This window comes from Oreochromis niloticus, linkage group LG15 (genome assembly GCF_001858045.2).
Source record: "Oreochromis niloticus isolate F11D_XX linkage group LG15, O_niloticus_UMD_NMBU, whole genome shotgun sequence".
NCBI lineage: Eukaryota > Metazoa > Chordata > Actinopteri > Cichliformes > Cichlidae > Oreochromis > Oreochromis niloticus.
The window spans coordinates 8,380,197-8,636,041 of NC_031980.2; the positions used below are offsets into that span (position 1 = coordinate 8,380,197).

At 39.9% G+C, this 255,845-nt stretch overlaps 13 protein-coding genes, 3 long non-coding RNA genes and 1 other non-coding gene across 27 annotated transcripts; 10 read left to right on the forward strand and 7 right to left on the reverse strand.

The window, feature by feature from the left end:
* Nucleotides 1-9,356, reverse strand: LOC102080707 (deleted in malignant brain tumors 1 protein; the record flags this gene model as incomplete). The annotated part of the gene is made up of 6 exons (XM_019345857.2): nt 9,054-9,356; nt 8,735-8,761; nt 8,299-8,610; nt 725-1,015; nt 297-611; nt 1-221 (listed from the first exon to the last, which is right to left on the reverse strand). Coding segments are annotated over exons 1-6 (1,218 nt in total), but the record flags the coding sequence as incomplete, so codon positions are not given.
* A 7,445-nt stretch (nt 9,357-16,801) lies between these two features.
* Nucleotides 16,802-26,325, reverse strand: sh3bgrl2 (SH3 domain binding glutamate-rich protein like 2). The gene is made up of 4 exons (XM_005460327.4): nt 26,008-26,325; nt 21,842-22,027; nt 19,669-19,749; nt 16,802-18,993 (listed from the first exon to the last, which is right to left on the reverse strand). Exons 1-4 carry the CDS (start codon nt 26,050-26,052, stop codon nt 18,979-18,981), a joined length of 327 nt encoding a protein of 108 aa, XP_005460384.1. The 5' UTR covers nt 26,053-26,325; the 3' UTR covers nt 16,802-18,978.
* Nucleotides 26,326-26,905: 580 nt separating this feature from the next.
* On the forward strand, nt 26,906-33,433 carry lca5 (lebercilin LCA5). 3 transcript variants are annotated; one of them, XM_005460325.3, is made up of 11 exons: nt 26,906-27,213; nt 27,582-27,673; nt 27,779-27,845; nt 28,513-28,918; nt 29,127-29,368; nt 29,546-29,851; nt 30,164-30,301; nt 30,436-30,532; nt 30,862-30,998; nt 31,091-31,265; nt 31,375-33,433. In XM_005460325.3, exons 4-11 carry the CDS (start codon nt 28,531-28,533, stop codon nt 32,286-32,288), a joined length of 2,397 nt encoding a protein of 798 aa, XP_005460382.1. In that variant the 5' UTR covers nt 26,906-27,213; nt 27,582-27,673; nt 27,779-27,845; nt 28,513-28,530; the 3' UTR covers nt 32,289-33,433. The 3 variants fall into 3 exon arrangements, with proteins under 3 accessions (XP_005460382.1, XP_025754805.1, XP_005460383.1); XM_025899020.1 differs by having other exon boundaries at nt 27,582-27,845; XM_005460326.3 differs by lacking the exons at nt 27,582-27,673; nt 27,779-27,845.
* Nucleotides 33,434-33,546: 113 nt separating this feature from the next.
* fam167ab (family with sequence similarity 167 member Ab) lies at nt 33,547-39,826 on the forward strand. Of its 4 annotated transcripts, none has more exons than XM_005460322.3 (3): nt 33,547-33,665; nt 35,831-36,379; nt 38,588-39,826. In XM_005460322.3, the coding sequence occupies exons 2-3, from the start codon at nt 36,011-36,013 to the stop codon at nt 38,849-38,851; spliced, it is 633 nt and encodes a 210-aa protein (XP_005460379.1). In that variant the 5' UTR covers nt 33,547-33,665; nt 35,831-36,010; the 3' UTR covers nt 38,852-39,826. The 4 variants fall into 4 exon arrangements, with proteins under 4 accessions (XP_005460379.1, XP_005460381.1, XP_003455672.2 ...); XM_005460324.4 differs by having other exon boundaries at nt 33,556-33,699; XM_003455624.5 differs by having other exon boundaries at nt 33,560-33,665; nt 36,007-36,379.
* Nucleotides 39,827-44,352: 4,526 nt separating this feature from the next.
* ccm2 (CCM2 scaffold protein) lies at nt 44,353-65,073 on the reverse strand. 2 transcript variants are annotated; one of them, XM_005460318.4, is made up of 10 exons: nt 64,659-65,073; nt 57,047-57,223; nt 56,616-56,699; nt 55,574-55,757; nt 55,291-55,427; nt 54,844-54,979; nt 54,558-54,615; nt 48,570-48,690; nt 48,299-48,437; nt 44,353-46,162 (listed from the first exon to the last, which is right to left on the reverse strand). In XM_005460318.4, exons 1-10 carry the CDS (start codon nt 64,686-64,688, stop codon nt 45,858-45,860), a joined length of 1,371 nt encoding a protein of 456 aa, XP_005460375.1. In that variant the 5' UTR covers nt 64,689-65,073; the 3' UTR covers nt 44,353-45,857. The 2 variants fall into 2 exon arrangements, with proteins under 2 accessions (XP_005460375.1, XP_005460376.1); XM_005460319.4 differs by lacking the exon at nt 64,659-65,073 and adding an exon at nt 57,884-58,046.
* Nucleotides 65,074-67,332: 2,259 nt separating this feature from the next.
* xkr6b (XK, Kell blood group complex subunit-related family, member 6b) lies at nt 67,333-134,441 on the reverse strand. The gene is made up of 3 exons (XM_019345444.2): nt 133,873-134,441; nt 75,124-75,320; nt 67,333-74,354 (listed from the first exon to the last, which is right to left on the reverse strand). The coding sequence occupies exons 1-3, from the start codon at nt 134,439-134,441 to the stop codon at nt 73,384-73,386; spliced, it is 1,737 nt and encodes a 578-aa protein (XP_019200989.1). The 3' UTR covers nt 67,333-73,383.
* A 6,195-nt stretch (nt 134,442-140,636) lies between these two features.
* On the forward strand, nt 140,637-152,394 carry mtmr9 (myotubularin related protein 9). Its single transcript, XM_003455622.5, has 11 exons — nt 140,637-140,775; nt 141,167-141,351; nt 143,015-143,123; nt 143,277-143,402; nt 143,493-143,666; nt 144,920-145,137; nt 145,850-146,011; nt 146,107-146,248; nt 146,364-146,584; nt 146,956-147,107; nt 151,343-152,394. The coding sequence occupies exons 2-11, from the start codon at nt 141,170-141,172 to the stop codon at nt 151,504-151,506; spliced, it is 1,650 nt and encodes a 549-aa protein (XP_003455670.1). The 5' UTR covers nt 140,637-140,775; nt 141,167-141,169; the 3' UTR covers nt 151,507-152,394.
* A 712-nt stretch (nt 152,395-153,106) lies between these two features.
* Nucleotides 153,107-154,140, reverse strand: LOC112842397 (uncharacterized). The gene is made up of 2 exons (XR_003214147.1): nt 153,838-154,140; nt 153,107-153,748 (listed from the first exon to the last, which is right to left on the reverse strand). It is a non-coding gene; the product is annotated as an uncharacterized LOC112842397 (long non-coding RNA).
* A 47-nt stretch (nt 154,141-154,187) lies between these two features.
* LOC112842396 (uncharacterized) lies at nt 154,188-156,341 on the reverse strand. The gene is made up of 2 exons (XR_003214146.1): nt 155,844-156,341; nt 154,188-155,259 (listed from the first exon to the last, which is right to left on the reverse strand). It is a non-coding gene; the product is annotated as an uncharacterized LOC112842396 (long non-coding RNA).
* Nucleotides 156,342-156,494: 153 nt separating this feature from the next.
* On the forward strand, nt 156,495-162,760 carry tdh (L-threonine dehydrogenase). Of its 3 annotated transcripts, none has more exons than XM_003455621.4 (9): nt 156,495-156,632; nt 158,373-158,567; nt 158,922-158,964; nt 159,071-159,141; nt 160,069-160,218; nt 160,306-160,478; nt 160,700-160,790; nt 161,190-161,459; nt 161,576-162,758. In XM_003455621.4, exons 2-9 carry the CDS (start codon nt 158,381-158,383, stop codon nt 161,713-161,715), a joined length of 1,125 nt encoding a protein of 374 aa, XP_003455669.1. In that variant the 5' UTR covers nt 156,495-156,632; nt 158,373-158,380; the 3' UTR covers nt 161,716-162,758. The 3 variants fall into 3 exon arrangements, with proteins under 3 accessions (XP_003455669.1, XP_005460374.1, XP_005460373.1); XM_005460317.4 differs by lacking the exon at nt 156,495-156,632 and adding an exon at nt 156,931-157,138 and having other exon boundaries at nt 161,576-162,760; XM_005460316.4 differs by lacking the exon at nt 156,495-156,632 and adding an exon at nt 157,197-157,639 and having other exon boundaries at nt 161,576-162,760.
* Nucleotides 162,761-168,917: 6,157 nt separating this feature from the next.
* Nucleotides 168,918-188,570, forward strand: pinx1 (PIN2 (TERF1) interacting telomerase inhibitor 1). 2 transcript variants are annotated; one of them, XM_003455620.5, is made up of 7 exons: nt 168,918-169,066; nt 169,665-169,774; nt 169,884-169,976; nt 170,218-170,299; nt 171,290-171,379; nt 176,532-176,614; nt 187,320-188,570. In XM_003455620.5, exons 1-7 carry the CDS (start codon nt 169,048-169,050, stop codon nt 187,983-187,985), a joined length of 1,143 nt encoding a protein of 380 aa, XP_003455668.1. In that variant the 5' UTR covers nt 168,918-169,047; the 3' UTR covers nt 187,986-188,570. The 2 variants fall into 2 exon arrangements, with proteins under 2 accessions (XP_003455668.1, XP_005460372.1); XM_005460315.4 differs by lacking the exon at nt 168,918-169,066 and adding an exon at nt 169,076-169,135.
* A 3,615-nt stretch (nt 188,571-192,185) lies between these two features.
* Nucleotides 192,186-195,254, forward strand: sox7 (SRY-box transcription factor 7). The gene is made up of 2 exons (XM_005460314.4): nt 192,186-192,939; nt 193,929-195,254. The coding sequence occupies exons 1-2, from the start codon at nt 192,708-192,710 to the stop codon at nt 194,918-194,920; spliced, it is 1,224 nt and encodes a 407-aa protein (XP_005460371.1). The 5' UTR covers nt 192,186-192,707; the 3' UTR covers nt 194,921-195,254.
* Nucleotides 195,255-195,384: 130 nt separating this feature from the next.
* LOC102078482 (uncharacterized) lies at nt 195,385-202,966 on the reverse strand. 2 transcript variants are annotated; one of them, XR_003214182.1, is made up of 5 exons: nt 202,907-202,956; nt 202,228-202,339; nt 201,795-201,941; nt 196,583-196,641; nt 195,385-196,495 (listed from the first exon to the last, which is right to left on the reverse strand). It is a non-coding gene; the product is annotated as an uncharacterized LOC102078482 (long non-coding RNA). The 2 variants fall into 2 exon arrangements; XR_003214181.1 differs by lacking the exon at nt 202,228-202,339 and having other exon boundaries at nt 202,907-202,966.
* Nucleotides 202,967-203,337: 371 nt separating this feature from the next.
* On the forward strand, nt 203,338-203,420 carry trnal-cag (transfer RNA leucine (anticodon CAG)). Its single transcript has one exon. It is a non-coding gene; the product is annotated as a tRNA-Leu (tRNA).
* A 5,427-nt stretch (nt 203,421-208,847) lies between these two features.
* On the forward strand, nt 208,848-214,585 carry LOC109194769 (retinitis pigmentosa 1-like 1 protein). Its single transcript, XM_025899153.1, has 3 exons — nt 208,848-208,968; nt 211,066-211,738; nt 214,372-214,585. The coding sequence occupies exons 2-3, from the start codon at nt 211,244-211,246 to the stop codon at nt 214,552-214,554; spliced, it is 678 nt and encodes a 225-aa protein (XP_025754938.1). The 5' UTR covers nt 208,848-208,968; nt 211,066-211,243; the 3' UTR covers nt 214,555-214,585.
* Nucleotides 214,586-219,674: 5,089 nt separating this feature from the next.
* On the forward strand, nt 219,675-227,809 carry rp1l1b (rp1 like 1b). Its single transcript, XM_005460313.4, has one exon. The coding sequence runs from the start codon at nt 219,809-219,811 to the stop codon at nt 226,697-226,699; it is 6,891 nt and encodes a 2,296-aa protein (XP_005460370.4). The 5' UTR covers nt 219,675-219,808; the 3' UTR covers nt 226,700-227,809.
* Nucleotides 227,810-235,965: 8,156 nt separating this feature from the next.
* blk (BLK proto-oncogene, Src family tyrosine kinase) lies at nt 235,966-246,134 on the forward strand. Its single transcript, XM_005460312.4, has 14 exons — nt 235,966-236,028; nt 236,984-237,070; nt 237,244-237,340; nt 237,465-237,495; nt 237,862-237,955; nt 238,053-238,151; nt 238,280-238,383; nt 238,498-238,647; nt 239,154-239,306; nt 239,399-239,578; nt 241,318-241,394; nt 242,152-242,302; nt 243,788-243,919; nt 244,045-246,134. The coding sequence occupies exons 3-14, from the start codon at nt 237,245-237,247 to the stop codon at nt 244,245-244,247; spliced, it is 1,470 nt and encodes a 489-aa protein (XP_005460369.1). The 5' UTR covers nt 235,966-236,028; nt 236,984-237,070; nt 237,244; the 3' UTR covers nt 244,248-246,134.
* The last annotated feature ends 9,711 nt before the right edge of the window (nt 246,135-255,845 follow it).

Below are 255,845 nucleotides of genomic sequence, written 5' to 3' on the forward strand. Positions count from 1 at the left end.
CATATTATCAGAGCATCTACTTGTGAACCCTTGCAGTGAGCTGTCACCAAAGTAAAAGATGTCTTTGGAATTTTTTGGATCTCCACAGTTGAGCTCATTACACAGGACTGTAGCTTCTTTAAGGCCCCAGTTATTACTACAAAGTTTCCCCCATCGACCATCATGGTATACCTCCACTCTGCCAGAACAGCTGTTAGTCCCGTTGATCAATCTGACTGTGTCTGCAAAGCAGAATTTGGGTTTTTAGGTTTTTTATTGAAACCCAGGTTTGAAACTCAGAGTAGAGCCTGTGTTACCTGAGCACACGAGACCAGCATCTTCACTGTGGTTACAGTCATGTTCTCCAAAACCTTTGTGAGGACATTGAGCAAGGGACTTCTCATGACCAGTGCACTCCATCTCATCCAGCCAAATCTGATCTTGACCTCTCCCAAAGTAAGCCTTGTACTTGACTGAGAGAGCATTCCCACAGTTCATCTCTCGACATGCGACAGTTGCTTCTTGCATCCCCCATCGGTCATCACAGACTGTTCCCCATTGTGAACTATAGTAGATTTCCACTCTACCAGAGCAGCGATTAGTCCCATTCACCAGCCGAATGGGTTGACTGTCTGTTAATTAAAAAAAAAATGTTAAGGGCAAGTTTATTCAGAAAGGGGACAGTCTAACAGTGTCACTTTTACAATTAATAACTGATAGTCTTATGGGCACATGTGTGACTTACTTCCACAGACAACAGTAGCATCATCACAAATTTCATTGACTTTTAGAAGTGAGCACTGTGAGACAGAGATCTCATTGCCAGAGCAGATGGTTTTGATTGCAGGCAGGGCACGTGCATCTCCAAAATTCAATGTCTCAGTCTGAGCGAGTGGATCGCCACAACCAACTTCTTGGCACACAACCTGAGCTGCTTGTTTGCCCCAGTCACTGCAAACTCGTTTCCACTGACCTTCGTGGTAAATTTCTACTCTGCCATTGCAATGAGTGGTTCCATTCACAAGCCGCACATGTCCTATAAAATATATAAAACTAAATGGTTAGTCTATGACAAAAAACACTGTAAAAAAGTATGAAATCCACTCTATGTATTTGCTAATAACCTGAAGACTAGACATGGGAGAATATTTATTGCTAATCTTATAGCAAAACTGAATTCAGTTATGAAAAGTGATATTTTCCAGTTTTTGGTTCCAATTAAGGGGCATATCTCTCTAAGGGGAAGTAAGTCTTTCAGTAAGTTACTTTGATAATTTTTAGGTTTATTTGGGCAGGACCTGGTTATTTAAGGCCAGCATCAAAACTGGTATTTTTAACTGACATTAAATACACAACATAATTGTTTGTAATCAACATTAAACCTTTAAAGCAAGAGTTCTATACTCACAGCCTTTTTAATTAAAAAAGAATGGGGGTAATGTTTGAAGAAATGTCACTAAAGTTGACTGGAAAGGTAAAGAAATTCCCATTACATTTTACTACATTTTAATATACTGGCTCATATTCTTAAGTTCTTTATTCTTGGGGCGAAACATATGGTTATGTTGTAACATTGGTTCTCTGAGTGAGACACTAGTTCTCTCACATATTCCTCCATTACATATTCCATATGTCAAGGGAATGACCTTCAGCAGAAGATCTGTCTTCTCTTGAAGGGGCTCTTTGGAACTGAGGGATTAGGCTTTCAAACGGTAAGTGTGCTGTTGGGGTGTGGTTTGTAGCATGCAGGGGAGATTTGAGCAGAGTGTTCAGATCCTTTCAATCACCTGAGGTTGGAATCTCCACTCTCCTGGACTCAGGTCTCCTCTTAACATGATGTCTGCTGCCACTTTTAAAGCCCTGGCATATTAACCGCTCTGCACGAGCAGAAGAGGTGATGAGCCAACTGCCACAACACGATTACCTGTTTGCAGAGGAGTGGAGATCCTAACCCCCCCCTGCAGGCTGCTGTCACTGTGCTGTCTGTCCTGACCATGACATGATAGTCTCCCAGTCTTGGCATCACCAGCTGGAGTGTAAGTAAGATGGCTCTCAGCTCCAACACATTTATGTGCTGACTGAGCAATATTCAACGGCCTTTGATCCTCCTGTGGACAGCAACCCTAACTGACTGGGGATCCATCTGTGAAGACCAGCTGACACTGGATTTCCCTACTTGAAATTGGCTGAATTTTTCAACAAGTGGAGAGCTTGGTGAAGTACCCATAACACCAAAATCACATGCAAAAGGATCACCTGCACGTTGCAGCATGTGAGTAAAACTGTGTACACACAAGGGGTTCTTTAAAGTCAGTCAAAAGCTGCACCTGCATCTGCAAGAAATAGGTTAGGGTTCCACAACCAAGTTCTTGAATAATCAGGCTCCACCTTATTTTAATGATCTGCTACTTAATGACCACTACCAAGCGCTTATCTGCACTATCTCACACTCACACACATAGGGCGACCGTGGCTCAGGGGGATTGGGAAGCTCATCTGTAACCGGAAGGTTGCCAGTTCGATCCCCCTGCTCTCTCTGTCCTGGTTGTTGTGTCCTTGGGCAAGACACTACCGCCTACTGGTGTTGGCCAGAGGGGCCGAAGGCGCGATATGGCAGCCTCGCTTCTGTCAGTCTGCCCCAGGGCAGCTGTGGCTACAACTGGAGCGTGCCTCCACCAGTGTGTGAATGTGAGAGTGAATGAATAGTGGAATTGTAAAGCACTTTGGGTGCCTAGAAAAGCGCTACATAAATGCATATAAATGCACATATAGCAGACACACAGACACCAAGTTACTTTTGCACAATGCTCAGCATTTTGCACATTTCCATTGCCCTTATATGTCATATGTAGCACCAGGGTCTCGGAGGAATGCTGTCTCATTTCACTCTGTTCTGTACCACTGTACGTGGTTGAAATGACAATAAAAGCCACTTGACTTGACTTGACTTGCTAGTACCATATCACCTCCATTACTTGTTGTTCCTAGAGTATTTGAAAGTAGAATTGGAGGGAAATATTTCAGTTTTCAGGTCCCTCTTCTATGGAACCAGCTTCCAGTTTGGATTCAGGAGACAGACACTATTTCTACTTTTAAGATTAAAAACTTTCCTTTTTGCTAAATCAAATAGTTAGGGCTGCATCAAGTGACCCTGAATCCTCCCTTATGCTGCAATTGTCAAAAGCTGGTAGTCAATTTCTCTTGACAATCATGTGTGCTGCAACCCATTTTCCTGAAGCCATTCCTCTTGGAAGGTCACTGCTCCCACCATAACTAAGGCTCTGCTTAGATTTTTCTCAACATTCGGTCTGCCCAGAGTTATTCAAACCAACCAAGGCAGCAATTTTTAGTCAAAACAGTTTAAGCAGTCTTTGCGACTCTTATAGAAGTCTCAGCTTCTACCTGCCGACACTTTAGCTTGAACTCAAGTTCATCCTTGCGTTCCAAACGTACCTTTAAGCATGCACTAACACTGGGATTACTGGATTCAATATAGAATGCCTCAAACCGCGGAAGAGAAGCTATTGGCTTTCCCCCCTCTGGATTGACCACAGCAGGTGTCCCCGCCGGCTCCTCAGCACAAACCTCAAGCTGATCAAACTTTACAGAAACGGAAGCGGCATCCTCAATTTCCACTTCCAATGGGAACACACCCTTTTCAACCAACCCACTGACCACAAGAGCTTTTAATTGGCTCTACTTCATAGATTTAGCCACAGAGATTTCATAATGGGCAGCAACAGCACATAAATCATCCTTCCTACATACATTAAGTTGTTCTATGGTAGGCTTAGCAATAAAATCAACCAGACTAAACTGTGTCATGTTCAAAATTAATCTTGGACGAGCCCCCACTTATGTTATACCCCACTTATAAACAAAGTAGTATCTGGGGTGGGGGGTAACACAAAGACTATTTACTACCACAAAGTTGATGTAATTAAAACACGGTTTATTTCACAGAACTAATTAGGCCCAAAAATAAACACAGGGAGGCTCTACGGGTCAGGGTCTCCAAGGCCAAAACAACAAACAAAACACCCCCTTTCTAACTAAAAAACAAACCAACATCTCTCTATCAGAAAACAAAATACAATGGCTGTGCTCCCTGTCTAGCCACAAAACAGGAGAAAATAGTTGAAATAAAAATGGCATCTCAGTGTTATCTCAGTGTTACAGTCGCTGACCTCTAGTGGCTCTCCCTATGTGAGAGAGTTTTTTCTCCCTCTCCTGTGATCTAGATCTGTCTCATAGATGAGATGTGTTGCAGCTTGTCAGCCACGGCATAAAGACTGCTGTCTCAAACCGCCACGCCTCTTCTTTAATACCATCCGGCCCTGTCTGCTCCAGGAAAAACTAAACAGGATGCAGGTGGACCCCTGCCTGGTTGTTTGGATCTCCGACTACCTCATTGACAGACCACAGTACGTCAGGCTGAAGGACATCATGTCTGACACTGTGGTCAGCAGCAGTGTTGGTCAAGTTACTTGAAAAAAGTAATCAGTAACTAATTACTGATTACTTCCCCCCAAAAGTAATCCCATTACTTTACTGATTACTTATTTTCAAAAGTAATTAATTACTTAGTTACTTAGTTACTTTTTAAAAACACGATTTACAACCTGAATAGGTGATAAAGTGATAGATTTTTCAGCCCAATTCTACTTTTTCTGCATAAGCCATCATACAAAATGTAATCAAATGGAAACGTCTCTTTTTAAAACTTTAAACTTTAAATCTTTTAACTTTATGCATCAAGCAAAAATTAAATTATATGCAACATTCTCTGACTGGAAGAAATTTGTTTAACATTTAAACCTATTTTCTGCACATTCCAGCACATAAAATAAAATATTTTTTTGTGTTTACACTCACTCTTTCAAATAGATGCAAGTAAAACACAGCAGAAAATAAATAAAATCAAAGACTAGCGGTCCTGTTGCTCTATTTTCACCTGTAAAGCAGGACTGGGGTAGGCGGAGGAGGTTTACCCTGGTGCAGGTGTGCTGCAGCGGTCAGTGGAAGAATCCGCGAGTTTCTCTGTGAATTTCACATTACGTCGTAGCGCACTCGGCGCTTGCTTGGAAGTTTATGGGGTTTTTTTGCTGTAAAAAGAAGTTTTCTTCCCACGCACAACGGACACTAATGTTTTTGTCACTTTTATGGAATCAAACTCAAAGTAAGGTCAGTACTTCCACCTTTAAACGCTGGCACTCGATATATTATCCATTGTTGATCTGCAGGCAGCTGTTGTCACAAACGTCGCACTCGCTTACGTCACTGTCATGAGACATTCTCGCAAAAAATCACGGTTTTAGTAACGCAGTAACGCAGCGTTCCTACATGAAAGTAACGGTAATCTAATTACCGTTTTTGCAATAGTATTCCCTTACATTACTCGTTACTTGAAAAAAAGTAATCAGATTACAGTAATGCGTTACCGTTACTTGTAACGCGTTACTGCCCATCTCTGGTCAGCAGCATAGGAGCACCACAGGGAACTGTGCTGTCCCCTCTTCTCTTCACCCTGTACACCTCTGACTTCTGCTACAACTCTGAATTATGCCATATTCAGAAGTTTGCAGACGACACAGCCATCATGGGGTGTATCTGGGATAATCAGGAAGAGGAGTACAGAAGTCTGGTGAGGAACTTCATCACATGGAGTCACACAAACCACCTGCGACTCAACACCTCAAAGACCAAGGAACTGGTTGTGGACTTCGGGAGGTCCAGAGCAGGTCCACTGCCGGTTCAGATAGAGGGAGAGGAGGTGGAGGTGGTCAACAAGTACAAGTACCTCGGGCTGTGGGTGGACAACAAACTGGACTGGTCATGCAACACAGAGCACCTGTATAAAAAAGCCCAAATCCGACTGTACTTCCTCAGGAGGCTGAGGTCTTTTAACATCTGCAGGAAGCTCCTGAGGATGTTTTACCAGTCAGTGGTTGCTGGAGTACTTTTCTATGCTGTGGTGTGCTGGGGGAGCAGCACAGCAAAGAAGGACTCATCCAGGCTGGAAAAACTGATCAGGAAGGCTAGCTCTGTGGTCGGCATGAAGGTGGACACTCTGGTGACAGTGGCAGAGAAAAGGACCCTAAAAAATTGCTGGACATTATGGACAATGCTGGGCATCCTCTGCACACGGCCATAAAGAACCAGAGGAGTCTGTTCAGTGACAGGTTGCTTCTCCCAAAGATGCAGACAGACTTAAAAACTCCTTTGTCCCACACACCATCAGACTGTTTAACTCCTCTCTGGAGGGGAAAGGGAGGGGAAACAGGAGGACAAAGGAGGGGGAAACAACTAAGCTGCAGTGCCTCTTGACTTCACTGTGCAATACTTTTTGTGCAATACTTTTTGTTAATAGTCAACGGTGCAATAGACTTCAATACTTGAATTGTGCAATTCCCTTGTATTCCTTATTCCTATTTATTCTATTTATCCCTTTCATATATTTTATTTATATATGTCTCTGTATTTATATATGTGTATATATAATATTCTGCTCACGTTCTGTAACTTCTGTTGGTGCTGTGCTATTGGAAACTGAATTTCCCAGAGGAACCCACCCAAGGGATTAATAAAGTTTTATCTTATCTCATCTTATCCTATCTTCTTTCAAGTCCAAAAACTGAACGTTCACAAAAAGGCACTTAGGTTCATGAAAAAAAAAATAAATACAAAAATAAAAAGTCCAAAACAGAGTGTCTACAATTCAGGGGGCCGGCCCGGAGGTCAACAGCACAACGGTCCAGAACCGGGCAGTTCAGGGGGCCGGCCCGGAAGTCGAGAGGACAAGAATCCAGAATACAGTTCAGGAGGTCAACCACAAAGCCAGTGACTGCGACGAAGCAGTTCAAGAGGTCGACTGTGGAGCCAATGGTGGCGACAGAACAGTTCAAGAGGCCAACCGCGGAGCCAGTGGTGGCGACGGAGCACTTCAGGAGGCTGACCGTGGCACCAGCGGCGGCAACGGAGTATTTCAGGAGTCTGACTGTGAGGAAGGCGATGGTGGCGCAGGTGAAGTGAGTTCAGATGCCGACCACATGGAAAGTGGTGGTGGCCACACATTTCAGGAGGTCATCCATGATGGCGCAGATGCCCAGTCGTTGGCCTGGAAGGCGGAGGCGTAGCAGGGCCAGCAGACGCGGAAACCTCTGGCGGAGATCAAGCAGGACCAGATGGCAGCATGGCAGCTGAGGCCGATGGAGTAGGTGGTGGTGCTGCAGGCAATGGCGTGGGAGCCGCAGATGGTGGATCAGGTGGTGTTGCTGCAGGCAACGGTGTGGAAACCCCAGGTGGTGGCTGAACGGACTCATCAGAGCCATCAGCGGACCCAAGGAGTTTTAAAAGAGGTAATTGTGTTTTAAACTGTTTACCTGAGGTCTGTTTGTAGAGTTGTCATGGTGTTGACTACATCAGGGATTTTGGGGGTATACTGTAGGGCTGGGTATCGATTTCGATTTCTATAACCGATTCAGTTTGATTCAATTTTGACTCAGACAGTCAGAAATATTATAATTCTGATCATTTATCAGTACATGTCCAGATTTTATTTCTATGTATAAAAGCAAAGTTGACACTTCATCAGAGCACACAGCAGCTGCCTTTGTATCAAAGTAACTGAGGATAAAAGAGGCCTGTTTTTAAAGTAGATTACCCCCTTAATCCTGAAACAAAAGTGAGTTAATGATTTTCTCCTTAGAAATGTTTGAGTTCACAAAAAAGAGCGTTTACAATGCATTTAATGCATTTAAATCATTAATGTATGTCTTCTGGGCATCAAGTGCACTTTACTGTCAGTTGAACTGTGAATTCTGGGATGTAAACAATGTGTTCGTTTGTTTTGTTCTCCTTTTTTTGTATTTGTTTCTGGACAGGTCACTACTGTTGTCTATACTGACTGAGATAACCATTGATGGAATTAGTGAATGCATTTTGATATTTACTGTTGTCTCAGACCTTGAAAGACAGTTTTATTAGGCTGAGCTAGTGGAATAGTTAAACTTAAAAGTTTTCATTCAAAACTATAAAATTAAAATGTGCTTATCTGTGTATAGCTGGAGGGTAAAAAACCTACAAAAAATATTTTCTGTGTCCTGTCTCCTTCCCCATGACCGGGCCACATAAACATGTTGCATTCGTTAAGATAATATTATACTTAAACCTAGAGTAAGACTGACAAAGTTCTTAAAACGTGTGTATAAACAAAAATAAATAAATAAATGAATACATATCTTACCCCTCCTTTGAGAAAATGTGCATGGGGTACATGTAACTTAAAACAAAAATATGTCAAACATTATTTAGGCTTGCCTGAACAGACCACTCCTGCATCTTCATTGTGGCCACAGTTATTTTGCCCAAACGGTCTGTGCTGACACTGAAGGATGGAAGACTCATTCCCAACACACTGTACATCATCCAACCAGATCTCATCCTTTCCACGTCCAAAGAAAGCACCATTTTTGGCCTCCATAGCTGTCCCACAGTTTAGCTCTCGACACACCACCTCAGCATTGGCAATGCTCCACTCATCATCACAGACAGTTCCCCAGCTGTCTTGGTAGAAGACCTCCACTCTGCCAGAGCAACATGAAGGTCCGACCAGCCTAATATTTTCACATTCTGGATATGAGAAAAACAAAACCACAAAGGATGTTCAATGTTTTACCTCGACCTTAACAACATAAAGGAAGTTTTTTTAATGGAGAAATCCAATTATCTTGATATTCATGGGTTATTTACTGACCTGTAAACTGCAGCAAACTCAACAGGCCTGCAGCAGAAATATATAACAAAGTAATCTGATTAAATCTGACAGTTAACAGACGTGAACTTAGATACAAAACAAAACTCTTTATTAACAGTCTACACTGCAGTCAGACCTATGATTTGTCAAATATATTACAAATATGGAAGACAAAAGGATCCTGGATAGTTTTAAACTGATCCAGTAAATAAACTCCCACTTCTCGCTCATGATACTAACACACAACCAAACCGTGTCTCCACTCAAGAAAAAATATGTCCAGATAAAGTCAAACTGAGAAAAACCTCCAGTAACTCACCAAGAGACAAGTGAAAAATAAATTGTTGTTTTTCATCCAAAATGAGGATCATATTGTGTCTTCAGTGTTGGTCAAATGCTGTAAAACATAACAGTGAATCTGAAAAGTGGCTTTACATCTCTCTGAACCCCCTGTCTTTAGAAAAGCTTTGTTTAGTCTTTTTGTTTTTACTTAAAGGTGATAATACAGTCCTCTTTAAATTCACAACGACTAGAAAACTTTTAAAAATGAAATCAGTATTTGTAATAACTTGCTCGCCCTAAGGATAGAACCCCAATGAACAAATTCCTTGTTATGAATCAAAAGCTAGCTGGACTTGGATTGCAAACTGGACAGATATTGACATTTTGATCAATCATTAAAGACAAGTCGATGAGTGGATTTTGTTTTTCACTAAAGCCTACATATACTATTTTTTTTTAAAACAGTTATCATATTCATCATAAAGAGAAACAACATTTTACATGATGTTGCAAAAGATAATGAAAGACAATAAGAACAAGAATGACAGTGCAGATCTCCACCAAGGTGGCTCATTCTCTGGCAGTTCTTACTTTGAAAGGAATAGTATTTGTATAGCATATCTTATGTACAGTATATACAATTAAAAAAAAACTTTGTTGCCTTTGTTCTTTTTAAACATGAGTAGTATGTTATGGAACATAAACAATGCAAAGTGCAAGTTTTCGTTATTTGCCCTGTTTGAAACTCATTTTAATATACTTGTCATAATTTAGAAAATAATTAGTTGTCATTTTTTATTTGAATATACTGCATATGTAGCATTCATTTCATTGTTTATAAAATTTGTTTAAATGTTTATTTTTGTAAATGTTGCCAATAAAAACAACAACAAAATTATTTTTAATGAAAGTTTGACATTATCTGACCTTGAAGATGTCAGAAAGAAGTAATGCGATGTTTTGAATCCTTATATATCATTCCCTATAAGCCTTTATGTCATCACTACAAGCAATGGCATTAGGTAATTAGTTTTGAAGATCTCTATATACATTACTATAACTTGAACTTCAGAACAATCACTTGACCTTGAAGGAGAGATCAAAGGTCAAATGTGACCTCTGACTTCTGGTATTGGTACTTTTTGGTACTTTCTATATGTTAACAATACACAGTTAAGTTTTTGTCAATAGCCATTCATTAGGTCAGGGGTGGGCACCGAGGGCCGGTGTCCCTGCAGGTTTTACATGTGTCCTTGAACCAACACAGCTGATTTAAATGGCTAAATTAGCTCCTCAACACATCCTGATGTTCTCCAGAGGCCTGGTAACGAACTAATCATGTGATTCAGGTGTGTTGACCCAAGGTGAGATCTAAAACCTGCAGGGACACCGGCCCTCGGGGCCTGGAATTGCCCACCCCTGCATTAGGTTAACCTTGAAGAACGTACTGAATGTAAGGTAAATTTATATTGATTGTTAAGATGACCCCACTTTACACCCTATTCAAAACTTTGCAAGCTGTCATGTTTATAGACAGAATGAGATATACGTAAACATGCACACATGCAACAGCTACCAAGAACATACCTCCTTTGGCACAGGTAATTATTTACTCACAACAACATAGATAATTGGGAAATCAAGGTCAAAGGGATGTTTTTGTAGTTGCTTGTTGTGAAATATCAGTCAGTAAACTTAGCGACTGACCTACTTCTGTGCTAAACCTACTCCTACCTGTAGTTATCATTCACATCAGCTTTAATTTCATTTTAAGGCCATTACTGATGCAGACTGCAGACCCATAACCTTCAGACGGCATCTGAGACTGAAGGGCTTCAAAAACAAAAAATGTCTTCAAAGGTATAATTTCCACTAAAGCCACAGAACTGACCATTTGGACACAAGAGAGCACCAAACATGGGACAGCCCACACACACACACAGACCAGTAGCTACTCTTTGTTTCTCACCTCCCTCTGGAATACAAACTTGGAGTAATCAGGACCCTGGAACACCAGACATAAAATATTCCCTCTAGGCCAGAAGAGAAAGAAAGAAACTCAAGAGAATTTTCTCCAACTATGACGTCCTAGTGTACTTCAGATCGAGCCACACCCTCAGACAAAAACTGGTTCATCCCAAGGACAAAACTCACACACAGTACAATATAGTGTATCCTGTGTAGTGCAGCGAAGAGTGCTCAGACCTCTATATTGGAGAAACCCAACATCCCCACATGGCACAACATAGGAGAGCCACCTCAACAGGACAAGACAGAGGAGTGAAAGATGCCATTGATGTACACTATGAACGACCATCCTTGAACAGAGGGGGTGGCTTACGGGACTAACTGTCAACCACCTACAATACAGTTTTGAGACCCCTTTCCCTGGTGGTGAGACAGATGAGTTACATGTGGTGAGACACGTGATTAATAATGGGTCAACGACCCTCTTAAAGGACAACTTCGACTAGGGATTAAATACCTGGAACTCTCCACCATTTGGTTTTAGAACTGAAGAAGCTTCTGGGATGAGAGGTGAAACGCCTTCAAGAAACTTCCATTTAACGCTTTAGAGAGCCAAAGTGTGAAATGGACATATTGGACCGCCATCTCTATTACACGCTTTGCCATGATATCAAATTGATCTATAACAGACATAACTAAAGTTAATCTGCTGGTTAGTTGCACAGAGAGCACCATAAAGCACGGAAACTTAGCATAGCTAGGATGCAGAAACTATAAGCATGATGTGTAAGTTGTAGTTAATATAGCATTGAAATTTCAGACACCATTCATTATTATGTTAAATGTTAAAATCTCTGCTTTCCTCCAGAATGTGGCAGTTACCTGGCAGGCTGCAACCCAGCACAGGTCACAATTCTGATGCAGAGCTAACACTAAGCAACAGCTATAGATTCACACTTACATTAGCATCTATTTTAATTCAATTTAGAATGACCAGCATCACTAACAGCATGTCTTTGGACTGTGGAAGGAAGACGGAGTTCCCAGAGGGAACCCACGAAGGCATGGCTGCCTGGCTCAGCTAGAGGTTTCTTCCTGTTAAAAGAGAGTTTTTCTTTTCCATTGTCGCCAAGTGTTAGCTCATAGGGGGTCATGTGATTGTTGGGGTTTTCTCTGTATTACTGCAGGGTAACATCACACAGTTGCTACGAGTTTGTTGGCAGCAGAACCTTGGTTTTAAATTCATTTAAATGTGTGCATGTCTTCATCATTCTTATGTTCAGTTTGAACTTACGCAGTTTGTTCTGAACATACCTTGCTGCCTTGTGACAAAGTGAATGTATTTATAATGAAACTTGGGCAGGGTTCTGTCCTTTGTCATTTAATTAACCAGCAGGCAACACATGGCCGACCAAAGTGCTGTACAGCAGAAATATAAGAACAAGAACAATAAATAAATAACAATAAAATAACAGTGTCAGTTACCCACTGAATCAAAAGCCAGCGGAAAAAAATCAGGTTTTAACCTGGATTTAAAGACTACTACTGAAGTAGATTGCCTAAAGTGACGAGGAAGATCATTCCAAAGCTTCTGGGCCACAATAGAGGACACTCGGTCTCCTGTAAGTTTCAGCTGTGGTTGAGGGACTGAGAAGAACAGCTGCCCAGCTGACCGGAGTAAACGAGGGGGGACACTGGGCTGCAGCCGATCGAAAAACATATACAGGCACAAGACCATTCAAGGATCTAAAAGACAGTAAAAGGATTTTAAAATAGATCCTAAATTCAATTGGAACCCAGTGTAAGGAGGCCAGAACCGGAGTAATATGTTCAAATTTTCTTTTACCAGCTAAAAAATTTCTTTATACATAGAAAAACTAAGATTTATTTTTGAAACTGCACTTCTTTTTATTTTATAAAAATATGTCAGGGATAAAATATCTAATTAAACTTGTTTTTACGAACAGAAGGGGGACGTTTCACTGGTCCTACCCACTTAAGATCAAAGAGTGTTGCATGTGGCCCCCGTTAAGTAAAATGAGTTTGACATTCTTGTGCTCTTCCAATGACTTCAGTGCTGTATGTGCATAACATACAAATAGTTTTGTTTATTCTCTAATAGGCAATTGATTTAATCAATTGGGTTTACTAAAAGAAAGTGGAAAAAATTCCGCTAAAATTTGTTCTTTTAAGTATTTTTTGATTAGCAAAATTGACTCAAATAGTTTTTCAGTTGTGATTTAATTTTCTGTCACTTGTCTAACAAACCAAGGTGGACAGACAAATGGCAAAAAATTCACAGTGGTTAGCATTTTTGAGGATGGTTCTCTGTCTCTCTGTGTTAGTCCTGCAACTTTGACTTCTTCCAGGGAAGTTATGTCTGCCTTTGGTAATAGGAAACTGGAGTTTAGTATCTTGAACTGGCTGCATGAGAATAATGTAATAAGAAAATGATATATTTATCAGTCCTTTATTTATCCAGGTAAAAAAAATCTCATAGAGATTAAAAATCTCATTTCCAAGAGAGACCTGGCATATATAAAACTGTCTGTTCACTTAATTTAATATTATTTCTTACAAAGTCTTATTGCTTATTTTTTTTAAAAATCCTCTGAGAAGCTGTTTGGTTTATTTGTTAAAATCTTGCATGCAGTGAAGATGTCCTTGTAATCAATCTTTTACTAAAATGGGTCACAGCCACAACGATTGTAGCTTCGTGGTCTAGAGTGTCCAAACGGAGCCAGACATTGTAAACAACGCAATTTTCTATTTCCAAATTTTATCATCGGGAGAATCAATCTAACATTAGAGAATACTGGAGTTTGAAAGGACAGTAGGTTAAGCACATATTGCACATATTGACATCTGGGTAAATCATTGTAGAATCTGAGATTCTCTGATGGGAAATTACCTCACATCAGTACCTGAAAACACCGTGGGTGGTCTGAAAAACAGGCCGATCATGTCACAAACAGGATAATAGTCTAATAAGCAGAAAGGCGTGTATATACCATACCAACTACAACAGCAATTGTCAACTAGCAGTATATTATCATGTTGTTGGCTCATATTTGTGCTAACATTAGACTTTTTTTCTTCCTTGAAAAAGTACTTTATTGGAATACATAGTGGGAGTCACAATGACTTAATGTCTGTGAAGGTTCTCAGTCATCCAGGTCATCGTAGTCAAAGGAGTTTGCAAAGAAAAGTGTCTGGACTTCTTTAAGTTGCTTGAAGACGTTTCACCTCTCATCCGAGAAGCTTCTTCAGTTCTAAGGTCAAATGGCCGAGAGTCCCAGATTTAAACCCAGTGGGAGTATCCCCCCAAGGAGGGACAAAGGACCCCCTGGTGATCCTCTAATCACATGCGCCAAGGTGTGAAAGCGGGTGGGACCTAATCAGCCAGGGTTTCGGGTGAGTCCATTGTGAAACCTGGCCCCACCTTGTCATGTGAATTCCTGAGGTCAGATGGCCCAGGATGTGAGTGGGCGTTAAGGCGTCTGGGGAGGGAACTCAAAACTGGATTATAGATGGCAGACAGTTGGTGTCGTAAACCACCACCTCTGTTCAAAGATGGTCGCTCACAGTGGACATAGATGGCCTCTTTCACTCCTCTTTCAAACCATCTGTCCTCTCTGTCCAATATGTGAACATTGGCATCCTCGAAAGAGTGACCTTTATCCTTAAGATGCAGGTGGACTGCTGAGTCTTGTCCTGTGGAGGTGGCTCTTCTATGTTGTGCCATGCACTTGTGAAGTGGCTGTTTGGTCTCTCCAATGTAGAGGTCCGGGCATTCCTCGCTGCACTGTACAGCATACACCACGTTGTTCAGTCTGTGTTTTGGAGTTTTGTCTTTCGGGTGAACCAGTTTGTGTCTGAGTGTGTTGCTGGGTCTGAAGTACACTGGGATGTCGTGCTTGGAGCAAACTCTCCTGAGTTTCTCTGATACACCGGCTACATAGGGGATGACAATGTTGTTGTGTCTGTCTTTCTTATCCTCCCTCGCTGGTGTCTGATCTTCTTTTCTGTGCCTCTTTGCTGACTTTATGAACGCCCAGTTAGGATAACCGCATGTTTTCAGTGCTTCCTTTACATGTGTGTGTTCCTTCTTTTTCCCTTCAGGCTTAGAGGGAACATGTTCTGCCCGGTGGTGTAGGGTCCTAATTACTCCAAGTTTGTGTTCCAGAGGGTGATGGGAGTCAAAGAGGAGGTACTGGTCCGTGTGTGGGCTTCCGGTAAACTTCAATGTTGAGGTTGCCATTCTCTTCAATGTGCACAGCGCAGTCCAGGAAAGGCAAACAGTTATCCTTTGTGTCTTCCCTGGTGAACTTGATGTTTTTATCCACGGAGTTAATGTGCGCAGTGAAGGATTCCACTTCTTGTGTCTTGATTTTGACCCAGGTGTTGTCTACATATCTGTACCAGTGGCTGGGTACTCCTCCTTTGAAAGAGCCAAGAGCCTTTCTTTCCACTTCCTCCATGTAAAGGTTGGCTACAATAGGTGACACGGGGGAGCCCATGGCACAGCCATGTTTTTGTCTGTAGAAGCCTTCGTTGTATTTGAAGTATGTTGTGGTAAGGCAGAGGTCTAACAGTGTGCAGATCTGATCGGGTGTGAAGTTGGTCCTGTCTTCCAAGGAGCTGTCTTCTTGTAGTCGTTTTCTGACAGTCTCCACTGCTTCCGTGGTGGGTATGCAAGTGAAGAGAGAGACTACATCAAAGGACACCATGGTTTCATCTGGATCCAGGGTAAGTTTCTGGACCTTGTCGGTGAAGTCGGTGGAGTTCTTGATGTGGTGTGGGGTGTTCCCCACGAGAGGTGCAAGGATGGTAGCAAGGTGTTTCGCAATGTTATAAGTGGCTGAGTTTATGCTACTGACTATGGGTCTGAGTGGGACCCCTTCCTTGTGGATCTTAGGAAGTCCATAAATGCAGGGTATGGCATCCCCTGGATAAAGGCGGTGATATTTGAAAGTTATAGCTTGCCTTCAAGACCTTGAAAAGGACAAAATCATTGACCGCCTCAAATATCAGTGGGGATACTCCCACTGGGTTTAAATCTGGGACTCTCGGCCATTTGACCTTAGAACTGAAGAAGCTTCTCGGATGAGAGGTGAAACGTCTTCAAGCAACTTAAAGAAGTCCAGACGCTTTTCTTTGCCAACTCCTTTGACTACAATGACTTAATGAAATTGGAGAAACTGGTACCTTTGATGCTGTGAAATTAGGCCTACAAACATCCCTTCACCCATGGACACAAATTTATACATTTCAAGTTTTAATTTAAGGCATTTTGACAATCTCTTTGTACATATTTTATAGACAACGCTGTATTGTCAACATTTTCAATGTCCAGCTGTTCACCCTGCTTCAGCTTGAATTGTTCTGCTATTCTTCACAGGTCCACTAGTGGCCACTGCTGTTTCCCCACTGAAAATAAAGCTGGATAAACTTTCCCTCCACTACATTAGATACACCAGTTCAGCTTCTGGTCCATCCAAATGTCCAATCAGCCAATAACATGACAATATCTCAGTGCATTTAGGCATGTAGACAAGATAAAAGCACCAGAATGGGGAAGAAAGATGATTTAAAGGACTATAAATGTGGTATGGTTAATGGTGTCAGACAAGTTGGTTTTCTGGGAATTTTCTCACACAACCATCTCTAGAGTTTTTGGAGAAAATATCCAGTGAGTGGTTGTTCTCTGCATGGATCCATTCTTGTATCAAAGCTGGTGCTGGTGGTGTAATCGTGTATGGGATTTTCTGTAGTTAGCTTTGGGCCTCTGGGTGTTAATCAACAAGTCTGCAGAACTGCGTGATGCTATCATGTCACATGTGCCAGAATCTCAGAGGAATGTTTCCAGCACATTGTTGAATCCTTGCTATGACAAATTTAGGCAGTTCTGAAGGCAAACAGGGTCCAACCTGGTGCAAGCAAAGTGTGCCCAATAAAGTGGCCAGTGAGTGTATCATATAGCTGCTCCCCATTGGAAGTAATTCATTCTCTGCCTGAGTTTGCAATATGTCATCTTATATTTCCATTAAGTTCCTGTTTGAGAAACCTTACAGGAAATGTATCTCTGATACCTATCAACAGAAAGCTGAATTCAAAGGGCAGTTCAGACAATTTGCATTATTGGCATAACACAAGATAAGACATACAGAGCCATTGAAAATGGATTTTCTAAATGTTCTCTTCAGTTGTCAGTTTGCTATTCTTAGTTTGATTTGCTTTTAAATCAATACTGACTCTATGGTAATTCTCTTATTTTAATTGTTTTAAATTGTAATAGAATAATAACATGCAAACAGAGGCAAATTAACTGACAATATTATAATAAGCATTGTTGTGCAAAATATGCTTTACAGTAATGTGTCACATGAGTACAAATCTAAAAAGCTTCTTACAAGCAGTCGCAGGGAAAGTTGAAACACAGTACATGTAGTGACTTTGTTATTTAACATATTCTTCGCAAAAAGTTTCACAATTTTCTTTCACATAAATCAGCAAAACAGGAATGTTGTGATTGTCATCAGTGATGAAAGTATATGATCGTGCAACTCAGACATCCTTTTGCACACAATGGCACAACATTTAGGGGAAAAAAATGGCGTGTCTGGTTTTTCCTTCATCTGTAAACCTAAAATCAGCTACCATCCAAATCTATCTGACTGGGGAGAGTCACGTAAATAATATGATCAGCGTTGGTGTTGGGAAGAGGTAACACAGAATATAGATTAATGAATAGGAAAGGGCAAAGAGCTGGACCTGATATGCTACATATATCAAATTTAAACACATAGAGGGTAGTTTGCTCACATTTCACATTTATAAATATAGAAAGAAGGGGAGGCACAGGTTGTCGTTACAAATTCTCAAACTGTCACCAATAACTACATGATCAACGATCAATCTTGTGTAGTAATAGGATGATACACACTGTCACAGTTCAGTTATTGGTAATTGTGTTTTAGCAACAGCAAAATTTGATTAAAGAACAGAATTAATCCAGATTGTGACACAGCTTATTTCTGTCTAATATGGACTTTAGTGTTAGTCAAACTATTAAAAAATGTACTGGTGAGCCACAGAACTGCAGATTAAGACAACGCTGCATCATCCTGCTGTAAATACTCACTAGCACCAAATCTTTATTAATCAACAGCTTAAAAAAGAACACGTACACTTGTACAACAACTGAAGAGTGCTGGAGCTGAGCGTCACACAGTGTAGGGAGGTCACAAAGCACTGAGAAACTTGTCATTTTGATTTATTTTTAAAAAATAATGCCAAGTAAAATAATACCAGGCAAATTATTTGCAGAAACTTTGGCAGTGGATTAATATAAGAGCAAGATCAAGGTGATTCAGCATAAAGATATTTAGAATTATTATTAATTCTTAATATGTTTTATGATTCTTAGGTCTCATCTGCTACGTTGTCAGCTGCAGTGCCTTTTGTTTAGATGGCTACTATCACTCTCACAGGTACACACAGGCTTAGGTTGTTTCAGGTTGTCATTAACAGCTGCTGATTGAGACAGAAACACAAAGACACACTGCAGCGGTATATTCAGATGATCTGTTCTACACTGCTGCATATGATCTTTCCCTTCCCTACTCACTGCATTTAGGTTATCCAAAGGGCAGAAGCTGCTACATCGTCTAATAGCTCAGAATATTTGCTACTTTATTCTGAAACAGTGTTTGCTGCCACAGTGTGTTAAACAAAAAGGAAAGACAAACAGATTCATCAATAAGCTAATCTCCTGTGTCAGTGAGTAAGTCTCTGACTTCTTCAGAGTCAGACACTTGGAAACTTGGTGATGGTGGAATAGTGTTTAAGGAGTTTTTCAAGTCAGAAGAGGTCACACGAGGTGAGTCCACATGTGACGGCTTTTGGCAAAATGCTGTAAGGAGAAGTGTGGAAAAGGAGGCAGCAAGATCCAGGAAGAGATACTAATTCTGGACAAGTACCAGTAGTCTGATCTATGACTCTGAATCCTGTTGGGGGGGAAAAAGAGAGAGAGCACATTAGTCAGTTTGCTTATTGTGAAAAAGTATTTCTTGTATTTGCTGCACCAGTTTTTGTGTACTCTAAAGCCAGACAAAAAAAAATGCTGGTCTAATCAAATCACTTCTAACTCAGTTATCCAATCAAAGTCTAGGCGAGGAACAGAGATGGGTGTGACTTGGAGAAATCAAATATATGCTTTTTAGTGAGGTTTCAAAATAGGTCCTCTAATTCTGCATTCTTCCAAAAGAACCAGTATAGCTGGTCTTCTATGTAAGGACTGACTTTTCTTGCAACTCTTAGCACAAAAGCTAACTCTTTCTGGAGAAGCGTAGGAACTATTATTACATAATAAATTCTAAGAGGATATCTAAGTGAAAGACATAAAAGCTTAATGCTAATATATTGAGGAGAGGAGAAATGCTCACTGAATCCACAACTATGGGATTTCATGATTTTTCCATATTCTCCATTTTCAATTCCTCAAAAAAGCTGATGTGCATGAAATTCAAAGTATGTAGTACATAAGCGACAAACCAAAGTTTGCAGAGAGTAAAGATGCTGATGAAGCAGTAACACTGGAAGTTAAATGTGACTGGAAACCATGTCAGCGGTTTGAATTACTGTTAGAACAATGTGCTTCATGTGTGTGCACATTCACTTACTTTAACAGAGGGTTGCGAACTGAGCCCAAGGAATGCAAATACAGTGTTGTTCTCTTTAGACAGGAAGAAGTCTTCATAGTCCTGTCGGGGGAGAGGAGAATGTTAGGTTTTGAGTAATTGGAAGATTGAAAGGTGGTTATACGCTTCCCTGAAAACCAGGCCTTCTGAGTCTCCTTTTAAAATATTTGTTTGACATTGTAGATCAGTGTTGAGAGCCTTGGCCAGTGAGAGTGATGTCAAGCAGAGCAGATAATCTGCCCCATCCGTGAAGCCGGATTACGACAGGATTACAGAGCAGCCTGCAATCTCAATGGAGGATGTAAACTGGCAACTGATCAAAATCACCATCGTGTAGGTTGCTTAGATTGATATATTGACACATATCACTGTAAACTAATGGCATACCCTTAAAATTCATTTGACGAAATCCATGCATCAAGCATTCTGTAAAATGTATACCTCAGCAGACATACATCTATATATTTGGATATATATTTGTGGGCCGATATATTGGCTGCTACTAACGATTTGGTGATATAAAGGTATGGTGACCCCCTCCCTTTTTCTTTTAATTTTGTTGGTATGTTCTATAAACTTGGAAAAAGTACAACATAAAAAGTAATTTAAAAAAAAAAAGCATTGTGAACCATAAATCATGTTATGAACATTCATTTTGTGTTTGCTGATCCAAGTAGAGTCAAGATGTCCATGACTTATATAAAACAAGAATATTGTTTTATTCTTGAGGTTTCAGAATACTAGCCCACAAAGCAATGGTTGTCTCTGGCAAATGGTAAATTTAGCTAGTTCTCATTCTTTTCTGATTAGAGCCATTTCTCACTTAGAGCTAGGGAGTAGTACACACTGAACTGTGAAATCATTTGCTTTTGTTGGCAGTTGCTTGCTTCATTTATTATAAAAGGTTTCGTCTGAAACTGAGTACAGGAGAAAGAAAAAGGCATGTGTTTTGGGTGATTCTGAGATATAAGCCAAAGCACTCAACTAGCCAAATTTCCCTTTTGATATTTCAGCTATTTTGAACTTTTGACTGTATTTTCACACGTTTTACAGCTTTTCCTAGTGATAAAAACCTAACCCCAAATGGCCATTCATACTACACAAAAGTAATTAAGTGACAGATTAACAGTTAAATGAGAGATTTCTCACAACCTGCTACAGAAATGTCTGTTTTCTAGTGTGGGTTCACTGTTAAAAATGAATTACTGAAAACTTTTTATTTTATAATTAAAGGGCATAATGAGCTACCTGAACCTATCATGTTGAACAACTGAGACTACTGTTGAAATTACACTTCTTTTTCTTATATTAAGACTAGGAATAGAAATCGAGAACCAGTTCTTTTACCATACTGTTTCCCAGTAGTTCAATTCCTTGGAATTGCTAGTCTGCTTGGCTATTGATCCTGCTTATCGGTTCCACTTGCACTAACGCTACAATTAGATGATTGCAGTTCACGTGCCAGAGGAGGAAAATAGTGGCGCAGTCTACAGTTTGAATATGGAAGTTAACTTAATTTTTATTCCATAAAAAGATGTGACGGTAAAGTGGAAATTGTGTCCAAGACAGCAACAACTGCATTATGCTGCTAACACTGATATCAATAACGCAATCGGAATCAATTCCCCTCCCTAATTAAGACATGGTTAAATGTTCAGGTAAATGTCTTTACACAAACAGAAAGGACAGTTTTACTGATCTGGTCCACAATGTAATAAGAGTTGACATCCCTGTTTTACAGCAGCCCAATAGTGTAGACGGAGGGCAACAGTCCTCTAAGCTTTGTAGTGCAGATTTCCTTTCATTTGCTTTTAACCTGAAACAACCCACCCACCACCACCACCTTCAAAGTACAAGGTCAAGGCATAATTTCAAGGCTTAAACTGGAGATCATTATTTTCATAGATTAATCCATACTGCATTATGCAAGTATGCCTCTGGGGGCAGAGGGCAGTTTTTTTGGTGATTCCAGTGTAATCAGTAGATATCTAACCAAGATAAACATTGGCTATGGTCTGATGATGACTTATCAGATACAACAGGAAAAAAAATACAACTGAAATTCTTGTTAAACACTGGAATGGAAGATGTGGTCAAAATATATGTCTGTGGTTATAAAAAATGTGATAAACATAACCCCATCACCACCACGTACACCACAGTAGCGATCATCGTTGAAAATCTGCGGAGGCAGCGGGTTGCCCTTCTCTGGTTGCTTATCCCTGGGGATGTTGCGGTACATCCAGAGCCGCTGCTCCTCCAGCATTGTAATGTCTACTTCCTGGAAGTCGATTCGGTTGGCCTCCAGGAAACCAACTACTGCCTGCTGATGTTTCTTTACCTAGATGGCAATTGATAAAAAGAAAGAAAAGGGCAGAGAACGAATTCTTAAAATTCTTAAAAGAATCCAAAAAAGAGAAGTGACAAGAATAGAGGATTTTATAAAACCAAAAAGTTCAAGCTAAACACCTACACTACTTTCCGTCTGTCATGGTTAAAATGCTTCATGTGTGTGTAGTTAAGTTAAGTTAGAAATGGTACTTTCTATGTATGTGTTTCATATCCATTGCCTCTGTGCACTGGCCCCGGCTAAGCAGTCAGGTATTTAATGCAGTCCTGAAATGACAAATGGTAAACTGACACCAGTAAGAGTGAGTGGAGCGCTCTCTGCCTCTCTCACACACACACACACACACACACACACACACACACACACACACACACACACACACACACACACACACACACACACACACAGAGGGAGTACAGTGTACGCATTAACTGCAGATCGACTCTGTTGGTAATAAGCAGGATTATTGATTAGATTAGTAAAGGGCGTCGCTTTTGAAACCCAATACTCAACATCCTTTTCTACTGTATGTCTATGTCTTACATCAATACAATTGCCAAATTACAAGAGAGATTATCGGCTGGATTTAATGATAATTATTCATCAATTAACCTATCAGTTACAATCATTATTATTCCATTATTAAAGTAACAAATCTGAACATTTCACATCATTTAGACACGACTCAATCATTACTGCAACAGATAGTACAGAAAGTATGTTCGCCTGCTTAACTGTGGAAGTACATTTAAAGAGATACTTATATTATATAGGCAAGCTACAACTACAGCTGTATGCAGGAGTTTACCCCATTCTTCAAAGTGCCCTATGGAGCAAACTTTTTCAGCTGTGGTCTAGGAAGGATGCAACTACTCCCTATAGTAGTGACCTAAGTACTCTGGGACAGCATGTGTTTGTGAATTGTGGGAAAGCAAAGTCCAAGGATATTTTTAGAAGACAGAACACTCCCACACTTGGTCATAAACACACTTTAGATACACGGTCCAAATGTCTCAGACCTGCGACTGTTGGCGAGTGTTTGTCTCTTTGTCCTCCAAGCCTTTATGGACGGCCTTTTCTTGTTTCAGAATATGCAATCATTCAGAGTTTGAAGTCGTTTGGGTAGCAACATCAATCGTAATGTAATACTAAATTCTATTTGCCACTTCCAATTTGTTTATATATTCATGCAGGCCATTGTTGTTTGTGCAAGCACAACAATGGACTGCATGGTTGAGCACTCATTATAATCATAAAAAACAGATTCATTAAAACAATTTGGGCAGAAGACCCCCCCAAAAAAAGACGAATGGGCTTTCTTGTGACCAAATGTACCATCAGTTATCCATTTCCTTATTTTTCCCCCAAAAAAATCTGTCTTAATGCAAAATATTTTTGCTGTGTTTGCTGTGCTTTTACATTTACTCAGCATTAAGGAGCCACAATGATCCTTTTGTTCCAACTTAAAGGACAGCAAGGGATTGTTCCGCTCACTTGGTCAAAAACACACACCCAAACAAAGATTCAAGTCATCTATTGTCTCGCTCTAAAAGCTCCTCTGTGTGCGGTCATAAAACAGCTTTATCTGGACCGACAAGATACTTATAAGACAGTAAATGATGGTTACTGACAATCTTTAAAGAGACAAATGTTTAGTTTTTTTTTTGTCCAGGTCACAGGTTTAACCTTCACTTCACTTTTCCTCCTTTACTCACTTTGTCACAGTGCTAGTAAACAGCACAGCATATATGAGACGGTTGGTCGTCCTTTGAGATTAAAGACAGGCAGCGTGGGCCTAAATAATGAAAGAGGTGCCCCCTGTGAGTGCGAGTGAAAGAGTGCATCACTGGGATGGGTGAGTTCAGATTTTGTGTGTGTGCGTGCGTGCATACATGTAGGATTTAAGACAAACAATCAAGCATACAAGAGTAAACACGCTGTGTTTGAGAGGACTTAATGAAACATGAGGATTAGTTTAAGAGAGAATTAATCCTTCAGTCACAAACAGGGAATATAAATGACGTGATGGAAAAGCACTGCTACTGATAATTAATTACACCTATGTTGGGGATTGGAAATTTTTTAAATTCTAAAAAACATGCATGTTTTAGTTTTTTTGTTTTTGGTTAAGATAAAGATCAAGAGGTTATGTGCATTTTTTTTTTTTATCTTCACACTATTCCTAAAATCATGTGGCACACAATGATTTTTCCTAAGAGAATGGTTGCCCATGCGTGCCCAAAGCCAACATTTCAACAGTTATTAGGCCACATAATGCAAAGAGTTTTAATTAATAGAAACTATGATCATAGTAGGTCATTTGGGTGAGACTTAACACATCTACTAAAGAGTGGGGGGATAACCTGATTTACATCTCATTCATTCTGTGCTCATTAGATTCCGCCCCACTAATTTGCTGAGATTAAACCGTGAGATGCACCCCCCACCCAATGTGGACACACACACCGTTTTTCCTAATTTGCAGCATTTGTATTTTGCGTTCTCCAGATTTATTAAAACTGCAGCTCTTCATGTCATCTTCCACCGTCTCCATCTTTCATTGCCATTATCTACTATATTTTTCCCAGCACACACACACGCCTCACCTTTCATCTTTATTCAATCACATGTAACTCAATTGAAGAGCACTCAAAGTGGATTACATTCACATGAGCTCAATACTGGTTAAATGGTGGACCTATTCCACCGAGCATGACCTCCTTCTTGTCTCTGGGGGAAGAAAAAAAAAGGGAGTCTGTCTGTTTTGAATGTATGTGTCATAGGGTTAAAAATAACTCCTTTGTAAACGCTCAAAGATTGGCCTGCCATCTTCAAGAGACGAAGCATGATAACATAAATATTACTCATTTGTCCCATTACCTAACTCTTTTAGCATTCTTGCGGGAGTGTTGTGTGATGGTTTTTCTGCCCACGCTCAATATCAGCTGGACTTTCTCTACGGCAGGCGCCTGCAGTTTGCCAAAAGGCGCAGCAGGACTGCAGCTGCATCCAGTTCATCTCATTGTGCACTACATTACAGACTAATAAAAATCAGTGGAAACCTGTCAAATGTTAGAAACAAATCATATTTAATTTACAATAGAAAACTGTGAGGAAAAAAAACAGAAAAAGTACTCCGACTAAACTTAGACTGGATGCAAACCACTTGAACTAAACATCCCACATAGGGGTGTTTAATTCAAGTTCAACATCTCACTGGGAAGAATCACGTTCTAGCTGCCAGCAGGTCTACTATTTCTTTATCCCATAAAAACAGACTGTTCTTTGTGTTTATACACCAACCTGATCTGATAATAGTTTTAATATCCGCTCTAATATATGCTGGAATGCCACTTAATCCTTAATCACATGGACTTAAATGTCTTTTATGTTTATGCTGGGTCAATCAGACAAAACTAGATATTTACAGGAATTTCTGAGGGTATAGTTAACGTAAGAATAAGAAGTAGGGTGTTTCTGTTATTTTGCCAGTCTCTATATATATTTAGAGGGAGCCTAACGGGATCATCATGGCTTGTTTATGCCCACAGAAGAGACAGACTTGTTTGTTTCAGCTTCTCTGTGTTCCTTAAACCTCATACGAGGCCACAAGCCAAACTAATTGTAATACCAATTGAGATGCAAGTGCATATGTGCTTTTAGAGAATTAAATAAATAAATAAATAAAGCTTTTAACAGGATCTGTCCGCAGCACAGACGAAGATTTCAAAGTCCACCTAACCAGAAATGCGCACCTTAGCTACAGAGCAGCCTTCTCACCTGTCTAAATGATGCTGACTGATTTCAGCGCCTGTCTGAAGTGGCTGAGAGCGAACAGGCTCACTCCTAGTCCCATTACATAATTGCGCTCAGCCGATAAAGCGGCAGTGAAGATTTACGCACGGCGTTTTTGAATGCACCGTTTCCAAGCACCTGTCAACAAGTTCTGTGGCACATTAGCAAACACTCACCGCGAGAGAGCCAGTTGAGGAGGCGACGTAAACCTTGATGACCATTTTAATCCCGAATTAATGTCAGACGATCAGCAAAACAGTTTGGTGGCAGCGAGCCTCGTTTATTGGCCCCCTTCAAAAAAAAAAAAAAAAAAAAAAAAAAAAGAACAAAAACGCTAAATTTGTGAAAACTCTGCAAATGTGCTTTAGATGAGCGAAGACACCAGGCTCCAATATTCAAACTGAGCCATCACAATTACACAGCGTGCGTTTCTGCTGACTGTTACACCCACACCGCTTACAGCTCAGCTCAACGCACGTCATTAAAAGGAATATATAAACAACATCCATTTCCGGTCTCACTTTCAAATTAAAACAACCATGTCGTTAAGTTACTGAAGTTAATACCGAAGTATTTTTGTGCCTGATTTGTATATCTTTTGTAAATATACTCCCGAGTAATATTCAAGTGGATCCACCATAAAAGAAATTTATTATTTTATAATGGTCAGCACTCTTCTGGTGTAGACGTTGCTTTTATGGATCAAGTATATTTTAAGGAATTAATTTATGAGCATTTCCATTTTGAAACCATTTTTATGCAGCTATGGGCCCAATCCAAATGCAAATAATATTGTGTTAATTGAGAGAATATAAAGACACAGTGTTTTGTGCTTTTGTCGTCTGGCATGCACGCACCTGCAAATGAAAAAGTTTTTCTATTCATATTTATATTACCCTAAATATTTTATGTATTATAAACACACAAACACACACACACACACACCCAACTGCGATAAATCCTATATATTTAAAATACGATTTAATAGTTCTTTTTCGGTCATTTTTAATGATCACGACCATCCATTGATATTAACACGTACAACAGCGCCACTCTGGTGGTAGGGTAGTATTGCGAGGAGAGCTGCGGTTGCCATGGTACGGCGTCAGCAGCTACTCTGAAGCAAACGTCTAGGCGTGGACTGGAAAAAATGCTATTAGAAATTCTATGGCATTAAAGAGAAGGACTACTTTTAGCCCATGACTTGCTGTTTTTCTCTTATTATTGATAAAGCGACAGCCATGACAGTTTATTTCAAAAACGGGTGTACGACCCATAGTCTCTATTTTATATCTAACTGCAGCTAAGTTAGCTAAAGTTCAAGCTAGCTTGCTAATAGCTCTTTAGCTTACAGTAGCCGATCCAATCAAAACAAGAAACGGGTAAGTGTTACACATTCAGGCGGAAACCGAACAACATTAACATACTTTTTTGTACGTTAGCGCAAAAAAGACAGTTTAGTGCTGAAAGACTGCGAACGCTACCGCTACAGCACACTCCACCTGTTGATGATGGTGGTGATTTTGTGTTGCTATGCTAATATTAAGTGGCTGTTGTTAGCTGTTATTCACCTAGCGGCACCGTTAGCTGTATAGTGACACTGATATTATGTTGTCGAATAGCTTTTTAAAGTCTCCTTTGCCTTTTGCTTGCACATAATTGAAATGTGCAAAATACATAAACCAACAGGGGGCTCGGTGAGTTATGTGATAAAGTCCAGGTGATACATTTTGTTGTTTTTACTTGACAGGCAATCTGTCAACAACAGAGTACCTGGAACAGCACACTCTCTACTTTAATCCTGTCAGTGGGATCCACAAAGTGCGGGGCAGTGCCGCTGCTGTAAGCCAGGGCATCCTTTGTCTTCACCTAATATTGAGAGTAGATTTTATTAGAATGACCAAGAATCTGGAGGAAATGCCAATGATGGGCTGCTATTTCCTCCAGGTTCCTCCTGAGGCAAAAGATGCGATGAAGACATGAGGACAAAGTCGGCTAGAATTTGATATATAAGGTGACCCTCACAGTTACTCGCTTCTGTTTTCTAGCGATTCTTAATGTCCCGTCAGCAAGTATACTTTAATGGGAGTGAGAATTCCCTAAAGTTTACTCGATATTGACTTTCTTCACATAAATATATCTTGTTTCCAACATTTTAGCAAGATTTTATTCTCTAAAAGAACATTATATATACAATATATGTGAATATGTAAAATCACATCTTCTTAATAAAGGTGTGAATAAAGGATACCCTTATTTGCATCACTTTAATTGTACTTTTTCTTTTCTTTTATCTTTTTTTATTTATTTAATTGATAAGCTTTGTGCACTGTGCTACATTCAGTCGTTAATAAGTCACCAGGGCAGATGGAGGCAATGTACCGTTTAGTTTTCTACTGCAGAAGGATGGTGTAGACCACTGATATCATACGGGATTCAGTCTCATGGAAAATTCTGCCTCACACATCTTGTTGCTTGGTGACCAAGACACATAAAACTAAAAACCTAAAAGAAACCAGTTAGCTTAGCTTCTTTTAGCTTTAAGAATATTCTTTTTGGTTGAACATTACTCATTATAAATGTAGAGCTCAGTTCAAAGGTAACAACCTAAATTTTAAAGAAAAAAATTCACTACACTCCATAATCTGTTCTGTTTCTCTGTTCTTGTTTTTTAAATCCAGCATGTCTTAAGTGACGACATGGAATCTGAAAAAGTAGCTGACCCATATGAAGACAACCGGGATTTAAGTTGCCAGTCCTGCCGTAGTACAAAGAAAGATTCTCGGGCTTCATCCGTCCAGAAACAAAAACAGAACTTCTGGGACAAGATGCACAGCGAGGATGCAAAAGTTGGCTCAGGTGATGTCAGATCTATAACCAGAACTTGGCATTCAGATCCTGATCGGGATCGGATGTCAGAAGGAGAGGGAAGCAAAAGTGGTGGGTCATTTTATTCTGAGGATTATGAAAACGAGTCTCCTTCAGAGCGCTCTGTCTCACCGTACTCCCGGTCCCGGACTCCTTCACCCACCCCACATAGAGGGGTCCGGGCAAAGAGGATCTCTGGCAGCCCTCTCCACAAGACAGGTATGTGAAGAAGGAAGGAAGTGGTTAAACAGTTAAACTGATGAATGAGGCGAAAATCTCATTCATTCAACAAATAAATTGACTGTTTAGATGATGGCAGTGTAAGGCACATTTTGACTGCCTGATTGATCTAAAAAAAATCTTTTCATGGGAACTTTTGTCATCATGTTTTTAGATTTTACATGATATGTCTTTCTCTGCTTTGCAGGTGGTTTGGGGCGCCGTGGCTTGTCTCGCCCACAGCGACCAGGTGGTCACCCCCTGACCCAGCAGTATCAAAGGGGGGTGCGTTCTCACAGCAAGGAGTCCACACCGCCTAAAGACCTGGACCTGGTGACCAAGCGGATGCTCTCGGCCCGCCTCCTAAAAATCAATGAATTGCGCAATGCTCTTTCTGAGCTGCAGCAGCGCACGGATGAACTGCAGAAAGAAAATCGAATTCTTAGACAGGTAGGCCTGTTTCTATTTTTAAATGCTTTGACGGAAAAGTGTTCTTAAATAATTTCATGGCTTTTAGTCATGTTTGTAGTACAAAATAAACAGGATAAACAGACTTTTTTAAAGGAAAATCAATTACAATTCTCCTTCTTCTTCACCACTCTCAATGCAACCTTTGCCATGCATCAGCTTCAGGTGCGTCAAGAGAAAGCCCTGCAGCGGTACGATGACACAGAAAGTGAAATCTCCCAGCTCCTATCCCGGCACTCCAACGAGATCCAAGTGCTGCGTGAACGTCTCAGGCGCACCCAAGAAAGGGAACGGAAAGCTGAGCGACAGCTGAGGGACACCGAGGAGCGGTTTCAGAGGGGTCAAGCTACAATTTCACGGCTGAAGAAGCTGGTCGAGCAGCGGGATTTAGGAGCCAGAGAGGAGCTAAGCCGCAGGCTAGAGGAAGAGAAGTTGCGGGCCCAAGAAGCTGAACGTAAGCTTAAGGTAAATAGACAGTGGAAAAAATGATCTAACCGGAGGATCTTCTGGATTCCGATTAAATACTTTTTGACCTGAAATTAAGTCTTATTAACCCTGATTTCTAGAGCCCCACATACTGCTTTGTAGCATGAATGATTAACCTGGAACATGTTGAATTTGGGTTTCTGGTTTACAATATAACAAACTGATGCATATTTATGTGCAATCTCTTGTCAGTGAACAATCAAAATTGTAATTCTCATTTATTGTTTTTATCCTAAACCATGGGTTCCCTTTTGTCAGTCAGCAGCTTTCAATGAGTGTTTGTGTTTGAAGGAGGTGGAGCGTAGCATGGAGCTAAGAAATAGCAGTTATCAGAGACAGCTTGTCGCAGAGAAGAAGAAGACACTTAGTGCCCAGGAAGAGATCAGGGCTCTCCAGGAGGAACTTGAACGACTGAACAATAAACTCAAGGTACATGTACACAAAATAACCTTAAAAAGTAGCCGCTGCCATCAAAAGCAGGACTGTGCATTAAAAGCAGATTGCTCATTGTGTAAAACAGTATTTTTGTTGTTGTTTTTTTTATTTCTTCTTAAAAATTTCAGGAAAAGGAGAGAGAACTCGATGCGAAGAATATTTATGCCAACCGCATGGTGAAACCCTCACAAAAAAAAGAGACTGAAAGTGACACAAAGCAGAAAGGTAAGAATTAACTTGCTGAGGCTTATTGTGTAGTTCATTTGACTTTATATCAAAAAAGTGGATGTCAGATGATATCATGAGTCACAAAATTCACTTTTTGTGTTAATTAGAATCCTTTGGAAAGCCTGGATTTTTTTCCCCCATTGATATTTGATACATGTATATGTTTTTGCTGTAACTTCATTGGCTGTGCCTGAATCCATCGTAATAAATATTCATGATGGCTTAAAAGCAATCAGGATTGCTTATAACTAATGATAGTGCTTTGTGTAAAGGCATGATCAGAAATATGTTGAGTAAAAGTGATTTTATACTTTTCCCACACATAGTTCCCAGCAGGAGCAGCTCTAAGGCGATACAGACTGAAGGCAGGATGCTGAGTCTCGATTTTCCCACACCTCCCCCTGCTATCACAGATGCCAGCGAGTACAGGGAACATCCACCTGATGAATATTTATCACTTAAGGTGTTGTGTCTACTCTTTCCTTGTACTTACTTTGTCCACATCTTTTACCACTAATTGTTGTCATTCATCACTTTTCAAATTTCTGCTATCAGGAGCTTAACAGAGGGGTCAATCAAGCAGAGGCAGAAGACAGGGGACCAAACTGGGAACAAAAGAGTAGAGAAAGACATGAGGAGAAGGAGGTGGCGAAGGAAGAGAAAGAGGCCAAAAAGTACCTTGATCAGGAACAGAATGTGCTTGAAGTTAAGGCAAAGCTTTTAAGAAATGGTAAGCCAAAGATTAGTTAAGAGTAGTTGTAGAGCATATACTTCACTTATAAAAAGCATGTCAAAGCAGCATTGTTTGTACTTTAATCCGAGGAATGCTATCCCAACAGGCTCGGAGAAAGAAAGGGATGAAGAGGGCCAAAAGAGGACGAGTTCCCTGTTCAACCAGAAGGGGGATGATAACTACAAGAAGCACGGTCATGTCCAGGGAGAGGTGGAGAGATGGAATCAGGAGGCGCTGGCCAGTCAGCAAGCATCAGAAGAAGCGCAGCGCAAAAAAGAGCAGCTGCTGGCAAAGATGCGGGAAATAGACAGTCAGAAACAGGGGGCCCAGGATTCCTTGTTTGCCTCGAGTCTTTCTGAGTCCAATAAGGGTCTCGGTGAACATTCTTCTCCACGTCCTCCTGAGCAAAGGAACCATAACTCTTCAATTTTCAGCCTAACTAATTCAGAGGAGCCGGATGGTTTACGTGCTGGGAGCAGAGAAGGTGGAAGGAGGAGACTAGGCGTAGAGGGTGGAGCAGTTATAGCAGGGATAGGGAGGAGAGCGCTCCGGTCTCAAATCTCCAGCGACGACTTGGCTTTCGGAGGTTACGCACCTTCGTTTGTACATTCAACTTTCCATGGTTCCTCTGGCTTCCCTCCACCTCCACCCAAAGAGGACAAGGAATCTGCGTTAGAAGCAATAGGGGTGTTTAATATCAGTGCGGCAGAGTTTGAGAAGGAGAGGGAGACAGAAAAAGCTCAGGGAAAGGACAGGAAGTCAAGTCTCATGCAGCAGCTGTTTGGTCCCCAAGCCACAGCTGTTGGTGATAGCGAGAATACCTCCAATAAACTGGAGCTTCTTAATAGTCCCCCAACAACCAATGGAGTGCGTTCAAGAAGGGATGGACTGCGCAACTTCAACTCAGGATCTCCCACTCCTCCAGCAGCCTCCTTTAACACCCTGCATGTTGCAGATAGCAGACCTGCCATCCGTGCCATCACCTCCTTCGAAGACGAGATTGAGGAACTCACATTATGAAATTAATTTAGATTGAAAGTAGTCTGGGTCTTTGATGGCAAACCATCAAATCTGAGAGGTTATTTATGAAATATAAGAACACTAACAACCCAGCATTAAAAATATGAGAACATCAAAAAAAGAAGAAACTTGCAGAAATTGATTGTTTTATCCATCAGTCTGTTTTCTTAACTGTCTCTCTATCCAGTTGGATCAGCCCCTCGAAACATCCCTAAGGTGGACAAGCAGTTAAGAAAAAGGATCAATTTTCTTGGTTTGTGATCATAGATTTTCCGATAATCTGAAAGGGCTGCAGTAGTGAGGAAAAAATTACAATGCATGGTGCATAATAGCACCCTTCCTACAGTTCCCCCTTCTGTTCAAAACACCTCCTACCAGATGGCTTCACGCTGGATTTAAACTCTACTATATCAGGTGAATGCCTTCTGCCCAAGGCATTGTATCACCACTTTCTACACAGATTTGATTTAGTTTTATATAATCCGCCTGTTTTTTCAGTCATCAACTAGATTTATTTTTAAACAATACCAGTGGAGATGCAGGAGTCTTTTTTTCCTTTTGCCCAGCCCGTTTAGGGGTTGCCACAGCAAATCAACAGCCTCCATCTAAACCTAGATCCACAGCAGTTCTCACTACCATCTTTGGTTTATTGGTTTAGTTTTGTTTGTTTTCTTTTTTTAGATTATGTTCACTAATCTACAAGATTGTGTAAATAATGTTTTGTATTAAACCCATCAATACCAGCTTAGTCCTTGCCCTGCACCACAAAATGTAACATCAGCCTAATGTTGCCAGATTCTCTCTTTGCTTTCTGCACTATACGTCTTGTGATGGGAGCGCTTTACTTTCAAAAAGGCAATTAGCCTTATAATAAGCAATCTAATGGTTATATTGAAATGAAGACACAAAATGCTCTTATTTTAATATTCATTTGTTATTACACAAGAGCTACATTCAGACGGCACTTTTTAAATGTGACACAAAGCTGTCACCCCCTCACTCAGTCTAAAGTTGATATCTATTATTTACTTGTGAAACTCTTTGTATTTATTCTGTGAAGCTTATTTAAGATGAAATATGTAACCAGTTACATTTCGTCTAATGTTTAAAATTGTTGAATGAATTAAAGGTTTGTACAATAGTGACGCTGTCTCGTGGTCATCAGACTATGGCGCACTTGCAGTAATATTCATACAGCGGGAAGTCGGATTCCTTGGACGTCTCCAAGCAACCACAACCTGACGCAACCTTCCCGCCCCTCCTCCGGTAGCTCCCTGCTCAAAAATAAGTGCACCGCAGAGCAATAGAAGGGATCTTATCAGGGAGAGAGACTGGCGGTGATGGTCTGCGCTGATGTGGCTGCCGGGATTCAGCGTGGTAAGTTGGACTGCTGCTGGGAGGTTCCTGAAAGGTAAACGGAGTCGTAGTCTACGTACGTAGCCGAGTTTTCAGGTGATCCCCCCCTCAGGGTATCACCTTGCAGCACGCTGCCAGAAAAGCAGGAACAGGCTGAAATGAATCACATGCAAAATAAAACATCGTGCAAGATGTTCCAGGGGATTTAGAAGGGAAAAAAAGGTGCTTCGCAAAATTTTATCTTTACAGATGGTGTTTGTTCCCCAGTGAGCGCAATAATAATCACAATAGTTTCCTTTATGCTGTGAGAACTATCAGTATGTTATTTTCTCATAAATAAAAAATAATAATTAATTTTAAAAAACAGTTTTTATTGCATGGCTGCTTTCACTGTCAGAACTAAATGGCACTTAAAATCATAATGGTTCTCTCCATTTCAGATACGATTTCAAGTTCTACAATAACAAGTCCTGTTTTACCTTTATTATTACTATTACTATTATATGGATCCATATATTTCAAATGTTGTAACTCTCAAGAGTGTTTTTGTCACTTCCAGTGTGCGTTATGATCAAGTTAATCGCTTCTTTTCTGAATACAGTCAGAACTGTAGAGCTTCGATGTCTACTTTAGGGTTTGGAGGGGTGTTGTATTTTCATAATTGTTTACTAATGGAAAGATTGGTTTACTTTGAACTGCAGATGCTTTATTAGGCTTCTGTTGCCACAACACGGGGGGAAAAAATCAATAAGCTGCAGCAGTGTTTACACTACTAACACGAACCTGGAGATAATTTCTCTCAGTATCAACGATGAAATTGAAATCCCTGCAAATTACTCAGGGTCAGGTTATATTATAGATTGGAGGACTATACGCTAAAGCTTCATTTAGTTACTCTGTGGTTGTGTTTCTTATGTAGACATGACCTCATGTTCCAGATAGGCGAGCCAGACTTCCTAAGCTGCTCAGCCAGACCAGGTTTTGGCATCTCATAGAAGTCCCAACACCACAAAATATATTTTATTAGTGTGGCAACTGGAGTTTAAAACCAGAGGAATGTATGAGTATGTGTGCTGATTCACTTAGGACATTTGGATAGGGACAGCTGGACTTCCCCCAGTGCTATCCCCCTCCCTAACATCTAACATTTGACAGTGTTTTTATATGCTCTGGGTGAATTTGATATTCAGGATGTAAAAATTGGCTTCCTAGAGAGGCAGAGTTCCTGCTGGCCTTTTCAAAAAAGTGACTGGCTTCACCAAACCAGCCAGTAAAGAGGGGTTTGTGGGGTTTTAAAAAAAACAACAAAAAAAACTCTATTTCTTTATAATTGTGATCACAGCTCATTATGTGATACAGACACACTTTTCCACATCCTTTCTAAGTCTTCTGGATCAGCAGTTCCTATTCACAATCTAACCAGTTCCTCATTGTACACGCACGGTCCTTACAAAGTTAAAAATGCGTGCCTCCAGCTTTAATGCTCTCTGTACACAGTGCGGTCTGCAGCAATGCACTGATTCCTGTAGATAACAAAGACAGCATCCATTCCCAGGCTACTAAAAAGTCAGCTACTCATCACAGTTAAAAGTCTATTTTCCATTGCAAAGCAGCCAAGCCGGCTGTATCATTAGGGGGGCAGGGACTTCACTGCTGCTATTATAGAATAACAGCACACTAACCACTTATTGAGATCTTATGGACTCAGTAGGAAGACACTGAGCAGTAAGAGTGCTTTTGCTGTTGTTGCCCCTTTTACCAGTTGTAACTGGTCTTGCATCCCAACTCAACAGGTCATGAGAAGGTTTTTTTTTTTTAAATCACATTGACATTCAGTGTGGCTTTGGGTTTATTGAGGCAATAAGCCTCGTGGACAGGAGGTCGGAAATTGCTGATTCATTTATAGCACCTCTGTTGTTGCTATGGAAACAGTTTGTTTCTGTTAAATGAAAATCCAGGAGGTGTTTTATCCCCCTCTGTGTGCCGTCCCCTAATTTCTGATATTAGAGAGGCCACATGCTTCATCTAAATCAGTTTATAGAAATACAATGAAGGTCTTTCTAGAGTGTAATCTCATTGGGGGCCCAAACTGAGGTGCAGTTTTTTTCCTCTATGTTGGCACATCACGTTTGTCCTTTGTTATTGTCGGCAAATGTTTCATAACCTGCGTCTTTTTTCTTCTACAGATCTAGAGATATTCTGCATTTAAAACATCTGATTCCACTAATGATTGAAGACTGGGTCTCCTGAAGAATATAAAGGGCAGAAAAGTGAATGCTGGACAGACAGAATGGAAGGCTGATGTGATTTATAGCGACGAAAGAGGCCAGATAGCTTTTTTATGGTTTTTTGTATTTAACAGGTTAATGATGAATTCACGCTCGGCTCCACAGATCGTGGTTAACAGGACAAATGCCCAGGATGAGGCAGACTGTGGGGAAGGTGTAGATTTGCCTACAGATGACCATCTGATGACTTTGAAGGCCTTAACAGAAAAACTAAGACTGGAGACCAGGAGACCCTCCTACCTGGAGTGGCAAGCCCAGCTTGAGGCAGATCGCTTCAGAGACTCAGAAACTGGGAAAGAACCAATCACAGTTGAGCCTAAAGGGAAAGTAGTTAGGCACAAGGGGACTTCAGTGGACCCAGATGTGAGTCAGCCCAAGTTGCCATCAGGTGGACTCAAGGGATTTGAAAACATTGATGAAGCTCTCACCTGGCTCAGGAGAGAACTGGTGAGGCACTGTCTAAATTCTCACCACCATCTAATCTTTATTTTGTTCTAATTTCTCATAGATTTTTAGAAATGTTTTGGGTTACAGTGTAATCAGCTTGCAGCATGTTTTTGTACTAACACTTCATAAAAGGAATTAAGGAAACAAGGAACATGGCAGTAATGAGGGATTTAATATTGGCTCCATGTGTTCAAAAGAGGAACACATGGGTCCTTTTATAAGTTCAGGCTGCTTATACTAATACAGACAGGAAATGGAGTGAATGAACTGCAGACTTTCAGTTTGAAGTCAAGGGGTTTAAGAAAAGTATTGCATTAATTGTTTACCTATTTATACACAGTGCTCTAATTTTACAGGGTCAAAATATTTGGCTATTTAGTTGAAAATCCTTCGCAGTTAATCATTGGCTGAAGTCTAGAACCCATGGACATCACCACACACTTTGTTTCCTCTCAATGAGGTGCTCTGTCAGCCCCATTCTGAACCCACCTTTAGTCGCTGCTTATTTGTGGGTCTTTCTGCATTCAGGTTTCTCTTCAGTAACATGAAAAGCATGCTCTATTAAGTTGAGATCAGGTGGTTGACTTGGCCATTGAACAATCTCATTTCTTTTTCTTGAGAAACTACTGGTTGCTTCAGCAGTTTGCCTTGGGTCATTATCTGGTTGCACTGTGAAGTGCTGTCTGATCAGTTCTGAAGCATTTGGCTGAATCTGAGCAGAGAGTGTAGCCCTGTACACTTCACAATGCATCCTGCTTCTTCTATCAGCAGTCACATTAGCAATATGGGCATGTATGGACCATACCCATGAACCATGCCATAGCAGTGCCTCCATCTATAGTCTGCTGTAGTCTGCTTTACACCATGAGCAAAGTCTAATCTGACCTTCTTGTTGCACCTTGTCGCAAACCCTCTATATTTCCATTTATGAAGGTGTCTCTTGATTATAGACCTCTACCATGGAAATAATTCTGCCATCACGCAGCCCTGACTTGGCCTGACATCTCTTCGGACGTCATGTTGCAATCAAAAGCTATAAAGTACAAATAGAACACACTGAATCAACTTCAGATATTGTGTCTGCTTCGGCTGTCATTAAATACTGAAACAGTAATCACCTGACCATGAAGATGACTGGCATTTAATTGTCATATTAATTTTGATTAGAAAATTTTTTTTTTTTGTTAAAGTCATTGAATGAAAGCTTGCACTTCAATCACACCCTTATTGCTTGATTTAAAATCCATTTTTGTTCTAGTAATATTTTGTTCCACAAATTAGTGTAGTGTGAATTGTAGTAATTATTCTCCCTTTGTGACCATGTTTGATCAGCATTGCAGTCCCAAGATGTGCAGAACTTTCATTCCTATACAAAACAGAAAATACAGCATGCTTCCCCTTTATCCTCGTGATTACATATAGAGTGGGAATAGTTCTTGTTCCCTTGTACCTACAGCGTTCTGTTGTCCTGTAATTAGTACAGTACAGAGTTAGGATAGAGTCTTGTACTATACCTGGATTAATTCAACTGCATGATTATGACTGCAATTGATTTATTTTTCCTTATATTTTTCTTTTGGTTGTGTAATTTAGGAGGCATTGTTCTACATTCAAAGTTCAAGTAGAAAAGTTCACGCTTCTTAGCTAATTAGAGTTTAACAACGCACGTGATGTTTAATCACCAGGCAGAAGAATCCCATTCATTCTTATTGGTGAGTGAGACTTATTGCAACCCCAGGCAGCAGAATCTGGCATTTGTTGCGAGCAATTTCTGCAACTGTAATTATTTTTACTCTGCTCAATTACTCTGCACATTCAGCCATAGCTCATATGCTTGGACTGTGCACACAAAGAAGCACTGATAAAAGGCAGACTCACAGTACGTGGCTACAAACAAGAGAGATGATTGTCATCTTTGTGTAGATGTTTGGACACAAACAAAGAAGAGCACCACAGTATCCCACCGTGAGTTTTCTTTTGACAAAAAGGGACCTCACAGAAGCACCTCTGGTCAAGCTCCACAGGTGGACTATATAAAGTGTGTTGGTGTGATTGAGTCCTCCATAAATGAAAAGAATAATTAAGCTTAGAACAGGTTAGTTTTAGCTTTCAAGTTTTAGAAAATGCCACTTTGACGTGTCTATTCAGCTTCATTTAAAATGAACAAATTCATCTTCCATCCCGACACCTTCGTCTTCTCTTTTGCAGACGGATATGCGCTTGCAGGACCAGCAGCTGGCGAGGCAGCTCATGCGGCTTCGGAGTGACATCAACAAGCTGAAGATTGAACAGACGTGCCATCTGCATCGCCGAATGCTCAACGACGCCACCTTCGGCCTCGAGGAACGGGATGAGCTGTCGGACCTGCTGTGCGAATGCCCGGTCACCCCGGGCCTCGGCCTCTCTGCCCCGCTGAGACTTATCGGAGTCACCAAGATGAACATTAACTCTCGCCGATTCTCGCTCTGCTAGTGGTAACGACAGAAGAAGAAAAAAATCCTGAATACAAAAGACCCTTTATATACTAACTTTTCTTGAGTGCAGCCGGCCAACCGCAGTGATTAGATAATGATGAGATGTTTTCTGTTTTTAGAGATAAAACCACATCACACTAATTTTTATGCTCACTGAAATCAAAGAGAGAGATTTAAGAGATAAGGAAGAGTTTGAGTTTTAGTAAGTGTGGTGTTTTTGCCACTAAACTCAACCTTGGAGCAGATTTCATACTACATGCAGTTTTTGAATCAGTGCAAAAGCAGTGCTTGCTTCTGTTGTTTTTAAAACCATATTAGTACTGATTACCTTAAGTATTACCATCTACTTTCTGCCATACTTTATCATCCACAGATTGTTTATATATATATTTTCACTCTTTAGGACATTTTCAGTGACAATCACAGTCAGTAAATTTGTTTCTACCCTGAAAGTTTTGTTGTTGTTGTTTGTTTTCAAAGAGATGCCTTAATATTATAGAGACTGAGCGCTGTATGCTCATTTTTGTTTGTAGAATATCATGGATATAATGGTTTAGTCGGTGTAATGATTGTCAAATTACATTCCTTTCCGAGCTTAGTCTCTGGAGCTTTGCCTTTTGCTCTAATAGTAATCATGTGAGTTGCCCTTGTCAGTCTGAAACAAAAACATGCTTTGTTTTCGCGGATGAACACTAAATTATAACTCATGTAGATCTCTGTGAGCGCCCATTGACATGATTATGTGCGTCTTGCTATGACCCCCTTTTTTATGCTGGAATCACAGTTATAATTGACTATAATTGAAGGCAACCTTTTCTTTACAAGACACTGACTTCAGGTTAGCATCTATAGTACAGTACTGTGCAGATGTTTTTCTTTAGACATTGGATTTTTTTCACTTATTCTTTTGTCCAACTCCTTGTACCTTGGCCACAAGGTGATTCCCAAAGAGCTAAAACTTGGTGTGTCTCGGCATGGTGTGCAGTGTGTTCTTAAAAAAATTAGGAAACTGGAGAAGTGTAGGACAAAAGAAGTCTTAGGTCTAAAAATTATCAGCAGCTGATGAACAGTATCTGAAAGTCATGTCCTTAAGAAATAGGAAAACAAATCTAGCAAAGATCTGACACAAGACCTGAGAGATGAATCTGGCCCTTAGGCTTTTGCATCTACTGTCCACTGAAGCGTCATCAGAAATAGTCTCAGTGGAAGTGTGGCTGTCAAGAAGCTATTCTTAAGGAAGGGAAACATGAAGGAAAGGGCGTGGTATGCCAAATTACACAAAAACCGAACGGGAAGCCAGGGGCAACAGGTCTTCTGGAAAGATTAATCCAAAATTTTAATTTTCGGTTCAATTGGCTTGAGCAGTTGTCATCAATATGTATGGAGGAGGTCAGGATACAGGTACAACAGTGAGTGTCTACAGGCAGGTTTTGGGCTGCATTTCAGCCAGTGATGCTGGAGGTCTTGTCAAAACTGCTGGAATTCTGAATGTACCACCAGATTTTGATCTACTATGCATTACCCTCTGGAAAGCGTTTGATTGGCAACAGCTTCATTTGCCAGCATGACAAGCATGACAATGATCCCAAAACACACTGCAGATGCAGTAAAAGCATGCCTGGATAGAAAAACACACAATGGATTACTCTCCTTCATGGATTGGTCTCCCCAGAGCCCGGAGTCCAACATTATTGAAGCAGTGTGGGATCATTTTCACAAAGAATGGAACAAATAGCAGCCAACATCCAAAGAAGAGCTTTGAATGTCTTTCAAGAAGCCTGGAGAACTATTCCTGAAAACTACTTAAAGAAATGATAAGAAATGTTTGCGTAAGAGAGTTCAGTCTGTGTTGAAGAATAAAGGTGCTCATTAGAATTCTACAAACTCTACTCTTTCCTGCTATACTGTACTTCCGTCTATCCATCTAGCCAAGTAACAGATGCGGGTTGGTCAGACTTTTACACATTACTGTATAAGTGCATGAAATTTGTTTAGTCATGTTTAGTCCAAGGGAAATGAATGCACAATGAAAAAGAACTTTAAGATTGTCTCATGGTTCTGATATATAACAAATACAATATGAGAGACTTAAAGCTTTCTCACGTGCCTTGGCTTTTGTTTCCAGCAGTGGTATTAGTAGAACAGATTACCTCCTGTAACGCCCACTGAAATAATAAAAAGACCACAGTGTCTGCTATAGCTTAGATTATCTTAATACTTGGCCTTTGCCCCATTTAACACTGTTCTCGAAAGATGTAATGGAAAGAAGTAGTCCATCAAGAGATGGATGCACTAAATGCATTACTTTCTCACCGGCTAATTTGCTGCCTTTAAAGGAAAATTTTTACCAGTAACATCTTATATTTTCCTATAAAGCCTGTCTCCCAAACAGTGAACCAGATGGAGGTAGGATGCTGTTTACATCACTAATGCTCTTATTTAAGCACCAGTGGTAAGTGTTTTGGAGGGGGTTGGTTCTTGACTCAAGACAATATCAGAATTCTTTGTTCTGATACAACCCTACTCATATCAAGCCTTAATTAAAAAATAAATACTTAAAAAACATTTGGGAGAAAGTGGAGAAAATTAGGCCTTCTCACCTCATTACTTCATCTAACATGTTGGACTGATTTAGTTAATTCACAAGGTGTAAAAATTACTTTCCAAAAGGGACAGGCTGCTAATTCCTGTGCTTGTGCTAACAGGTTGCTCTGAGAATAGCATCCACTTTCTCATCTATCACTGTCAGAAAATGTATTTCTGTTTCTTTCAAGCGAGTGAAACTGCCACCTAACAGTGCATGTGAAGACAACGGTCAGCTTTGCATGCAAGAGTTGATTTACGCCATTTCCTGGTCCCTGTGTCTCTCTCCTTCTGAAGTGGTTGAAGCGGCCTGAGTCGTGAATGATTATGCTGAGCCTGGATTTTCATGCATGAGCTCCAGCTTTATTTGGGATTATTGCAGATGAAAGCCACAACTCTTTCTACACGAAAGTCTGCCAATGGGGCCATTACATGCATTTTCTAAAACGTCCCTGGCCATCAAGGTGATCTAAGACCTTTGTTTGTAGTTACCATGATTTTTTATGTTTTTAAAGTAAAATACTGGAAACAAGTCAATGCAGTTGGAGCCAGATATTTTTAAAAAATGCTTTAGATTCCATCGCATCAGTGCAGGAAGGTCTTGGGTTTGAATCCACCAGCCGGTGGGAGCTTTTTACTCTGGAGTTGTTGTGTTCTCCCAAGTACTCCACCTTCCTCCCATGGTCCAAAGACATGCATGTTCAAAATAAATAAATAAAAAAGGTGACGTTAAATGGGACATCAGTGCCTCTCGCCCTCAACAACTGGGATAGGCTATATCACAACCATGACCCTGGACTGGACATGTGGAAGAAAATGGATGGATTCCCGCTCTGTTCAACAGCTGTCCCTAGAGTTGGTTATTTTAATAATTTCATGCCTAAACCGTCTCATTTGCATGACAAAAAGTGCCTTGAGGCAACTGTTGTTGTGATTTGGTGCTGTCTTAAAAAAATGAATTGAAATTGAATTGAACTGAATTGAAAATGACATGCATACAATCATTCACTGTCAGTTTGAGAAGCATAAAATCTCAAGAATAAAGGCCCAGTGTGGTATGCAATGAAAAGTAGGCCACACTGAGGGTTAAATAATCTGTGTTTTGGGATGATTGTGAGAGATGTTTGATCTCCGCTCTCTTTCAAGAAAGTTGTGATACTGTCCTCCACTTCGATTTTATTTATACTGCATACTGAAGAGGAGTTAATCTAGCAGAAATGGATGTAACAGATGTGACACCACAGAGAGGCACTGCACGCTCGAACACGAACAGCTAACAGAGATCTCACCAAGGTGAACCACAGGGTGAGACTGGCGCGAATCCCAGACTGCAGCTCATGCCGAGCCTTTGTGTAGGAGTGTCTGAGCACATCTCATCTCAAAGATTTACTGCTAGAGTGAGATGGTTTCAAACCACCACAGTTTGGAGAAGAATGTAGTTTTAACAGGACATATAGTCTTGGAAATTGATGGGTTACCCATCAATTTGACTGTCTTTGGATGCTGACTTACACAATGTGATGACAACAAGTCCTACTCGGTCACTTTGACTCTTTGTAAAATTTGTCTTTAACAGATTTACTTGAAATATCTAGCAAGCAGTGACATTTTTAGTATCAACTGGTTCCGAAATAAGATCTAAAGCAGGTGGATTTGATGCGTAAGAAGGCACATGATGAATTTAAAAGGTTTTAAGTTTGACCACACTAATAAATCCATAGAGTGCTACACTGATTCTGACTGTGCTGGTGTTTGGAAAATGGATTTTGAACTAAGGTATGAGTAAAACATGACCCAGAGCTTAAACATTCAGCAGTTTCCTTTGTGAAATATCAATTTTGGAAAATCTTTTACGTTTTTTTTATTCTTTGGATTAGATTTAAGCATTCACAAAGTTTGGGATCAGTACTCAGTGAGCTAATCAATCATTAATATAAAATAGTAATATTTAAAAAAAGAAAAGAAAAATATTCAATAGCCCCAAACTGAAAAGTGAAGGAGACTTTTTCATGTCTACAAACAAGCAGCTGCACACATCTCATCTTTCTATATGTGACTCATGCAGTGTTGATGACGAACTGCAGGGGCTTCTGTCATTGTGTGCAGTTAATTGGTAAACTCTTTATAAAACAGCATGGGATCTCTTAATGACTTAATTAGTCCAACTGATCTATTTAATAATTACTTGCTTCAATGAGGTGCTATACTGAGTAATTATCTGCTCAGTCCAAATTGGATTAAGATGAGAATTTATAGGCGGCCAATTAGTATTCCTCCAAGTACTGTGTCCAAGTACTGCCAGGAAACCGTTCAACTGCATCAAAAGGTGGTGTAAAAAAACATCAGTTTACTCCCATTCTGCATGACAACATTATAGCACAACTATCCAGCGAACACTCGTTAGGACACAAGACTGAATGTGTACTTGTTATATCCCTCTTTTGTTCGAAGAAAACTGTGTCTAAAGCCAAAGATATTATCTGAACCAAAGTGTAGTTTAATATGGGTTCCTCTACTCCAATCCCATAAATGTCATAGAATGACTCCAGAGATTCACATAGTACGATGCAGAAATCTTTAGTCACCCCATATTTTAATGGGAAAATGTGAAATAGGTGCAGCAATTTATTGAAACGTGCAAAGAAATAAACTGAATAAGGAAAGAGGAGAGGTTGTACAATTATAATGACCTTTATTCTTTAACACACCCTGAACTCTGTTAAAGAAATGGCAAGAAAGCTCTCCTAAGTATTTTTCAAGAATAGTTCTTAGGCTATACAGAGACATTCAAAGCTCTTCATTGGATGTTGGCCATCTTTTGTTCCATTCTCTGTCAAGATGCTCCAACACTGCTTCAATATTGTTGAGTTCCAGGCTCTGGGGAGGCCAATCCATGACTGATTCAACAAAAGAAATGTGAACAAACTGTGTTTTTGTGACAGGCGGCTGGTAACAAAGTGCCTAAAGATACAATTTAAAAGATAGTTGGTTCTTTGGTAAGTTGCTTGCTAGGTGGAGACAATACTGGTTCATCCCTTGACTTGGGTATCTTTTTTTTTTTTTTTTTTAACACTTGAAGGATTTGTGTCTGTGTCGAGTAGCTTGAAGAACAAAGATATTCCTGTGAAAATGTTCAGGTACAAGGACTGAGAAAAGGGTGAGAAAAGCCGAGTTAAAGTCTGCTGATGGGCTTTTACGGAACGGAATGTGCTCAACTCGTGCTGTCCTCAAAATTTCCCGTCCCCAAGACTCACAAAACTAATCCCTGACTTTGTGGGCATTCAGCAGCATCCAGCCTGGCTGCTTTGATGAAGCTCTGAATGAGATTCCACTGCAGCTTAGGTGCATCCAAGCAAATGATCATATTTGAACTACAAAACTTCACTTTGTGTCAGTTCTTATGTATAGAGGTCAAATGAAGAGCTAGTGAACATTGATAACGCAGCAGACAGGTGGTAAGGGATAATACTATAGTTTTTATGCAACATCAAGATGCGTGTAAATTTTGCAATAAGATACAATCAGTGTAAAATAGCTGTTATTTAATAACCATGTTTTGCTGAACAACTGTAGTTACAGTTCATAATTATCTGTCTGTGAGTGACAGACAGCAGGCAGCAGTACTGCAGTGTGAAGGCACAACATAACAAGATGACCTGCATGTGAAGAACGACTTTTTAAACGTTATAAATTTACATCAGCCATCAACTAACTGGCCTTGTCAAATACAGTCCTCACTCACCAAATGAATGAGAATTTGTTTTTACAGCATTTCATCGGTCAGTTTGAGTAAGGCAAAAATATGTAAATAAGTAAACAATGATAACAAATGATAGTGTAAAACAAAGCAGTACACAAACCTTACTGGAAAAAAAAAAATGGCGCAAAATGTTACACACACCGTAACACACAATGTGAATGAAGAAAACCAAAGTTCTCTTTGCGGATGAAGCTGACTGATCTATAGCAAACACAAAAACAGCCCCAGGCTTCACCTTCTAAAATGTGTACACAGTCCTCTGATGGATTATCCACAATCTTCAAAATTAGAGATTTCAAAGACTGAAGATATTCGCTACATTGCTCATAGCAGTGGCAGATACTGCCAATAAATGAGCACAAAACCAAAGTAAAAGTTTTAAAATAAATCAGTCTATAAAACCAACAATCCAACTCACTCCGTTTCATCTACAGGGTCTGCATAAGTGCATTTGTTGACTTAATAGTAACAACTTAAGGCTTTCCTTGAGTGTGTAGGGACTATGGAACGTCCTCTTGACAATTAGAGGAAAATAGAATAAATCAAATCTTAGGTCAGTGCTAAACGACCACCTTCATCTCATACACTCACATCATGCCTGCTGGAGTGGCCATCAGTTCATGTCCACAGCTCCCCAAACTACCCCCCTCTGTTCCCCATGTCAAGGTGTCACTGGATCCTGGTCCATACTACAGCCGAGAGCTTCAATGTCATTGCTGATATCGGTGATCATACGGTCCCATTCATCCCCCTCAGAGGGCTCATGGCCTTCGTCCGAGGCAACACTGTCACCACTTCCTCCTGCTGCTCCGTTGCCATTGGTGGTGGAATCTGAGGCAGAGCTTGCTGTGCGCTTGTAACGACCAAAGCTGTCAGTGATGATGCCTCGGCCGTCCTTCACACCAATGGTCTCGAGGAAGTTCTCAAAGTGTTGGCTGTCCTTCTCTGGTATGAAGGGCCGCAGGCCTGCAAGAGAAAGAAAAAGCTCTGAATTACTGCACATTTTATTGAAGTATTTAAGTTACTTTAAAAGACTGACAGGGACTAGAAAGAGAGACCATATTTCTCTATATTGGCTTCTCTTCATTGGCTCTGTTAAATCCAGAATTGAATTAAAAAATCCTTGGAACTTGAATAATTAGGCTCCATCTTATCTTAATGACCTCATAGTACCAGTCACTGGTATCGCCACATCAGAGCTCTTGGACTGTGTGCTTACTTGTGGTTCCTAGAGTATTTAAAAGTAGAATGAGCGGCAGAGCCTTCAGTTTTCAGGGCCCTCTTCTGTGGAACCAGCTTGAAATTTGGATTCGGCAGACAGACACAGTCTTTACTTTTAAGATCAGGCTCAAAACTTTACTTTTTGCTAAAGCATATAGTTGGGGCTGGATCAGGTGACCCTGAATCCTCCCTTAGTTATGCTGCAATGGGCATAAGCTGCTGGGGGATTCCCATGATGCACTGAGTATTTCTTTTTCAGTCCCTGTTCTCACTCACTATGTGTTAATAGACTTCTCTGCATTGAATTATTACTTGTTATTAATCTGTCTCTCTTCTACAGCATGTCTTTTATCCTGTCTTCCTTCTCTCACCCCAACCGGTTGCGGCTAATGGCCGCCCCTCCTTGAGTCTGGTTCTGCCGGAGGGTTCTTCCTATTAAAAGTGAGTTTTTCCTTCCCACTGTCGTCACAGTGCTTGCTCATAGGGGGGTTGTATGATTGTTGGGTTTACTCTGTTGTATTATTGTAGGGTCTACCTTACAATATAAAGCGCCTTGAAGTGACTGTTGTTGTGATTTGATGCTGTCTAAATAAAACTGTATTGAAAATTGAATTGAATACACAAGATCTGTTACATCTGTCTTAGGTAACACATACACACAGACAGACACACACATAAAAGTATGTTCTACTTCAGTCCCACCATGCCCTGAGACCAGTCTATTGGCATGTATGTCTGAGGTGTTGCTGTAGCCTTACATGAGCGCACCATCTGTGATCTGACTGTGCTTGGTGAAAATCTCGCCAGAAACAGGTACTAAGATGAGCACTCTAATAAGTACTTGTTCCATTCATGTAGCAGCTCCGTGTCCTTAGCCAGCAAAGCTGCAGGCTGTCCTCCAGGAGTGGAAAGAAAAAAAAAAATCCTGATACTTGCAGTCTATGTGAACACAGGTGACTGCTTGATACATGCCCACAGGAGGCAGTCCTTGCATTAAAGATCTCATTTCTTTTTTTTTTTTTCATGTCACACTTTCCTAATAACTAGTTGTGCAACCTCTGGCAACAAGAACTGCAATCAAGCTTTTATGATAACTGGCATTAAGTCTTTCACATCTCTTTGGAAGAATTTTGATCCACTCTCCTTTGCAGAATTGTTTTAATTAGACAATTAGCCATGGGTTAGCCATTCACAGGTAGCTTTTCTGGTATGTCCTGCTGCAAAACCCAAGTGATCTCCTTCAAGATTTTCTAGTAGAGAGGGTTCCATCGATTACTGCAAGTTGTTGAGGTCTTGAAGCAGCAAAGCAGCCCCAGGCCATCACATTACCACAACCATGTTTGACTGTTGGTATGATGTTCTTTTAATGAAATGTTGCAGTATTTTTACACCAGGGCTATTTTTGTCTATTAAAAATGTTTGATGATCTGAAACATCTAAGTGTAACAAATATGCAAAAAAAGATAAGAAATCAGGAAGGGGAAAAATATGTTTTCACAGAACTGTATTATAGTGTTAGTCTAGAGAATCTACTTAAAAACACAAACTACTTTTTCTTTTACTAGTATATATGTACATTCATACCATCAATGTTAGAGTACCTTACAAATGTTATTGCTTGAAGTTGGTATTTTACTTTTTAGTATATTTTCTGTGCTCTTCTCTAAGATGTACTGCTTAAAATATCGCTATAATTAGATCAGTGGATGTAATTACTGTTACATAAACTATGACTACTATATTAATCACACAGACACCTAAAAAGAATTACACATAACAAACTAAGACTTCAGCAAAAGTACAAAAGCTAACTGCTAACACTTTACACTTGATGATATGAAGTTTAAATTAATTGAATCATGAGTTGCAGTGTGGGCTTACCGAGCAGAAGAAATTTCCTGCTGTCCCCATAAAGTTGGCGCAAATTAATGCAGAACTCATGAATGGAGGCACCGTTACGGTATTCATGGAGCAAAGTAGCAAACTGCTGGATCTCCTGTGATGAGAGCTTTGTTCGCAGCTAGAAAGGGAGGGGGAAAAATGTAAAAATACAAACAAGAATGATTACAGTTTTGTATGAACATAGTTTTCAATAGTGTTATTCTCACAAACAGAATGGGACAAAGAAAAGAAGAGAAAGTGAAAGCCATACTGTGGTCATGTAGTCCTGCAGCAGCTCTGCAGCTGTGGTGCTGAGCTCGCCTTCGCTTGCAGTTTTGGTCTGAGGAGATGCAGGAGTGGAAGCAGATGGAGAGCTTCGTCCTGTAACTGCACTGTAAAATGTAATTCTAGATGTTTGTTATTTCAACATATTATTCTATATCAGTTTGACGATAGATGACTGAAGTTGTTGTTATAACATAGAATTACAAGTTAAAAACGTCCCAATTACACCAAAAAAAGCTAACTTGAAAACTCATGTCCAGCTAAATCAGCAACTTATGTGAACTTGACAATGTGGGTAAGTTGAGCACAGCAGGATTCAAAACTGCCTCACGTGACTGCTACCGAGGTGCATCATGGGGAATTGGCGGTTAACGACATGCTCACTTTACTTGGACGTTTTCTAATCGTCTTCTTTGGAATATGCTTTCAAGGTGAGTAACATTGGTTATAACTATAAGGAAAGAGAGCTACAAAAGTTGGAACATGTTTTGAATTTATGGCATGATGTGTGTTTTTCTCTTTTACTAAAATGTTTGCTTTAGCTAATGTAGCTTTAGCCGACAAGGTCCAGCTTGTGTGTCATGACCAAACTTGACCTAATAAACTGACATATGGCCTTTTTTATGGGTTTAATGTGGCACTGACCAAATCACAAGTATTGTGCCGCTAGCTTTAAGGTTGTGCACTCAACCACTGTTGCGATATTAGCAAGCTAACTCAGCTAATTAATAAAGCTTATTTCATATTGTCTCTGTACTTGTAAATTTCTTTCAAGTTCACAGGCTGTTGTATTTTGGTGGAAGTTCATTTTGGCAATATTTCCAATAACTGACTGGGTTCAAAAAGAACTTTTTGGCAGGACTCCGTTGCTTGTTGTCATCTGTTTACCCCTATGTAATCACTTAAGTTGTTATTAACTGCTGCATGCTAAGCTGCAAGAGTGCACTGAGGACTGAGACAAAATATGGTCTACAAACCAGCATTATATTAGTTTTTATCAGATAGTCCTCCAGTGTGTTTATTTTTTGCTTTAATTCTATTGTGCAGTTATTTGTTACCCTGAAATGCTTTATGCTTAACAACAGCTCACTATTTTGACTTATTTTTGAACTCTTGTGATCAGTATGACTAGATTGTGTGAGTTTCCATACTAAAAGAGCTGTAGTGATAAAATAATTGGCATCAGAGACACTGATTTTTGGCATGGTATACTGCAGAAGTTTTTTTTTTTTTTGCAGAAAATTAGCAAACATGAATAAATGGCGAAAACAATATAATTATAACATATATTTTTATTTTACTTATTTTAGGTCTGTGAAGCCAAACTTGATGCTGGGGATTTATTTTTGTCAGTGGAGTCAAATGGTAAGTTACAATTTGTGCATTCTGTCATACTGGAAACACCACAGATTATATTGTAACTTAATAGCTCTGTAGAACAAATGATATAAAGATTGTAGTGTCAGGGTACTTCTTAAGAAGTAATATGGCACTATTGATGATCACATGCAGGTGGCATAAACTAAATATTCAGATGTGCTACCAACAAATGATTCATTAACAAAAGCAATGGAGCAGACTGTTTAGGTTCTTGTGGTTGTAATAACATCCATAACTGCAAGTTTGTCATTAATTTATTTTCACAGGTCTAGATGATCACATCTGTCTTTGTCATTTAAATGAGGTGGACTTGCAAACTTTGCGCTCTTTTGGGTAAATTGCTGTCCACTACATATACACAGAATGTGCACAGTATTTCAGATCTAAAAAGGGAGTATGTAATGGACTTGCTGGCTTTAATGTAAAAAGCCTGTTGTGTAACTTTAATGAGGCAGTTGGACTAAAACAGTATTGCTCATCAAGGTAAACATCTGAGGAATAAGGAAATTGTTACTTGTCCTTTTACTCAGTGTTCTTTTAATCGCACGTTTACTAAAGTTTTACATCACATAAGTCATTTTCACAATCATTCTACTTTAAAAGATTTCAAGACAGAGCTTATTGTTCTCTGAACTTCCTTGTTTGCTGAACGGCAGGTAAAGTGCATCTTTTGTTTGTTTGCTTTTGTGTGTTTGTGTTTTCTCTAATGGGCCTCAGATGACGGTTTGCTTAAATTTGGGTCTCAAAGAATCTTTTTTTAATTCTGCCTGTACTCTCCACCCCTCTTCTTCTATTGCTCAGGTTGAAGCAGAATTTGCCCGTCTTACATCTTTTGACCTGAAAAGGTTCCTTTTTGCTGTGCTTGACCATTATGGAGAGGTTCGTGGAGCTGTACAAAATCAAGAGCGGCATAGGAGGGCTAACTAGGCTCATAAGATGCTTCGGTGATGATGTAAGTGTTCAACTGCGAAATCTAATCCTTTGTTTAAGTTTTAGGTTATCCAGTTCAACTGATGAACTCATTGAAAGAAAGCTGATAAGTAAAGTCTGTCATCATATTTCACAACTGGACATTTAGTGTGGTAACTTTTACAGAATCTATGTATATTGGTGGTAGGTTGGATATCATATTCTACTTGAATGTCCTGATAAGCCTGATTCAAAATCTCCAATGATAATCATATATTGATGGAATTATGTATCAAAAAGCTGTGAATTTGGAGCTGTCTACATGCTTCATAAACACTGTTTAAAAAGTGTTTTTGTTTTCTTTTTGACTTCTTTGACCAGAGCCCTACACAAAGGAAGAGGACAGAGGACCTCATTTTCTAAAGGAAGATCCCTCACACACTTTCAAGACTGTGAAGGTTAGCATTGTTTCTTTTGGTAAATTTAATAATGACAGCACCACAGTGGATTTTAAATGAAACATGCGCCATCTATGAAACAATAGATGCCACATGATAACATGTGTACTTTTTCCTCACCAAATGTATTATTACAAGATCTTTGACACTGGATTTGGTCTAGGTTTCAGAGAAACTAACTGGCAAGCTAGCATTGATATTATTAGTGTCTTGTGTTTATTCATGTCTTCACCAGGGTCTTTGACATTTCGCTGGTGTACTGTTCACTTCAGCTTTACGTTTGATTTCTCACATTGTATATTGTAATGGCAGAGATATTAGGATATTTAAGGGGCTGCAGTGGCTGCTACAGCTGTGGGGGGCAATACTTTGGTGAAATGTCCTGGACCCTGGAAAAGAGACTGTGTAGACTGGGTAAGCAATTAAAGGTTACTGGCCGAGAGTCATTGGGCAGCTGGGTAAAGGTGGATGTTGATATTCAGTGCCAATTATGCAACCTGTTCAGCCATGTCTATATGCTCTTTTTTCATGCTGTTAATATAGGGGGGAAAAATAAACTTTAATCAATAAACTGATTAAAGAAGCATTGTCTATGGAGCCATAATCTGATCCTGTAGTGTAGCTGCAGTTTGCACATTTCATGTATTCTCAGCCAGATTTGGTTTAGAGCACAGCCAATATTTAGCATAAGTAGATTTAAATTCACACACTGGTGATGGCAAGCTACATTGTAGCCACAGCCGCCCTGGGGGCACTGACAGAGGCGAGGCTGCCGGACACTGGCACCACCGGGCCCTCTGACCACCACCAGTAGGCAACAGGTGAAGTGTCTTGCCCAAGGACACAACGACTGAAACTGTCGGAGCCGGGGCTCGAACCGGCAACCTTCCAATTATAAGACGAACTGTCAACTCTTGAGTCACGATTCAGTCATCCACCCATGTGTGTGAATGACTGAATGTGTAAAGCACTTTGGAGTCCTTAGGGGACTAGTAAAGCGCTATACAAATACAGGCCATTTACCATTTAAATTGAAAATTTTGTTTGAATTCTGCAATTGAAGACATGCTCAGTTATTTATGAACATGATCTTTGTTTAAAGCAAGAAATGGATTTGTAACATGGGGGTGCATATCTCATTCTGAAAAAACTTTAACAACTAATAAGTGTTACCCAAAGCCAATCACCATCATCCAAAGCATCAGTATGGCTCTTCTTTGGAAAGACATGAATTCTTAAGCACAAGGGATATTGTGTAATTGTAATTGTGTAATTTTTTTTTTTTTTTTTTTTTGTCTTTGAACCCTTTTATAGCCGACAGGTATTGAAGACACGTTTTCTAAGAGGATGAAAGTTGGCATTGCGATGGTGAAAGAAGAAGACATCATCGATGTGTTGGTTGTCCTTGAGGCGGCAGTAATCCTGTCTAATCTGAGGAATGTCTCAAGTGCCATTTCCATGCTGATGGGCCTTCTTTTTGCCCTCAACGTAGACTATCCAAAGGAACTTAAGGACATCTTTGAAGTCATTCAGAACATCCTAATGAACATTGGTGGAAGGCAGTGCATCTCACTAGTGCATGGTCTAAGAAACAGACTCTTGCAGAAAGCCATGCAGAACTGTAATTGTATGCTCACAGCATACAATTGCCTTAGTGTTAAGGACAGTTTTTATTTTACTGTTTGTTTTTTTATTCTTGCAAGTTCTCATTCTCACTTTTGTATGTCACTAAATGACTACACTTTACATTCCAGATTAGACAATTACTCATTTGTTCATGGTTTAAGAAACTTATGTGAACAACAATATAATGATGGACTTTGCAGATGCTTATCTCATGCAAGTCAGTAGTTTTTCCTTTGTTTTGCAATTGAGCAGACTCAAACTGATGTTTCTGAAATATCCATATTATCAAATGTTTCAGAAGCATGCACTCATTTTCAGAGATATTGGTTCTGTGGAATTTGTTGCAATTGTAAACGAAGACAAATACAAGAGTTTGATGTCTTAGTTGTTATAAACTGATCTTTACTGTCACTTATCAAAGGTTTTGTACTATTTTAATATTTCAAGTTTTATGCTAACAGGTGTGACTGAGCACAATGAAGTTTAAAAATTTTGCAAATGTAAAGAATAACTTTTCTAAAATAGCAAGTGTCCCGTTGATACATTACATTAATGCAGACTTTATGTTGTTACTTCACAAGAATCACTACTGCTCCTAGAGTATTGGTCAGAATTTAATCTTCACCCAAACTGGGCTCAAGACCAAGTTCAAATTTATTGTTTCACAGGGAGCAGCCTTTGAGTTTTGATGGATTGTGAGCCTGATGAGCTACGCCACTGATTTTTCTGTTTCTCAGATGACTAAGATGGCACAATAAATGGTGAATGTTGGGTGCTCATGAGTAATTGTCTTGTCATGTTCTTAAAACAAACTTTCTGTATGAAATGATCAGATAGACTTTAATGGAATCTGTGGGATTTAATTTTTTTTTCTGTAAACAACAGAAAATTAATTTAAAGGAATGTAGATATTTAAACCTGAGATCTAAGATAAACCTAACAGGTAGTTTTGCTGAAATGGATGTTAGAAAGCTAAAAAGAACAACAAAAAAAACTTAAGATGTTCAATACACATTTTTCTTTACATCCAGTCAATCAACTCTGATAATTAAAATGAAACTGATTTACAAGTTCACTCAGCTACCTTAAGGAGCTCAGTTAATTAATAAACTTAAATCAACTTAGCTAACAGATTATGTTAGTTAAGCTAAAATAGATTCCTAAGTTAAAAGAACTACTAAAGTATTTGAATTAACTAAAAAACTCAAGTCAACTGAACTAGGACAAGAGTTTAAACAATAGATTATTTTAATTTAGCTGAAAGGGTTTTCCCAAGTAAAAATGACAATTAAAGGAGTTGAACTGACTAACAAATCTCAGTCAACTAAACTAAGACGAAAGTTTAGACAACGTGATTTTTCATTAAGATAACAATTGGTTGTGTTATAAGAACAAACTCTATTTCTTGACTTAACTTAAAATTTTAAGGCAGCCCTGTACCTGATATTTTTAAGTTGAAACAACAAGTTATATTTTACAGTGTGGGAACTGACTGAGAGACCGCAGCACATTTAAGTGATGAGCAAAACTTTCACATATGTGACAAAACTTTGAAAAGAAAAATGGAACTGCACTGTAGCTGGACTGAGCTGTGTACTCACAATGAGCTGGGTTCCTCTTCAAAAGCGTCTTTGACATCTACTTTGCTCGAAGAGTCATCTTTAAAGTTAACAAAAGGAAATATTAACAGACTAACAATCGATGGAAAATCTTAAATTTCATTAGCTTAAAAAGAGCATAAATCTCTAAAGATTTCCACAAAACAGCACCAACCTACATGTTCTAAAAAACAATTTTTTAAGCTTCTTATCAAGTAAACCAAATATTTAAAAGTCTGTTAATTTTCCCATCACTTTTGTCCATATGGAAAACAATGTTCTGCTTTACCACTGTACTGAGAAAGGTGTCTGGTTGGTGTAGTTGCACCATCAAAAATGGCTCTGTCTAAGAAGTCGATGGTTGATTCTGTGTAAACAATCTGGAAAACCTGGCTAAGCAAAAGACACAACTCCTCGGCTGCTGCCTAAAAAAAAAAAGAAGAAGAAGAAGAATACAGTTAGTGCACAGTTTTTATCATGCAAAACACATCAAAACTAAAATGATCTCTTTGAGATTGATGAATGCATCATAAAAAATTTTAGTTTGTAGATAGTTTCATCATACACTTGTTTCATCTTTTTAAATTACCAGGATAAAAATCCATGTTTTTGCTGGTTCCAATTCAGGTTCAACAGTGCTGCAGGTGGCTCGAAGCCAACATTTCAATTTAGATCTTTAAACCCTGTCTAGCATTTCAAAAGGAGTCTGTAGTTTGCCTCACATGCAAAATGTTACCTTATTATCAACTGCCAGCACAAGCAGACAGCAGACTTCAACAAGCACAGTGCCACTTTCTGACAAGGAGCTCCGAGTTTGAGACTTATTGAGATCAGGACATGAACTGGGACAGGGCGAGCCGCCTGACTCCTGGGCTGAAAAAACAAAAACAAAAAAACCCCCACAATCAGAACAAACATATAATCAAAACTTTACTTATTCAATTTTTATGCATGAATCCTGATCCTTAATATCCAGAATACTTTTAGCAAAAGTCAAACCTGAAAAGCTTTGTTTGTACCTGTTTTTATCACTACAAGGTGTAATGAGTCATCCCTGATGTAGGAGACAGCAGCAATGTCATGGATGGGCACTCTTAAAATGATGTCTTCTCCATCTCGCCATACTAGCTTGATGTTGTATGCTGACAAGCTCACGACTGCATCCTGCTCTGATGTCAGCTGGCCTGCCAACTGATGTGACTTCTGAAATACCGTGAGGGAAATATTTAAGAAAGATGCTTTCATTTGTCACTTTGTGATATAAAACTATTCACCACCCAGTTAGCACAAACATCTCATCATGTTAGATATGCAGACAAGCCTGCTGAAGTTCAAACTGAGCATTAGAATGGGGAAGAAAGGCGATATAAGTGACTAAATGTAACCCGAGTTTTCCAGAAACTGTTGACTTACTGGGATTTTTCCACACAACCATCTTTAGGATTTACAGAGAATGGTCTAAAAACTGCCACTTCTCTGTATGACAAATACTTTGTTGATGTCAAGTGGAAAATGTTCTGACTGCTTTGAGTTCTTGGAAGGGAACAGTAAGTCAAATAAGGACGTGTTAAAACCACGGTACGCAGAAGAGCGTCTTTGAATGCACAACAAACCTTGAAGAAGTTGGGCTACAACAGCAGAGGACCACATTGGATACCACTCTTATCAGCTAAGAATGGGAAACTGAGGCTAGAATTCACACACACAACATATTGTAACATAGTCTACTCAAATGGCCTCCAAAAATCACCACATCTCAGTCCAAATGAGCACAGAAGATTTGCATTATGCACTAACTGTGCGCTGTCATGTCAAAATGGATCAAAATCTCTGAGGAATGTTTCCAGCACCTTGATGAATCTATGCTTTGAACAATTAAAGTAGTTCAAAAGGCAAAAAGGAGTCCAACCCAATTCTTACAAGGTGTACTTAATATATTGTCCACTGAGTATATGTGAGTTATGTAGAAATAACTTTTCAACAGTTTTGAAATAAAAATCAGGAGACGGGGGAGTAATCGCATTTAAAGATTCCGATAAATCTTCTTACTCAGGTACTTACTCTCGCATTGTCAATTAGCTGCAGGACCTCCGTCCTACTTGATGGGTTCAAGTATCCTGGAACTGATGTCAGCTGCCCCAAGTACTGAAAAGGATAGAGGAAAAAACCCCCACTTCATATTAGAGAAAGTTGCACCAAAATCTAAATTTAAATAATAATAATAATAATAATGATAATAATAATAATAATGATAATACTAATAATAATAATAATGATAGTACTAAAAAAAAAAAAAGACTAAACCTGACATAAGTGAACAAAACGATTAGAGCTTCAAAGAAAACATAAATGGTCTTAATATGATCAGCTTTCAGGGTCAAAAGTTTATTTTTGCACTGAAAGTCTTCTCCAGTAGTTTCTCACAGTTTAATGGCTCTATAGAATCTTAAGTATATGCATGGGAGCTTAACATCTGTCCTCATCACACTCACTTTGACTTCCTTCTCAATGTAGTCATTGAGCAGGATGTCTGGGTCGATGCGGTGGTCAGGCTGAGAAAGTGAGAAGGTGTGGAGGGCCCTGCGCTCTGTGGCCTTCTCCTGGGCTTTCTTGTCCCTCCCCTTCTCTCCTTTCAGGAAGACTCGCTTGAACGGAGAGACGATACCAGGCTATTGAATAAAGAAAGAAAGAGCAAAGGTGGGAGAAGTAAGAGGAAAGCAGTCTGTGTAACAGTAACTTGAACTCCCTTTTTAAGTTTGAGTAAATACAAGTAGTAATTCCCTATAAGACCATATAAGCCACATACATGTGTGACAATCTAACACTTGCAAGTGGAATTACGAGTTCAGTATGAAAAAGGGAAGCTACGTTAAATTTTGTTGACAGTTCTTCTTGCCTGGCCTATAATTTCTGCTGAGCCCGTTTCCCCTCACTGTGCTGCTAGTTCCAAAATAAGACACCACAGAATTACAAACCTCAATGTTGTGCAATACGTTACGCTACAATACTAACAAAGGCACATGTAAACAGTACGTTTTGTGATTTGGATTACCTTTTTCAGGTTTCCTTACCAGGAGCATGCATCAAGACATAGAAAAATCAATTTTCATTCTCTCTCAAACATATTTTTTTTAAAGAGTCTGTTTATTTCACTTCACTCCTTTGTCTGCATATAGCTAGTACAACACTATGCACCAGTGTTGATCTCTTACATGATTTAAACCCAAATACAGTTGCTTAACAAACTCTGACATATTGCCTTTGGAAAATGTTTTAAAAGCACAAAAAAGATAAAGCCTGTAAAAATAATAATAATACTAAATTCATACCTCGTTCTCCATGAACCCGCACTTCGGGGATACGCCTATGCAACAAGCTTGCAGCCCAGCCACAAATGCTCAGACACTGCCTAAACTAAAGATCACCTGATGCCTCCACTCACACGCAATGACAGCTGCCAACTGGCGAGAGACACTCAGTATAGCACACAGGCTATAGATGTCAGGGGTGTGTTCCCCCACAAAGGAAGGGAAGTGTCTCTGACTTTATACTCAAGCACAAGAACAGGAAGGAGACCAACCACAGCTTCCTGCAATGACACGTGTATTGATGCTTTGAATATTTTGACACTTTTCTGCAGCAAACTTCTCATGTAGTTTTGAGAACTGTTTGGCAGATGCTGAATGCAATTTTAGTAAATGTGATTCAAATGTACACTTTTATTTCAAAACTTATAACATTTCGATGTGATTGCTTATTTCTATCACAGGCACAGGACTCTGCAAGACTTTGAAAGTACATTTATACATACTGCTGCTAAACCACAGAATTAGACAACTTTGTCTCTTTCTCCTCAGCTAACCACAGCTATGACATCTGCAACGCTGTTTACAGTGCAGACTTCAGAAGGTGAAAAGTGCAGGCAATCTAAAGACAGATGTTCATTTTTTTTTGTAAAAAAGGCAAATTATCAATAGTAAAAACTGTTCTCTGCAACACTAAAAGCAAATCAAGAGTAGACATTTAGAAGTTTGCAAACACCATCTACAACAGAAGGACTACTTTAGTCATTTGTAGTTCCCTGTATCATCACCGTAATACTTCTTTAAGCCTAGTGTATGGTCACCATATCGGTTGTGTGGTACGCCAACTGTAAAATCAACATGCCAACATTTATGCTAGTCTTGCAGCAATGTTTTCCTGATGGATAGAAGTTGCCACAAAAAAAATAAAAATCTCTTAATCAGTGTAGGTGTAGAAGTCAATGAAAGTCATTGAAACAACAAGAACTCAGAGTTTTGTTTTGCATTTCCAAAGTCTTCTCAACAAAGTTTCATCTCGTCATTTCAAGCTATATCACATTTACGCTTTACAATATGGGAATCTCAGAGCCACTATATATCACTGAAATGATAGTCAAGACCAACCTACGATATAATTGACACTAGACAAAACACTTTACAACTCCACAACTTTATTAGTGCAAAAAAACCCATCAATGTATTTTCGCTCAAACAAGCAGCTGTTTTTTTATGTGCATTAAAGTTATATAAAAATGTAACAGTGCAAATTCCTTGCTGACAGTTTAACCAAAAGGCATTTCCAGTGGAAATTGGCAGACATATCCTCAGCATAACCATGTATAATATCCACAAAACTTAAAAAGAGGTTATACACACACAATACGGTAATATTATGTTGAAGCACAGTACGTATCACTCCGCGAGGCTCCTGCCTATGATAGCCGTAATGCTTCGACAATCCATCAAGCGGTGCGGGTTCGTAGCTTAGCAAAGTCGTACTAAAACATTTGACAGATTTTCGAGCGCCGTGTACCACATAAAATCGTTTCGAGGTCAGTAAACACAACCAGAATTCATACATAAGGCACACGGGATTATAAGGGACACTGTCGATTTTCAGAAAAATCAAAGGATTGATTTTAAGTGTGCCGTATTTTACAAACAACACGGTAATAACGACGGCCCGCTAGCATGTGCTATCAAAAGTAGTGTTTTGTTGTGTATCTGACGGACGAAAGCTAAACCAGTTCCACACCACTGAAGTTGCAGCATTTTTACAAACCAATTCTGGTTCATCCGTTTCATTTAACGATCCCCTTTTGCTCTTCTCATTCTGCGTCGCCGCCATGTGTGTATGTAAACATAGGCACTGCGCATGCGCGTTTTACCCATATTCTATCGCGATATTTCATTTTCCTATCGTTGCCCAAAATTACACCGGTATTACCGTGAACGGTATGATATGGCCCAGCCCTATTTCTTACATAAAATTATATCATGATTTCACTGATATAGCTATGCCATGCATTCACGTTCCCTAGAACACACAATGAGACAAGCCCAGATAAGTCTAAAAGTGAGAGTCATGTGTTAGTCTCCAATGACAATTTCTCTTGCAAAATGTGCAGGAAAACTGTCCATACTACAAGGGAAGACAACTAACTTGTTTAGTCACTTGAGACCAAAGCACATCATTGGGTTTAACTAGGCTGTGAAGGTACGCAAGGAGGAGATGCTAACGGGTGGTGATGAGCAACCCAAATGTAAATAAATGACTCAAGCTGGAGGACTTGCTACTTAAACTCCATATGATGGGAAGAGTGAAACCGTGGATGGATATGTATGTTCAGCTTTAACAATCACTGTATCCAGACATATGTTTATTACATGAGATAATCTATAATACTATCGGCCGCCTTTGAGATTTGCCAAGCCCTACTCTAAATAAAATGTGCAGAACTATTAGGTCCAACATAAGAGGGGACTGCAGCGTGACTAACCAAAGCACCACTTTTGTGCAATCAACCTTCTCCTATAAAGCAATTTAAAGCCTGAAATGTGCTTCCAAAGAGTTAGAATTTTTTTTAAACAGATTTCTATATCTTTTGTCATGATTTGAGAAGATAATGTCATTAATGTCACTATATTAGTTTCTTGCTTTTGTAGAATTTCAGTGACAGTGATAGTTGTGTTTTTTTCTCATATGCGCCTCTGTGTGTGTGTGTGTGTGTGTGTGTGTGTGTGTGTGTGTGTGTGTGTGTATGGAGGTATGTGAGTGTATGTATATTTTTGCTAATTGAAGTTCACATAGTCCCTGGCAGAAATAAATAATTAAAGGAAAAATCATTTACAGAGTCAGTTACATGCTGGTAAAGGAGGACTTTAAAGAACTGGTTAAGAAGTAGCGTTGGGCAATTGGACGAATATATCAGCTATTGACGATAGGCTGAGCCCATCGGCGATCGTTTTTACAAGGGCGACTTATTTATTTATTTGCCCATGACTAAGTTTGGTAATAATGATGGAGCTAACAGAAGCAGTCAACAGAAAATAATAATAATAATAATAATAGCGCTGTTTTAGCAGCATGCTCTTTCATCTGCGAGCCTCAGAGTGCGCCCAAATGCTGTTTAATGGAGCTGCATTAACACTGACAGCCTTAATTTTTGGGGGGGAAATTAGTTCACCCACAACATGTTGTGTTGTAAATGTGCCAATCAATCGTTCTACATTGCTCCGCCCACCAAAAAGTCTGCGCATGCGCAAATATATCGCTCATCGTCGATTATTGGACTGACGATTATCGGTTGGAAAATTTTTACATATCGCCCAACCCTATTAAGAAGGCTGAACCAAGAAACAACATTCCATGTAAAATATAATTTTCAGTTTCATATTTGACAATATTGTGCAGGCTCAGATTAAGTTACAAGGTTAGTTATTATTATTGTTAAGCATTAAGCAGTTATGTTTTCTTTTTACTGAAAATCTCCAAGGAACACACTACCTACGCTACATTTATGCTTTACCTTTGACTTATGCTGTTAGTATTCATGCACTTTAATGCTTCTGCTGGTGACTTGTGGTAATAACAGCCACACTTTGAAAGGGTTAGTCTGTCATCAGTGACACTTGAAAAGGATGGAAATCCCCTTGATTTTGTTTGCGCCAATAAATAAATGCTGCTACCGGTGAGCTGCAGTCACTGAGTCAATGTTATTCAGCATCTTGTTTTCTATATAATCAGAAATATCATCACAAATTTGCTTGAAATATTATAACATAATTCTGATGCTATCTCACCCACTCCCAACTATGCCACTCAAAAACTCATGTTACAAACCAGGCTTTTTTATATCTATGCTAAGAAATATCAGCACATAAGAGACAAACTAAATGCAAATGTAAAAGCCATACTTTCACTCACACAGACACCCATACATGTGTGTGTGTCTGTGTTAATGTATGTTGTTTCTTACGTGCTGATATTTCTTAGCCTTCAGTCAGTATAGAACTCGAGCTCCATCACCCACTGCATTATTTAATAGTATGCAACTACTGAAGGACATTAACATTTTATGGCCTTTACTTGTGAAATGTGAGACTATGGTTGACCCCATAAATGGCCACAAGCTGATGTGTGTTTTTATTTATAAAATACATATAAATGAGGAAACTGCATAGTTTCTGTGGGGTGTGACAATAATGAGTATAGATAGACTTTCACATTTACTTCAAAACAATGCAAGAAAACCTAGACCAGCTGTAAGAGAAGCCAGCATTCTCAGAGAGGGAAAATAACCGGCTAAGTCGGCCAATTCACTGAGACCTATTCAGAAACTCGGCCTAAGAATAACAACCAAATCCTACAAATAATCATCTTTTGCTCATGAATGAACCATTCACAGTCAAGTATTCAAGAACATTACCATATACAGTTGTAGAAAAAGTTTGAGGACCCTTGAGGTTTACCAGAATTTCTGCATGAAATATTCATAAAAGGTGTAATCTTCATTGTGTCCCCTTTAGAATCATAAGGTCCAATCTGACACTTTTGTCAAACCTTACTTATTCTAATATTCTTATTCTCTGACAACTTAAAAATAATGCAAGTATTTAATTTTTAACTTTTCAATTGCAACTTTGAAAAAAAAGTGTTTCTGCAAAAGGATTCTTTAACTTTGCATTAAAAGGTGCTATCTACGAGCCAATAAGAACTTGATGACATGTTGAAACCAGAAAGATTTTGATTGGAGAAATGAAATGAGTCTGGTGCTCAGTTGGCTAGCATGAGGGTATTGAAATGTGTTTCTTTTTTTTTTACAATTTCTATTCATTCATTCATTTATTCATTGAAAAGATGCCACTTTTTTAAGCATTGTCTTGTCACAGAATGCATTACATTTGATTTAATCATACTTGTGGAGACTGTTACATTACTAATTGTACATTTTAAAACTAATTATAAGTTAACCATTTATAATTACTTGAAAATCTGATTTCACATGTTGTAAAAAGAACCTAATGTTTCCAAAGAAAAAAAACAGTTGGTAGAATTAAAAGGTTTATCTGCATTTCACTTGTTCAAAAGCTTTATAAATTTGATAGTGTTCAAGACTATAGATTTAAAATACATGTAGGGTGTGTGTCATAATCATATGTGAGTAAGACTTATTCCACATGTAATTTTTGCGATGTGGACTGCAAAAACTTGAAAACATAATATCTCAAAACTGGTTAGAATCCATAAAGAAACGTATAATTCTAAGGGGATGAAACAGCAGTTCATCCCATCAGGGATGACAGAAACTCAAAACAATGCGCATTTTCAGCATTCACACTATAATGTTCCACTAAGGCACACACCGGTAATTTTTAACCTAGACTTTGCTTGCAGAATACCTGCCTTAATGCCTCGCTATCTGACAAATATACTAACAAGGAGGATCCATTAATGTATCAGTCAGAAGAATAATAGCAACACTTTATCGACTTGTGCAACTGAGCTTTTCCATAAAATAAATCTCAGCCAAATGTAATCCACAGTCAGCACCAAGTGGTACAAACAGGAACTGCACTACTCATGTTTAAATTTTTAAACTCTAGTAACATTGCACCACATGGTAAATAGGTGATCAGCTGTTTGAACACTGTCCACTCATAATGCAGATTTGCAATGAGAAGTAAAAAGCAACTTCCACATAATGACATTACAAAATTGTGGTTAAAAAGCATCCTACTGGAGTCTGGACAATCATTAGTGATCAGATATTTTGGGTGTAAGGTTCAGTGGAAATTATGTCTTATCGGGCTATGTGCACATTCTGGTATGTTATCATTGCTGGAAAACCATGTCCTTGAGAAAACAAACCATCTAGGTTATCACTGGATTTCTTCCCAAATTTCCCCTTGCATCAAGAGGAAGCTGAATTAGATAGGAAGACGGATTAGTGTCCCTTTTGTGGAAAAAACTACTGAATGACTAACACAATCATAACAAAGCGTCAGACATCTCAGTTTTCATTATGCTTCTTTTTCATGTCCTGCCATCCCGTTTCTTCCTGTTCCAGCCAACAGAACAGGAGCAATAGCCTTCCCTGTGTCTGCTCTAATGAACAGGATAAAAGGAGTGTCTCCCAAACAACTATCTGCTGCGTGTGTTTACTGTAACGACCTGCCTCCATATCAAACGGGAGCATGTACTGTATCAGTGTATCACTGTGTGAGGGCAGGATTGTTGGCACGACCAAGCGGTGCTTCTTCCTTTTAGCATGACTGACACTGATAACAGCTGCCTTTGACAGCAGACCCATGCCTGCCATATCAACGAGCTATTACTTTGGAAAACTCGGTTGTGCTTTCATTAGCTTTTTGGTGAACAATATCACTGAGGTATACCAGCATCAAGCTCGCTGTTTAAAGCCCAATATCTAATAATATATTCGCCTAATTGTTAATACACCATATTTTCCATAACGAACATCCACTATATTTAAGCGCACGAAAATATAAAGCGAGCAAATCCCTTACAACTTCCCAAACTTTACTTGTTTCTTACTATAATCCTTTCGGTACGTTGCACATTCTATTCATTTATAAGTGACGCCGGCTGGTTGAAAGCACAGTCTATCAGTCCGAGTCGTATTGGGATTGATTCCCCAGTCCGCTGGTCAGCTAACGTAAGCTAAACTTTACTTGATAGTTTGCTACTTATCTTAGCCAGTTACCAGCTCAGCTAGCTTAGCTAATAAGGTAGCAGGTAGTCAATCTGCTATAAAAGTGCGCAAATTGTCCAACTTACCTTTTTTACTTTTTTCACATCATCCTCCATTTCTATGGAAAGATTTTCATCTTCATATTCACTTCAGCTTATAGACCCAGGTGAGACGTGAAGGTTTTAGCCAAGCACTCATCTAAGACCAGTTAGCTTGCTAGCCTAGCTTAGCCAAGCCTAGCATTGGCAAAGTGATGCCCGATTTTGAGCTGATACCAAAACGCCATGCTAATTCTTGTGTAACTCTTCAACCATTAGAAAAAATCCCGGTGCCCCACCATTGTGGAAAAAATGAAGCCGATTTCGTGCAGTTTAAACAGTCAAAGAAATAGTTTGTGAAGAAGACAAACTCCAACAAAACAGTCAAAACTTTTCAACTGTGCCGCCATTTTGGGCGTTTAACTGTAATCCAGGCCCAGCATGCCTTGCTTTGGTTTGCACAAACCAAAACAGGGCAGCTGTTGTGCTTTACAGCTGTCAGTGCTGCCGGCTGATGGGAGAAACCAACTTCACGAACGGAGTAATTTGCAATTAACTGCAGTGAAAAATGAATTATGGAAACACATAATCTCAGCTCAGTTTAGAGGGTGTTTGCGTTTTATATAACTGGTAGGTCTCTTCGTTGTTTTTAATGCTTTACGTTTACTGCTTCATATGTACTCCTCTTTGCCCGGGATTTATTCAATTAAAGTCGAGTTTGAGCCTTCTTTGTCAAAAACAAATCTCGCTGGATTTTTAAACAATACCCCACTGACGTGAAGTCATCAGAGATTAGATTGACTAACAGCTGATGACTCTGAGAGTTTTTAGTTATCCGAATTTTTTAAAATATTCTTCTTTTTTATTGTATTAATTCCACTGGAGAAAAGAGCAATGAAAGTCGGTGGAAACGAGAGAATACATGTGTGTCGATGAGAGGGGCAGTTGCAAAGGTGAATATGCACGAGTAGAGGTGTAGATATGAGTAAATATGAGTAGAGGTAGTTAAGCTGCTTGAGTTTAAATACCAGGGGTCAGCCATTCAAAGCAACAGGCAATGAACAAAATAGGGAAAAATGAGAGTACGGCCATGGTGTAGTGGGTGGAGGTGAGTGTCAGGGGTGATTTGTGACGCAGCTGTAAGACCTGCTATGATGCATGGTTTACAGCCAGTGGCACTGACAGAAAGACAGGAAGCAGAGGTGTAGGTTGCAAAGTTAAAGATGCTAAAGTTTTTGCCGGGAGTGATGAGGAGGAGCAGGATTAGAAAGGATTATATCAGAGGGACAGCTCAATGGTGGTACTTAGGCTCTGTTTTCCCAAACAGGTGAATAAAGCAGGTGAAGGCTATTCTTTGCTGTATTTTTTCTGTGAGGAACTGGTCATCAGTGATTTCTTTCTCTAATTAAATTTCCAGCGGTTTCTTCTCTTAGATCTTTGACCCTCACTGTACAGAATTATGTATGTATTAAGAGTGTTAAACAACTGTAAATCAAACATTTCTGTGTGCACAGAATTAAAGCTGTATACCTGTGCATGAGCTATGACTTCATGCTACAGGCAAATTACACAAGTGTCTGTGAATGGGCTGTCATCGATGGAAACGTCTTGACTCCAGTAGTTTAATATTTACATATTGATCGATTTTGGTTTTTTTTTAAAATGAAACATTTAAAAATGACTGAATTTATTTAGAAACCTAAAGGATTTAGAGAGTTTCTGTGAAGAGGAGTGGGCCAAAATTCCTCCTGAGTGACCAGCTATACAAGAAAAGTCTTACCTCCATCCTTGCCAAAAAGGGTTTCCCCACCAAGTAAGCCATGTTTTGCTTAGCTCCTTATGGGAAACTCAAAGTTGATGTGATTTTGCACAATATAAATAAAATGGAATTGAATTGCTTGGGGATCAAATACTTATTTAACTCAATAACATACAAATCAATTTTTACCTTTTGTGTAATGTGTTTTTTTTTTCTGGAGTGTTAGTTGATATTTTGCGTATCTCCATAAAAATTAAAGACTGTTTTTTTACCAGTTGTCTTTAACAGTCCAAGTTCAAACATGAAGATACACTTACTTGATTTAGTTGCAGTGGATCTGCAAAAGTATTGCATTTTGTCTTGTATTCCGGAGAGCCTGTTATTTTCAGCCCAGTATGAAAAATTGAATTACTGGAATTACCAAACAGTATATTTAAGTAAGGGTTCATTCTCAGGGTTCATTGCCATTGCAGGGTTTAAACAAGCTCAACTAAAGGATGTACATTTCTACTGTGAAGCATTTCTTGAACATACAGTTGTACTTACTGTTACTTACTAATCCCAACCTATGTGGGTCATGTTCAAAAACAGCTTTTCCTTTCTTACCCCAGCTGGTAAAAAAGTGAACCACCACTGTGCAATACCAAATTCTATGTGCAATAACCCAACTGTATATACATAACACTATTTATTACATATAACTTTTTTAAAACCAGCTTGTATATTTGTACATTTTATATATATTTCTTTCCCTCTGTTAATACTGTCCATATGTATATAGTGCTACAGAACTGTGCCCCCCCCCACCCCCAGCATGTTTGCACTGAGTAGGAGACGCTCTGTATCTCATTGTACAACCGTATAGTGACAATATTCTATTCTATTCTAAGTCCGACTGCAGTCACAGTCATCTGACAAAAATGTGAGACATGCATGTGAAGACATTACCGATATATAGTGCACTTTCAAATACTATATTTATTTTTCTCTTCTGGGATGAACAGTCTGATATATGAATCTACAGTAAGGCTTAACATTACATTTTCAGCATAATATTTCTCTTTTCATCTAAAAACCAAAACATACAAAAAAAACTTTAGCACCATATGTTATTAATAATATTCATATTGTTCCCAAAAATAGGGCGTAGGTACAATACTGGACATCAGTTTTGCTTCTTCTTCTTTTTTTTAAAGAATGGGGATTCCATGAAACAATTTACTTACATTTTATATTTAACAACAACAAAGAAATCATTCCTTATATGTACTCAATCACAACATGGGTCGTATGGGTCCACTTTCATAAACATGCTACATTTCGTAGCAAATTTTGAGTACTAACATTGTGCCAACTTTTGGAATACCCCGGATATACCATATAGCCTAGGGAGTATCCTGATAGATTTGTGAAATACACCAACAAGCTAACACAACCTATAAATTGATTGAATATAAACAAAGCAATATTTCCCAACACCTTTGATAACGATTCCAAAAAATCAGCAGCAATTAATATGACAACCATAGTCGCTTCGTTGGAATATCAAATCCATTTTCAAACAAAATATTACAGCCAATTCTACAATAACAACAGAAATAGATACACACAGATTAAGGACATATAGATGACAGGAATTTACAACACAGCAATCACGTTCTATATATATATATTTTACCCAAATTCCAGTAGCAGAAGTACATTTGTGCTCCTGTGTATTTGCTAAAAAGATGCATTTTGTCATCTGCCATTTTCATTCTGTCCGAAAAGAAAAAATCCTAGTGCAGACTGAATTATAGTAAAACAAAAACGTACTGTATGCGGAACCCAGTAGAATAAATCTTATATGAGCAGTAGAGTAACTATTGTTTTTTTTGTTTTTTTGTGCAGACTGGGAAATCAAAATGGCACCACTGAGAGCTGAGTTCTGCTGTAAACTGTGTGGATTTGAGGTGCTGGCTGTAGAGCATTTTGAGACTGCACGTTTGTGATATGCAGGATCTCTCAGTCAACTGGAAGGCTAAAGCCAAAGAGTGGACTCTTAGTCCACAGCGGTAGCACCTTTTTAAATGTATTTATTCAGCACCAGGTTATGAACAAAAACGTAAAGAAGGAACAAAAGTTTTTTTTAAAAAGAGAACGAAAATGCACCGTTTTTTAACATCTGAACATTCTGCCCCTGTGGCCAAACGGATGGTCATGACACAAAGGTATAGACTCGAACCAGGTCAAACACTACAATGGCCTGTTGCTACACATTAATGCAAAAATCAGAGGGTTTCTTGTGCAGTCGAGAGCACTTGCATGCTAAATGCTGAGGGTCACCTCACGATGAGTTATAAAGGCATGCTGGGAGGTGGTAGAAAATCCAGGAAATGAGGTTATTCAAAAGAGAAGCAGTGATTGGGCCTGTTTCGTGATCATTCCATAGTAAGAAGACGTAACAACTGATTTTTTGCGCTTTTTGTCATCAGTTTCTTCCACGTTGTATTCTAAACGCAGGCATTTTTGTTTTGGCTAGAGGACGTATTGTTCACACAAGACACAGAAAACGACACAGAAAGTTTACGCCTTGGCACTACAAATCATTCATAACTGCAAGACAGAAGAAGATGTAAAGGCATAGACGAAAGTACAAAAACAATCATTGGCCAAATCTTTCGGTATCTTGGCTGGTTATCTGCGACCGTGACTCTCCATCAAACACTTCAGAACTAACGATTTTAAACTGACTATTAACTGTTATATTGTTACTCGCCGAATCAGCTGTGGTTGGCGTCATACTCGAAAAGATGAGGAACCCTGGGTTCAAGTACAGAAGATGTTCAGTGTTGCCTTACTTTTTCTCCTGTGTCTTTGACATAACCAATTACTGGGTTTCACACAATACCCATCACTTGATTCTGTCACACATTAAAGTCCAGATGTAACATCATAATGAGGAAACAGCGCAGTCCTCAAGATGACATCTTAGATGAAACTGTAAGACTAAATAGCACTGTCAACGGAGGTGTTAGCTCACAGAATTGGGAACCTGGCTTGATCTGGTTTAGGGGGGGGGAAGGGGTCACAGACAGGAAGAATATTGTTTGGTGTTATCATCTTGGTGGGTGTGCTGGCACATGAAACAAGTAAAGAAAGACATTGGCATTTGTTGTTTGCGGACCTGGCTGCCATGGCTGGTTCGAAGCACCCAAAGTAACAAGGCACAACAAGGACTGAGAAGAGCAAGCTTTGCTGTTCAAATCCTCTTGCTGTGTTTTGTGGCTCTCGGACGATGTGGTGTTTGGAAGGTAACCTAACAGAAACTGTCCTGTGCGAGGGATTTCTCTGTGACCTTGTTTATGGTATAAAGTGTGGCAGCCTGAATGCTACACGAAATAGTATACTTCCTCCTCCCGCTTAAACCTGTGTGTAGCTTAGCTCTTGAGACCCGTGTATAATTGAAAGAAAAATACATAAAATCCGCTTATTATCTGGCTTCTAGCTAATCATTGTTACTAGTTACAGAATGTGACAAAGTGGTGATTGCTCTGTAGAAATATGTAAAATATACTGCATGTTCTATAAAAATCCAGAATTGTACATATAGACTCTTTGTAATTACTTTAACTGTCATTACTAGGGATGCACCAACGTATTGAACACTGGTATCAGTAGCAGCCTTGTCAACTAATATCGGCGTATCTGCTAAAATAATTATCTTTATCAGTTGGAGTGGTCAATATTCATCTGTTCTGTGATGACTAAGTGAAAAAAATTAGTATAGATATCTTTGACTCTCTGGCATAAAAGTGATAATAAATAACAACAACGTGGAAAACATTGGTATCGCCATTAACGATCAGTGCATCCCTAGCCATTATTATGCGTATTTTAATGACACGGTTACGCAGACGTAAATATTCTGCGTCACACGTCAAGCACCACTAAATGAAATGCAGCCCAGTTGTACATAATCTTGTTTATGACTCTATATAATACTGTCGTTCCACACACAACCACACATGCACACAAAAATGAATGAGTCACAGTGTATTTGCACCTGATTTGGACATGTGTCCACGTCTGGAAAAGGTCAGCAGTGTTTAGAAAGGATGCACTATATGCCAGGCAGCCAACTACCACAAAAAACTGCCCCTACGCCCGTTAATCACAATGAATAATCATTCCCACGGAGGAAATGAATAAATAAAAATGTGCAAACCATAATTTAGTGGTACAGTCCCAGCCGAGGAGTCGTCTAGGATGCAGTATGTTAAGGAAAAAAATGGAGACCCTTGAGGACATGCCTGGAGATGAGAACTGCATTGAGACACCCCTGAGTCAGCTGGTTCAGTGGTCTTGTTTTTTTGGTCCTGAGGAACCCCTGTATTGGCTGATTTAAGTGTTTTTTTAATTGTTTTTTAGATTTTTTTAGTTTAACAATACTTATTATTCATTATTTACTTATTAATGAACTATTAACATGGCTGTTCATTCACTACAACATAGAGGAACTATACTCTGGCTACTGTGGTAAACAGTGAACGAGTTGGTTATTTGCATACACATGTATATCTATACATATGGTGTGTTGGATGTTTGCTCCAGCCTAGCTGACCCAACAGCTCTCAATTACTCAGGGCTGAACAGCGCTTTTACGCTGAAGGGTGGCAGACCCTGGATGTTGAAGCTCTTGGTCATGGCAGTGTACCTCATTGCATGTTCTCATGTCAGGATCTCAGTTTGTTTCAGCCTCAACTATGCTGTTCAGTTACCAGAGAGTGTGAGAGTGTTTTCACAGGAGTGCACCAAAGCCCAGCACCGCAGAGACAAGGAAGAGGGCGGAGCAGCAACCAAGGATGGAGCCGAACAATCGGCAGGAGAACAGAATCGTGGGAAAGGGCTGGGGACACACACGCACCCACAACCGTTCAAGCATACTTGATAACACTTCAGTACACGCTGGGCCAAACATTCACCTTTTCACACGATCATTCAAGGAATCATACGTAACTTCAATCAGGCCCTTTGCCACGATCTGCCCTCGTGTTCTTTTCCAACCCTGGCAAAAACCCTCTTTCACCTTTAGCCCTGAGTCACATGGTGTCTGCCTTTTACAGTACGATGTTAGCAGGCACGTGAGGCCACAGCAAAGCAGAAAGCCAGTGAGCCAGGGGAAAAAGGAATCTCTGTGTTGCATAGAGCTCTTGGGCATCCCTTGTTGGGTGCATTTGTACTAATGCCTCATACTAAAGTCATGCCAAACACTACAATGTAAAAAACACACATTATATACGTATTCAGATGAGTCATCGAGTAAATAGATACAATTGAAGTATGAAAAGCATTCTTTTTTTCTCATGAATCGTAGCCCTCTCTGGAAATGTTAGTCGAGCTCCTTTGACTTCGAAGGATCACTGCGTTCACTTCTTCGAGTGAATTCAGTGTTCGTCCCTTGGGTATCGGTTTTGGAGAGCTCCTGCAGATTCAGCAGGAGATGTATTTAAGTGTATAATTGCTGTACAGCAGGCCTTTAGATGGCACACATTTTGCACAGACTCATTCAACTGGTTCAAAGGGGGGGCAGAATAAATTGGAAAGACAGTACTGTAAGATACGATTTGGCTTTGTTTCAACTGCGCTATAGCAGGTGTCAGCACAGTTGCCCTGTACACCCATATAAGAGCATCATCTCTTTTAGGGCACACCGATGTTGAGGAGTATATACCTTTTAACATGGCGATGTTAGAAAAGTGTGGTCTGGCAAAATATAAAGCTATGTCAGTAACTATCAATGTGGACACAAATATGCACTGAAGTATAATAGCACAGAAATATCTTCTCAGACCTCTTTTTTTTCTTCCAATAACTTATTACAGGGCTTTGCAGCTGATAAGTGTGCATTACCTAAACCATTTTTTAAAATATAAAAACAACATAGGGAGGTTGAAAAAGGATTCAAAAGGGAATGGTGGAGGATTCCTTGAAGGCTGTCTCTGCACTTTGCTCCTTCCCTCTTTGTTAAACACCTCTAATCTTTTTTGTGTTTGGAATGTTTTTCATATGATTTTCTACTTCCTCACAAATTTAGAAAACGTTGTGCTCATTTCTACTACAGTCCCTTCATTGTGTTTTGTTATCTCAAGTGCTGTCACAACCATATGGGAAAAAAAATACAATTATAAGTTAAGGCATGCTGTTAGAGCTTGCCTCCACTGGAGGGCAGTCTGTACTATAAAAATGGATTGTGTGGGTAAAACTGATTGAAGGTCAGTGTGCTTCATTTTTCTTCCATGCAGGCTGTAGTTTCGATTTGAAATTTGTAACAAAAGTAGCATAGCCGGGACGCTCTTGTGCCATATAAGCTTGCAGAAGGGAGATATATTCAGAACTGTTTCTTTTGGACAAATTTTTGATTGTGTGCATCGTTAGAATTTACAGAATCATTAAAGGAATTTTAGGCTGAGGACTTCGTAAACATTATCATATAGTTCAATGAGTTACATAAAGAATGGTGGTAAATGTGGGGATATGCAAAGACCTGCCCCCTCTGAGACTCTCCTCCATCATTCCCAGCAGGCTTTGCGCAAGTCCCAGGGACATACAGTATGCCCTTCACAAGTATTCACAGGTTCAATCACCAATACAGTATAATGCATTAAACACATTTCATAATGAAACATTCATATGTTATCTACACTCTCATACATAATCCCCCTCTATCAGTGTAGAGGGATTTGTTTATATCACATAACATATTTTAGGTTCATAATTTTCTCTCTGTACTGTATGTTTATTTCCAAAAATAAATCATGACTGTGTGTTTAGACTGTCTTAACAGATTTCCGGTTGACAAAACACACATCTCCTGCAGGAAATTGAGTGAATACGGATGAGAGAAGGAAAGAGTCGAAATGCGGGATGGAAAGAGATCATATCTGGAGAGAAGGAAAGGGGAGAAGTGAAAGAAAATAAGAGCATGTTTATCATAATGTGAACGAGGGGATGAGAGAGCTGTGGGAGAAGCCTTCAGAGGGAGGATTCATACTGCAGGAGTTCATAAAGAAGTGGACCGTCCCTGTACCTGATGCCCACCGCATTAGGGCTAACATACTGCAGCACATTTATGGTCCTGCGCAGGCGCCGATCCACAAAGTGTGCATCCCAGGCTGGGTAACGTTTTCTGGGCATGTCTATCTTGATGAGTGGACCCTCAGGTCGGATGGGCCTACCAGCTGCATCCACAGGCTCTGTGGACCTCACCTGGAAAACCGGAAGGCAGGTGTCCGTGGCTGTTTCGTCTGACTCCACATATTCCCCTGCCAGACCCCGTGTTGGAGTGGCCTGGGAGCCACGGGGCCCTGGTGTGGGAGCCATCGGCTCAGCTTCAGGGGGTAACGGAAGGCCCCACAACAGCTCAGCACAGCAGGAGCTGGCCAGCACCCTCAGTCGGGGGCCCATGGGGTGTAGGACCCCGTAGTAGAGAACCATACAGGCCACACCTGAGGCAAAGCACAGGAAGACGCCGCAGAGGGCAAAAGAGGCATAGGCGTCAGTGGTGGCTGGGTCGCGATACGCATACCAAAGGGAGCTGAGGATGGCATTTTCTAACAGTACTACTGTGTAATAGGCCACCATTCTGTACCGTGTCCGGCCCTCTCGTACATTGAACCAGCAGAAGACATAGACCACACCCACCACCATGTTGAACAGTACCTCCTCCCACTTGGACATGCAGAAATCAGTGCCGCCATGGATGACCCAGAAAGCCATGGCACACCAATGGAGCACCACAAAAATGCCAAAGTAGATGTGGAAAACAGAGGCAAAGAGGGCAAAGGAGAGCACCCGTGAAGAGATGGTAAAAAGGCGCCAGAACAGATGCACCAGGGCACCTCTGTAACTCATGCTCTTCTTGTCGTCACGTGAATCACGCAGAAGCTTGTGGTAAGAGGCTAGCACCCATGCCAGGGACAGGAGGGAGGACACGGCAGAAAGACCTAGAGAAAATGAAAGGAGAGAGGAAACAAAAGCAGAGGAACGCTAAGAATTAAAAAGATACTGACACCTACTGACAGATGGTTCTAAAAACATCCGAGAGAAGTTTCCAGTTTCATCTTTAAGCATGAATCATAACCTGAAGATTTATGGTTTTATCCTGGACTTGCTGCTGTTCCTAGCAAACAGTATGTTTTATTACATCCAAAGCAATCCATCACATTTTTTGAAAGGCATGTTATTACCAGGATGATCCCACGTCATCCAGTCAACACAGTCTCTGTTTAGTGCACCAATTCAGTTTCCTTAAGACATATATAATTGTACAGACAGCAGATATGTCAGAGCAGTAACCTGCTGCATGAAAAATGATAGAGTATTATCTGCAGAGCAGAAACATGCTGCCTCTCTGCAAACGTATTGATGGTGTTTCTAAAGACACCCCAGTGGAGAAGGGTATCACTTGTATGATTGAATTGCCTTCCTTGGGGAACTGTATTCCAAGAGAAAACTAGAATTGCAAAAGAGGTTTCAGTAACAAGAGTGGTGAGTGTTGGAAACCTGATACAAGTGGTGAAGACTGCTGGTAACGCTAAATAAGCTGATATGTGAACTCCACAAAAAATGGACTGTCGCGTGGAGATTATGGAGGCAAGTGACGACCTCAGTACGAGTTTGATGCATAACACACAAAAAAAGAAAATGTCTTGAACTGTCAGCAAAATGTCAGAATCAAATGTTCCTCATGCACAGCCTTAGAGAAGCCCTTACACTGCAGCCACTCAGTCTTGTTGCTCTGGATCATGATGCAGAGCTGCAGCACCAGCTGAGGGGCGCTTTCTAAGAAAGTCTCCAGCAGCCGCAACATGTTGACATCGGCATACTCGTACATCATAGCCCAGTAAAAACGCCGCTGGTTCTCCTTCTGCCGGTGGCTTTGAATGCCGAGGTACATCGTGCGGATGTATCTGCAGAGAGAGAGAGAGAGAGGGGTGGAGGAGGCGAAGAATTAGACAGTTCCAGCGTTCGAGTCTTTTACAGTTTACACAATAATAAATACTTTACACTATTTATGCAAAACAGGCAAAAATGTAAGTATGAAATCACTTATTTTGACCACACTAGAGGGCATTCTTAGCAGCATTAAAAAAAGGAAACATATCCACATGCTTTACCAGCAATATATTGATGAGTTCTGTGCCTCAAGCTAACTTTTGCAGTGCGCTGTAGAGTTAAAACTGATAAAACAGAAAAAAACCAAGAAGGAAAATAACCATGGTAACCTATCCTAACAGTCTAAGAAATTCATTGCTCATTTTATTAGGCACAACTGTGACATCTAATACAACACAATCCAATACAACATTAATACAACTTTATGAAGTTCCTTCATTTTCAGTTTTTGTAGATATGATAGTTTGGTTTTTATTATTGAGGTCATATTGGGTTTATATTTATATTACACAGAGAATATGTTAATGGGGTGGACCCAATATCACAAACACATTTAAATATAACGCAGGTAAGAACCGCTCACAGTGATCTAATAATAAACAAAGTAGTGTTATCACTTTTTGACAATTACAGCAAAAAAATAGAATCACAGGTGCATCTTAATAAATTTTTGGGTGACTATGCTATATATCCAACTGTGTAATCACATAATCAGCTCTTAATGGGGAAAATTCAATTTTCAGATTGCTAACAGTTTAAGTAGACTTTAATGGTTCAAATATTTATTGGATCTTGCAAAACCTTGTGAATTTTGAGTGATAAAATTGTGATAAAACAAATACAGGCTTGAAATCAAACAAAAAGTATGATTTGTAGCATAGACGGAGCTCTTTCTAAAGCAGAAAAAAACACCACTGGTATGACCACATTGAAAACGCACGATCGTCTCTCTGGCCTCTGAAGGTGCGGTGATCAAACTTGTTATTAAAGTAGGACACGGATAGTAAGCAAGGCAATAATAATAAGACTCATATTGTCAGCTGGTGCAGTGGCTACTTTCATGACTGAAGGGGTTTCATAATGGTGAAGTGACTCTGATGAAGCCGGAGAATTAGGTAACGCAGCTGAGATGTGGCAGCTAAGTGAATCTCACTTCTGGTGCAATCAACGCTGTACTACTCTCCATACCGTGCCACGTTCAAATTATAATGAGATTTCAGAAAGTTTTCCAAGTTCAGGTCTGTATGAGCTCACTGTGATCCCTATTGTGGTCAGGAACGTCTCACAACATGCTTAAAAATCCTCTTTGGAAATATCAATCCACCCAACAGAACAAAAAAAAAAAAGTAAAACAACAAAATCAAAGCAGGGCTGTTTCTTCTTTCTAGAGAAAACTGTTATCATAAATGACTATGACAGTTATAGTGGTTTATAGTTATCTTAACAGTCACTTCCTCTATTGCATATTGGGTGGTAGCTGCAGGGTCTATCTGCCTGAGCTGGCAGAGTGGCCAGATAAATCCAGCACTTGATGTGAAGGCAGTCAACCGAGGACAATAGTGTAGCAAGGACAGAAATAGACTAGACAGTAGCACTCCCCAAAACAAACAGAGAACCAAAGGATCTAAATGCAGCTCCTAAAAGTGAGACCCAAATTCACTGCAGCGTAACAAACACAACCAGAAAATGCTTATGAGTGGTTTTCAGCATAATTAGCTTTTGCATTTGGGTACTGGGTAAGAGATTACTGTTTAATTTGAAATGCGGCTGAGAACAGTGCACTGTAAAGAATGCATTTGTCAAATAGAGTCTGACTGATTTTGGTCACTGTTTTGAAGGAGATTCCTCCTTACCATAAAACTCCAATTAAGACAGAAGACTTTCAGTTAAATGTGAGAACACTTAATATACATATGGTACATAATTACTTGTGCTCAAGCTGTAATTGATGACCTCTATATATGCTTTGTTTCCGTGGAATGACAATATGATTATCCTCCAACATAAGGATCTATGTAGTGTAGCAAAATGAGGGTGTAGATACACAGCTTTATATCTCAGGATAGGGGTCTTTGGCCCATCAAATGTAGCAATGTAGCAATATTTTAACATTTTCCTCAGTAAAACCTGACTTCTTAGTAAACTTCTTGACTCACTCTTTCACTACATGACACAGTTTCCATTGTTTTCAGGTCTTGCTGTTATGACACAGCATAATCACTGTCGTACTGTAGGTGAGCTACAGCCATCCCAAATTCTGCTGCAATTGTATGGCCAGTACTTTGTTATATTACCTTATTCCACTTTATAAATCTGACATATGTACATGACATTAGACAGCTGATAATGCTACACTATTTAATCTGCAAAGAGGAGATAAGGAGGAGTTCAGTATGCATATTATGCATATTAAAACCAGTGTATCTACATTACCATAACTTTTAGAAATGTCTGATTTTTCTGCTATTTTTGATCTTTTAAAAACTAAAATATTAGGAATATTTAATAATATTTAGTTATTTATACCCCAATAAACAAAACTTTTAATGATATAGTAATGAAACATTTTCACTTTGGCCAAAATATAACTGTCAGCGCAGGAAAAAAAATCTTAATCTGCAGACTTTAGACACTAGCTGTATAATGAGGTACATGTTCATGGTTTAACAGTAGGTTTCATACTGTCATTAGCAGAATTGAAAATGTGGTTGATAAATAGAATAAAAATGGCATAAAACATACATAACCATGAAATACGCATACAGTATAAAGTTTTTGAACTTACTGTAATAGATCTGTTCTGTTCTTAAAGTTGTTATATAAAGCCCTTCCATGCAGTGGGATTGCATGGAGTAATGTAAAGCAGAGCTAGATCTGGCTTGGCAAGGAAATTAGGAGCACAGGGATGAAGGTTTTTCTCAGGACAGTGGATAAGAGGAACAACAGAGGGGCAAAATGGGCAAGTTTTTTGGCATCAATAGCTCTGGGCTGCAAGAGGCACCATTATATTCAGAGGTAAAGGCTGGCATTCCGTGACATTTTCTGTGAGACTGGTAAATGTCAGATGGAACAAGTCAACCCCACTCCCTCACTAATGACATGCCACAGAGACCTACACAGGCCCTTTGTCTCCATCCCCCAGTTTCCATTAGCCTGTGTTCCACTGATACGTCTCACTAGTTTGTAGTGCCACCATCAGAAACAGTAATCTTCATGGCCGTCATAGCTTGTGCACTTAAAAAAATATAGAAATGAGCAGCTGTGGTTAGCCACAGCAGTGTTTTGAGCTAAATGCTACTGCCAGCATGCTAACATGAGTGAAATAATGCTAGCAGGCTGATGCTAAACAGGGTCACCATCACAATTGAGCATTAGCACTTTAATACTATTGGCACTAGTCATTAATGTTGTGGTTTTCCTTTTTTTTTGTGAGACATATTGTGGTACCACAGTGGTGCAGTGATTAGCACTATCAGCAAGACTCCGCTGGAGCCTCCCTGTGTTGGGTTTACTTGTCTGCGTGGGTTCTCTCCAGGTGACCTGGCTTCCTCCTACAGTCCAAAGACATGCATATTAGGTTAACTAGCGATTTTAAATGGGCAACAAGTTTGAGTGCTTGTCTGTCTCTCTGTTTTAGCCCTGCAATGGACTGCCAACCGTCCAGTATGTACCCCACATCTTGCACTGTGACAGCTGGGGTAGGTTCCTGGCTAAAAATGGAGGTCAAAACTCCAATCCCTGAGAAACAGCTTAATTAAGCATGCTAGTTGAGCTTCAAAAAAAACAAAAACAAAGAACAAAACTGAATTTCAATAGCATTCTTCATAGGTATTGACATAATTCACTAATAAACATTATGTGTGAGTTCAATAAGGAATATATGTATTCACTTCACTTCTTTACAATGCTTCCTTTATTTTGTACTGTTAAACTTAATACTGACATTTTTGTAGTCCAATCATTTTCTTTCCCACATTCTGTGATACAATCAGCCTCTGTTCTATGTACTTTAAATATCAGTACGTATCTGTCATTCTGCCTTTCAGACTATGCACACAACCCTCCTCCTCCCCATCTCTGCCTCGCCCTGGCCACTCAGAGGCTAATTGCCAAATTGTATATTAATGGAATTCTATCTCAGTGTTCAGTTCTTCAGAATGAGCCCTCCTTTTTCAATTGTTATAAATCTCTATATTGGTGCAGTAACCAACAAGGCAACAACGCTTTACAATGACAGAGCTATCCCCAAAACACAATTTAAAATGCACAGTAATGGCAACTTGTTGGTTTGTAATACGACAAGCTCCTTACTGCTTACCTCAATATTATTATTATTATTATTAATACTAATAATAATAATGATAATAATAGTAGTAGTAGGAGGAGGAGGAGGAGTAATACTAATACATCAAAAGAACTGCCATGGATGGATAGCACTGTATTTTAAAAGTGATATGATTGCAGTTTTTGAAAAATGACCAAAACTGAGAAAAATCTGGGTCAACAAAACAAAACATGTCAAAGAGAATATTTAATGAAAAGGTTAAAAAAAAGTATGACACATTTTAATGCCCGAGGACAACAGTTGACAGGTGACGAAGTACAGGTAGAAATAATTACTTAGAGCAGACACTCACAGGGGTGAGAAAACAAAGAAAAAGGGGGAAGCAAAAATGTTAAAAGAAAGTGATTATCTAACTAAACTAAGTGACTTTAAAAATTAAAGATTGGACCTATAAAAAGCCACAGACAGGATGTGTAGGAAACAAAGAAATGGAAGAAAAACTACAATAATGGGACAGGAACTAAAAAGAAACTAAATGACAATATTCTAGCCCTCAATTTATTTTTAGACTGCTTCAGCACGTATACCTAAAGACATAAAACTAAACGACACCTGTCATTTACTCTCGTCTGCTGTTTTCTTTTCTCATAATAAACTTTGTTAGTTCATACTGCTTTGGATTCAGCAAAAAAACTTGTTGAGTTAAACACTTTGGGTTTCAGGGCTGTCAGAAAAATCCAAGCTCACTTCATCATGTATCCAACACACACACACACACACACACACACACACACACACATACACAAACACATAGCACGTTCCCTCCCTACAATCTCACACACATCCTGCGATTGTGATGCATACTGTTAACACTCCCACTGTGCCTTTTCAGATGTAGTAACACACAAACGTCTTCTGAGAAATAAGCGCATGCATACACACAAAGATGGATACATGATTGCGCACACATACTTGTCACCGCGGTAGGTAATAGGGGGGGGGATTTCCTTTCTTTTTCCAGGCACATTTGTCAGACGGATCCATCTCTGCCCCTCTCTCCTCGTCCCCTCCCCGACCCGACCCTCTCTCCACTTAGGCTGGGGTACTCCTCGAGTCCCTGATGCGTTTTCCTCTCCCCTCCTTTCCCTTTTAGGTCCATAGCTCCTCTACAGGGCTCCTCATGAATTATTTGTGGCGAGATCATAGCGATCACTCATGGCTCGTTAGGCAGCGTACGCATGGCCTAACAGCTCGATGCGATGCTGGGGTCATGTTCCAAGACCAGCTGTCTGCTATTGCTGTCAGAGTGCAGGCAGCCATTAAAAGCTCCCATCACCATGGCACATTGCACCCATGTATACAATCACAACCACGAGGTCTTTCTACCTTTTAAATATACTAACCAAAGCAAGACGGGAGCGCTAAAGGACAAATCCGGACATTGAACTGTATTATTTGTATGACATCTTGAGATCAGAGCATGAGCTGCATTAAGAGATGGGTGGAATGACAAACTCACACCATGTGGAAGACTTGGCTACGTTTTTCCTCCTTCTCCTCCAAAGTCATTGACCACTGAGTCATCCAACCACCCTTACACTAATCTCTCGAGAGTGCGGTTAAAAGGATCACACACAAACACACACGCACCTTGCCAAGTTTAACAGCATCTGTCTTCTCAGTCATGCTCGTGGGAAGGCTCAGCAGCTCAGGCTGTATTCATATCTTGTCATAGGCTGATTCATAAGACAATCACAAGCAGCATGAAGCAGAGCTCATGCATCAGCTGAAACAGGTGGGAATCTTGCAGAACACTAAGCACAGGGGACATGTAACATACGCAAGGTCTGTGGGTATATAAAAAAGTGTGTGTGTGTGTGTGTCTAAGGTGGAGGCAATGCCAGCTGCAATGAGTCACACCCTGAGTCACTCCATGGGGCTGCACATCGACTCTCAATGAGGTTTAAACCTCCTTTATCAGAGAGTTTTACACCTCTATCCCTCTGGCTTGATATCTTTACTTTTTATGCCTTTATCTCTTTTCAGAACACTTATACACTTTCTTCTGGGATGGGATTAAGTTTTCTTCTGTTCTAGGCAAAGTGGTTATAACACGTACTACTTCTTCCAGCACCAGCCTTCATGAATTTAACTGTAGAAAACATCCCATTGCGAGTCCATACTTTCACAATATACCACAACCTTGAAAATTCAGTGTATGTTAAGACCTGTTATAACAGCCTCAGTAAAACTCTCGAATAGCACTTGCAACAATTAATTAATAATTAATTTATTAATTAGCCGACTGACAGAAAATGAACAAGCCTAATCACTGTACTCACTAATTATTATTACATAAAAATGGTCTTTAAAAAAGAAGAAAAAAGAAAAAAAATGCCAGACACTGGAGTTTTTTGAAAGGAAGATTTACTGATTTTTTTTTCTCTTTTTCCATTTCAGGCTTGCAGAAGGTGCTGGAGGTAATCCCAGCTGTTATAGGGTGAGAGGCACTGTACACCCTGGTACACCCAGGTCACCAGCCTGTCACACCACTACTACAGAGAGACAGACAGCCATGTCACTCACATTCACACCTACAGCCAACTTAAATTCACCGATTGACCTGAAAGTACCTGCAGAGAAGCCACACAGGCAGAGAGAGAACATGCAAACGTCACACAGAAAGGTCCCAATAGATTCAAAGCGCTTAAAAAAAAAAAAAGGTCTTTAGACTAAACTACAAACTAAAACTAAACTAAAACTTGGTTTTGGATGATGGTGATGTTGTTTACTCTTAGGCAAAAAAAGTACTATAACATAACAATTAATTTATTGTTCAGTTTATCTCTTTCAGCTTGTACATCGTTCTGGCCTGTCTAACTTTACTGGACAACCTTTCCACTCATACAGAAAACAGAATATTGTAACTGAAGGATGGCGGGTCAAGGAGTCAAAGTCACACACAGACTTTCACAGAATTTTCACGTGTGTGTGTGTGTATATATATGTATGTGTGGGCCTCATTATGAACACACATACCAACACTAACTCCAGTAAAATCGTTTTGGGAATGCACAAAGTGATGTAACATACACACAATCTCTTCTTTACCGCAGTCACATACCGTATGTAAGCACAGGGATGGATGCTTCTGTCTTGCACAACATCTCACGGAGATGTCAGCAGGGGCAACAAACAGATAGCTGTCTATGTATGATTGGCTACATAGCATTAGCATTACTTTAGTCAAGCATCAGAAGTAATGCTTGACTTCCGAAGGAAAACATTATACTTTCACTCCACCAGTGAGGTCAGCACGGGTCTGCTCGTTGCTCAAGGACATTTAAGGAGGCCGTGTTATGAATCAGTCAGTTTTCTTTTTCTTTTTGCCCTTTCCAGTCAATGGAAGTGTCACAACTCTGGCAGGAGCTTAACAGTGATGTCAGTGTTGTGTTATTCATCAGTTGCCAATTTGTAGCATGCCAGTGAAAACTGTTACAGCAAACATCTCTTCTAGTCAACATTTTAGCTTCCAGTAGGGAAAAAAGAAAAGGGGTCAAAATGTTGTTTTTTTTAAATGTTAACATTTCCAGCACTTATAGGATTTTTGCACTTTCCAGAAACACTTTGTGGTTCAGTGCGGCTCAACTTTAACAGCATACACTGATCCTATATCAGATATGTATTTATCCTCCTTAGGGTGAAGAATAGCTCTGGATGAAAAGCTGGTAGAGTTTAGATCTGAGTCCCAGAGCCAGATCCACTTACATACAAACACACACCGATGTGTGACCAGTGACTTCGGGTGATTCTGACACTGAGAGGTGCTGGAATTTTGAATGGAGACCAGGTTGACATGATGCAAGCTGAAAGCGACGGGGAGCGGCAGGCTGAGATGCGAGACGCTTTGTCAACTCTGCTCCGCCTTGTCAGTTCTTAGAGTTTCTAATGGTTAACCAGCTCTGACGTTTCGACTAAATGTTATCGCTGTAATTGTAACACGTCTCACACACACACTATGTTTCATGTGGTCCGTTTGTGATTTACGAGGAATTTCTTTGATTTTCCGTTGAATTCATTTTGTTGGATCAGAACTGGCTTTATTTGTCTGAGTTTAGTCATGAAACTGAAGACAAAAACAGGGGGCGCTCACAACAAATCATTCTTACTGGTTTTTCAGTCCAGTGAGAGCAAATGTTCAGCATCCAGCAATGGCCACCACCATCATATCTGTCATTCATTATTAGAAGTATTGAAACCTGGCAATAAATTCTCAACAAACTTTACGTGACGGCTACATAAAGTCCAGTTCTAACAGTAATATAATCAGTTTGAGCTCTTTGTTTTTGTATCTGGATTAATTAGCCAACAAAATATTTAACAATACAGTTATTTGTTGTAAATTACAGAAAGTTTGTGTTTTACCATTATGGCATGTAGCCTCACGGTTAACTCTGGGTTTTCTATACTGCAAAGGTAGATCACTTTTTAATGAGATGCATCGCCATGGTAACTAATGCTACAAACCTAGTTCCAGATTAGAGGTCAGCACTAAATCACCACCTACTGACCAATCAGTGCTCCAGAAAATACCATTACCATTCATCCATGGATACGATACTATCCATACCTGGATCATCCCTTGGACCTCTGGGTGTGAAGTTTTTAAATAGCGACTTATGTCTTTGTCTTTCCCTGATAACCATCAGTAATAAATATATATACTTTTCCTATTAGCTCCAAACTATTTTACAACAATATTATTAGTCTATAAAAATTAAACAGGACATGTACACTGTACTTGCTGAACTTATATCATATTTGCACACAAACATATGATAACACAAATATAAATATTCACAAAAGTGTATATTTGAATACAGTTTTTATATTTAATCTTTACTTTTAGACTGTTAAACACTACCGAGTGTGCAGCTGAGAGAATAAAAAGTAAAATAACTTTAAATAATAAATTATTTAATCATTATAATTTTTTAAATATTTACTATATATCATAAATAATCAGATTCTCATTTGTGTTAATGACAGTCTTTTAAATTACAAATTTAGTATTTTTGCTTAGATTTTTGTCATAGTCCTGGTTCTAGTTCTAGGACTACATTAAAGACATAGGATGTAAAAAAGCTTAGTTTCTAGTTGAAAGTTAGCTTGTTAGCATTCATGTAGGTAATGACTCCAGCTCATTAACCTGCCCTTGTTCTGTAATAAGTTGGTATTACTATAAAAACCCAAACTGAAACTTAGCATCCTCAAAACTATTAATGAAAATGTATTAAATTGTGTTTCTTTACTTGTTTTCCTGTTATGAGTCCAAAATACAAAAATTTGCATCTTCTGGTCCTCTGAGTAAGACGTAAGTTCTATTTGGTAATGATGCCATCTGACAACTGAGGAAGCCTTAGGCGATGTACCAGAGATATACATAAAATAAATAAATAAATGGTCAGATAAGCATATTATCTACTGCAGCTCAAGTTTAGTCCATTAACTTTATAGTTTATATGTTACCTAACAAGCAAGCAATTCAGCACATCATAAACACAAATTGTTAAGTTTAACCATCAGAGTTATGCTATTTTTTGGTGGTACCTTTGTGTCATTTTGCTTAGGTTTGGAGGGGGCATGCAGCTAATGCTAAGGGTGACGTGGATTATGCTATGCAGAGGTCAGCCGAACATCACAAATGGGAGAGGCATGGAAAAACATCAAAGATAAAAAAAAATCAAACCACTTGTTTGTGACACTGCCCCCTGGTGACAGTAAACAGCAAAAACATGTAAATGTTCAACCAATTAAGAACTCTGAAATGTACTTTATAAGTTTGTTGTCCACTACTGACTTCTTGGCTTAATATAATAGCTCCCCGTTCTGATAGTGCAACTTCTGCATGCATATCCATTTCATGCTTTGGAGAGGCAAAGCATGAAACAGACACGGTGGACCGGCATGTCTATTACACATTTTGATGTGACACTGGATTGAAATGTTGGTCCGTACAGCTGTTTGTAGGCGACCACTGTAAAACCTCATTGGATCCTTTAGTAGTAGAGTGATTTACCAGATATAGTTTACAAGGTGAAAAGTCTTCTTTCTGTTGTCTCTTAGGCATCCTCCACAACAGAAATAGAGATAGTTAGCATTGCTCAGATGTAACCCAGCACAGACTTCTATTAGAAACCAGAAGTACAGTTGTTATATGGTGACAGTATCCGGGGCGTACGAATAAATTCATCATATGCCACATGATAAGATATGAATGTTTCACCAGCCCTCCCCCTTATATCTTTCCCATACTGTCTGAGATGTCTACATTACTTTCTGTGCTAAAAGTTAGACACCATCTGAAATATGAAACCAGGGGATGCTTGGTTTATTCTAGCTTTAAGAACTGGCTGCAAATCTTCTAGACAAACACTAAAATGTGAAAAAAAATCTTTTTTATAACATTAAACCCTTGGAACAAAACCAACTTTGCATTTCGCAGTTTTCCTGCCTCTTGTATGTGCAGGCAGGAAACGCTGACTTTAATCATGTATATTAGCGTTCCCCTCTGCTATACACTTTCTCTTTTCCTTTCTGTGCAGCCAGTCATTTGTCACCATTAGCAACAGTCCTCAGGTACCCCAACCCAATGAGCTGTGATCATGTGACATGGTGCAGCCACTTAAAGTAAAGCAGAGAGAAGGGGGTAAAATAAGAAACAAGACAAAGGGTTATAAGGTGACCATGTTTGACAGACGAGGAGGCGAAAAAGGAGCAATAGGAGAGATAAGAGGAGGAAAGGTAAGAGGAGAAAAAGAGATTTGGTCACCTTGCCTTCAGGGTGGATGGCAGCCAGAGATTCAGAGTGATAATTTGAGGTCAGTAATGGACGAAAGCATGACAAGGATAAGGATGTGCAGATTCAGCTACTGATTGCTTCAGCATCCATCAACAGCACCGGGGCTCTCCAGCATTCAGATGGTTGATCAAATGAAAGGAAGGCTTAATTAAATCAATTAGTTAAAATCAAAACTACATATTTCAGCTTTAAAAATGATCCTATGCAGATTAGAAAAAGACTAAAAGTTTACAACAAATGTGCATCCTTGAAGAGGCCTGAAGTGCCAAATCTAGAAGTTCTATAATTTATCCATAATTCCTCAGAAAGATGGTGACAATCGGTCCAAAAGCTGCCACACAAGCTGTTAAAAGATAAATAAAGAAAAAGACATGAATGCTCACTGTTAATTAGTGAATCATTGGAATTTTTTTCAGTAGCACTGCCTTAAAATAGCAACAAATACAAAATTTTGCATTTTTACCCCTAGCAAAACCATTTAGCTCACCCATAGTTGCTTTTTCATTTGTTTTTGACCTCTTAAAGACGAAAGCGTGAGCTGCAGGGATATTTCAGAAAGACCTCGAACTCATTACAAATTGCAGCTGATATCACGGCCCTTCATATCAAATGTCCTGTTGAATTTTAAGATAAGGCACACACACATTCACACGTGTTGCTATATGAGGTCCACCACAGCTGATGAAGATTTTGATGTTAGGAGCTTAAATACTAGGACAGGGGGTTCTTTGAGTACAGTAGTTTGTTACTCTGTATCATTTTCCTACCTCACACTGCCTTTTTAGTGGGAAGTACCCTGACAGCTTAAAGCAAAATCCTGCTTTACTCTCCCTTTCCCGCTGTCTGTTTTTCAGTCTCCTCGCCCCTCCTGCACTGTTCTGGTGGCTGATCTACAACTAGAGGACAAGCGAGATTATGTACGGATTAAGAAGAAAGGCCTGACCCACTTGCTTTTCAGGGACCCAAAAAAGGCCCATGTGGAGGCTGGCTTTCATTCAGCGTCTGTACTTCTGACACTTGAAGTTCACGTGTATCGCTCTTAAGACTATAATTAGCTTGGCTGGCTTATGGTGTTTAAATGCTTCCTTGACTTACTGACTGATTGAGAGTTCCCTGTGTAAATCTACCAGTACTATCCCATACCCAAAAAATAGACTTCACATCAGTTTTTAAAATGTATTTAATTATTTATTTATTTTTTATTATTCTGGGCTCGCTTGCAGTTTAGGTGGCATTTTGCATTTTTCGAGCCCCAAAGATAACGCAAGAATGAATGCGAGAGTCAAGTCAGCATGCAAAGAGGAAAAGAGGAGTGGACACGGGGGCTGAGGCGGTGGAGATAAGTACCGAGCGAGTGGAAAGAGAGCAGCCAAGAGGAAGGGAGAGGATAGAAAGAAGTGACAGTGTGATGTAGTGACAGAGGAAGTGCGAGAAGGCGAGCGGCAGCCAAAGTGGCAAGACAAAGACACAAGGAAAAGCTACATGAGGTAGAAAAGAACCTGGGGAGTGAGAGGAGAGTGAGAGGAGAGGAGTGAGAGAGAATGAGACCCAGGAGGTAAACTAATCACTGAGCACGCAATGCAATTTTCTGGCTCTGTGCCTCCACCCCGTCATACTCCTCCCTCCTTTGCACTCCCTCCCACCATGCACCCCCCCTTCATCTCGGGGGCTCTTTTTACTATTCCGCTCACACACGCTGTCTCTCGCTCCTCTATCTATCAGGCTGTACCATTTCACTGCCCCCCCCTCCCCTCTCTCTTCTGTAGTACCGCTCTGTAATTCCCTTTGGCTCCCAAAAATGGATTGATCCACTCTGGCCATCAGCATTTTAAAAAATATGCTGTGGATGAAGGAAAAGGGACTTCTAATGGAGCGACTTGGGTGATTCTGTATCATGTTTAAATGGCAAAATGTATTATTTAGTGCTAAATAAGGTTTGGGGGGGTTTTGGGTGAGCGCTGTTTTCTTCTTTCTGTGATACGGCTTGTTTGTGATAAATCGAGTGATTGTGGAAAATACAACAACAGAAGAAGGGGAAAAAATGATGTAAAACAGCATCTGTGCATGCGTGTGCGTAGAGTGTGTTTTCCCCCAGGCGAAGGAATTTAGAAAACGTTTGATATCGCAGCAGTAAAGGTTTAAAGTGTCTCGAGTCTCTCTCCCGAGAGCGGCGGCGGGCGGCTGCCTGCCTCACTGTTTTGCAGCGCCTTGATGATGATGATAGATGTTCACTCCAGACATGCAAATACAGCAGGCGGCTCCATAGAACCGCGCACATGCTCCCACTCACAAACACACACACACACACACAGGCACACACATACCAGCTCATGTGAATGCTTAACTATAATCAAGTCATCCATTCATATATTAATCTTCCATTTATGGGGAAATACCCCAGAGAAAATGCAGAAAGCTCCCGCTCGCAGCAGTCTCAAAACTGCCTTTTTTTTTCACAGTCGCGCCGGATGAAAAGCAATATTAGTCATATAATGTGTTAATTTGAGAGATGGGAACGCTTTCTCAAAGAGAAAGGTGTAAATGTGTGAGGAAAGTGAGCAACTCATTATTGACATGCACTATGTCACCTCATTCATCACAAATGAAACTGCTCTCACACTGCTGAGGCACACAGGGACACACAGCCATACTTGAACATACAGGTATAATGTTTATCATAACGCAACAAAATGTAGACATTGCCTTTTTCGCAGACAAACACACAAAAAAAACGTGTTCATATTCAGACAAATTCAACTTTGGCACAGATCAACATATCCTTCCCTTAAACATGTAATTAAACCCTTAAAAAGCCACCTAAATACTTGCACAGCTACCATCCTTACTTTCAAGCAATAAAAAGCCCAAACGTACACACACAGACACAGTAACACACACACACGCGTTCACACACGATCAGATTTTTACACCAGGCTTCACACCATCACACAGCGCCACTATGGGAAAGCCCTGAGCCCCATTGCTAACCTGAGGGGATCCGGTGACACAAAGCATATGTGTTAACCTCAACTGCTACTCTGTGACAGGCCCATTGAGTATAACTTGTTGTGACAGATCAAAATATCTGCCTCGCAGGTGCAGGGAAAAAGACAGACAGACAGAGAGAAAGTGAAAGAGAAAGCATATTACATGGTCATCAAAACAGAAAAGGTGTTTTAGTCATACTGGAGCACTTTAAGGTTACCAGTAGGTACTTTGCAGTAGGGCACAGCAGACTGCGATGTAAATAGCTACTGACAATGAGGAAAAAATTAAAAGTCATCACAGTTCCCACAGAGCTGCAGTGAAAAAAAAAATCTCTCCTGCCTTTTGCAGCATTTTCTCCCCTCATAAACAGCTTCCTCCCATCACCCCAAAATTGGCTAACACAATATGATATAAATCCTCTGAGACAGTGGACTAGATTCATGGTGTCAGCTTTTCCAGCTCTTAAAAATGCTTGCACACAAACACACACAGGGAGGCAGTCATAACATGCATGTACAGCTGAGATTGGGAACTCCTGGGTGCCTTTGCATTTCTGGGCTATTGGGGGATGTAGATGGATGATAGGAGGAAAAAGATGTGTGTGTGTGGTGGGGGGATGGGGCCAAATCGATAGTGGTATCCTGAGAACCCATCCTTTCCTCAATGAATCTATGCAGGGGAGAGTGGATGCTGACAGGACAAAGCCACCTCCAGACGCTAGAGCGAGGCCTCTTCCCCATCTAAGGTTCCTTTCATCAGTGCACTGCAGTTACTGATTGGCCGTTTGAGGAGACGCAAACATCCCTTGCAGTCAATAAAAGCAGTGTCTGTGATCGCAGCTGTATCTGCTTGTCTCTGCCTCAGAGCTAAAAAGGGCTGAGATGTGCGATAAGACACACACACTGTGATGAAAATCTAGTGCAAATAGTGAAGCTTCGCCAATGCATTGATGATATGACAAGAATGATCTGTGTGTGTGTTTTTTAATTGGGTACAGTAGCTTGAAAACACTGGTTTAACCTCACCGGGATGTAAAAAAAAAAATCTGACAAGTACAATGTTTGGTTGGTGTAGTATAAAACATGCTAGACAGCTGTGAGCTGGTTGACTATCAAGCTGTGTTTGAGTTGGAGCCGAGTATTCTGTACACTGCTGGACCTTTTATTTGATGTTTCATTTTACCAGGGATGTTTAATAAACCTATAAACACCACCTTGAAAAAGATCATTATTCAAATTATACCAGTAACATGGCATCTGTGTGAGTGAAAGTCAGTGAGTTTTTGCAGAATTTTTTGTCACAACCTTGAAGGATTGTTGACGTATTTACAGTTGGATCCATACTTATTTGGACAGAGAAGACATTTTTCTAATTTTGGTTCTGCACATTACCACAAGGAATTTTAAATGAACAACTCAGACGCAGTTGACATGCAGACTTTCAGTTTTAATTCAGTGGGTTGAACAAAAACATTGCATAAAAACGTGAGGAACTAAGCACTTTTACCACACTCCCTTCATTTCAGGGGCCCAAACGTAAAGGACAAACTAAAAAACTGAAAATAAAACATTCATTTCTAATACTTGGTTAAAAAACCTTTGTTGGCAATGACAGCCTGAAGTCTTAGACTCATGGACATCACCAGATGCTGGGTTTCCTCCTTTTTAATGCTCTTCCAGGCCTTTAGTGCAGCAGCTTTCAGTTGCTGTTTGATTGGGGCCTTTCTGTCCAAAGCTGAGTGCACCAGTGCTTTCTTTGGTTCGGAGGATTTAGATTTTGCCACTCCTGATAATGTAGTAATTTCTTAGATGGGTTTTCGCAGCTTAAGGATGGCTTGTTTCACCTGCAGAAGTCAATTGTCCAATTAATTTTGGTCCCTTTAAAAAGAGGGTGGCACATGTTAAGGAGGTGAAACTCCTAAATCTTTCATCCAATTTGAATGTGGATACCCTTAAATGAAAGCTGAGAGTCTACGCATTATGTCCACTAATTCCAGTAATTGCAAAATGTTTCAGTAAAAAGGTAAACCTATGTCAATGTCCTAATATATATATATATATATATGTACATAACTGTAAGATCAGATATTTGTCAATACTTTGCTTAAACCAGGATTAATCATTACTTTTTTACTCTTTTAATTATTCTGTTTATCAGCATTCATTCAAAGCCATGTTTTTGTCAGACTATGACCTGCGGCATACCACAGGGGTCTATTTTGGGCCCTATTCTCTTTTCAGTATACATCCCCTTAATGAGAATCAAACTGCGCACTGTCAGGAAGCTTATTTCAGAAGTATTACTTCATCTCTCGGATCTCTGGGTTCATATTATAACATCATGGAGAAACCTTTGTTATATTTTTTGATTCTACTCTGAAATTAGATTTGGAGATTTGTTGTCAAAGCGAGAGAATTCAATTAAGACTTTTAGCTAAAGTTAAATAGTTTCTTTCTTTTAATGATCCTGAGAAGGTGATCCATGCTTTCATCACTGTAATTTTTTGTATGCCAGATTGGGCAAGGCACTGTTATCATGATTGCAGTTAGTAAAATCTGCTGTTAGACTCCTGACTGGTAAATGACAACATGAACACTGGCCATCTCCTCATTTTAAAATCCTTTGGTTCACCTTATAAATACTTGCATGGGCATACCCCTAAGTATCTCTCAGAGATCCTATAGTTTTATATTCCTTGTTGAATGCTTAGGTCAGCTGAGCAGGAGCATTCCTAAAACCAGCTGCTGGTTTGTACAGCAGCTCAAAAACTCTGGAACAGCCTCCCCCTGCAGATCAGACAGTCTGTTTCACTAACAGTTTTCAAATCACAACTCTTCTCTGTAGCCTCTTCATTTTCATTAAAATTTTCAACTGTGTCACCCTTTGAGCAGTGCAGGCTGCTGTTTTTGAATATTTATAATCATGCTTTTAATTACGTTCTCTTATTGTTTTGTAATTTAATCTTCACAATTGTTTTATTGATTGTTGTGCAGCACTATGGTTAACGTCTGCTGTGCTTAAATGTGCTACTATATATAAATGAACATAACCTGATATATATATATGTATACATATATATATATATATACATATGTGTGTGTTGTTGTTGTTTTTTACATGCACTATATATAGTATATATAGTGCATATAGTGCATGTAAAACTCTACATTTGCTTGTTTTTGTCAACACCACCCACACGTATACTCTCTCTAACATCACAAATTACACTGACTAGATATGAAATCTATTACAAATATACATGTATGATTAATACATCCGGTGTAGTTAGTAGCTCTAATCATGTCATGTTTGCTGCCCACAGCTGGCTGTGCATCGGATTATTTCCTTTTCCTCTATCAAATAGCTGACCTTGGTTACAGGACCAGTGGTCTGGATCTAAGGATAAATAATGTTTGGTTGTTTACATGTCTCACAGGTCAGCTGCTAAAAACTGAATCCGGGCTTATATTGCACATGTATCCTGCTCCCCCACATCTCTCTCAACAAGCTCAAAAGGAAGCGGGACATATTGTTTAGCTATTATGTTACATCACCGTGTGTGCCACAACACTTAGCAGGGAAGTTTTTATGTCAACACTCCAATCATACAGATTGCTTCTCTTACCTGAAAAAAACTGATAAACCTCAATGGAACCATGTTTGCCTCCATTAAAGCTTGTTCCATGTCATGTGAAACACAGGTTGGCCATTACCGCTGCAGAGCACTTTAAGTTCAGTGAGTGGACAGATAGAGCTTGGATGAAAGAGGAGAGGGTCTGCGGTTGTTTGGATGAGGTTGTGTGTGTGTGCGTGTGTGCGTGTGTGTGTGTGTGTGTGTGTGTGTGTGTGTGTGTGTGTCTGGGAAAGTGAATAACAAGAAGAAGCAGTAATTAATTGTCAGAATGTGATTGGTACATTTAAGATGGAGCTACTTTTTAGCTTGAAAAAAATACATTATTGTCAGTTTTTTTTCTGATTCATTAAAATTGCACATATGGTTTAAGAAAAAGACGATCTATCAGATTTATGTTTCAAATCAACATTATCTTGCGTAAAACACTTCACAGTATAAAACAACTAATGCACAGCAGTAAAAAAGTATTTGCTCCTTTCCTGATTTCTTATCTTTTTTGCATATTTGTCACATTTACATGTTTCAGATCATCAAACAAAATTTAATATTAAACAAATACAACCTGAGTAAATAAAAAATGCCATTTAAAAACGATGATTTCATTTCTTGAGGAAACAACAGCTATCCAAACCTACATGGCCCTGTGGGAAAAAGTGATTGCCCCCTAAACCTAATAACTGGTTGTGCCACCCTTGGCAACAAGAACTGCAATCAAGCGTTTGCGATAACTGGCAATGAGTCTGTGGAGGATTTCTGGCCCACTCTCCTATGCAGAATTGTTTTAATTTGGCCTCACTGGAGGGTTTTCGAGTATGAACGGCCTGTTTAAGTATCTCAATCAGATTTAAGTCCAAACTTTGACTAGGCCACTCAAACCTTTATTTTGTTCCCTTTGAGCCACACAAAGGTGGACTTGAAGACTTGAAAGTATTGTTTTGGATCATTGTCTTGCTACATAACTGAAGTGCGCTTGAGTTTCAGGGCACAAATTGATGGCTGGACTTTCTCCTTGAGGATTTTCTGTTAAAGAACAGAGTTCATGGTTCCATCATTTGCAGCAAGGCATCCAGGTCCTGAAGCAGCAAAGCAGCAGCCATAGACCACTTTGCTACCACCACCATATTTCAGTGTTTCTATGATTTTCTTTTTATGAAATGCGGTATTAGTCTACACCAGATGTAACAGGACAGTTTTATCTTGCCAGTCCACAGAATATTTTCCTAAAGGTTTTGGGAATCATCAAGATGCTTTGTGGCTCTTACTGGATGAGTCTTTGATGCACTCTTGGAGTAATTTGGTAGGACCTGCTACTGGCTCTCCACTGTTTTAAGTTTTCTCCATTTGTGCTTTGTTGAAGTCCCAAAGCCTTTCCACAATAAAAGATGCCAATTAATTTGTTTCTCAGTTGTTTCTTTCGATCATGACATGATGTGTTGCTTTTTGAGATCTTTCAGCCTACTTCACTTTGTCATACAGGTTCTAGTGATTTCTTGACTTAACAGGTCTGGCAGTAATCAGGCCTGGGTGTAGGTAGTGAAATTAAAATGTGGTTAATCACAGGTAATTGATGATTTAAAAAGGGTGAGGGGGAAGAAATTATTTTTTTCATGTTACCTTTGTTTGTTATTAAAATTTGTTTGCTGATCTGAAACAAGTCAGCAAACCCTCATGTGGCAAATATGCAAAAAACAAAGGGATCAGGAAGAGGGCAATTACTTTTTCACAGTACCACATATGATGTCTTAGATGATGCATAAAAGCTTAATATTAATTGAATTTTATGCCATTTTATAGGCTCGTTATAATATTACAGTCATAGTTGTTTTTGTTTTAATTTTATAACTGCACAATAAACATTTAACTCCAGGGTGTTTTCACTCACTGTACACATAAGTGGTATAGATATTGAAACAGTATATATTTTAACAATATTTTAAACTTAGTTATGAACAGAAATATGATGAAGAACCGAGAGAGAGTGTGTGGGAACATTGGGTAGAGCTGATGACTCCTGGGAGTTGCTAAGTGGTGGTAACTGGATTCCAACATGTTGCAGTCTGGGAAATCTCCTGATGAATAGGAGGAAGAGAAGACTGTGGAAGAGGGATGACAAGAAAGCAGGCAGGATGAAAACCTGCCTGTGTAATGTACAGGCATCATGCCAAGGCGTCCATTTCATTCACAAAACCCCCGAGCATGTGCAGCCTTAGGCTGAACAATCTGCTCTTAGCCCAGGGGAAAAAGGGAAGAAAGCTCTCACTCCACCTACTCATTATTTGCTTTCTTTCCACCTTTGTTTTTTTCACCCTACTTTTCAAAAGCTGAACTATAGGTAAGCGATTAGTGCTGTTAGGACTGACAATTCATGGAAAGAGTTGTGTTGTTTTGTTGTGTTTTGTTTTTTTAATTGCATAATATGGTTTTGGTCTTGCTGGAAGATGCACTTTCCAAATGCCCCACTAGTTGTTTCCTAAAATGTCTTACAGTAAATATTAAAATGTTACCTCATTAATCAACATTTCTTTGGATCTGTCTACATGGCCAACAAGAATGCTGCTTTGAGTATCCCTGGCTGGTTTGACTTGTTTTTCAAGTCTAAAATGACTCATTTGGCATGGGACCAACTACATCTTCATGCATCTGCATCTGAACACAGTATATCACCTACACGCTTGTACTGTCAGGGTAATGTAGCTGCTGTAATTAACCGAACCAAATTACTGGGGTCTGTGTGCCAATATTGCGTCCTTCTAAAATTACAGTAGACTCTTCAAAATGGAAAAATGTGGTTTTACTTTTTCATAAAAAGCCTTCCATTTGACATGAGGCTGCTCAACTGACCCTGACCCTCGGGTAATTTGAGTCAGAGGAGCTGCTCCAGTTAGTCTGGTCATCATTTTGAAAGAAAAAAAACCCAGCTTACACAAAAATGATATGCCAAATGATCAGCAATTTAACTTAAAGCAGTTTAGTTTTTTACCCATACTCTGTATCATAAAAGAGGCTGGAGCTACAAATTTAACACACTTTAGTGCATGTTTGTTATTTATTGATAGCCACCCAGGGTTGATGCATTTGCTTTGACTCACCAACTCAGTGACTGTTGTGTTCACGTACGTGCCTGTAGGTGTCTATGTGTAGGAGTATAGTTTAAGAAAACACATTTCTTAGATCATGCATGTGGGCCTTTGTACCCGCACACATACAGAATCCAGAATCTGTGCTGCGACATATTACATTTGAAATTATACAACCCTCAGCTTTAGATCAATATTGAAAGACTGTGAGACGTAGTTATTGTAAGATGTCAAACTCAAAATGATGATTCAAGTGGAGAAGAAGATAATAACAAGGAAAAATCTGCCAGACAGTCCAGACAGTGTCAGTGTCTCTTCCTTCATACAGCACACAACAAGAGATGGTCTGCTCCAGAGTACTGGAAATACTCTGTGTAATTTGCACATCAACATAACTGGCAGATTAAAGATGCTTAATTAAATGTTTTGGACACTTGTGTTTTGACATCCACATTTCAGGTAGGTAGCAGTGTGAAAACTGTTTCAGAGAGATATCAAAGTAGCTGGTTTGTCAAATTCAGAAGTTGGGCATGTCCTGAAAAGCAGGTGAAAGCAAACTACAAAATGCTAAATGATGGGGAAGACTGAGGGCATTTGGATCACAGTAAAATTGTTTGCGTTGTGAAGAAACATTTGTTTGTGAGTGCACATTAAGTTCAGTATTTCAGGGTTGCCAGGAGAAAGCCTCTTCTCTGAAAACAGAACATGGAAGCATGGCTTAGGCTTGCAAAGTTGCATTTGAAACAAAGTCTTTTGGACGCACAGGACCCTGTTGGAAAAACAGCCCAACCCAACTACACAACCACCTCATAACATCTGTTAAAAACAGTGGTGGATATGTGATAATTTGGGCTGTTTTGCATCTACAGGATCTTGGCACCTTGCAGTCAAAGAGTTGACCATCACCTCTGAATGCCAAAGTATTCTAGAGTAAAATGTGAGGCAGATCAAGCTCAGCCCAAAGTGATCTGGAACGTACAATGATCTCAAGCACAACAGCAAATCTACAACAGAATGACTGAAGAAGTAAAGAATCAAGGTGTTGCAATGATGCAGTCAAAGTCCAGACCTTAACTCGATTAAAATGCTGTGGGGGGGAACCAGTGTTAAGTTCGCTGACCACGTCATAGCTAACATTTTCTTCTGATGAAAAGTAGATGCTAACTAAATAAAAACGAATGCATGAGGAAATGTATTGACACTTTTGTCAGTGAATAAAAGAGATGCAAGTATGGTAAGAAGGGAGCCAATGATAACTAATTCAGTGGTGTAGAAAGCCAGGATGAGTTTGGAAATGATTCAATCAGAAGTAATCTCCCTTTAGAGTGAAGTTAGATTTTATTTGCCTCTTTTTGGGGGGTTACAACTAGCTCCCATGCTCCCTTTTTCACATTAAAACACAAGAAAACGTCATTGCTTTGGTTGGAGGAAAAGAAGAGCAGACATAGAGACACATTTTGCATTCGATGTCAAGGAAAACAGGACGCTTTGTAAACCATGTGGAGCAACTCTCCAGTAAAAGTACAATAAACTCTTACACTTTATATTTTAGTGAACCCAATCAAGTTCACATTTTGTCTATTACACTTTTATGATATTTAGTTTACTAAAACTAGACAAATTTTTAATCAAGGCTAGGGCTTAAACTAAGTCAAAATTTGCTGTCCAATGTTTTTTCGTTCATATGATGTATTTAAATATATAACCTTAGATCTAAAAGAGGGTGTACTTTTTTTTTTTTTTTACCATGACTGTATATATTAACTAGCTGAGTCTTAGAGACAAAGTTCTGTGAACTAATGAAAAAGGAGAAAAAAAGAAGCAGTCCAAAGGGAAAATGATGGTGATTTGGCTATATATGGCTGCGAATGGAAGTGACACACTCTAATGTTGCTCTTTATTGTTGATTTCACTGCTGATAAGAGCACATGGATGGGTGCAAAGGTATACTGAAGCATTCTGTGCTTGGATTACACCAAATGCATCAAAACTCACTGGATGTTTCATCATTCATCAGGACAACCAATGGGCCTTTCAGGGTAAAGTTTTGGAATAACCCTGACTGGCTAAGGCAGCCAGCAGATCTCAATCTTGTAGCAGAATACCTGATTAAAGAGCTAAAAGTGTTTGCAGTGAAAGCCTGAGAGAGCATCACCAGGGAAAATAAACCTCTAGTTATCTATATGGGTCGGAGACTTCAAAGTTTGGACGCAGTGTGCTTTAAAAAAAAGGGCATGTCTCCCACAGAGTTCATGGCATCATAATGCAAATCTCCTCAAATTACAGAGGACTCTTGGTACGTTCATTTATGTTAGTTTAAATTAAATTTCCTGAAACTCAGCGTCTGATGGAATCACGGAGCTGTCTAAATATTTAAAATCTGGATATATGTCTAGATTTTCCATTTACACACTTCACAGCATAAGAAGTAATGGTTGGGTGGTCAACCAGCAGGGGTAGAAAAACACAAACAAATGCTAAAAGCACAGGGATAATAACAAGGAAAAAATTCCTGTTAAATGTGATTCTGAGTCTTGTAGTTGGAGCATGACTTTTGGAGCTGGTGGTGTGCTGGGGGGAAAGAGGAAGATCAGGAGGAAGAAGACAGGCAGAGAAAGTAGGACAAAGATGGGTGGGCTTGGCTGTGGAACGACGGTGTCTCTAATCTGGACTGAGCAGCTGCTATTACTCCAGCACTCTCACATGAAGTGAAAGCAAAAAATCCTACTCGTGCTTTAACATCGAGGAGGGAAATCAAAAACACAGGCTGCTGTTAGAAGCAGCACAAAACCTTTGAAAAAATCAGACGTTGAAACAGGATTCTCTCCAGCTTAGTTGTGTCAACATTGCGATACCTTTAAATAATTTAGTACAACTTATCGGCAGATGAAAAGTGGTCAAGGCAAAGCCTACTATGAAGTTCACTCCTTTGGACTGTATTTTTAGCCATAAGCCTTAACTGTCTGTTGGCTAAATCCCTCACAGTAAGCCTGTTAAGTTTTACCGTTTTCCCAGCTTGCCAGAGCAGTGCGCATGGGGCTGTCCGCTTGTTAGCGGGTGACGTATCGACCTTCCAAAAATACAGTTTCTGGATCCGAGCCTGTACAGCATTAGCTGAGGCTATCATCTTTAAAATGCTGCAGTGCAGTATATCGTGTTGTTTTTATAAATCTGAGCCCAAAGAACTACAGCTGTGGTCAGATGTTTACACACACTCATCACGGAAAGCATGAGCAGTTCAACAAAATCATTAAAAGCCCATGACATTCATGCCCACGATGAATGTTAGCTAGATAACCACTAACTCCTACAGTAAGTGCACTTGATCATAACACCAGTACACTCAACATTTCGACAGTCATAGTAGGTTTAATACCATGGATCAATGCTGCACATTCAGTGTGCTAACAGATAATGTTGCTAAACAACAGTAACACTAGCCAGCAGACCACTACATTAGCCTAGCAAGTTAATGTTAGCTATTGTTAACATTCTCTGTGGACCACATGCAGCGTAGTCACAGACAACTAGTAACAACTACAACAATTGAAATTTGCTTACTAGGGACCAATATACATTGTTCTAGTAACAAGCATAACTACTAACACTTAGCTTTACTGGTTATGGGTAAGGTTCCACTTTAGCCCCATAAGCTAGATTGTTCATGCTTGTATTGTCAAGGATACCTTGTGGGCCCAAACTTAAGCATACCTGTCTTGCCACATCAGAAGGTAAAAGTGGCATCAACTAATTTCATCAGTTTCATTTCACTTTTGTTTTGAAATGACATAGGAAATGCTACAAAGGGTGTACTTCATTTAGTGCAGCAGGTTAAATAAAGAGACTTTTTTGGTAACAAGGCATTGCATTCAAACTATCATAAAAAAAACTTTTTCATTCAAAGTTTTGCACATTAGCCTCTCAAATGCACATTGTTTTTCAAGCAAGTCACCAAAGCCCATTTCCTGTAGCAAACCCTGCAGCAACGACACACAGAAGCACCTCACACTGAAATATTAAATAGCAAATAGGAAGCGACAGTCTCTCAAAATCTCAGCACTTTGTAGGAAAAAAAAAGCTGTCAATATCCCTGGAAGCACACCGAACCTAAAAGAGACAAAGCGACAGACAGTGACACACGGAGAAACAGAAAGACAAGACAATATAGAAAGGACGCACTGACATCTTTTTCTCCCTTACTATGGGCTAAGGTGCTTGTCTGTGACAAGCGAATGCCGATCTATATCTAAGGATGAGAGCTGAGCCATGTTGTGTTGGTAGCTGTATTCACCCAAGAGGCACGGTGAATATGCTATAAAACTTTTCACTCTTTAGGCATAAAGGATCTTGAAGGTGAAACTGGTTAAAAACAACATTTGAAGCCAGCACATTTTTAATATGACTATTTTTAAACAAAAAGGAAAATACATCCAAACTATACAGTCATGCCCAGGTGCTATTCATTAACCAACTCAGTGCTGGTTATCCCAGCATTTGTAAAGAGATGAATGAAAGTAAAAGTAAGATGGTGTTCAGTGCAGTCCAATGCATTCAGAAAAAAACAAATACATTAAATAAAAATGTGTGTTTTTTAATTTTAGATCAGTCCTACTGTTTTGTTACTCTCCTCTGCTCTCTATTTCAATATGATCTTTCTCTACAATAGTGACAGAGAGCAGAGGAGAGAAGTAAAACAGCAGTAGTGCCTCTCAACATACCATAACTGATGGGTTTTAAACTGTGCTCTAAGAAAATGCCAGATGGTCCCTTTCTTCTTTAGTCTGAAAGGACATAGCATCCATGATTTAAGGGGGCCTCGATTGTTGATTCAGTGAGAGCCAGCTTGTATGCCAGCTCTTTTCTCTCTGTCAGCATCTATCTTATTCGCTTATTTTTTTTAAAATTCAGTTTATAAATAAGCTGATTGTGCAGACCTTTGTGTCCCTTCATATGGATTCCCTCTGTGTCACGGTCACAATGTATCCCAAAACTAAACATCTGGGAGAGGATAATTAGCTGGTGTGTATGTGCATGCTTGTGTCTGTTTGCAACCAGGTCACCTCCCCAATTCACATCAGACCAGATCAAACGGCTGCATCTCAAGTCTGTGACACACTTTCATCAAAGGCAGCACACAAGAGAGAGAAATCTTTTCAGAAAGGCTCAATATGTTACGGTCGGGTTGCCTTCCTAAAGCAGCCCTTAGTATATACAGCTCTAGAAGCACACACGCACACACACATAAATACTGCTGTGAATGGAAACCAAAATTTTTTTTAAAAGAAGCACACATTGCTGTATTCAGCATATATATATATATATATATATATATATGTTCTGGTCTGATTTAAATAGATGGAATCTAAGGCAACACAAGGAGCCAAAAATATAGGGCTTTTTTCAAAGCTTTATAACAGGACTGACCTTCACTTTCTTAGATTTCACTTTTTTTCACTTTATTCTAAACAGTTTGTGTCTGTGTCAGAGTGCAAAACAAGGCAGAGTTGACTTCAAGCAGTCTTGTTCAATGAAAAACATGTTACAGCCCCTTCAGCTTTATCTTTGAAACACCCTGGACTGAGCATGCTCAGTGGTACCCAGTCAATAAGTCATTAGTTGAGGCTTCAATGGCAGTTGCTCACCTTGTGAGGCTGTGCGCTGACCCAGAGTCTGACTGGGGACCACCAGAGTACCTCCTTGCACATGCCTTCATCTCACAGAGATCCAAAGGATAAATGAGAATTGCCTTTAAAGGTAAGCTGAAGAGCTGTGTGTTACCTTCTGAAACCAAATTTTAAAACTGCCGATTGGTGAAATAATGGAAATGTTAATTTCTACATAATATAAAAATGTCATATATCAATATCATTGCTATAGCAAAGCCATCCGTTTATGTCCTCTAGTCTATGCAAAAGGACACAAGGCCAGGTGTGTCTGAGACCAAGAGTCTCGTGTCAGCTTCTGAAGGCGATTTAGTATCTAAAAAAGGAGCTACTTATAAAAGTAGCTCTTATAAAAGTACTCATAAAAGAAAACACAGTACTTTGTAAAATATGCAAGAAACTGCTCATGCTAAAGGCGGAGAAAACAACCTTGTTTTACCACATGAGGCAAAAACACAGTGGCGTTCAACCAGGATAGGAAGAAGATAACAACTGAGCTTTGCTGGAGCACTCGCTAGTTGCAGTTCATATGACAACTGTACAGCAACAAGATGGAGCCCAGATAAAACATTCTGTTTTATTATATGGCAATATTGTATGGCTCTTGAAGAGTTATGAGGTTAAATTACTTCTGTTATTGTGAAACAAAAGTATTAAGCAGCTATTTTATACGTTAAAATTTTCAGGAAAAACACAATCTAGGTTACTCTTGTGTCTACATTTGACTTGCTGTTACTGCTATTGCGCTGTAACACTGTTTGTTGCTGGCACTTTGTTTGAAAACATTCACACTTTGAATTAGGTAGTGTGTCATCAGTGACAGTAGCTCATTGAAAAAGAAGGATGTGAAAACGCCTTTCATTTACATACACTTATAAATGCTGCTGCCTGTAAGCTGCAAGCATCAATAAAACATTATTCAGTATTTTTTTCCTAAACCATCAGAAATACTGTTATTGCAAATTTTACTGAAATATTGTGATATCCTTTTGAGGCCATATCACTGCACACTAGTAGCGTAATATATAGTGACACTTAGCTTGTGGGTGAAGTCACTTTATGTATATATTACATAATTTCCTCTGGGATTAAGAAAGTATTCTGATTCTAATGTAGATAGAGCACACAGCCAACAGATCGCTGCACATAAAAAGAAGAAATCTCATGCTGGCTAGCTTTAGATAGAGACAGGCTAGCTGCTTTCCCTGTTTCTAAGATATAAAGCGGGGATGAAAACATACAAATCAAATATAAGATGGCTTTGGAAAAGGTGAAGGAGAGCATAAAGTTTAGATTTTTATTGTATTTTCACAAGTTTGACACCATTTTTCTATTGATAAAGACCTCCCCCAAGGCCATTCATACTACACTGAAGTAATTAATAAATAAATAAACAATTAAATGCCAGAAAATTCCTGTTTTCTCAATATTATAAAAATGTATGATTTTTACGGTGGGTTCACAGTAAAAAACAAACAAACAAATGGACAATGAGCTATCAGAACATTTTATGTAATTTTACACATTTATTTCTTACAACTATTCTAAATTTCATAAAAGTGAGTGAACAACAGGTGCGTAGGAGGCTTTTCTTCTTCTTTTTTTTAAATAACATCAATTATATCTTCTGCACACTGTCTCACAATTATTTATCTTTTTTAAATCACAATGTTTCGGTCCAAGTTTGTACCTGATGAAGGTCGGTGGAACCAAAACGCTGTAATTTAATAAAGACAGTGTGGGAAGTTTATAATTTATCTTTTTATCATGTTTATTTCTTGCAATTTAAACCCAAAGCAGCATTTCTTTAACATGTAGAAAAACTGAGATGTAATGCTGAAATTTCACTTCTTTTCTTTATGTTAAAATATCTCTGGGACTATATGTGTTGTTAGACTTCTTTGCACTGACAGAAACTGGAGTTTCACTGGTCCGGCCCACTCAAGATCAAAGCAGACTGTAGGTGGCCCACAATGAAAAATGAGTTTGACATGTTAATGCTAGCTGCAGCTTCATATTTATTGAACAGACACGAGAGTGTTATCAAAACTAAACTCTGGGAGCTCCATGTACTTTCTCCCTAAGTAGGTCAATCAATGAAAACTCATGAAGATCAACACCATTTGTACATCTGAAATCACTGACACAGTGCTACAGTGTATTATGTAATCTTAGAAAACTACATGCCCCTGTGGAAGTCCTATTTGTGTATAATTCGAAGCTTAGAAATGGAATTCATAAATAAATAAAAATCTTATACTACAACCAAGACAGGAATAGCTTCAACCGGGTCAAGTTGAACTGTGTAGACATTGTAAAAAGATGTGATAGCAGAATTTAAAAGTAAAAACTCGCAGCAAGATCAGTCATTCATGAGGGCTGGAGACTGAGATCAAAACCTGCATGCACTGTGCACAGAGGCTTCAGAAAGTCTCTTTCATGGCTCTTCTCACTATAACCCACACTGAACCCGTCTGTCTTTTTAACTTCAACTCCTTATTACTTTCCTTTCCACTCTTAGTCATCCTTCCCAGATTTTCTTTTTTTTTACCATGTGTGTTTCTACCTCTTCCTCTGCATTTCTCACCTTTTTCTCTTCCAGCGATTTTACCCAATTATGAAAAAGCTCAATGAGAGAAATGCAAAATCTGCTACTGTGATGACAAACTGCTCATCTTTGTTGTTTTAATGCTGTAAAAGTGGCAAGAGCATGCACATTATTTTTCTGTAAAACGAATAGAAAGGCAGTACATTTTATAATGACAGTGTGAACAGTGATTCAAAAGAACAATGTGATGTCTTTAACAGTTATTTAAACATTTCATGAGCCAAAGGAATGCAGAGGCAGTTACCTTATACACTTCCACACCGTTAAAACTAACAGGTGAGCTGAACAACATGCTGAATAATGAATATCTTGTTAAAAAGGCAACCATCCAGCGGTTAAGCACAGAATGTGATGTGTTGGAAGAAGGAAAAATAGGCAAATGTTAGGAGCTGAGTAACTCTGACAAGGGGCAGATTTTGATGGCTGAATGACTGGTTTAGAGCATCTCCAAAGTGGCAGGTCTTTTGGAGTGTAAATGTTATGTAAATGGTACTTATATACTGGTACTTATATACCGCTTTTCTACTCTATTTGAGCACTCAAAGCGTTTTCTTACTACAAGCCTTGTTCGCTTATTCACACACTTTTAACATTCACACACTCACACTTGAATTTGGGGTTCGAAACTCTTGAACAAGAATACTTCAACATGTAGACAATAGAGGAACTAAGGATCGAGCCACTAACCTTTCATTTAGCTCTAGATCCTTAGGTTAGTACCTACCAAGGACGAAAATAGTTCAACCAGATAGAGAATCATGAGTGTTTAACCTTCCTGTCGTGTTCGGGTATGTGTGTGAGAAGCAAGTATCGGCTCATGTATGTGTGTGAGAAGCAAGAGGTGGCCCCTGTGGTCCAATCCCCTGTAAGAGCTCCTGTTTACTAATTGCTGAAAATGTTAATGTTGCCTACCGCAGAAAGTTGTCAGAACATGCGCGGCATGCTGCCTCTGGGATCTTCATGGCTGAAGATGAGTGCTAAGCTCTGTTAATGTGAAAAACACATGAAGCATCAGAACTGGACCGTAGAACAATGAAAGAATGTCGTTTCAGTGATGCAGACACTGAATGTGCTGTTTGCATGTGGGAAGAGAGCACGGAAGTATAGGATTTTGGGAAGAATGCAAGCCACCTTAGTCATTTTGATGACATGGAAAATGTTTTGGTGGCAAAGCTTTGATCCTGCCATTCATATGGCGGTTCCTTTGTACAGCCTAAATGCTGCTATAGACCACGCCCCTTCATGGCTGCAAGGAGTTGACTTGGTCTCTGAATTTCCAAGATCCCAGTCTCCTTGTGTATCCATATAGATATGGTACAAACATTGGAAGTATTGAGGCCCCAAATTAGAAATAACACAACTTAATTCATCTGCTGCTCAAGGGTACCTTCCCAAGTTTTGCTGAGTCAGTTTATTGGAGGTCACACAGTATTAGGCATGTGGCTGACTAGTGTACATATATTTCACGAGATTAAAACTAGGTTAGCATTGAGTCTTATTTTCTAAAGAATCTTTTAACATTGGACTCCTACTGTAGCCTGTGGTAAGGCCATTTTTTTAAGTCACTGTGGGAATATCTTTCATACATTTTCCAATTTTTATGAACAATGGGACTTTCTCCCACAGCTGAATCACTATTAATTAGCTCTTCAGACATAAGAGGATCCTGCCTATAGTAAATTAAAATTGAATAGAGAAACAATAGGAGACATGTAAAGGTTTTTTTTCCTAACCATAATGTGATGCATTGGCTTCTTTCCCCTCCTTACTTTTGGCAGCCACATAAGATATTATTGTGCTCAAAGTCAACGTGTTTGTAGGCCGTTCAACCCAAAGGTATTTTAGCCAAGGAACTGACGCTTGATTTAAGTGTTCAGGTATGCCAGTTTAATAGAGATTAAACACTTTCTAGTATTGCATTTAGCCAATTCATTAAATGACCCTGAAACAGCATTAGTGTGGCAATGATGTGACAATACAGATCATTCAGATCTGATAATGACTGTTTTAAGTTTTGCCCATTTGTAACCTACATTCATTGATTCATTACAAGGGCACCGGGTATTCCCACTGAAAGCTGCTTTTGTGTTATTTTCCCTGTTCATCAGTGGGTGCTTCCTGTAAGTGAATTAACTAAAAACATAACCCGTGCTATATGAACTGCATACTTCAAATTATTGCATATTTCACTATTCACCTAGTTCAAGTAGTTCAGAGACTACTAAAATTAACAATTAACTTTAGTTGCCATCAGAGATTTGAAAGGCACTTCTTACTTCACCTCATGTGTTCTTATTATGTTGTTTCCAGCAGGACATATACATGTGAACCACCAATGAAAAACATTTCACTGCAAAAGCTTTTATTTTTAAAGAAGAAATACCCGATACCTGGACTTGACCAGCTCTTAATATGGCTGTTGTGTGCATTTTTCCAAGTCACTTTACTCACCTCGATATCTTGCTAAGCAAATGTAACTATTCGACCACACACTGTGTTGGCATGTTAAGCAACGCATGGCTGAGGCTGATGGAATTGCAGAAATGATTCTATTTTTAGGGAACTCTTCATCCATCCAACCCTTCATCCATTTTGTTAAATACTTATCCTACTGATGCAATAGGTCACAACTGCATCAAAAGGACTAACACATCAAGACGGATGGTTCGTTCCATTTGAAATCAGAATTTCTGTGTTCGGAATTTTCAACTGGAACACCCCCTGAAGTCGTATTTCCTACTCCTTAAATTGGTGCCATCCCAACAACCCTGAGTTAACAATCCAAGATGGCAGCAGTGTGTGTAAACAGTTTTTAAAAGTGTAAAACAGCAAATTTTAGATTTATCTCTTAACCAAACAGCAATATCATTGGTCTAAGACAGCAAGTCTGACCTCCAGTGGCAAGAAGAGCATGCAAATATGAAAATCCAAATGTATGAACCACAATTTCATGGTAACAAGCCTTATTGTAACCAAGCTATTTCACACACAAAAAACCCCCAAACAAATGTTAATCTCATGGTGGCACATTAGAAGTTGACTCCAGATGTTGAGATGGAAGGTTCCATTCCACATGTGTAGCTCAGCTAGTGAGATGGCCAGAGTACCATGGAAACATTTGGAATTTGTGTGTAAAATGCACAAGAAGAACAAAATGGTGAAATGCAAATTATTCCTGACTCAGAAGTCTTTGTCAGCTGTCAAGAGCTCTATTTTAAATTTAAAGAAGAACAACTCTAAAACGCTGGTTGTGAGGCACTTTGAAGAAGAGATGGATGCCAGCGCTGTAACTGAATCAGAAACAGCTAGTGTTTAGTTCAGCTACAGCAGTCGCTCTTAATTTGGTGCACAAATCTGCACAACCATGCTTTGAACTGGAACAGGCTGTGTATGTCTGTGTGTCTGTGTTCGTGGTAGTTTTTTTCTATGTATCTTTTAAGCAGATTTGCTTCACACTTGGCGAGTGCATAGGGACGCAGGGATATGCAGTGTTGAGTTTGAGCCGTTCACATTTGGCTAAAAGTGGTTTTCTGTTACCCTTTTGCATCTACTGATTGCCTGCACTCAAAGTGTTTAGAGGACATCTGTAAATCATAACTACAGAAAAACCTTTCCTGAGGTTTACTTTACATTAGACCAATGAAAGTAGGAAAAATTATTGAATTATTTACTAAGGTCTTTGCTTTTGAGTAGATACCATTTTACTCCCCCCAGTATTATTTGGATGACTACTTTGAATTCTACAGGAATGGGATATTTGCTGTTACTAAGTACAAGTACCTTTACTTGATTACATTTTTTGGTCTACTCCTCTCACCTCTCATTCACAAGCTAGATTGTTATGAGTGAAGGTGATGGACTCATGAGACTTCAAGTTTAAATACTGTCCATACAGTCTGTGACACATGTTATATATTATTACTATAAAGTATTACATCTCTAAAAACTGATGCTGCAATCTCATATTAATAAGACTGCAACTTTGCTATTTGCTTTACTCTCAAACAATGCATGTACTAGATCCTGAGCACGTGTTAGTCCACCATCATGTATCTTACCCTACATCCATGTGTCCCCTGTCAATTTCCTGTCTCCACAAAGCTCTGTGTGAGCGAGCGACTGTGAGACAAACTGTAATTTCTGAGGAGAAGAAGAAACTGTCTGAGAAACTGCACAGCCTCAGGCCTTACGCACAGCTCCCTTACCAGATTCTCAGAGGAACAGCCTGTAACCAAAACGATACCCGACAGCTTAAATGAGAAAAACCTATGTAACTGTGGGTGGAGCCAATGACAGATTTCTAAAATCACAAGATACTTACATGGTACCCTCCAACCTTGAGCTCTTATTACATAATTTGTATAGCCTGTCATTTAATTAACATTGATTCAGAGGAGGAACATAATACAGAGGCCCTACTCTTCAGTTAAAATATAAAAACAACCCCCCACCCTACGATTCTTTACAGTTTTTATTTATTTATCTTATGAAAATAGCCTGATATGCGACAATTTTTTTGCTGAGTACTTTTTTCCCCTGTTTTCTTTGATTCAGATACAGCTGCTTTTCATTGTTTGTGCTTTGCTTCACCCTGTCAAAAATTCCCCCTGTTTAAAAGTAGATTTGATAATCTTATGAATTATACTTTTTTAAATCCCAGAACTGCATTATTATCTAGTATTACAACCTGGGGTGGGGTGCAAACTATCGGAGACAAAATATCAGGTTCATCCTGTGCAGCTTCTTTATCGCCTTATGACTCTTTGCAATATTTCTGCTGACCTTTCTGAGCAGGTCTTCCCAGGCTGGCAAATACAACTGTAAACCTTACGACACAGACCTGTACAACTGAATCCATAGGGTTCAGGAGTTTTAAAAATGCATCCTGCAGAACTAATATAAATGAACATTACTTGTAGTATTAGTAAAAAATATGCATTCAGTATGATGCATATTACAAAGACATATTTTGTAGTATATCGAAACACAGAAATAGTGTCCAGAGGAGATATGAAACCATAAGCAGCGTACACAGAAGGTGCACATGCCTCTCATCAACTAGCATAATAAGCAGAGTAAGATGAAGCATCTTGTGCAAAGCGCTAAGTGACATTTCTGCCGACCCTGACTCTTCAATAAGTTGAGTGGACCCCTGCTGGGTGGTGCGTTGGAATGACACCATCTGCAGAGGGCTCAAAACGCCCCCGCACTTGGACCTCAGCAGGGGTCTTTGTGCTTACAGAAGGGGATGCTATGGTAACTAGATGAGCCTCTTATGTGAGTTTTTTTTTAAACATCCTTATGCAACTATACCTGGATGTGAAATGGAAGTGGAGTTGGAGTGTGTGCGTCTGTGAGACAGAGACAGAAAGATGCTGAGAAGCTAGAAAACGAACACTTTCCTGCACTACAGATTCTGAGGGATTCCCCTCCTCCCACCACCTGTCTTTCTTGCCTTTCTCCTTCCTTCAGCATTCCGTGCACAAATGTTGGAGCAATTTCTCATATAACAACTTGCTCAACAGTTCACACCGATTCCACACCTTGTGCAAAGCTTAGGGGACAAGTGTCTGCGAGCAGAGAGAAAAAACAGAGACAGTGACAGGTGGGGAAGACAGGGGTACAGGCAGTTGGAGACAATGGGATGAGTCAACAGCGTAGAGAGGCAGACCACACTGCAGAGACGAATGCTGTCTGGAAAGCTGAGAGCATCACCATCATCATTTTCTTCCTCTCAACCTGAAATCTACCACAAAACCAGTAATCAACAGTGCTGCTGGAAGCCGACATCCCGCAGAGAGAGGAAACGATTAGTGATGGTGCTTAGCACCCAAAACGCTGCCACAACCAAAGCCACCAAAATCCAACGAGCATGTGGAGATTGTCGTCTAAATCATCATAGCAGCTGTATTTGATTACTGGGCCAACAGCTTGTTTGGGGGGACAGGAGACAGTAAGGGAGAGGGGGTAAAAATCTATATGGGCTTGGTCTACTTGAAAAGGAGCTGTGGAATATGAGCTCAATCAGAAAAGTCCTCCTTATTTCTTGCAACCTGGTGACTAAAAGCTCTCAGGGGAGCAGTCACTTGCAGCCCACTTGTTGCCATGGTGATTAAATGTCAATCAAGCGATGGCGGGGCTCTCTACATTGGATTTTACACCCACATGCACAGGCACTAGGTCTCACACTTGCCTTATTTGAGCTAAAACGACTACAGCAAACAAACATAAACATATGTAGGTGGAGTTCACTGATCGTGTCATGAAAATTATCCAAGCCTGATGTCAAAAGGATTGTTTTTCTTTAGCAAATTCAGTGCACTTGAAAATTATATGTTCACCTCATTTTACCTCAAATACTATTTTGTATTTTATTTGATCCTTACCTATTACACATACATACAAACATACACAAACATTCTGTCTTTTTGTCATTCAATATTTTCCATGTACTACTTGCTCCATCTTCTTCCCTCTTTGTCTCTGTGGCTCAGCGACTGTTACTCAGTCTCAGTGGAGCTGAGCGAAAGTGACCTCGAAATCGACTGCTAATACAACTGTCATCGCCTGCTGCCCGCCAAGGCCCACCAGGGTAGGTCTGGGAAAAGCAACAGAGGAATGAGAGACAGAGGGAGAAAGAACCAGAGGCGCATGTGAGCAGATTCATGAGAGAAGGCGGCAAGAGCATGTAGGAGAGAGAGAGGAGTACAAATGCGAGATTGCAGAGCAAACAGAAGGACGGCAGACAAGCTTGGTGAGACAGAACTTATGTCAGTGGGTGAGGAAGGGAGAAGAGTGGGCCGCTTAGCCAGACTGCTCAGGCTATGGTGAGTCACCGAGGTCGTCCCGTGACAAGGCTGCACTTTGTAGCATCATGGTCAGCAGGTCAGACAGGTGGATACCTCTGAACACACAATGATTTCCACCTCACCGGACACAACAGGGTGCACATAGTACTGCTATGCACATGTGCATATTCAACTACAGACAGGCAGTGTTGTGTGTAAGTGCAACATTACGTGTTAATTGTTTGTTGTAATGAGTATATAATTACGAAATACTTTTTTGGGACTCTTTCTTCTTTCCTGAAGGCCAGTAAACACCAAGTGCTTTGCAAAATAGTGTCACAAAATTCACATTTTTTGGGATACGAACTTGTTGTGTAACGTATGCATGAAAGCGCTGCATTAGAAGATTTGTTGTCAAAAAATGCACTGTGACAAAAATGACACTGGGTTTGCCCAACTCTCAAGAGAAGGGTGATCTGTTTATTTGCATAAGAAAAATAAAATAAAAACGCTTATGTGGAATTATGTGGTCGATGTGAGTGGCTGCATTAAGAATAGGTGGAACAAAATATTTACATATATATTTTACGTGTCCAGTGCATGAAGGCGTTAAGACTCAGACTGCTTGGTTAGCAGCTGCATACTAGCAAAAATGTATCCTATAGTTGTATCACTCACATTAGCTAGTTTGACAGAAGAGAGGATTATCTTACCATATTCATATTATTTTGTGCTAATGAAGTGATAAGGCCAAAGCATTCTACTTAACATTTAGATGAAGTATGGAGGTGAGGCTAATTGTGGTACTCCAAAACAGCACCAGCTAGCTTTTAGTTCGGTTCAAGCTGTAGTGCTGAGGTAAAATTAACAAGCTTGCAACTGGTTAAATGTGCAAGAAACAGTACTGATATCAACTCATTATGAAATAGAAACGTCACCAGAAGTGATACTTAGGCTACTATTTAATACCAAAATTCTGAGAATGCAACAGTACTTGTTGCTCTTTGCTACCATTGGTAACATGCAGCATATGTACTGAGGTGGCAAGTGCTTCGAAAAAGAGCATACAGCAACAAGTGTTCTAGTCTAACCTTACGTGCTTCATTAATAAGGCAGTATGCAAACCACGTTGTCATGTTTTTCAGACCAAGGGAGGAAATGCTTCCAATTATTGACATCAACCTCCAGAACTTTTCAAAGAATTTCAGTCGATTACATTTCTATTACTCGATGACAGTAAAAATATCCAAAGCTTTTTACTTTATCTTGAAATGCACATTATAATTTTTTGTGAGACAGATGGCACTGCATTTGTGAAATCAACTTTTGTTCCATAGGCTGAACTGTTTGCAGTGGCTAATGTTAACATAATGTAGTATTAGTCGGCTACTCAGCAAACATCCTAACATTTCAGTTTGTGTCTTGTAAACAGGATATCATTTATAATTTTAAATAAATGGATTGCTAACATGCTGGTATATAAAGTTTTTAATGATAGAGTTTATATTCAAGTAAATGAGATGGTCATTTACTTGAATATAAATATTGAGAATTGTGTAATTCAACTGGTTTTGGTACTGAATACTAAATTTCTGGTAACGTGACATCCCTACTGTGCTATTAGGCGAAGTCTCACACACGCTGTCTAGAATTGTAACCAACAAGAGCAAGCAAAATATAAATGAGTGCATATTTGTGGTAATGTTAATGATACTTAGTTTTCTCAGTGGGTAGCACTACAATGTAACAGATTACTTTTTAATGGTTATAATCACTAAGGTAATATGACAAGATACTTTCAAAAGCATCGCTACTCAACACTGCCAATGGGCGACAACTTTGGAAAAAAACAATAAAAAGTATCTTCATAAGGTGTTGATCTACCACATACCATCAGAACTTCTTCAGATTACCAATCACTGAATCTACAAGTCTTTGAAACTCTACTGGAGACCATTTTTTAAAAGATATTCCTTCATGTGGTGCCCTAAGGATGGAGACGCTATCGTCCTATGAAAGGCCACTCCCACCAGGGTAGACATGTTTGATCACACAATAAATGTGGTTGCTCACTCTGAATTAACTTTATAATTATTTTTGGTGCTTCTTCTCTTTAAGGGGACAAGAGGACTGAAATCATACCATGAAATGCCTCTCAAAGATCCTTGATGTGATAGTTATGGTAAATAGGAGAAATGCATAAAACTTACTGCAACATCATGCTAATTTCAAAATAATAAATCAAAATTGAGACAATGCAAGCCAAACATTTCTACATTGAAATGCTGGATAGATAGAGATAGTAGGTGGGTGACAGATGACTTGTGTTTTTTGTTTTTTGTTTTTTTTAAGTAAGCTATTTTTCATTGGTATCCTCAGAGGCATTAAAATTAATCTGCCTTAACATCCTGGAGGTGACCTTGTTATGTGGAGGTACTGGGTTGCTCAAAAGGTCTGAAAGACTGAATGACAGGATCATGATAGTTGAAAAACTGTATGCTCCATCTGACTTGAAAAAGTATTGCTAACCTGCCCTTTCTAAGTGGCTTTTGGATCTTTCAGCCAAATATAGGCTTTCCTCCACTTCTTATTTCAACATCTAAATTCACTACAAACCACTCCTTTGTTCCTTTTTATATGGCCAATGGTTGATGAATATTTCGTCTCATGATAGAGTGAAATCGGAGTGGAATTTCAAACCCAAATAAATACTTCAAATCCATTTTCTCTTATTGAGCACATTTTGATGAAACATACAGGCAGAAAGAAGGAGAGACAGAGTGAGCGAGAGAGGGTTTGTGCTTTTTGTTCTTCATATTTCTACGCATGGTTGAAGCTGAGTGTGCTTTTAATGAAAACAGAGCACTGCCACTGTACAGCAGCGCCGGTCTGACTGGTCAGTGTAGGGCTCTGCTATAAATCTAGGTCACAGTTTGCAGCAGGGCATTACCTAATTAACAGTTCTCAATACACGCGTCTACATTTTAGCTCTCTGGCTACAAGGCGTCTAGATAGTAAAAGAAAAAATGTACAGAGGGAAACTTTACAAGGCAGATGAACTGATGGGTTCTCAAAATTTGTCCTTTGTGTTCATTTGCTTTAGTCACTATTTCCACTTACCCTAAGCAAACCTTTGTAATAACCTATGTTAGCTGGCCACGTTACAGTAAATAATTTACATTTTTCATTACTGTCAGCTGATATCTCAGCAACAGGTTCATTTTGACATGGAAAAAACCTGATAGAATGTCAAATGTCCACAGAATCTTTATCATCTTTCACTACATTGAGTAAATCATTTTGTTTATATATTTTCACCTAAATACAGATTCCTTTTCTGTTCATGTAGAAACTTTCGTACAAACTAATAAGAAAGCATCAAATATCATTCAAACTGCCCGACCAAAAAACAGTCACATTCTCAAATATTTTGTTGGGCCACCTTTAGTTTTGATGATGGCACATTCACTGTCATTATTTCAGTAAGCACATGCTATGTCAGAACTTTTATTTCCATCCAGAGTTGCATTCATTTTTTAACTGAAGGGTAGATGGATTTCTCAGGTCCTGTGTCAGGACTTTGCTAGATATTTTTTCTGGTTTCTTAAGGCCTGCCTTTATCTTTTGTCCTCCACTTCTCGACTTTCCTCCAATTTTTTAAGGACAGACTTCACAGCATGCTGAGATATGCCAAGTTTCCAGCTACTATCTGTTTGGAAATCACCTCGTTGGTGCAAAAGTACCATTTTATGCCTATCAAACTGTGTTATCTTTGACAATTTGTAAGCAGATTCAAATACAGGAATGAGAACAAATTATGTGTTTTTGTGACAGGCTGTTAGTAACACAGCTTTTAAAGATACCATTTAAAATTTGTTCTTTGCTAAGTTATCGATTATGTGTGGATACAACACTGGTTCATCTCTTGCGTTAGATGCCTTATTGAAAGCTTAAATGATTCATATATCAGTGTTAAGTGGTTTAAAAACAAAAGAACATTCATCTGAAAATGGTCAGGTACAAGGACTGGACTGAAAATGAGTGACAACCAGCCAGTGTCCAAAGAAAAACTTTGAAAGACCTCCAGAAAATCTGGAGAAGTATTGTTCAAGACCATTTTTAAAAATTAAAAGACAGTATGGGTGCTTAGAAGTAAAATCATCAGGTTGTAGCCTCCCGTTTACAGTTGAGTGTAGAGCAGCAGGAATGAGAATCAGCACTTCCAAGTCTGAGGCCATGGTCCTCAGAAGGAAACGGGTGGTGCCCTCTCTGGGACAGTAACGAGTTGCTGCGAGTGGATGAGTTTAAGTATCTTGGGGTGTTCTTTATGAGCATTGAAAGAGGGAGATTTACAGACGTTTGGGGTGATGCAGTGATGTGGATATGGCACTGGTCTGTTGTGGTGCAGAGGGAGCTGAGCATAAAAGTAAAGCTTTTGATTTAGCGTTCAATCTAAATCCCCACCTTCACCTATGGCCACAAGCTGTGGGTAGAGACTGAAAGAATGAAATTGTGGATACAAATGGCAGAAAAAAGCTTTTCTCTGAAGAGTGGCCTCTCCTTTAGTGATAGAGCGAGGAGTTCAGTCATTTGAGAGGGGCTCAGAGCAGAGCTGCTACTCCTCCACATTGAAAGGAGCCACTTCAGGTGCTTCGGGCATCTGACTAGGATGCCTCCTAGGCAGCTCCTGGGTGTGGTGTTCCATCTATGTGGTACTGGGAGGAGGTACCAGGGTAAACCGAGGACATGTTAGAGAGAATATATCTCTCAACTGGCCTAGGATGAGCTTGGCGTAACCCCAGATAAGATTAATTTAGGTCGCTGGGGAGATGGAGGTCTGGGTTTCTCTGCTTAGGCTTCTCCCCCCCACAACCAAGCCTTGGATGAGAAAATGGATGGATGGATGGATGGATGGATGGATGGATGGATGGATGGATGGATGGATGGATGGATGGATAAAATGCAGATCAGAACAACAGCTTCATAAATATATCATATGTTCTCCAACAACAAAACTATGAAAAGTTCTCCAGCTCTCCTAACTCTGGTTAAGTGAACCCACTGCGCCAACGTCTTTTATATGTCACTTTGGGATGTAGAATTCTCGTCCACTGAAGGGGTTGTTTTGTAACGCCAAGTGTCTTTTTTTCAACGTCTACTGAATGCCTAGTGTTGACGTCTGTAGGACGTCTTAAAAAACGACTTAAAAAACGACTTAAAAAACGACTCAAACGACAATGTCAAAAATGACTCATTTTAAATGTTGTTTTTATAATGCTTGAATAAATCAGTAGGCTAGCACACAATAAATTGTGTTTGTTTTTAAATAATCTGTATTCATGTATCATGTTGATAACAACGTTGATATTTGTAAATAAAAATCTATTACATTTATTGCTCATGTAAATTTCCTGCACCTGTCATAGATGTCCACATCATGTCCAAAAAAACCCGTCATATTCACATCCAGCTTGGGTCACTGTTCGTCGTCCAAATTCTGGACCTAGTTTGGACATCGTATAGATGTCCAGAATTGATCATGGACCGACAGACCCAATATAGTCGAGATCTGCACGTCTATTCGACACCCAATGTTTAGTGGGAAGTGTCACTTTTTTTGTTTTTTTGTAATTCTGATGGGCAGATGCTGTGCAAAGAGCTAATTAAAACTGTACTGGGGATTCAGCAGTGAATAATTAATTGCATTATTACTGTACTGCCAGATGATCTATTTAATAATTCTCACTAAAGAACAAATGAGTTTGGGAAATCTCCCTCAGCAGGCAGAGCATTTTTACAATCTCATAATCAACGTCTACTGTAGCATGTTCCTATATTCTCTTGTTCCACTCTCCTTAGTCTTTCTCTCCTTCAATCACACTTACGTACACACATAGCACAGATATTCTGCTCTGCTCTTTCCTCTCGTTTCCTCTCTGTTGCACACAGACGTGCAACTTTGAGGTAAGGCATGTTAATAACTGATTAGACATTTGGAGAAACCTTAGGCAACTTCGTGTTTTGGCTCAATTAATTTCACAGTGTCTCTGGCAAGGACAGGTTTAAATGAAACCTGACACATCAAATCGTCATCAACATCCACATCCAGGCGCGAAACACACAACAACACGAGCCAGAATGTGCGCATGCACGCACACAAACACACAAACACACACAGTCATCTGAAGTGTCAAACTCACTGTACAGCATTAACAGCATTTAGCTTGGTATAAAAATGTAATATAATTATATGTAAAAGTGTAGATTTATACTGTGCAAAACCTCGCAGAAGACCTATTACAAGTTGTCATTGGTAGTCGTGCAGTGCTATACATCCATCTCTCTTGGATCATGTAATTTTCATGATCCAAGAGCTTGGTGTGGCTTTTGAGATTTGGGTTCTTGTCTGTTATTGGTTAGTTTGATTTCCTGTTTTGAGTCAATTATTATGGTCATATTTAGCTTCATTTCAGTTTTTATTTGGACTTCATTGTCCATTTCATGACAAAGTTTAGATTCCAAGCCTTAGATCTTGATAATTCTTCTGGTCTCATTCTTTTTGATAGTCTAACCTTCGCTTTCAGTGTTTCCTCTGCCTCATTTATTTGCTTTCACCTTTTGTGCTTTTTTTCATACTTTAGGGGGATTTTTAGCTTTTATTATGATAGGGCAGGTTTCAGGAGTGGACAGGAAAGGTGGGAGTAAGAGTAGAAGAGCAGGAGAAGACATGCAGCAAATGACCCAAGTAAAATAAACCCAGGCCTTTAAAATAGCCTTGCTGCAAATGGGTTGGTGAGCCTTCACTGCTACCCTGTCTGTAATAATGTTTAGGTTAATCTCCAGTGTTGGTTATCTTTTCATTTTGCTTTTTCCTATTGTACTTTGTAGGATAGTTTTCTTTCTTGTCTTATGGTAATTTTACTTCCTCCCTTTGAGAGTCTACTGAAACTAGTTTTTAATTATTTTTTCACCTTCTCTCTGTTTGTCAGATCCCACTGTTGAATTTCCTCTGGTGTTTCTTACTAAATTCATCATTCTGTTTGCCTGGATTTTTCCCTTGTCATTTTTTTTCCAAGTCGTGTATTATTTGGATTTTTGTCTTTCCCCGGTATCAGCTGTGTGCTTCCTTTTTTTGGATTTATGTATATTTTAGACTTTTGGGCGTCTTTGCTTTTGTTAGTTAAAGGATCTTAGTTAGTTTGTTTGCAAGCTGCACTTCAGTCCTCTTCACATTTCATGACAGTAATACAATGATGTAACTGCAAGTTGTCTTAAATGTCTGCTAATATTTCAAAATGTTTTCCATCTCATTGGATGTGTATGTGCATATTAGGCCTCAATCATGCAGGCCTAGAGAATGGTCACAAAAGTGTGTATTCCCCAACTGGTTGACGAGCGGTTGCTGCCAATGACTAGGTGAAATCAGTTGCAAAGAGGATGCTGCACCAAAAACCTCCCTGCGATTGCTTCGTCCACTGAATACCATGGTTGCCGGCAGTTTGGATGAAAGATGTCATCTCATCTGCAAACTGTGGCCTACTACTCGCTGAGTGCAAACTGGAAACAGAGACTCCTTCAAAAACAGAGATTCTCCTTCAAAATAAAAGTTGTGGCTTTTGAAATGTGTTGGTTGCAGTGGTAAGGATAACATTTACTTTGAAGGAGAACAGTCTCCATTCACAGTTTGCATTGCACTTTTCACACTTTCTGATAGTGACCAAAGCAATCGCAAGGAGGTTGTCTGTGCAATTACGACCAATGTCACTTTCCATTTGCCAGCGACCAGTCACCAACCCTTTTTCCCTGAGTGACCAGTGGTAGCCAGGGGGGCACCAGCTAGTCTCCAGGTATGTGTGATTTTGATCTTAATAAACAAAACTACAAATGCAAAGATTAAAAATGTTTTGTTCTTCAGACAGAAATAACCAGCTCAAGATATTGGAGAAAATTGTTATTTAAAAATAATAATTTAAAAGTGATGAATGAATGGCATGTAACTAAATATTGCATTAATAGTATAGATAGCAAATAGCTAATGCTATATTTAATTTAAATCATGAGATAAATTAATGTACAACTTATGTTTAAAGTAGTATTGTGTGTGTCACTATTCTACATAAATTACATGAAAATATGTTAATAAATCATAATAAGTTTCTACATGACAAGGTTTTAGGGTAATAACAGGAGAGCATTTTGTTTTCAGTAACACACAGGCTCACAGACACCACTTTGAGAGGTTTTGAAGTAAAGCGTTTGAGAAAATCAGGTATGAAAGCGCCATTATCTGTGAATATATATTTGAAATGGAGCCCTTGCGCTCTACTACTATCTATATTGCTCCATGTTTTGTTACACTGACTCTTCTTCAAAAGAGAGATTTGTGCCCACTGGGGAAGTGTGTGTGTGAGAGAGAGAGAGTGGAGAGGAAAGCTCAGCCTTGCCCAAAAAGACAAAACCCAGTCAGCAATCTCTTGTGGCAGTGAGAGGGAAAATGCCAAAGTGGACAAAAATAAATGATCAAATAAGCAACCTTCTCTCGCTTGGATGAAAATAGTGTGGGAAAAGCCTCAAAGTCTTCCACAGAAATTCTGCATCAAAATAGTCTCGAATAAATCAATAAAAAGACACCCACATATTTGATAGCGTTGCTTGATTTTTTCTCTCTCTTTTTTTTTCTCCATTACCAAGGACCTTTCTCCTGAGAGCAGACGAAAAAGAATTCCCAGGCTATTTTTTTTCCCAGCCTTGCACTCGGATAAATGTTAAGCTTATTTCAAAAGGCTCCATGATTAAACGTCCTGCTAATCTTGGAGCGTTCTACATAAAAATCCACAGAGCATAAATCCATTTACTGCAAAATGTGAGGGAAGGCAAACAGAAAGTGGGGTTGCTACCAATTTTCAGGGTGAAAATGGCAACCATAAAGACGTGGAGCGTTCGGAAATGTGTTTGCTCGTCACTGCTCATCGAGGTTAAAAATGTGTAAATTGGCCATATGGCTTGGATTGCTACATTTCTAAAAAAAAAAAAAAAGAAAAAAAAAAGAAAAGAAAAAAATGGTTGGTGTGTGTAATTTTTTCATGCCATCCAGAAATTGACAGTTTGCTGAAACTCCTTCTTGGATGGATTTTACGACACCTGGTTGTACACCAAACACAAGAAAGGACAACACATTGGTGGAAATGTGCTGCATGAAAGTTTCTTGATATAAATAAAAAGATAAACATGTTGCAAGCACCAAAGCTGTGAGAGATGAACAAAGCATCCATTTGTGTGACCTCACATCAGATTCTTGGTAATCTGCTGATTGAGCAGAAACCAAATGCCAAAATATATCAGGATCTAACACCTTATAATACTTGCACACGATTCTTCAAGAAACTTTGCAGGTATGTTTTTTGGGCACTTTTGATGGACTTGCCAAGGCTCCTCTACAGAATATGACTCTGTAAAGTTAAAATCAAGGCCAGGACCAAAGCAATTGCTGCGCAACTCCCCGTTCTTCTTGTTGCTACTCACTCAGATTGTGACTGTATGTCTGCGGTTGCATTCATGTGCTGAATGAACACATTTGGGAACGATCACACTTGTTCCATCTAAAACACCTCCATCTAAAACTCTTGGACAATATTGTATAGGATGTACACCATATGAAATGTTCATAGCATGCTTCTTGTTGTTTCTTCGGAACCTGTAATCCGTATAGAGGCAGGGGAGTCACAGTGGCAGTTTTACACTGTTATGTCCCTTCAAGGAATAGTGGACTAATCCACTCAGTTACGGCGGCTGAAAATATCTCACTGACTCCATTTCATCCTCAAAACACTGCAGGGGAAGAACCAAGTGGAGCAATGTTCATTGACATATTGGGCCCACAATCCATGTCCATATTGTATATAATTATTCCTTATATACTAGAATTCCATGTTCATAATATTATATGTATATTGAACTGTACACAAGTGTATGTGTATGCATGTGCCTAAGAAGTGGCGTTGAAACCCTTGTCTCTGGGGGAAATTGACCTGAATTCAGCGCTGAGACTGCTCAGTCATCTTGACTACAAACACTGCAAAGAATCAACCCGCTGCGCACATATAGAGCTTTTATTTTGTGCAATGTCTGTCGTCTTTCGTATTTCCCTTTCTGTCGTTCTTCTCTCAGAACCTTTGGATTTATTTTTTGAAAATGAGTGTTTTCTTTTTTCAAATAGGTCTGAATCTGACATAAGAAGTGTTGCAACATGTGTTGCCGCAGAGCAAAACTTCACGGCATATAATCTGATGTTTTACACTATACCATATGAGATGAGTCGAGTGCTTCTGAACACTCATCGAAACATAAGGCAAAAGAACATTCACACCGCCTATGCATGTATCCCTGATCACACGTTTGCACACGTAGCTGGAAACAAACAGATTTAGATCTGAGTAAGAGGCGACTTAAGTATAAAGTCAGTCTCGCTGCTTTTGTTGCAGAAAAGGGGGAAAGTCTGCATACTCTACAGTTCTTAAAACACCTTTGCAAAGGCAACCGTTTCGATCTATAGGAACTTGTTTGGGCATTGCTGCTTTTGCTGCCAGGCATATTGACCACAATGCATTTAAATGGCCTGCTGAGCACAAAGCATTCAGACTCCTGTTAATATGTAATTTGCTCTGAGGACAAACAGACATGAGATAAGAGCTGAAAAACAGAGGGATGAAGGCGAAGAGTGGGAGGGGAAGCAGGAAGTGCAAAGAGCATACACAAATAGAAACAAAGACAGAAGGATATGAGGAGGGGCAAGAGTCAGAGGAGAGAGAGAGAGAGAAAAAATGACTGGTAAACAGAGAAAATAATCCCAACATATGAAATGCACTTTTAATGAACCCCTTCCCTGTTAGGCCTGAAGTGGTGGTGATGTATGACATCTAACTGATCACTGTTGGTCTCCTGAGCAGATGACCTCTCTCCTGTGATGCTCTCAGCCCTCCACAAGAACCCAATTTAGCTCTTCTGCCTCACCACAGCCACCCGAATAAAGGAAAAATCCATCCAGCCGCAATCATAAAGAAGAAAAGAAGGACACAAGAAGGACAGCAATGGACTACTGAGCAAGAGGCCTGAATACAGGCTGTTCTAAATACGAGCAGGTCACTAACATTATGTGGGACAGAACAGATGTTTTTCTTACAGTAAACGTCATGCGTGAAAGTCCAAGATGAATTCAAGCATGTGGGTTTACACATACCGTAAAGAAATGTGCACTTTTTTGTTTCCTTGTTGGGACCTGAAGAAAAGGATCGCTTTCATGAGTGTCTGTTTGCAAGAAAGCCGGAATGAGGGAAGTGTTACAGTACCTCAGCAAAAGACTAGATAAAACTGTCTCAGAGGGTAAATCCAGGCATAGCGAGCTGAGACGGCGTGCACGCGCTGCACAACATCAAGTTTTTTTATTTTGAAAGTGTGTGCGCGCTTTTTGACTTTCTATCGTCACATTCCCAATTTCTCAGTGAGTGTAACAGCTCACTAAGCAGGGTATCACCATGCAAATATGAGAATGAGAAGAGAAGAGTGTGAAACCCTGCAAGTGTGACACTGAGAGAGCATGAGAACTAACGGGGCTGTTCAATTATTTATAAGCAGAGATTGTCTGTTTATCAAACTGACGCCTGGAGCGTCGGCCATGATTAGACTCAAACAATGGTGGTCTTCACTGAACACTGCTGAGCCAGCTTTCAAGACACAGACTAGATATGAATAAAGTGCAGACAGCATCAAAGTGTGTGTGAGTGAGTATGTGTGTGTATGTGTGCTTGTGTGTATAAATAGTTTTTCAGTGTTGGTTTTCACACTGTTAAGAATGGATTATTATGTTGTAAAATATCCAGTCATCATTTATACACCTCTTATGAATACTTCATGTGGAAACTAATAGTCGTTGAAAAATTAACACGCAGCATCCTTATATCTGCTTAGACCTCGACTGTAGCATACCGTAATGTGTTAGATGCACCTGTTCAACTGGTGGTTAATGCAAATATCTAATTAGCCAACCAAATGCAACTCAATGCACTGAGGCATGTAGACATGGTCGCAAAAGTTCAAACCAATCATCGGATCAACTGCTGATATACTGGGGTTTTTCCCCACAACCAGCCAGCTCTGGGTTTTACAGACAATAGTATGAAAAAGTGAAAATATCCAGCAAGCGGTGGTTCTCTGGGTGAGAATGCCCTTGTTAATCCCAGAGGTCTGAGGAGAACGGGCACACTGCTTCAATAACAGGCAACAGTAACACAAATAAGTGCTTGTTACAGCCAAGGCATGTAGAAGAGCATCTCTGAACGCACAACAAATTGAACCTTGGAGTAGATCGGTTACAGCGGGAAGAAAACCACACCAGCCACTGCCACTGTCAGCTAAGAACAGGAAACTGAGGTTATAGTTCACACTGGATCACCAAAATTTAACAATAAAAGATTGGAAAAATGTTGCCTGGTCTGATGATACTCGATTTGTGCTGCAACATTCACAGGGCAGGTTCAGAATTCGGTGTAAACAACATGAAATCATGGCTCCATCCTACCTTCTATCAGGCTGCTGTTGGTGGTTTAACGGCGTGGGGGATGTTTTCTTGACAAACTTTGCGTCCCTTTGTGGCCCAGGCTCATAGAAAACGGGTCTAGCCCGGATCCGGCATCAAACTGGCACTTCTGACTGACCGGTGTCATGGTAGGGTGTATGTCAACCAGATGTGGGCCAGGTCTGGCAATGATGGCACTATTTATGTTCCTATTTTCCAGTTTAAGTTAGAAGACCCAAATGCCATGTTGCAATACTATACTGCTATGGTAGCCAATGTTTCAAATGCAGATTTGACAGGTTTGTGAGTGTAGACTTTATCCAAAACCTAGTGAGGATTTACTCATGTTTACCACTGGGTGGCTGTAGCTCAGGAGGTAGAGCAGGTCACCTACTGACCAGAAGGTTAGTGGTTTGATCCCTGGCTCCTCCAGTCTGCATGTCAAGAGTGTGAATGGAGTTAGGAAGCACTCAGTTTAGAGAAAGTGTGTGAATGTGGCATGTTGTATAGAGCACTTTGAGTAATGCGAGAGAGTAGAAAAACACTATATAAGAATCAGTCCATTCACTGTCCCAACAGATTTTCTTCATGTTACTTTTGCACTATTATGTTCCAGCACATGTTGTTATTACATGGCTTGATTAAGGTACACATTAGGCTGACATCTAGGGCCAGAGCTGAAACTGTTCTGGGCCAGCAACGGGCCAGCAGTGTGTCTGCAACTGGCCTTGTGCTGGCCCATGTGTGGGCCACCTCTGGCAAACCAGGTCTGGGCCACCAAAGGGCCGTCATTCTTTGCGGTATGTGGGCCATGTGTAAGCACATTGTGTGGGCCAGATCCGGACCATACCAATTTTGCTATGTGGGTTATTGCCTCTGATGGTGTCCGTCCTTTTATGAGCACAGCATGCCCACCTTCTGGTGGCTGCTTCCAGCAGGAAGCACACAGCATGTCTTAAAACTCAAATCACCTGAAACTGGTTTCTTCAACGTCACAATGAGTTCACTGCACTCAAATGGCCTCCACAGTCACCTGAGCTCCTTTGGGATGATATATGCTCAGGCTGTAAAGTCTTTAAAAGCCTTTTGAACCTGTTTGTTCACATTATTATGTAAGAGTCTACTGAAATATCTTCTTTAAAGTGGCAATATAAGAACTTTTACCCACTTGCAGAAAATATTCTTGCTTATATCAAACCAGATTCTTCCAGCTCCTTACACAACCTGCAGAACCAGAATATGCCGTGCGTCCTGTTGGAATCACTTGTTTGTGAGTTTTTATTTCGATCTGCAAAACACTTGCATACTTTGCATTATTATTCACTCTAATGTTATATGTTCTACTTGATTTATTGGTTCAATTACTGAGAGAAAGACTGCTTTCTCTTTGGCTTGATGTTTGCCTTCCTTCACCTGTTGCTTGTTTTTCTCCACTTCACACTGAACAGCTTGTGTACAGTCAGCTGGTGTGATCTCGTGGGCTGCCTGCAGCTTCTCTGAACTAACATTATTTTGCCTTGAGTTGAAAAGTGGCCATAAGCTGCACCGCACACACACACGCACACGCACTGCACGGCCGGGTGTTGATTCTCAGTGGGATCTGCAATACCAGCAAACCTTTTTAAACCAGTTTTTCTGCCCTAGCATCGAAATCTCATTCAACACACCTTCGAAGACTCTTCAGATTTTACAATGGAAGACTGTGCCCTCTCCCTTTTTTTACGACGTGAACTACGACTTGCTCTGTTGCGTGCGGTCTTTTCAGCAGAGCATAAATAAGTGGCTGTGTGAAAAGCTGTGAATCTAAAGGAATGCCATGAGCTGCGAGAAGAGAGCCATTACGCCACAGGTGGACTCTTGAACCGAGGTGTAACAGTTTCCTGCAGGAACAAGACGTTTTGTCAGGACGGAAATGAGGAACGGAACGTGGGAGATCTGAAAATGGGCTCTGCAGGGAGTATAAGATGGGTGGTATGGCAGGATAAGGAAGGCAGGGAGGGAAGAGGCGCTGAGTTGTAATGGGGCAGGAGCCAGATGCTCCAGTTTCCTTGACAGAAATGGAGGTCAAATGCAGCTTTATGCGAAGGCAACACAGAGAGAGAGAGGCACAGACATAGAGAGAACTATAGAGGGGAGGGAGGCAGCATCATGACTTTAACTAGTGGTAAGGGACACTGCACACCGTGTAGAGAGCCCCATCTTTCTAACTACAGCAGGGGAGGATAAGACTGTGTGGTGTCTACTTCCAGGATAGATGAAGGGGGGAGTAATGGGGTTTATGAGGAGGCTGAGAACATTAATAGATGTAAGTGAGAGAGAGGGATAAAAATAAAAACATATGTTAGGGTAGATAGAGCTTATGAAGCACTAATGGATAGAGAGACTATACGGGGAGGACACATGATGAACTCAAATGGTCCATCTGGGAGTGTGGGCCTCACCTGTTCCAGGAGAAAAAGGGGCATAAATATATATTAGAGATGCAGCTATTAGGCAAGAGACTCTAGATGAAAAATAGCTTTTGTATGTGAGTATTTCAGCTCGCACTGGATAGCCCATGGGCCCACGTAATGATTTTCTCTGAGTAGAATATGCAGTTGGGTAATGGGGGAATATACATCACACGTGCTGTTGTGAGGCCTTCAAAGGGGAAAGTGGCAAAAAGGGCCGATTTAGGGTTTTGTTTAGAGGAGAATGGGATTAGCAGACAGTTGTAGGGAGGACCGGGAACCGAAATGATGCAGCCAATAAAACCAGCCGCACGCCACGCTGAGCAAACAAGAGACTTCAGAGTCAATAAATCCTACATCGTCACGAGCCAATTTCCACAAGCTGGCAAGCTACAACTGTAGTGAGCAGCAAAGACGAGTGTAAACATGTTAGCATACACAAAGGCAAATTGAACAATACTCTGAATCTGGTGAGTATTTGTCTAATCAAATGTAAAGATAAGGCTGGATTTGACTGAAAACACCCATGTTAGCCTCATTCTCGGGACATTTTTACCCTGTTTGAGGCACTCACAAGCCCACTGGTGCCTTTTAAAGACATGTTTACTTTAATATCATTAATAAATGTATGGTTTCGTACAACAATAACAAACAAAACAACAAACAAAAGGAGATGGGCAGTTTAAGAAGTCGTTTGATATTACTGCCAATAAACTGTACATAAAAGATGGACATAGACCTTGTGATGTCACCCTCATTTTAATGCCAGCAGTGATTTAAATCACACTTTAGGTTCTTAACATGGTCAGCACGCCTGCATTCAGAGATTGTATATGAATCCACCCCACAGAAACAAATCCTTGCTATCTAGTGCTACACCTCCATTCACCAAAACTGGAACACAGACAAGCCGCATTATTTGTCATGTAGTCTGATTAAAAATGCTCCAAATGTCACCAGCGTCACAAACACTGTTGACTCAATCGGCAACAAAAGGCAGACTGTACTCTCTAAGGAAGAGAGTGAAGGAGATGACTTCAGGCAAAAGGAGAGAGCCACGGGAGGACAGGAGGAGTTCACTGCCAGCTGACTCACCCCTCTCTGATCTGAGCGCCTTGAGAAACAGGACCTGGAAATGTGTTATTCTCAAGGTGTGCGCTTCCTGTAAGAGAGCAAGATGCTGTGACGTGAGACTGCATATAAAGAGGTGTATAAAAAAACAGCTTCTCCCTACTCCCTTGAGGTTCACGCACACACGTATGTGTGTGTCGGTGTGTGTGTTTGTGTGATCCGCATACAGATCTCTGTCTGGTAACCCATCTGCCCCCCGTGTGCTTGATATTCAGTCATGAGCCTGCCTCTGTCTGTTGAACAGCGTGGAGAGGCAGAAAGAATTTAGCATCAGGGCCTTCAGGCGTCTACGACAAAATATTGTTTTGCTTAGGAGGCCAGCCTGAGGCGGTTAAATCAAGCATGATCACATGCTTTTTATCCGTATTCATTTGCCCTGCACTGAACTTAAGAGCCTTCTACAGTAACAGCTGGCGTTACCGCCTGTAGAAACAAGAGTGGAATGAACCAACATGTTAGCTACTCATTTATTTACGGGGTTACCCTTACGTACCCATGTGTTGTCAAAACCCTCCGCTAAAGCTTGTTGAGTCTTTTACAAGACCCAGTTTAATCGCCCATCTGTTTATTAAGAGGTGAAACATCTGGATTTGAATACCCACTGAATGAAACGTTTTCCCGCAATGCTCTCTAATTCAGTGAACCAGCCTCAACCGAAATCATGAAGAAATGGAACCAAAACAGCAATTGAGTTCTCTTTTTCAACTCTCTCCCCCTCATCTCCGCTTCTCAAATAACTGAAGCAAATATTTCTGTGCCATTTATGGCTTTCTGTCTCTTTACCCCCGGCTGCGGCGCGTTCCCAAGAAAGCTGGCTTTTCTTGTATTTTGATGGGCTCCTCTGTCACATAATTGGGGGTTTTCTTGGAGAGCTGGCTTTAAAGGTTTGTTCCCTGTTATCACTGCTAATGAGAAAATGAGCAGCGTTACACTGATGTGATCCACCAATTGGAATGTAAAGTGCTGCCTGTAAATAAGACATAACAGAGGTAGATGTGCACCTGAATGTTTTAAAAAACAAGTGTTTTGGTGTCCATGCACGCATGCTCTTATGATCTTTTTGTTCTCTAAAGGGGAGGCAGCTAGGTTTGCTAGCTGAAGTATTTTGATGTCTTTAGCATGTAAATATAAATACATAATATGTTTTATATATCGTTTTTTAAAGGAGATTCCCCGTCTTTGCTACCAGCAAAGAGAATAAGCAGTCCAATAAGACCCCAGGCATCGATCGCTCCTTCCCTTCATTCCAAAAATACTCCAGTGCCTCCACGGCGGAGGGAACAAGATGTTCCCATCTTTCACCGCTTTAAACTCTCAATATGTAATTGCCAATCACCAATCCACCCAAGCCTTCATCGTTACCTTCTTTCACCCTCTCGGCTGTTTCTTTTTTTTTTTTTTGTCTTTCTTGTGTTTTTTTGCATTGACATGGCAGCTGGTTGCATTGAATCATCTCAGTGTCTTGCTTCACTGCGTCTACAAACCTTTTTTGGCAACTACAAGCAGCCCAGCCAGCCAAGGGAGGCTTTTGTTGACTCCTTCGCAGACTGTATTAATATTTACCAGGCTCTGAAACACAGGCAGACATCGACCATGAGGCGATTCCTTCGTGTTGCTTGGTGGTAAGCCCGTTCTTGTTTTTTGGATTAAAGCATAATCCAACCAACCAGATTTTGCAGTGTTTAAACATTGCTTGCTGCAGTAAGGGGGGGTGTGAGGAATTGGTGGGGGGGGATCCCCACGCTGTTGGCTTCTGTTCAGCTGGAGAATTCCTTAAAAACCAAGATGATCGTAGGATTTGAGTGACGCTATATGTTAACCAGTCTGAGTAGCAATCTCACTGGGAATTTTCAATATACACTGTAGATGTTTTTTTCATTTAAGTTTTCTTGCACTGAGTTGGAAAAAAATTTTATAAGAGGGAAAAAAAAGCAGTAATACATCCCACACACAATGATGATCTTAGACACCATCTTTAACATACTACTTTCTCGCTAACCAGATTGAAACCTTTCAGCCTACTCTACTGACTCAGATGGACATAGCAAAATGAAAAATATTCATAAACTCATAATACTTTCAAAGTTTTCCCTTGTGCGCTGACAAACTGTCAAGAACCGAGTGAAGGTTTAAAGTGTGTGAGAGAAAGGACTCAAAATGTGCACCAAATACAAACTAAGACTAGCAAATTTGATCATATCCAAACACGGTACACAGTTCCCAGATGACCCCTTCATCACTGTGGTTACAACACTGTGAAAAAACAGAGCTGCATATGCCTGGGAGACAGAAAAAAATCAATACAAAAACCCCTGTATACGGGCACCCTTTAATATTCACTGAGTGTAGTCTGAAACCAGGACCTCATAAGGTTAAAAATACCAAGATGAGGCACTGAAACTTTCTTGGTGCTCGAGGTAGAATTTCAGCACTGACACCAGCAGAGCAGTCGTTTCACAGAGGCACAGCTCCCCAGCCTTTTTCTTATATTCTGACAAATTACCACCATCTTTCAGATCACTTCTCAAATGCCAGTTGTGATCACCAAAACCGTTAAAAGAAAAACAACCTCTTCAGAAGGATTTTGTTTTTTCAAACAACCCTCATCGCTACCTACTGGACTTATAAAAGCACCAACATGAAACTTTTAATAGTCTTTCATAATATAGCATGTACAGTCTTTAATCCAGGGCTGAACGAGACAATGTTTAAAATGTTGAATGGGAATGGCTGTCTCAGACTAGCCACTTGTTGCTCTGATGCATATTTTCTTAATGTGCCCTTAGTCGGGGGGCTCACGAGAAACAGCTTAAAAAAAAAACAAGGATTGACAAGAATAACAAGAATGTGAAACATTCTGACCTTAATCGTTAAGGCTGGTTAAAAAAACAACAATACTGGATGGTTCCAACCTCTTAAATATGCCCAACTCTTCCGCTTCTTTAACCTGTGATGCACACTTTCACCTTCAGCCAACAACCACACAAGACAAAAGACAGATGTGTAGGGGCATGTAAACCGAATGTCTTGCCTAACATCTGGATTGCTCATTTAAACCAATAAATGCTTCAGTCGTGTTAAAACAATCTTTAAAAATGTTTTGCCAAATACCGGTATCTGTGGCTGAAAAAGCGATGTGATGTTTATGCATTCACTTTTTAGTGGTTAGCAATAGCTGCTGCACAAATGTTGCTCACTTTGGAGGAACAGCACAGGAGCTTACCACTTTCACAAAGCTATTAGAATTAAAAAAGAGAAGGGGTAGACTATGCCCCGCCCCGGTTCTGCAGGGAATTCCCAACCTCCTGAGACCTCCTGAAATTTCTGTATGGATTCCTGCAATGAGGTGCGGATGGATGCAGTTCTCTTTCAGCCAGGCGCTAATTTGGGCTTACACTGATTAAGCTGTCCATCGTGCTGCCAGGAGACCGCTGTGTATGTGCGATCCGCTAAGCGTATGTGAGCAGAATCTCTAAAGCTCAAGGAGACACCATCAGCAGTGCTGGCGACTCACGGGGAGAGAGGACATGAAAGAGCTACGGACAGCCGGTGTCATAGTGGGATTACAGATGGGAGAGGAATCCTCCCCACTCTGTCAACAATTAACAAGCAGATAACTGCAAAACAAGCTCGGCGATTCTGTCATCGGCTCGGTCCTCAGGTGCACAGAGAAGGAGAGGGGGGAAAGAAAGGAGCTAATTGAATGTAGAATTGAAAGTAGAACTCAGTAATGAGACATGATGAGGCTGCGTTTTTGACTCCTGTCAGCACTTCAGGTTGTTTCCTCGTATTAATGATGGCAAAAAATTTCACAAACTGATACTGCAGCAGCTCATCTGAGAATGGCCATTATTGGTCATTTGAAATCCAGTCATGAAAAAACAACAACATCACCCATAAAAGAAACAAAACACATGCTTCTCAAAGTTCAGACACCGCTGATAAAATGCAACAAAGTGAACTAGGTAGAGAGCAGTTTAATATATATGCACGCCACATGATGCAGCGCAGTATGACAACATATGCTGCTTATTGGCAGGGTGGCATCTTGCAGCATCTAATAATCTCCATATCAACTGTTAGCCCTGTGGGGCTCAGGTTATGAACTCTCACTAAGCTGACAAGAGCAGCTTTTGACCCTCCACTCCAAACCAGCAGCCAGGCGGATCATGTCCAAAGGGAGAAAGTGGGCTGACAATGATCCCCTGCCCCCAGGCTTTGTGCTGTCACAACATACACACCAACACATTATGTTTCCTTGAGTTCCTCATAAGCAACGTTTAATCACTCGGGTCTGTTGTTGTACTTTAACCATCTTGGATTTCTCTTGTGCAAATTCTTACTTCTCATGTTCATGCAAAGTTGAAGTTGTTTGGTATAAACTTAACTTTGCTATTTTACGATTATGCAGCTGGGGTCAGGGGAACAGTTACCAGGCAACCAGAGGAGATTATACAGGAAGAGCCAGGCTGGGGTCCCCCATTTCCATCTTTGAGCTTAGCTAAGCAAGCCAGCTGCATGTGGAAGTTTATATATTTAAAAAGATTTTTTTAAATAGTTCAAGTGTGGCACTGAGCTCATTTAAATATGGCAATAGAACAGGAAAAATACCTATTTTCCAGCTGCTATTGTATCATGGGTTTACTGGAGTTCGTAGGCGCCTAAACAAAGATGCAGACAGTCATATCAGACTAATAACACTACTGATGGCTCACTTCCATTTACAAATCCCTGTAAGCCAAGCCACTGAGCCAGCATGTCTACCAGGACCCTGGTGTAATTAATACAGCCATAATCAATTATATTGTTTACATCAATGTTTTTCCTTACATGCTGAATATCTGCAGAGAAGCAAATATCTAATGTGTTTCAGCAAATGCTCAGTGGTATGTCTCTAAAACAGAGTGTCCAACAATGAGGTTAGGCAAATTGGGGTTCTCTTCATATTTGTACATTTTTACTTAGGATGCATATGACCAATCACTTTTACCATCAACACAAGCAGTGTCTTTGATTGGGTGGCTGCTAACAGCAATCTCCATGCCCTCAACCCACTACAGACATGAGCAAAAATAATCAATCGAACCACACTGGAGTAAATAAACATGAGCCAGTGCAACTGCAGCTAATCAGTCTAACAGCCTATAGGTGTACCTCAAAACGGGTTGGATGGGGGAAAGCTACTGGAGACCCACCAGCAAGCACTAAATTTAACTTTAGTGCAGTAGTGAGGTTGTTTTGATTTGGGTTTTTTTTGTTTGTTTGTTTTTCAAGAACATAAAAAGGACATTGGGCTTTTTTCCTTTACACTAAACTGCAAGGCTCAAAATTGGAGGAATGGCACGAGAAGATATCTAATTTAATTGCCCGTGGCATTTTTCCCATAAAGGTCAGTGAGTTTTAGTTCACATTTTACTCCCAGCCTCGGCGTGTGAGTAATTTAGCCCGTAGCACAGATGTTATTGTGCATCACACTAAAACCAGTCAGGGCTTAGGAAAAAAAAAATCCATTTGTCCGATGAGGAGCAAAAAGGCTGCTGTCAAACACAAACACCGTAAAAGAATGAGGTGGACCCTTCCGCCGGTTCCCACGGTGTACTGCTTTACATTTTTCCCCACTTCTCTCTGGGCAGCCGTCATGCGTTACTTTCCCCCCCCATTAAATGCCAGCCACTGCGTCTGTCTGCACCAAAAAAAAAAAAAAAAACAACTCGTCGGCCAGAAGCTCCGACTAAACAGCCCACATATAGTAGGAGAGCTATGCGCACCGGTGTCACATTTACTACTATAGACTCTAGATGTCACAGATTGCGCGCTGAGATCTACACCTTTAAGCATCTTCGTAGTCCCTCCGGCTCATCAATTTGCATGGCCAAAAAAAGCGGATTTTGGGGACCAAAATCTGCCGAGCGTCGCAGAGGAATCGATGACATCATGTCTGTGGGGGGAAGATGTAGTTTTTGCGAGCCGTGAAAACAGATGCTCGTCTGGCCTCTGGTTGGAGTATCTGATGCGGGGAGGGGAAAGCGGGTGAATTGAGGCGACTGTGCACTGTGATGTGAGCGCCACACACACACACACACACACACACACACACACACACAAACGAGCTTTAGGTTACTACCTGCTCCGTCTGAGCAAATAGCTCTCTTCCCTCCCCACAAAAGCGCAATGGCGCACTGTGGTGCACGCACAGCGGTGCGATTTCTGTGCAGATGTGGACACATTTGCGCAACATAAACGCGCGTGGTGTGACTGAATGTCGAAATAAGCTAAAATGTAAATGCATACATGTGAGCCACAAGGAGGCTGAGAGCCGAGCGTAACGGCATCACCGTGGTGCTGATTTTTTTACCCCAGTCATGTACACAAGATCGGGTTATACCAGGTGACAGTCAAGAAGAGGTTAGAAGGCTGGCTGAGTGGATAGAGTGAGAGGAGCTGGAAACACTGCGCTTTGAGGAGCTTAACCGATTCTTTTGAGGCCCAAACTTAAAAGTTTGTCTTACCTCCACACTTGTCCCATCTGAAAGATGTGTATGAGGGTCTGCCAGACCCAGACGGAGAGGCGGCAGCACCTGTCTCTTTGCAAACTGGCTGTAGCTCTGCGACTACTCAGCCCCTCCACGGAGCCCAGTCCTCCCCCCGTGTAATCCTGGACAAACCACCTGAAGCTCAGGATCTGAACCAGAACCGAGGGCACCAACACGAAGAACAGGGTCAGGCCTGACCACAGGAAGTCCTGTTTGTGATAATAGTCGACGGCCAGCCACAAATCGGTCCCCACGTCCCAGAAGAACACCAGCAGTGCCAGGATGATCCACAGGCAGTCCAGCCAGAGGCGTTCCTCCTGCGGTGGTCGCGCTGCATCTCTCCCCTTCCCCTTCCCCTTCCCCCGGAGGTAATGCAGGCAGGCGCTCCGGCAGCCCCAGTAGCACGACGAGGTGTTGCAGCAGTGACAGATGTGGAATGAGCTGCCGTCCCGAGTGTCGTCCTCTCCCGTCCCCACCACCTCGTCCAGATTGTGCAGCTGGGCGAAACCGGTGACGACCCCGCGACCATCGGATTTCGCTGCCATCTTTCCCTCTGATGTTCCCACCTCCTCCGGCTTCCGGGGTTCGTGACGACACTTCCCTGACACCTGTTTTGCACCCCAAATGTTGGAGCCATCTAAAAGCGGGGTGTCAGCGCGTCGCCGTCGCTCGCTCCGTCCCCAGAAAGCGCACCGGTGGCGCAACAGACGCGGCACATTTTCCCCTGCTTTCCCTCCACTGCAGATCTACTCCCACCTGGTAACAACAATCTAATCTGCGAGTTCAAACAATTTAATTGGCAACTCATGCGTCCGACTGCGATCCAACAATTTTTACCTGCGCATTAATCTCATTTCCTGCTGTTCAGTTGTTTCCCATCTCTGCAGCTCGCCTCCAGCTGCAAGCGGAGTGCCATGAGCAGACGGTCCCTCCACTGTCCCACGCCGACGTAATTCACCCCCCCTCTCTCCCCCCCCCCCCCCCCCTCTCTCTCTCTCTCTCTCTCTCACACACACACACACACACACACACACACACACACACACACAGACTCACTGCCAACGTGGTTGCCATCTAGTGTCTCATTTGAAGCCCCAAAATATGTAGGAGTGGGCTGACTGCATAATGTAGATGATGATTTGGTGATGACTTGAGTGTTTGAATCAATCATACTGACACAGTTTGGAGTCACTGTTTGTGGGATGAAAACAGAAGCTCCTCCGTTTACGTAAAACACACACACACACACACACACACACACACACACACACACACACACACACAAAAAACACAAAAAAAAACATATGCTCCCGAAAGTTTACGTGACCTGCTGTGGTTTTCGCCGTGCGTGTGAGCGCATATGAGGTTATTTTCTTATCGCAGTCGTAAATGTTTAGACTATTAATACAAAAAAGAGAGATGGGTAACTTCTATACAAAATATAGGATGGGGTTTGTTTCAGTGGGAATCAGAGGGGTTAAGCGTATACTGAAAAACACCCCCACCCCACCCTCGGGTTACATGTGGGAACAAAGAGCTGGTGAGTCCGCTGCAGGCTCAACAACTCTGATTAGAATGTGCCCACTGAGCTGCCACGCAGGGTCATATCCAATGTGAGATTGATTGGATCATGTCCGCTTCACCCCCGCTGTCTGCTCAGCTCTGCCTGTGCGGACTTGATGGGAGCTGTCTAGTGCTGAATCCTCGACAGCTCTGTCTTTATTCCCGAAGGCCCTAATTGAGAACGCGTCGTCTGAACTAGTTATCTATCTAACAAGGTTACTGTAACTAAACTGAAACTGAAAATTAACGTGAAATATACATTTTAGTTTGTTTGCTAATTTTTTTTTTTTTTTAGGGAAAGAAACTCAAAATGAACTGAAATGATTTTGTGAACAACTGACTAAAATAAACTAAAACTATAAAGAAAACACCCTTAAGTTTACTCCTTGTCAGTCTGGCAAAATGTATTATCCCACCTTGCCTGATGAGGCTTTAGTTTTTACTGAGACTTAGCATTTCTACAAAACTGTGAGTCAACTGCTTTCAAAAAGCTCTGTTTTCTATTGTGCTACATATGCTGATTTTCCTATATCTTGCCTCTGGCATGTTCCTTCATACAATATCAAATAAAAACACTAAAACTAATGAAAAACTAAACTGAAAAGACAAAAAAATGCAAAAAAAAAACCTAACTAAATAAAACTGACTTAAAAACAAACAGTCAAAATGAAATTAAAATGAAAACTAATTGGAGGAAACAAAACTATAACATGTCCGGTAGTCAACTGACAAAAGCATCCCTACAATCTACACTCACTGGCCACTTCATTAGGTACATCCAGTCATCTTCTTATTAATGCAGGCATTGAATCAGCCGATTACATTTCATTTGCATTTAGGGGTCAGGCCTAACTAGTTGATGTTCAAGCTGAGCATCAGAATGTGAAAGAATGGCGGTTTAAGTGATTTTGAACGTGGGATGGTTGTTGGTGCCAGACGAGCTGGTCTGAGTATTTCAGAAACTGATGATCTGCTGGGATTTTCCCACACAACCATCTCTAGGGTTTACAGAGAATGGGCTGAAAAAGAGAAAATATGAAGTGAGCAGCTATTCTCTGGGTGAAAATACTTTGCTGAAGCAGGGGTCAGAGGAGAAGGCCAGACTGCTTCAGCAACAGGCAACAGCAACTCAAATAAGCACTTGTTACAACCAAGGAATTCATAAGAGCATCTCTGAATGCACAGCACATCAAATCTTGAAGCAGCTGGGCTACAGCAGCAGAAGACCACACCAAGTGCCACTACTTCAGTAAGTTCAGGAACCAGAGCTCAATCCAATAGTGCATCTTTGGGATTTACATCATGGATATGCAGCCAACTGCAGCAACTTTGTGATCCTCATGTCGAACAAAATCTCTGAGGAGTGTTTCCAGCACCAGTTATTTGGCTCAGAGTAGCAGGTATAACTTCATTACTACCTCAGGTCTCTAAACAGTGCCTTGTGAGCAGCACTCTGAATGCACACTCAGGTTTAATGGCCTGGGGTAGGCAGTGAAAAAAAGGCCTCAGAGCAATAATAATTAAAAAACAAAATTATACAGCAACAACTGTTTTCTTGTAATAACAATAATTTTACACACAAAAAAGCAAAACACAAACCTACAGTAGTAAGTGTGTGAGACTCAGAGATGAGTTAACTTTAACCCTGTGAGGTCAGTGATGACCCCAAACATGGTCCTAAATCCCAACATTTTGAGAGATAAACAAACAAATACTTATTTGTTAGAAAAAGCAATGTAAATAGCTGTTACGCGCATCAATTCAAATATTTTTATTACTAATTTCCAAGAACATTTTCTTTTAATTGGTGGGAGAACATGTTAAACATACAAAAATCGACACATTCGGATAGCATGGGATCAGATGGACTCAGAGGGCTGAAAGAATACAAGACAGGAACAATAAGGCTTTTTTGAGGAGTAGGTCTGGGGTGATGGTTTTCTAAGGGTGGCATACGCAAAATTATTCAGGCAGTATGTGTGTGATTCCCACCCAAGTACAAGGAATCCGCGAAGCAGTGTGGCTTTACTTCAAATGTAAATGTGGCATCCTGTGAATAATATGTTCAGGTTGAACAAATCAATGATGCACTGTAGGCAAGGCTGTGTTGTGATTTCAGAGGTTAAATCAATACAAGTGGCAATGAGAAGCTAATAACAAGACTGTGGGATTCTCCTCTACTTTGTATGAATACTAGTGATGCTGTAAATAACATCCATCTGGCTTATGTTAAATTTTACCATGGGTCACTTCTACAGATGTGAATAATTATCCCCAAAATATCAATGTATAAATCTAAGAAGGCAGATCATGCTTTGTTTTTGTTTGTGTGTGTCTTCTTATGTATGTAAATTTATATAAACCAGGAATAGAAGACAAAGAATGAGAGAAAAAGAAGTTCTAATCAATTACAAAGAAAAATTACAAAGAAACACTGAGCTCTATCACTATTCATTGAAGGAGCTTAATCAACTCGATCAGAGGCAATAAGCCTACTGATGGAGCACAGAAGTGCAAATCCAGACATTTGTCACAGTGAAAAATCACAACAGATTCTGGTGTTAGACTCCGCACCTACATCAAAGTCATTATCTGCCTTGACAGACAGCTCTGATTCACTGGACATGCCCAAAATAACACCACACAAACAAGAACCATTCAGAACAGAAGGTTAAAGTGAAGGAGTGAATCATGGATGAGATTGTCTTCATCAGAAGATGAATGAAGAGCCTGGGTGAGTAATTGGTGTTGGTGTGGGTACTAATTATCCAGCCCCTAAAATTTGCCAGACGATGTTCCAGCATGTTTGGAACTCTTCAATAAATGTCAAAAAATTGCTCTGTGGGAAGTGTGGGAGTGAGCATTCAGTTCCCTCGCGACAAATTTGGACACTTAACAGATCGCAGTTTGACGTTAACTGGGAGCCTGTGAGAGCACCTTTAATGGGAAATGTGAGTATGTCTTTGGCAATAGTTGCATGCAGTGATTTCCCACGTTCCATGGAGTTACAGTCATTATCCTTCACCCACTTTTATATTTATAACTTATTCTTCTTTTTTGTAGGTTGTGGATCTTTTATAACAGACGCTAAACTAAATCATCTTCACATTTGTCAGAGCATCCTCTTAAATAAAAGATAGAGGTTAGGCTTCTCTGTTGTATTCTGTGAAGTGCATGTTTGCTTTGAAAGTTATTTTTTATCAGTTCATCTCTTGACAGCAAAGCATCTTCTCCCCAGAAGAAGAGCAGTTATTTGGTTTGTAAAGCAACGCTGGGTTTCACATTCAATTTAGCCCTGGTGTCTGTACAGCGCTCCCTATGATGTGGGCTGGGAAGGCCCAGAGCAAACCATCTATTGTGAAGCTTAGACAGGCTGCAAGTGAAGCAAATACCGTGCTGATTTGCAATACATCACAGACACACACACACACCCACACAATGCTCAGAATGTCTAAAACAAAATGGTCCACAGTAGCCTCTGCCAAGCTATCTGCTATTCTTCTTCTCCCTCCAAAAGCGTTCACCTCTTTAGGGAGTCTGCCGTTCAGGCTCCTTGTGTGTTCCTTCATATGCTTTAAGATCTCAGCGGGCAGTTGTCCTCACTATTCAGAGAGCTAAGACAAAAACCTCAGGCAACGTTTCTTCTTTTTTTTCCCCCTGCTGCACGCCCTTTCTTTAGAATAAACCCCCCAGCCGCCTTCAGCTAATGCAGCGCACACATGATCTTTAAAGCCCGAGTCAAAATGTCATTATCTCTAATGAGTATGAGTGTGTGCAGCTTTTTAATCTCCTGATTATTTAATCAGCATCCATAAAGCAGAAAAGTGCAGTTTAGTTTGAGCTCATGCTTAGCCTTGTCAGTAGGTCCCCTCCTCCTCTGTCATTTGTGTTTAAGGGTACTGAAGTCTCCTGTGTCTGTTCTGCCCCTGCCAGCTGCCTACTGGCTCCTCCTTCGTCTACCCCCCCTCCTCCTCCTCTTCTTCCTCCTCCTCCTCAGGCCAGATATGACTTCTCTCTGCTCTCCTTGTTAAACTTTGCTACACCAGCCTGTCAAACTGTACTTGGAACTACACAAAGACCCCACACTAGACTTTTTTTCCTTTGGGGCCTCGAATCATTGGACTTAATATTAACTGTTAAAACTCTGTCTTCAGTTCACTTTAACTCCCATTTTTTCAATTCGAGATGGGACTCTGCAGGTCATTGTTGTCCACTTATTTTTTCTTTTTGTTGTTGTCTAAGTTTTCTTGATACCCTTACATTTTAGTTTACAGCTTGTGCATTTACCTGACTTACTGCAGTCTTACCTTGCATACCTATCTGTGATCAGTGGTATTATCAGGCCTCCACCACCAGGCTGGATCAATAATTTAGTGTAATTCCATTTTTTTTACAGTCTATAGCAACAATTGTCAACAACAGTCACACCAAGTTGCTTTATGTTGTAAGGTAAATACCCTACAATATTAGAAAGAAACTTTAATTACCAGATGAGCTCCTATAAGGAAGCACTTGGGAACTGTGGGAATGACAATCTCTCTGTTAATAGGAAAAAATCTCCAATGGAAACAGACAATTAGAGTTTAATAATTGCCAATTATTAAATTGAGTAGTGGCGTGTAAACCCGCAGGAAGTGACAAGAGGTACGTGATTCAGTGCATCATGGGAAGCTCCCCAGCAGTCTAAGCCTATTACAGTATTACAAAGAGATGGCTCGGGGTCACCTGATCCAGCACTAACTCTAAGTTTTATCGAAAAGGAACGTTTTAAGCTTAATGTTAAATAACATGTCTAAATGTATAACATGACTCACAGCACATCTATCATCATACATTATCTACCCGGTGAAATCAGGGCAAAACTGTTTAGACTTCTGAAAGCCAGAAATCTCTCAAAAGTACTCCAATGTCACCACCTAGTGACCTTTTTTGATATTGGTCGGTAGACCCCAAACACACAGACTAAAATGAAACAGCCTTTCACGGATTTTCAGAAGCCTTGTAGATGAAGCACAGATCTGACGCTGCCTCCAAACCATTAAACTCCAACTCATTCACTGTGTTGCCGTATGGATGTTTAAACATACGTATATCTAATATGTGGACATTATAAGTTCTTCGGCGGCTGTACAGATTTAAAGTATAACGCTAATGTTAAAGAACACAGGAGAGCACAGAGTCACTTCCCGTTTTAGACGAGAATTGCGGAATTTGGGATGCAGAACTGAGCCGAGAAAAGCCGGTTGTTTCCAGTCGGCGTGTTTTTCTTAACGTACCAGTATCGCCCTGCGACCAAATAAAAGAAAACATTGTCAGGTAGTTGTACGATAAATATTTTTAGTGTTGGTAAAAAATGGTCCTTGTTGTTTTTAATATTTATATTATACGTGATGTTTGTGCTTTGGCTTGAATTTTGAAATGTCGGCCGTTTTATATGGTAAATTATCCTCCTTTCTGTCACGATTAGCCTGCTAGCTGACGTTAGCGGTTTAATTTCCGGAATAGAATAACTTTATCAAGATGACCTATTTTTGTAGTACTTTTTCATCTTTACTGTTAACCGACATGGACGCACACGATATATGTCTCATATATGTCGGCAGAGGTTGCGCTGGCCTGTCCTTACAATAATAGTAGCTTGACTTAACCAATAGCGTTGTCTTTATGCTTTAAAATCACCGCGTCTTTTTTCTTTCTGTCTGGTCAGATTATGGAGTTTGCAGAGCTGATAAAGACACCCAGGGTGGACGGGGTTGTCCTACACAGGCCTTTCATGCCTACTGTGGAGGGGACTCTGTGTTTGACTGGTCATCACCTGATTCTCTCCTCCAGACAGGACAACACGGAGGAGCTGTGGCTGCTTCATTCAAACATTGACTCGATAGAGAAGAGGTGACAGCGTTGTGTTGTTGTTTTTCTAAATGACTGTTATGTAATCTCTTTATGAAAATGGTACATCACCTATCTTAAATAGATGCAGGTCAGTAGAGCATGCATTTGGTAAAATCAGTTTGAGTTACGCCTGTTTTTTAGTGCATGCTGCAGATCTGATTATTTATTAATAGTGTCCATATGCTTAACTTGCTTATAGTTAAACTGGTTAGAGAAACTAACATCAACTGGTTAAAGACACGGGGCTTGTAGTGGCAAAGAATTTGTTTTTCTTCACTGCTATTTCTGGTATTTGTACCGTCTTTAAACATTTTAGGTTGGACACACAAGCTTCAGGAGGTTTGCCTAGTACTTAACTGTCAGTTTCTCCTCCAGTATTGGCCGAACCTGCAGATGACCTTAAGGTATGGGTTTTCTAAATGGAAAATAACTTGGAACAGTGGTAAACCTTCCCAAGTGTGCCCAGCCGACCAACACTGACACATCCAGGAGGTCTGAATAGATACCAGATCAACCTTTAAAGAACTGAAGACGTCAGTTAAAGCCAGTGTTCATGATTTAACAATAAGAAAGATGTTGCACAAAAATGGCATCCATGGGAGAGTTCCAAGGTGAAAAATCACTGCTGACCAAAAACAACACAAAGGGCTTGTCTGACATTTGCAAAAGATATCTTGATGATGCCCAAGACTTTTGGAAAAATACTCTGTGGACTAACGAGACAGAAGTTGAACCTTTTGGTATGAAACTAACATGGCATTTTATTTAAAAAAACAAAGTCATACCACCAGTCAAACATGGTGGTATTAGTGTGATGGTCTGAGCTGCATTGCTGCTTCGGAATCTGGGTGGCTTGCTGTATTTAATCAATTCTCCACTACCCAAAAATCCTGAAGGAAAATGTTCAATCATCAGTTCATGCCCTGAAACTCAAGCACACTTTGGTTATGCACCAGGACATTGGTCTGAAACACACAAGTCTACCTCTGAAAGACTCATTGCCAGTTATCACAAACACTTAATTGCAGTTCTTGCTGCCAAGGGTGGCAAAACACAAGTTATTAGGTTTTTTTTAGATGGTTCCAGGTAGGTTTGGATATCTGTTTCCTTTAATAAATGACATCATTTTAAAATGGCATTTTGCATTTACTCAGGTTATCTTTGTCTAATATTAAAATATATTTGATCTGAAACATTAAAGTGTGACAAATATGCATAAAAACAAAACAAAAAACGAAGCAGGCAAATACATTTTCACAGCACTGTATTGTCTCTTTCATTGTAAAGCAAATGACTCATAAATCATCCTGCCTTTCTGACTGAACTTCATGCAGATACCTTCACATTAATCCATTAAGAATGGATTTATGCAGCTCATTGTACTTGGATACTGGCCAATCCACTCTTTCATCTGTAGCTGGGGCATATTGCTGCTTAGAGCTTATGTACTGAGCACTGAGTACTGAGACTGCCTTTAATAACAATCACCGAATCTACAGTCAAACTAACAGTTGTTTCAAAGATTCTTCCAGAAACCCAACATGAGGATAACATGCAAATTACACACAGAAAGCCGAGCTGTAGGGCTCAGAGTAGTTCACTGATACTCTGTGTTTGTTCATGATATTCATCCTCTTTATTGTGCTCACCTTTTAAATTTTAGATTTGTGGGGTCTTTGGGGCACATCACTGTCAAATGCAAAGACTTGAGAATGATTCAGCTTGAAATCACTGGTATGGAGGAGTGTCTCAACATTGCCAGTTCTATCGAGGTAAGAACAAAGGCTCCCCGCCGGAAAGAGAGTGATTATTTTTAGCTACGCTATATTTTTCTCTCAGGCTCTCTTTGTTTTTGTCATGTCAAGTTAAATTCTGCATGTGATTAAAATTGTGAATAACAACTAAATGTTTTCATTCCTCTCAAGGCTCTGTCGACTCTTGATTCAGTCTCCCTGATGTACCCTTTCTTCTACCGGCCTATGTTTGAAGTCATAGAGGATGGATGGAATTCATTTCTTCCCCAGAATGCCTTTAAAGATTTGGAGTCCATGGTACGTTTAGGTCTCTGCTGTGACATTACAGAGTAATTCAATTTGAATCAGGGTTATTGGACCTTTTTTCCCCTCTACATCACTTTGCAGACAGATGAGTGGAGGCTGAGTGAGGTCAACAAAGACTTCAGCTTGTGTCCGTCATACCCCCCACTAGTAGCAGTACCCAAAGATGTTGATGATGAAACGCTGAAGAAAGTAGCTACTTTCCGTCACGGTGGCCGTTTTCCAGTACTTAGCTACTATCACAAGAAGAACGGCATGGTAAGCGCAAGGAAAGATAATTACTCTCTGCCTTTGACCATCTCTTTTGCTTCTCATTGTTTGTGTATTTGAACATTATAGCTAGGGATGGACTGATCCAATATACAGTATCGGTATCGGTCCGATCCTGACCTGAATTACTGGATTGGATATCGAGGAGAAATAAAAAATGTAACCCGATCCATTAAATATTACAAAAGCACCTTACAAAACTTGCAACATGGCTTAACCCAGGTAGTGACCTTAGCACGTCAGAGAAGTATGCGTCACGTGATAGAGCGGCTGTTGCGTGCGAGACCTGTTGGTGGTCTGGAGTTGCTTGTCACTGAAAGCATCTGGAGCCTCGCTACGTGCTGCCAAACCGGTATTTCACCTCTGAGTAAGCTATCCCAGAGAAGTAAAGCAAGTGTGTAAGTTCATCTCTGAATGTTTGTCAAGCATTGTTACGTTAAGCTTAACAACTGATATATGGAGCTCGGACGTCTGTGCGTTGTCATTGCTAAGTCTGACCGTACAATGGATAGACTCAAGTTTTACTTTGGGAAAAAAAAACAACTGTGTTGCAGGTTAAACAGTTCCGTGGTTCCCCCCCAAAAAACTATGAAAACACTTTTTCATACTTGTGTTTTGTATAGAAATTACACAAAATTCAGTCTAAGATTAAATGTGATAGAAACTTCTTACACTGACATCCATCTTGATAAAACATGAGTGTCATGAAGGCATGTTTGCATTTATTTGCACTGCTTTCCACTCTGGATATCTATTTATGTTAAGCTTTAAGTATAAAAGGGTCCATTCTACAACCCATTTATTTTTTAGTTGTTGAATATAAACATTATTTTGTGCTGATATGGCACTTCTTTTTTTCAGAACCAAAGAGTTTTTGAAATCTGTATAAATTGAATTTTAAATTACTTTTTGAATATTACTTTAAATACTTAGATTTACAGTTCTGCTAAAAGCTTAAATAAAAAGATCAGTATTGCTGAACTGCAAAATATTTTGGATGCAGTGTATTTTTTGCAAGTGTAATAGAATAGCTTTAGTGTTTTGTCTTTTTAAATTTGAGTATGACCATATACAAGATATGCAAGATATTAAAAAAACAGTTTTATTGATTATAAAATAGACTATATCGGATTTATATCGGTATCGACAGATATCCAAATTTATGATATCGTATCGGACATAAAAAAGTGGTATCGTGCCATCTCTAATTATAGCGGCTGACAAATCACTTGCACTTTCAGGTGATGATGCGAGCAGGACAGCCACTGACAGGCACCAATGGGCGACGGTGTAAGGAGGACGAGAAGCTGATCAACGCCACTCTGCGGCCAGGAAAGCGTGGTTACATCATTGATACACGCGCTATCAATGTTGCTCAGCAGGCCAAAGCCCGAGGTGGAGGGTTTGAGTTGGAGGCCAACTACCCACAGTGGAGGAGGATCCACAAGGCCATTGAAAGGTGCTTGGACACTTAGATATTAAGAAGACAGTAACACTTTATAATACGACCTGTTTAGAGTCTGCTGCATTGCAATTCCCCTATGAATAAATGGAATTTCAATTTATTATTATTATAATTGCCTATAAATGCTTAAATGTGGGTACGCTAGAATACTGGGGTAACAAGTCACCTTTATACAGGAATCAAAGAAATAATTATACTGTAAGTACATTTAAGTAGTGCCTGAATTCTGGCTGTTTTTGAAGGTATTTGTTTTTTCTTGTAAGCTGATAAGGGACAACAAGCCTTAAGGACATTTGAGTAATAGAACGTCCATCATGCACATCAACATAACAAATATTAAAAAAAATAAAGATGCAAAAAGGCATGATTAATCCACTCCATAATATGGCACTGAAAAGTGCAACTTGTGTTTTTCTGCAAAATTACCAAGAAATTGCACAGCTTAAATTTACTTGTTTTAATTTCTTGTAAAAAAGCTGACTTGTTGCCCCCCTCATTCTAGTGTACCTACTTTTAATTATTTGCAGGTAAATATAATGACATTTTAATTTCAAATAAAATACATTAACTTTTAATTTAATGAAAAAGGGAATTACACCCTTAGTTGTGGGCTGTATTGTGAAGTATTACCGAGAAGACTAGATAAAGCGGAAACTGATTAAAATGTATCTGCTAATTTAAATGATCCAAATAAATCTTTTTGCAGGTATAATGTCCTTCAGGAGAGCCTGATTAAGTTGGTGGAGGCATGTAACGACCAGTCCCACAGCATGGACCGCTGGTTAAGCAAGTTGGAGGCTTCCAACTGGCAAACTAATGTCAAAGAGATCCTCACCACTGCCTGCTTGGCTGCCCAGTGTATTGACAGGTCTGTTTTTCATTTGGTTGTCCTCATGTCCCAGTAAACATAAACTCGAAAAGCAGCAAGCAGTGACAGACTGTGGGCTCATGTGTTTATCTCAGGGAGGGAGCGTCAGTGCTTGTTCACGGTACAGAAGGGACAGACTCCACCCTGCAGGTCACCTCCTTGGCTCAGATCATCCTGGATCCCGGCTGCAGGACCATTAAAGGCTTTCAAAGCCTGGTAGAGCGGGAGTGGCTCCAGGTGAGCTTCGATGCACTGTTTAGAGCCAAATGTTGTGTTTTCTTCCACGTTCTCCTCCACAGTGTGGGTGTTTCCACTCATGGCCCCCCTCTCACCTCTTTGACTGCTTACACAGGCTGGTCACCCTTTCCAGCAGCGCTGTGCCCAGTCTGCCTTCTCCAACAGCAAGCCTCGCTATGAGGCCCCTGTCTTTCTTCTCTTCCTGGACTGTGTGTGGCAGATCCTTCGCCAGTTTCCCTGCTCCTTTGAATTCAACGAGAGTTTCTTGGTACTGCTCTTCGAACACGCCTACGCATCTCAGTTTGGGACGTTCTTGGGCAACAGTGCAGCTGAGAGGTAAGATAGGAGTTAGCTGATGTTAGACTTTCAGTTGATGTCAGGGCTACACTTTCAGCTGTGTGATGTGGGTGTCAATGTGGGTGTCACCCTACGTAGTTTAAGAATACATCATTTGTTATTATTTGTTGTATTGCTGATAGTTAGGTCATACAAAAATCACAATGCTCTCCCTGTAGCTATGAACCACCTCTGATAAAACAGCCGTGGATTAGGCAACTTTCCAAGTCACTTCTAAAGCTTTTATTAAAAAAAAGCAAATAAATATTTCCAGCTCATTCATTTATGTGATGTTACCAGCTCACTCTTAGAAACTCTAGGTAACCAGTCTTCTTATCGGTCAGTCTGACACATTTCTCTCTTTTTCCCAGAGCCAGACTGTGCTTGCCTGAAAAAACTGTGTCCCTTTGGTCATGGGTGAATCGGCCCCAGGAGCTGGAGCGTCTGACCAACCCACTTTACGAGCCCAACAGTCTTGTGATCTGGCCCTCTGTGGCCCCTCAGAGTCTGCTGCTGTGGGAAGGTAAGAAACAAATATATTCATAGGTATCTCTTAAGAAGAGGGAGAGGAGGTAGAGGGAGGTCTGGGTGTCTGTACAAAAGACTTCTGCCTCTGTGATCCATAATAGATGGATAGATAGAAAAATCAGCAAATTTAATTTTCAGACCTTGCTTCCTTTTTATAAAAGAAAGTTTCCTAAAGTGGAAAAAAAGGAAACGTGCCAAATAATTTTAAGTTTTAAAATAATAAAGAACACATAAAGTTTTGTTTGCAGGTTTTAAGGGAACATTTATAGCTGGGAGTTTTTTTTTATTTAACCTTTATTTAAGTTTAAGCTGTATTTATTTATTTTTTATACATATATTAAATCCCACTGTTACACTGAGTGAGCAATTAAATGGCATACCTTAATATTCTTCATTGAAAGCAGTCCAGTGAGACCACATGCTGTACATATTTTGCAGTTTTGACTCATGCTTTAAGTTTATTCTCAGTCTGAAGATGGAGTAGCTTAATATCTAAAAACGTACCATGAGGATCAGGTGATAAAACTGCTGTTGTAGCCGCAGGTACACGATTAGAAATTGGGCGTACTCACAATTACGAATACACATTTGCTCACGCATACATTCTGAAATCTCACCAGTAGGGGGCACCATTGGTTTGAGCATTTGAACCCTGAATGACCCTGACAGCCACTGGGACCCAAGGACCAGCTATTTGTGCTTTCCAAGGTTACAAGCATGAAGACAAGTATACATGCATTGTACAGGATTTTTTTTTTTTTTTTTTTTTTTTTAAATATCATCAGCAAATAATTTTAGATAAATAAACAAAATGCTGCACGTCAATTTAGTCCTTTTACAGTCACCTTTGATCGAGTGTGTGACACTTCAGGCACAATAAAGACCATCTTTAGTAAAGATAAGGATTCAGTCCCATGATTATCCAATAGTGAACTAACTGTTGGTTGCAGCTTTGTCATGTCGTGTACAGCTACTAGGTGAGGTATGTGATCAGTGCTGTCTGACCTGCCACCTGAAACTCGGCAAGATGACTCAGCTGACTCTCAAAAGAAAAACCTAGTATATTTCAGACCGGCATGTTACAAAATGAATGGCTTCAATGACCTTTGTGGATGGTTCTCCCAGAGTACTATTGTAGGTTAAATAGTAATGTTGTGCTACACGGGCATAAAAGTTAAAATGGAATAACGATCTTAATAATATTTAATATCATCAGAAATATTGTGTGAACAAATTTGTTTTTTGACCTCCTTGGAGTTTCAGGTATAGCTAGCATTATGAATCATTTTACAAGAGGTAGAACACACAAGTGTTCAAAATGCTCCTGAGGCATGTCCGTGACATGCTCAGCCTGCCTGTGTGTCTTTTTACAAATGGTTTCCTCACTGACAGGCAGTGCGGTGATATTATGGTAAAACATAAGTAGCAAAATGGTGATAAATAAAGAAGCACTGATACAGGCGTACAACCACAAAATCTGTTGTGGGTAATTTAAAGTGCTGTTTTTTCACAAGTGCCTTTTGGCATTAAACACAAACATCATGTATCAGTGGGAGGTTATATCAGAATATCAGTGTATATAAATGTGATCCTAAATCTGTTTAAATCAAAGTTATTTGATAATTTTACATAATCTTTTTTATTTAAAATGCTAGATAAAACAGCTTTACCAATGTTAGCATTATATCATCATTGTTTTCGGTTTAATATTATTACTTTTTTTCACATTTTTCATACTTTTTAAAACACTGACAGTGTACTAATTGGAATTTTAACGAATTAAGACTGTATATGTAAGTCTGAATTTGTCTAAATTGTGAATTTGAGTGACTGCAGTGAAACTTAAAACATTTTTTGATTTGCTAAAGTCTTAATTGATGAGGGGTTTTTTCCCCCACAACTTTAATAATGGTGGTTATTCATATTCTTAACTATGGTTGTCTTAATGTCAGTGGGTTCAGCATAGTAAAGTACAGCAAAGCCCCGGGGAGATCTGTGTTAGACCATTCATAAAGAAAAGTTGGGGGAGGGGGAATCCAGACCAACTAGAGGTCATTAGGTTCATGCATTTTGTGCATGGGGCCTCTCTTACTGCCTAAAGCCTTAGAATCACGTTCACGCTATATGAAGTGGAATGCATAAAAACTGAGTGGAACACGTGATATCCTGCTTATGCAGCTCTTTCATAGAAAGTGACGCACACTCCTCAGCCCACCTTAAAAGACCCAATGGAAGTCCTGAACTCTCGCTGCTGATGTGGACACTAAAAGAAACTGATGGCGTGTGTAAAATCTTTACATCCCGAAAGTTCTGTTTAATTCTTAGCGCAATAATATTGAAGAAAAATATTGGTTTAATTAAAAAAACAAAAAATGCACTAAAATAATGTTTTTTAAAATTGGACTGCAGTTCGATCACTTTAAAAGTGTTGAGCAAAAATGTGGAGGTTTTAGTCATTTTATTTGTGTAGCACATTTAAGAACAGCAGACTTTAAATAGAGTGCTGCACAACAGACAAGTGAAACCACCATTTAAACCGTTTAAAAAATAGCTAAAAGAGATGTAAGAGTTAAAACTCTGATAAACATGACTTTTAAACATTTTAAAGTCCAGTGAGAAAAAGACTTTACAAATACACAGGAAAGAAATGGAAAGCAATCAACACTATTCACAAAAGACACAAAAGTTATAAATTGAATATAATTCCAAAAAGTTAATGAGCAAAAGGATTTCAAGATTATTTCTGAACTGCACGGGTATAACTGTGTAACGAAGTCCAGGATAGGTGAAATATCATTTATCCGTCCTGGGCCTTTCTGTGTGGAGTTTGCATGTTCTTGGTTCTTGGTTGGGCGATATAGCCTCAAAATTATGTAATGGTATTTCAAGGAAATTTAGGATAATGATATTTCTGATAATATAGAGGAAAAAAATAGTGCATAGGGTTTTCCATGGTGATTGCAACTTGCAGGTAGCAGGATTTATTTATCAGCACAAACAAAACAAAGGGCTTTTCCATCCTTCTTTTCTGACAGTCACTGATGACACAGCTAAAAGTGTCTTAAAACAAGCTTAAGCTTATTTAAAAGAATAGTCAAAAATGACAGTTTGTTTTAAACATGAGATTTACAATATGATGCCAAGGACCTAAGTTGCAAAGAAATACTGGAAATATTGCTCACAGTGAGCAATATGGAGACAAAGTACTAGCAGTAAGGCTGAGAGGGTTTGGACATGTGCAGAGAAGGGATAGTGGGTATATTGGACAAAGGATGTTGATAATAGAGTTGCCATGCAGGAACAAAAGAGGAAGACCACAGAGAAGATTCATAGATGCAGTGAAGGAGGATCCACTGTGGTGACCCCCTAAAGGGATCAGGCAAAAGACAGAGTTTTATTTTTTAATAAAGGTGAGGAAATTGGGTAAAAACAAGGCTTTAATGTCAGCTAAACAATAAGAAATTCACTGAGGGCACAGAGGCAAGTGTGTCTAAATATCAGTATAAAATATATCGATAGGCGTTTGGAGTACAGACCCAAGAGACAGCACATGTTTTAGCAAAGGGCAAACTTGGCTGCAGTTAATTTATTGTTCCAAATATTGCGTAAACATAGGAATGCAAATGCACATCCTTACGCAGCCACCATACATTTCACAAGTATTTTGTTACCAATGACCTGAACTTTAAAACAACTAAAATAACTGAGATCTTATTGAGTAGTGCTATCTACAGACGTGTTACTGGGTTCAGAAAGCTCAGTTTGTTGACACACTGGCTTTTCTTATGACTGACAAGTAAAGTGATGGTTCATTCCAGTCATACAGCTCCTCTGTGTTTACACCTGTTTCTCTGCCAACACCCTCCAACCACCATTAAGGTCCACTGGTTTTGTTTTTTTTGCACTCAGTTCACACAATTTGTGCTGTTTTTCAAGACTGCTTTAAGTTTTAGACATGTCAAAATCTTGTATTTGTACTCCAACTCAAAGCTCCACAAAGAACCACATTAGTACACATTATCTGTTTGCTGTTTGTTTTATTTATCCAAATTAACAGTATGTGGTACATGTTTGGTGCATGTTTTCCCATTAGTGTACAGTGACTGCACATGCAACGCTTACATAACCTTTAACAATGTTGTGAGACTGCAATGTTTAGAAGAAACCAGAACTGGAAGAAACCAGTTTGTGAATTGTTCTTTTCTGATTGGTCCTGCTCTTCTGTGACAGGAGTGTTCCTTCGTTGGAACCGCTCCTCCAAGTGTCTGGATGAGGCCTATGAGGAAATGGTTCATATAATTGAGTACAACAAGGAGCTTCAGACCAAAGTAAACAGCCTGCGCAGGCAGCTGGCCCAGCTTGAAACTGAAGACCCTCTGCTGCATACGCCATAGAGAGAGAGAGAGAGAGAGAGAGAGAGAGAGAGACCTCTAAAAGTAAACAAGGTGGTACATACAAACAATCACAGACATCCCAGCTTTAGCCTTAAACTTTTTTCTTCCCCTTTTTAAAACATAATGTAAGAAAACAACATTATTGTCAAGTTATTCTTTAGAGAATGAACGCGACTAAATGAACTTCAATTTTGACACTTTAATGAAAAACATTTCTATCATGGTGACTCATTGCAAACTACACTCAAGTAAGAGGAAAACATTTAGAAACAAAAGCGCCATCCTCATTAGCCATTTCTCAGAATGCAGATAAAAGCTAAACCTCCCTTATCTCACTGTGGTCTAATATCAGCGTACAGCCAGACCTCCACATGCCTACTGCTCATTCCTATAGATTGTGCTGTGACTGGGCGGCTGATTTCACTGTTGCCAAGCCTCTTCAAACACCCACACTCGTACTTGGCGGCTTCCATTTCTATACACACGATGTGTAAAAACGACATTGTGGACCCTTCTGTGCTTCTCAGCACTGATCTTGTGTAGTAGAGGATTAAAGGGGCATTTTAAGGACAGCTGGAAAATAAAGTGTCTCATTTGCTACAGGGTTCACATATTCCATAAAAGTTGTGCTGAATGTGCACACCATTAGACCGCTGCAGAGTAACTATGGCAACATATAGGGTGCTGTAATTCAGCATGTGCTTTTGCTGCACATTGAGATGACATACTAAGCGTAGGTAGGGTCAGGCCAGTGAGGAGGGAGGTTTGTATAATATGTAAAATATCAGATCAGTGCTTGACATTCCAGTGAGTATCACAGCCAGAATTTACACAAACGATTTGATGTAACCACATCTAACAATAGGTTAGGTTGCTGAGCATCTCTGACTTCTTGAGTTAAACATTCAGAACTGATGCACTTTGTGTCAATAGCATTTCTTTATCTGTATGCACGTATATGCAAATCAGTTTTACTCCCACTTTGAAAACTCATTAGTTGTTGCCATAATAGATGACAAATGTCCAAATATCAAACAAGACAAAATGCCAATGTTTCCAACTAACCTACACACGTTACACTCCAAATCTCGTGTCTCTTCTGGAAAATGTACTTAATTGTCAGCTTCTCACATCCAAGCTCATACTTATCTCACAAACATAGGAATTATCCTAAACTTCAGCGGTCAGTAAAGCTGCATAAAAACATCGTCTGTGTCATTATGGCAGGCTGAAACTCGCAGCGCTCTTTGCTTATAGACATTAGTTCTTTCATCTTTCAGTGCACTCTTTGGTAGTCTCGTTAGAAAAGCATCACCTTAGAGTTGTAAATATAAATATTTTTTTTGTTATGGTGGCCTGGGATTAAAAATTAAATGCACGGCAGCCATCTTTGGCCAGTTTTGTTTGATTGCCTGTAACAAAGTGAATGATCTATGATTTATCTCAATGTCTGCTCAAAACTAATACTAATAATCACACTAAGCTTAACTTACTTCCACTACTTTGAAATGCTTTGACAAAGAGAAAGTTTACGTGTATATTTCATGTGTGCATGGATAGAACATTTCTTATAGTTGTGTGATGCCTAAGTGATTGTCGATTTGTCAAAAAGTTGACAAAATTCAAAAATGTAATGTCACACAGTAGATTAATAATCTTGTCTGTTGTACTTTGTGCAATGCCTTACTGTAAAATCCAGATTCAAAATTATGTGTACATATTTTTGTTGCTGCTGATCAGAGAATGCTTGAAAAATCTAATATTGATTAAAAATTGTTGTTGTTGGGTTTTTTTTTTTAAGTTTTCACGCCATTAAAATCTGTATCACAACAAAGGAAGCGTTTCAGTTCTTTAATCACCACACAGTCTGTGCATCATTCAGTTTTCCGTGATTCAGTCTGACCAGTCTTATTAAGTTAGTTTCTGATCACAGTAGTTTTTTTTTGTTTTGTTTTTTAAGAAAACAAAGTGAAAGCTACCTAGTTGGCTGTAAATTGAGCAATAAAATATACCTACCCTACCCATACCTACCCATACCAAGGGCTACCCTGATGTTATCCCTTGGCATGTGAAGACCTTTTTCAAAGCCTCAGCTTCATCTCCAACTCTGTTTTTTTTTTTTTTTTTTAAACTATATGAGATTACTTGGTGGTGGATCTCACTACCATGGAAGGTGGAAGACACTGACTTGTCTGAGATGAGGTTGAAAGAAAATGTGAAACGGTATACTGAGAACGTTCACCTTCACAGTAAAAGTTGGACCTTACTTGTGCAACCGACACATATCAAAAGGCTCAACTTTTACTTTGAAGGTGAACGTGCTCTGTTTACAGTCTGTGTTGCACTTCTCACGTTTTCCGCTTGTCAAGTAGCGTGCTTTTGCAGACAAATCAGCGTCTTCCATGCAAATTCCTACTGACTGCAGCAAGCTGAAACAACCAAAACAATCCCAGTGCAGGGCCTTATACCCATTTAAGAACAATTTCACGCTACTGACTACCGGCTACCACATGCAGAATACACGTTTTTCCACAGTGAACGGTGGTTTCCAGGCTGGTCGGTCTGTAGGCCTGCATGAGTGCAACGTCAGCAATTTCACAGCAACTGCCAGTAACCTTCAGTAACCAATCACAACCAGGTAAGGAGTACACATTTAGTGTTGTATAATAAAAACAATAAAATCAGAAGGGAAGAGTTTATTGTTGAATTCAGAGATGAAGAGAATAGTACATTTGTTTTTAACATACTCTTTTTTTACTGTCTGACTTTCTTTTGCAGGAAAAAGCATCACCCCCTGCTGGCCATTAGAAATAATCCCACAATAAGGCATTTCCTCATTGACTGACACATTGACTTGGAGGCTGTGTCCATCTTTTATATACAGTCTGTGGCTCAACAGGACAACTTTTTAATGTAAACATATTAGGGTCATTGTTGCATTATTTTCATGTGGACAAAAATCTGCTTTAAATATATCAGTATATTTCTTTTTTTTCCTTCCAAAGGTTCCAAATACCAGAAAGAAGTCATAGAAAATATCCACGTTATGTACCCTGTCCTTGACAGTCTGTCCGAAGATTAGTAAACAGCACCCTAATGGAATATGTTCCCACTGCTGTGACGACACAATCATCTGATGTGGCGACTGGGGCAAAAAATAGCCAAGGGTCAGCTGCTTCATAAGGAGACATATCTGTGTTATAGTTGGTGTTTACAGTGCTACTGGTCAGCCACAACTCTTCTGTCTGTATTATTTTGTGTCTATCAATACCCCAATTTTATGTTTATTACTCACAAGGGAACCCTTAAAATTCTCTTGAAACAAGGGAGCATTTTGTGTATTATCAAGTAATATTTTAGATAGAAACTATAGCTTGGTTTATAAGAGACTTTGATTCCCATTTTTAGTAGTGACACTGAGCTATGTAACCTCACAGCTATCAAGTGTCATGTTTGTCTCACATTTCCTGGAATTGCAGGTTAATTAGAAGGTTATCCAAGTCTGCAGTTTAAAGTAAAAATATATTTATGATTTTTTTTTGTCTTTTGAGAAAATTAAGTCTTGTTTTTCTTGCCAAAGATCAGGTCAACTTGTTTTTCAGGTAGCTGTTTCTTTCCGAGTCATGACAGGCATGGGGGTGTGCTCGCATGCTCCACTCATATTCCAGTGCAGACCTTAAGCTCACCCTCTGCTTGCTCCATTCAGCAACGTCATCAGTCGTTCTGGCTTGGCTCTATCTCCTGCAAACAAACCTGAAAGTCAAACAGAAAGTGTGTGCATTCATCATATCGTTCACTGATAAACATCTAGATTTGAATCAAAGAGGCTGGAGAGCTTCTATTTTTTTATTTTTATTTTTGCCAGGTCACAAAAACTCCAGTGAAGCCAAGGATTTGGTGTTAAATGGCTTTTAAAGTCCATCCTGTAGTCATTCAATTTTATTGATTGCAGGGCTGCATCGGGCTCAACACCTTGTTTTGCTTTACGTAGACGTCTGCTACTTCTAAATTATGCACCATTCATATTCATAAAGACGTGAGCGCATTCAAACTGTTTACTTTCAGTATTGCGAAATGTGTTTTACTACACTGGTACATATTCCCATGTAGTTATAAAAATTTTCCATGTGTATGTTTTGGCATAAATCTAATGTGACCTTTTTGTTCTTGTGACTGATGACTTGTTTGCACCTTGTGCTAAACCGTCTCTACTTTCTCTCTGGATTGTGTTTTTCTCAATAGAAACGACTAGGATAACTGCTGAGACAGAGTTATTTCCCAACTCTGGGATTAATAAAGTATTTCTTATACTTATCTTCACTTATGAAGACGCTTACCTGCTGGAAAGTGCTCTCTCGGATGCTGTGATGATCTACCCCACTGTTGCCCTCTGTTGAAGTTCAGTCCCTTTTATGTTGCCGAGCTCACAGTTTTTTAGGCACTTTAACTTTCATCTCATTTGACTGCATGTTGCAGATTCACAGCCACAGCTTCCAAAAGGAAATTGAAAACCACATTTTAAACCCACTCCACTCCTCTTTTTACCCATTTAACTGATGAAGAATATCGCCTCACTCTGTGAAACGGCCTTTCACGTCAACTGCCCGCTTTTCTTTGGTCGCCTGAAAAGGAGAGGGCCTTATATCCTAAACTCTTCCTGCGATTAAGAGTGGACACTCTTGATCTGAAGCTGGACTTTGAGCCCACGTTCATCGTGTGAATACGACTGTCATGGTAAACGTGTATTTGCCACAGTATTTGCGTGCACGTTTGACACGGTCTCACCATCCCCTGCCAATGTGCAGCCTCGGGTATTTTTAAGTAATGGATAAACCGCATGGCCTCAGATTACGTGGATGCACAAAGACTGACCGGGTGTCAGTGACGCCACCGGAGGGAGTGGTCTGCGAGAGAAGACCGCACCTCCGGGTCTCCGCCAATCCGAGAGAAAGCCGGCTTCCCCTTAAACAGATGGTCGCTGATATATAGTTTGAAGGCGCAACTGAGCTGATGCAACACTGAACGGAGATAACACGAACATCACGTCAGCGTGAAATCAGCATCCCATTCTCAAAAAGACGCAAATCGCAGAGGAGCTTTCTTTTTGTGTGTGGCTGTGTTAACTGGTGAGTGCACCGATCCCGATATTTGATTTCTTTTACATTTAAGAACCTGGCCTTTTTTTAATCAGTTCTCTTTTCTAGGGAAATTTAAAATTAATTTTAGGGAAATTATGCGCAATTTATCAATTCGTGCTTCCACTCTTTTTTTCATTTTTCTTTTTTAAATCATGTGTGTTTAACCTTTATTTCCCGATAAGACCATCTCTCTCTTCTTCTTCTTTTTTTTTTTTTTTTTTTTTTTTAAACCAAAGCAAAGTCCTTTTCTGAAGTGCAGCCGGTTGCTAAGTCACAGTGACGTGCTGAGCTCAGGCAAAGTGCCAGCAGCTTCACACCGGCTTACTGGCCTGGGTTCATTTCTCTTTGTGGCCCGCTGCCTTTCACGGGTCTCCTTTTTTTAATGAGAAAATTATTTAGGATCTAAAATAGTGGTTGCTCTCATTCAGAATTTCGTCCACCACCACCAGCAGCAGCAGTTTCGCCTTCGTGGAAAAGCAGCTGCACATTGGAGGGTATGGAGATCAGTTACGCTGCCGTTAAGGAATTAAACGATCGGCATGTCCTATAGAAAGGAATCTTGGCGAGCTGTGTCAGCAGAGGAGGGAGCCAGACTGAGCCCATATTAAACAGGGGGCTTATATGATGAGTACCTTAAACGATGTTGGCTCAATGTTGAACAGCACATGCTATCAGAAGGGGATAGGCCACAAGCATGATGGAGCGGGAGAGCGTGCTTTTGCGCAAAAGTAATATTTTTATGCTTAAATCGTGATCTCTGTTATTAATAATGTTATAGTTCAATATATATTCGCAAGGAAATAAAGGCAAACAAAATTAAAGCACATTCCGACTTTGAGTCCATGCCACCCTGATCTCGGCACCGTTTTCCAAGTCTACTGTATGCCGCTGTACGCCCTCTCTCCCTGATTGGCTCTCGTTGAAGGCAGGGCAGTACATATATACTCCCAAGTAACTCCGTTCATTCTTTTACTGGGAAGCTCATTGAACCCTCGGTAAGTCTTTTCTGAAGTGATGCGTTGCGTAAAAGTCTAGACGTCCCGTAATGAACGACAGTTTAATTAGATTTCATCAAATTTAGTTTTATTGCGCTATTTTTGCATGAATAATAGTAAGTGGCTCATTATGCTTACTTTTCTGCAGTTCTGTACCTTTCTAAAGATATGTGGTGTTCATGTTTTATAATGTTCGTGTTTTATAATGTTTTATATATATATATATATATATATATATATATATATATATATATATATATAGTTAAAGTAATGTTGCGTTAAAGTTTGCTTAACTTTGACTGTTTTGGTGTTTTTATGCGCTTTGATCCTTCCATTGCACTCATTTTCTCTGCATCATGTCATTAGCATGTCATTTGTTGCAATCCACGTGTTTTCGCTTTTGGTATGTTTTCTCTAATCTCAGTGTTTTCAGATGCGTTTGATCAATCTGACTTTTAAGGGAATTAAAATAAAATTTTCCGAGTGCCACTTTTGTCGTTTAAAACTTGTTTGTCCATCTCTCGGAGCTTGAGTCTTGGAAATGAGCCGAAAACCTCATGACAAAAATGTTGCGGGTCGAGGTCACCAAATGATGACAGAGTCTAATTAAATATAAATGCAAATTGACTCATTAGATTTGTAGAGCTCTGCTAGACCCCCCCTTTTTTTAATTGGAATTTACCAACCAAAGTGTCACCTAAAAGTAAACAGACACATTGTTCCCTTCCTGCAGGTACCAACATGCCTGTCATGAGGTTCTTCAGCAAGGTGGCCAAGCAGGCGTTACTCAGCACCCCAGGCTGTGGCTGCCAGCCCTTAACGGTGGCTGTACGCAACATCAGCTTCTCCCCTCGACAGGTGACCTCTGATGCCAGCTTCCATTCTGTGTCCTTCTCAGAAACAGACCACCCCAAGGTGCTCATCACAGGTACTATCAGGTTTTGGTCTTTTGCAGCCATGCAGTTTAGTCTAATGCTTTAACAAAAAAAAGGCCATTTTAAAATGCACGAGGGTTGAGGGTTAGAAAATATACTGTTCTGGGCCTTTGAGATCAGCGGGGCTTCTGACAAGTTTGGCAATGAGAGCTGAGAGGGATGCCATTAAAAAATAAAATGTGGGCGTCCAGTGCTGTGACCTTTTTTTCTTATGGCCACTCTCCTCCTGAGGTACTTCAGTCTCCATGGAAACTAAGCGCTAGTACTTATTAGCTGCTGCGCATCTGATTTGTGTGTGGTGTCCTCAGATCACTCATAATATTTCCAACTCCTTCCAACCTCTGCAGGTGGCCTGGGACAGCTCGGTGTAGGCCTGGCCAAATTGCTGAGGTAAGGATTTTAATTTTTCCGAATATGATGATTAGTGCATGAATTTTAACACTGCAGTTCAACAGTTTATTATAAGGCAAACTGTGTAATATTGGTTCCTTCACAGGAAGAGGTACGGAAAGAACAACGTCATTCTATCTGACATCAGGAAACCTCCAAACAGCGTTTTTCACAGTGGTGAGTATACTCATATGCTACATGAAAATGTATACAGTTCAGATACACAAAAGATACTCTGTTAGCAGTGTTTAATGATTACGTTGCATAGCATATACAAGTACATACAGAACATTTATGCCCTTTTCTTTAACTTTTTCTTTTTTTATATATACTTATTTATCTTAACTGGGCACTACCAACCACTCAGCTGTGATGCATACTCTGCTGCATGTGCTGCAGACAGTGCTGAAACTATTGTAAATGATTGACTAGGAGCCTCTTCTGAAGAAATAATGCATTTACACCATTTTAAAATGATGGATTATCTTAATCGTGCTTTTGTGCAAAGTGATACTAAGGGCATTAAATTTACAGCAACAAAGCCCAGGTGTTATCGAAAAAGCCACGTCCAACTGTAATATTTGTAGAGTGTGCAGACAGTCGTTTTTTCAGCGTGATGATCCTCTTTTGGGTGCATTGCTGACTAATGCCAGCCTTAAAAAAAAAAAATAAAAAAAAAGGTCAGGGATTTGGCAATACAGGTTGTGACTCTTTTGAAATAACAGCTTATTGCGTCAGACTGAAATGGGCACATTTGAATAGTACAATGTCTGCAAATAAAGCCACTTGCTTTAATATTGATTTTTCCTTTATGCTTTAGGTTGTGTCATAGTTTCCTGTGGGGGGGGGGGGGGTGTTAATAAATTTCTCTAAATCAACATTTGAAACGTCTTAAGTTACTTTGCTACCATTTAGCAATGATCAGAAGTTGTTTATGAACATGGAGAACATACCAATTCCAAATACACATGCTCTGATTCATTTTCAATTACTGGTGTGCTATTGGCAGCCTGTACTGAAGGCTAGGGAGCATCAAACAAGCGCAGTCACTGCGAAAGTGAAACAAAACTCTTTACAATGCTTATCCATCTCTGTCGGCATCAGGCCCCTTCATCTACTCAGACATCCTGGACTACAAGAACCTGCGGGAAATTGTGGTGAACAACCGCATCACGTGGCTGGTTCACTATAGCGCGCTCCTCAGTGCTGTTGGAGAGGCAAATGTGGCCTTGGCACGCTCTGTTAACATCACTGGTAAGTGAATTTGTAACTAATCTGTCTCATTTGGGTGTAAAGGTTTTCATGGGGTACTTGCTAAGTGTTTAGCTGTCTGTTTCTCAGGGCTTCACAACATCCTGGACATTGCAGCAGAGCACGGCTTGCGTCTCTTTGTCCCCAGCACCATTGGTGCCTTTGGTCCCAGTTCCCCCCGCAACCCTACGCCAGATCTGTGTGTGCAGAGACCCCGCACTATCTACGGTGTTTCCAAAGTACATGCTGAGTTGATGGGAGAGGTGAGAGCTCAGAGTTTAATCTAAACTCTTAATGGGCGAACTTGATATCAAAACCATAGAATGTCCTGAAAACTGATGATTCTCAGTGCATGTGCCTGTTGTTGTTTTTTTTTTTTGTTTGTTTGTTTTTCCCATCTATCATCAATTGATGACTGTTAAATCTAAGTTCATCTGAGAACCTGCTTGCTCTAAATAGTTGAGTTCTTTCTGTTCTTTAACAGTACTACCACCACCGTTATGGGCTGGACTTCCGCTGTCTACGCTATCCTGGAATAATCTCTGCTGATTCCATGCCCGGCGGTGGCACAACAGGTAGGGCGGATTCAGACTACAGACAAGGTTACACTTTTAACGGTTGCTTATTCCTGTGCTGCTATCAAGTCTCAACTTTGTTATGCAACTGATCTATTTCAGAGTGTTGTTATGACTTGTTGCATTTTTTTTATTTTTTTTTAAGCCAGCGCATAACTTGATCCGGTGTCTCCATATTTTCACTTGTTCGCTCAGCCACCACACCCAAATCCACCTATCAGTTTGATTTTTAATTACAGTTTAGCTTTTCTTAACCGCATGTTCCTCAAATATTTTACTTGGAATACTTTGATTCTGCTGCATGTGTTACTTTCTTGATTAAGTGTATAACAAAGTTTAGATTTTTCAGCATTTCTGTAACAAGGCTCTTTTTGTTTTTGTTTCTCCATCTCTGACCAGACTACGCTGTCCAGATTTTCCACGACGCAATCAAAACTGGCAAGTTTGAGTGCAACCTGAGACCTGACACACGGCTGCCCATGATGTACATCGACGACTGCCTGCGTGCCACGCTGGAGGTAATGGAAGCACCGGCTGAGACACTAAGCATGAGGACGTACAACATCAACGCCATGAGCTTCACCCCCGAGGAACTGGCCCAGGAACTCCAGAAGCAGATGCCTGAGCTGGAGGTCACATATGAGGTTGACCCTGTACGACAGGCAATTGGTAAGCAAGGCTTTGATTTCCTAAAGGGGAAATTTCTCATTAATCTTTGATATTTTTTTCATGGTGAAAATCCTATAAGATAAACTGACACATGCTGTAAATCTGTTCCTTTTCAGCTGACAGCTGGCCGATGAACTTTGATGACTCCAACGCACGGAAAGACTGGGCCTGGAAACACGATTATGATCTCCCAGAACTCGTTCAGACGATGCTCAACTTCTTTGGCTCTGAAACACGCATGGCTCGTTTTAACTGAGGCAACGCCGCATCAATCGTAGTATTTTTTTAAAATGTTTTTTTTGTACATAATGTAAAAGACTGACCAAAGAGAACAGAGAAACATGGCCTGTAAGTCATCATCATCTCACTTCTCTGTGTAACATCAGCAGGGTCCTTCTTGCTTGCCACTGGCCGGGCTTGTCTCAAATGTGATGGTCAATGAGCACTAGAAAGTCCCCACCCCCATCCCTGGAATCTAGTCTCTCCACCTCTGCTTTGCTCTCTTTTATCCCTTTTCTGTTTAGAGATTTGGGTGAGGAGCAGTCAATGAGTTGAATTGGTGTCAACATTATCAACATGAAGCTGTGTTTAGATGAAACAAAGGTTAACTTGCATGCTGAGGAACTGTGCAAAATTTTGCAATATTTTCTGTGGAATCTAGTTAACAAATTGGGAATGTTGCATTGTACAACTGAAAGCATTTCTTTGTTTTTCTTTTGAAAACCCAAATGGTAAGGGGTTTTTTTTTGTGCTAAGTTTCCATAATCTGGGAATTTTAGGCCTAAAGCTTTGGGGCCAAACTCAAGCAAGGAGTATACTCGTACACGAGGTGTATCCTTTGTTGCACTTTAGACAGAGTTGGATCTTAAAATCTCTCACAAATCAAGGAGCCTAATCACCTACAGGGGTGAATACCTGATACATTGCATCCGTTTTTTTCAAGCAGTGTGGTGCAGGGATTCTTAAGAATTTGTTTTTTCTTTGTATTCCATGACAAATTATTTATTCTGTTGGTGTTTTAATATGTGGGAGCACTTCTTAGCACTCTATTCTTTTTTTCTTTCTTTTTTTTCTTTTTTTCCACATGTTGCTGTCCGTGTTTGTTACTTCATTTTTAACATTAGGTCTTTGATAATTTTCAGATGAAAGGGAAATGAATTACATTTATTGGAGTTTGGATGAGACTGTATTTCTGTAAAAGGAACTTTGAAGATTGTCTTCTATGTGAATGTCTTAGCAGGTTTTGCCTGTCCATTCAAACAGCAAGCTTTGACAATAAAAAAAACAAAAAATAATTCACATAACTGTGAGTGCTTTTCCGGTAATTTTCTACACCTTTTATTTAACCATCAGTTTGTTGACCTGTAGTGAGTTCAAAAACCGGGCTCGAGGAGGGCAGCTTGCCATACCAAAAACTTTTGTACAGACTGTTCTCCCGTCACAGATAAAGCAAGTGTGAACACATCAGTCCTGAGAACACAACTCTTTCCTTCTCTGTAAAGAATGTTAGAGATGTTAAGTCTTAAAGGAATTCATTTGCATTTGTTTTAAAGCAGATCAGTGATCCCTAGCAGACATATTGGCCTGTGAGCTGTGCATGCTGTTGATCAGAACTTGGATATTTCAGTTACTGACAGCAGAGTTAAGTGTACTATAGTATGCATTTGCTGGCCTCAATTGTTGCTGAAAGCTTAAACTGTTGATAGATGTAGAACTGACAATCAGATTACCTTGAAATCTGTTCTTTACTGATCTGAATATAAAGATTACATAGTGGAAATGTCAAAGCTTGTGCTTATAGCAACAGAGATATAATACTATGAAAAAGTCTTGAGTCACTTCTCGGCAACTGTATCTTGCTTCCAAGAAGCCAGACTTTCTTGTTCTTGTTTTTAAAGAGGTTTTGAGCAACAGTTCTTCAGCTTTCTGAATGTCTTTCAAAGCTTTTCTTTGGACACTGGCTGCTTTTTCACTCATTTTTAGTCAAGTGCTTGTACCTGACCATTTTCAGAGGAATGCTGTTTTTGTTTAAGCCACTTAACACTGACCTATAAATTATTAAGACATGAAAAAGGCACATATCTCAAAGCAAGAATCAGTGTAATTCTACACATAACTAGCACTAGCAGCCTGTCAAAAAACACAGTTTGTTCCCACTTCTTTAAGTGAATCAAATATAACACATTTTGGCAGGAATTAAATTGTATTTTTTGCACCAACAAGGTGTTTACCAGTGAGTCACTAACTGAAACTCTGGCATATCTCAGTATGGTGTGTGCCTTTAAGAATTTGAGGAAAATGGACAAATGAAGGACAAAAGAGGAAAAACCATCTCCAGCAGATGAACAGAATCTGAAAAATTGTATATTTAAGAAATAATTTGTTCCTATTCCTTTAGCTGATTCTATAGAAAACTCTACCAATGCAGTAAATGCATACCAGATAGAAAAACACACCGTGGAACACTATCAGTCATGGATTGATCTCCCCAAAGCCCGGACCTCAACATTATTGAAGCAATATTGGATCATCTTGACAGAACAAATTTTATCTCAAACAATAATGCAGTTTTAAATTTGAGACACACCAAACTACTTCTCTGCTTGATTATTTGAGAGAAATGGGAATTAATTAGCAACCAAAAACTTGTAAAATGCAGAATATAGGCCCTCCAGTTTACATAGTCGATGATGTTCTCCTACAGGAGAAGAAGAAAGAGGAAATAAACCTCCTAAATAAAAGTGTCCTCCTCATCAATAAAACCAGAGCTGCTGGATTTTCCTTACAAACGGGATCATAAACTGTAACCCTGAGGACAGCAGTGTCCTCCACACACTCAATAGCCTGTCTCATATTTCTCTGTGTCAGTGACTGCTGCAGCTGTTCCAGGTGACCTCGCTTTGCTTAGTTTGCAGTTTGTGCTTCGCGAAAAAGAGCACAGAGGGGGAGTTTATGCCAGTGAAGTGAAAGAAAGCGCGCTGCCTTTTATCTTTCTCTCATGAGCTCTCATCACTAATGATCACCTGTTCAGTCTTAATATGTGTCGGCAAAACTGCAGGTATACCTCCAAGCTGGGAGGTTTCTTATTTTTTATTTGAAAATCTCAACAAACTCTCGGGGAAGCTTTTAAAACTGTGGGATTTCAAACTACTCCCACCTCCACCTCACCTTGTACAAATCCTTTTCAAATTTTTGTTTTATGTGATTTCTACTCTCGTGAATAACACCAGGTGTGCTTGCAGTCTTGTGCTTTATGGGCTTGAAAATGGAAATCAATATTTGCCCCATTTTCACTCTCTGTTGTTGTGAATTAAAAGTAAAGCTTATTCTGGGCTACAAAAAAACAAAAAAGCTATATAAAACCTGTAGGATTTCCAGTTAACTTACACTCATGTGCAGGCATGCACTACTGAAGCATAAAATAGTTTGGTCTGGCTGCAGGTTAAGTTCTCAGAGCCAGTCTTATCCCATAGAACCTCAGCTTTGGATGACTGTATCTGAATGTGAGTGAACATGTGTGTGACAAGAAGGAGGGGCACTAAAGGGTGGTGGAGGAAACAGAGAGGCTCTCATGTTTTTACTACTTCTGTTCTCTTGCCTCTTATGTAAGACATCTCCCTGGGTGCTGCCTTTCACCAGCCAGTCAGAGAGCTTCTCTTGTTGCTCAGCCCCCGCTGCTCTGTTCTTCATCGTGTAACGAGATTCTCACAGTGTGCAGGAGATTATGTTAGACTGGAGCAGTCAGCCGAAGACACCATAGCCTCTGTTCCACAGCCAGTTGTTAGTCCACATGGAGGCTTGTTGCCATGGGGATGGAGGGCAAGACACTCCCCTAACACCACCACCACCAAGGACCCAAAACCACAAGCCTTCGTTTAACACCCTCCACCATCAGCAGAAAACAGTAGAGGGCTGTGCTGTACAGTATAGGCCTCCCTATGAGTGCATTCACTGGGGCTTCTCTCCTCTGTGACACCACTACACAGTTACACACAGGTATGGGTGAAGGAAAGATTCATAAAAATAAAAAAAAACATTTATTTACACTACATGAGTTTGCAGAAAGCGCTTCATCCCATAGGGCAATGTTGGTTACAAATTTCTCAATATATTTTTCACTGGTTCAGTCGTCTGGAACTGGGCTATATTTACAACTGTCGTAAAATCAATTTTTACTGCGGGGTTATGTTCCCCTTGATGCACTGCGTGGTTAAACTATCTCTATATTTAGCTCCACGTTTTTAATTTAATGATGTTTAGACCTGATCTGACCTTTTCACCTCAAGTACACGGTGTGCACATGCTTAGAAAAGCACTTTTAGCATTTTATATGATCCGCTTCGTCGCTGTAACACACAAAGCACTCTTTCAAGATTCATGAAAAAATGAATGACGATTGATTAAGTGTAGGTTCTGCTGTCTCGTGAGTTAAGATGAGCACACTTTTTGCTACTGATCCTTTCATGGCTTTGGTTATGCAACCTAATTCCCTGCTTGAGGTATTAACCCCAGCCACAGTTCAGGTCAGATTATATGTTCCCTTGATCCAGTTTTAACCGTTAGAAACTCCAAATGATACCTGACACTGGACCAGCAGATAAAATGAGTGTCGCTCCTTCTAATCCAAGTAAATCTGTGCTATCAGGACAAGACTCTGTGGCATACAAACATGTCAGTGTCCAGTGTAGGTTGGGTTTCACCTTTATGCCAGCCTATCTACAGAGTCTATGTAGCAGTTAGTGACATATTCATTCTGGGCTGTCGGAGAAGCTTCAGTCTTTAGGACAGAAAACATGGAAACCCAAACTGTTCAGTTCGAGTGGTGATCCTAGTGACTAAAAACGCAAAGATTCAACAAAACAGCTGCATATCAGACAATGATCAACATCCTATGTGAAATCTTCATTTAGAATCACTGTTCAAGAATTCAATTGAAAAAGAAATGGCTTACTAGTAACAACTCCTGCTCTCGCTCTTTCTACACAAACAAATGTGAAGGTGACCCAGGTCAGCATATCAAGAATAAGAGTTTTACTCTTCAGGTTTTCTTCGAAGAAGTCTGATAAATATTCCCAGAACGCTTCTACAAACACTTACGCCATCCCAACACTTTTGCCTGTAAAGCTAGGACCCTGCAATGTACTGCTGCAACAATTTTAGGTGTCTGTGTTTGTGTAAAAGGATCTCTGAAGTTTGTTTTCTGTGCTTGAAAGCCTCATTAGGCTCTGTCTGTTCTTTTGCACAATTAAAAATTTCTACACCTTTTATTTAATCATTGGTTTGTTGACCTCCAGCAAATTCAAGACTCGCACACCACAGGAGAAAGCTGTTGTGCTCGGGATCAAGGAGGGCAGCTCGCCAAAAACTTTTGTACAGACTGTACAGACTCCTAGTTACAGATAAAGCAAGTGTGACAACATCAATCCTGAGAAAACAACTTTTTCCTGCTTGTTAAACAATATTAGAGCTGTTACGTTTTAAAGGAATTCATTTGAATTAGTTTTAAAGCAGATCAGTGATCTCTAGCAGACATATTGAGCTATGGGCTCTTGGATTTTTTAAGGTTGCTAACAGCAGGTGAAATACATCATAATATGCCTTCATTCAGTAAAGCTTAAAATGCTGATAGATGCAAAATCATAAATCATAATAAAATATGCTCATGCTAATCTGAATATGGAGATTATATAAAGTAAACATCACAAATCTACAGCACTATACAAAGTCTTGAGTCAACCCTCATTCCTTTACATTATGTTTCCAAGGAGACAGATTTTTGTGACTTTGTGGGTATTGAGCAATTGTAAGTTGTGTCTTTAGCCATTTTGTTACCAGCAGCCTGTCAAAAAATGCACAAATGTTTCCCATTTCACCAAATCTATTAAAATGCTAAAGATGGGACAATTTGACAGGCATAAAATAGTATTTTTGCACCAACAATGTATTTCCCAAAGAGAGTTGTCTTTAAATATTTCAGGAAAGTGGACAATTTGAGCAACCCCCCCCCCCCCCCCCCCCCCCCCAAAAAAAAACTATCTACAGCAGATGAACGGTATCTGAACATTGTGTCTGTAAGAAATAGGGAAAAAAAATCCAGCAAAGCTCTAACACAGATTTGTGAGATCCATCTAAACCTTCAGTTGATCCATTTACTGTTCACCGAAGCATCGTCAGAAATGGTTTCAGTGGAAGGGTGGCTGTCAAGAAGCCATTCTTAAGGACGGTAAACAGCGAGGAACGGCTGGAGGAGGAGGTCAGGAAAGCATGGTGGAGGCTCTGTCGTGGGTTGGGGCTGCAATTCAACCAGTGTTGTTGGAGATTTCGTCAAAACTGATGCAGCTGTGAATGTTGAAGCGTCAGATTTTGATGTACCATGCTCTACCAAGCTTAATTTTTTTGCATGCCAATGATCAAAATGAAAGTCACTATTCCAGAGTCCACCGCTGCATCTGTTGATACTATTGCTGTGTCTTTATTTAAGTTTGTGCTAAGTTACATAAGCATGACTACAGTATTTTGTGTGAACTTCAGTTGGCCCACATGTGCATTTACTGTTTATTCTGCTGTGGGTAAAGCCGCTGAATTCAAAGGCGGTTAGCAGGCTTCTTTTTCAGAGTTCAAGTGCTTCTTCTGTTAGTTGTTAAAGACCTTTCAACAGGATTTCTAAAGGTGAAAAGTGATATCGGGTATTAAGTGAGAGAGGAGAGATGATTCAGGTCTGCTTCTTTGCTCCCATGAGTTAAGCAACTTTAAAAACAAACAAACAGAAAAACAAACAAACAAAACAATCTTTCCACAGCAGGTCTGCACTGAGATTTCCATAATCATTTGACATTTTTATAGTTCTTCTGGTTCACAAATCATCTTTATATAAAAACCTCTTGAAATGTGTTGCTGCATAGTCAAAGGTCGTTGTGTCACATGCACCACTTAGAACTGTGATATTTCTTTCTCCGCTGCATATATGGGAAGGACATTATGCAGTGCTTTGTTTGACCTGGGCACGGAATAGCTTGGGTGGAACTTGACTGAAAGATCCGGGAGCTGATATCAGCTGAATTGGCTCACTGCACATACATTGCCCAAGTGGTCTTGTGATGTGTGCTGGAATATAGACTGTTTGTATTAATTAATTAATTTCAGCTATGATGTCACTTACACCTCCAGCCCATTTTAGTTTTGTGCCTAACAATTATTGTCTATAGGTGGGCTGTACACTGTACTTGTATATTAAGCATTATAGCAGTATTAAATTCAGAAACCCAGAATAACTATGATTGGCTGTTTAAGCACGCGTGAGCTGCCACGTGCAGTAAACTGTCCTGACCAATGACTCACCAATGTTTGGCTGTAGCGCCCTCTGTCGGCGAAAAATATTCACCTGTAACGTTAACAAATAAAATAAAGATAACATGAAAGGTTAAAATAATATAAAAATTCATATAGAGTTATTCATAATGAATGAGGCACACAACATTTCCTTCCGTGAGGCGATATTCACCTCCCATACCGCCGTAGTCCTGTATTTTGCGCAGGCATATTTTGAGAACCCTCTTGGACCTTCTTCAAGCTGTTAAAGGACCTCAGGATGTCCATGCTCGCTGAGCGTATGTATACTTGTTTCGTTTTTTTGATATATATTTATTTTTTCTGACGTCGTAAGACGCCACGTTTAGGTGGTTATTTTTGCAAAACCCAGTCTACAACATATGTCACATAGTTTCCTCCTGAAAACGCTCATTAGTTTGTAGAATTGTGTGTTAAAGTATTCCGGTAGTTAGCATTAGCATTTTTTAACAGCTGTCTGTGGACACGTGTTTCTTCTTTTGACTGCTTCCTAACAACAGTAACTCACTCATTTGTAGTTAAGTTTTGCTCTGGGGATACAGAGGTTTATTAAAACATGCTCTCAGTTAACTCTTTAATTGTAAGTTGTGGCAGACAGCTCTCTGGAAACATGGTTGGAGGTTGGAGTGTAAAACTTTAATTGTGATCTCTCATAACTGTCAGGATAGCTCTTGTCATTCTCTCTGAACACACGCATAATGCATCCAGTCTTTGTTTTTATCGGTGTTAATCATATGTGCGTTGGCCCCATAAATCCACTGTCAGTCAGGCGTATAGACCATTTAAAGTAAGAGACCATGTGAGTGAATTGTTCTGGTCTCCTGTTATGTAACACTGTTCCTGCTGTTGTATGTTCAGCTCGTAGGAAGCTTAAGTGGTCTGTCGACCCCAGGAACAGCGCTTGGAGTAATGATGACTCCAAATTTGGCCAGAAGATGCTGGAGCGAATGGGGTGGTCCAAGGGAAAGGTAAGTAATGAAAGCGGTTAATATTGTTTTTTTGTCTCAGAGACTGTACATTGGAAGAACTGGTGAGCATGTCTTTTTTTTCTTTCCCCTTTTTCAAATCTGAATTAAGGGTCTTGGGAGGAGTGAGCAAGGCTCAACTGACCATATCAAAGTGAAAGTTAAAAATGACAGCTATGGGCTTGGAGCAAATGCCAGCTATGAGGTAAGCAAACGTTTAAAGCCCAGTTTTACATTTCAATCAAATGGGGCTTTTAAAAAGTCACATTTGTGTTGACCCTGACCACATCATTTTGTTTTGCGTGGTGTAACTCAACTTTTTTTGACTTTACAAATCCTCATTAATCATCTAAGTTGATTTTAAATTTGACTGAAAAGTATCTTTAACCTGTCTTTTTTTTTTTTTTTTTTTTTTTGTCACATTGTGTTGCCGTTTTTTTTCACAGGATAAGTGGATTGCTCACCAAGATGATTTTAATGAGCTGCTTGCTCAGCTGAACAGCTGCCATGGTCAAAACAACAGCAGTGGTATGTACACAAAGCTCAATTACATTTTATGAACTGTATTCAACTAAATTTCTGAGCTGTCAGACTAATAAAGGTGATCATATCTTAATAAGACAAACTAATGAAAAACTAGTGAAGGCTGCTTATCTCGTGTCATAGCACAACACAGCAGCATGTCAAGTATACAATGATATCCTGGATGGCCAGGATTTAGTGACTTCCTACATGTTCATAATTGTATTTGGGTAGTTTTATCATAATAATCTGTGCAGAGATTCTCACTTCATTCTGCCATTGATCAACTATGTAGAGTACTATGCAAAAGTCTTGATTCACCACTCCTTGTAATATATTTTACTAGGAAAATGGGAAATAGGTGAGTTTGTGCATTGAAATGTTCAAACATGCATGGAAATGCAGTATAAAATTCAACAACAGAGTTTATATAATTCTAATGACTTTTAAAGTCAATATTTAGTATGACCACTTTTTTGTTCAACTCACTTGAGCAGTTTTCTTGTCATTTCTTTAGTCTTTTCTTTAGAACTATTGCTCATGAGCACTTCATTATAAGACGGTGTGGCTCCTTGGACGCAAAATGTAAAGAAATTAGGGATAGTTCAAGACTTCTGCACAGTACTGAATGTTATATTGTAAAGCATGTAGTGTTGGTGCATGCTGATGTTAAAAGAAATGCAAAACAAACTCATATTCAATAGTAACATTTCCAAAACCAGTGAAAACTTGTATCTGTTATCAAGCAACACAAAACTGCAAAAAACAAAAAAACAGTCTTATTTGATCAATCAGCCCGTTGGACAGTAGAGGGTGCTACAGTGCAACATTTAGTTACGTAAAGGCAAGGCTATATTCACAGTAACCATTATCCTCAGGGCTGTGACAAAAACATGTTTACACTACTGGATGATGATGATAGTAAATAACATTCTAATTTTCTAACTCAATCTGGGTCATGTTTCAACTTTTATCTTAAATTTTCTTCTTCTGTAGAAACTCCACCAGATGAGCAGAAAGGCTTCAGTTTGGAAGAAAAATCTAAGACATCCAAAAAGAGGGTCCACTACATGAAATTCACTAAAGGTGGGTTTATCATGAGGTGGCAATGGAGCGAGATGAACAGAAATATAAGTGTGCTAAGTTATACGATGCTAAACACAGTTTTCTTGCTCTCTGCAGCAATTACCTGTCAAACTACATCCTATTTAAAAATTTAAAAAAGTCAGCCAGCAGGCCTGATATTATATTCTTAACACAGCAGAAAGTTAGAAATGCATTGTGGATAATTAGTTCATTCTAACTGCAAGCAAAAATAACTCCCCCTGCTCTCTTATTTTGATGCCAATATACACCTGCATACCATCTACTCAGGCAGACGGACAGACAACCTCTTTGACCCTTCGTTAAGCTTTGTGCTTTCGTCTCAGACCACAGGCGCTGATCAGAGCTCCGTCAGCCTCTCCTGGGTCAGTTGGCCCGGTGAGCACTAGGGGAGGTTATTTATAACTCTCCCCTCTCCTTGCATTGCTCTTTTACACGTCAGGAAGTTAAGATTTGCTGGTCAAGGCCAGAACACTGATAGGCGTAAGGAGGACTTTTGTGTTCCAGACCAAAATGAATAACCACTAGCCCATATTTTACTGCTGAGTCGCTTTATTTGAGCTTGCAGCATAGTTTCACGATCACACACCTAACTTCTTTGGTGAAATGATGAAACTATGTGTTATTTTGTTCTTGGATTATGTAGCTGATACAGATACTATTTTTGTTTTCTATGTTAGTGCGCCCATCGATTGTAAACACGTCTAAATAATCAATAATTGTTTGTCACTAGCTTAAAATCTACCTCATCAAGTCACCCTGCTCTGCAAAAACAAAATACCTCAACTTTTGCCTCACCTGGAAGAGCCTTCTACACTTTACGTCATTCAATAGCAGCTTCCTGCTTCCTGTTTGGGGCATCTGGCATCTCCATTTACTGGCCCCCCAAAAACAACAACCTCCCGTGACCTATTAGATGACCCATCCTGATAAAACACTGCCTCGGTCTCTCCCCCAGACCCTCTTGCCCTGTTTTTGTATTCTTAATTTAGCAGGAGCCAAAAACGGACCCTTTTTTTTTTTTTTGCGCGTGTTTCCTGGCTGATGAGATTCACCTATACAAGAGACACTTAAAGCATAAAGCGTGGACATGGCGGGATGATGATGATGATGATGATGATTATGATGATGCTCAGTTTTTCTTGGTTCACTACAGATCAGAGCTAGATGCTGAGTACTCGTACAGCCCTGTGTAAAGTTTAGTTTAGGTTTAGGCTGAAACTTTTGTGACTCACCCAGAAGCACCTTTGGCTCATTCTCTTTCCGCCTGCTTCCTGATCGCTTTACATTGTTATATACAGCGCACTGCCTTTTTAACCACATCTGTTTTTGAAATGCGAAATATGGCCAACAAAGTTTCTTATAATATGTTATTAGGCCTCATGAGTATACAAGATAAAATTTGTTTCTGGACAGTTATGTTATAAAATACTGTGCTGAAGCTTAGATTTGAGTAGGTTTACATCAACATCTGTATGGGAGAGGTTGACTGTTAAACACATAATTGGAATCGCACTAAGATGTCAAACTCATTTTACATCACGGGCCACATACAGTGAAGGTCCCCTCTCTGTAAGTGTAGAGAGATTTAACTACATGTGTAATAAATGAGAAATCATCATAGAAGGAAAAAGAAGAAAAATGCTGTCAGCACGACTCTTTGTGCTTAAATTGTAAGAATTAAATGTGTAAAATACAGAAATCCACAACTCAGTTACTTTGGTGTAGTTTGAATAGCCATGGGTGAGGTCTTCCACATTTTTTTTTTTTTAAACTGTCCAGTGGACTGGAGTCTTTGTTGACCCCCAGGCTTTGTTTGACAGCTCTGGACTTTTTTGGGGGGGGGATCTTCCTGACGAACAAAGCTTCATTTGAAGGGTTCTCATGCATTCAGCTGAATCTAAGCACATGCTGCTTTTAATCTCTGATTTATCGTAGCATGTCTTGTGTGCAAGTTCCATTGGCATAAATGCATGCCCCAGCCGTCTCTATAGTGGTCTCCGTTGTTGAAGATGTAAGTTGAATTTTGTCTCATTAGTCTGAACTGTTGCACACCAGTTTCTTGTTAAATGTGTCTTCTACATGTTGCTAGTGAACCTGCTGAAGTGCTACTCTTATTCCCACCAGATGTTTATAAAATTTCAGAGGAAACTAAAGGGAAAATTAGCAATTCATTGCATTTGGCATGTTGAGAGTGAAACCGTTTAGGGGGATTGCAGGTGCGATCATTGTAGCTGGAATCTTGAAGGACAGTGCAGCTCTGTTGACCGTAGACTTTCAACTGTCTTTGGGAATATAACACCGTTTTAACATGTCTGTACACAAAGAGGTGACAACCGTTGTCACGCAACAACAAGGAGGCTGGTACTTCATGTTTGACCGTACGCAACTTATAATTTAATTGGAAACTTGAGACTCCCAGTTCTCAGTGGTCTGATAGGCATTAATGTTCAGTGCACTTTGAACAAGAGAACGGTCATTTTTGACCTTTTTAAATTGAGAACATATTTATAGTTCTCTCTAAGTGGCAGGTGACGGTATTTTATGTATTGGGCACCTCCTCTTGACAGATTGTCATGTTGTTTTCAGTTTATGGCGCAGATTACAACCAAAGAGTTACCTGGCAACATATAACCTGTCACGGCTGTTAGCAAGTTTCCAATGACTGCTCTCCTCTCTGTGAAGCTGTTGCCAAGTTGAGGCTTGGATTTAGAGTTGTTAAGCTTGTTACATGAGAGGTTGAAAAGATCAGATAATAGCTCTGTCATGGACTGTCAGCCTTTTCATGATGGTTTCTCTGGTTGAATATTCCAACTTCATTTGAGACATTTAGAAGTGCATTGTTTATTTTGTAGTTTTTTGCATCTGAAACACTTCAGCACCACCTCCCAGCTTCAGTTGAATTCATTTTATTCTGAGATTGGACTACTTTTAGCTTGGTTTAAAGCAGTTATGCTTGTGAATTGTTTAAACCAGAGGTGTCAAACATAAAGCTCAGGAGCCAGAATTGGCCTGGGAAAGCCTAGATTCCGGACCATTCACCTTTGGAAAATATGAAGATAAATTTTGGACTTTTATTTGTATTTTTCTAAGTTTGTCTGACCTACAAATACCTCCTACATGGGCATTCACACTATACCAAAGTAATTAGCAAACAACTAAATAGCAAAAACCGGGTCTTTTCTGTTATTGTCTGCCCCTCAGTGTGAAATAAGTTTGACATCCTTGGTTTAAACCGTTTATCCGCAACTATTGGCCCACCATTTCAAAACACTGCTGCACTCCATTTAACAGCTATTCATTCCATTTAGTGACTATTGCCAAGTGTTTATCCCTTTGAAAAAACTCCTAGATAAAGATTCAGTTACTTATAACAGCTTATCTGCACTTTCCAACTAATCTAATAGTTTATCCGTACTCTTATCTAACGCTTGTTAGCCATAATTAAACATTTTTCCATTATGATCATTATTTTAATCATCCAGGTTTTCCTTTTGGCTCTCAGTTTGTACTGCTTAACTTTTTTTTTTTTTGTGCTCAAACTTGCTTTTGAATCAAAATATAACTTAAAATTCTTCCTGGGCCTTCCCCTCTCACTTCTGCCGAAGTGCCCCATTCTTGAGAATTACCGGCTTGGTCTATAACCAGTCACTGAGCTCAGTGCATTCCTGCAGTACTGCTGTAAAAACATTGTGGCCACAGCATCATCAGTACCTCTCGTTTTCAGTGCGGGTCTCCTCCCGACTCTCCCTTTCTTTTTCCTTTTTTTTTTTTCTTTTTTTATTGATATCCTGTTCATGCCGGCTCTCTCTTTGCCAGCGCTGAGGATTGATGGCCTTTGTTTGTGGGGAAAGGCACCAAAATCTCCACTGCTTAGGTCCAGGGCCCACAGCATAAACCAGTAACCCAGTTTTAATTGCCACCTCCATCTATCACCTGTCAGGGCAGCAAGGGTGGTTGATGCAGAATTTAACTACAGCTCTCCATCGGCAGCTCTGTGTGGTGGCTTCATTCCAGCTTTTGGGCTTTTAATTAAACATGTTTTTGCATCACGGCCGATGTGAATTGACGGAGCTTAACAGACCGTGTGAATTACATGTATAATATCATGCTGAGGACCTCCTGTTCTAATATCACTGACAGTGTTTTCTGTCCACTGGAGCTTCTGTAATTCTCTACTGATAATTGTTGTTTCATCTGTGACCTTGGAAACCACAAACCTTTTCCACTGCAAGGAGGCAGTACCCACACTTCATCCCATTTGAGTGTATTCATCCAGCTTTAAACGCATAGTGGGAAAAACTAGGATTTTTTTTTTTTTTTTTTTTTTTTAAATCAGAACGTTGTTATTTGCACTTTCACCTGAAAGCCTGACAATTTTGACAGGCACTTCCTCATCCAAACAGTAGAAAGGTCAAATTGGGCATAATTTTTATGTCTGACCCGAGTTCACTAGATGACAACCACCACAGCAAACACCCCCCACCCCCCACGGTCCTTTCCATTTATTTTACTTTTCATCGGACTTTCTCGGTTTTGCTCTTTAGACCTTGTATGTGCAGGGACTTTCAAAGCCAAGAGCAGGGGAGATAGAGGTTTAAAAGCAATAAATAACCGAATGTTATCAGAGCCCCGCTGAAGGAAGAGGATGCAGCTGCATGAACAGGACCCAGGCTTGAGACAAGCGACTGTGTGCTTCAGGAGTCTTTGAGGACCCGCTTGAAAAGGGGAATCCGGAGGCGTGGCATGGCAGACCTTTTCGTCCAGTTTATTTTTCTTTACTGTTTTATCCCTGCAAAAAGAAGCAAACCATACAGCCCCCCACCACCCCGACCCTGTTTCTTTTATTTACTCAGTGACCACCTTCTGCTCACCCCCAACACACAAACACACACAAAGGTACTCAGCTGCAATATTTAAAGGTTTGCCTGGAAAAAAGAGAAACAATAAACAATGTTCTTACTTTGGGGAAAAAGCGTGCGTGTTATTGAAAATGGGACTGTGAATCCATTTTTATCACCTTTTAATTCATAGGGTGGTCTTTTTATTCCGAATCATAGTGATACAGCATAAAAGTTTTCGAGCCTCGTGTTAATGCTTTGTACATATTCTTTTCTGCTTATTACTCTTTCAGGAAAGGATCTGTCCAGTCGTAGTGAAACAGATCTTAACTGTATCTTTGGGAAGAGGGCTAAATCAGCAAAAGTCCAAGATCAGGTAAGAGATTACACCTATTTACATCATTCAGACTTAAAAAAAAAAAAAAGTTGTTTTGAGACTTCAATATCATCATTTATAAAAACATTAGGTTTTCATTTTTATTAACCAAATCCACTTAGTTTGTTTTTAACTTGTCAAACTGTCCTGTGGCCTCGAACAAAAGATTTGTAGATAGTAATTCTAATCCAGTGGATAAGTTGCTGTTCCTAAAATATTAGTGCCAGGGAACAGGACTCTGATCTTCCTTAACCCCGTCAAAGTCAAGCGTGCAGTCCAGCAGGAGATGCCGCACCACTGGCCCAACTGGCTTGCACTTATCTGTGTCTCCTTGGTAATTCCAAATGATTATTGGTCGCTGATGCTTCCATCGGTAACTCTGGTATCATCTGGTCCTTCTGCTACTGCGGGGTACGGCTCCTTGAGCAGCCCGTGGCCCTAGATTAGCCGTGTCACAGCATGCAGCTTTAACACCTCTAACAGGCCACCGATGGCGGCAAGAGCGCCTAAATCCAGTTAAGGGATTTGCACTCTTACCCCCTACTCCTCTCCCTCGCACTCCTGCTTTGCTGTGCTTCTGTCTCGAAGCGTCACATCAGCTAGTTAAGAGTGCCAGCGGGCATTATTAAAGGAACATCAAAATTGCAGTGAGGTGTGCAGAAATCTGAAATGATGACGCTTGCAAAAAAAGTTTCTTTTTCGCTCTTGGCATTGGTGGGCCCGTCACTTCAAACGTCACTTTGCCATTTGGCGTTATGGTAGGTCTCATGCTTTTGGAGCATGGCTTACAGGCTCCTGTGGGTCCAAGTTGTATTTCGAATCCAGTAAGAACCTTTAGCTTACATATCAAAAACAAAATGTTATTTATGAAATTCGCCTGCATCATCTTTCTATAGATTTTTAAATAAGTTGTCAAGCTGTTTTAATCAGAAAATCAGCTCAGGTGTTTATCTCTGGAGGTGTATGAAGCCGTACTTATTGAAACTCACATCAAAGATGTCATTTATTGAAAGTCAGATGAGTGAATTGTATAGTTAAAAATACATGTATATAACAGGTGCTATTAAAAATGATCTGAGCTGATTAATAGACCAGATTTACATGTACAGAAGAACTGGAAATTATTAAGCACCCACAAAACTTGTGCTTTTTATTATTTTATTATGAAAAAAATAACACATTTAAAAATGTGCAATAAAAACTTTTTTTGTTGTTCTTAGAACTTTTACTGACCCAGTAGAGGGCCAGAACAATAACATATCTAGCTTTTGGACTCCAAGGCCCAGAAAAAGCCTCTTGCTGGCTTCTTGTGTTTATCTCGAGCATTTGGCTTGAAGAAATTGGCATCTTAAATATCCATAAATTGTACAAAAAACCCCTGCTCTATTCCCCCAGCAGGTGCTGAGCCATAACATCACAATGGCAGCTGCTCCCCAGCTGATTAACACTGGAAATGCAAGCAATACACACCATATTTTTTTCCTCTGAACGTTTGGTTATGGGTTGTTATTTTACAGCCAGGAGGGACGCCATTGACCATATCGAAAACACTCAACACAATTACAATGCTTTCCCATGAGGCCTTGTGTTGAAACCCAGCAACATCTGAGGTTGCTGGAAAAGAGGTAAAGAGGGTGATGGACCAATCGAGCTCTAGGCATTTTGCCGAATCTCTTGCGAGTGTGTAGGCGACGCTGCCAGTGACCCTCAGCTCACACTGATCTGTGCTTACATTTAACTGCTGTTGCTGCAAAAGTATAATATATGCTTGCAGTAATCTCAGTGCCTCATGGAGTTGTAACCCTCAGTAGCGACGAGCTTTGGCTTGATGGTGTAGTTGATTTGTAGTGGCTTGCAGAAGCCACTGTCACCGGTCGCATTATATCACATATCTGCATCGTGACAAGGTGAGGCCAAGAGACTTTGACCAAATCTGGATCGGCTTCTCCAGACCTGCCCTCCTTCCCCCTCATGAATCTTCCAGCACAATCACACCCACCACCCACTGCTGTCTCTCCAGCCTCCTTTCCACCAGTCCCCCACTGCTGGTGTTTTCCTTCCTTTGCAGTGATGTGCTTCCTGCTCACCTCTTATCGCGGCTCACAACCCTCCCTGAAATGCAGACAAGCACGCGCGCACACACACACACACACACACACACACACACACACACACTCACTGTGTACACATTCAGCTGTCCCAGATGCCTCTATTCATCAAAGATGAGAATGTATTGAAAACAGTATATGAGAATATTTTAATTGGTTATTTACAGGGAGCAGCTGCTCTGTTCCTTTAGTGTTAAAATAAATGTAAATATCTTGTTCTGAGGGTAGAGCTCTGTTTAAGGTAAAAATTTTTCTTTCAGGTTAAGAATCCATTTATTTTAAAGCTGTGCATAATGAAAAATCTGCGTGTGTGTGTTTTTTGTTTTTTTTATTGCATTTTTTTCTGTTATTTTTGATATTTAAACAATGAGAAATGCACATGAAAGCTTAAGGGAAACTCATACTGACCCTGTTTCCTGGCATAGTTCAGCAGATGTTTGATCAAACCGTGATTAAACAAGCATTTTTGTGTCAACTTTAATTAACTGACAAGTGATTATCTGTGATTAAGTATGCTGACAGATGGGATATTGTAGTGAAATGCACATTACTCCCTCCTTTCTTACAGTGTATGATAGAGCAGGGATTAGAAGCACTCTGTTTTTTGGGTTTGTTTTTTTTTTTTTTTGTAAATGCATGTACAAACATGTAGTTGAGCATGATTGTAACTTAATTTTACCTGTGCAAGAGTATTTCTTAAGGTTGTTTTCTTAGAGAATCTCCCATTTCATCCATAACCACAGTTTTTATGTAGCCACATGAAAATATGTGCTTAAAAAAAATGAAAAACCTTATTTACTCTGCCTTACTGTGAGGGTTGCGGCGTAGCACCTGTCCATCTACTTACCTCTCTGTTATCCATCACCCATCCCACGCTAGCAACCCGCCTCCATCTCCTGCCTCCTCCTTGTGCCCCTCGGTACAATTACTCACCGCATGACAAATGACAGGCGCTCTCTGCCGAGATATCAAAAAAGCCCCGGCCACTTTTAAATGAAGGCACTTTGGCAGCGCCCTGCTCCCCGTTCTTATCGGCAGGCAAGCAGTGCCCCTGGCCGTCTTGCGTCCTGCTCTCCTTCCTCCCCCCTCCTTCTCCACCACCCCTGCTCTCCGTGCCCTCCTCAGGGGGTTTAGTTAGGGGAGCCACATGGAGGGCCAGCCCAGCTTGATTTATCTCCCTTGCCCCTCTGCCCAGCCACTCAGGCAGGCCGAAAGAGCCAACGAGGCTCCAACGGGCCTCAACTCGAAACCCCGGCATTAGCTGAAATAAACCATTCTGCCGCCCAGTGAAAAATGTCCTCTGATTGGCTAATTAATCAGTCAAAGGGGAGCGACGCGGCTTGTGACTTGAGGGACCCAAGCGGGCGACCGCAGAGGGCCTGCTGATAAATAGACTCCCCGCCGATTCATACATCAACAAAAGTTAGTCATTTTTTAAAGCCGCCAGCTCAGTTGAAAGGTGGAAACAAGCCATAGTTTTATTTTTCCACCTACATTTCCTTCTTCCTTTTTCTTTTTAAGGGAGTGGGTAGTGGTAGTAGTAGTAATAGTTATGATTTGATGTATTTTTTTAAAACCCCTACTAGTTTAAAATTAAAGGGAATGAGATTAAATTATTATCATTATTATTTTTTTAGTACTTTTAATCTTTCATATACTAAAGTTAAGACGCCCAAGCATGATGGAAAAGTTTGGTGCTTGAGTTTTCAATTTACCAGTTTGAAAACTAAAAACTTGGCTGGTAGTCATAAGAAAAAAGAAACATCTAAAGATTACGGTTTTATATTAACCATTATGACCACTACAGACATGACAGCTGTTCCAACATCAATCCATTCATTAGTTCTGTACTCCCTAAAAGTGTCAGGGAAGAAAAATGGTGGCGAATAATTTAGTGCGAGCCTTGTTTTGACGTCTGAACCTCCAGTCAGACAGTAGGCATGGTGCGCCCTGTTCTTGGGTCAGTGCGACCCCTGCGGCCTCTCCCACTCCCACTCGTGCTCCGGCACAAAGGGCCGAGGATCGAGCCTCATCGGGCGGCACCTGTTGCAAGTGCTTCCTGCCCACGCGTTGTCGACATGAAGGATCGCGCTTCAGCAGGGGCTCCCCGATACTGCCGTGTTAAGGAATATGGGGCAGGGGTGACACGGGTGGCTCTTGAGCATTTGGAAGATGCGACGCCGAAGTGCCGAGGGGTCGGACGAAACTTTGCTGACGGCGCAGAAGCACGATTTTTCAGGACGTTTTTATTTGATGACATTATTTTTTATAATTCTATTATGCTTTACAGCTTATTACTGAGGCCAGTGGAGAGTAAAGTAAGTTAAAAATGACCAGGAAATGTGGGTGCTTGGTCATAGAAAAAGCCCGAGTACCAGCTTTACTTACGGCATGTAAGCAAACTGAGAAGTTATCTTTCATAGTGTGTATGCAGAACTGAAATGTTGAAAGGGGATGCAGGTGTAAACGTGCATTGTCGCTGTGTCGTTGCCGCAGATTTAAACGGGGTGGTGCATTCGTGCAGGCTGCAGGGCTCATTGTGAAGCTGGAGAGCTCTAATACATTCTCAGATAACATCTAATTGCCTCGAGCAAAGCATTCCCTTTCTTGAGCATTTTTGTTGACAGGCCCTTTTACACGACCGCCGAAAATATCAAGGCCCGCCAAATATCCCCCCCCCACTCCCCAAAAGACACACACACACACGCATCGCATTTGCCACTTTACCTCCCTGGCAGTTATGTGGATTGCTCTCATGCCAGCTCGCTGACACTTGCAGATTAGCGTGGGACAAAAAAAAAAGGGAAAGAAAGAGTGTCTGTCTCTTAGTTACAGCCCAAGCTAGAATACATGAGAGCAGGGTAATTACCGCCTGGTAAAGCTAACCGCCCAAAGATTTCCAGCTCTCTCGGCTGTTTACAGCCGCAGACTACCGTTTAATCACTGACTCTTTAATCTAATAAATCACAGCGGGGGAAAATAATCACGGTCTCTTCTCTCCCCGGGCTTGGGGTTGGGATGGGGGGAGTACCCCAATGTTCGTGAGGGGGGCATTGTCAGCAAGCGTTTGCAATGTTAAACAAGCACAGGGCAGTCATGCTGCATGCATAATGTTGTCTTCATTTGTTACTTATGATAAACGTTCTCGCACCAGGCACAAAGTGCAATTTTTCAAACCCATTTTAATGCGTTTTGTCTCAACTGCACACAGAGGCTATGCGTTAAGCAAAGTATTGCTTTGTGGAAGCTTCATGCCGTGTGTGGCATTTGATGTGCGTACACTACATCATTTTATTTACTTTTTTTTTAGTTTTAAACTTTACTTTGTGTAGGCCACATTTATACAGAACAAGGATTCATGAAGGAATGACACTGAAGGCAGCGTCAGTACTTAAAGTGGTCAACTGATGCATTTACCTATTTCCCAGGAAATAAAGTATCAATCTATTTTTTTCCCTTTTCTCGTGTCCGCCCACATCAGGCTCATGAAGGATGGGGCTGCTGGACTTGCGTGTTCATCAGGGAGAGACAGCTGGCTAATCAGGGCCTGATCCATAGACCTTGAGTATCACCAAATTTATTATTGTGGCAGAACAATGAGGGCACACTCGTGCAATTACAGACCCGACCAATATTGGCTAGAAATTTATTGAAAAAAAAAGCAAGTAATGCAAACAGGCAGTTTTTTTTTTTATTATTTATTTATTTTTTTAGGAAAATAAATGGGCAACTGGAGCATTGTCAAATCCTAATTAACATGAGTTGGAAGGCGTGTTGTGTCTGCAAAACTATTCACATTCACCTGGTTTTTAATGACTTTTAGAAATCAAATGCAGGTAAACTTTCTAACTTCCTCCAGGTTTAACGTGCATGTTTGTTTATGCATTTTATAACCTTTTTTTTTTTTTTTAAAGAAACAGTGTGGTTCTGTTATTGGGTACATTTACTAGATCTGTATTTGAATTTGAGTGGATGGATTTGCAGTATTTCTCTTTTTTTCCACAGAAATGCACCGCGTTTGTGTGTGTGTACACATTACATGGCAAGTTTAGATCCAGAAAATTCTGAATTTCATGTTGATCTCTTTGCAACACACTCTCTGTGTAATGACCTTTACTCTACTCCTGACTGCTAGCACCCTCAAGTCCTATAGTTACTGAGATCCTTTGATCTGGTTGACTGCCTGTAAAAGCCTGGCTCATTTTAAAGTTTGATCAGATTTTTACATCTGAACATTTTCCCTACATTCAACAAGGTGACTATTACAACCAATTGATCACTTACTGCCTAACATATCTTGCACTTGGCAAAAATCCTTAATTTAGGATGTTACTTGAGCTGTTGTCCTGGAACTTTTGGTTTCTCTTTAGAAGTAGGCAGACATAAAGTAGCCCAGCTTGCTCTGCAAAGCCGTTAGAGCAAATTAGTAATAAATGAACTGAACATAGTTCTTTCTTTTTGCTGCATTTTGCTGGGGAGAAAAGTTTCGCATGCACTCTGGTGAACCCTTTCCATCATCTCTCTGCTGGCTTGATTGACTCTCCCACTGAATATGTTGGCCTCGGTATCCTGGCACCTCTGCCACATGTCTTACCATCGGCTTTCCAGTGACTACATTAGCACGGAGAGATAGAACTGGAGTGTCTTGAAGGAGACGGCCTGTTGAATGTCTTCCCACCCTCTCCTTTTCTCTGGGACCCTCTGTGGACCCTCCCTGTGTTCCCAGCCCAGCCCCAGCCCCCGCCAGGGGAGAGAGCAGAGCAGGAAGGGCCCGATAGCCAGCCAGGCCGCTCCTCTGCTGAAGGAGCCTTATCTCAGAACTGCACACAGTGCATTGAGCGCATCCTTTTCCTGGGGTTCTGCGTCTGGGAGAAGAGGAGGAGGAGGAGAAGGAGGAGTAGACATGGCTTGATATAGGTGTGTTCTACAGCACAGCCTTATTTATTTAAGTTGTTCTTCTAGTCCCAGCAATGATAAATTTGTACATTTGGTACATCCTTATGCAAAGAATAGGTTAGTATATACACACCAAGTAAAAAAAATCTTTCTTTTTTTCCGTTTATTAGTGAACCAAAGTACTACAAGTTTAAAAAAAGAAAATGTCCTTATCCTCTTAATACATATCTGTTATGGCATTTAAATACATACCTGTATCTTTGCATGATGGAGATTTAGATTCAGTATTAATGAACCAAACTAACCACTGTCAAAAGGAAAAATATCAAAAAGAAATGACATTTTCTCTCGGTTGATTTTAATAAATAATTTTATGCATACACATTTATAACTCGTAGCCTTAGTGAGAAAGTTATATGCTCTTAATTTTCACTATTGCAGGTGTTTGTGGCCAGTAAAATTAAATCACAATGTTAAGTTACGTGGCTACATCCTATTTTCCTTCTATACCAGTGGAATAATTGGCTGTTCAGTGTATTCTCACTTGAAAATAAACATTTTAGTTTTTTTTTTAATGACAGTATTTTAAAATGTAGAGATGGATAAAAGGATATAAAAAGTAAAATCGTGGCGTAGCTCACAATGCTATGACAATACATTTCATGTGACAAAAAATCTCCCAATACAGTGATTATGTGATACTTGGTACCTTATAATACAGCTTTTATATCTGTGTAAATGAAGGAAAAGATGCCTTTAAAAGATTAAGATTTTAAAAAATTGTCTATATTGTGCTTTCTTTATGTTCTTTTTAGCAAGGATTTCCTTTTAAGTTTCATCATTGTCACTGAAATTTAGTCAACTTCTGCCACTAAATCATATGGGAAGCTTTACCATAATAAGTCACGAAGCAGCCACCATTCTTGCTGATAGCATAGCATTAATCTTATTGCAACAACAAGGTTTACAATGTACTGTGAAATCCTAATTAAAAACAAACAAACAAAAACCTTTCGCTTTTTGTAGTTTGGGGTCTGTATCACATGCCGTAAAGCAGAAGAAATTACTAGAGAATAGAAGACACACCTGGATATGGGGAAACAAGATCCCAAACATTACTGCCGAGTAGTTTCTTAGTAACATGTTGCCCTCAACACTCCACGCCAAGAAAAATCTCCAGGGCTGCTAGTAATGCTGACTGGATCTGTAGGTTTATCCCCATACTGTATGTGTGTCCAGCCTGTGCTCAGCACAGCACTTCTGCTCCTGTCAGATGAGCGTCTAATGGAGATCCCCAGGCAGTGAGGATGAACCACATACCAAGCTCAAGCTACCTTTCCCTGATGATGAAGATGTTCTTCGCTCAGTCACTCTCCCCTCATTCTTCCCAGCTCTTTCACCCTCCCTCTCCCTCCTGAGAGTAATTTCACAGGCAGTTCTAAAGTGGCCCCCAGCCATCTTCCCAAATCCCAGTTACATGTTGTTTGGCGATGTCAGCTCAAAGCTCCATCTCCACTCTCCCAAGCAGAGAGGATGCCATTGTGCAGTAACGGGGAGTATAGATTTTCTCAGGGAAGTTGAAAAGTTTTGTATAATGGCACCTCACCTGAAGGGCCTCATTCCCCTTGTTAGAAGTTCTTTCTAGTCAGGCTCTGAGGTGGTGGAAAACTTTGTCCATTCGAACACCTGCATTGCCATTTAGCCTCAGTCACGTTTTTTCATATCGTCTGATTTTGTTGTTTTGTAGATGTGATTGTGTTATGTAACACGGATATCCCCACAGCAAAACATTCCCCTGTTCTGATCAGATTAAAATCTGCGTTGCAGCCTTTCTTGCACTTCAGACATTTTTTACCACATGAATCGGTGTATCAGACCACAAAGACAATAGCATTTCCCTTGATGAAACTATATTGACTATGAAAAGCCTTTTAGTTGGCTAAGACTAATTGCTTGTAGGGGCTCACTGAAGTCCCTGGTGACTGGTTTAAAGAAAGGAAAAAACACTTTTACATACAGTAACATACAGTACACCATCCCTACACAAGACCAAAGCCACATCTAGTAACTTCACTCTACATTAAAGGCCTTTTTAAGTCCCAGAACATACATGCATTGTTTTACCCGAACATTAGTTAGCATATCTGTCTGAATCACTGCCGAGGGTCAGAGTAGTGTAATCTTAATGTAAAAGCTTAAAGGCCAAAACCACGAGGTGACTCGACACAACAGGGTTTTCAATTTATCTCTAATCTGTAGGGTTTGAAAAATGCCATCTAATAATTCACCATCTCTGAGGTAATATGGAAAGGCTATATTGTTTGGTGTGATCCTCAAGAGGAGCTTCTGTATTCTTCTGAACAAATCATTATGCATTGAGTAGGCCATTAGGAAAATGAAGACAAATGGCTCACAGGGGTGAGGTGACAAATTGTTCATGCTGTGGAGTTAAAATCTAGAGTGTAGTTGTTCCTCACAGTTGTAAAGTTGTCCCCTTTTAATGTGGAGCCTAAAGGTCGGCAGAATGTGTCTTTACCGTCCTACTTTTTAACCTTTACGATCAACGTGGGGACGATGACTGATGCGAGCACCTCTCACTTGCATTCAGTTTTAAACTAATCATGCGTCTTAGTGGCAGGCACATACAGGTGCACTACATCGCCATTCAGTCGGCTGAAGGTGTTTAATCTTTTTGAAATACTGGGCAATGAAATATCACTGTGACATTTACTAAACACAAAAAATCTACATTCACTTAGAGGCTTCTTAACAGCAGTTTTTCCAACACCACAATACAGCGATTTAAAAAATCTTTATCATATATTGGCATTGTTGGCCTAATTGGGTATAAGATCTAGAATTTTTAAACTCTTTACTGGTAAAACAAAGATTAATAATAATAATAATAATAATAATAATGATAATAAAGCAAAGCATTATTATTCTGTGCATTAATAAGCGTGCAACATGCATGATGCAGACAAAGAGCTGTGTACACACTTGTGCCACACACAAACATTTTGTTAGCGTGGAAGTGTTTACATTGTGACTGAAGAGACAAAGTTCGTCAAAGTAAACCATTGGGAGACCACCAGGGAAACATTTGTAACAATAAACCTTAACAGACACTTAAATCACCCTCAGCCAGCCGATCAGCGACATTTTAAAGAAGTGAACAAAGGAAAAGTGGCTAAAGCTATCCAGAGCCAGCCACAAGCTTGCAGCCTCGGTATGAGCAAAGGATCAATGTTAGGAGGGAAATTATACAACAAATTCAAAATAGAAGAGGCTATTTGGACGGTTGAATTTAGAAACGTGCTAGAAAATAATGGAAGTACCTGAAATTTTTTATTGTGATTTACTTGTGAGGAGCCATCACTGATGGGTGACTGTTTAAGAAGCTAACTGTGACAAACACCCACAGCTGGATTGATGGATTTTTGAAGATTATTAATGACTGGATGATAAATGTGGTTCAGTTCTTATTTTAAGGCTTTAACACCCATTGTTAAATCAGCATCCTGTTCTGTGCTCTTTCTTTTCACTCACTGAAGTCTGCCTGGGTAGTTTTTACATGTTGATTGACGACCACTTAAGGCCCCCCTCGCTCTACCATTGGTTGTTGTCTTTATCTGTGTAGATTCTCAAAGTGATGCATCAAAGCCTGACTCTGCCTTCTTACTCGTGTCTTTGTGGTTTAGGAGAGCAACAGCAGTGACTCGCAGGGTGAGGCGGAGGACAGCGTGAATCCTGATCCTTCTGACCAGGACCCAGAATCCATCACTAAGACTGTCACGAGTACTCTCACTATGCAGGAGTACTTTGCACAGCGTATGGCTCAGCTGAAAAAGGCTCGTGGGGCCCAGAATGCAGATCCTCCTGAGACATCAAATGCATCTGAGGAAGTCGGTCTCAACCACAACAGCAATGATGATACCGAAGAGCCCAAAAAGAAAAAGAAGAAGAAGAAGAAAAAGGCTGCAGATGAGGTGGCAGAAGAGCAGTGTAGCACACCTGCTGCAGTAGAGGATCAAGAGAAAGAACGTTCAAAGAAAAAAAAGAAAAAGAGAAAAATGGCAGAAAGCGAAGAAGTAGTAAATGAAAACTGTAGCTCCACCTGTAGCACTGAGTGTGAAGAATTGCAAACCAAGAAGAAAAAGCTTAAAAAACACAGTGAGCAAAGTGAGCTACTAAATGGACACGAGCCCGCAGAGGATGAAACGCTAGATTTGAATACTGTGCAGAAAAAGAAGCAGCGCAGAGATGAGGTGAACAGTGTAGCAACAGAAGACGGGAAGGAAGAGCTGGTGGAAAAGAAATCCAAAAAGAAAAAGAAAAGGAAGCATCAAGAGCAGGGTTTAGATTAGGGCAGGGTGACTCAGTACTGCGCTATTCTCCTGACTCCTAAGGGGGTACTTGTATTATGAAATTAAATGCCTTGTATATACACACCATAATAATCTGTTAAAGCATCCATTGATGCTTTTTTTTTTCTCTTATTATTCTTTAAATAGTGACTGTAGAAAAAAACTGATAGGGAGTGTTTGTCACTGGAAAAAACCTTGAAGCAGCCTATAAAAAGCCTCAACCTTGCACTGGTGGCCTCTGGAACACACCACTGTAGGAGGAGATAGTATGGACATCTTGCTGACAGTGAGATGAGAATAAAAACACCACTATCATGGCTCAACGGGAAATACAAACTAGGAAAAAGGTCTGGAGCTTCCCATAAAACCCCCAACATGTTTTACCACCAGTGTTGTGCAAGTCAGAAAGGTACACCTGGGCTAGCCATTTTCCTGTTTCCAATCTTTAGCAAAGTTAGCCTCATATTTACTGCACAGATATTAAAGTGGTATAGACATACAGCTATGTTTAAACATGTATTTAATATAGAGAGAGATGGAGAGAAGTTGACATCCCTTTTTAAAATAAAAATAATATTTAGATGATTCATGTGCTTCATTCTATGAATTCTGTTGCCCAATGAATAAATATGCGCATCATAGGAAATGTGGCCGATCCTAAAATGCATTTTTTGGAAAATATAATTTTGTATATTACCATCTTATATGTAAATGCATTACTATTTGCCCATTTTCACAGTGGTTTATTTTTTTCCCACCACTTTTGATGCCCCTTCATTTTATTAAAGTGACTCAGACAGCTTCTGTCAGCTTTACAAAATGAAACGGAAACATGTTTTCTCTTTGATGTCACATGACTGATGTACTTTGATAATGCTTTGGCAGATATATGAAAGAAGTCTTGATTATTTTGCGTTCTACAGAAGGTTTTTTTTTTTTTTTTTTTTAATAAATCTAAATGTCCGTCACCCTTTGAATCTGTCTTCCTGTTGTTTTTTTTTTTTCTCTCTCCATAGGGCAAGAGAAATGTTGTGCAAAAGTATTGAGACACCTCTGATTTCTTTGTTTTGCTTCCAGTGAGTTAAACTCTTTTCTTACTTTTTTATGTGCTCTTGAGCAATAGTCCTCCAGGCTTTCTGATGGTCTTTCAAAGCTTTTCTTTGGACATTGGCTGCTTTTCCACTTTGTTTCAGTTCAGTACTTGTACCTGACAATTTTCAGAGGATTGTATATGTTAGTGTGTGTATGTATGTGTAGGTAAATTCACTCCCTCCCCACCTCCCACCTATGAATCACTCAGCCATAAAAAAAAAAAAAAAAAACTTGCCTGATGAACCAGAGCTTCTACACATAAGATATAACTTGATAAAGAACCAGTTTTGAATTGGATTATTACTGGGAGCCTGCAGTAAGAACATACTTTGTTCCCATTTCTTTAGTTGAATCTAATGAAAAATGACACTGTTTGACAAGCATAAAGTAAAATTTTTGTACCAACAAGGTGATTCCCTGAAGACCTGACATATCTGAGCATGGTGTGCAGTCTGTCCTTGAACATTTGAGAAAACTGGACAAGGAACAACAGATAAACAGGATCTGAAAAAAAAAAAAAATCCAGCAACGACCTGAAAGATGCATCTGGCCCTTTATTTGATCCACACTGAAGTTGAAATTGTTTTACTGGAAGAGGCTGAAGTAAACCCAAGAACTGGACTGAAGATCAACTGCAACTTACGGAGTGATGAATCCAAATTAGAACTTTTTGGTCATCAAAATCTAATCTATGGAGGTCATCAGGAGAGAGTGAGTGTAAAACCTATCAGAACAGGTCTGGCCAGCTCCAGGCCTTGAGGGCTGGTGTCCTGCAGGTTTTAGATCTCACCCTGGGTCTGCACACCTGAATCAAATGATTAGTTAATTACCAGGCTTCTGGAGAACTTCAAGAAATGTTGAGGAGGTAATTTAGACATTTAATTCAGCTGTGATGGATCAAGGACACGAGCCCTCGATGCCTGGGTTTGGACACCGCTGTATTAGAGGTAACAGCTTCATTTTGTCAGCACGACAATGATCACAAACCCACTGCCAATGCAGTAAAAGCATAACTGGATAGAAAACACACAGTGGAACTCTATCATTCATGGATTGGCCTCCCCAGGGCTCAACATTATTGAAGCAATGTGGGATCAAAACGCCAGATGGGTCAAGATTTTTGCACTGTAAGAGCATTAAAAAACAAACAAACATTAAGAAAGAGATGAGGTAAAAAATCTGCTTGGTTGTAGAGATTTCAAAAAGTAAAAGGAAATTCACACAGGTATATTCAAACACAGGTGGTTTCTGGAAGATTCACCTTTTCCACTTCAAATGTGACGCACGACGTTATGAAATCTTCCGAATAAGACAGCTTATTAACTAGTCTGTCTTGTTCAGCAGTCGTCTGGTATGAGTCAAAGGAGGAAAAGGGAAACTAAAGCCGTCTAGTCTTGCACATGAAAACACTGTAGTACTCCTCGTCTCTATTTTAGGTTTTACGGAAACCTCTGAAAGTGAAGATGGTGATTGGTCATCCTGTGACGAAAAGACGTCTCGGGTATCTTTTCCTCTGCAATCAATAGCTGTGGATTATGCAATTCAGTTAGTTACCACACACAGAAACCACAATAAGTTTGTGGATAGATACAAAATAAAAGTATCAAAGAGTAAATGGTTTTAGAAATGTAGGTTTTTATTCTTCCTAAATTTCAGCAAGGGCATGGAGGGGTGCGATGATCATATTTCATTAAAAACAAACTGTTTAACATTAACAGAATATGCCATGTGATTGTCCACTTACCTCTGTTTACTCACTTATTTTGAAACTAAAAGGATGATCTTGGGAAGTGTAGCAGTAGGCCATGCATGACAGGTGACAGAGCTTTTACTTTTATAACAGCACAATAGTCTATTAATAAATAGGTTTGGATATAGGCTCGATTTAAAAACATGCAGTCGTCAGGTATGGAGGCAGACGCCACCAGGTCTTTAGTAGTCACATGTCTTCTAGAGGGTGAACAGCAGGCTGATACAGCTCTCACCCACACAGCGGTTAATACCAGGAGCTATTAGTCATTTCAGTAACCCTCAACTTTGAGCTCTCATGTGTTTTAATTCCAAATTGCAAATGTGATGTTTAGCTCTTGATCTTGCACGTTCACTTTCCTTCCATGCTGACTTTCACTGGCACTTTGACTACACATCAATGTGTGACCCTTGTCAGACAAGCAAGAGGAAGTGTGGCGCTATATATCACCCATGTGCCTGCTCCACACACAATCTGTGGCTTCAGGTGCCGTATCCTGTTCCTGTGCACTGCAAGTTTCACACAAAGCTGACACTTCAGTTTGATGTGTAAGGAGCAGGCACAGCCACCCAACCGAAAGATGCATATTGCAACTTAACATTGATGCCTGTGAACTCAACCTGCAAGGAAAAAAGAAGTGTTCCTCCAGTGTCTAGTCTGCATACGTGATATAGATCAAGACGCTATCTGACCTGTGATCAGCGTCCGGGCTTGACAAGTGTGTTTGTGAGAGAGTGGGAGCTGCTCCATGGCTGCAGCCCAAGAGTATCCTGTCAACAGGAACTCCAGGATTTGATATGCAGCCGCTTCTTGCCACAGGAGGAAACTGATTTGTTTGTAGTGTGTGTGTGTGTGATGTGGTCTCTTTACAGGTTCCAGAAATTAATCTACATCCCCAACTTCAGAAAAAGACTCATCACGATTCTTTGTGGGACCATGAGAAGATTCATTGTGAAAAAATAGTTCACTCAAAACTATTAAGGACTACAAAAACATGACCAGTTGTTTTACTGTACCTTTCAAGGTACAGTAATTTAAATAAAAAATGTTTTGTTTTCGTCCTCCCTCAGTTTTAAAGGTATGTGTTTGTTTTACTTGTCACGCTGTTTGCTCTTGGAGTTCAGTGGAAATCTGGAAACGCCAGTTAACCAGTTCAGTCTGGTACGTAAAGCCTTGCGTAGACTGCAAAAACAGGTTAGGTGTGTTTTCTATGAAGGTTTCCTTGTCAACTCGTAAAATCTCTAAAATTGCAAAACCCTCTTTTTCATCATTACACGTGAACATTAAAGCACCTGTATCAAGGAAACACCACTGAGGTTTGCAAAGTATTTATTTTCCTGTGTGAAAATCCAGCTGATGATGATCAAATGCTGATCAAACGGTGATCAATAGCTCGAAAGAATCATGAATTACTTTTATAAGTTGACCTATCTCTTAAATGGGACATCTGTCAGAGGAAGAAAGTGCTGTTTTGTAGAGAGGCGAGTTTAAAGAGTTGGTAGTGTTGAAATGTTGCGCGCTCTCTCTCTCTTCCCTTCCACGGGGCGCAACTTACAATCAAGGAGGAGCCGAGAGTCCTGCGGGGTTTTCTCCTGGAACCTGCTAGTCAAATATAAAGCGCTTCCTCCCATCCACCAGGAAAGACTGAACCATAATTCAGAAGAGGAGCCGCTGCCTGAGCACATCTGTGCTTTCTCCCAAATCCGTAGCGATCTAGTGAGTGAGTGAAGCAGCCGTGGAGTTTTAATTGTACTATTATTCTCATTATTATTATTACTTAAGCATGTCTGTGTAGTTTCTCGGTCGCTTAATTAGCCGACAGTGAGAACACAACTTCTCTGAGAGACGCGCATCGTAAGTTTGCAGAGGAGAGCGCGCAGATGGCTGCTCTCATCAGCGCGTACTCGTCGTGGCCGGAGTCCTTCGAGTGTCCTCCGGGAGACGGAGACGGGGCCGACGGGCATGGTCCTCACAGGAATGCCGGGGAAAAGGCGCCGGAGCCGCGGATCAGACGACCCATGAACGCGTTCATGGTTTGGGCCAAAGATGAGCGCAAACGGCTGGCGATTCAAAATCCTGACCTGCACAATGCCGAGCTCAGCAAAATGTTGGGTGAGGAAAAAAGTTATTTAAAGTTACGAGTTTTGTTATCATTATTATTATTTTTGTTATTATTACTATTGTCATCATCATCATCATTATAATTATTATTTTTAAGCTACTTATAACACACTTCACTTCTACTTACTTTTCCTCTCTTAGGCCTCGGTTGTAGTAAAACACGTTTTAATACACGTATCCTGCAGTGCCAAATGAGCTGCTTTATTTAAAATGACATAAAAAAAAAACCGCGTTAAAACTTTTTAAAATTTTAATTGGAATAGATTGTCCATTGTCTTTCTTAAAGTAAATGAAACTTCGCCGCAGTTAGAGTTGCCTTCAAAAGCGCATCGCCAGAATCCGCGTGTATTTAGTTTAGTTTAGTTTGCAGCAAATTCGTTAAGAGGCAGAAGAAGAAGACAGAAGCGGAGAAAAATTAGCGTTTTGTGCTGCTTCTTAGATTATTGGTAAAGGTTAAGCTTTAAATCTGGCACTTGCGGAAATCGGAAATAATCTGTGAGGCCCGCATGTGTCTATTTTTGTATTTATCTTTAAAAACTGACGTTCGGCTTGAAAGCGGACATTTAATGCGCGTTGGTAAGTTTCTTAAATGTAATTCAGAGCTACAAAAGACGCAGAAAGTTGCGGTGAAATTAAACACTGATTTTTTTTGTTTATGATCACGAACCTGAGACGTTAATTAAGACTGCGATTTCTAAACAATGACGTTTAATTTTTCCGTAGCCTGTTTTTAAGCTGCCAACGTTTCTAATTTCCTTATTTTTAGAACTGAATATTTTACTTATGAATTAAAAGAAATGTGGTTCTGTAACTTTAAAAAAATTATTTTTGCAGTTATTTATAAATTGTTAGTAAGATAAAAGATGCTGATTTGTTTTATAATAATAAAGACTGCTAAACTAGTGCATATATATTGCATTTTATAACTTGTTGAACCATATTCAGATTGAGATTTTTTTTTCTTCTTCCTCTGCATTCAGGCAAGTCATGGAAGGCCCTTACTCCCCCTCAGAAGAGGCCCTATGTTGAGGAAGCAGAGAGGCTTCGGGTGCAGCACATGCAGGACTACCCCAACTACAAGTACCGGCCTCGCCGGAAGAAACAGCTGAAACGCATCTGCAAGCGAGTCGACCCCGGGTTCCTCCTGAGCGGGCTGGGTCCTGACCACAGCACTCTGCCAGATCAACGAGCCCTCTGCCACCCCCTCGACAAAGACGAGGGCAGCCCTAATGGAGCCGGCACCAGCTTTTCCAGCTCCAGCCCTGCTCTGCCTAGCGTCAGAAGCTTCAGAGACCCGGCTGGCTCCAACAGCAGCTTCGACACCTACCCTTACGGCCTGCCCACCCCTCCTGAGATGTCTCCGTTAGATGCGGTGGACCACGAGCAAATACCCCCCTCTTATTACTCAACATCTAGTAGCTCCTCTGTTTCCTGTTCTTCCTCAGTCTCCTGTCCAGATGAGCACCACCAGAATCAGACACACATGGGCAGCCCACCCCCTTACCACTCTGATTACACTCACACCCAGATTCACTGTGGGGGCTCACAATTAGGTCACATCTCTCACATGTCCCATACTGGAGGCGGCAGTGGACTGATCCCTGGGCCACCCCTGTCTTTTTACAGCTCCCCACCTTTCCCCCAGATTCACCACGGGGTCCACCAGGGCCACCTGGGTCAGCTGTCCCCCCCACCAGAGACACAAGGTCACCTGGAGACTCTAGACCAGCTGAGCCAAGCTGAGCTTCTCGGTGAAGTGGACCGCAATGAGTTTGACCAGTACCTGAACTCTACCGCGAGCGGCTTCCACCCGGAGCAGGGCAGCGGCATGACCGTTACAGGACACATCCAGGTGGCATCTGCTGCCACCACTTCTGCCACTACGTGTCCCAGCAGCTCCACAGAAACCAGCCTCATTTCCGTGCTAGCAGACGCGACGGCGGCCTACTACAACAACTATGGCATCTCATAAGCGTGGCCACAACTCCTATTGAATGCGTGACTGATCAAAGACACTACAAAGGTTGAAGAAATTTAGGACGATGTTGTACTTGGGTGCTGATAAAAGGGAAACCCTTAGCATCTAAGGGCAAATGAATCCAACCATGATTAAAAACTGAACTGATTATAGAGCAATATGATTGTCTGGAGCCGGGGAAAGAACAAAGAGCAATTGGAGGACTGTGAAGAGAAGGAGATGGACACCTCAGGGATGCAGACACAAAACACTTACAGTATGCCACCTCCAGTTGTCAAGAAATCTCTAAACCAGTAAAACAGTCAAAAAAAAAAAAAGAAAGACAAAAGACTTGTTTGTCCACTTGTAAATGTCACCAGTTACTGTTGCCAGCGAGGCATGTACAGATGCTTTTTAGAAGCTAATTTAAGTCCTTTGATGTTTTGCATAAATGCTAACTGTAATGCTCTTATCAGCGCTTTCCATTCGAATGTTTGTATCATGTTCCTGCTCTCATTAGTTTGGGAGTCTTACCTCAGTAGTTGTAATTGAATGAGGTTTTAGTTTGGACATTTCTTATGCAATTTAACAAAGTGATGTATATGATGATGACAGAAAGGCGTTTATACTTCTTCTCAAGTACTTAATAATATATAATCGACCTCTACAATGAAAAATAATAATGCTAACTGTAACTGTATGCTGATTTAGGTTTGTGAAAGACAATAATTTAAAAATAAAGGTCAATTTTTATATTAAGGCATTTGCTGCTTGGATAATGAGCCCGCAGATTTTTAAAAGGCACAATTTTGAACATCTCTTAAAAACAGGAGATTCATACCTCACCTGCGGAAGGTAAGTTCAGGCAGTGCTACTTAAGTCCTAATAAATACATTTAGATTTCTAAATAAAAAAAAAACTGAGGATAGCAGGAGTCCTGCTGGTCTCCATGAACAAATCGGGGAGGCGGGGGGGAGCAAGATCACATCCATCTTTGAATTGAGTGTCACACCGTGTATTCTTCTATTTCAGGCTCTGTCTAGCTGTGAGAGGCCCATTCTACACACCCACTCCCCTGCTGGCTTTTTCCACCCTACATCATCTTTCTCTATCCGTCTCCTCTCGCTTTCATTTCATCCCGGTTCAGAGGATTAGTGTAAAACAGGCACATTTGTCGGCGCCCGCCTCCATCTCAACCGTCCTTTGTTTTCCTATAGTCTTATTCTGGGTGCCATTCTTCGGCACGCTGGACCCCCCCTTCCACACCCACCCCCTCACCCCACGTTATATCTTGCTGATGCAGACCTTTCGTAATCTGTGGAAAAATAAGTAAAAAAACTGACTGTTTTACCCCCCCCCCACTCTCCACTCCTCCCCTTCTCAACCTCTCTGTTCTCTTGAATTTTTCTTTTTTCGATAAAAGGAATTCAGGGGGCTTTTGACAAATCCTGGAGTCTGGCTGGTCTTCCTGCATTTTTTGGGAATGGTTGAGTCGTGCTTCTTGTAAAGAGGATGTGGCGGAGGAGCGGTGTTTCCTGACTGATAAGGGAAAAGCCTCTCTCCGTCAGGATGTTTGGGCCTGGCTGGGCCCTGCATTAAAGAGTCAGAGTGAGGGAAGGGAACCCGCTGTTCAGCAGCGGGAGGAAACGGTGCCGTGTTGATTAGCATCTTACTTACCCGTCTTTACTTATCCACTGTTTTTCGGGGAGAGTCTCTGTCAACCTGGCTTATTGTACCTTGACCACAAACATAAAGACACATCACACAAACATACACAACAATGAGCTTAAAGCAGGCTTGTTATCCTGAAAACAACAGTTGTAGTGAGCACACGCACTAACTCTGACCCCTATAGTTACCCACAGTCAACCACAATTATGTATTTTTTGACACAGCTCGCGGCAGATGTGATAAAACGCACCAGAATGACAACATTCATCATATACTCGTCTTTGCAGCTGGCTGGTATTGGTGTTCATTTCTCTGAGGTTAGATCATTACCCTCTGTAGCTGCAGGGTTTAAAACTCTGTGGAGGGTCAATATGCACGCAACCATATTCTGGATGTCGGACGGGTGGTGCCCCAGGCATTTAAGGTGAGAAGGGAATCGCTGATGGGGCATCAGACTCACAAGTGTCAAGGTCAGCTCGGGGTGCTACTGCAGACTCCCTTGGTAAAGATGACCAGCAATGTCTCAACAATCAAATCCACCACCTCAGGGTGGGACGCCGTGACAAGGACAAAAACGCAAGCATCAACAGAGTATCATCTGACATAAATTACAGAACAAAGAAGAAGTTTGTTCAGAATGAAGGGGGGGGGGTTCAGTAGTAGTAGATTTCAGCAACAGCTAAAGGGCCTAATAATATACACACATAAATATACATGAAGTCGTTTTCCTAAATTACAGGCATAGTCCTCGCTTTTTATTATTATACAATACATTTTTCTAATTAATATTTTTTTCTCAATGCTTTATTTATCTGTTATCATTTAAAACAGGGATGTCAAACTCATTGTACAGCCAACTTTGATCTTAAGTGAGCCAGAGCAGTAAAAATCCTGTTTCTGTCAGTGCAGAGAAGTTTAACTAAACGTTTAATCATTGAGATATTTTAATCCAAGAAAAAGAACAACAATTTCAAGCAATACATCTCACTTTTTCCACATGATAAAGAAGTGCTGCTTTGGGCTTAACTTGCAAGAAATACATGTGTAAAATTACTTTCCAGCAGTTATAAAACAAAAATTTTTTTTTTATTTGACAGTATGTGCCCTTTTTGTTTTTTTTCTTGTGAACCCACTGCATAAATACATTTCTATAGTAAATGGTGAAAAAAAACAGGAACTCTCCATCATTTAATTGATTATCTGTTACTTTCACTTTGGTGTAGGACGAGTGGAAATAAAAGAGGTATCAAAGCAGATACAGATAAAGTCTAAAATATATTCCCTCCTTCAAAATTTCCAAAACTGTCCAGTGGACCAGTTTGGTGTCTTCGGTGGGCCAATTCTGGGCCCCAGGCCTTATGTTTGACACCCCTAATTTATAGATTCATCTTATTTGAATTTTCATAAATTGAGAGATACATAGCTTCCATTTATGAAAGTGGAAGTTCAAATTCCACACATATGCAAATAACCGTGCTAAAATTATATTCCAAGCCATGCTGTTTTTGACTAATGCATGCAGCCAGGTAATAAATAGCATTTTTTTTTTTATCTCAAACTCATCTCCACTGCCAAACTATTGCACGCCAATTGGTTTGAATTTTGCATTGATAATGAAGTGATTAGCATGCCAGCGTCACTCCTGTGAAATGCCCACAGGAGCTGCATAATTTGGATTGTTTGCTGAGATTTGTGGATTCTGCGACTTTTAAGGTTCTGGGAAGTTACGGAAAACACTCAGTTTGTCATCTTCAATTTTTGTCCGTGCTCGAAGTTGACTCATCAGCACTCTAAACCTTTAGTCAGAGCCATCTGCTGAAATCCAAAGACGGCCATTGCTGTTTTCCCAACTGCAATAAATCATCAAGAACGGAAAGACAAAATGACGTGTCAACCAGCGGTGGTGAACCATGTAAATTTTAGATTTAATGCACACATGCGCAGTTAAGCTTTTCCTCTTACAGCAGATTTCTCCACCCCGGCCGAGTTTAATAATACCTTTAATTTGGTTAATTTGATTTTTCACACATGTGCAGGACCACAAATTTACAATTTCAATGATTTTAAGGATATAGACTGAACAAACAAAAGAGGCTCCTCTTGTTATTTCTCTCTGATTGCTGGCTGGCTCAGCTCCAGTCTCAGGTCAAGCCCATGGAATGAGTCTGTCAGGTAGTCTGTTATGTTTCCTATTTCCTCCTCTGCCGTCATGTCACTTCCCTGGGCAAACAAACAACTCACTGGTCCAACGCAACACTAACTGTCAAGGTAACAGAGAAAAGCTTGGTGTGGGTGGACGGGGCCCAGAGCTTTCGCAGCTGTGTAAAGTATTATCCATCTGCTGGGACCGAGGTGATCAGTGATCACTTTGAATATTGTGTCCTCTGGAGGAACTGAGGAGGCCGGCTGTCTGGGTGGACTAAAGTTTATTGTGTAGCTAGAGAGGGAGCGTCCAGTAACGTCATATTTGGATGATGAACATTTGCGCTGTATGACGTTTTTAGCATTAACTATAGGCCAAGAGGATGTGGCTGATTTGTTTTACGTGACTAAGGCATACCATGGAGACTAAGACGCTGTTTAAACCTACGTCCTGTGTAAAAATATAGTGCATTTGAATTATCTAGCTGTTCCTGCTGAATGCTGTGTGATCACACGTGACCTCTTCTCAAAATATATCTCTTTTGCTGCTCAGTGGAGCAAACTTATTGTTCCGGGCAATTCTGAGGGAATTTTCCCGCAAAGCTTTGCAAGCACACAAAACAGCAAACCCATTACAACGTCGTCGTCATCGTCAGCAGTAAATGCACTGAACTTTCCACCAAATTAAACTACTCTATGTGACGGATAAAGACACATTTACATCAGCAAACGCTAAATGTTGTTGGAGTGCATTTCCAGTTGGAGTGTGTTACAGCAGCATAATAACCTGTTTACAATTTGTACTTGGCCCTGAATCTGGCCAAAGGAGGAAAAAGAAGGGAAAACACACACACACACAAACAAACACACACACACATCTCACAGCAAGGGATTATGGGTGCAGCTATTCTTCATCTCATTGTGGCTCAACAACAGGCAGAGTGTGGGGTGGCAGGCAGGCGTGTACGTCGCCGGACGAAGAATGGACCAGACTCGTCGAGGGACAGGTGCCATGTGGCAGAGGATGTGCGGGGACACAGATGGGGACCCCTGGAAAACTTGGGGGACTGAACGAGCAGCCAAGGGCCTCCCACCCGTACCTGTGCTGTGAATGCTGCAGCTGAACGGGATCCGGCACCTGTTCTAAGCAGATACAGACGACCAGCAAAAGCACAGAGGGAGGCCAGCACATGGCTGCCAACCCGGGGAAGGAGAAGGCTAGATTTCCATTTACCCATAAGCACGGCCTGATTACCAAATCAGCACAGGCAGTAAAGCTTGCGCGCTACTGCAGAATGCACAAAAAAGGGATTGAAAAATCTTTTTTTTTTCCTCCTCTGTGCATTTCAGTAAACTTTTATAAGTGCTTTCAAAGTGTTTATTTAATATCTCAAAGCAGAAATCAAAAGGTATGAAAACTTCTGCATACTACTACAGATGGATTTTTTTTTCCTAACATGAGGTTTGCAAAAATGCAGAGCATGTCCTATTTTTGCAGCCTGGCCTGCATTGGTGCCTCTCTCTCTACTAGCATGGCTTGCACTGGTCTATAGCACGTATGCTGCAGCGCTATCTGGCTTGTTTTTGACTGCTGCAGATTTTCCCTGGGGTGGTATAACTCTTCACCTCAATGTGGAGGAGGATGTTCCTATTGTGCTTCCTAATTGCAATGTGGTTGTTCCATTTAAGAGATAGAACATGCTTATCTGTTGTGTGTGTGAACGAAAAACCGTGTGTGGGAATAAACGGGGCGATGTTACCTGTGCTGATCCATGTTTTCATTGTGCTAGTTACAATATGCATTGCAATGCTTAATTTTTTGAGAGATATTTGTAATTGATACTTGCGATATCCAGGTAAATGGCTAATTTCTAATTTGGAAACCCTAGAAATTGGTTGCATATATTTTTTATGGTTCTTTTTTCCCTTTATACACAGTTATGTAGAAAAAAAATAATATATATATATAATAATAATAAAAGTACTGTCCAAACATCGGAACATAGCTCTTTTTAAGTGAAAGGGCAGCATGCCTTTGAGCTTAAGTCATGCCCCATCTTAATCCATTTGTAGCTCTGGCTGCATTCTCTTGCGCTAACAGAGTCTACTCAGCATGCATCCTGAAAAGCAGACGCAGTAATGATTTAGATGAGTGATGTTATAAGTTCAGCAGTGTGAGAGAGCCCCTTTTAACAGCTACTGGGGAGGCTAGACAAAGCAAACCAGCAGGCTGTCTGATGACAGCTTGTGAGACACGAGAACAGCCATTAAGGTTTGATGTTTCAGCACTTATCATTCATAAGATGCATGCAGTTACATTATAGCAGTGGTTACAATGTAACAATTAAAAATTAAAAGGCATTTTGCGCTGTTTCAATGATGAATGCATGCAAAAAAAAAGAAGAAGAATTATTCTGTTAAGTCTGGACTTATTTTCAAACATAGGAAGACACCACCAAATATTACAAATAAAAGCCAAAGTAATTTTTAAGAACACCAGAACAATCCTATAAAGAAGTTCTACTATCACCATCAGACTTCCCAGATTCCCACACTGAATTAGAATATAAGTACTCAACAGTCTAAACCACTGCAAGTGCACTAAAACAAAAATGTTCTTAATCTTTAGAATTAATCAAGAAACTTGTGTATTTCTTGTGTCTAAAGCTCTAGCAAGCACATACATTTTGCATTCAAGAGAATTCGTTTGCAACCCTTTGGCCCAACCTATGGACTTGATGATTCTGGATTAAATGGATTACATTTTCAGTCGCAACCCCCCCCCCAAAACTGGTCAGTTGCATCTATAATATTCTTTACTATCATCGAAATCATAAAATATGCCAAATCTACATCTCTGGAATCATATCTAAAGTCTCCTTCGCCCAAGGCCTGGAAAGCTTTGTCTCGCGTGGCTGATCAATGATGCAAGTTCCTGTACACAGGAACAACAAGCTTCGCTGTATCGCTGCTTATTCAGAGATGAAGTACGTCATTTCTGACACACAGCATTTCCCGTGCCTTGATGTGTGCTGTTTACGCTCAGAATTTCTGGGTAAGACTGCTTCTGACTGACCTTGGCAGAGGGTAAGTCTGGCATAATTTCCATCCTCGCGCCCATTCCTCTGACTTTACTCTATGGCTTTAATATTCGGGATGTTGTTGATGTCTGAGCTTGAAGGAATCCCTTCCTGCTGGATGCTCGGCCCTGTTTCCTTAAAGACTCAACATCAAAAATGACACACATGGAAATGAGTCACACAGTTGTCCCAGGAGTTCAGACACTTGAGCTAAAGTACCATGTTGACAGGTTCAAAACAGGATATGAGCTGGATGGGTCTATGTTTATTACAGATGGCAGAATACTTAAAGAGCAGTGATAGCTGAAAGCTCTGATAAGCAAATTAAGCAGCTAGAGTCACGTACCCACTATGAGCTTACAAGTGCCCACACAAAGGCTGGACTGGAAGTCACAAACCATTAACGCTAATAGTCTTACAGTAACTTACACTATAGTTTTGTTTTTTTTGTTTTTTTTCCAATGCAGAAGTAACTCTGTTACAGTGTTTGGCATGCAAACTGGCAGCAGGCTCCTTGGACACTTCAAATGTTTCTCAGTTCCTTAACAACACAGAAAAGCAACAAACGTTTGCAAATATTTATATCTAGTTTTTGCAGAATCACAGCTCTTTTATGCACATTGCACACACTTTAATATCACACCATTTACACTCAGAAGGAGCAGAATTCCCAAAGGGTTAGGAACTTTGATAAAAAGGACTAAATAATTATAGCCCATGGCAATATTAAATAAAATCATTTACAAGTTAGTTGGACCATAGTTTTGCAGACAAAATCATTAAAAACAACGAGAGTGCACAAATTACGGTCAGTGACAGTTGTATGGATGACGCGGCTATTAATAACGGTTACTTTTTCTGCCCAGTCATGTCATTGCATTATATTCATCCAACAAAGCAAACGAATACTGAACTCAGTTCATTTTTTCCCTCTACCAATTTAGTGGCTCTTCAGTTTTAATGCTAATTGTTTGCATTGCAGCAAGTTGGAGCACAGCACGCTCCCCCTTGTGAAAAATAAATTGCCTTTCTTTTGAAACAAATAGCAACCTTCTATTTGCTTAACTTCGGTCATCCCCATCAAGGAAATAAATAAAAAACGACCTACCTGCTAATTTACAGAGACACGTTTAGGCGTCCTACCAAAGTGTAGTTCTGTCGGCGTCAGCCTCTAGCGGACATGTGAGGTACTGCAGGCTTAAGCCTTTTCCTCATCCCAGCAATACGAAGCCCCGGCTAAGTGTGTTTATGTCTCTCCTGTGGGTTATACTACAGGCTATATTAGTTTATGGTAGATTGTATTCCGTTGTTCGGGAGAACAGCGGGTTTGTGTTTTTAGAGGAGAGGTTAGTTTCCTGTAGCTGCGTCTGCCCTAATCATCTTATAAAGCAGGAGAGGTAAATCATCAACGTTCCCGCCATTGTTAGATTCATATTACACGTTTTGTGTTAATATTCAAACATTTATAATTGAAAGCTGTGGTATTGGTCGGTATGGTTTTATGATTCATATCAGACTGCGAATGTGTTTCACGTAGTTGTCAGGATGGCCGAGCGGTCTAAGGCGCTGCGTTCAGGTCGCAGTCTCCCCTGGAGGCGTGGGTTCGAATCCCACTTCTGACATCAAATATTTTTTGTAAGCTTCTTGCTCTACCTTGTTCAGAACAAGGTAGAGTATGTTCTCCGCTCAGTCTCTGTGGTCTGAGAGAACGTTTTTCGCACTTACCTTTTAGCACAGTGTAACATGGTATTTCATCACAGTATAGCTTTAAATTATTACAGCTGAATAACCATATTTGTAACTATTCTCAAAACAGTGTTATGTTTTTTTTTGTTTGTTTTTTTTAAAACAGTCAAAGTTTAGATTAGGAAAGTTGTGGGGATTATATTTCCTGTGCATGGAATCCAACATTCAGTACAAGGCAGGCTCAACATGTTACACCTGTTATTTATGCTTGTCTGGGTGCATATGCGGTAATACAGCATATTTAATAGTGAATACACAGTGTGCCAAACAGGAGTTTTCACACAACCTTTAGCACAAATTTTAAATCCGGGGTTTAAGATGAGGATCCAGGGTTTAAGGGAAGGCCCTTCGTGGACTGAGGGTTTTTACAATTGTTAACAGGCTGTGCAGTCGCACATTAAAGTCACAATGGGGTTGTTTTAGAGGTAACTCGGTATAGGAACAGGTATAGCTTTCTATGAATCTTACTGAAGGATACGTCCTCTTAAAATTCAATTAATATTTAAATAGATTGTCTATTCCTTTGTGAGATTTTTGCTGGCTTACATTTTCTTGTAAATCTGGATTACCAGATATCAAAGTGTATAAATTGCTATAAATTTAATAGCACACAAAGTAGGGTTATCATTGGCTTTAACTTTTTCTTTCATGAATCCAAAAGCTATTAGAACCACTGATTGATTTGTAGCATATGGTCATTTGGCTCAACAAATTATGGTTAATAAAGGAGCAGGTCTTGTACCCTTAAGACAAAGTAGTAGATATTCAGTTTATCCTAAAAGGCTAAATAGCTTAGCAAATAAATAGATAGGGCCACCGCTTGGTTTAATCATGCAGCAAGAAGAAGGTGTTTGAGTACTTTTAGCTGTCACTAATAGGATTCATTTCTAACAGGCTGACTGCTCTAAAAATAGTGACTTTTCCCCCTTTTTTCTCAAAATAGAAATGTTATGTGAGGACATTTGCTGCACATGAATCCCAACACAGTGACACAAACATATAAGCACATTTATACACCACTTCTGTGCTTCACTACACAATACAGCACATGTAAATACAATGAACTACATATTAAACATTTCATGTAAAAGCAAATCCATCATAATCTGTTGACGTGAAACACTTTCAGATAACAATGAACAACACTACAAATGACCAGTAGCCTCAGTGTGACAGGAAAAGGTTAAAGGGTATAACTCCATAAAGCCTGTCTGGATATACTGCCACGAGACTAGCGCAGGTTCTTCTTTGTACAGATTAAGTGACATGAATCTGTAACTTTTGCAGCTTCTTTTAAAACTTTTATAAATTTAGTTTATGAAGATTACAGGCAAAAAAGAAAAGTGTGCTGCTGCGGTGCTGCATAACACATTGTTGAAAAGAAAAATTTGAATTTAGATTTTATTGTTTTACAGAAACCCCAATGTGTTGTGCTTATACCCTTAGGACTTGAGGAAGCAAATGAATCGTTTGCTTAACATTTACACCTGGAGAGAGCTCATAGGGTTAATGTGCAAGGTCAGGTCAGGTGACTTAAACAGGGATTTAGGGCGATTTAGGGCGTCTTCCAGTACTTTCACAGGTTGAAGGCAGAGGTTGTTGGGCAGCTTTTATATTAGCATGTGGAAGGGTTTTCCATTTGTGTTTTTAAGTTAAGATAGTGTAGACATGCAAACTGGTTGGTTGGTTTGCCTTAGAAACACCATTCTAAATCTAGTAGTATTTAAGTTGCTAGCCTTTGTTGTCGCTGTATGGATTGTTGGCTTTTCCACTCTATAAGCCAGAAGAATCAGTGAATCCAAAATGAATCCAGTTTCTTGACAGTGTGACCATGTGTGACCACTGATGTACCTTTTAAGTGAGAGTGTTTATCCCATCTTATAGGCAACCTTTGATTTAAACGTCTAAGCCTCACCCTTTAACTGGAGCCATGTATCGGTGCTTCACCTTCCTCTGCGTATGCTTCATTAAGACTGTGACTTAATATAGCAGGAGTCCTGGTGCACAGCAGGTTGCAAACTAATTAGGCCTGACATTTTAACTGTAGCCAGGAGGGGGGGAGTGCTAAGCCTGAGCATCACTGCACACGTGCAAGTTTGAAGGATGATGTGCTTCGGGGAGTCCTGCTGTGACTATGATCCACACTGCGTCCGCATGCAGTGGAAGCTGCAAACTAAATTCTAGTCATCTTAAAGTCCATTTAATGTGGACTAAAAGTTCTTAGAAACCTCCATCAGGCTGGCAGAGTATGCCTGACAGAAGTTGATTAAGGGGAGGTCTCTCCCTAGGAAAGCCCATGATTAAAATATTAGCCTCAGTTAGCTTCTGAGTCACTCCTTCACCTCATGACTCAGTAGGGGATGTGGAGGGGAGGTCTTTCTCTTATTTTCTTCTGTGAGTCAGGATATAATGAAATGGTCACCTCCACCCCACTGTGAGCCGTCAAGCTTGTTAAGACTAAGAGCAGATGGTGTAAAGGGTCACCCCGTGGATGTGCGTGTAGTCTTCACAGGTGCTCATGTGACTAAGCACTTCTTGAGTCTCCCCACATCATAAGGACAGGGAGGGACTGGTATGCCGTCTGTGAGCCTCTGATAAGGAGAGACCGTCGTGCATCCTGTGGCGGTTTCCTTGTCCTTGAAAAGATTGATCTGACCCAGAGGGATATTTAGACTAGAAAAGTGCATTTTTTAAAATTAGCGTCACACGCTGTGAAGCACATGCAACAAGGTGGAACATATGCTGAAATGCTTTGAGCCTTGTGACTGTGCGTCGCCACAGCAATCTGTCAGAGGAGACTGTGCCAGCCTGCCAGTCTGGGATGAAGTAGGCTAATTAGGGGGGCAGTTCCTGTACTATTTCTATGACACGGCCCCAGAAAATAAATGGGAAATTTAAATGCTGCCATTTACAATGACACGACCCATGAGACAATTCTTTCTGCTGGCCATCATGTCTTAATTGCTTTGTAGGGAGGTACCAATGAATACATAGCACGAGACAGCAATTAGAAGACTAGGTGTGAAATAGGTGATGTTCAGCCGGTAAATCATTTGAAAACCTGCAAAACCTGGTGGATATCCTTACATATTTTAAACAATATGTCAGAGAGATACAGTCATGGTAAAGGGAAACACCCTCTTCAAATGATAAGGTTTTACATATAAGGAACATTCAGCTGTTTGCTAACACGATGCTAAAGAGAAGAAACATCAGCAATGATTTTACAGAAGCAATTGTTGGCGACCATCAATCTGGGAAGGATTATAAGGATATGTCCAAAAAAAAATTCAAGTCCAAACAGTGAGAAAGATTATTAACAGATTGAAAACAGAAAGAGAGCTGCCAGTCTTCCCAAGAGTGAACTTCCTGGCATTCATCCCTAGGTCAGACAACTCAGAGATAATTTAAAAAAATGGGTGGATGAAACCAAAGTGGAGATGTTTAGTCATAATGTACAAAAACCCAACAAATAAATGCTTCAGATTCTCTACTTAAAACTAAATCACAGTGAGATTAAGTTATAAGTCCAATCAAATCATCTTTTTTGGACGTATATCTTTAGTTCTGTTACAGTAGCAAAATTACTTTCAAAGCACTAGAAGAAAGGGTTGAATATAATAATATTTTTTTTAATTGATTTTTACACTGCCATATATACTAAGGTATATTAAAAAGTTGTATCAGACTATGAACTCCTCTGTAAAACTAAAGTATTAGAGTACTAGAGTCAAATGTAAGGCCATCTGTCGGATAGCAAACTGGGTCATGCAACAGGACAATGATCCCAAACACACAAATCTACAACAGGACGGCTGAAAAAGACAAGAATCCAGGTGCTGCAGTGACCCAATCAAAATCCAGCCCACAATGTGCTTGTGGTGTGACCGTAAGACAGCTGTGCATAAACTGACGTTTAAAGACCTCTGAAGTGATGTTGTAAAGAGGGGTGGGCCAAAATTCCTCGACAACGATGTGAGAGACTGATAAAGTCAAACAGAAAACCATCAATACAAGTTAATGCCTCTCAAGGTGGTTCTATAAGCGACTGAATCAAAAGGTGTACTTAGCATTTCACTCACTGCTTCTGCTTTTTCATGGAATTTTGTTTAAAAAAAACTGACACGGTGTAATATGTCGTGTTTTGTATATTTTTTATGCATTGTTAATGCTGTGATATTTAAAATTTTAGAATTGATGATGATGATGATGTACTTTCTTTTTGCCAAGACTGTATATTTAAATTGTGAGCACGGCAGACTACAATAAAGACTGAAACATGAAAAGATAAAAGGATAAATAGGCAGGTTTTGTGTTCCTGAGAAAGACAAAAAGAGGCGCTCACACTTGCTGATGATCAGTTAATCGAGTGATCATGAGCGTGTAGTTGCTACTTACCCTCCTAACCCCCATGGAAGCAGTATGGGTTTTTCACATGCTGCTTCAGTATTTTTGTTACATACGTAATGACAGGATGTGTTGTTTCTCATCTGCCAAGGACCAGACTATATAAAAGACCAAAAATGTATGTTTTGTAGTTTGTATATATATATATATTCATCTTTGAATAAGAAGATGGTTTTGATTTTTCTGTCTTTTGACAACAATTGATGCAAACCCAAGAGCGAGTTGGTTTTGACAGTGATGGGTCTGAGATGGGGGTTTTTTGTCTCCACTGTCACTGTGACAAATAATAAGAAAACCTGAGCAACAAGACCAGGCAATGTTGTTGAAAGCTATTCTGGGCATTAAGGAAGCAATAAGAGGAAAAGGAAGATGAAAAACAAAATAGAAAAATGCTTCAGAGCTTTGTCATGAGCCAGTTCAGCTCATATATCTATATTTCTATCTATCTATCTATCTATCTATCTATCTATCTATCTATCTATCTATCTATCTATCTATCTATCTATCTATCTCTCTCTCTCTCTCTCTCTCTCTCTATCTCTCTATCTATCTATCTATCTATCTATCTATCTATCCATCCATCCATCCATCCATCCATCTATCTATAGATAGATAGATAGATAGATATATCCCTATCTCGAGTGAAAACAAGGGTTTGCTATGAAGGTAAAACAAGGTATCGTGCTTAGTCATTGAATTTTACTGAGCCTGCAGTTGCTTTCTAAGTGTTTAACTTAGGGTGTTTAACACCCTTTATGCAATGGTGAAGTCCAAGTCATGTGTCCAAAGCCTCAGCAGATTTCAGTCCAATCTCAGAGTGATTAGCAAGGCTTTTCAGTCTATCCTTAGCATCCCATGTATCTGATTAGCAGGTAGGCCCGCTTCCCCAGGGAGGACTTTTCATTGGTTTCTCTTTTCTTTCCTTGCAATAGCCATGGTGCTTCTCTGGGAGTTTACATCTTACATTCTATAGTTTTGGGAGTTGTTTTAATTGCCTGGACTATAACTGTGGATCATGTGAGTATACTGCCTCTGATTATGTGTATGCTTTTGACTGTAGTTACTGCACATTTTAAGTGAGCTGCTGCACTTAAACTTGCTGGTAAATTAATATCATTTCCACAGCAGAAATGCAATGACTGCAACGATCAAATGCAGTTTCACTTGCGTGAGATCACATTAAGTATTTAAGACATTCTGGGTAATTTTTTTTTTTTCATGTTGTAACATTACATATTAAACTCAGTGGACCCATCTGCATACATGAACTCTTCTGGGAGCCACAGTTTGCTGGGATTCTTGGCATTATTCTAGGGATCCAACCCAACATATAGATATATATATATATATATATATATATATATATATATATATATATATATATATATATATATATCTTGCAGTTTGGTGAAAAAGAAACAAATTTTGTAGGGTAGATAACTGGCATTTAATTTATTAAATTGAATATTACACTAAGGCATTTTTTAAAGTAAAATATTACGTGCATTATTAAAGTTTGGAAATTGGTTATTTCCATAAACCATCCAGTTTATACAAACACATATAAACTATCAGTTCACACTGATAGAAGTGACACCTGTAATGTTTGACACGAAACAGTGTCAGCATTCAGTGTCACATATAACAGGACACTGAGGTACTTTATTAGTATAGAACACAGATATAATTAAGATTAAATACATTTATAAAAGAATCAAAATAAACATTTACACATAAACTAAGTGAAATGGACATTCATAATCCTGATTGTGGGCAACAAGAAAACCCTTTTCGACTCATGTTTTGGCTTCAATAATCAGAAACCTTTCGGGGCATATAAATGGATATTTAAACGTTAAACGACTTAAAAGTTAAACGACTAAAAATGGCAACATGACATAAGAGAATACGAAATAACTGGCTCTTCTTCTCTTTGGAAATGTTCAGCTTCAGGAAACACTTGCTGTTTGACTAAAAAAAATTACTAATACAAGAACAAGGATAACAGCCAAGCCTGTTCTTTATAGGTGTCAGTCAAGCTTAGCCTATTTTACCATTTAAAAAAAAAATCTGTGGCATTTTTATGTGCATTTCATAGTGGGCATGCATCCCTTTTCCAACCGGCAACAATGAATTGACTTTACGTCCAAGTATTGTCACAGTAAGGCTGCATTGTGCCTATTGCAGATATTTCTGCTTTTTTTTTAGGTAATCCTTGTATTTTAATTGCAGGAAAAGCTGTCCGAGAGTGTATTTTTGTCAGTGACAGGCGCAGTCGCTGAGGTAATGTCCACTTCGACTGTGAGCAGAGACTTAAGCTTGTTATTTAAAGTCACTTAAGGATTTATTTGTGGCTGTAGCCTCATTATCCCTGCCTTTATGCACTCTTTGATCTTCAAAGCAGTCTGTATATATGGCACATGCATGCTGCGTGTGACACAATATATAATATCACATTTTTTGTTGGGGTGTAATTGATTTGGGTGTAAATCTCTTAATGAATCCGATTTTAACTGGAATATGTTTGTCTGTGTTATTTCAGTCATAAATGTGGACATGTAGAAATGCTGAAATAAAAGCCTTACTGGAACATTGGCTAAACATATTAAAGGATAAAATGACACACCAGCTATTTTTAATTTTTTACAAATAAAAACAAGATAAATGGAGAGCAGTATCAAACTTATTACAGTAACAGACTTAAATGTGCGTATTTGTCAGAATTTTCTCTTCTAGTCATGTATTACTATTTTACAACAGTGCAAGGGAAAGCTAAAACAGACACAAAAGTAAAAGTGAAATCGACTGTCTCTATCCAAATAGAGGATAATGAACATCCAGTTCAGGTCTTCCTAATCTGTCCAGTGAGCATTATTTAAGAGTCCAGGTAAAATTTAAGAAGCTACTTGAAATTAAAATCATCATCAGACAATAGTCAGTGGATTTAAATTAGATTCATCAAATGTGGCCCTTTTTTGCCCTCCACACCAGCTCTTTACCTGCTCAAACGTGATTGGTCAAATGGAAATCAGAAAAGCTTGTTTGTAAGATGTTTCTAATGTAATCTCCTTTCAACGCATGCATTTTCATCTATTTTTTCCACATTTTTTCTAGTGAGAGGAGGTTATGCAGATGTGCGGTGCAACACCTCACCCTAGGCAGCTGCAGAAAAACATGGCAACCTTTCAGGACTGTTTGCCGAAGCTGACCTGCGCCCTTCTTCAGCTCACCTGAACTCATCCTTCCTCCATTCTGAGCACAGACCCAATCATCAACGTCACCACAGTCCAAAATGTCTTCCCGCAGACGCCACTTCCACTCCTTTGATGCTGTAGGAGGCGAAGGCACCCACAGGTCTTCTATTCCTTTTAAGCGCCACAGCATCCGCTTACCCAGAATCCCCCAACATGGCATGGTGGCCCATCATGAACCCACAGCCGAATGCTATCTTTGCTCAGAGTGTAGACACGCCCATGCCTTGGAAGCAGTAGAGACTCAGTTGTCACCTTTCTATCACACTCACCCATCATGCCACCACCACCATCCACACCACTATGTTCTCAGTGGGCCGAGCAGGCCTGAAGAAACACCTCTGGACCACGAACGCCACATTCATCATCACCGATACAGTAAGAAGCTGGTGTTGGTGAAGAACAGCGACCCCTCATTCAGAAAGACCATCATCTTGCACCGCAGGGGTCTACGCAGTTTGGGGCTTTTCTTAGAGGAGGTTTCCGAGCTCATGCAGTACCACATCAGGAAGCTGTACACTGTGGGCGGGCACAAGGTGAGGTCATAAACAGCTGGAGCTAGAAGATCACATATTGAGTTTTGGTTTCCTGATGTTCTCTCACAAACCTTCTGATTTACATGAGTTAGATAAGATTTTAGACAGGAATGGTTTCCTACTACTTTCAGGAAGAAGTTTTGGTTAGGACCAAGGACCATATGTTAATTAGGCACAAATTTTTACACTGCATATCAATCATGATGAAAACCTCTCGTTTATCCTGACTTGGGACCGGGACCATTCAATTGTGACCCCTGAGGCTGTACTTGTGTCTTAAACCAAGGCTCTTTTGCATACAAGTCAAATGTGTTAACAAATACACCAAGGAAACACTATTTACAATGACGATTAAAAAAAAAAAACACCATAAAAAAACAAATCATTGTTAAATTCCATATTAATTTTTATCTAATTCTTTGGTCCACAGGACCCAAAAAGCTTGTGAATCCTGCAAAGCCGTGCATTGATTTTCCTATAATAAAACATTATAAAACCATTAGATCTCAAAAGAAGTGAACACTTACAGGAGATTTTTTTGATCCTTCAATAAAGCATTTCAGTAAAAACAGGAATCTGCACACTAATACATTTAAATCTACAAGATGCTCTATTTTACCTGGTGTTTAATTGCTCTATAAGCCTCTTTATTGTACAACAAGCACGTTCATAATAAGTCAATAAATAAATAGCGTCATTTCATCAACTTTGGAAATAGTTATAATCCCAGCCAAGTGGGATAAAATACTATGAGGGTGTGAGGGAATGAAATGGGGATATTCCCTCACCCATGCATTCAGATTGTGGAGATTGCTCCAAAACCCATTAATCTTGATCATATCAGTGCTATTTTTGAGAGAGAAGAAACAGGTCAACGTTGAAACTCCCCTACTTTGATACCAGAGGTGTCTCAGAAATGTGTCTTCCACCATGGCAATTAATTATCTTCACCTGGGCTTCGTGTGACCACAGATGAAGCCATTCATCTGCCTTTAACAGCAGTGGCTTTAAAATTCAGAACTGCACTGTCATCACAACCAGCCGTACATGAGCCAGATAAAAATCAACAAAACACTCAATACTTCGGGGCTACATGCTTTCACAGCATTTTATGGCTGTCAGTAGAGAACATGAGCGGTAGTATTTAATATTAAAAACATAGAAAGAGCAATATTACAGGTTCATATTATTCTAAGAGTGGTTTGGTAATTTAGTTCTGTAACAGACATATTTAACATGCCTGTAAGAGGATTTAATTCATTCACTTATTAATGCTTAACAAAATAAGTCCTTAAACCTTAAAAGATTGCATTCTCTGAAATCTGAAAAAAAGAATCAAAAACAACAAACATATATCAATCAAGAAGGTTACTCCTGCTAGGCCTTTGTTTGAAAGGTTAGTACACGCTCTGTACCCTGACATTAATATGACATTTTTCAGGTTAATCATCTCTGACGCAGGAGACAAGTGTTCCTAATGCTGATAATTAGCATGCATGATGTCCAACTTTATTATCCAACTTTTGACACATTTATAGGAGCTGGAGGCACCCTAAAACAAACTAAATCTTTGTGTCTGAGCTTTATTAATATAGATGAATTCCGCAGACATTTAGTCAAACTCTTTTGCACACTCAGCAAGCTGCCAGTACTGCTGAGCCATGCTCATGCTGCTCACAATGGCAGCTCATCATCGCACAAATGCACCGTCATTTCACAGAGATCATCCGGGATTAGGATAGATGCTTTGTCTTGACTCACTGCATGATTCACACCCTTCTTTGGCAGGGATTTAGAACTCTGCCACTGTGCTCAAGAGGTGCCAGTGTCCTGACACAATGAAGATATTTATTATTATCATCATTACTCAATAAAAGAAAGACCCCACCTGACTAAAATCACTATAACAAAATAACACTGAAATATTTTAAAATGTATTCATAATGTTAGGAAACAAAAACATGCAGTATTCCCATTCTTAGTATGACATCCATTTTCACAAATATGTTGTTATGTAATCCTAATATGTACATCAGCTGCTGTCAAATCCAGCTCTCATCAGCTGATGCTGAGCTCATGGCCCATCTGGATATTCTTTCGCCAGGTCTCATACAGGGAGCACTATTTAAATCATTTTAGCCTTCGTACAGTTTCTGCAGGCGATGCATGGCGCTCTATAGCCCACCTTCATCTCACCTCATCATTTTTATACTGTTTCTAAATTAATCTAGTTGATCATTGTGCTCTTCACCTTAAGCTTGCTGTGTGCATGGGAAGGTGAGAAAGAGCCCAACAACCAAAGGTATAACTTTTAACTGGTCCTGATTGAAATATGGGACTCTAATTAGTGTGCCAGATCAGATTGTTAAAGGGGGAAACGATGTTTCCCCTACAGTATATAGCGAGAAGCTATTAGATTGTTTCAGATCAAAACAATGGCAGCTAGAGATCAATCAGAATCTGACAACACTGATAAGGGTAACTTCATAATTTCACTCTTCAGATGGCATTAAATTCTTACTTTTGTTGATTAATTGTAATTAATTATGGTATTCTTTTTAAATCATCTTCCCTTGTGTTCCTTTAAAGATAACAGTAAACTGTAAACAAACGTATTCGTTATTTGGTTTCAGATCGACAGCGTTCAGAGTCTTCTGCAGTGCCCCGGTGTTCTCGTCTGTGTCGGCCGGGAGCCTTCTCACCCATCGATTGTGGAGAACTTTCGGAAAACGTCCGATGATAAACTTCCAAAGCTGAGTGTGAGGTCACGCTCCGGTGGCTGCACTGATGGACATGAGAGTAGGAAAAACTCTTAAAGTGATAATTACATTCTTACAAGTAGTGACTACAAAGTAGAAGTACTGAAAGATATGCTATGGATGGTTCTCTAGCATCTAAATTAAATGACTTCTGTTAACGTACACCTTTAACAAAAGGCCTAATTTGAAATATTTGTCTTTTTTCTTTAATTGCTGCATGAAAAATCAAGGACTCCCTGCAAAGAAAAGTGTCATCCATCCAAACCTGGAATCTGGAAACAAAGTTATCAGGCAGTCAGTGTCATCTGACAAGTCAGGCCCAGATGGAAGTGATTCACCAGACAATGTCAACTCCTGCCCACCCACTGGTGATGGGGTGAGGGAAGATGATATAGAGAAACGTGTTCGTGTTAATAAAGATGGCAGTTTATCAATGGAGATGAAAGTGCGCTTTAGACTGCAAAATGATGAAACATTGCACTGGTCCACAGAAGTAAAAAAGACCACAGGCAGGACCTGTGAGTACCACCAAGGAAACAATAACCCGTACTTTCCGACCTATCTTGAATCTGAAAACATCTCTGCTGTTCAGTCAGACGAGCATTTCATGAGTCAGCACTATCAGAGACATCAAGAAGAATCTCATTGTCCTCACTGCCAGGATTATGAAATCTGGAAAAATGTACAAGGAACACATGGGGCAAGTCGCCGCATTCAAACATCTAGCTCAAGTGCATCTTCACATACAGTGGTCTCTAGAAAGACAGTAGTGTCTAGATCAAGTGAAGAGCTTACTGAACAAGTGGTGGAGACAGAGACTTGTGTGAAGCAGACTATTGAGGCAGCTGAAACTGTAGAGTATTGCACCATCAGGAGTGAGGCTTGCTCACCAAAGTGCAGTGTGCAATCTTCCACTTTGTATAACTGTCTAAATGAGAAATCAGAACAAACAAGATCCATTACTAGGCAAAATCCACCCCAGAGTCCTCAAGATACAACATCCAATGCTTCAGGACAATCTAGCAAGTCAAAAAAATCTAAACCCTCACACACTTGTCATTGTGGAGTATCTGAGGAAAATACAAAAGGACAAATCTACACCCGAGCTGAAGAGGAAGGCAAAATACAAAGAGATTGTTCAAGTGCCATGTCTTTAAAATCTAATGCCTCTTGCAGATCAACTGTATCTGGCAAAATACGGGACCCAGAGACAAAGGATGAAGACGAGAACAGGTCTAAAAGTGCCATGTCAGTTCATTCAAATGCCTCGACAAAATCCAAATCGGATGTTTTGGATGTTGCAGTGGGAGGATCTCAAGCATGTGATGACAATGGAACACACAAAAGACCACTGAGCAGCATGTCTGTTAAATCCTCCAAATCTGAAAAATCTGTGAAGTCTGAACCTAAACAACGTAAATCAAAGGAAGATGTTGAAGAAGAAAAACCAATAAGTCCCATCTCAGCAAAGTCAGAGATGTCTATTAAATCCAGAGAATCAAGGGCATCTTCTTTCCCAGGTGAAAAAGAAACAAAGGAGGAAACTCAGCCGAGGACACCTAGTGTCACATCAGCTGCTTCAGATTCCTCTATAGACTCACCTGAGGCATCTGCAGAAGAAAGCATTCAAAAGCCACCTGGGAATGAAACTGAACTGAGAACACAAAGCACCATGTCTGGGAAGTCAAACACTTCAGGAAAATCTACAAAGTCAAGCGCATCTGAAGATCCACATACAGGAAATGCAGAGGAAAGATCTGAAAGAACACTAAGTGTAATGTCAGTTAGGTCTGTCAAGTCAAATGAATCTGCAATATCTAGAAAGTTAAACGATGAGACAGAAGAGACAAGGGAGGCAACTAGTGCCATGTCAGCTAACTCTACTTCATCAGCAAGATCTAAAGGATCCAAGAGGCCCGATCCTCCTGATGCAACTGAATGTGTTGGTTCATCAGATGATATAAATACTGAAGAGCAAAGCGGAGAGAGACCACAAAGCATACTGTCAGTCAAATCAGCAAAGTCTGTAAAGTCCAGTATTTCTGCAAAATCCAGCAGATCCAAACACGGAGAACAGGGAGAGGAGAGGGGACCAAGTTCTTTGTCAGTAAAATCAGTTCAGTCCAATGTGTCAGCCAAATCAAAAGGGTCAAACACTTCAGCCAAATCTAATATGTCAGCGCCCACCGATATTGAAGCTGAAGAAAAGGCTGCAGTTAATGACCAATATGAAGAAAGACCTCCAAGCAATACATCAACCACATCTGCTAAATCTTTAAAATCAAATGCTTCTGCAGTTACTCCTGAAAGCTGCAGTGATGCTTCTGAAGAAACTAATATTGAAGGTGAGACTGAAGGAGAATCAGTGAGCTCATTATCAGTTACATCAGATATTTCTGCAACATCATTTAAATCAAAAGAAGAAGGCACTGAGATGCTTCAAGAAGCAAATGATGAAGAGGAAACTGAACAAAGACCACCAAGCTGCTTATCAGCTAAATCACTTCAGTCACATGTTTCCGAAATATCTGCAGAGCGAGTACCAAGTGCTTTGTCAGCTAAATCAGCAAAATCACGTGCTTCTAACACATCTAATAAACCAAAAACCTATGAAGTTTGTGCTTACCAAGCCAATGAAAGAAATGGTGAAGAGGAAACTCAAGAGAGAGCACAGAGTGAAGTATCAAACAGATCTGGAAAGTCAACTAATTCTGCAAAATCTCCCAAGTCAAAAGATCATGAAGAGGAAAATATATCTGTTCATATGGAAAATGAAGAGAGAGCTCCAAGCAATCTGTCAGTCAGATCAGGAAAATCAGGAAAGTCAAATGCTTCTGCAACATCTAAAAGATCAAAGGTTTCTGAAATTTGCTTGGAAGACTTTGCTGACCATCCCGAGGAAAGAATCGTTGAAGGTGAGAGTGAAGTGAGAGCAGTGAGTGCTATGTCTTCCAAGTCAGCTAAGTCAGATATTTCTGCAAGATCAAACAGAACAAATCATTCTGTTAATGCTCCAGGTAGCGAAAACTCAGAGAACTCTAATGAAGAAAATGACAAAGAGCAAACAGAACAAAGAGCACAAAGTAGCCTATCAGCCAAATCAGGTCAGTCACATATTTCCGACAGATCTAAAAAGTCTGCAGATAGATCACTCAGTGCTTTGTCATCTAAATCAGCAAAGTCACATACTTCAAACAAATCTGTGAAATCAAATATTTCTGAAGTTCTGTGTAGTGATACTGATAAAATAGATGGTGAAGATCAAACTCAAGAGAGACCACAGAGCGCAATTTCAGCCAGAACTGAAAAATCAACAGTTTCTGCAAAATCTAGTAGATCAATGATATTGGAAGATAATATAGTTAGGGAACATAAAGAGAGAGCTCCAAGCAATCTGTCGGTCAGGTCAGAAAGATCAGCAAAGTCAAATGTTTCTTCAGCATCAAAGAGATCAAATGTTTCTGTAGCTGTCTTGGAAGGCAATGTTGACTCTTCTGATGAAAGAATTATTGAAGGGGAGAGTGAAGATGGCACAATGAGATCAGCATCTGCGCAGTCAGATATTTCTGCCAGATCAAATAGGTCAAACCAATCTGCTGATGCATCAACAAAAGAAAAGTCAGAGAGTGCTGATGAAGAAAATAACAAAGAGCAAACGGAACAAAGAGCACAAAGCAGCTTATCAGCCAAATCAGTTAAGTCACATGTTTCTGAGAGATCTAAAAAGTCTGCAGATAGATCACCCAGTGCTTTATCAGCTAAATCAGCAAGGTCACATACTTCAAACAAATCTGTGAAATCAAATATTTCCGAAGTTCTGTGTAGTGATGCTGATGAAATAGATGGCAAAGATCAAACTCAAGAGAGACCACAGAGCGCAATTTCAGCCAGAACTGAAAAATCAACCGTTTCTGGAAAATCTAGTAGAACAACAAGAATGGAAGAAAATAAAGTTGATCATGAGGAACCCACAGAGAGAGCTCTAAGCAATTTGTCAGTTAGATCAAGGAAATCAGCAAAGTCAAATGTCTCTGCAACATCTGAAACATCAGATATATCTGAAGCTCTTTTTGGAGACTGCATTGACAATACAGAGGACGGAAGTGTTAAGGGTGAAACTGAAGAGAGGGCAATGAGCTCATTGTCTGTCCAGTCAAATATTTCTGCAAGATCAAATAAGTCAAAACGATCTGCTGATCCTCCAGTTAAAGAGGACAGAAAGATCTATGATGAAAGTGAAGAAAGAGCACAAAGCAGCTTATCAGTCAAGTCAGTTAAGTCACATGTTCCTGAGAGATCTAAAAAGTCTGCAGAGAGATCACCCAGTGCTTTGTCAGCTAAATCCACTCAATCGCATGCTTCTATAATATCGGTCAAATCAAATGCTTCTGAAGATCAGTCTGGCACAGTTGCGCATATTGCTGATGTAGGAGACCCTAAAGATGAAACTGAGGAAAGAGCACCGAGTGCAGTGTCAACAAAAACTGAAAAGTCAGCTATTTCTGAAAAATCCTCAATATCAAAAGCATTTCATTGTCCAGCTGAAAACAATATTTGTGATCTGGAGGACCATGAAGATCGGCCCCCAAGCAATATGTCTGTCAGCTCAGCAAAATCAGCAAAGTCAAAGACTTCAGAAGTTTCAAAGAAATCAAAATCTTCTGCCATTCAATGTGATCTCATTGCAGAAAAGGAAAATAAAGAGGAGCACAATGAAAGCAGATCAGTAAGTTCAATGTCACTCCATTCAGCTGATTCAAATGTTTCTGAAAGATCAGGTATATCAAAATGTTTAGCAGAGGCTCCAGCTGAAGAGAGGGTCACCACACCTAAATCCCATGTATCTACTATATCTATGAAATCTAAAGCTTCAGAGCATAAATCACCAGAGCAAGGAAATAATGAGGATGAACCTCAAAACAGAGCAGAAAGTGCAATGTCAGCAAAGTCCTCTATTTCTGCCAAATCCAATGGGTCAAAATTATTGGCTGCCCCATTAGAAGAAATATCTCATGATTCCGATCATACTGAAAGACCTGTAAGCAGTAAATCACAGAAATCAGCAAAATCAACCAAGTCAAATGTTTCTGTGAAATCTAAGAAATCAAAAGCTACTAACATCCCTTCTGAACACAGCACTGAAATTGCTGATGCAGAGTCTGAGGGAAGAGCGAGCTCATTGTCAACACATACGATAAGGTCAAATATTTCTTCAAAATCCAAAAAGTCAAAATGTTCTGATGTACCAAATTGTGAGAACTGCAATGAAGATCATGACAAATCACAAACTGAAGAAAGATCTCCAAGTGTAATGTCAGTCAAATCAAATATTTCCCATATTACAGAAAGATCCAATAAGTCACATGCCACTGATATTACTGAAGACATTGATGAAGTCACAGATGTATCTACTGAAGAGCATGTGGCAGAAGATGTAGTGAGAGCAGATAGTGCCATTTCAGCCGGATCTGCAAAGTCACATGGCTCAACACGATCTACGAAATCAAAAGGCACATTTCCAGGTGAAGGAAGTGCTGACGAAAAAAGCACAAAGGCCACAACAAGTTGTACATCAGCTAACAAAGAAAATGTAGAGCGAGCACAAAGTTCTATGTCAGCAAAGTCAAGTGGTTCAAGGAGATCTACAAAAGGATCTCGAGCTTCTGCTGGAAATCCGGCTGAGGAACATGCTGAAGAAGAAACTGAGGAGAGGTCACCAAGCAGCATGTCGGCCAAATTAAACAAATCAAATGTTTCTGTGTCATCAAGGAGCTCGACAACATGTGAAATATCTTCAGAATGCAACAATGCCAATGATTTGGAGACTGTACAGAGATCTCTAAGCTCCTTGTCAGCAAAATCAGCCCGATCCACCAAATCACTGCAATCCAACATTTCTTCAAAAACTGCTAAGTCAAAACCCTCTGTAGGCAAAGAAAGTCATGAAGAGAACGTGGAGAAAGAAACAACTGGAGCCTCCAATATATCTACTGAAAATTGTTTAAATGACACTGATGAAAATACAGCAGAAGACACAGAGAACAGAGCAATGACCTCAATGTCTGCCGAGTCAAATGCAACATCAGTATCTACAAAAACAAGAGCCTCTCAAAAATCAGGGAAATTAAAAGTGCTGGAGCAGGTAGCTGATAAGGCAGATCCAGCACAGAGGAGTCCAAGTGTTTTATCAGTGAAGTCAAACACCTCAGCAAGAACCAAAAAATCAAATATATCTGGAACAGCCCCCACTGAAACGGCTGGACATGAAGAAGAAGCTGATGACAGTGCCATGTCAACCAAATTGGTTAGTTCAACAAAGTCAAATAAATTACAAGGTCCAGAAATCACTACTACAAACAGTTCTGGCCATCCCAATGAAGAGAATACTGAAGAGATATCTGAGAGAGCACAGAGTGCTGTGTCAGCAAAATCAAAAAGGTCAGCAAAATCAACAAAATCTGACATATTAAACAAATCAGATGTCCCCATCGTGACTGTTGGGGAAAATGAAAACAGAGTGCCTACAGCCATGTCAACCAAGTCCAAGGCTTCATCTTCTTCAAAAAAGTCAAAAACATCTGAGATCAGTGGAAAGAAAAGTGCAACAGCTGCAGATGTCTCCTCTGAGCGGACCAGTGTTTCTCCACTAAATTCAGAAGTAATGAAGCCAAAGGAAAAGAGCCGATCTACTTTGCACGAAAGCAGTAGTCACTCTACAACAATCAAGTCAAGTAAACAGAACAAAGAAAATCCAGCTTCCAAATCAAAGTCTGGAAGTCATTCAGCAGTGTCAGAAACAAGTCAGAGAGCAAAGCAGCAGAAAGAAAATGAACCACATGTCTTATCTCACACAGAGTCAAATGAAAGTGACTTGTCACAAACTCTGTCTAGTTCAGATATCATCAAAGAGATCTGTGAGTCTCCAGCACACAGTCAATCAAAACGTAATGTTCCTAACAGGATAAATGGTGACCTGAATACTAAGGAAAGCGGTGGAAGTGTCACTGACAAGAAAACTGACAAAAGCAGCAAATATCTGCACAAGAGCACCGAAGCTCATGATTTTGACCTGGTCCCATCTAGCCTACCCAACGCATCCCCTACTGAGGTTGTAAATGAATGGCTGAAAACACTGCCAGCAGAGGGTGAATTAGATGACGTAGAGGAATTTAATGAAAACCACGATGGACCAAAAACTAACCCCGCAACAGAAGAAATTAACAGAGTGGATACTGTTAACAACCCAACTGAGAATTCAAAAGGCCCAGTAGAAGGAGAGGCAAAGAAATGTGTTCCTAATAATGACTGTGAAACAAGCAAAGAAACAACAAAGGAAGATAACGCCTCTACTGACGCAGACAATGCCTCAACAGTATTTAACTCTTCCATACAAGTGATGAAAGTCCTTTTAAATCCAAAGCTAGACAGATGCAACAGTTTACCAGAAATTTCTCCAGCTTATGGACGTAAGCTGAGCTCCTCAGCTAGAGGTTTTTTGGATTGCCTTGTGAAGCTGCAGCTAATAGACCGTGATCCAAAAAATGCCAATGAAAAAAATGAAAGGTATCAAGAACTTATGGGTATTCTTCAGTCCCTTTGGCTTTGTGATCCTCCTGAAAATGAACATGCATTACGGAAAGATGATCACCATTTTGCAGATGATGATTTCAATCATACGTCATCCTCTGGCGTGGATGTCAACAGTGGCTCCACAGGCTCCGGGAACAGTAGTGATGGTATAAAGAGGGGCAATGACGTGAATGGTGATGTTTCTCAGACTCACGCCACTGTGGATATGTTTATGAAGGTACAACAGGTGTGTGAAGTTGAAACAGATGCAGATGTTCAGAGCACATCAGTAAGAAAGGCAGAAGGAATGTGTGAAGATAAGCAAAAGGAAGTCTATCCAGCAAGCACTGATAGTCTAAGAGAACAATCTGAAACACCACATTCCTCAAACAAGAGTTCAAGAAATTTCAGCGAGGGCCAAAAACTCCCAGAAGCTGAAACCGATTCTTCAGAGAACAGCAACTCTGAGAGCCCTCTCCTCATAGAAAGAGAAGAGCTAGCTAAAATGATTTCACAAGATGATCCTGCTTGGGTCTTAACCTTATTAAATAAGATTGAAAAACAGTTCATGACTCATTATATCAAAGCGATGAATGAGTTCAAAGCTCGATGGAACCTGGGAGATAATGAGCAGCTTGACAGTATGATTAATGAACTTAGAGCTGAGGTTCACAAAAGAATCCAAGTAAGTATTGACAGGGAACTGTGGAAAATTCAAACTCAAAAAGGCCAACCAAGACCTCCAAGAGAGACAAAATCCAGTGTTTCAACGACACAAGCAGAAGAGAGAAGACGGAAACTGAAGGTCAACCTCAAACCATCGACTGATTCACATGCAGAAAAAAGCGATGATTCAGCAACAGGGACGTCTTACAGTGACCAGCGCAGTGAAAACGACGATGAATGCTGTCAATGCGAAACGTGCATTAAGAAAAAAAAGACGTGTAGGGCACCTCTTCAGGGAGATTCGATGACAACTGTACCTGCTGCCACGGCAATCAAGTGTGTATCTCACCCTGGAAATATTCATGAAACACAAGCGGCAGAAACCCTTGTGGAAAAAGTTATTGTTAAAGCTTTAAGGGAAGTGGGAGAAGTACATCCGGGCACTGAAGATATCTCTACATTTGCAGCAGATGATATGCATCAAGATGCAGTTCATGAAGATGTTTCTGAAAAGAATGAAGCAAAAGAACATGCTGCCAAAGAAATGCCTGAAAAAACTGTTGCTGAAGAAAATAAGGAGGAGAATGATGCCAATGACATAGGTGAAGTACGAAAACAAAAAGATGATAAGTCATTTGAGTCATTTGTGGCATCAGCAACTAAACTGGAATATGACAAAGGAGGAGCAAAGAATGAATGGTTGACAGCAAAGAACATAATACTGCCATCAATGCAGTTGATCATGCAGAAGATGAGTGCTAATGAAAAGGATGCCACAGCTGATGAATTGTTACATGAACCAACAGAATCAGGGAAAATTGTGCAAATTGTATCCACAAATGGAGAAGAATTTGCTGAAGCTATCAGGTCAAATGATGAAGTCCCAAAACAAGAAGATACTGTATATTATAATAAGCCTGCTCTAATAAAACATATTGTGGTTACGAGTGAAGATGACCCTAAGGAAGACACAGTAGAGACTATTCTGACATCTGATACTAAGCATGAACCTGAGGAAGAAGCAGCAAAGAAGGAATGGTTAACGGTAAAGAATACGTTGCTGCCATCAATGCAGATGATCATGCAAATGAGAATTCGGAAAGACCAGCTGATGAAAGCAGATGGAAGTGATGCAACAGCTGATGAACCGCTAAATGGACCGACAGAAGAAGCTGAAAGTGAAGACACTGAAGACTCAAGTGAAGAGAAGTCTAAGGAAGATGTTGCTGAAGGTACCATGGTTCAAGATGAAGACACACATGTCGCAGGAGCAACAGCTGAGCAAAATCCAATGCCAAAAGAAAGTAAATCAGGGAGGTTTAAGGTAAAGAAGAGAGTGCATATGATGCAGGAGGAAGTGGTGAATGAAGATTTAACTATAGTTGATGAATTTGTAAAAGAAGAAGAAGAAGCAGGGTGTAAAGGTAAACTTCCTGCAGAAAATGAGATTGCTGGCTTGAGTGAAGATGAGTCAGGTGAGGAGTCTGCTGAAGCTACTACTACTGAAAATGAAACTACAGCAGTAGAAACCACCACAGAAGCTGCAAGTGAGCATGAATCGGGGACAGATGAGGTCTGGGAAGAAAAAGTACTCCCTGAAGAAGAGAAAATGTCTACCATTAGTGAAGACGAGTCTGTGGATGAAAGCATTGATGACGAATCTACAGAAGAACCAGGTGACCCAGCAACAACTGAGGATGAGACAGCTGCAGAAAAGGAGATTGGTCTCACAGGAAAAGCTGAATCAAAGTATGAAAATGCTGAAGATGAAATTGCAAACAAAGATACTGTTATGGTAGCCTCAACTGATCATGAATCTGAGGGTGAGGAAGCTGTGGAATCACTGAAGGTTGATGATGGAGAAGAGACTGATGCTACCAGTGAAGATGACTCTGACTCTGAAGATTTAAATGCCACCACAAATGAAGAAGACGAGGAAAATGATGTCACAAGTAACGATCTGTCAAATGAACCATCTGAAATAGCAACAACTGAAGATGAGTTCCTTGTAGAAAGAGAGACCGCTGCTACAAGTGAGCATGAACTTACGGAAGGCACTTACGAAGCATCCACAGCTGAAGATGAAAATGTACCTGTGGAGAGCAGCATGGTGGCCACAAGTGAGCATGAATCTGAGGAAGATGAGGCTGTGGAAAAAGGAACAGTCACTGATGAAGAGAAGATTCCTGCTATCAGTGCAGAGGAGTCAGAGGCTGAAAACGATGACACGAACAAATCGTCAGAAGAACCAGATGGAGTAGCATCAGCTGAAGACAAGGCAGCTGCAAGGGAAGAGATTTCTTCAGCAGGAAAAGGTGACTCAAAGGATGAAACTGCAGTGGAAGAAACTGACAATGAGGAAGCTGTGAAAGCAGAGGATGCTGACAATAGAGAAGAGATGGGTGCTGTCACTGAAAATGATTCAGGAGAAGATCTAGATGCCACCACAAATGAAGATGAGACAACCGAGGAGGATGACACCACAGAACCAGCTGAAGAAACAACCGAAGATGAACGCGTGATCGAAACAGAGATTGCTGTTTCAACCGAGAATGAACCTAACAGAGCTGCTGCTGATGAAAACGTGGAAGAAACCACAAGTGACAATGAAGCTGAAGATAATAGTGCAGCAGAAGAGCCTGATAATACTGCAACAACTGAACATGACTCAGACACAGCAGTGGCTGTGGACACCGCCAGTGCAAGTGAATCTGAGTCAGAAGATGAGGCTTCTGAAGCAAAAGAGAGTGCTGTCACAAGTGAAGATGACCTGAAGAAAGCTGTTGTTGAGGCCACTCAGGAAGAGGCAGCAGAAGATGTGACAGATGCCGCCGAGCACGAATTTAACAAAGACACCAGTTCAGATGAGTCAGATGTGAAGGAAACGGATGAAAAACTGAGTGAAGATGAGATTGCTGAGCAAAAGGAAATTGCTGCCACAAGCGAAGATGAAATGGCAGAGGAAGCAGATGAAACAAGTGATGAGTCAGACAAGACAGAGTCGTCTGAAAAAATCGGAGAAAGCAGCGCTAATGAAGAATGTAAAGAAGACGAAAAAGGTGAAGATAACAGTAAGAAGCTAGTAGAAGGTGAAACAACTGGAGATGAATCTGAAGAACCTGGAAAGGAAGAGGTGGAATCTGGTGAAAATGAATTGACTTGTGAAGATTGCACAGAGGCTTTAACAACAGAGGGCGAGACTGAAAAGCATGAAACCACAGAGGAAGACTCAGGACAGCCTGAAGCAGGAGAGAATGAAACTGATGAAAGTGACAGCAGGGAAGAATCTGGAGCAGAAGGTACATCTGCAGGAGAGGAGGCTGAAGAAACTCAAACGGGAAAGGTGGAATCTACAGATGATACGGAAGATGAATCCGAGCAAGATGAAGGACAGAATGCTGTCAGTGAATCAGAGACTAATGCCAACAAACCAGAGAGTGGATGCCAAGAAAGTGATGTCACTTGTCAAGAAGATACTAATGATGCTGATGATGTAGTGGAGCTTAAACCAGGAGAGGATGAGGACGTGGAGGAAAAATCAGAAACCAAAGAAGAAATCAGAGAAAACAACCCAGAGGATGATGTTACACAATGTATTAACATCCCAGATGGAAGTACCGACGCTTCTGAAAAGGAGGATGAGGAAACCGAGACACCCAATGAAGACTGGAGTGAAAAAGAGGGAGATTCAGCTGATGGAGAAGACGAAGCAGAGGAAGACTCAGATGAACCAGAGGAAGAAAGTGGTGACATACAGCTTCCTTTGGTTACCAGCAAGATAGACAATCAAGATGTAGCTAATGTAGTACCTAAGAACGCGCTAAAGCCACTTGATACTTTGATCAAAGAGACCGCAGAATCTGAGGACGGCACTTACGCTGACATTGAAGATTCAGAGCCTGAAATAAACAGCCAAGATGACATTAAAAGCCTTGAGACAAAGAGTGTGAAAAAGAAGTTGTTTTGAATTGACCGTGACTCTGCCAAAGCTGAGGGTGACTGATAGAGAGTGAGACATGGGAGAAAAAAATGAGGGGTATTCTTAATATTTTAGGTTAGGTCTCCTAAATGAAAAAAAGCAAAAGGACTGATGTAGATTATCCTAAATCTAAAGTAGCACTATTACGCTCTAGTTAACAAGCACTAAACATGATAAGCACACAAGATGAGATACTACAGCAAATTTTAGTATCTGCAGAACACAAACTGCTCATGCAAAAATATGAAAAACTTGAATGTATATAATGCATATCTAAACTAAATCATAGAGTATTTTATTACATATAACCTGCAATTCTGAGCCTTAGACAGAACATGGCACTGTTTATGAGCTATGCTTTCCAAAACTTGACAGTATGGTTCTGTTCCTGTGAACAACTTACAAATGTCACACGTGCACACACATACTGTAATTTTTGTCAGAATTGCTGCAGTTCTTTTACATGTTTTGCTGCTTAACATTTTTTGCAGGAGTGTGGGTGTTTTTGAATGAATCCTATTTAATCAAATAGGTTTTGATTCTATTATAAGCATGCAAAAAAATATGTAATTTTCCATAACCCCAAAACTGTTGGGGTGCTGTGTAAAAAAAGAAAAAAGTTCTTTAAAAATCAATTGAGATCTTTATTTATTTATCAGATTTTTGAAAGGTACAATTCTCAGGTTCAGTATATTTTGTCTTTGAACCTTTTCTAATCAATTATAAATGCATTCTGGCTTCTACCTGTCTTATACAGTACCCACACTTTTTTGGAAAAAAAAGTTGTAAAATAAGTTTTCTCAGCAACCTGGAAAAAACTAATAATATTTATTTATGTGTTTGGTGTACTGCTGTGTATGTAATGTACTCTTGTACTTTAGTGTTGCATATACAGAGCAAATCGGTGTAAGCAGATGGAAATCTCTCAAAAGGAATGAAAGTCAGAGCTGGTTTTTATGTATCACAACATCCTGCCCTTATGTATTTTAGATGATTCAGCTGTAATTACATGAAAAATCTACGTGATTTTCTGTGGTACAGGGAATTACCTTTGCTCAGTGTACTGCACATATTGATATTAAACATACTTGAAAGTAATTTTGTTGTTCTTTTATAAGCTGAGATTTCACACAACAAACTAAGGCTTCCAAATAAAATGTTTAGCTTAAAAAAAAATCTCCACAACATAATAAGCACACTACCTATAACAGATCGCAGCTACTTTCAGTTACTCCCTTACCACAAGGGGTCACCACAGTGTGTGGGGCTGCATGTTTAATTTGTCAGAGTTTTATGGTGGATGTCGCTCCTGACACAATCCCAAAGGGGATTTGTGTCTGGCTGGAATGGAACCAGGAAATTTTCACTTGCCAAGTGAATGTGTTAACCACTACACTATGGAACTACCTATGATAGATTCAAAACTCATTAAAAAATTTTTTTTATATATACATTTTTTGCTATGACTATTTTTTATAAAGCATGTCACAGTTTGAAATACTTTATACTACTAATTCATCACAATTCACTGTGATTCAATTAAATTAAATGTTATTTACACAGCACAAAATCACAAAAACAGCCATCTCAAAGCACTTTATATTGTAAGGTTAAGACTATTTCTAATGCAGAACCCCAACAATCAGATAACTCCCTATCAGCAAACATTTGGTGACAGTGGGAAGGAAAAACGCCCTTTTAACAGGAAGAAACCTCTAGCAGGACCAGGCTCAGGGAGGGGCAGCCATCTGCTGTGATTAGTTGAGGGAAAAAACAGGACAGAAGACACGTTGTAGAAGAGAGCCAGAGATTAAAAATAACTAATGATTAAATGCAAAGTAGTGAGAGTGAAAAAGGTGAGTGAACTAGAAACACTCTGTGCATCATGGGAAGCCCCAGCACTCTAGGCCTACTGCTGAGTAACTAAGGGTTACATGGTCACCTGATCCAGCCCTAATTATTTATACTTTATGAATCAAAAATACTTTAGGCGTAAACAATCATAAAATTGCTGTTGATCACCAAATTACTTTGTGTGGCCTATTTTATGACCAATCAGTGGATCATAAATGTGTTAGCAATAGTAACTGGCAATAGCTGATAAACAGAGCGGATGGATGTGCCTCTCTCAGTGTTTCCATTTGCAGTCTCTTGCAGTCATGCGATGCACATCATTGCTGTCACTCGCAGTAAAAGGAAGAGCACTCTTTTCCGTCTAGCAAATTGAAATAAGAATATAGCTTGTACTCTCTTAAGTCATTCTGGGTGCACGTGCCATTTGCGTGTAAGAGTTCCTTGCTCTACAAAGCAACACTAACTCATAAGTGCAGTTATGTGGAGTGCAGTTTGTTTGCTTTTTTCTCTATCTTTGCACAAACACGAGGGCTTCTGTGGTGTAGTGGTTAACACATTCATCTTACATGCGAAAGATCTCAGATACTACCCCACTCAAGTTAACTACTACTAGTGCTGGTTGGAAGCCCAAATAAATGGGACGACTGCATCAGTAAGGACATTCAGTGTTATATCTTTGCCATGTCATGCATATCAATCAGCTGTGGTGACCCTTTGGGAAACTCAGTATGCAAAAATTGAAAATGGAACTTCATTTTATGGGTGTATGGGTGCAACAGTTGTATAAAAGTCCCTCCATGACTAGCTTACACTCTTAGATAAAACAGCAAGCTAGCTGCTATAACAATCATACAAAATTTTAACAACTTTTTTTTAATATTCTTCTGTGTTTTCACAATCTGGTCTTGAATATGAATATCGACCATCACCAGTAGTTTGGCTACTGTTGGTTGGTTGGTTGGTAATTTATTTCAACATGTGAACAATATACAGGTACATTTAGAAAAGAAAATAAGAGAGAGAGAGAGAAAAAATACTATACAAAATACATACAAAAAACCCCCATTCTGATTAATTTACATGTTGAAAGGGAGTGAGAAGAAGTAAACACTTATTTAATCCCACCCTGTTGCCATAAATACTGTGTAGGACTGTTATGAAAATGCATGTCTTACCACATCCTTAGTGAGACAGGCAAGTGTGCAGACAAGTGTGTAGCATGTCGCTGACAAGCTGGCACAGCTTCTGCCAATCCAGGAAACTGCTGAGTCATTTAGTTAGTCTAGCAAATTTGACTGTGTCACTGAAGCTAAAAGAAGGATTTCATTTATTGATTGATTAATTAATGATTAATAAAGGATACTGCTTACCTGGTGGTTTATCAGTGTGCCAAATATTTATTAAATAGCTAGCAGCTAGGGAGTTAAATATCTATTTAAGATATGTTTCTCAGGAAAACTCCCCCTGTTTTAAAAACTCCAGTGGCATGGTAAAGTTGGTCTGTGGATGCATCATGCAAAACTAAGCTAAAATTAAACAAGCTAAAACAAAGTCTCAACCTCTGGGGCTGAAAAATGAAGGTAATCTGGACCAGCTAAGAAGGTAACACCTTCAACGTCTGGGAAACTACAGTCAATCGCAAACTGACAGGTCAGTGTTTTATCACAGTTAATCGCTGTAGTATCACAAACAGCTTTCATGTAATTGCCAACTTGACAATTCAAATGCAATCTGATGGCAGACTGATTTCACACCGATGGCCACTGTTGTATGAGGCGCTGTTTGTAAACTGAAACAAGCTGAAATTAACGGCAACATTTTTCCACATTTAGCTCAAAACCTTACAAGAACATGTTTTTTCAAGTCACTTTTTACAACATTTACTAAAATATTTGTAACTTTTTATATTCAAAACACAATTTTAAATGTTAAATGTTTTCAGCTTTGCTTTGTGTTGTCGACATTATGTTAAAACTTAAAAACCCTTAAAGAAAGATTGTGCGTGTGCCCTCATTAGGATAGGGATTTGTGTCGGCATGTTAGCTTAAGCCATAAATTGTTAATTGATAATTATGTGACAGTTCATTTCAGGTCATGTTACAGAATAACATGAAAGTAATGTAACGAGTAATGTAACAAATTCACTCTCCCAGCAATACTGCTGATGGCAGACAGCTTCAGTCTTACTGACTTTTTCGCAATCTTGACGCACCAGAGATGCTTTGAAGGCGACAACTGTCTGCAAGGTCCCCTTCAAACCTTTTCAAAGATTGCACGCTCACTGAACACATTGAGAAAAATGTTTTTGTTGTGCTGTGGTCTCTAGCTGTCATTTTCCCTAGCATGACTGTAGCATTATAGATGAAATAAAAAACGTTTAACCTGGTATGAGACACTGTTCCAACGTGGGTGTGTATCAGAGGACATGGGGATTTTTATTATACGTCACCCATTCAAGTTCTGTTAAGGCTTAAAGTTTCTGTTATTAGAGGTGTGGCCACTTCTGCTGACTAAGTAGCTAGCTATTTGCTAGGCTTCACCTGAGCTTATTTGACTTACTGTGTTTCAACACTTCATTTGTGTTGTTTGGGCCTTTTGGCTGTACCATACACCAGAAATAACGCCAACAGTAAGAAGCGTGCGATGTTATCATACCAATCAAAAACATTAGTCTAGTCCAGCAACCAACAAGTATTTTTTGTCCATTTAGTAAACAGGGATGAGAATAGAGATCTTTTACATTATATGTCAATGTGCCCACTAAATAACTCTTTCTTAAAATATGTAGCAAAGTATATTCTTGTATAAACTAGCTCATTTAAACAACAGTTATGTGTTTAAACAGGCTCCAGATTACAGATGGAAGCTGTCTGCGATAAGGACAGTGCCAGTTTGTTTACAGAGGAGGAAATGTGATCAACTGTTTTCCAAAATGAGTTTCACTAAAAGCAGAAGCTGTTTTAAATTCAAAATGTCATCAGTTTTTAATTCTAATCCTATCGAATAAAAATATGTGTTATTGTCTGGTAAGAATGTTGCAGTAGTGTTTGATTTGCTGAGATGAATTGAATCCTCAAATCTTCTGGAAAAGCAAAGACCTTTTGAGGAAGCACCTGCCCGCTGGCACAGGATAATTTCCACAGTAAACACTGGAAGAGTGAGGAACGTCATCCGGAGCACAATAATAAGGGGTTTTCCCGCAGCCATGTTTACCTCAGAGCAACTTGCCCCTGGAACAGCTGCACAGATTTGCTCCCAAGTACATTAATGCAAAATCCTACTGCACGTGTTTTTTAAAAGTTTCATAAGCAGCCTTTAATTAAGGGCAGTGCAGCTACTGGTAACTTAGAATCTTATAGTCATGCATTATTTTACCTTAAATATGCAAAGGAAGAAATAACTGCTAGATAAACATGCTGAATTCAGCAAATTATGGCTGCTATCTTATATACAGTATACTGTCTGATTAAAAGTGCTATTACAGTGAATTCCACAAATTAAGCTACAATATAGCTGAACCAGTGGTGTGTTATGTCTGCAGTACAAAGAGCATAATATGGGAAAATAGTACAAGGAAAACTGAAGCTCAACTAAAACTCATGAACATCCTGGAGGTACAGCAAAGGGGCCTGTTCAATACATCGGGGGAGCTCAATTGTTCCTTGTTTATTGACAATCACTTTGTCTTTTTATGGCAAATGTAGCAGCAAGACCTTCTCTCAGTCGATGTGTGACAGAGGATAAAAAAGGTTCCCACACTGAGAGGAAGTCAAAGAGGGGCCACTTCTGATGCGGAGGGGGATCAAAATTGAGGAAAGTGCGTGCGTGTGAATGTGCGTGGTCTAGGTATTACTCATCTTGTGGGGACCACAATCAAAAAGGGACAAAAAGTATGCGTGTGAGTGGATGTGTGTCTGTCTGTGTATCTAAATAAATAAAACCTATGGTAAGATTTGAAACAGCACTAGCTTGCCGCACAGAAATCATTGTATAGCTTTTCTGAAAACACCCCCACCCCCACCCCCACGAACACACAATTATAAAACACGCACATTTGCAGTCACACGCAGCGCACACTCACATTAATAATGGGAGTTGAAAGTATCTATTGGCAGCATGTATACTTTTGGCACAGAGGTGGTCAGAAGTGCATTTACTAAAGGAGACCCACGCTCCCTTTCTTTCCCACTGTTGTTCAGGTTATCCTGTGGGGCCACTTATGACCCTTCTGCAGGCAGGATGCAATGTCTGGGGACCCCAACAGAGCTGTACACGAGCATCCGCCAAGCCCTGGGAAGAAAACAAGGGCTGATGGAAAACTAGAAGAAAGGAGTATAAAGAGAAACGGCAGTTAGTAACCAGGACGCACTCAATAACACTCACCATGCACCTGCAGCCTGTGTGTGTGTGTTTGCGTAAATGTGTGTACATGTGTGTACAGTGAAGCAAGGTTGTTCCTTCAGTGAACTACAGCATAGCACAATCCCCACACACAGCACAGGTGGTCCAAACAAAAACCTGTGAAGTGTTGCCCAGAGAGTAATATCCCCACGTTGTGTGTTGTATAAACCCCCCCATAGGAAACAAACACTTCCGGTGTTGTAAGATTTATTGTTTGGTGCACTTATAGGTTACAGTATACTGTGACTGATATCTTCCTTATACGGTTCTTTGATTTATTCTCAATATTTAATAGCAATTTAGCATGCACGTGAGACATGAAAGGGTCATAATTACTGCTAGATAACTCAAGGACATATTGTTTTGTGTTTATTGTCTCACTCTGAAGAAGAGGGGTGAATTCCCTTGGCAGTGCATTGTGTGGTGAGAAAAGGAAAGACCTGGTTAACTGTTTTGTATGGTGTGAAAAACCAAAGCATTGTTGTACTGACCGCACACCATCTTGCTAAATTTTTGCCCCAGATAAGTCACGATTTGCATTCGATTTCACATCTGCACACCTCCACCTGCACCACATACAACACAGAGGAATCCACAACGGTTCAACACTATGCTTCTATATGTGATGTCATTGTAAGGGTCATATATACATAGAAATGCCAAGAATTAGTCAGAAATGGTTACACAACTTTGAACTGACCTACTGTAAGGACAGTCTGGGATTAGAATAAGTCTGGTTACACCCTCTAGTGTCAACACTGGGGAACATCGGGAAGCAATTTCTCATTTTGAATAGTGCTATAAACAACAATAGTATCAGTACCATTAAAAGTAAGCTAACTAACATGAGATCAAATTATGGCCACATTTCTTGCCCTGTAACCATTTTATATACAAGCAGAAAGATGTCTTAACTTTTTGCTTGACTCACTAACCTAAAGTGTATCTTTATTAAGTATTTGGTGGTATTGCATTGAGAAGTCATTATAAGCAACGCACAGTCATGTGAAAAACAACATTGTCACAACACTCATTTCATACGTTGCAATATTTGTGTGAAAAACTAAAAACGCCCAATGATTCAGTAGCTTATAGCAGTGACCTGAAGTAACCACTTTCTGTATGACTGCATCAGTCTGTCACTGTCCACTCTACTCTATAACACTATTTTTTTAAGGCATTTGTTTATGCACAGCTCTCTTAAGGTCCTGTAACAGCATTTGAGATCTGGACTTTGACTGGGTCACTGAAACATCTTGATTTTTTCAGACATACTCTTGTAGGTTTGCTGCTGTGCATTGTCCACCGATTATTGTACACGATCCAGTTTCAGCCAAACTTTAGCTGTTGGACGGATGACCTCACATTTGACTCTAAAAAACTTTGGTTTAACGCCGAGTTCATGGTGGAGTCGATACCTGCAAGGTACCCTGTGGCTGCAAAACAAGCCCAAATTATCAACCCGTCAACCGCCATACGAGACACTGGTATGAGGCGTTTGTGATGACATGCTGTGCTTGGTTTTGGTTTGTTTGGCGAAAGCATCATGGCCAAACATGTTCATTCTGGTCTTGTTGGTTGAAAAGACAGTATTTAAGAAGTCTAGGTTTATTCAGATTCATCTTTTCAAGCCTAAAATGCTCATTTTAGAGAGAAGAGGGTTTCCCCTTGGTGACCTTTTCAAACCAGCCATACTTATTCAGTCGTTTTCTAAACATACTGCACTGAATGAGGCTTTTAGAGTCTCAGATGTAGCTCTTTGGTTACCTTTACCTTCGTTATTGCTATGGAAGCAGTATGAGTGTTGTTTGTTTTTTACAGTACTGCACAGAGTGCTATAAAAACATTTTCATATGACTATATTTAACTACTTTTGGGTTTCCTGTGTAATAGAACTTATTGCATACAGCCTTAATAATGAAAAAGTATCAGTAAATGGGAATTGTGAAATCTTGCTCTGTTATTACATGGAAACAGACTTAAACTGAGTGCATGTTTTGGGATATACACCTTCACACTTTACTGTTTTCTGTGGTCATCAGGCAATATAGGCAAAAGAAGAGCTGCAAGGCCCTCATTTGTTGCTATTGTTACTGCAATAAAAATATTAATTAACACAATAGTAATCAGTTATTGACATTAAAACTTGCATAAAATTTATAAAGGGGTATATTACCAGGGTGGTTGCACATCCCACTAGTAGCTGAACACTCCCTCTTGTGGCTGGAATTGTGTATTGTTTTACAGTATTACTGTAAACATGTTTCTTGACACTGAAAGGTAAAGATATGAGTAGCAGAGGCCAGCAGAGGAACTGAAATGTGTGTCATGGAAACCATGCCCTGTTTCTTTATCTTGCATCTTATACACTTGAGCAGACAACACTCCACCACACCTACATTTAACACCAATCACCCAGACACACAATACAACACAGTGCAGACACTTCTTTTTTTCCATTGCATTGTCGATTTGATACCAAAGGTCATTTGCATTTTTTAAAAAAAGATCACAGGCACAATTTTTGCAAATCATTGACCGCATCTACACATTCTGAAGTAAAACAAGCTCTACTGATAGCTAACCTAAAGTCCTTCTTGACCAATAACTTTGAGGACCATACATTTGTGAGTTTTAATACTTAAAGATGACATACAGTTATCAGTTGTGTTCACTGACTAATTGCAGGACTGGGGCGGGGTAACTACTGCAAGTGAAATTTAATCAGAAGATTATTTTTGCACTCTGTAGGTAGATCATCTGCCTGAGAATCAAGGGAGAAATGTAAGAGACCAGACAAAAGAGCAAACTGCTGTCTGTTTCCAGTAAACTGAATGTAACCCCAAAGGGGAGGTCCTGGTCTTCACTGTTAGAGAGAGAGAGAGCGAGAGCAAGAGAGAGAGAGAGAAATTAGAGCAGAGCAAAAGAGAGAGAGAAACTTTCCAAACCAAAATGAGTGAGTGAGAGTGACACACTGACAAGCACTCAGTTTTCAATGAGGAAATTGAAGACATTTTGCATCTGGAGTACTTCTGAAGACACGAGCCAAAGACAAGCTAAAGGTATTTATCTGCTGAATGAATATATTACATTATAGAGCAGTGACAGGCATTGAGAATTTCTAGATATTGTAAGGTAATGGTGAACATAATAGTGTAAGTAATATTTTATTTAAATAATGGTGTACAATGTTGGTAAAACACATCAAAAATTAAACAAAACATAACGCGTAACGTGGATGATCAAATATGTGCGATAAATAATTGGCAAAAGTATCAAGGCTAATTATTATTATGAATTTTCATTTCAATTATCACTTTTTTCCGCGTGAAATCCATAAGTCAGCGGTTTGTGTAAAGCCTCCCTACAGGCATGCATTTCATGACATATTGTTATTACACACCACTGAATATTAAAGCACTGCTCTTGCTGTTTTAGGGGTAATTTTCCATTTTAAGACGTAATTAAACCATCGATATTGATAATACGGTACTTACACATACAGTCTAAAGCATACACAACACTCTACACTACTCTGCTACATCATTATTTTATCAGTGTTGTATATTTGCATGTGCAGTCATTATCTTTAGCTTTTGTAATACACATTACATCAACTATATTTGACTTTGTGATCTAAAAAACACTTTTAAGTTTTAACATTAACACCTCATAAAACTTGCTTCAGACAAACAGCAGTTCTTTTTTAACACCATCGCTTGGTTTGGTATCATTTCTACACCAGTGTGTTTTTAGCTATTTTTAGCCGTTTTCTTTTCCTCTATTTTTAACTGAAACTTGACAATGAAGCCCCATCATAAACTGTACATGCTAATGCAATGGTAAAGAGCTGTAAACACATTTTCACTTCCTCTTTTGAGAGCCAGTTTTTGTTTTTTGTTTTCTTGTTTCAATTTTATTATTTTTTTGGGTCACCTGTTACCAAGCAATACATCTAAAGAGATGCTCACTAAATACATTTTTAGCAATTTTGAGTCATTAGATGTCGTTTTCCAGCACCGGGCATGAAGTCAAAGAGCAGGCCCTGCAGTGGGAGGAGTGGAGACTAAAAACAGCAGCAGGAAAGCTCATCTGTTTGATCAGGTAAAAGCAAAGTATTGAGCACATTGTAGCTATGTGAGTGTCTTTCCATAAACTTGTTGAATCATTGTTTACTGATACCACACTAAACAGTGCATTCTGTAATTAGATATGTTATTTTAGTAAATGTTAGCATCATGTAACATAGCTAAAAGAGATTTCCACGAAACATGCAGGATGGGCTGCACTTGCAGTGGCGAGAAACAAGTAAAAGAAGAAGGATTCTACAAAGGAAAACACAAATCACACGCCTCCCCGTCATCAAACCATATAGTAAGTAAAACACTAAAAAGATTTACTCAGATGTGAAACAAATTTTACTCTAATTACCTCAAAAGGTTTACTTGACAAACTGGACATAATCAACGTCTTCTTTTTTTCTCTCCATTCTTTCAAGGGACGAAGTGGAAACGCCTATACAAATAATGGTAATCACAAACCTCCTTGCATAAATCAAACATCATAGTAGAAAGTAACAGGCCTGCATTCATGGACCCAACTGCTGCTGCGTTAAGAGACATTAGTGGCAGTAATAAGAGCTACAGTTTTGCGATCGAAATCTCGGTTGAATTTCCTCTGTTCTCTTCTGGGGATTAGATGAGATTGCAAATACATGAAAGTAATGTTAATGTCACAGATGTAAAATAACACAGCGGTTGCTCGGAGAAGGAAAACAATATCACCACAAATTGCGCATGTTAGAACACAGGATCATGTCAAAATAAAACGTCTAAGAGTAAAAAGCAGATTAAAAATACACTTTTAAAGAAACTCTGTGCTCTTCTTCCCTTTAGATGACACTATATTTATTGCACAACACGACTTCAAAGCGACCAACGACAGTGATCTGCCTTTCAGAAAGGGAGACAAACTTAAAGTATTGCAAGAGTAAGTCTCATTCTATGGTTCCCACAGTTGTGAAAGTGACAATAAAGAAAGCGCACAGAGAAATAAAATGAATGCGACGTGTTTGTCTGATGTACAGAACCGGAGAATGGTGGCTGGCCCGACTGCTGACGACTGGACAAGAAGGCTTGATACCATCGAATTATGTAGCCAGAGCAGATACACTGGAAGTGGAAAAGTAAGCTTGAAATATTATGGAATGAAATGTAGCACGCATCTATTGATTGATTAATGTTGTTGTAATGCTTTGTATTATTATATTCAGGAAGAGTGACTTCTATGGTTTTGTGGTGCTCTCTCTTGCAGATGGTTTTTCAAGGATTTGGGCAGAAGAGAAACCGAGAGGCTACTTTTAGCACCCGGAAATAAACCAGGGGCCTTTCTAATTCGAGAGAGTGAGACCTGTAAAGGTGACCACCATCAGTATCTTTCCGTGATCATGCCACAAATCACATTTTTAGCAGCTACCTGTATTCATTTTCAGTGTGGTCAATAAACCCAAATGTCCCTTTTTCCCCTCTCAGGGTCATTCTCGCTGTCAGTCAGAGATTATGAAGGGGAAAGAGGAGATGTAGTAAAACATTACAAAATCCGTTGTCTGGACAAAGGTGGCTACTACATCTCCCCTTCCAACACGTTCTCGACCCTACAGGAATTGGTTCAATACTATACCCGTAAGTAACAACTACAAATACAACATCTCCACCCTCAAAAAGTTTGTATTTTCAGAGATGTATAATTTAAGAAACCATATCTATGCACAGGATTTTCTGTTTCTGTGTTTCCAATTCAGCATTTATAATTGTAAATCCTGCATCTTGCATTGATTTGGACTCAGGTTAAGCTTGCTGCTTTGAATTATAAAACATCTGCAGTGACTTTGAATTAAAGGGGGAAGTTCGACCCTTGTGATGTGTTGTGCATTTCCTGAGTGAGAGGAGTGATAGTCTTTCCACTCCTGCGACTAAACCACAAGATAAGCAGGCCAGATCTTGAGAAAGGTTGTCTCAAAGATCAACTTATGAAAAAGAAATGCATGTGAGCACGAACAAACATGCTTTTAGAATTATCTAATGAAAGATGAGATGTATGGTTTCTGTAACTAAATTTATCACTCGTGCAAAGAAAGATGGAAAAAAATATTGTTTGTTATATCTGAATGTATCGTATTTGGGTGCAGACACGGCAGATGGGTTATGTCAGCGACTGTATGCTCCCTGTAAGCCTATGGCCCCTCAGCAGCCATGGGCCCATGATGAATGGGAGATTCCTCGAGAGACAGTGAAAATGGTGAAGAAATTGGGGGCCGGACAGTTTGGGGAAGTGTGGATGGGTAAGGGAAAGCCACCGATCAAACTGTTTGGAGACACCTAATAAACCAAGATGGCAAAGTCAATAAAGCATTCTGTTTGAATTATTTGGCAGGTTACTACAAGAACACCCAGAAGGTTGCTATTAAGACCTTAAAGGAGGGGACAATGGCGCCTGAGGCCTTCCTTCAGGAGGCCAACCTGATGAAGCAGTTGAAGCATGACCGACTGGTACGACTTCATGCTGTGGTCACTAAAGAGCCCATTCTTATTGTCACCGAATTTATGATCAATGGTAAGTGAAACAAAGAAGAGTTTTAAGAGTTGCTGATAATTAAATATTAACTATAATATATATATAATGTAGTACAAATTGGCCTTTCACCAATAAATTAAAACAGAAGTAATCTGGTGCTGATTTTCATGATTTATTAAAACATTTTTTACTTGAAAATATTAAAGAACATAATATCATAATACGTTTTTCAGCGAGGTCGCAGTGGCATTAACAGCTGTCTTGATTGTCCGAACAACACAAGCGTTTCCAATAAGCATAACATAAAAACTTTTTGGAAGCAGTTTGAAACTGTGGGCAAAGGGTGCTTTTTTGGTTAGTCTTAATTCTAGAGGCCAGTCAATTATAGGATTTTTAAGACTGATACCAACATTGACATTTGGCGATTCGAAAATCTGATATTACGACATATCAGCCAATATTGTTTTTCTTCCAGAGACATGAAATACAAACAGATTTGCGTAACATTTGTTATTTATTTAATCATTTACACTCTGCACTCTGATTGGATCAGCTTATTGTTGTTTTTTGTCAACAGGGAAGTTGCAGAGTGCTCTCTGCTGAAGGGTGTTTCTCCGGTCTCTTCTTTACATTTTAAATTTTCAGTCGTCATTACAAATTCCAGTGCTGATAAATTGGCAACTAACTTATATCATCCAATAATACAGTAATACCCAATATTTCCCACTTAGTAGTAACACAAAAGAGTGTTGATAAAATACAAAATTTAGCAAAAATGCAAAACTTCTGACGATGCAGCTGGTGGTGTACCACAGCACCACAGCGCCTGGATGGAGGGAGGCGCCCAGTCGAGATCAGTGTTAAAATAAACCATAGCACAAGTTACAGATGTTTGTCACCCAAGGCCTAACTTTAATCATGCAGAAAGCATTTAACTTATGAACTGAATTTTAGTTGCAAATATTTACCCAATTGCCGCTGATTAAAAGTTGGTTTCTTTTCTGAAGCGTATCGCTGGTGGGAAACATGCTGTGAAATATAATACTTGTACTTCCTGACTTGGCTTTTATCATTTGTGGAAATGTGTGCAAACCTGTTGACGTCAACTACGCAACCGTTTTTTGGCAAATGTTATAGAGAAGTTCACAGTCATAGCCGCTATGGTAACAACAAGGTGGTAAGGGCGTAAAAGATATCTGCGCCGGGGCCGATCACAGAGTTGTTATATATAAAAACATAAACACGTGGACATTAAGATAACATAAGATGACATGAGATATGTTATACTTTTTCTTTTCTATATTCATCCCAAAGTTGAGGAATATAATGTATTATATCTGAACACATTAACAACAATATTTGTGACTCTTTTAATATTGTTTTTTTGCAACTGTTTGATTATATGGTTATTGCTTAAGGCCTTAATGTTCGGTGCATTGGTGTGCTAAATGAGATTCTGTAGTAAAGGCAAGCTAATTTAAATATTATAACTACTGACTTCACCAGGAAGTGAATATTAAAATCTTTGGTTTGGGTTTTGATTGGACTGGTGTTTGTTGACTCACTTTAGACTGAACAGACGGCTCTTATTATGGCTAACGGCTAGATAATTAAACAATCAGTCGTATCCTCATTTTTTAAAAATGTGCACCAATCCAAAAGCCCCCAACAACAACTGGGACATCACAGAGCTTTTCTGTTATGAGATATGTAGGTAGAAGTTTCAATTAAACCACAGTAGTTTCAGATAATATGTGCTTCTCTTTTTTTATTTGCAGGATGTCTTCTAGACTTTCTAAAAACAGACGAAGGGAAAAAGCTAAAGCTAAATAAGCTGATCGACATGTCAGCACAGGTAGGAAACTTTTAATAAAGAAATTCAGTTACATGATTTCAGTTAACTATCGTGTGTATGTGACATTTTCAGTGATAACAGTCACTGATACCATAATCTCATAAATGCCAAAACATTTCTTTTTGCTCTGAGTGTTTCCATAATTCTTTCATTTGTGTCTCTTTTGCTGCTTCTGACTGTGATAGTCAGCGTGACTTTAATCTTTAATTAAAAGATGAATGTATGCTTTGTTAAAAAACAAATACACTAGCCATCTGGCTGACCTCAATGTCTATTTTTACATCCTTGCTGCTCTACAGTAACATTTTGAAAGTGCCGTATACTATGCGCTTTGGCATCACACACACGGAAACTGTCAGCAGATGCTATGTGGTTTCTGTGGTGGTGCTTTTGCTTGTCTGATTTGAAAGCCTCACCCTACGTCAATTATTAACATCCGGACAGGAAATCATGCTATTTTTCCATCCACAGTGAGCTCCCCCAGAACTCTTTTGGCCCTCCAAAAAAACTTTTGACTTCCTGAGAGTTGGCACATCCTGTTAAACCCACTCTACTCTCATTTTTTACAATGTGAACATAACTATTAACACATACAATTCGCTTTAGAGGCCTCTTTGCATGTGCTCGGCTTTTATAAGACATTCAGATTCCTATAAAACTGATGTGCTGTTGTCTTGTGTGTTTTTACGATGGAAAACCAACATTTCTTGAATTGACATTTGATCTAACAAATCTGCTGTTTCTTTGGTTATACCAGATAGCTGAAGGCATGGCGTACATTGAGAAGAAGAACTACATCCACCGTGATCTGCGCGCAGCTAACATACTGGTCAACGAGACGCTGCATTGCAAGATAGCAGACTTTGGCCTGGCCAGAATCATCGAGTCAGAATACACGGCTCAAGAAGGTACAGTAAGGAGTTTTGACGCAAATGCGCCCCTGGTGCCACAAACAGGATTTTAGAAACACTCGCGTCACAAACAAACGCTGACGTCTCGTCTCCAGACACATTTCCATCTCCTTTAGAAATTTATGACCCAAGTTTTCCTTCTGCTATTAGGAATATAGGTTGTTTTTATATAATGCATTTTTCTGTAGTTTTCGACATTAAGGACGGCAATTAATAGTGTCTGATAAATGTCTCAAGAGGGCCTTTAATTAATATAGCAGAATATAGAATTCAATTCCTAACTTTAAACCAAAGTGCTCATTAATTAACAGATAATTAAATCATATTAAGTAGTGGAAACTTTTCCTTTTTTTTTAATTTCTACACAGAAATTTTGACCTTTTTTTGTTTCTGATCCTGATTTTTTTTTATTAACTTGATTTGTTTCACAGATTAAGAAACCATCACTTAAAATTGGTAATTTTACATTACTTATTTCTATTGCGTTCTCCTTCTAGCCTGCACTTGTGCATTAATATTGTAGCATTCGTTTCATTGTGTCGGGCAAGTTCTGGATTTGCAGCGGCATGTATGCTCTATTGCAATGAATTGGTATGTGTTGATTTTTGGTGGGCAGGTTTCCGTAGCTTATAGTTGCTGAGATTTTGTTATATTTGCTTTTGTTTCAAAAAAAGCAAAGGAGTAAAACCATGTTTGAACTGGGTTATGGGTTTGTGACTATGACTGCGGTGGTACACACAGGAGTGTGCAGCACGATGCATCGTTCATTATAAAGGAAGATTTTTGAAATTGTTTCAAAGCACTCTTGTTGATGCTCGTCAGGAGCAATATACTGCTTGGTGTATGCACGTGTGAGGGCGAATGTGTAAAATAGAAAAAATTTGATTTCATTTAATCATCTGAGCTTAACTTTGATTGAAAAAGGCACATATAGCATTCAACACCACTTCACATGTAAGCGCAGCTGCCGTAATTCTTTTTCGAGCTGAAGGTAATTTCCTCTGGTAGCAGAAACTCACTCTCCTCGCCTACCAAAATCAGTAAAGAGCGATTGCTTCAATTCATTTTAAAACAGCATATTGTGTTTTTAAAGTATGTCATAAAAGTGTGAGTACAACACCCATAATTTTCAACCAGATGTATACAAGTTTATATTCTAATATCAATATATATTTGAAATTGTATTTAAATTTTGTCTAACTCGGTGAATTCAAAACGTAAAAATTTGTCACGGTGATTCAAAACCTTGTAAAAAACAAGAAAATAGAACCCACAGATTTATCAGAGCGATAGAATGATCTTTAAATTCTCTAATGGAAAGCTTTCTCATTATTTCAGAGTATTTCCTGCCCATTAATCATCCCACATTAAAAGGAAAATAAACATATACAAATGCGCACACACCTACATATCCTTCACAGTGAACAACAAGTAACACAACTTCCTTCCATTTTTTTTCTTTTACCTTCGTCTAATAACCAGGTGCTAAGTTTCCCATTAAATGGACGGCTCCAGAGGCCATCAACTTTGGGACGTTCAGCATCAAATCGGACGTCTGGTCCTTTGGGATCCTCCTGACAGAAATAGTCACCTACGGAAGAATACCATACCCAGGTATGGGTTGTGTGAAATAACTTCATATTTACAGAAAACAGCTCAAATATTGCTTTGCTATTTTATGAAAAAAAAGTTACAAAATATCTGTCAAAGTGTATGCTTTTTTTCTCTCTCTTCATCAGGTATGACGAACCCAGAGGTGATCAGGAGTCTAGACAGGTCATACAGGATGCCATGTCCAGACGGCTGTCCAGAGGAACTGTATGATATCATGATGGTGTGCTGGAAGCAGAAGCCTGATGACCGACCGACTTTTGAATATCTTCAGAACACTCTCAACGACTTTTTTATTGCCACGGAAGGACAATATGAGATGCAGCCGTGATGACAGAAAAAGAAAACGTTTTTCGTTGTGGACAATGAAATCTCTTAAAAAACCATGACTTGAATGGATAAAGGACCACATATCTTTCTGATGATACTTTTTTTTTAAAAATAGAGTGATGGATACGTTTTTCTCACCTGCCTTCTAAGTGAATGTTAAAGATATTCATGGCTTCTTCTGTCTGTAGCGGATATCAGTCAGATATGCAACGCGGCTTCATGTCAGCGCCTTTTCTTGATGGAGTATAAGGTTGCATTCTTAGAACTGATGTATGATGCGTAATAGGACTATGGATATACAAATACAGTTCACTCATGTTGTAAAGCAACATCTGGACCCAGAGAAGTCAGCACAGGTAAAGTTGCAGATTAAACATTTGCATGGTACAGAAACTAGAACCCTGAGATTACATGCACAATACTTTGCACTTTTTTTCTTTTTTTAAAAAACAAATTAAGTAATTCAGCAGATTTTTTTTAAAGTGCTTAGCAAAGAGAAGTTATTCTTGCATTTATGTCCTTTGTAAATAAAAATGAAGAACTCTGGTATTTCTTGTATTTAAATCCAAAATTTGAAATTACAATGCTGTAAAAGCATTTCTCATGTAGGGCTTTAGTGGTGACTACTACTTTTTACAGTTTGGTGTTTGAGACAACGAGGATGTGTCTCAATTCACCGATCATAAGAGGAAATAGCAGCGCTTTTTCTTTAAAAAGAAGTTTGACATCTTAAGTGTGAAAGTAAAGCTAGCACTCTGGATGAAATAAAAATAAAAACAACTTTAAAGTACATCACCTCCCACGTGAAAACAAATGTCAGCAATGTGAAGACTGAGTTACTAACTCTAGTTTCGATCATGTGAAAATGATGAAAGGGGTGACTGACCCGAACATGCCCCCCATTTTGAACAGCAACCCACAGGAAGCCTTTAAAAGCAGCTAAATACTAAATTACAGCAGTCTTCAACTGAACCTTCCCAGGGGGAGCACAGACAGTTAACGATAAGAGACTGGAATGGCTGTGTTAGGCAAGGGGTGAAACCCTGCCATTTCCTGAATGGACAGGAAATAGGAAGTGTGCGTCAGCATTCCTAAAATGCCACAAAGCTAGAACAGTCTCACATACCAAGTTAGTAGTTGTCTTCACGTTTTTCCTCCTGAAATACATCCGTTTGAAATTTACTTTTTGTTGTTATTGCTGATCAAGCGCCTCTTAATTGTGAGGGAGAGGGAAACTCTCATTTAAAATAATAGTGATAGTAAATAAAAACTAAAACAACTTCAAGTATTCTTAAAATATATAAATTATTATTATTAATCTTATTCAATAGGAGCACACGAGAATAAACATGCATTATATCTAAAAATGTCTGCCATGTCTGTATCAAAAAATATGGCAGGTGATTTTATGTTGATATTTGTAATATAAAACTGAATATGTTTTAAAATAGCCTGTAAATCCAGCAGAAATGTTTTTAATATGCCTGACCACTGGACTTTTTCCTTATAAATATAAATTAATCTTTAACCTCGCAGAAGACCCAAAGACGTTTCAACATTTTTAATCTCTCATATTATCCATGAATTCTGTTCCATGCATACTAATATCAGATATGGTAGGTGCTATGTCAGCATCAGCGACAGTGTATCAGTGTTTTGGATTTTTCTGTTGTTTTTTTTAATGATTGCAAGCATGAATGTGTTAGTAGTAGTTGAATTTCAGTTCATACTGTTTAATACCAGCAGTGTCTATGAAATCAATGATAAAGATTATTTATTCTCTGTAATTAGATTACTCTTTTCACCTTGTGGACAATGCAAATCAAATATGAAAATGCAAATAAATGTGTATTTTTAAAAAATTAAAGTGGGAAGTGAAAAACTGAAAGGCCACAGGGCACAGTGCTGCAGTTTTTTTATACTCCTATCATCCTGCAGATGTCAGTGTTACATAGTATAGCATTCTGAATGTATCTACAGTATAATGCATGATAGCTTTGGAAATTCTGGAAATTTTTCATAGAGGTATTTGAGAATAGTCCCGGTGAACTCACTGGAAACAAAGGAATCTAGTACTGTATATCAAAGTACTTAATGACAAAATGTCAACACTGTGTCTTAAGTTGCATTTAAAGTAAAAAGGCTTTATTTGTATACTGCTAGTTTATCCCAACTTCCCCTAAACTGTTTTCATAAAATAAAAAGAAGGCAACATGCTGCTCTGCCTACGGCCAAAATATAATATACTCACAAATGCTGTATGTTCTCCACCTTGTTCACAGCTGTGCTCACAAATTCTTCATAAATTACATATCAGTCTGAGCAATTACACAGAAATCCTCACAGCTAACCATTCTGTCACGCACTGATCCTATCACAGTCATCTGTATGTATTTAGTCTCTTTCGCTCTAATTGGCTTTCTTTGCATCTGAAGGCCGTGTTGAAAGACATTTAAGCACGGCAACACACACACACACACACACACACACACACACACACACACACATACATATATACTGCTGTTTGTTCTTTTTAAATGGCTTTACCCAGCTTTATTTGGGGTTTTTTTGTCACACATTTATTTATTTAGGCTGTTTTTTTATGTTAATTTCGCTCTTTACAGTGAATGAATTATCTATTCAACCTCGAGATAAACTCATCAACTGAGGATGAGCGTATTAAGTTATGAGACACAGCCAAACATAGACACAGCAGTCTGTCAGCCGATGAACTGAAAGGACCGCCATTAATAAAATCTCACACTGGAGAATGATTGATAAGAAACATCACCCTGAAAAGAGCTTCATGTTAACGCAAGATGACAAGATGCGAGGGGTAGAGGTTTAAAGGCCAAATCATCCTCGCTCCTCCTCCTGTGCATGACTGCTGGCTTAGAGTAATAATGAAGGGAAACAGTGGCTCGCACACAGATTAATGAGTGATCCCTGCAGAAGGCAACACATCATTAGCATTTGATAGCGATAACCCTGCACGGCCCTCTGGGACAAAACCAAAAAAAAACAAGCACATCACCACAGATGAAAAGAGATGTGCTTTCATCTTCCAATAATGTTTTCAGTGGTGTTTAGTTGGCATTATGCTCCTCATAAACATGTTTTCTCTTGGTCTCTCTCTTGGGCTTTGATGTCATTAAAATAATGGAGTCCATCAATCAAATGTGTTCGCTCTAATAGAACTGAGGGCTCTTGAAACCGTGACAGACGATGTCTCCAGAACATTTTACAAGAATAGATAAGAAAGTGCAGATAAGAAAAGAGGTGAACGGAGGTAGTCATGAATTTCACTGAAATTGCTCTCTCACAATAGCAGCTATTTTGTGTTCTCTGTTAAACGTATGAAAAAATAATGACTTGCATCTCTCTCCTGAAACATTACCTAATTTTATGGGCTGTTTAACAACTAATGTCTAATACTTTGAAAAAGAAGCCCAGCTCTTTTCATGTGTGCGGCACGAAACGAATCTGTAAAAACTTGCTGTGCACGAGGTCAAGAAGCGAGACAAATGGCCATTTTCTTGTGTATGCGGAAGACAAATATGTCTAATGTTATACCATATCTCTGTGATGCCATTTACAACATTCAGAAGCTCAATTTGAAGAGCTTATTCAAGTAACATCACTCAACGGTGAAGATGCTCGGACTTGTGTTTTCTCACAAATCCAGCTCATTTTTAAATGTTAAATCCATCAAATCGCTGCATGTACAGCAAACACAGTTGCTCGAAGAACTGTTAACTGACTCCAAAAAGCCTCTCAGTTCTGGAGCGCACTGTTTGCTTTCACATTAATTTTGCTTTCAGACCCAAAGCAAGAAGATGACCGACTACAACAGCAGCAACGACGACGAGAAGCTGATAAAAGAACTCAACTGTCAGCGCAGAGGCAGAAAGACAAAGCCTGGAACTAGCTGTTGAACATAAAGGAGCCAGGGCCAGACATTTTCCCTCACAAGTAGGTGGAAACCAGACTAAAGCTTTAAAGGGATTGCAACATTATAAAGCAAGACACCCCAGCCAAAAAAGGTTCAAACACAGACATTATTTCCCCAGTAAAAAAACTGGGGGCGTTATGACAGCAGACGAGCGCACAGGCCCACAAAGGTTGACGCAGTTTCCACATACATTGCGATATCTTCACATTATTACAATAAACAAAACAAATTGTTCAATTCCAACTACTTTGGTAAACAGTTGTAACTAACAGTCGTTTAAACATAAGGCAACACATTTGTGCCAGTCATGTTTACGTATATGTGAATAATAGCGAAAGTGTCTGGACTGTAACAGCATTTGCTTCTCTGCCCTGATGTTACATTGATAAGTCTGTTTTGTGACCTACGTGGTGTCTATCAGTTATATATGTGGAAACATATGATAGTCTGTGCTACAGTAACACGTTCACCACCACCGCTTTTAAAGGAAGTCATGTGTTACGCGCTTGCTTCTCTTTCTCCTAATTAAGTTGTGTCTTATGTGCTGTAGAGATATCACCTTAAATTTTCATGTAATCCCAAGTGTTGTGTTAAGACTTTTCTCATGTCTTCCCCAAAAATTATTAAACCAATACTTAATCAAAGCATCTTTTACACTTACCAGCCACTTTGTTAGGTACATCTGTTCAACTGGTACCTAATGAGTCAAAGTTAAATAATTTAGTCACTCTAAAGATGACCTGCTGAGGTTCAAAATTATTAAAATCACCTTTCTTCTTCATTTTGTTGGAGAAGAAAGGTGATTTAAATGACTTTGAATGTGGCATAGTTGTTGGTGCTATATGGACAGGTATTTCAGAAACTGCTGACCTACGGGTATTTTCCCATTGCCATGAGTCTACGTGGTCTGAGAGTCTTATCTTTTATCGCCAGAAAGAAATAACCAGCTCCTACTGGGGAAGAGGACAGGCGGAAGACGACGGGCAGATGATTCCTGGAGCCAACGATTCCTAGCTGTATTTCTCCATCCTGCTCCAGCCATGACAGGTTGTATAAGTGGCTGAAGAGAGCTGGTCACCAGAAAGAAGGTCGATGGTGCAGTCATAGGGGACAAAGATAGCTCTTTGTCTTTGCTGAATACCTCCTGTAGGTCATGATACTCCACTGGTATGATGGCGAGATGACAGGTAAGATTCAGGCAGGCAGCAAGTTGGAGTGAAGGAGCAGTGTCAGGACAAAAACCAGGGTTCCTCGCTGACCCTGGTCCCACATCTTGGTGGATTTTGTTACCGGTTTACCAGCCTCAAATGGTAAGCAGTCATCTTATCAATGATGGACAGATTCTATAAAGTAGCACACTTCATCTCTATTTTCAGCTAAATAGTAGCCGTAAATCGGCCTCCATGTTTTTTTTGCTTCAGGTGTTTCCCTGTTTAATCTTGTGCTCTTTGTGTCTCCAGTTTCCTTCTGTGGTGTGGTTTTCTTCTGACACTGCTCCTTCAAAACTCACTGCCTGCCTGAATCTTACCTGTCATCTCTCCATTATACCTGTGCAGTATCATGACCTACAGGAGGTATTCAGCAAAGACAAAGTGCTATCTTTGTCCCCGCATAGGCCCCATGACTGCACCATCGACCTTCTTCCTGGTGACCTGCTCTCTCCAGCTGCTTATACAAACCTATCATGGCTGGAGCAGGATGGAGAAATACAGCTAGGAATCATTTCCTGCAGGAATCATCCGCCTGTTCTCTTCTGCCCATCCTCTTCCCCAGTAGAGCTGTTTTTTTCTTTGTGGTGATAAACGATAAGACTCTTAGACCATGTAGACTATCGCGGGATCAATGACATCACAGTAAAAAAATTAATATCCACTCTAATTAGCTCCACTTTTGAACCCCTCCATGGAGCCACAATCTTTACTAAATTCGACCTTCGCGATACCTAGCATTTGGTCCTCATCCAAGAGGGTGATGAATGGAAAACGGTTTTTAATACCCCTCTCTGACTCTTTGAGTACCTGGTCATGCCTTTTGGACTTACAGATGCTCTTGCAGTATTTCAGGCACTGGTAAATGATTTGTTAAGTCTTCGTATATCTTGACAACATTGTGATTTTTTTCTAAGACCTTGCAGGAGCACCAAGTTCACAACTGCAGCGTACTACAGCTTCTGGAGAATTGGCTCTGTGTCAAAGATGAAAAGTGCAAGTTTCACTCACCATTCATCACATTTGTGGTCTATATCTTAGCAGGAGGTCAGATGAAGACAGACCCGCAGTCACAGAATGGCTCATGCTGACTTCACGAAAAAAGCTACAATGCTTTCTTGGATTCACCAATTTCTATCGCTGCTGCATCTGCAACTACAGTCAGGTAGCCACACCTCTCACATGACTCACCTCACCCAAAGTGCCTTTTGTTTGGTCCCCAGATTCCGAAGTGGCCTTTTACAAATTGAAGGAGCTGTTCACCTCAGCAGGCTTGCTGGTCTCTGTTTTTTCTTTAACTTCTTCAACATCTCCCATCGCTCAGGTTCAATAAATATCAAGCCAGATGCTCTCTCATGCCAGTTCTCAGAAAACGCCAGTCAGCTGGATCCTGAACAAATCCTGCCGGCATCCTGTACTGTTGGAGCTCTAACCTGGGATTTGGAGGAGACCATCCAGGGTGCCCTGTCGGACGACCCTGACTAACACTGGACCGCCCACCCTCACCGCTATGTTCCTACCACAGCCTGTTCCACTGTTATCCACTGGGGGCACACTGCTACTGTGCCTGCCACCCTGGGGTAAGTAGAAATTGTCTTCTGAGACTATTTCTGGTGAGCCACGCTAGAGAAAGATGTCTACATACGTAGCAGCCTGCACAGTCTGCACCTGAAATGCCAGGAAGAGCAGCACACAACAAGCCTCTGGTCTGCTTCAGCCTCTAGCAATTCCTCACTGGCCCTGGTCCCACATCTTGGTGGATTTTGTCACCAGTTTACCAGCCTCAAATGGTAAGCAGTCATCTTATCAATCATCGACAGATTCTAAAAAAGTAGCACACTGCATTGCTCTCCAAAACCTAGCCACTGAATTTGGTATAAACAAGATGAAACTATGGGTCAATCTTGCCTCTAGTGGTGTAATAGTGTGGCGGATATATTCACGGCACACTTTGGGCCCTTTAGTACCACCTGGCGATCGTTTAAATGCCACAGCCCACTGATGCCTATTCATCCTGACCATGTTTATCTCTTTATGTCTTGAGTGCAAACATCTTCAGGTGGCTGCTCCATTAGGATAAGGCACCATATCATAAAGCTCAAACCATCTCAAAGTGGTAAACATGCCATTACACTCTAACACTCTCAGAGCACCTTTGTGGTGTGTTGTGATGGGACATTCACATCATGAATGCATAGCCAACAAATCTGAAGCACCTGTGCGATTCTCTCACATCAACATGGACCAAAATCTCTGAGGAAATCTTCTAGCACCTTGTGGAACTGCCATGAAGGATTAAGGTAGTTCTAAATGGTTCCTGTTTCATCAGAAATAAGACAAACTGTCAGAAACTATTATCACAAATAGCTTCTATGTCCTGTATCTTTTTTTGGAGCTATACTTATCAAAAGAAGATACAGGAAATGTTTGTGGTGCTTACCAAGAAAGTACCTACTTACCAAGAGTGGTGTCAGTTAATATAATTCACAGATGTTATCTCACGACAGTGTTCTAAATATAAATATAACTAAATGCATAAATATAACGAGCTTATTAATATAAGCTGTAAGTGGATGACTTGTCTGTGTAAATGAAACAGTGATGCATCGCTTCTTAAACTGCACCCACACAAGAATCTCTTGTATTGACTTTATTGATAAAGTATTATTATCATAAACAATTGTCTTCTTAGAGGCCAATTTTATATTATTTGCATAGAAAAAAAATGTTCTTAAGAACAATGATAAGGTTGTATGCTAAAGTAAGAACCAAAGCAGTGGCAAATGTGAAACTGCAAAGGAACAGGAAACTCTATATATTGCAACGTCAGCATAAATGACTTCTATGTAAGTGGTCTTCCACTCATAAATGCAGATTATTTCCATTACATTTCAGTCACTCGAGCAGTCTTCTGCACTGCTCATGACCTAGACAATCGATATATTATGTAACAGTTCTCATGAACTCTGCTGAAAGTCCATTTGGCCAGTGTAGTTTTTAAAATTGTCACATTTTTCAGTGTCTGAGTGAGTGAGATTGCTTTCATGCACAGTAAAACCATGCGGCTTATACAGCTGTTACTGCTGACGTCAGTGTCCTTGAGAAGGACTCTATTCATATTTTCGATGATCTGCAGAAGAAAAATCCACCTTTTCTGTCTAAATTGGAAGCTAGTATCGGGCACCTAAAAACATTTTTATAAAGGGGTTGGGAGAAGAAAAGAGAGCAGCTTGTGCTTTAAAGATCTACACAACAAGCTGACTCAAATAAAGGCTTATGCACAGACCACTGCTGTTAATGGAATTTTCTTTGATGAAGCCAAAAACAAAAGAAATGGGCACACAGGGGGTAAAATTTACGACTGTCTGCTTCCTTTCTTTGGATTGACTGTGACGGATTTAGGAAACCATCTGCTAGATTTATTATTTTTCCTGATATATGAGTCTGTGTCAATTAATTTACTGTAGGAAACAGTTAAACCATGACGCAAAAATATTTCCCCACCCACACAAATGTACAGACGTATTAGGTAACTGTGCGCTGTGGACGTGTTCAAGGGCACCAGTAACTACAGGAAAATGTAATTATATGTGCACTGGTGCGATAAAAAGTAGTAAAGGATATTGTTGGATAATGTTAGCCTGAAATGTAACCACTGAATGTTCTCGCAGACTTTCTGCCTGCACTGTTAAGGATTACAGGAGCATTATTCGAGAGACCGATCACCTCTTAAGGTATGACTGGGAGCACTGATCAAATAATTAACTCCACATAAGCACATACACATTTTACTGGAATGTAAAACACTCACATTGCTGTCAACTTGCAGTATGTAATACGATGCATGCCATCTTAATTTATTCAAAATACAGTGTAATGCCAGTGTTCATCTTTAAACCCTTGCTGTCACCAAATCCGTTCTCTTTGAGGATTGTATGGTTTTTATTTATCTTTATACACAGCTCAAAAAATAAAATTAAATGAAATAAAGGAACACTTAGAAAGTGTTGGATGGACAAACATAATGCCCCTCTATTAGACTTAGGTCACGTGAGCGTGGGGGCCAATCAGTGGTATCAGTTCCTTCATCCTCCAGGAACTGCCTGCATACTCTTATCACATGATGCCAGGTCACTCACCAGGAGGAACCCAGGACCCACTGCACTAGTGTAGGGTCTGACAATGAGTCAGCCCAAGGATTTCCCCAACCTAATGGCAGTTGGGGTGCCATTGCCTGTGGAGGTCATGATGTCCATGGACATGCCTACCCACACCATCACTGACCCACTACCAAAAAGGTCACATTAACCGATGTTGCAGACAGCATAATATTCTCCACATCTTCTCCAGACCCTTTCATGTCTGTCACATGTGCTCAGGGTGAACCTGCTGTCATCTGTGAAAAGCATAGGGTGCCAGTGGAGGACCTGCCAAGTCTGGTATTCTAGGGCCAATTGGGCTCCATGGTCCCTACAAGGCCCACGAGAGGTTGTTGGTACCAGTCCTCTTGATTGGTTAAGGACCTTCCACTGCCCCCTGCAGCTTTCCTACAGAAACTATGGCACGTACTGATGTGCCATCCTGGAGGAGTTGGACTACCTGTGCAACCTCTATAGGGTTCAGGTATCGGCTCATGCTACCACTAGGCACACTGACACTAGCCAAATGCAAAACTAGTGACAAAACAGAAAAGATGCAGAGGGAAAAAATGTCAGCAGCCTCTACCTGTAAAACGATTCGTGTTTTGGAGGTTGTCTCATTGTTGCCACTCTAGCCCTTGTGTTCATTTCATAAACACTAAAACAGCTGAAACTGATCGACCCACAAGTTTAACGGACTTCATGCTATACTCTGATTATAAAGTGTTCCTTTATTTTATTTTATTTTAGCAGTGTAATTGGTTTTGACTGGCGTCCCAAAGAACATACTCTAATAATGTGGAGAAAAAAAAACAACAAGAAGGAAATTGCATGCAATATTTATGGGTTGTGTTACTATTAAGTATTATTAATAGCATTCAGCAATGTACTACCACAGCTACATAGAGTGTTTTATAATGTCCTTTTACTAAATAACCATTAACTTTAGATAACTGCTTCATACCCAAGCCAAAAAACTTTTAATGCATAGCAATATTTCTAATATTACACTTCAAGTATCTGAAAATAACCTGGCAGAGCAATAAAGAGTCTATGTCTGCTGTCATTTGTTAAGTCCCTGACATCTCATTACTCATAAAGTCCTTTTACTGGCCACTGAACACCAAGCAATTAACACTTTAAGTCTTCCTCATGTCAAGTGATGCTTTCCTTTAGGAACTTTAAACCCCGGGATGCTAAAGAGATGCTGCCTGAAAGTTTTATTCAACTTAATGTAGACCTAGTAGCACAGAGAAGAATTCAAAGTAAAGGGGAGGAGAGAGAGATAAATAGGTTTCAAAAGGGAGCCGGGGTGTGAAGTGACCTTCTACCTTTTAAAAGGTTCTCTGCGTTTCATGCATTTATTAAAATGAGCCTTTTAAGACACCACCTGCATAAAAAGATGTTTTGGTTACGTGAAGGTACAAAAATACTGCCAGAGGTTTGTAAAAGCCATTTTTTTCTTTCTTCAGAGTATAAGGAATGAATCTCAGTGAGTTTACCACAAGTTCGGAGAGTAGACAGAAAACAAACAGTTCATAATGAGTTTGAAAATATACACTAAGAAGCAGTCAATGTGAATGACGATCAACAAGACAAATGAACTGTGAAGTTAGTTATTAAAGCTCAAATAGTATTAAAATGGTTGCCTGGGTCTGATCTTGTAGGGGTTTTTTTATCTTCATTGTAACCTATAAGCAAAGGAATCATCACTACAAAGTACAGTTTCATTGTACAGCATATACATCCCACCAACTGAGTTGCCCAAACTGATCTTCACCTCAAAATGTAATCATTCGCAGTATACTGTAAATTCTAATTTACACTGGAAATGTGTACAATGCACTCACAGTGAATTTTTCAAGTTTAAGCAAGAAGATAAAAACAGTATAGAGCACTCAATATATCAAGTCCAACATTAGTGAAGTCTAAATGGTAAATGGTAAATGGCCTGTATTTGTATAGCGCTTTACTAGTCCCTAAGGACCCCAAAGCGCTTTACACATCCAGTTGTCCACCCATTCACACACACATTCACACAAGTCACAAGTCTAGTCAGAATTGCAATTTTAAACAGCTAATTTGAAAGTTATTTTTAAAAAAATATAAAAATATTTTGTGGTTGTATTTACTTAACAAGAGTCTCATTTACTTGTTAAACCATGAAGACTGAATGCCTGAGAAAATGGCAAGTCAAACTCGTACTTGCGCATTTCAGAAATCCACAGAGATTAATGAAAACACAATTTCATTTTCATCTTTCTGACTGACACTGCTCATCTGAAAAATGAATTTACACC

Coding starts and splice junctions, on each gene's coding strand:
- sh3bgrl2 (XM_005460327.4), bottom strand. CDS start 26,052: ATGGTCATCAAGGTTTACGTCGCCTCCTCAACTGGCTCTCTCGCG. Junction 22,028..26,007: donor CCTCAACTGGCTCTCTCGCG/GTGAGTGTTTGC, acceptor ATTGCCATCTAG/GTAAAGAAACATCAGCAGGC. Junction 19,750..21,841: donor ACGATGATCGCTACTGTGGT/GTACGTGGTGGT, acceptor CTCCCCCGACAG/GACTATGAAGACTTCTTCCT.
- lca5 (XM_025899020.1), top strand. CDS start 28,531: ATGGAATCTGAAAAAGTAGCTGACCCATATGAAGACAACCGGGATTTA. Junction 30,302..30,435: donor GACTGAACAATAAACTCAAG/GTACATGTACAC, acceptor TAAAAATTTCAG/GAAAAGGAGAGAGAACTCGA. Junction 30,999..31,090: donor ATGAATATTTATCACTTAAG/GTGTTGTGTCTA, acceptor TTCTGCTATCAG/GAGCTTAACAGAGGGGTCAA.
- fam167ab (XM_005460322.3), top strand. CDS start 36,011: ATGATGAATTCACGCTCGGCTCCACAGATCGTGGTTAACAGGACAAAT. Junction 36,380..38,587: donor CCTGGCTCAGGAGAGAACTG/GTGAGGCACTGT, acceptor TCTCTTTTGCAG/ACGGATATGCGCTTGCAGGA.
- ccm2 (XM_005460318.4), bottom strand. CDS start 64,688: ATGGAGGATGATGTGAAAAAAGTAAAAAAG. Junction 54,980..55,290: donor TGCTGGCAGTTGATAATAAG/GTAACATTTTGC, acceptor TTTTTTTTTTAG/GCAGCAGCCGAGGAGTTGTG. Junction 46,163..48,298: donor CAGGAAATTTCTTCTGCTCG/GTAAGCCCACAC, acceptor TTTCTCTTGCAG/GCCTGCGGCCCTTCATACCA.
- xkr6b (XM_019345444.2), bottom strand. CDS start 134,441: ATGGCAGCGAAATCCGATGGTCGCGGGGTCGTCACCGGTTTCGCCCAG. Junction 75,321..133,872: donor CAGATGGGACAAGTGTGGAG/GTAAGACAAACT, acceptor CTCTCTCTGCAG/ATACATCCGCACGATGTACC. Junction 74,355..75,123: donor CAAGACTGAGTGGCTGCAGT/GTAAGGGCTTCT, acceptor CATTTTCTCTAG/GTCTTTCTGCCGTGTCCTCC.
- mtmr9 (XM_003455622.5), top strand. CDS start 141,170: ATGGAGTTTGCAGAGCTGATAAAGACACCCAGGGTGGACGGGGTTGTC. Junction 146,012..146,106: donor GCTGCCCAGTGTATTGACAG/GTCTGTTTTTCA, acceptor TGTTTATCTCAG/GGAGGGAGCGTCAGTGCTTG. Junction 146,249..146,363: donor TAGAGCGGGAGTGGCTCCAG/GTGAGCTTCGAT, acceptor CTGCTTACACAG/GCTGGTCACCCTTTCCAGCA.
- tdh (XM_003455621.4), top strand. CDS start 158,381: ATGCCTGTCATGAGGTTCTTCAGCAAGGTGGCCAAGCAGGCGTTACTC. Junction 159,142..160,068: donor AAACAGCGTTTTTCACAGTG/GTGAGTATACTC, acceptor TGTCGGCATCAG/GCCCCTTCATCTACTCAGAC. Junction 160,479..160,699: donor ATGCTGAGTTGATGGGAGAG/GTGAGAGCTCAG, acceptor GTTCTTTAACAG/TACTACCACCACCGTTATGG.
- pinx1 (XM_003455620.5), top strand. Junction 169,977..170,217: donor GAGCAAATGCCAGCTATGAG/GTAAGCAAACGT, acceptor TTTTTTTCACAG/GATAAGTGGATTGCTCACCA. Junction 171,380..176,531: donor CTACATGAAATTCACTAAAG/GTGGGTTTATCA, acceptor TTACTCTTTCAG/GAAAGGATCTGTCCAGTCGT.
- sox7 (XM_005460314.4), top strand. CDS start 192,708: ATGGCTGCTCTCATCAGCGCGTACTCGTCGTGGCCGGAGTCCTTCGAG. Junction 192,940..193,928: donor CGAGCTCAGCAAAATGTTGG/GTGAGGAAAAAA, acceptor CTCTGCATTCAG/GCAAGTCATGGAAGGCCCTT.
- LOC109194769 (XM_025899153.1), top strand. CDS start 211,244: ATGTCTTCCCGCAGACGCCACTTCCACTCCTTTGATGCTGTAGGAGGC. Junction 211,739..214,371: donor ACACTGTGGGCGGGCACAAG/GTGAGGTCATAA, acceptor ATTTGGTTTCAG/ATCGACAGCGTTCAGAGTCT.
- rp1l1b (XM_005460313.4), top strand. CDS start 219,809: ATGTCAGTCAAATCAAATATTTCCCATATTACAGAAAGATCCAATAAG.
- blk (XM_005460312.4), top strand. CDS start 237,245: ATGGGCTGCACTTGCAGTGGCGAGAAACAAGTAAAAGAAGAAGGATTC. Junction 238,152..238,279: donor GATACACTGGAAGTGGAAAA/GTAAGCTTGAAA, acceptor TCTCTCTTGCAG/ATGGTTTTTCAAGGATTTGG. Junction 242,303..243,787: donor AGAATACACGGCTCAAGAAG/GTACAGTAAGGA, acceptor TCTAATAACCAG/GTGCTAAGTTTCCCATTAAA.